This window comes from Paroedura picta, chromosome 9, assembly GCF_049243985.1.
Source record: "Paroedura picta isolate Pp20150507F chromosome 9, Ppicta_v3.0, whole genome shotgun sequence".
NCBI lineage: Eukaryota > Metazoa > Chordata > Lepidosauria > Squamata > Gekkonidae > Paroedura > Paroedura picta.
Genome location: NC_135377.1, coordinates 25,585,436 through 25,873,793, shown reverse-complemented (window position 1 = coordinate 25,873,793; position 288,358 = coordinate 25,585,436). Strand labels below are relative to the sequence as shown.

The following is a 288,358-nucleotide window of genomic DNA, read 5'->3' as shown; positions in this document are numbered from 1 at the left end:
TGAGATAATACCCATGGCTGCTTTAATTAATACATTTTGCAATAACATGCTGGCATTAACTGGATAATTATTGATCCCAAATGAATCATTGGCTCAGAGGCAGCAGCAGCCCCTCCCCGCTCTGGAAAGATGAATGAAGAGGCTGGCACAATGAGAACAGTCCCTTTTAATTTATGCTGGATATATTTATGGAAGCCTGAACATTATAGACCAACTGACAGCACAGATTGTTAAGCATATCTTTGAAGGGACCTTGTTTAGGTAGATCAATGTGTTGCCATTGCTCTTTTTCTCTCCCCGTAATGCAGAATTGTTAGGAAATTTAACTGAGACAAATGTGTGTTTTGGAATAATTTAAGGCAGTTTTCCTGCATTCCCACTCCCTTTTGCGTGCGCTCTCTCTCCACCACATAATAGAATATTCATTAGTCAAATCTCAGTTACCAACATTTCAGATAATCTGAGTTTGCTGTCCTATCTGCCACACGCCTCCTGTTTTAATCATATTTGAAATCCATTATATAATACTCTTACATAATTCGATCTACAGTTCTTTAGCTACTATAGGATTTGTTTTTATGTGCTGTTTTCAGAACAGCATTGCTCTACTACTTGAAAAAGGATGGAAAATCAGGTCAGAAAAATGGAATAGATATGGGATGTACAGATACTTAAGAAATACCTTAAATACATTTTGAGATGGCCAAAATGGAATCCTGATTGCCTCAGATAACTTCTAGCAGTAATATTCCAGGAAAGGCACTTCCATAGGAATTCAGGGAATGCTAAAATTCCTTAGGGCACAAGGAGTTGGGACAGGGTGGCCAAGTTGAGGTAACACCACCAGACCGGGATGGCAATCCTGCTCTTCCTCCATCTGTAATCTCAGAAACAATGTAGGAATAGAAAGGAAATATCACCAGACATGCTTCTTTCTGGTTCCTTATGGGAGTGAGTCATTCTTTTTTATATCTATAATTGCTGTCTCATACAGGAAAATCTGTCTGTTCGGATATTCATTGTTATTTGATGTCCGGTCTTGATGTCCAGCGTAGAACCTCAACATAATGGTAACCAAGTAATCTGACTTTGGTAATACACAACACGATTTCCTGTGAATCACATCAAGGGTCTGTAAATCTTTCATCTTAATCCAAAATGTGTGCAGGCTGATGATATCTACAAGATATGAAAAAATATTTGTTTCCATCACTCTGCACAATTCGGTACATGTATTAATGATAATCGTTAAATATTGAGAAAGGTGTATAGAACCGAGGTGCAAGTCTATTTGTAACAGTTTTGGAAAATATCTATGGAATGTAGTATCTGATCTGAACTAGATATTCTGGAGTACATGGAGATCCATCTTGTGTATGTGTGTACATGAGTATAAGGAAGGCAATATTCTAAAAGGGATTTTTCCTTAGCATAATCATGGGGATTAGCCTTACTACTTAAATGGATTCAATGAGTGTTGTTTGCTGCAGAAGAATGGCCTTAGTATATCTACTACCATGTTTGAGGGCTCGCTTGCCAACATCCAGGACATGTCTGAAGACTAGAACTACATCTTTCCCCCATACTATAGAGATCATTTCCCCTAGGGAAAATGGTTGCTTTGGAAGGTGAACTCTATCGAATCATATGCCCCCCATCAGATTCTAACTTCCCCATGCTCTTCCTCCAAGTCTCCAGGAATTTCCCAGTCCAAGGATGGCTACTTTATTGAGGGGAGAAATTGACTCAAACAAAGTCAATGGCAAATTAAATCATAGATACTAGTGGACCAGATAGAATTAGGGTTGCCAGGTTACCCTGGGCTGCCAGGGAGGGATGGAAGGGGTAGGGTTGCCAGATCTGGGTTGGAAAACCCCTGGAGATTTGGGGATGGAACCTGGGGAGGGCAGGGACTTCTGTGGGGCACAATGTCATTGTGTCCACCCTCCATAGCAGCCATTGTTTTCCAGGTGAACTGATCTCTGTAATCTTGAGATGAACTGTAATTCCAGGGAATCCTCAGGTCTCACCTAGAGGCTGGTAGTCCTAGACAGAATACTAGGATTTTCCTCAATAAAGTACAGTTCTTCATACTTTAATAGTGGAAATGTTATGCTGATGAGACTTGTTTAAAGACAAGTGAGGCAAGAAAAAGATAATGTGCCATCAGGAATGACCTTTTAAAACAGAATATCATACACATCTAATTTTCTATGAATTAATCAAGAACGAAAGCAATCAGCTATTGTGGAATCTGATTATTGACCTCAGAATGAGAAATTCTTCTCAGTCAGATGAAGAGGAACACTTATTAAGAGTCATCTAAGGACAAATGGGGATTCTGTGAACAGCTGGTCTGCAAACACTCAGCCAACCATTCGTTTCTGCTTCTATAAACCCCACAGTGCTTTTATAGTTTCATTTTGTTCTGGTGAAATTACACATGCTTTGGGACACCAATGTTAAAGCTGGCACAATCTATAGAGTTTTATCCTTGAATAAATCATCATATTCTAGCAATGTTTGTTGTTGAAAAATCTCATTTCTTTCTTTAACAATAGGGTTTGTTTTTATGATGTAATTCTTTTCTTTCAGAAAGTACAACACATTCAGAAAGAAATTCAGAAAGTACAACAAAGCCAATTGTTATAAATTGGAGCTTCCCCAAATGTATCATTTTTACTCCACAAATAAGGGAGGAAAAATGCCATTATTCCCAAAGTATAGAAGAAGCACCTAGGGAGGGTGGGGTTTGAGACTATACCCATTGAAACCAACCATACTAGATTAACACGACACTGCAAACCATTGCATTGTATGATACCCAGAATCCTACTCAAGTCATATGGTTGCCAACTCCAGGTTAGGAAATTCCTGGAGATCTGGAGGTAGTGCCTAGGGAGGGTGCGGTTTGAGAAAGGGCACCAAGGCATGGAGTCCCCCCTCCAAAGCAGCAGTTTTCTCCAGTGGAACTGGTTTGTGTAGTTTAGACATTTATTCTCTATACTAGAATAAACTGATTCAGATCAGAAGAATCTTATCCATATAGACAGGGGAGAAAAAGAAAGGCAAAATAGTACTCTGCCTCCATGAAACCCATGAAATATTCAGAGTGTAGTGGCAAGCTGACATTCCAGACTTAAAATATAACACTGTGGGCTACAATTTAGCTCTGTAGGAAAACGACTTTAGACAAAGGCACTGTCATTGAGAATCTCCTATTTGTTATTCTTTGTCAAATGTGTAGTTAGCAGCGTACCAAGCCTCCCGAGGAAGCCTTGTAGAAAATGCCTGATTTAATGCAATTTGGAGCTCCCCCCAGGAATAAATTGCAGCCCTGGAAAAAGCTTCTCAGGAAATCACTCCACTCTAAACCAAAGAAACAAAGTACCAGCTTGACACATTGAGTAGAATGCATAATGTATTTTATTCAGGCTTCCCAAAGCACAAGCTAAAGATGGCTGTGTATTTATAGAGGCTCTCGAGTATAAATAAAATGAGTACTGGATTCTTAAAACAGCTAAATTCAAGTCCAGTAATACATTTGAGACCAATACTGTTTTCTGGACCTAGTTGATCTGTGGCTGTTTTCAGAAACTGGAGTCTTAAAGGATTTGCATTAACATTTCCAATGTACTGGGGTTTATTAAATCAAAGATTCTCAACCTGAGCAGTTTGATCAATAAAACACTTTCTAATTTAGTTGCCCAGTTCAAAAGCTGGTCTATCAACTATACCTCACTAGTGTTGCATTCCCCAGCTCAGCATTTGGCATGCATGTAACAGAAACCAATATAGGGAAACAATTTTACACTCAGTGGTGTACATGCTGGGACTGGGGATATTTCAGCATAAAAGCCCTAAGAAACATGAACACTGGCATGGAATCTATTAAATAGTTTTGAAGGCAGGCCCATCTATGGCCAAGAATGTATTTTATTGAAGGACCAGTTTGAGGACATGTGGCAAGTGGAAAATCATGGCCCTGTCACATGAAGAACAGGTTGCTCAACAGCATCTTGAGTCTTTGTCCTGCCTCTTTAACACATTCTTTTGGGCACAATATCTTTCCTGTAGGGAATATTTGATCTTTATCATTTTGGATAAAGAACAATAAAAGTCAAAAGCAAAGGCTTGGCATCTTAGGGGAAAGTGAAGAAAAGCCCAAGGTAAAAAATAAAAGTCTCATTCCACCCATTTGAAGCATGCATTTCCGGAGGATTGATGCAATGTGATAGCAGACTTGTGTTACGTAATGCTTCTGTACAGCTGAAGAAGAGGCTGAAAATTAAAACAAATCTGAGTCTGGAAATGCTGTTACATTTTGCAGCTCTAACTGCTTTGGTGCTTGTGGTTTTACAGTAGTATGTAGTTTCAAAATATAACCAGATTTGTATGGTTTGGGTTACATTACCTAAGGTTACATTGCACACCTTAAAGAAGAAAGAAAAGAGGAAGAAGCTGACATGTTTCAGTGTAAAAGTCAATCATCTTCTGTCCTGGTATTCCCACACTGACCAGTTGGCTTGGTTCAGAACTGGAAAAAACAAAATAGGTTGTGTGCCCCCCTAAGGGAGGAATCTGGAGTAGGTCTACTTTGAAGTAAGTAAGACAGGGTGTTTAGGACTGCAGCCTATGATTCAATTTTCTCTTGTTTTCTCTTCCTCAACATATAGTTATGTTGATAATTTGTAATTTTAAACAAGAGGTATTGCAAATGATTTTTCACTTGCATTATTCAAGAGCACATTTTTTTTAAAGGTAGTAGGGCCCAGGGGTGACCAAATTATGGCTCTCCAGATATCTATGGATTGGCAGGGGCTCATAATTGTAGTCCATGGACACCTGGAGAGCTACAGTTTGTCAACTTCTGGGTTATAATATAAACAATATGAAGGGATAATAAATATGAAAGACAGCATGGTGTAGCGGTTAAGAGTGGCAGACTCTAATTTCGAAAACTGGATTTAATTTCCCCCTCCTCCACATGTAGTCTCCTGGCTGACCTTGGACCAGCCACAGTTCTCTTGGAACTCTCTTAGCCTCACTTGCCTGTAGTGAGGAGAGGAAAGGGAGCCAATTGGAAGCCATTTTGAGACTCCTCAGGGAGAGAAAAATGGGATTTAAAACCCCCTGCTTCTTCTGGACTATACTACTGTGTATATCAAGCATACGATCTGTTTGCTATGTGTACTATCCTATGGTCACTGCATTATTTTCTGTAGATGTAATACCATTCTTCACTGTATCTACATTGTGAATCACATCAATGTTCTGGGTGTGTTCCCACATTTCTGTAAATATTAGACTGCTTAATAATGTCTTGTCCTATTGATCACAACAATGTAACTCTGTGGAATCTGCCTTGAATCTCAGTGAGAAAGGCAGACTATAAACCGTCTTTGGAGGCAACGTTGGATGGCTTCAGGCGGCTGTCTCTATCAAAAGTGGACAGGTTGCTAGGGAGGATGAGGGCAACCACTTGCCCCCTCGATCCCTGTCCGTCTTGGCTCCTTAAGGGGAGTGATGTACGGATTGGTGATCAGCTCAGGGACATTGTCAACTGCTCTCTCCAGTCGGGGGAGTTCCCTGTGGCATTGAGGGAGGCGGTGGTGTGCCCTCTCCTCAAGAAACTATCTCTGGACCCCCATGACCCCTCAAGCTACCGCCCGGTAACGCACTTAGCGTTCCTGGGTAAGGTGGTGGAAAGGGCTGCGGCGGACCAGCTCCTAGCATTCCTGGAAGATACTTCGGCACTCGATCCATACCAGTCTGGCTTCCGCCTTCTAACTTGCTGGCCCCAACCTGGTGGAATGAGCTCCCGGAAGAGCTGCGGGCCCTGCGGGAATTGTCATCATTCTACAGGGCCTGCAAGATGGAACTCTTCTGCCAGGCTTTCGGTTGAGGCTGGGCAGCAAGAAGATCTAGCCCCCCCTCACAAATGTGACGGTTGTGTCTGTCATCTGCCCCGTCCCTTTCCCTTATTAGTGGGTGTGGAATTGGGTTAGCTATATTGAATTTTGCCGCCATTCTTGTCTTAACTCTTGTATTAATTGTATTATGTTTTATTATGCTTTTATTGTTTTAGGGGATTGGTTTTTATGAGACCCGCCTCGAGCCTCCGGGGGGGGAGGTGGGATATAAATTAAAGAATACTAATAAATAATAATAATAATAATAATAATAATAATAATAATAATAATAATAAACAGAGCATTTTTAAAAAGCTAATTATGTTCTTCATTTTCTGGTATTTGACATATCAGCATGTGTAGAACTTTCTGAATCAAATGACTGTTCCCAAGAATGTAAAGTGTAAAATATTCCTATATCACTCTTTATATTTATTTATTTGCTTCTTTTTTGCCCTACTTTTCTCCGCAGTGAGGGAATACATTCCTCTGCTCTTTTGTGTAATGGTATATTTTTTAATGTTCGGGTAGATTTGTGATAGGCTGGTCATGGTAACTAGACCCCAATGATTGTGTGTTCACAATAAAGATTTAAAACAGATGCCAAGCTAATGGGGAGACGGCTGCTTCATCACACACACACAAACACCTTCTTTCTCTGTTCATACTCCACCGCCAGAAAACGCAAACAGGAATGGCTGCTTGATTCCAATACTACCACACACAATGAAGAGCACATTTGATTTGTACTGAGGGCACATTGCTTTGCGGGCCCATAGTAAGGCAGGCTGCACCGGTTGTTGTTTTGTAAAATTTTGATCTGGAAATTGAGAGGGGAGAGTGGGTGTGATGGCAGGCAAAACACTACCAAGACTGTCATGCATTTCTTCCTTCAGACAGGCTTGCCCCTATTTGTGCCACTATTTGCAGCACGACAAGAAAGGGTAATCAGTTTTCTGTGATTTCCTTCATCATGGGAAAAACTCATGCCAACTCCTGCACAGCTGCAGGTTGCTACCAACATCATGTGGAAGCAGCACTAAAACCTGTGAGCAATCATGTGGAAGTAGCACTAAAACATGTGAGGCAGGGGCAAATTCCTTGTGCAGAAATGGTCTAAATAAATGCCCAACTAATTCTTCCATTTCCAATGGCAGCCAATCAGATGCCTCTGAGAAGCTCAAAGGCAGGACATGAAATCAGCAGTGTTCCCCCCTCAACATTGAAGTTCTGATTAAATTGCTGTTGATGCACATGCTCTTCATGGGTTTGTCTTATAAGTTTCAAGAGAGTGGTTTTTAAAAGATATTCTGCCTGCTTGGAGCATTCTTGGGAGTTGAGATTTAAAACCACTGGTTCAAAGAAGAAGGGTTGGCAAAATTGCATGATAATTCAGGCATGAAATTAAATATATGATGTGCTTATGTGCCCTGTACCTTGCATTATGAGGTGACGAATGACAAGGTTGCCTCCCAAGGGCAGATTCAAGACAGCAGACTCTATGCCAAGGGAATATGTCATAAGTGAGATGCCTGAATTTAGCTTCTGCTTCTGTCTCCAGAGTCCTTGGGAAGACATAATCGTATATCTTTTAATTCTTGAGAGACATTGCCCTGGATATTTGACTACATAAGCCGGGGATGCTGCAAAATGTAACCTCAGATAAATCTGTCTCTTACATTAAAAAAAAATACCTTTTCTCCAAGGAACTTAAGAGCAGCATAAAAGCCTTCATTTGATCTCTCAACAATTGTGTGAGGTGGATTAGGCTAAGGGAGAACAATTAGACCAATATCATTCAGGGGAGAACAGAACTGGGCATGGGCTACCCAGAGAACTGTGGGCTGAGTTTAATTATGCAGAGGAGCAAAGAACCAGACCGCTTAAAAGAATAATATAGTTTTATTAAGAAGCGAAAACTTTGTAAAGAAGGCGGAGGGACAGAGAGTCCTAACTGTAGTTCCACATTCATTCTGTTGTTCTGGAGGCAAGCTGGGAGGAAGTCTGCTCAAAGGAGCCGGAAACTCCAAATGATCCAAACAGAACTCTGGTGGAGACTATTTGAAAAACATCAGCAAGTACCTATTCTAATTATCCCAAAGATCCATCTCCTCTGATGCCCTTTGCAGGATAGTCTTCATATGCTTTTGAATCATGCACGCTACAGAGCCTGCATATTCCAACAAGAGTTTAACATCCTTGCTTTCTTAGAGAGGGCAACATGTCATTATTCCCTGCAGGTCTGGACTGTTGTGGATTTGTAATAGACATTGTTTGGCAAGAAGATGTCCTCTAGCAGAGGCTGGACAGCATTTGTCAAGGATGGTCTAGCTTTGGATTTTGTGCACTGAGGCAGAGGGCCTATAAGTAAAGTGACCAGATTTTAATCAAGGTAAAGCGGGACACCCCCCCCCCCATGGCATATTCATGAGCAAATCTCCCCTGCAGAGGCATGAGGGGCGGCGCTGGCTGGCCAGCCCTGCCTTTGCTCCCACCGGCGAGGGAGAGTGATGCTGCCCTTCCGCTCGGAGGAATCCAGTGCGTCTAGGACAGATTAAGAGGGAGCTGGGCAGGGCGGGCGGGTGTATACTGCTTGCTGCTCACTGCTCTGCGTGGTGTGTTTGTGTCGGGATTTTAAAAAAATGCAGTGGGACATGGGACTAGGCTTCCAGAATCGGGATAGTCATGCCATTATCAGGACATATGGGCACCTTACCTATTAGCCCCATTCCAGATCTAGGATCCTATGATTCTGTGTTCATTTGGTCTTTGAAGGAGGTTCTATAGAATGCTTTGAGGGCAAATTGCCTTGAGCCCCTGTTTGAGGGAAGGGAAAAGGCAGGATAAAGATAGATATCACATACAAAGCATACAGGGGGGAAATTGAGCACTTTGATCATAAATTATCCTTGTAAAACAAAAAATAATAACCTGATATTTTGAAATTAAAAAGTACTGCTCCACGCTTTGTCAGTCCTTATGAAACAGTATCAGGTTGTTATCAGCAAACTGGAAGCAAGGACTGCTTGACAGGGAGCCATCTTGTTACAGCGGCCAGAATACTGGGCTAAGATCTGGGAACTCCAGTGTTGAATCCCTGTTATGACAAGACCTTTGGGCAGTCACACATACTTTGTCAGCCTAACCCACCCTACAGGGTTGTAAGAATAAAATGGAGGAGGACATGCAATTATAGGTGGCCCTGAACTCCTTGGAAGAAATATGGGATTAAAATGTAATTAAAATGTAGTGAAAAAATATTCCAGGTTAATGCTCATAAAATCATATCCTGTTGTTTATCAGTTGGCTTCAAGCCACTTCTCATATTCTGTTTTTAGTTTTGCTGTTGATTATTACCACCCCTTCCACATTTTTCTTGTCTCAGGCTGTGTGTGGTGCCTGATTAAGAATGGAGGGGAAGGAGGCCTCCTGCTGTCTGTTCCATTTTGCCTATGACCTGGGACTGAAGCGTATCTGATGTTAGAGTCAGAGGAAGCAGCAAGGGCAACAAGACAGGTTGCTGAGAGCAGTAGGAGAGGAAGATAACAAAGACCGTGCGGGCCAAAGCAGGAGGATTCATTGGCTGGGACTGCTTGGTGCAGTGCAGTATTATAAACTGGCTTGCCTGGTGCACTGCAGCCAATTGCAGGGAGAGGAAGAGGATGCTGGAAGACCCAGGCGGGAGCTGAATCAATGCGGAGTTGCCCTTTGATCAGTAATTGCTCTGCAAAGCAGGGGATGTTTGATAGGAGCAGGGCTAGAAATTGAGGCATGACTCACCTGTTTCATCAGGTTATTAACCTGTTATTTTAATTAACTGTTTTTACTGATTGTAATTTAATAGCATTGCGTTTTAACACTGTTATGAACCAGCCCGAGACGGCTGTGCCGATAGGGGTGATCTAGAAATGAAACAATAAATTAAAAAATTAAAATGCCATAGTGTTAGAAATGCTTCCTTAGGGCAAGAATTCAACGCCTGACTTCACTTGGTCCTTGCTAGTCAGCTAATAGTCACTAAACCCCATTCAAAGCAAGTTGCTGTTCATATGAAATAATGTTGCTTCTGTGCCCGAGGCAGCAAGAAATGACGTTCTGCCAATGATGAGAAGAGGACAACAAATAATTGTTCTAGAGGATCATGTGATTTCTAGGGAACTGAAAGTTTGCATTTATCCCCCTTCTCTCTCTCCTCCCTCCCGTCACCCCCCTCTTTTCCCATTCTTCCCAGGACTGCACTCTATAAACTGTTTTGCTGAACGCATTGCAGCATATACTTTCATGGCAGACAATAGCAATCCACCTTGGGGGCAAACAGAGGTCACTGCTGTCAAGCAAAGAGCTCTTGACTCTTCTCTATGATTAGTCAGGGCTCTAAGGAACTTCCCTTGCTGATCTTTATAGGAAGGAGAGAGTCTGTTATGCTTGTAAGAGCAATTTTAAATGTAAATTGATCTGTGCTTCTCTCAAGCATAAGCCACTGGTGAATGTTTGAACAGCGAGCAGCTGAGCACCCTGAAAACTGCATTTCAGTGTACTGAATCCATACCCCCCCACACCGAGTTAAACATGCAGAACTTGGTCAAATGCAAGTAATAAATCAAATGTGCTGCAAAGACATTCACTCAATAGTATGAGGTTTGCCTGCTACTGTGTTTCCATCCATAAGCGTCCATTCTGGGTTGTACATCGGGAGCTGAAAGATGAGCCCCATTGGACTGGGAGATGATGGAACATATAATGGAACTGCTGGGGCAGTTCCATAGAAGGTCACTTCAGGAGCAAAGTAGATTGCTAGGCAAATGTCCATGCTGAGAGGTCCATCCAAAGGGGACTAGAACAAGGATGTGGGGAAGCAGCAGTCAGAAGGATAGGCAGGTAGTCAGGGAAGTTGTTAGATATAGTTGAAAGCATATAGGTAATGGCTTGAGTCTGGCTATTTCAAGCCTGATGTAGAAGTATGCCCAGCTAAGTCAAATTAGAAGAGACATACAGACCAACTGGGTAAGAGGAACTACTCTGAGGTCTGGGGAAACAATGCTGCCACCTCCTTTTCAAACAAAGCAGGTTTGATTGGCCTCTCAGAAGAAGTATTACTCCACAGATAATAAGGTTTTTGGCCTGATTCTGACTGGCAGCAGATCAAGTAAAATTTTTCCCATGCTTCTTGAAATACAGGACAGAATGTGAGGAAGGGAAGTCTAAGCAGATCTACTTAGAAGTACATCCATGTAGTTCAATACCCCTGACAACTCCCCAAGTGGTGAGCCCACTGGACAATTATGTATTGCCCTATGGGACTACTTGCCCTACTTTAAGCCAATTCAAGGTCAATAAGGAGTGATTCACAATCAGATCTGTTAGCATATTCTGTAACATTAAAAAGCAGTTTCCAGGACAGGGGGAATGACTTGGCTCACATCATGATGGTAGAGTAGAGGGAATTTAACAATTTCATAGCACATCATTTCCATAAACAGCTATTAGCTATGACCCTAAGAGTCCTGCTGGATCACACCAGTGGTCCATCCTTCATCCTATATCATACAGAGGCCAACCAGTCACCAAATGGCCAAGGCCTTCTCCTGATGTTGCCTTAGCACTGGTATTCTGGGTGAAAATGCCTTTGGATATGAAGGTTGTCCTAGTAATCTGGCCCAAAAGCTTTTGGTGTATCTATCCTACATACCCTTCTCTTTAAACCCATCTACCCTAGGGGCTATCTATATGTTCATAGACAGTAAATTTCAGAATTTTTCACTGAATAAATAAATACTTCCTTTTGTCCATACTGAATCCATTGTCATCTTCATTGCATGTCTCTGACATTTATATTTATGGAAGAGGGGGAAAGTTCTTGCTATGTTTCTTTAAATCATACATAAGAGTACAAGTTATGGAAAAAGCCTCTTATTCTGCACCTGCTGAGACTAATAGTGCCCTTAATCAAACAATGCCATTGACCTGTGAATGATTATTTGTGGGTCACAATGAGGGTCTACAATTACTGTTTCTTTCAATGCTATCATCAGCAACTGGCAACAAAGAATATCTGTTCAGTCCAGTAGCAACTGGGGCCAGTGTGGCCATGGAGTAGAACAAGTTAAAGCAAAGAGACAACAGGAAACCTACCTCTATTTAACTAGAAGAACAGAGAGAGAGAATAGGTACTGGTAGTCTTGGTTAATGGAGTCCAAAGAAATGGAGTCCAAAAGAAAAAGAAAGTTCAGGTGTAAATGATACTGCAGAGACGTATTTTACCCATGGTCCCACCATACATGTTTTTGTTTAGAACTTGAACAGTAGAAAGCATTCACAATAGGTTGCAAAACAGCCATTTGTCATTGCTTTCTATGCGCACAATGATAGGGGAGGGAAGAAGTAATATGAGAGTAGATGATAAAATTGGCTCTTTGATGTCATATTTTTGGGAGTCCACAAAAGCCAGATGTCTTTAGAGTGTAATACAAAAAAAGGGGGGGAGGGTGGATGCAAAAGTACACGTAACCAGTGCTTCCTGGTCTCCAATCTTCTTTGTAAAGTCCAACATGGAGAATTTACACAATATGGAGAGCAGGAAGCATTTGAAATGCTTCCTTTTCTATCAATTCATGTGTTGCCATTATCCATAGAATAAGCTAAAGCACGCACACACACACATACACCCTATAATAACAGCAGAGTAAGTCAAAAGATGAACCAGAGGTTATTATAAAAGATAATCTAAGACAAAAAAAATGTTCAAAAAGAATCAATGGCAGAATCTGCCTCACAATCTGCAATCTATTCTTTTACTATGATGTGCCAAAATTTCAGGGCTAGAGGGCATTTTTTATTCTTGTCAAGAGGTGCAAAACCTTGCTGCTTAGATGTCATTTAGTAAACAAGGACAAGGAGTATTTAGCACATTGTGAGTCAGCTATATCAAGAGTTTTGCATTACGGTGACCTCAGGTTACACTGTATGTGCTGAGTGTAGTAGTGGATGCGTGATACCATTTGCCATGGAATCATTAAAGCTATTCCTGATACTGTACATCTGACAAGATCAATGTATTAACCAAATAAACAAATCATCAATTTATATACCAAGTCTGTGGGATGAATAAAATGCATTTAAAACCACAGGTCAATCTATGCATTGTGGACAGCATAAGATCTTGGCTAGAGTTACGCTGCATTCTGAGCTGAGCTGCATGGCTCTTCCTAATGTCCCCAAGCCCCATCCTAAACTTCAGCTAAAGCATTCTTAAGTGCACAATAATGACAGTGATTACAAAAAAAAGCCAATAATATCCAAGTATGGAGTTCTTAACATGCTGGAGGCCTACAGCCAAACATTGATCAGGCTACTGCTATCGATGGCAGCAGTATCCCAGCTCATGTTTTTGTGTCTTAGTCTTCTTTTGTCGGCATGCATCTTGCTTCTAAAACAGGCAGGGCAAGTGACGGCTTCAGTCAGTGTTAAATAAGGTATTCCAAATGTAAAAAACACAATATTGTTAAAGGACTCTTAGAAGATTCTTCATATCTGAGGTCAGTACACTCATAAACATATCTCTCAACGTGGCCAAATCAGTGGATATTGAAATCTAGGGACTGGAGCCATTAACATATAAGACAAATCTTTTTTGTAATTTGTAATTTCCCTGTCACTGCAAACCTGAAAAGCCCTGGGTTTATGCAAAAATCTGTAATCTGAAAAAGTATAGGGGGGTTTCAATCCCCCAATAGAAGAGGAAGCGCCTGTAGCTTTAAGAAACTTAATGGCAATTGTGGTAGTTGCTAGGCAACCATGACAATATTGACATCCTTCCAGGCTTAGTTTCTGTCAGTAACACAGGGAGAGGGAAAATGGCTCTTCCCAAGTCTGTTTGGGCCTTTGAGAGAAGGTAGGGCCAGGCCTGCCAGCAGCCACGGTGACTGACCAGGCCTATCTGCATCCACCACCCAGCAGCAGCCAGAGAACAAAATCCATTAGGGTGTAGTGGACACAGTTTCAGACTAGGATCTGGAAGATCCAGGTTCAAATTCCATACTGCATTGGAAACGCATTAGGTGACCTTGGGCCAGTTACACATACTTAGCCTAACTTACCTCACAGGATGGTTGTGAGGATAAAATGGAGGAGAGAAGACTGATATAAAGTGTTTGGATACCCATTGTGGAGAAAGCTCCAGCTTTCTCCACAATGAGTAAATAATCAATTTATCTGAAAGAGGGCTAGGTAGGTTGCTTAGTGGCTGGAAAAAAGGAAGAAAAGGTATGGGCGTAGAAAAAAGGAAATAAAGTAGGGAGCAGGTTAAAAGATAGTGAGATCCCCCCCAAAAAAAATCCTTGCCCTTTCTCAACTGTTCAACTATATTTGATCCAGACTGGTGGCCAACACCATGCAACTCAGCCAGAGTTTTCCTGGGAAGGAAGGAAGGAAGGAAGGAAGGAAGGAAGGAAGGAAGGAAGGAAGGAAGGAAGGAAGGAAGGAAGGAAGGAAAAAGGTAAGCAGGCTGGTGAGTGGAAAGAAGAGAAGAAAGCAGGAACAGGGGAGAGGGAAAGGGTCACTAGCCTCAAGATGGGGACTGGAATTCTCCCCTGAATTGCCAGCTCTGGGTTGGGAAATACATGGAGATTTTGGGTGTGAAGTCTGAGGAAGGCAGAGTTTGAGGAGAAGAGAGAATTCATTGGGGGTATGCTGCCATAGAGCTCACCTTCCAAAGTGGCCATTTTCTTCAGATGAACTGATCTCTGTCCTGGGGATGACCTGGGGATCATTTGTAACAGTGGGAGATCTCCAGCCAGCACCTGGATATGGGGGAGCCTAGCTCCCTCAGAATGACCACTGATCTCCAGGCTACATAGATCAGTTCCCTTGGGGGAGGGAAATGATAACTTTGGATGGTGGACTCCATGACATCATGTCCCTTCTGAGCTCCCTCCTCTCCCCCAAACTCTGTCCCCAGCGATTCTCAACCCCAAACTAGCAAGACTAGGAAAAACTATGGGGGCTTTCACAGGGGAAGAAAAAAAAATTGGAAGAGAGAAGTATGAGATGCCTCCATAAGTTCTTGTGACTGCCCCACCAATAAGAATACAGCAACATAAGTTCATAATATCTGAAATGGGTCTTTATTACCTTCTAGAACATTCATTGGTGATTATTTTGATTCTGTGCAACTAAAGCCATAATCATATCCCCACTTCCTTCCCAGTAAAGCCTTTGGTTTAATGGAGTAAATCTGCACAGGATTGGGCTGTAAATGGACATTTTAAGAGCAACTTATAGAAATGTTATAGTTGTCCATTGTCTATTGATTTGAACACATGATACTGCAGACCACTGGTATATCAAGCTCAGTCTCATCTACTCTAGTGGGTCTCCATTGTCACAGGTGGAGGTCCTTCACATCATTTGCTTCCTGCTCCTTTTATATGGAATTGTCCAGAATCAGACATGGGACTTTCTGCGTGCAAAGCAGAAGCTCTACCATGGAACCACAGACTCCCCTCCATCTGAACTCCCCCCTCCCCCCTGCCCAAGTTTTATGCTACAATGCAGTAAAGGGAAGATGGGCACAGTATCTGACAGAAAAATTCTTTCTCAGTTTGGTCGCCCTGAGAATAAGACACCTTGATATTTTTGGATATTTCTAGCCGGAGGGAATGTAGACATGAAAAGGATTACAGTCACTCGCCCTCAAATGTTTCTGTGTCCCCTGAAGGTTTACATTTCTAAAAAAAACAACACAGTGCTGCCTACTTGAGAACAAACATTAAGCAAATAATTCTGTAGGGGAGCTGATTTTATTAAACTAGGTCAGTTGATAGGTCCTCTGCCCTGCATTTATTTTCTATAAATTCATATTACATTCAGTTTAAAGAAAAACAATGTTACAAGAGTCAATGCTTTTAGAGCTTATGAAGACTTCCTCAGGCCAAAATGGTTAGTAGTGATCATTACTTTGCCTCCCTTGACAAGGTCACTGCACAGCAGCTGAACAGTTGAAGAATCTAGAAATGTTATCAGAACTAAATCTTTACTCTCAGATGCAATAATCAAATGTTTGGTGCTGCAGTTGGCTTGGCTGTTTAAGCCGGAGCAACTGATTTTATCTTTGCCTGGTACTCTTATGGTTTGTACAATATAAAATCTTGGGAAGATACTTCCCCACAATAGAGGGTAACCACTGGTTTCTACCACCATCTGGAGATTTATGGTTTTCATAAATGTTGTATTGATTGTAGATTTTAATGTTTTTATTAATTTTGTAGGATACACTGTTTTATCGTTGTAAGCTACCTCAAGATGACTTAGTCAAGTGAGGCAGAGTATAAATTGAATTATAAATAAATAACTTGGTGTCAAGGGAAACGCTTGCCTTTTTTTCCACATCCTTTCCTTCTCAGAATTCCTCTGATCAATAGATTTTAAGCAATGACTAAAAGGGTACTCACTTTCTGAAGGTAAATATGATAGACAGGAATTTCGCAACCAATAAAGTTATATTTGGATCATTTTCTAGCATTAGATAAGGAATAGCCTCCCTTTGAGAATATCTCCCTCCCCTAGAGAAAAAGAAATGTTAGATTTATCCAGTAATAGGCTTAATCTTACCCACTGCAAACTTAAGCTAGGGAGATGAAGAAAGGTTTGAAGAGAAAACAATTCCCAAGTAACAAAACTTGTTCAATGTGAAAGTTTGCTAAAACCCACTTAGAAAGTCTTAAGTTGCTATTTTTGGAGAAAACCATAATTTAAGTTTTATTGTAGTATATTTGCAACTCCTCTTCTAAACAGTAATTTGAGAAACATTTCAGAAGTCTCTTTAGACCAATTATAGTACCAGGCGGGGGGGGGGGTAGGACCAGAATCAACAGCATATAGTAGGAACAGTAATTCTTTTGAAACTAATCTGGGAGCATGAAACTCCAAGGATGTGAGGCTGAACATCAGGACATTTAAATATAAATTTTAAAGTAGAGAAGCAAGCAAACAGCATTGTCTAACCCTCATATCAAAATTAAAATTGTCTATGCAGTAGTGTATACTGTCTTGATTAACCAGAGTAGTCTTTTAGAATCAGAGTCCAGGAGCACCTTTAAGAACAACAAAGATTTATTCAGGGCGTGAGCTTTCGAGTGCAAGCACTCTTCGTCAGAGTGTCTTTTAACAGAAATGTGGGGCTATCAGGAACTTGGGTTTATCTCCAATGCCTCCTTCTCTATGGAGGCACAGGTCACATGAGTAGCCCAACTGACATTTTTTCATCTGTGCCAGGCAAGACAACTAGCACCCTACCTGTCCATGTGACAGATACCTCCAGGTTAGATTTATGTAACTCACTCTATTGCTGCCCTTGTCTCTGACCTGGTACAAAATATGGTTGCAGCTGGTACAAAATATGGCTGCTAGAGTTCTCATGAGAACACTTTAGAGAGCTCATATCCAGCCTGTGCTGAGGCAGCCGCATTGGTTGCCAGTGGAATTCTGAATCATGTTCTAGGTTCTGGTATTAACCTTCAAGGTCATCCACAGTCTAGACCTAATATATCTGAATACCTTATGCCCCTCACAGAGCTCTTCACTCTGCAAGTTCAAATAGATTGGTATGCCTGGCCTCAACCAGGGCCACGGCCTTCTTGGTCCTGGTCCTCACCTGGTGGGATGAGCTCCTGGAAGAGCTAGGGGCCCTGTTGGAGCTATCTGCAGGGCTTGTAAGATGGAGCTCTTCTACCAAGTGTTTGGTAGAGGCCAGGGTAGGAAGATCTGTTGGGTCCCACCTCTAAGCATCTGCACTGAGGCTTTAGACCAGGATGGGCCTGTTGAGTCAACTATCAATTTTAGGATTAGGTTTGGAAATTGTTATTATCATCATTTATTATGTCTTTAACTATTTTTTACCTTGTAAACTCCTGCAAGCCGGCTGGTGGTTAACAAGTCTAACAACAACAACAAACAGCAATAATACAAAATAATAAATAATCAATTGATTATTTCTTACATAGCTTTGTCCAGCTGACTGAACCAAATTCATCCTTGAAGTCCATAAAAGCTATACAACAGTTTCCTCTTTGGCATAACTGTATATTATTTTGCTAAGTGGAGAAGAATTAAGCAGCGGTCGTCTCCTGAAACCAATCCCCCCCCCCCCAATTATTATTGGTCTCAATCCATTCCATTAACCTTTGATACAGAAGGGAAGAATAGAATTTCCCAACTGTTGATAAGAGGCCGATCAGGCGATAATGATCAGGATCAGACCTATTACCCTTTTTGAAAACTGGAATGGCTACAGAACACTTCCATATGGGGGGAATTTCACTAGTCAAATTTATCTGAGAAAAAAACCTGGTGCTAATATATTACTCCATTGGAAAGATCTATCTTAAATAAGTCATTTGGGGCCCGATTTGAACCTGGAGCCTTATAGATTGCATAGAATGGATCATGCTACATACATCCTTCTCCATCTTCAACAAATCCAACTTCTGCTGAATGAAACATGCTACTAATGTGCCCTCCTATATGGAGTGGCCAATAAAAATAACAGATTTCGTTACCCTGCTGCAACAGTTGTCCTTGGTCACATGAAGGAAGGTGACCCTCAATTGGTAGCATTAGAGTAAGAGAAAAAGGTAGGTGATCCTCACACATGAAATCTTGAACAGATAGCCACATTATCAAATGTAGAAAGGCACCAGAAAATAGTAAATGACACTGGTCCCTTTGGAGAAAAGAAGTAGTAGAGTCACTCCTGCAATCAATGTGTACATATCCATTTAATATTATAAGACCTCTTTGCATACAACATTAAAAGAGCCTCAGAACTGGTGAATTAATACTCTTGTCTTTGGAGATGGCTTGCCATAACTGAATGTTGGCCCACTGATTGCAGATCCAGGGCTAAGTAAGAAAAGGTCTTCCTGAGATGTAAAAGACACCAGACCACATTTTGGAATAAAAAGGGGCCACAGCATTTCTTGAGTACAGAGCATTGGTGAAGCAAGTGGGCAGTTCCTGGCAAATCAAACAACCTGCCTGCCACTCGATAAACATCCCATAGCCCTCCTGCTGGGAAAAACCTGGGAGTGACAGATTTGAGTGGTATCACAAGAGGCAGCAGCCCATAAAAGATACTATTTGACACCTGAGGCAAGCCCAGGCACAGCTCCTGGCTGAGCATATTGTGTAGTGGCTCAAACCACCACCCCCAATGGGAATCCCCAAAGCGGTAGAGGTGGACATGCAGGCCCATCTACCCCAATAGGATCTGCCCACTTGCAAAAGACACCAGCTGTGACAATTAAACATATTAAATTAAAACAATATATATATTACAATACTATTTTTGCGTTCTATGCATTCTATGAAACTTTTTGTTGCTCCATATGGACCAAATTTTTAATCAAGAAGCCCCCTGGTCAATGGTGTCCCATTTTACCAATGTTAAAATTTGGTCACCTTACCCAAAACCTTCCTGCACTTGACTGGGCCAGCTCGGTGGCTGATGTGGGACTGGCCAGCATGGTCCCCCAAGGCTCCTGCCCTTTCCTACCATTAAGCCAAAGACAGGAAAAGCCTCTTCCTGACCTCCTGATGTCCACACCTGCAATGTGGCCATTTGGGGGGAAGTCTCAGCTGTGTTTCAATGGGTAATAGATGGGAAGAAGAAGAGCTGGGGTTTTGTACCCTGATTTTTACTACCGAAAGGACTCTCAAAGCAGAATTTGGCCCGGCAATTTTGCGCGGTCTCTTGCTCTCGCACTAAGTCTCTCTTTCTTTTTCTATGTCCTTATGTTGCCACTGTTTTGTGTTTGCCAGCTATGCGGTGTGCTGCAGCTACTTTTAGATGCAGCAGCATTACCATTTGAGCAGAAAAGTCCTGCAGCAATGGGAACTGTCAGAAGCATTCCAGCTGAAGCACAATGTTCCCTGTGCCAGAATCCATCTGGAGGGGGGTGGGCGTGAATGGCTAATCGGGAGCTCCATCACTGTGTCAGAGGAGAGGCAGAGACTTATCCATAAGCAGAGTCACTCCTGTGCCCATGACATCCCAATTCCTGGACCGCTGTGAAGTAGACAAGGCCATAACCCATCACACTTTGCTTGAGCAGTTCCTTTGTGATTCCAGCCATATTGCTTTCCAGATGGCCAGAAAACAACCCAGGTCAATCATATAAGTTAACTGAATTCTGATCATCTAGTTGTGGAATGTGTGTGTGTGTGTGCTTGATGTGGGGAACTGTGCTGATATTAATTCAACTGCTAATGCACACAGCTTCAGGCTGCCCACTACATTAACCTAAGTGTTCTGAATATTATTTGTCGCATGTCAAATGAATCATTTACTCAGGGCTTCAATTCAATCCATGTCCTGCTTCCAAACAGAATCTCTGTGTGAATGAAAGTGGAAACTGGAGGGTCAGGGAGTCCCGGAATAAGTTTTTAGCCATGGTCCCCATGTATTTGTACACTCCGGGAGGGAAGAGGAGGTATCAACTCCACCCAACTTCCCCACAGGTAGCAGTTTCTGAGAGCCAGCTTGGTGGTTAGGAGTGCGGACTTCTAATCTGGCATGCTGGGTTCGATTCTGCACTCCCTCACATGCAACCAGCTGGGTGACCTTGGGCTCCCTACGGCACTGATAAAACTGTTCTGACCAAGCAGTGATATCAGGGCTCTCAGCCTCACCCACCTCACAGTGTGTCTGTTGTGGGGAGAGGAAAGGGAAAGCGAGTGTAAGCTGTTTTAAGCCTCCTTCAGGTAGAGAAAATCGGCATATAAGTATCAACTCTTCTTCTTCTTCTTCTTCTTCTTCTTCTTCTTCTTCTTCTTCTTCTTCTTCTTCTTCTTCTTCTTCTTCTTCTTCTTCTTCTACAGCTACCTGGAAGGCGATTTCAGAAGCTGCCAAGAGTTCCATGAATACTGAATCTCATTATCCACCAGACTTATCAAGGCCGTTTCAGTTCCAAAAAGCAGGACTAAAACCAGATTTCAATGAGCCGATTTCCTGTCTTGCCCAAGAAGTTGAACAGCCACCATAAACTCAATACCTTTCTAGAGAAGGGTATATTTGACCAATGATTGTATCAATCATTTATGTCTAGGGAGGGTTCTTCAGGAGACATCTCAGCATTGCCTCTTTCATGATTTAATGGACTAATAACAATGCCAGACATGTTGGGATTGCATTTTGTAGGACACATGAAGGCACAGTGCTGTGACAGAACATCCTGAAGTTCCAGAAGAAGTTGAAGGGAGAGAAAAATTCTCCACCTCCTTGCCCAAAGTGGCCCCTTGCCTGACTTGGCTAAGCACAACTGCACTTGCTACCAGCTCCTGCATGAATCCCAGCATGCATTGCAGCAAATCATCTGAGCCTGGGCAGGGCACAAGCATTGGACCTGGTGTTTATATTCTATTGGTCAATGGCATTTCATAGCTTCTTCAAAGAGTCTGCTGGAATGTTTCATCCCATTATCTTCTTGCTAATTTAACTCTTTGCTCTCACCTGGATAGTCCAGGCTAGCCAGATCTCAGAAGCTAAGCCAGGTTGGTCGTAGCTCATATTTGGATAGGAGGCTTCTAAGGAATACCACATTTGTAGCATGGAGGCAGGCAACAACAAACAACCTCTGAACATCTGTTCCCTTGAAAACCCTATGGCATCACCATAAGTCAGGTACACTTTCTGCCACCACCATTCTAATTTCCCCTTATCTTGGATACAAATTTAAAATATTTTCTTTCTCATTAGGAGGAGTGTGCTTTGCAACTTCCCCATGCACACACCCCAGCTTCTCATATGAGGACTTATTTTATCATTCTTTTTGCCATTTTTTTCTTGCTTTATATGATGGCTCCCAAGCACAAATATATTCAATGCATATGGATTTGGCTCACTGTGATGCAGGCCAGGTGAAGTCCTACGTCTTCTGCTGTACCTGGAACATAATTTGGTAAAGGAAAAGACTGGGTAATTCTCTCTCTCCCATCTGTGCCTTCTATCCAGATGGTGCCTTCCAGATGACTGATCAAATGAGTGGGCTTCAGGGAAGTGTTCCAGCAGACTGGGCCACAGCTTCTGTCATATGCCCAAGGACCTATGCAGCTTTATATAAATACAGTGCATAGTTCTTACAATGGGGCAGTCACATTGACTGTGGGCTTTGCTGTCAAATAATGTAGCAGAGATGAATAATCTGATTCCAAGATAGATAACACATTCCTGAGAATTGAAGTATTCAACTCCGATAATTTTAGAAGGTATATGATCAAGATCTTGGATGTGGGTGGACTTCTGGGCTGAGACCCAGGCGAAGCCTTGCCAAGAGATGGTCCACACTAGGACTGAAGTTGAGAGTAAGGTTCTGGGTGTTTTTAACCAGTGTGATATGTTTAGAGGGGTGCAGTCAAATGGGATTGTTCAGGAGGACACCTTTATAAAGTGAACGGGAAACTTTAATGTCTGTGGAAATTTTAGACAGTTTTATTCTTTTTAATGGTATATATTATGCTGTTTTTATTGTATTGCTTGCTAACTTTATAAGCTCAGGTTTTTTTGTGGTATGTATTTGAGGGCCATATGTTTTTTCTTTTTTTGCATTGCTATCTTATTATTGGGAATTTTTAAATATGTTTTGAAATAAATCACGCAGACGCGTGTATACCTTCTATAAAAACGTTACTGATTAGTAGGGTGGCATTTCTGCCAATGAATACAGGACTCGTTTTTGGGATTAATATGGCTGCAGCCATTTATTGCACGTCCCTCCAAAGGGCCCAGCATGCTATGGAAGCCTGACCCCTCAGCCATCCGGCTGCTTAACCCAAGCGTCCATGAACCCCCTGAGTCCCGCTTCATCCCAGCCAGAAGAGCAGGCCCTACGCATCCAGAATCCCTCACCAGGGAAGTGACCACAACGGGGTCCACCAGGTGTCCACCTCACTTTGGTACCCCTAGGCCACTTGGCTATGAGTCCCTGGCCTCCCAGCTGGGTAGGCTATGTATCTGTGTACCTGCTGGTTTCATTAAGGAGACCCCCAACCCCAGGGAGTCCAGTATGCAAACTTGACTCCTTGCCGACAGGCTCCTACCATGCCTAAACTGCAGTTGTGACAAAATAGAACATAACCAAACATGTAACATTACAACCAGAAACAAAACCCATAATACTGGACAGGTGGGAGGGAAGGTTTCTAGGCTGCTGAGGCATGGAGAGGATGGGGCGGACACACATGGTGCCTTTATAGGCACTCTCATCCCACGTCCTCTGCACACCGCCAAGCCGTGTGCATCCCTGTGGCTCCCGCTTGTCGCTGGCTTCCTTGGCCGCCCCCTGCATCATCAATGGTGGTTGCAGTGAGTCCCGGCCGCTAATTATTATAAACATAACAAAAAACATCAACCATTCTTTCTAATCTACACTATCTTAGACTTTTTACCTATAACAGGGAAACTTCACTTCAACTCTCCATACTGCTTCTGTGCCTAACCAACATCTTGATTAACTAATCAGTATTTCTAAGGATTACATAATCTGCATAGTATTGCTTCCCTTTTAGAGGAAAACTGTTACTCGACACCCTATACTAGGATCTATGCTAACTAGCTAAAAGAAGAATACAATAGGCACAGTAACTATTTTGTGACTGAAGGTGCTGGCACTTGCTATTCCAATACTGGGGGCATTTCTGCACATCAGTTATAAAAGTACTATGCCAGCTTAATGGCAAAGTGCTATTTTTTGTGTGCTTATGAGCCCTTCCTTACCTTTTCTGCTTACCTTTTCATCAAATCATGACCCAGAAGCTGTAGCTACTTAGCTCATTAATAAGCTATTTTAACATGACTTCCCTGTTTTTTTAACTTGTCAGCTGAACTGCTGGCTGCAATGAGCCATAATGCCAGGGCAACCACACAGGTCCAGATAGGAAGGTCTAGTGACACATTGCATTTATGTGCTAATGACATTTCCAGAAATACAGAAAGCAATAATGAATGTTGGCGGGATGTCAAGCTTTATGGTGAAATTTACCCAACCACACACACACAGGCTTGATCCTATCAGGTAACTCTGTTATTCATTGTTAAAGGTGTGTGGCAACTCCCTTGGAGATACTTGGGGTACAACTTTCTACAAAATGTGCTCCATACAAACACACTTGAAAGAATGAAGGAAACAATTCCAGTTGATTCCCAGTTGAGTATTTATATGGGGCATTGATATTAAAATGTTTGTGACATCACTGACATTGGTAATGCCTTTGCTTTTAAAAATGCAATTGTGAGTTATGTATCTTGGTCATCAGGCTCAAAAATATAAAGGGGAAAACACAGAGAGAGAGAGAGAGAGAGAGAGCTCATTTCTACCATATATCTATGTATCTATCATGTCTGTCCATTTATCCACAATACAACTACATATATATAAAGAGAGAGAGAGAGAGATGACATGCATTCAACAGATTTTGTACAAAGCACCTGAAATGTCTTTGAATAACCCTTTCACCACAGAGTTCAAATGCATGCAAGTCTGTGCTTGCTGCTGTTGTCATGATGGCTTCAGGCAGGGAGGAGGTGACAATTCTGTATTCACTCCCTTACTTTCCTTGCTAGAATGCTGTCTGGTTTTCTATTTTCCGCCGCATCATTGATGTTTTGCCTCATCTCCTTTCACCAGAGTGTAATTTCAACCATGTTACTTATTTCGACTAATGCCTAGAACAAGAGTGTTGTGTGTGTGAAATCATTGGCCATAGTTAGCCACCTTGTGTAAATTTGGAAAGGTGGGGTGCAAATGCTTAAAAGGAAAGGTTTGGGACTTTCCCCATAAAGTACATGTACATACTGACTCAGTTCCAGCCAGGCTAGATAATTTTTTTCAGGCCCAGAATGAGGCAGCAGATGTATGGGCAAAGGTGGCTAAACTACTTCCTTGAACAAATCACGCTAGAGGTGGGGAGACAGACATATGAATATGATGTCACAGGGAAGAGAGGTGGAGCAGAAAATCTCAGTTACTGTTGAGGGACTACTAATACCCCACCTTATGTTTCCAAGCATTGCTTCCCTTGTTCCATCTACAGGACTAACAGCTTTCATTTCTAGTCTGGAATGACTTGTTGATTCTCCAGAGCAACTCAGTATTTCTGAAGTCTGGCGGTCAGAAGGGCTGAGAAGGGGTAGTGATAGTATAAATGTTATCATGTATGGATAGGGTTGCCAGGTCCTTCTTGGCCACCGACAGGGGATGGGGAGGCAGAGTTCCCAGATCCTGGTTGGGCAACTTCTGGAAATTTGGGAGTGGAGGCTGGGGAGGGCAAGGATTTCAACGGGTTATAATGCCTTAGACTCCACCCTCCAAAGCCTCAATTTTCTTCAGGGGGAACAGATTTATATTCTGGAGATGAACCCAGACTAGAGGTCCCACCTGGAAGCTGGCAATTTGATGTGTGGAGATGGATTTCTCTTTCTCCTTTAATCCTCATTTTCAAAAAGGTTGTTACAGTCTGTGGTTTGCAAGCTGTGCACACCACAAACCATGAACCAATATGAACCAAATATTCCCAGTTCATGCCCAATCCTGGGTGTAAACTGCACGGAGCTTTTATTCCAACCCCAGATCGATTCAGTCCCTGCCCTCTACACAGAATGCGATTTCCATTTGGATTTGGGGCGATTTAAATTTTCCTTCTGCAGCAAGAAGGACTGATCCGGAGTGACCCTACCTTTATTGTGTGATATCTCAGACTGCTTTTAATCCTCAATATCCATTTGGGAAAGAAAGTTCCATGGTAGAGAACCTCTGATAGGCTACACCTGGTCATGTGACACGCTTGCCTTAAAGGAGAAGCCCCTAATTTCTCTCAACTTCTGTTGGTTCTGGATTTTTCCTCCCTCCTCTGCCTTTTTCGATCCTCTCCCCCACCCCTCCAAGAAAAGAAAGAGGCTCCCTGCCTGGCTCCTCTCCCCCCCCCTTCAAGAAAAGAAAGAAAGAGGCTTGGCTCCCCCCCCCCCTTTCTGAACTACCCTAACCATGTGCAGAAGACTTTCCTGTTTCAAGGGGGGGGGGAAGATCCGAGTTCAAAGCGATCTGAATTCAACAGGATTGACAATGGAATAAAGAAAGCAAGTGCAGACTCTGCCCTAGTCAAAGGCATTCCCATGTCAAATAAATTAAAGTACATTAGCTTAAAGACTACTGATGGAAAATGGAAAACAGATCTCTAAGAGCGTACCACATTAAGCTAGAAAAAATAGTATTCCCAGTTGCAGTCATCCCTAGGAAACCCATCAGCAGAATTTTTTAAAGGGATTCAACCCAGTATAATCAATATAGGAGATGGTGACTGAAATCCTGCAGTACTATAGGGCAGTGGTCCCCAACCTTTCTGAGGTTGGGGACCGGCAGGGTATCGGGGCGCAGCCCGCAGCCCACGCGGGCCACGCCCACGCATCGCCCGCGCCCGCAGGCTGCGCCCACGCATCGGGCCGTGCCCCGCGCATCGGGCCACGCCCTCACGGGCGCGGCCGGCCCTGATTCCCTCTCCCCGCCTTCCCGCAGTAAGAAGCTTCCCGGGCCGCAAGGTTGTGGCCTGGGAAGTTTTTTACTGCGGGGGGGGGGGGCGGGGAGAGGGAGCCGCGGCCCGGCGCCATGGCCCGCAGGTTGGGGACCACTGCTATAGGGGATATGAGATTGGGGACAGCATCCTGCTCTTTCAGTTCCAGGCAAAATTGCCATAGCATGCGGGTAGAATAAAGCTAAGGGTTTTAAAGGAATGTCCTTGATTTCTAAATCTAATGAAAGCCTTTTGTTTCTTAGCCCTCCAGAGAATAAGCACAACAAATCCAGCAATTTGTCTTGCTTTTGAAATGTTAGACCCACTTGCCCTTGGTTTACTGTACATTTATGTCTAAATAAAGGTACCCAAGAGGCTGTCTGTAAAAACCAGGAGGAGCATTAGGGATTCTCACAATCGCATTACAGCCCCAGCACAGGAAAAGCAGAGAGCAAATGACAACTTTTGAAGTTCTCACAGAAATTCAGCTCTCTCAAAAATATCTAGCTAGGCTGCATTAGGGCCCATACATGGTCACCACCTAACCATTACTTGGCACAGGGACATATAGCCTTTTTTTCGAAGGAAATGCTAATCTCATTTGCGTGCAGTTAACAATATTACAAATATAATCACATAAATGGAAGACATAAAAGGTTACCTTTGAAATGGCTTCCATTTAAGATAATTGCGGTAACTAACTTTGCACAGCTCCCATTACAAGTGACTTTATGGCTCTCATTTAACCAGATTTTAAGAAAACATTAACCAGTTGGCTGTGTTTTACAGTTTTGTGTGGCATGGATTTAAGTCTCTGCTCACACAAGGTCACTTGGAACAGGCACTTGTTAAAAATAAATGTACCTCCTAAGAACCTGAAATTCATTGGTTCTCTCTTTGTCCCACCTGACCTTTGCTCCCACATTGCTCATTCCAATTTGTGGGAAAATAAACAGGCAGTGTTTCTGGGGAAAAGCTTCTGTGAGTGGCTTAGGGCTGCTGCCTCTGGGCCAGAAATCCCACCCCAGATTCATGGGGGTCAAACTACGCATGCTGCTGAAATTCTTGAAATTCCAAATGTACAGGTAGTCCCAATGGAGGAAAGGGCAATTTAGATCAGGACCAAAATAATGGAGGCAGGTTGGTTGACTCCTCCCATACATCTTTTCCAGAGAGAGCCAGTTTGGTGTAGTGGTTAGGAGTGCGGACTTCTAATCTGGCATGCTGGGTTCGATTCTGCACTCCCCCACATGCAACCAGCTGGGTGACCTTGGGCTCGCCACGGCACTGATAAAACTGTCCTGACCGAGCAGTGATATCAGGGCTCTCTCAGCCTCACCCACCCCACAGGGTGTCTGTTGTGGGGAGAGGAATGGGAAGGCGACTGTAAGCCGCTTTGAGCCTCCTTCAGGTAGGGAAAAGCGGCATATAAGAACCAACTCTTCTTCTTCTTCTTCTTCTTCTTTTCCCCAACAGAAATGCTTCTGCAGACTTCTTTCAAATTCAAATATGGATATAATAAAAAAGGCATCATATTTGGATATGTCTTTTTTGTTTTCACCTTCTCTTTGTTACTTTGCTAAGCCCAAAAGTTTAAACGGAACATGTGAATTCTTTCATTTCTTTATCAAACTTTCTTTTAACTCTCTGATCTTTAGAAATTTACCACATCTATTTGGTCTAGCTTTCCAAAGTATGGTAGTGGGGAAGAGCAGCAGAGAAGTTCTCCATCCTTGGAGCACATTGATGGGACAGATCACTCTTGTGCTTGCTTGTAGTACAGAAGTAGGAGGTGCAGCCACAAGAAGAGGTCTCTAAAAGGAGGCTGAACATAGAAGTCTGGCTGGCTGGAGGTACATTTAGGTCATCAGTATCTGTTGGTAGTTATCCTGGTTGTAACTGACACACTTGGGGAGCCAGGGGAATGACATGTCACCCCAAGGGAAGACTTGACGTGGCTGCAGAGTTCTCCTGACTTCCCAGGGGTCCAGTCTGAAGGAACAGGGAAGGGCTTGCAAGTCTGCCTTTTCATATGTATGCTTCACAGAGATTGTCAAGGTTACTCTTCCAGATGGTAGGAACAACTTGCTTTCCATTCCAATTCGAAACATAGGCTGGTCAGGGCAGTATATAGAATGTCCTATGAAGGATGTCCTGCAATTTATTGAGTCTTAACAGTGTCATGAAAAAGTCAAGTGCCAATAACAGAGTGCCAACTAAAATGATCAACACTATATTCTTTCATGCCCTGTGAATATAATGGACTAAATTACTCTGCGGCAAGGTAGCCCGTAGTGGTAGAAGCAGGCTCAATACAGAAATGCTTGATTTCATTTTGAAGGGCACAGCCTCACTCCAACATCTGAAAACTTCTTTAAAGGGAAATGATCGCTTTCCCCCTTCCTGCATCATTTAACATGTCTTGTGAAGGAGCATATTGCCAAATTGTTGGATGCTACAGGAACACGATGACAAGGGGCAGTAAATATGAAACCACTTACTGGCCCAGGGCTCCCATGGGAAGGTACTGGATGACAATACATAGTCTGACATGAAGCATCTGAAGAAGTGAATTTCAATCCGCAAAATATTACACTAAAACAAAATTTGGGTTGACTTCAAGGGGCAACAAGATTCTTCTTCATTCCAAAACATCAATATCGTGTTGCCTAAAGCTCTGATGCCTATCAGTGATCGATTTAGGTCAGGGATAGTCAACCTCTGGTCCTCTAGATGTTCATGGACTACAATTCCCATGAGCCCCTGCCAGCGTTTGCTGGGAATTGTAGTCCATGAACATCTGGAGGACCACAGGTTGACTACCCCTGATTTAGGTGACAGCATAGTCATAGATCCATTCTCTGTAATCCTGAAGCATTAGTGGTTTTGTAGAACTTGAGCAATTTATGTAGAGAGAGAAAAATTCCGTAGACTGTACACATCATGAAAATGTTGGTATAGGAAGGATGGGATGGAAAAAAACTAGGTTGTACCACAGTGCCATCAACTGGCCAGACAAATGGAATATTCTTCTGGATAAACTGTTGTAGGGAGGCTGCAGAGCCATCCCAGATGCATGCTCATCAAAGCTACAAAAACGACATCTTCTGTCCATTTTTATTCTTTTCTCTCTGCTATGGCTATAATTGTTAAACCTCGGTCAGCAAAGTACACACAATACATTTAGTGGCTGAAGCAATGGTTGTTTTTGTTCGACTACTATGTAATATCAACAGCACAAGGATCCTCAGTGTTTAAAGCAGAAAAATCAGGTTTGAGTCGTCCCTCTCAAAACTACAAGTTTTTCCCGTGGACAGAGATAATGGAAGATTTACCCACAAAGATATTTCTACAGTCAATACACAGAAACTGGCTACCATCTTGTCACAACTGACAAAACCAGATTAGATTGTACTTGAGACACATGGACTGTTTGTTGTCAAAACAACATGAAAGTACAAAACTTAAACACAATTTCTAGTATGGAAGATGCTTGGGTTCAAATCTGCAAGTAATTCATGTTTTCTTGAACAGGAAACCTTCCCACTGCCTGCTATGCATGGGAGCTGGTTATGGTTACTGAGTGGTTGGAGAAAGGCAATCTGCACATGTTCATAGGTATTGTCATCTTTGTGATTTTTTTAATAGGCTGCACTAGGTCTGTGGGTTCAGCAAGACACTGATGCAGCTTCTTCAGAAACAAGAGCTCTTTATTACCTCTCACACCAACCAGAACACTGAACAGTAAACACTCAACACTCTTAAATACAGTTCAAGCTTCCCACAATGCAACCTGCTTGGCCCTTAGCTGGGCCTTGCAGTTGGTTGATAAGTCAGGGAGATCATTGGTTGTGGCAGGTCAATAACACAGGCTTCTCATTGGCTATTCTACAATCCCCGTAGTCAAGCTCTTGCCACACAGTCTGTTGTGTGCATACACAACAGTGTGGCTGAACCCAATAGTGGAAAGGAGTTATGAAGCTAATTCCTAAGACCCCCTCACAGGCCAAATTCAGCATATTAAAAAATATGAAATATATCTTAAGATTACTTCAGTTCTGCTGGATGGATTTTTCACTGTAATTATATGAGAGTTCATAAAATGTACTGATTAGAAGAAGAAGAAGAGTTGGTTCTTATATGCCACTTTTCCCTACCCGAAGGAGGCTCAAAGTGGCTTACAGTCACCTTCCCTTTCCTCTCCCCACAACAGATGCCCTATGAGAGAGCCCTGATATCACTGCTCGGTCAGAACAGTTTTATCAGTGCCGTTGTGAGGCCAAGGTCACCCAGCTGGTTGTGTGTGGGGGAGCGCAGAATCGAACCTGGGATGCCAGATTAGAAGTCCGCACTCCTAACCACTACACCAAACTGGCTCTCCAGTTTGGACCAGGAAGAGCTGACCTAACATGCAGCCACATCTCAGAAGGGATAGCCTCTCATACTTTATTTATTTTTATTTATTTTATTTCTATACCACCCTCCCATGAGGCTCAGGGCAGTTTACACAAAACATGGAGGATATACATTGAATTATGATAATAAAAACAACAATAATAACACTAACAACCATAACAGTGGGTTCCAAGTTGGGCAGCTGTCATATAATAGTTTATATGACAACAATAACTTCTATTACTTCTAACACGAACCCATAGGGAGGTCAACTTAGGTTCAGATCATATTGGGGGTGTCTGAGAGACCAGCGGATTATGTTGGGTCGGTCGGCCTCAACAAAATGCCTGGTAGAGGTGCTCCCTTTTACAGGCCCTGCAAAATTATGGGAGCCCAGGAAGGGCCCTGATCAGGGAGCTCATTCCACCAGGTGGGGTCCAGGACAGAGAAAGCTCTGGCCCTGGTTGAGGTCCAATGTGCTTCTTTGCAGCCAAGGATCCTATCAAGTGTGATACTGAGCCACTCTGCTAAATACCTGTCAGGGGTAGTCAAACTGCGGCCCTCCAGATGTCCATGGACTACAATTCCCAGGAGCCCCCTGCCAGCGAACGCTGGCAGGGGGCTCCTGGGAATTGTAGTCCATGGACATCTGGAGGGCCGCAGTTTGACTACCCCTGCCTGTGATGATTATGAGAACAGGACAGGCTGCAGAGAACCTGTGGAACAGAAAGCTTTTATGAGCAATTATGTAAGGTCTTCACTGTATAAACTTTCTCTGTTTCTGGTCTAGCTCACCAGCAGGAAGCTGGCAGCCGAATGGCCATAGGAAGCACCTGTCCTTGCTTGCTTTTGCTGCTTCCGATTGCTGCTTTTCTAAAATTAACATGAATTACGTTTTCCTCACCATGGTAAAAGATTCTGTGGCTGTAGAGCGATGATTTCTATGTTTCCTTGGAAGAAGCTCCCATTAAGGTCAATAGGGTATGCGTATGACCGCAGCCCACATTTAGTCAAATAACTAGGCTGTAAATCAGAAGCCCCACAGTACAAATCTCACCTCTGCCATGAACGTACAAGGTGATCTTAGCCCAGCCTCAGTTCCCAAGAGACTGAACATGGTACCATTATATATCTTAAAAGGTTATTGCAAGGGTTATTAAAGTAATGTACATAAATGGTGCTGAATGCTCATAAATTGCTAGGCTCCTCTTTCTGCTCAGGCTTTCAGTTACGGGAGACATTTTTAATACGATTTTTATAGCTGCTTTTTAGACTTTAAACTGCTTAAATTAATTTCAAGCCGCTTAATGTTTTATGTTTTATGTTCTGGTAGGGTTTTAAATAGGATTTAATCAAGCTGCCTTGGGCCGGTTCCCTGGAGAGGTGGAATAAAAATGCATTGAAGTCCCACGGTATGGTGCAAGGTCCATGAACTTTGCATTTCTGGATGGAGTCATAGAGATTCCATGTTCACTGCCTTGACTTTTCAAAGAGGAACAGCAGGATATCAAAGTAAAATAGATGTTATTTCAAAACTGTGTTCCCTGACCCTCAGAATACAGGCAGTGGCAATGAGTGACAAAACACGGTTATGCCTTTCCCATGTTTATCCTGTGTAGTCCAAATGAAATCCCATAAATTTGACCCTGACCTTTGCTCACTCCCCAGTACTCCCCCCTTCTCCCCCTTTTCACAGCCAATCAGCATTTTGCTCCCTTGGGGCCCATTATGCACGGCCGCTGAAACGGCGATTTCGGGTCACATGGAAAACGCGGAGGGAGAAGACGCAAAGCACACCGGTTATGCACAGGACGGGGCGCGATGGCGGCAAAACCCAGAGTAACCGATTATGCACGCGGTGATCCCAGTGCCGCTTCTGGTTGCGCCCCGGTCACCAGGAAGCTGCGCTTTCTTCTGCATTTTGCTAACGCGGCTTTTTCAGTGGCATGCACCGAATCTGCGGCCGGTTGCAGCCTGCTCCGTGCATTATCGGTGATTTTAGTCGCCGCCATTCCACCTCGAATGCGCGCCAAAACTCCCGTGCATAATGGGTCTGGGAGAAACACATGATTTTCTTCACCCCACAATTCATAGAGATGTGGAAAAGGGGTTTGGAACTATCTGGAAGAGTTATAGTGCAAATGTGTGCAAAGTTCTTGCAATATAAACCCACTGCAAGCAACGGGTTTAGGTGGGAGTAACTCTAGGATTGCACTACTATGTCAATAGTGGTCTCATTCAAGAGGAAGAAGCTAGGGGCACATCTCTGCCACCGTCACACTGTAGCCTGTCTCTGGGGGAAAGATTACTGTCTCACAGGAGGTCGATTATCAGCCCTTTCCACTGCCAGCAGCAATACAGTTGCTGACATGGCATGGAACAGGAAGCGGGAGTGAAAACAAAGAAAGAGGAGCTTGGATTCCAATGGGAAATCAGAAAACTGTTCAGAGTTCCACTGAGGTCTCGCTTCCGCAAGCAGGCTGAATTGAAGTCCACCAGCAAGTTCCTACGTAATACTTTGTGACATGCAGATAGACACTGGATTAATTTAATGAGCTATCAGACTAACAAATGCCCTCGCCTATGGGAAAAAAAATGCTTTGGGTGTTCATTTCTACAGGGCTTATGTTATACTACGATGTCCCACATTGCAGAAACGTCAGCATCCATTCCCCCAGCTTTTGGAAGTTAATTGAGTTTATTCCCAAAGTATTTATTAAAAGGAAATCGCTTCAACTACCAGATTGCGTGCGTGTTCAAGATTCGTTTCCTGAACTGCAAATGAAATTTCCCCGTGCCTCAGCAGCAAGTCCTACTTGGAAGTGAATAGAAACTGGTACGCAAACAACGAAACTTTTACTGACAGCCATCTGTCCCAAAATGGAAGGGTTCCCATGGTTTTGTTGGAGAGGCACTCAATTCAGCTGGCATTTGAATAAAATGGATATTAATGCATTGGCATGTGTTTTCCAAAGAAAATGCCCTATTTCTATATTGTATATTGTAGATCACCTTGTGCCTAGAGGAAAGCAGGACTTACAAACAAAATAATGTTGCCATAAATGAATTTGCCTTTGTCTCTTTTCTTCTCCTACCCCTTTTCTCTGGATTGCCACTCTCCCCCCAGCCAGTGTTGCCTTCCCCAAGTATGTCCTTCAGTTTGCTGTTGCCTCCTCAATCTCACTCACCATGATTGTCTCAGAAGGGCATCCTGACAGCTTCCCACCTGAAGCCCATGTGGTGAATTTCCAAGTGACTGTCTTGATTGGATTGGTTGATTTATATCATGTATACCCTGTCTTTCTCTCCAGTGTGGACTGAAAGCAGCTTACATTATTTCCCTCTTCTCCTCCCAGCAATCCTGCGAGGTAGGTTAGGCTAAGCATGTGTGAGAACGAAATATCTCAGCCTGAAATTTTGACGAACCACATCCAGTCAGGGCAGGCTAGATGGACCAATGGGTGTCTTCATGTGTGTCAAAAAGCATAAATGTTGCTGAAGAACTGGCAGGGGAAGGAGATTTTTGCTGTGAGTTGCTGTGAGGATACTTCCAAGTTGTCCCACACCACGTCATCAAGCTATTTTTCCATTGAGGTTTCATGCTAGTGGTTTGGCAATAGACACAAAACGCTCTGTGCATCTTGAAGCATCACCTCTGTAGTCATCTGATGTACCCTTGTCCTCTCTTGTTTGTCCATTGTTGCAGGCCGAAAATAACACGAATTTTAAATGAACTAACAACCAACACAGAAATTCGGGTCAAGGATTGGGTGCAGTTATTTAATTACATTCTCATCTGCTATTTGCCTGTGTTTGTCTGTCTGACTATAAAACTGATGGTAAAAAATTCAGAAAAATAGAAAGAATGTAGACAGTTAAGCATTTCCTGGTCTCATCCTCCCCTCCCCCCCCCAAAAAAAATCATTTCCACACAACAAAAATAAATCTGAAATGTATTATCTTGTTTCCCAGTTCTTAAGGCCATTTTTATTATAGAATTATTTCTGAACGAAGCCTGAGTCCGTTGGCACCTTTAAGACCAACAAAGGCTTATTCAAGGTATGAACTTTTCTGTGCTCCCTCAGGAATTCAAAGTTCAAGTTACAGAAATAATTAGCCAAATTGCACCATCTAGTGGCTGTACAAAGTCCCGAACATGGAAATAATATCCAAGAAAACACGAAAATGACTGAAGAGTTTTGCATATGGCTAATTTGCTCTGGCAGTCAAATTAATTTCCATGAAATTGATGGAAAACAGCATATATATACCCACAATTTGTGAATCATACTGGAATTTGGAGGCATTTTCCCTTATATAGAAGGGAGCAGGACAACAACTGAAGTTTGGGGGGAGGGCAAATTTAGCACCTAGAGAACTACTTGATCCCAGGAAAAAAATGTCTGGAGAAAAGGCTCTCTAGAAATAAAAGTAGATAGCAATCCACCTTAGGTTGTATATACGAGGCAATAGCTTATACTTTAGAAAAAATGTTGCTAGCTAGTGCAGTAAGTGAAGGATGATATCACAACTTGCAATTAGGCAGGGGCAGAGGAGAAGTTCAAAATGGGGAATATTTGATTAGAATTTAGGGAGAAAGTGAAACTCTTTTGCAGCTTCTCACTGGTTACAATCTGCCAAAATGTGGGCTTGACTGTCTTCCAGAAACCGTGGTGTGATCATACTTGGGCAGCATTCTAGCGACCTGGATTAAACTGGTATTGTCATTAAATGGGAATTATTGTCGTGTATTTTATAGAAAGTTTTGCATTTTAAACAAATGTATTGTGCCTTCAAAACGGAGGGAATAAACAATAACAAACCCACCCAAGTAAAATGAAATACTATGAAGTATTTCATAGCATATGATGCTAAATAGTTCATGATACTCCTGCATCATTAAGAAGCTATGAGCAATAGATAAAGTGCATTTTAAGTGTTCAGAGCTCTTCACATATTTTCCATTCTTCAGATGGGGAGTTGATAGAAGATTGGATTAACAAAAAGAGTGAGACTAATCAGGTCTACTCAAATGTATGTCCCATCTGATTCAGCAGGGTTTTCTCCCAAGAAAGGGTTCTTAGGAGGACTGTACCTTTAGTGATCTTGTGGACCAAGTATGATTTCATGAAGGACTTTCTAGTTTACCCTCAATACTAAATCAATTATTTTGAAATACATCTCATGTGGATTTAAACAAGACGGTAGTATAGCTCTGTTTAAATATTATTGAAAAGCAGAAACACCCAAAGTGCCTCTGAGGACAGCCTAGTTCAATTCAGGCCACACTCATTAAAACTGTGCATAGTTTTAAGGAAAGCTTTTGAGCTGCAGTCTTAGAACTGTAATTGGAAGGCTCCGCATTATTTGGCGAAGTTTGGTGTTACAGTCATGATGACCTGAGCTGTAGGTCAACATGGGTACTTGTGGACAAGGAACTCCATCAATATCTGTTCATTCCGGAGTAAGAGGAAGAGGTGACCTTACTTCACATGAGTAGGAGGCACAGCGCGCCATAATCCAGCTATGGCTCTACTCTGCTGGATCTCAGTTGGTTGGAAAGTTATAATTCTTTGTTCAATGGAAAGAGTCCTCAATTCACCTTGGACTCCACGTGCCCCTCTACTTCACAGCTTTTGTCATTCTGTACTTTGGTGATGGGAACCCCAGCAGGGCAAAGTAGAGCAGAAAATTAAAGACAAAAACATTTGTTCTATACAAGTGAGCTTTTAAAATTGTTTTTAAAGAAAAACAACTGTTCAGGGGAAGGGACTCCATTGCTCTCAGAAGCTCCCAGATTGAGGGTCTTGAACCTAAAATTAAAGCATCTCAAGTCTTGGAGAGATGCTTTCAATCAATGTAGACTCTACTCAGCTAGATGGATCAATGGCCTGGTTTAGTGTAAGGCCTCTTCATAAGTTCATTTAGTAAACACACCAAAATGCAAATCATTTGCCTTTTCAGTCACTGATAAAACTAGATGCAGTTATATAACTACACAAGTAATGATATGTATAGTTCAGTCTCACAGGTTGTCCTTAACTCTCTCCAGGGGGCTCAGGTTCTGAATAGGATTAAAGGTAAAGGTATCCCCTGTGCAAGCACCGAGTCATGTCTGACCCTTGGGGTGACGCCCTCTAGCGTTTTCTTGGCAGACTCAATACGGGGTGGTTTGCCAGTGCCTTCCCCAGTCATTACCATTTACCCCCCAGCAAGCTGGGTACTCATTTTACCGACCTCGGAAGGATGGAAGGCTGAGTCAACCTTGAGCCGGCTGCTGGGATTGAACTCCCAACCTCATGGGCAGACAGATTCAGACAGCATATCGCTGCCTTACCACTCTGCGCCACAAGAGGCTCTTCTGAATAGGATTAGGAGAGACCATATATAAAAATTGTTCTTACATCTATCATGTAGCAAAGGCAAATGATAGATGTGCTTTTTAGTATACATTAATAGCCCTGTAAAGGAGGTCATGTAAGATTTGGAAAAAACATAAATTAGCGTTTTATAATATATTCAAATAAAGTGTCTCATAATGGACTGCTGGTAACATTGCCAACTGGCCAAGTAAAACAATATCTGTTCCCTTCAGTAGTGGTTTAATATATAATAATCTGTAGTGGAAGGTTTTCGTGTAATGGATCTAAATTCCTGAAAATGGCTACAGATCCAATAGATATTAAACCTCATTAGACCAGTAACAGCTCTTGATGTATGCTCAAAAGTGAATTTTCCTTTGTATTTGAACTCAGTGGAACTGTCCTGATGAATGAAATGTAGATATGCTTTTTGTAAATATAATGCAAATATTTTAAGAGCAGCTTCCACTCTTTATCTATTGGGGGCAGGGGGAGGTGAAATCTGTGCTAGTCTATACAGACCAAGGAGAAAGTTGTCATGGTGACACGTTAGGTGGGTTGGCATTACTGTAGTAATGTGGCTCTTTTGGTTGATAGTAACTGAGAATGTGGCTCTCAAGATGACAGCCACAGCCACTGAGGTCATTAGGGGAGAGGCAATCCCACGGGTTACAGGTATGATGGTCCAAGAATGATCTGAAAGATAAACTTTGAAAGTCAGTTGTGTGAATTATCCCCAACTCTGTCTTCATTTTAGAAGAAGGGCAGCAGTCCAGGAAAGAATAAACCTCACCACCTGAGAAGATCAAGAACAGATCACAGAGAAGACAGATGAAGACATCAAGGAAGAAATGTGAGCAGTTACACTTCTCATAAGAACTTTCACTTCCCTTCTTACCCCGCAACCAAAAAGCCTTTACTTTCCCCCCTCCCCAAATAGGCAAAGAAAGAAAGTCAACAAGATGACCAAAGAAGAAACGTACCGTCTCCAAGAAAGAGACAAGGTAATGAGGATCCATCAAGTTCAGGGCCCAAGTTTCACTGGTGACACTTCCTTGCAAGAGGCAAGATAAGGCATCATATTGTTTTAGTATCAGGCCATTTGAAATCTGTTTAGAACATTTTTCCATCGTTAGTTAGTTCTGTTCCTTGCCTGTTGGCATCAGTGTTCTGTTGGGGTTCTTGAAAACAAGCCCATGTAGGCTGACATCCTGTGGAACTTCTGGCCACTGTGTCGGAATCCTTAGGTTAAATAAATGCCAAGCTGTGCAGGTAAACTTATATAGTTAGCCACTCTGGGTCTAGTGTTCCTAACAAAAAAAACCCCAATAACAAGATATTCAGTCAAGGTCTCAAAATTTTCCAATCCTGACATCTTTGAAGAATGTCTCTGAACGAGGATCCCCAATATGCTGACCTCACCTAACAGTGAGGTCTATGTCTCCCTAGATCCCCATGAATCGGAAAAGGGATCCTGCTTTTTCTTCAGCCATTTGAGCATTTACGTTTTCTTCTGTATGCAAAGAGGTCTCCTTATTTCCTTGCTTACATTCTTCCATCTTGTTCTTGGAGAGCTCATGTAGTATACCAGCATCTAGAAAGTAAGATGGGAATATAGGAATTGGAGTTCACAGGACGGGCTACCTGTTCTCCCATCCTAACCCACAGAGCTGGTTGTGAGAAGAAAATGCAGGAAAAGACAACATGATGTGTACTCTTTGAGCTTCTTGAAGAAAAAGTGGAATAAAAGCATCATAAATATTCCTGACTCTAGTTTTTATACATTTGTTATGGGTATGGAAATGAAATAACTGGTTTTCATTTGAACAATTCCCAGCATTCTTGTTGAAGATTGGCATTGCCATCCTGTCTTCTTCAGGGATATATAAAGGAAGTTCTGCAATTTACCTTACAGCTACTGAAACTGGGAGGTAGTAGAAATGGGGAAGTCATATACATAAATATAGTTTTTGAAGATATTTCTGTTTATTGTGAAGTATTTGTTGTTGTTATGTGCGAAGTCGTGTCCGACCCATCGCGACCCCATGGACAATGATCCTCCAGGCCTTCCTGTCCTCTACCATTCCCCGGAGTCCATTTAAGTTTGCACCTACTGCTTCAGTGACTCCATCCATCCACCTCATTCTCTGTCGTCCCCTTCTTCTTTTGCCCTCGATCTCTCCCAGCATTAGGCTCTTCTCCAGGGAGTCCTTCCTTCTCATGAGGTGGCCAAAATATTTGAGTTTCATCTTCAGGATCTGGCCTTCTAAAGAGCAGTCAGGGCTGATCTCCTCTAGGACTGACTGGTTTGTTCGCCTTGCAGTCCAAGGGACTCGCAAGAGTCTTCTCCAGCTCCAGAGTTCAAAAGCCTCAATTCTTTGACGCTCGGCCTTCCTTATGGTCCAACTTTCGCAGCCATACATTGCAACTGGGAAGACCATAGCCTTGACTAAACACACTTTTGTTGGCAGGGTGATGTCTCTGCTTTTTAGGATGCTGTCTAGATTTGCCATAGCTTTCCTCCCCAGGAGCAAGCGTCTTTTAATTTCTTTGCTGCAGTCCCCATCTGCAGTGATCTTGGAGCCCAGGAAAATAAAATCTGTCACTATCTCCATTTCTTCCCCTTCTATTTGCCAGGAATTGAGAGGGCCGGATGCCATGATCTTTGTTTTCTTGATGTTGAGTTTCAAGCCAACTTTGGCACTCTCCTCCTTCACCCGCATCAACAAGCTCTTTAGTTCCTCTTCACTTTCTGCCATTAGAGTGGTATCATCTGCATATCTGAGGTTGTTGATATTTCTCCCTGCAATCTTGATCCCAATTTGTGACTCCTCTAATCCCGCATTTCTCATGATGTGCTCTGCATACAAGTTAAATAGGCAAGGCGACAGTATACAGCCTTGCCGAACTCCTTTCTCAATTTTGAACCAGTCAGTGATTCCATGTTCAGTTCTCACTGTTGCTTCTTGACCTGCATATAAATTTCTCAAGAGACAAATAAGATGCTCTGGCATTCCCATCTCTTTAAGAACTTGCCACAGTTTGTTGTGCTCCACACAATCAAAGGCTTTAGCATAGTCAATGAAGCAGAAGTAGACGTTCTTCTGGTACTCCCTAGCTTACTCCATGATCCAGCGTATGTTGGCAATTTGATCTCTAGTTCCTCTGCCTCTTCGAAATCCTGCCTGTACTTCTGGAAGTTCTCGGTCCACATATTGCTGGAGCCTAGCTTGTAGGATTTTGAGCATAACTTTGCTAGCATGAGAAATTAGTGCGATGGTGCGGTAATTTGAACATTCTTTGGCATTGCCCTTCTTTGGGATTGGAATGTAAACTGACCTTTTCCAATCCTGTGGCCATTGTTGAGTTTTCCAAATTTGCTGGCATATTGAGTGTAGCACTTTTACTGCATCGTCCTTTAAGATTTTGAATAGTTCAACTGGAATGCTGTCACTACCACTAGCTTTATTGTTGCTCAGACTTCCTAAGGCCCATTTGACTTCACATTCCAGGATGTCTGGCTCCAGGTCAGTAACTACCCCATTGTGGTCATCAGGGATGTTAAGCTCGCTCTTGTATAGTTCTTCTGTATAATTTTGCCACCTTTGTTTGATCTCTTCTGCTTCTGTGAGGTCCCTACCATTTTGGTCCCTTATCATACCCATCTTTGCATGAAACGTTCTCTTCATATCTCCAATTTTCTTGAAAAGATCTCTGGTCCTCCCCATTCTATTGTTTTCTTCTATTTGTTTGCACTGTTCATTTAAGAAGGCATTCTTATCTCTTCTAGCTTTTCTCTGGAATTCTGCATTCAATTGGGTGTATCTTTCTCTTTCTCCCTTGCCTTTCACTTCCCTTCTCTCCTTAGCTATTTGTAAAGCTTCCTCAGACAGCCATTTTGATTTCTTGCATTTCTTTTTCTTTGGGATGGTTTTAGTTGCTACCTCTTGTACAATGTTGCGAACCTCCGTCCATAGTTCTTCAGGCACTCTGTCTATCAGATCTAATTCCTTAAATCTATTTGTCACCTCCACTGTGTATTCGTCAGGGATATGATTTAGTTCATACCTGAGTGGCCTAGTGCTTTTCCCTATTTCTTCAATTTAAGCCTAAATTTTGCAACAAGAAGCTCATGATCTGAACCACAATCAGCTCCTGGTCTTGTTTTTATTGACTGGATAGAACTTTTCCATCTTTGGCTGCAGAGCACATAGTCAATCTGATTTCTGTGTTGACCGTCTGGTGATGTCCATGTGTAGAGTCGTCTCTTGGGTTGCTGGAAAAGAGTGTTTGCTATGACCATTGTATTCTCTTGACAAAATTCTACCAGACTGTGCCCTGCTTCATTTTGTACTCCAAGGCCAAACTTGCCTGTTATCCCGGTTATCTTTTGGCTTCCTACTTTAGCATTCCAATCCCCCATGATGATAAGCACATCATTTTTGGGCGTTGCTTCTAGAAGGTGTTGTAGGGCTTCATAGAACTGATCAACTTCATCCTCTTCAGCAGCAGTGGTTGGGGCGTAGACCTGGATCACTGTGATGTTGAATGGTTTGCCTTGGATTCGAACTGAGATCATTCTGTCATTTTGGGGATTGTATCCCAAGACTGCTTTTCCTACTCTCTTATTGATTATGAATGCTACTCCATTTCTTCTGCGAGATTCTTGTCCACAGTAGTATACCTGATGGTCATCTGAATTAAATTCACCCATTCCTGTCCATTTTAGTTCACTGATTCCTAAAATGTCGATGTTCAGTCTTCTCATTTCTTGTTTAACCACGTCCAGCTTGCCTTGATTCATGGATCTGACGTTCCAGGTTCCTATGGAATAAAAATCTTTACAGCATCGGACTGTCTTTTCGCCACCAGTTACTTCCACAACTGAGCGTCCTTTCGGCTTTGGCCCAGCCGCTTCATTCATTCTGGCGCTACTCGTACTAGCCGTCTGCTCATCCCCAGTAGCATATTGGACACCTTCCGACCTGAGGGGCTCATCTTCCAGCGTCATATCGTTATGCCTATTGGAACTGTCCATAGAGTTTTCATGGCAAAGATACTGGAGTGGTTTGCCATTGCCTTCTCCAGTGGATCACCTTTTGTCAGAGCTCTCAGCTATGACCTGTCCGTCTTGGGTGGCCCTGCACGGCATAGCTCATAGCTTCACTGAACTACGCAAGCCCCCTTGCCACAACAAGGCAGCGATCCTTGAAGGGGGATTGTGAAGTATAGAACATGATAAATAACTGCTCCGACATTCAGACAGAATCATCAAGGTCTGACTAAAGATGTGCAGAGAGAGTCCTGACATTTGTTTTTTTAAAGCAAATAAAGCAGATAACATGGTCAAGGTGAAATCAAATGGCTTTCCCTCTTCCCACATCTATTTAAATAAAGCCTAGCAGCAGACTTCAATTGCTCTCATCAGCCTGGGAAACAGTTCTTCATGACAACGCTTAGTCAAATGACCTGGTTACATGGCACATCTCATGTGACTTCAGTTTTATGACAACTCAGTGGGAAGTGTGGTTGAATATTTGCTAAAATTCTTTGGTCCCTATAAATTAATTTTCTAGAACCAAAGGAAGAACACCTGTTAAAAAGAGATTTACTACCCTTTGCCTGATATAACCAGGGTTTCTTGTGACTGTAAATTGCAGGTGAATCAGCATAAAGAAAATAACTATGGAACCAAATGCTTCTATCACTAAGGAAGTTCATTACAAGCAGAAGAGAATGGCGCAGAACTGGTCAACACAAAATCTCATGTTATGGTTGCTGCAGGGCTGTGCCACTTCAGACGGAACTGGATGCTTAGAATCACAGACAACCATACATATCAAGGAGCTGCTTACACTATAATTTCCCCCTGCTGATCTAATTATCCACGTGAAGGGAGTTCTTTGTAGATGGAAGATTATTTAGTCATGTGTGTTAGCAGTGTAAATAAGGCAATGAGGTTGCACACCCTGATTAAAGAGTAGGTAAAGGTTTATTCAGGAAGGGCAGAGGACAGACAGAGATAGGGGCTGACTACATGATTAACTAAGAGAGAGGGAGAGAGACTGGGACTGTGGCTTCTGAGAAGAAGCAGGAAATTGCCCCTAAGAGTAGCAATCTGGAGGCAGACAAGGAATGACACTTAACTGGAGAGAAGGTCCTGACCTCACTATCCTAACAGTCTTCTTGCTGCTCCCTGCAGGGTCTTCTGCTCTTCTTTGTACACCAGACATTGCTTATTCCAATAATATGACTCCTTTTAGCACATGACCACCTGTCTGCCTAGCTTGGCTTTTAGCAAGGAATCTGACAAAGAAAGGAGAAAGAACTATTTTTAAAAAATCCAAGCCCGGAGGTGTAAGAGCTATAATATCTATAGATTTAATGTCCTTTCCAAGTCTGGAAGCCATCACAGTGCAATCTTGGCGACGTATATCATTCAAAGGCTGTAGTCCTTAATGGTATAACTCTGATCTAGACTGCTCTCTCAGTGTCCTATCATATATCGCCTTATAGCCAGTTATTGCTTGGGACATCAGATAACTGCCACCGATAAACATGACACTGAACAGGGAAATTGTTCTTTGGTTAAACACCAGAACTTATGCTATTAATTGTCAATGAAACCAAACCACCTGCGTCACTTATGAGCTCCCTTGCTTCTTCAGGTACCAGGTGAAAGAAAATGCGATCCCTTGGGTGAACATTGTATTTGTGCTCGGTTGTTTAATTTGTTCCACATACTTGGGCTTTGTTTCAATAGATAATTAGTATGAAAGTCTTCACAGAAAAGCAGGCTTCTGAGGAAAGCTTTGAAGAAAGAAAAGAGCGAGTGTAATGTGTTCAAGTCAATCTTTTATTCATCAGGCAAAAATTAATTTAAAGTATGCAATACTTTGTCCTGAAATATAGTTAGTAGGGGCTTGCATGAGTTTTGCTAGAATGTCCAAAATTAGTCATTACAACTAGGCATGACCTCCAAGCCCCCCTCCCCAAATCAGCCCAGGTATAAGGTAAAGGTAAAGGTATCCCCTGTGCAAACACAGGGTCATGTCTGACCCTTGGGGTGAGGCCCTCTAGCGTTTTCATGGCAGACTCAATACGGGGTGGTTTGCCAGTGCCTTCCCCAGTCATTACCGTTTACCCCCCAGCAAGCTGGGTACTCTTTTTACCGACCTCAGAAGGATGGAAGGCTGAGTCAACCTTGAGCCGGTTGCTGGGATCGAACTCCCAACCACTGAGCCCAAATAAAAGCTGAATATTTTCGGGCTTGGCTATACCAGTAGCCAGTTAGATCAGAGGATTTTGTTCAGCTTTTATTTAGGGCACGTTCAGATATACCAATCATCTGGAATGGCAGGAGCTGAGAGCTTGACACTGCCTGAGCTGGGGCTGGCTTCTCTTGCAACTTGATTTAAACTGAGCTGCAAAGCAGTCAGCCTAGGATTGGCTGGGGTGACGCAGAGCTCTCAGCTCCCACCACGCCAGTCGATCCCCTCAGACCTGCATGCAGTGGCAAGAGACCTCCTTCCTGCATGCAGATCCTGCAGTGTAAACTGCACCACAGGGGAATCCCTCATAGTCAGATCTGTTGGCAGGTCCCTTCTTGTCACACGCATATCTGAGGGACAGCTTTCTCTGAAACACAGTTTAAACCATGCCTCAGAGTCAGGCTAACTTTAAAAAAAAATCCTTCTTGGGTCTATTGGACTCCTCAAAACTTCAGGATTTCCCCCTCAAAAAATCCAGATCCACATGTTCAAACCAAACCTTTTCCTAGTCCAATAGACTTGAACCAGGGCCAGAAGAAGAAGAAAATCTGAGAATTGCTTTGTCCATGGTCTTCCATGTCTTCTATTTTGCAACTAGAATACTCTGCAGTGTGGTATTTTTATCCATCTAACCATAGAGGCTTAAAATAGCCCCACCTAATACAACATCAGCTTAATTTTAGGCTTAAAATATCTATATTTTGGAAACTTGAATATTATTAAATTCTCATTGTAATCGAAACCCAAACTTGCATCAAATAACTTGTGGTGCCTTTGGTGCATAATGTTGGTTAACTATTTTTTTTTATTATAACCTAAAAATAAATTGTTATGCATGGATCCAGATAACTTGTAATGCAATTTGTCTATTTCATTTTGTCAACTTCTGCTCTGGGACTTGGATTCTTCTGGGCTTTGGTGGTGCGTCACAGTAACCCAGGGCTACAGAGCAGCTATTGATTCAGAACACAAAGGATGTATGAGAGAATTTATCCGTACAATTGGGTTATTGTGGCATTTACAAGCAGCTACTGTTGCTGAAGCGATTCTAGTAGTTCCATCATTTCAGCAGAGGGTTATAAGCCTGGTAGGACTTCTTCCTCTCCTCCTCCTTGACATTCTGGTTCATCTGAGAGGTGCCTCCATGATCAGCTTGTATTTACTAAACAATGTTTCTGTCATATGAGCTGTCTTAATGTTGTATTACAATGGCACAGGTTTTCAGGAGGGAGTTACATCAGAAATAAGAGCCTTATCTGAAACAATTTCTCTGCCTGAAAGGTAAACTAATGAAACCTAGCAACAAACTTATGTAACTCCTGAAGTTGCCTTGAATCTGAATTCCCGAGTGTTTTTCCCCCTTCCTTAGTAGCTATATGGAACCTCTATCTATGGCAGGACCACTGTACAGGGGAGGGAGTTAACCATTAACCCTTTATCCCCCTTGTCAATATATGTGTAACTGACAAGGATGTTTTGCAGTCAGCAGAGTTACACAAAGCTCTTGCCACTGGAAGCATTTGGGGCGACAGGACTGTCTTCCTGAAGTGTCTTGGAGACTGGATTTAATGTGCTCTATAAGCAATATTGTTTTCCATTCTCTGGTGTTTTGGCCATATATAACTGCAGTTCACACTAATGCACTTCAACATCCTCCCTCTCCAACCCACATTTTCTAATTGTCAGCAAAACATAGTTTTCCTGGAAATCCAAATTCATTACTAACTTGAAAACCAGGAAGGGAAAAAGGGAACTACTGAACACAAAGGGTGTGAGGACAGAGGAGGAAGGACTGGGCCACAAATTTTGATGCTCCAATAATGATTTAAAGCAGCTGTCCCCAACTCCTGGTTCGGAGACTGGTACCGGTCTGTAGATCAGTCAGTACCGGGCTGCGGCTCCTCCTCGTCCTCCTCCCTGGCTGCTGCCTTGGGGGCTGCCCTGCCACTCTGCCACCGGTTCACCTTTGGTGCTCTCTGGTGGCAGCCATGGCTGGGGCTCTCCCTCGGCGTGGCACTCCGCAGCTGCTGGCAGCGCCCCCAGTGGACGGTGGGAAGTCATGGGAGCTAGCAGGAAAGCAAGCGGAGCAGGAGCTCAGGCGGCGGCAACATTGCTCAGCAAAAGACTACCTCCCCCCCCCCCTAGGACCTCAGTAAAATTGTCAAGTGTTGACCGGTCCCTGGTGATAAAAGGTTTGGTGACCACTGGTTTAAAGGACCGGGAACTGCATGTCTTATACATTTTCAAGCATTTTTCAGTAAAATTTAAATGTTAAGCTTCTGACAGTCCCATCTTATTCAAAGTTACACTCTTTTAAGAACGGTGACTTCAGTTGTCTTAGAAGGGTATGAATTTGTTTGAGATTGTACTGTGAGAATGCTTTGTGTAAAACTCAAGTTTTGACACTTACAACCTTTGGCACTTTGGGGCTTAAGTACCTTTGATATATTGCTGGTCTGTGTAGAATCAATATGTCATAAACCGTTGCACTACTGCTGAGCATGTGTAGAAGTTTGGGAACTGGTAATTCAGTCAGTGCTGAACAAAGCAGCTTGCCTAGACATTGGGAGGCATTTCATCACACTAAGTGTGTATAGATGCTATCTTCTTGATGCCTCTCTTGGTCTTGGAGCTGCCCTCTGACCCTTTGTCCTCTCACCCTATATTTACATGGCCTTCCATGGAGTCACATGTCTCTGCAGGTCTCTCCTGTAGTTACAATGCCCTCATCCTCTCCCACATATGATGCTGGACAAGCTGGCCACTGGTGATAGGGAACATACTCTTTCAATTAGACTTATTTTTCCTCTTTTGAGCACAACCTGATCTACTTGAATAAATATTCCTCTTGGGAGATCCAATAACTCCACTCTACGAATGGGCAAACTCTGCTATATTAAGCAAATATCCCAATAGTCAGTACGTGGTTGCCAATAAATTCCAGGGTACGGTTCAAGATTATTGTTATTACTTATAAAGCTCTTCAGAGCCCACATATCTGGAGAACCACTTCCTATTATACATGCCTTGCTTTGTTAGATGTGCTGATCTGAGAAAATCTTGCTGAAGATACTACCTTGCAAGTTGGTGACATCACCAGACTCTGCGTGGTTGCCCTTTTGTGAAATGGTCAGGAAGGCTCCCGAGTTTCTAAGACCCCACAGAATGTTTAAAAGAACATTTTGTGGAAGGAATAGGATTGTAGTAAATGGAACCAGGCATTAATAAAGGCAGTAGTTTATTGTACTGTCAATTGTTTATATTATTTTCCTTGTGTTTCCTAGGCACTTTTACAAAGGAAATATGATTGTTGAAAATGGGGTGTGTCAGGAGGGTGCTTTCATGCAGGGAACAAGATTGTAGTTCATTGCACTGTTTATAATCTTCTGCTGGTCTATATGTTTTGAATACTGTAAATTCTATCAGGAATGAATATGAAAAATCTAAGAGCAGGGGAAAAGGGGGTGGGGATGAAGGGGGACAAAGAAGAAAAGGGACTTAGAGAAGGGACAAGGAAGGAGTGAATACACTGGCAGGCACTGTGGCTTTCAAAAGTTCCCCATTGGAGATCTCAGCATTATTGTAATCCTTGCATTTATTTCCTGAATTTCCCTGTCCAAACTGGAGAAATCCAGCAATGTGTGGATATAGCCAAACCACCGTACAAATGTAAAGCAAGCCAGCAGAGGTGGGAAATTCATAGTATTTTTAGCATTCATTCAAATTCATTTGCATATACAGATTTTTTTCAGCAAATGAAATAGGGGTCTGGGGCTAGATGACCCTGGAGACCCCTTGCAAATCTATGATTCTATGTGCTATGCTTAACTGCTGATGTTCAGTTTTACTCCCCCTCCAACCTTTGTGCACATACCAAGAATAAATACTAATTTGCTTAGCAAACAGATCATCATTCTTCTAAATTGTTAATAATGATGCACCCTAAATGGCTGTATCTTTGAGCAGCCTCTGCATGAATTTTAATGGAGAACTTTGTACTTAACAATATGATTTAGTAAGAAAGAAAAAGAAGCCAAAAACTCATTTGATCTGCGCAATGCTGGAAAGGATCTGCTAAAAATAGTGCCCTGCCAACTTGTCCAGCTGTTTTGCATGCCAGAATCCTTTGCAGAGAAGGAAGGGTGCTCGTGTGTCATGGATTATGTACATAAATTGGAGAGGGCTTAGCCTTGACATATATATCGTACCTTCCAACTATAGGCCTTAAAATGCATGTTTATAAAAGGAGCTCCAACTCATGGCAATCACAAATACAAATTGGCTATTGCCACTTTGAAATATAATGACATTGAAATAGCCACTTCTCTGCGTGGCTTCTGACCTGCTTAATGAAGTCTATCCTGTTCATGGGTGATGCTCATAGTGTGGCTGCCAGCAGCAGAAGCAAAGCTTGATTGACATGGCTGTTTTTAATACCACCTGGCTTGGTCTCTTTTTAGCTTTGCCTCAATGCTCAGGGCCTGGTTTAAAATGCCATATATTTAAATGTTAACATAGGCCAATAAATACAAGTCAGGTTATTTTTGTCTTTCCAGAGAGGCAGCAAATCTTGAAGCTTTGGACCCATATGGAGGATTTGTTCTTTATTGTTTTACTCTCTATGCCCTCCTTGAATACCGACATCCACTGCGGTATAGTTCAGGTCAGAGTGGGGAGACCCGAGTTCAAGTTGGACATGAAATTTACAGGGCAACTTGGGGCCACTCATTCACTTGCATCCTCTTTTATTCTTTCATCCAAGGGCAGAATTCAATGAGGATAAAATAGAGGGTGGGGAAGGGGGACAGCGCTTTCACTATGTTTTAACAATGCTTTAATCTTATTTTTATTGTTATAAATGGCCCAGAGCCTGTTTACAGGGAGGGTCAGTATAAAAATCAAATAATAAATAAATAAAAATGTTACTCTGAGCTGTTTGGAGGAAGCATGGAGAGAAAAGTAGACAGCATATAGTCTGATAAGGGCTGTAGATAAATCAACATAATATATAATAAACTAAATATATGCTCCAGTCCAGAGCCTCTTGTGGCTCTTGATTTTTATCCAGAATCATTTTAAACATGCATGCTTCCTAAGCTGTAGAGTGAATAGAATTTGGGATTCTGTATGGTTGGCTACTGTTATGTCCATGTAACAAACAGAAGAGCATAGTACATCCTAACATACTGTGAAGAGCTTATATTTGTATAATTGTATTTACATTATTTTTTTTCTTTCAAAGATTTAGATCCCTCACTGCATAAAACCTTCCCAGTGTAACATTTATCCCATTACAATACATGCCAAGATAAACTGATATTTTGGTTTTGTATGGAATGAAAAGAGCCTCTTGTGGTGCAGAGTGGTAAGGCAGCAGATATGCAGTCTGAAGCTCTGCCCATGAGGTTGGGAGTTTGATCCCAGCAGCCGGCTCAAGGTTGACTCAGCCTTCCATCCTTCCGAGGTCGGTAAAATGAGTACCCAGCTTGCTGGGGGATAAACGGTAATGACTGGGGAAGGCACTGGCAAACCACCCCGTATTGAGTCTGCCATGAAAACACTAAAGGGCGTCACCCCAAGGGTCAGACATGACCCGGTGCTTGCACAGGGGATACCTTTACCTTTACCTATGCTCCAGTCCTGGCATTCATATTATACAGGACTAGATGGGAGCGCTTTTGTTATGTTTGAGGGTAAAGGATCAATAAATATTTCTCCTTCTTCATTAGGAAAAATCTGTCATCAGAATGTCTTCGTGCCAATTTTATTTATATCCCGCTCATCTCTGAAGGCTCAGGGCAGGTAACAACAGTCATATAAACAATAAAAATAACACAATAACAATCATATAAACAATCAACGTTAGAATTCTAAAATATAAGGAGAAAGACCATCCCTCAGGTACACTGGGCCCAGGCCACAAATGGTCTTTAAAATTTAAACCAGCACTTGTACCTGATCCAGTTGGCAATGAATGCAGCTGCCTCAGCACTGCCTGGATATGGGCCCTCCAAGATGTTCTTGGGAGGACCCGAGCAGCTGCCTTTTGTACCAGCTGTAATTTCTGGTCCAAGGCCAAGGGAAGGCCTGTATAACATGGAGAATATTTCATAGATAATGTTCTGTTCCACATAGCCACTGTCTTCACCTCTGTAAATAGTGGCACACTGAAGAAAGCTTCATACGGTGATCTTGATGTTCTTGCAGGTTCACAGACAAGAAGATGGTACCCTAGTATACGGTTCACATTTAGAAGGTTTTTACAGTGCAGTCCTATGCAAAATTTCTTGCTCCGAGGCTTCATTTAATTTGCAAGGATGTAACTCTGTTTAGGATTGCACTGTTAATCTCAGATGGGTAGTCCTTGTTAGTCTGCAATAATAGAACAACATTTGCATCCAGTAGCACCTAAAAGACTAATAAAATTTTCTTAAAATGTTGATAGTCAAAGATCACTTTGTACTCACAAAAGTGTACAATAATTTGTACAAAAAAGAATCCCAGTTTGTTTAAGAAGAGGAGTTGGTTTTATACCCCACTTATCATGACCCAAAGGCATCTCAGAGTGGCTTGCAATTGCCTACAACTGACACACGAAACACTAGTGCTAGAACACTAGAAACATGAGTGAGAGGTGTTGTGCATTCTTCTATTGCCTTATGGGAACTGTAGTTTTTAAAAAATATATATGACTCTGCTTCTTGTTGTTAAAACCAGCTTGACTAATAAAAGAGATGTTTCAGGATTGTGTAACTTGTTTTCGCAGGTCTCTTGAGCGCCTATCATGCCTGCGTGGCCTGCTGTTTGTTTTGTTTTTTTAAACCTGTTCAGATAAAAAATGATTTTGAGATGGTAGTTATTTTTTAGAGGCGCTATCATTCCCTAGGCAACTGAATGACTCTCATTTTGTACCATGATTAAGTGCTACTCTGTCTGGTTGAGAGAGCCTTCGTGTGCTCATGACTCTATAGCATACTGAGTGATTTATATAGAACAGCCTATAGATCGGGCCATTATGCAAGTGCAAAGCTGCTCAGCATGGGGCTCAATTCAAATCCTCACACAAAAAGATCAAGGTGATCCAATGAGGGGCTTCGCTCTTGCGTAAACCATAGTTTGATCGCAATCAGTTTGAACGTCAGGCATGTTTCTGTAAAAGTTCTTATAGTTGCTGCTATTTTATAGTTCTTAAAGTCTCTGCTTAAAATAGTTTGATCACAATAAGATTGGATATCATTTTCCTGTCAAAATTCTTACAGTGTATGTATGTGTTGAACTATGGACTTGTCCATGCACATGTCTCATCTGGAAGAACATGTGCTCTCTTTCAGAAGAATTATATTGTGCACACAAAATATCCACGCACACAAAATATCCATAGCATATGCAGATGAATAGGCATGTCAGAACTCTGTGTCCCTTGACCTCTGAATTACCTATACAGCTATAAAATCATGAACACATTTGCCGCAAATATGGGCATAGGACCAGGAACAGTAGCCATGCACCAGTTCTCAGCAGAACGTAATGCAGCTACTCCAGAACATGATCTAATTTTCTTCCACAATGAGGCATTATAATTTGGATTTTGAGATGGCAGCCACCTTTTTATTAGCAGCTAGTTAATAATTACAAAGAATGCCAGGGCCTGATTTATATAGTGCTCACTAGGTAGACAGGCTTCTAGATGGTGCATAAGGTATTTGCATTACTACAGGTTCCGAAGCACGTAGAATCTTGATTAGAGCTTGCATTAAATTGCTTTGTACATATTAATAAGAGAGTTGGATCAAAGTCCTCAAATCGGTGCCAAGCAAAGAAAATGTGCACTTGTTTTCTAAGCTGCCAGTTCATTTACTTTGTTTTGTTTTGGGTTTTTTGATCTTCATTATTACTTTAATGAACATTGCCAACATATTTATCAGAGTGAGTCTTGTTTTCAAACTTCAGTAGAAAACGATGCTTGAAGCACGACTTCAATAACATGCCAATTGTGGCAGCAATATAGTTTTATGTGCTTTTGAAGAGTGAATTCAAATGAAACTGGTTTTAGAGCAAGAAAGCTGAAGATGGTTGGCTTCCAATCTGCATTCAAAATGTGCTTGCTGAGGCTCAACCTGCTTTAGAAAGATTATGGGGGTGGGGGGGTATGCCAAATCACAGCCTGTTCATATGACAAATTCTTCAAGCAACTGGTTTCTTCATAGGTCATTTTAAGACTGATCCGTTAACAAATTGACTCATCTTTGGTGCAAGAATTATAAGAAATGACCAAATTTAAATTCTTATATTTCTTCCAACATTGTTGGACTTTCTTGTGGACATATCAAAACTTGAGCAGGAGCAAGATCGAATTCTGCAGAGCTCTACAGGACAAAATTTCAGAGAAAGGATGAAGAACCATCTCTATGGACTTCCATTAGCAAGTCACTTGAGTAGCTCTACAATGTGAGTCAGGTCTCTTGCCCAAGTAATATCAAAGGCTGGAGAAAAATAAAATCGTATTAAGAGTATATCCTTCTGTGTATCTCTAGAAGTTGATTTCAACTAAAGGTAAATCCCATTTCATCTCAGTGCTATATAAAAATGGGTTCCTGAAACTGCTGCTGTTTATGGGTGCCTGGAAAGCTGAAGACAGTAACACTGAGGAAACTGAGGAAACTGGTTGGAATGTGAAACAAGTAACTACCGACTTCATTCTGTCTGATGTATCTTTAAAAAAATTAGTCCAGCTGTTTAAAACCCCAATTTCTCCAAGATGGCTTTCATCAGCCAAGGTGAATGTGAGCTCAATCCACAAATGATCACTGATAAATCCCTAGCACAAGTGGTCGCTAACAACATCTCTCTGTCTCAGAGCTACTGGCTCAATTCCTAGTCACACAGGAATTTCCATGTGGGAAATCCAAACCAGTCCACAGTGGCCCGTCCTGGTTGAAACTGATCCAAACAGACATGCCAAGATGGAGCTTCTGATACTTCACAGTCTGTATCTAAGAGGGCAGCTATGTTTAGCTGTGTGATTCTTGTCTGCAAAGTGGGTGATAAAACTTGTCATGGTAGGTGAGAGGATGACTCAACATGCAGGCAAAGGCAGCTCAGACTCATTGACTTGCTCATCACCTAAAATAGCTCTGTTGGGTGACACTTGTCTAACACAAGGGTGGTAGAAAATAAAGATTCCTTTGCTGCTATAGCATTTTAATTAATACTTTCTTTCACTGTAATTGAGCACCAACTGTGCCCTAGTTGTCTACTCTACTGCTGTATCTGCTTCTCCCTCACCCCCAAACATGACATGAAATACGAAGAGAGGATACAGGTAGACAGTACCTAACAATTTGTTGTTTTGCATGTCCTCAATGCCAACAGAGGATTTAGGCTGATCAATAAAAACATTTCTCCATCAGACTTCAAAGGTTCTAACAAGCAGGACAATAGAAAACATTCCACTCTGCATATGTCTTGCCCCATTTATGATTCCAGGTGTTAAATAGGTAAAATCTACAGTTGTAATGGAGAAGTCCTGAAATCTGAAAACCTCAAGTTCAGCAAATGTTTTTAAAATGTATGCATGATGTCAAGTTCAGCTCAGCTAGGGCAGCCCACTAAATACACTAAAAAAAAAACAAAACTGGAAAATACTTTCATATTGTTGCAGTTCTGTACAAGGTACTTTTTCTCCAAGACATCTGCCGGAATCACTGTCCTTCTGCCATCATTTCTCGCTCTTAGGGCTCAATTATTGGTGGCTGTTGCTGAGAGAGGCTAATGAGCAGCTTCTGGTCCAGGTTTTTCACCAAGCCAAGAAAACACTGGATGATCGACATCAGATGGTTTGATACTAGAGCCAGCTTGGTGTAGTGGTTAGGAGTGCGGACTTCTAATCTGGCGAGCCGGGTTTGATTTTGTGCTTCCCCACATGCAGCCAGCTGGGTGACCTTAGGCTCGCCACAGCATTGATAAAACTGTTCTGACCGAGCAGTAATATCAGGGCTCTCTCAGCTTCACCTTCCTCACAGGGTGTCTGTTGTGGGGAGAGGAAAGGAAGGCGATTGGAAGCTGCTTTGAGAATCCTTCAGGTAGAGAAAAGCGGCATATAAGAACTAACTCTTCTTCTTCTTAACGACCACCCACGTTTATCTCAATAATATCTGCCACGTCAGCCACCCAGTTCCTGAAGTAAACATCTAAAGATTGAGCCAAATGGTTGATATTTAATGGTCGCCCAGATTTGTTCTTCTGAGATTTCAACAGGGCAGGAATTATCTCTCTTTCTACCTTCTCTCTCCCTCCCACACCTCGGATCATTATCAGCTTAGGCAGCCATTAACAATTTGCCCATGAAGACCACTTTAACGCCATCAACAAGGAAGCCTGAGTACTATTGGCTTCATCACTGCTGTCACCCAACATGAATTACTTCATTTATGTGCAGTCTTTATTCAGCAAGGACAGACATAATGGATTTTGAAGAATGACTCCTACTTGGATGGGAGACCACCAAGGAAGGTTCTGCAAAGGAAAGCAATGGCAAGCAATTCTGGTTTTCCGTTTACTGGTTGTCTACTGTAACATTAGAGCCTCTTGTGGCGCAGAGTGGTAAGGCAGCCGCCTGAAAGCTTTGCTCATGAGGTTGGGAGTTCGATCCCAGCAGCCGGCTCAAGGTTGACTCAGCCTTCCATCCTTCCGAGGTCGGTAAAACGAGTAACCAGCTTGCTGGGGGGTAAACGGTCATGACTGGGGAAGGCACTGGCAAACCACCCCGTATTGAGTCTGCCATGAAAACGCTAGAGGGCGTCACCCCAAGGGTCAGACATGACTCGGTGCTTGCACAGGGGATACCTTTACCTTTACCTTTACTGTAACATTAGAAGTTTCATTGCAGATCCCCCCCTTTCATTTTTGAAAAGATAAAATGCTAGCTGAGGGCTTACACTGTCCACCTGCCAGACAGCAACAAGATGAACGTTTACTATTCTGTCTACATGCATCCTGTTTTTTTGCTGTGTATCACATCTTTCTTCTCATCTCACCACACTGCTCACAGCAAGAACTAATTCAATTTTTTTCTGCTTGGGTTAACACATTACCGCATGTGCCAAGGTTACCTCTCAGGAGATTTCAGAAGGCAAGTTACAGCAAGTGGCAACATCAAGAGATTATGTGCAGCAGAAAGATGCCTCTTCAGGCATGATTTTTTACAGGCGGGATTTTTACATCAGCAAGAAAGTGATTTCCCTTAAACATTTTTAGAAGATGGCTCATCTCAAGTATCCTTTAGAGCTTGTGGAAAGTGGCCATTCCCTACTGAAGATGGCGGTCAAGGTGCACATCTCTGTGATTGAGAACAGAGTTTGAGAAAAGATGGAGAGATAACGGAACAGATAGCAATCAGTTAGTTTGGGAGCTCTCTCTCTCTCTCTCTCTGACCTTTTCTACATGGGAATTAAGGCCCAGGCCAGCACTCGTAGAAGAAGAAGAAGAACAAGACATGGTTCTTATATGCCACTTTTCTCTACCTAAAGGAGTCTCAAAGTGGCTTATATTCACCTTTCCTCTCCCCACAACAGGCACCCTGTGAGGGAGGTGAGGCTGAGAGAGCCCTGATATCACTGATCGGTTAGAACAGCTTCATCTGTGCTGTGGCCAGCCCAAGGTTACCCAGCTGGTTGCAGATGGGGGAGGAGTGGGGAATCAAACCCGGCTCACTGGATTAGAAGTCTGCACTTCTAACCGTTACACCAAGCTGGCTCACCAAGGGCTAATCCCTGCTTCCACATGAAGTTGGCATCAGCTTGGGCCTGACCCAGTTCAGGCCCTCCACTGACCCATGGCAAGAGAACGCGGATATTTCCACATTCCCTTTTCTGCCCCAGGCAACAACAGGTCTTATGCAGGGAACAGCCCAGCCCTTCCCCTGCCCTGGGCTAACTATAGTGTCCTGTAAGAGGCACAAAAATGCCCTTGGAGGTTCCACAGCGCTAAACAGAAAATAGCTCCTGCTACCCGACCCTGCATCGTGGAATCTTTCCACTCCAGCTGCCTCGTGTGGAAGCAGAAATCTGGGGTGAACAGTGTGTGCCTCCAAAACCATTCCCCTGTGGGGACACAAGAAGTGGTGGGGCAAAATGCTCCATTGCAAAGAACTGGTGCCTGCCCAGCTCTCTCTCTTTCTCTGGAGATATGACACAGTGGATCTGCTTCCCTGTAAGAGTGTAGCTTTGTTTGTACCTTGTGCTCTTTAAACATATCTTTAACACTTTGTTATCTTATATATTTGTGAAAAACCCTCCTGGGCAGAGATTGTCTGGGCCCTGTCCGGTTTCTGTCCGTCCCCCTCTGGGTCCTGCGCACGTCTTCATTGGCCCAGCCCCACTGGCACCGAACCCCAGCAGCCCAACCAGCCCAATCAGGCTGTGTCTCCCACTCCTGTCACGTCCAACAACTCTGTACATCTTGCCTCAGACCGCTGATGAAGCTGGCAGGTGGCTTTTGAGTGCGCTCCCTCCTTCCACCATGAAAGGAGCCTCTAACAGCCCCTGACTGAGGTGAGGGAGGCATTTCCAAGAGCCTGGAATTACAGCTCCTCTGCAGGCCACAGAGAGTAGTTCTGCTGGAGAAAGCAGAGGCTTTGAAGGGGAGAGAGACTGTATGACATTGCCCCCCACTGAATCCCCTCTTCTCCCCAGGCTCCAAGCCCCAAATCCTCAAGAGTTCCCCCAATTGGATCTGCCTCCCCCAACCTGGTGTCCTGCCTCCCCCCAGCACAAGCTCAGAGGCTCCTGTCCACCTGCAGCAGCTCCAGGACCTCAAAGACGCTGAGTGCCTCTCTCTATCTCAAATCACTCTCTTCCTTTCTACCTCCCTCTCTCTTTGCTATTTCCCCCTCCCCCTCTGCTAGCACCCATTGTATCAGCTACAGCAGGCTTCAATTCTAGTTTGTACATAAAACAAAAAGGTACCATCTCCAGCCTTCTGGAGGGAACTCACTCAGTAAGCACTGGCCCTGGAACTCCCCACTGCAGAGAGAAGTCAGGAGCCTGTAACAAGACGAATGAAACAAATTAGGGTAAAATACATTTCCAAATAAGATGGGTGAATGGACTTTTAGGCAAAAGTGAGCTGTGGCTGTTTAAGCTGCTTCAGTGTTAAGAAAAGAAGCATTTTCCTTTTTTTTTTTCCTGTCATGATTCATAACCCCATGAATCTGTGTGGGAAAAAGTGGTTCCTCAGAAACTTTGAGCGGTTGATTCCTCTTGTCCTCTGCAATTCAAATTTTCTACAGGCAAAACATACTGAAAAGAAATGGCAATAAGAGAATTATGAATATTGAGATGGAGTGAATGTAATCATAAAGGATAGCAGAACAACTCGATTATTGGTTTGGTTCAATTCAGCTTTAAAAACAGACATGTGCTTCATATTCTTTTGTAGGGTATTTCCACCCTCCCAAGCAAGACGTGTTTTCTCACAGTGTTAGGGAGTCCCCTTGTGGCCAAAAAGAAATATTCCCTCTCATGCAGAAAACGAAGGGCATCACTGGACATGTTGAGGGTGGGGGGGAGGCGGAACCCAAAGAGGAACAGTGAAACAACACTAATTGTTGGTAACAACCCAAATGCATGCAAAAGTAAATAACCTTCCAAATTCACACAGATGTGTTGTAGGAATCGGCTGCCTAAGTGAAAGAGCCTCATGGAAACCACCCAGGTTCAGTCCCTGGCATGTCCAGTTAAAAAGGAGCAGGCAGTTTGCGATGTGAAAGGCCTCTGCCCGAGACCATGGAGAGCCACTGCCTGTCTGAGAAGACAATACCTTGGCAGGGGTAGTCAAACTGAGGCCCTCCAGATGTCCATGGACTACAATTCCCATGAGCCTCTGCCAGCATTTGCTGGCAGGGGCTCATGGGAATTGTAGTCCATGGACATCTGGAGGACCGCAGTTTGACTACCCCTGCCTTAATGGGTCTGATGATATGATGTGAAGCTGTTGATAGCTTCATGTGAAGCTGTTGATAGCCTTAGGATGCATCTGGCAGATCTTTTTTCACCACCTTAGAATCCATTGATGGAGGGGCAACAAGGTTTTATTAGAGAGCAGGCAGATTCCCATCCAGTGTTGAAGTCCATTCTTGGAAATATTCAAGCTCAGATTGCTATGCCCTCCCAACAAACAAAAGTACCCTCACCAAAGTTGGATATTTAAAGGACCTTACTTATGTTTTTTTTTTAAATAGCTCGTAACAATTTTTGCAAATGAAGCTTCTTATCAATTGAAGCTTTGGGAAGCTAAGAACTTAGTGCCTTTGTCAATGCACACCTATTGGACAGGGCCATTTGATGGTTTCTTATATTCACGAGGGGTAAACTGGAAATAAATCTGGTTGCTACTAATAGTCACATGCAGGGAGCTTCCCTGTCCATCCCTGCCTTATCACACACTTCCCCTTAGCCACTGTGGGGTAATATATTCATTCGTATGGACAGATGAAACTTGAACCCAAGCCTCCAAAAATGTTCACACATTTTTGCCATGAAAGAAAAAAAAGGGAACCAGAACCAAATCCAAATTTGAAACCTCTCAACTACTTTGAATCGGAACTCGGAATTTTAACACCACCACTCAAAACTGTTTCAAAGCCAGTAAATCAAGAGGCATAACATAAAGAGGTTTCTTTCTTTTTCTGTCTTTTATGACTTTAGAATGTCAGGCAAAAGGGAGAACATTTTTCAGACCACCGAAAGGGGAAAAGACAGAAGCAGGAAACAATGTTCTGGGGTCAGTAGCTCTCCTCTTTTCCATGTTTAATGCAAAAGCAGGAGGAATCCTGTTTTTGGAGGAATCCTGTGTGAGTACTAGACATGCTAATGAATGCATATAGGTCAGGAGAAAAGTCTTTCATGAGGATCCCACACCTCCTCCACACAAATGTTTGTTCCACAATGTTGTCTGCTAATTAAGTACTAATTTAGATAAAGTGTGTGGGCTACTTTGACATTTTCAGAGACATTATTTATAATTATGAATGGAATGTGATTGCATTTTTCAAACTGTAATGTCTAGCTAGTGCAGAGAATAGATTCAGGTGGGTAGCCGTGTCGATCTGAACTAGCAGAACAAAGTTTGAATCCAGTGGCATCTGTAAGACCAACAAAATTTTATTCATGTGCATGCATACTTCTTCAGATATAAAAGGGAAGTTTGTATCGTAAGAAGTATGCCTGCACATAAAAGCATGTACCTTGACTAAAACTTAGTTGGTCCTAAAGGTGCCACTGGACTCAAACTTTGTTCTGCTGGTTCAGCTAATGATAAGGTGACCAGATTTTAACATTGGTAAAGCGGGACACCATTGACTGGGGGGGGGGGGGGGTTGATTACAAATTTGGTCTATATGGAGCAACAAAAAGTTTCATAGAATGCATAGAATGCAAAAATAGTATTGTAATATATATTTTTAAATTTCAACATAAGTACAATTTGCCAGGTACCCCCAGATGTCCCTCCAAAAGTGGGACAATCTGGTCACCTTAGCTAATGACCTTGAACTTTTCTTTAGAATTCCAGGGAGAAAAAAAACACACTTAATCGAAGAACGGGCCATAAATGTATTGATCCATGTTCAGATGTGTTGATTTTGAGCCTCATCTCAGGAAAATGAAAGTAAAAGCAGACATATTGCTTTGCTAGAGAAGACTGTAGAACAGTGGTCACCAAGCTTTTTATCACTGGGGACCAGTCAACGCTTGACAATTTTACTGAGGCCCGGGGGGAGGGTAGTCTTTTGCCGAGGGCCACCACTGCCACCTGAGCCCCTGGTCCATTTTCCCGCTGGCGCCACTGACTTCCTGCCGCATGCTAGGGGGTGCTGCCTGCCCCTGCAGCTCCTGCCCTCCGTCCCTGGACTCTAACCTCTTTGCTCTCAGACGTGCCTCAGTGCCTGGAGCCAGCAGCAGGTAAGGGGAGAGGGCCCTGGGCAAAAGGTCATGATGGAAGGCTTGTTAATGAAGGCCTCTTGGCCTGCTAGGCTGGGCCTGCTAATGAGGGCCTCCCGGCCTGTTGACTGCCTGCTAAGGAGCTCTGTCCCAGGCCTGCTAATGAGCTGGCCAGCCCCCACCTGCCCCACTTGATCTGGCTGCAAGCTGCGGCCTAAAGCCACCTTAAGCTGCCTGGCGGGGGGCCAGGGGAGGGGCCCCTTTCAAGGCCTGTTCTTAGGAATGGGCTTTGAAGCTAGTTCTGAAATAAAATGAAAGAGTAAACTGTTTTTCTAGTCTTTCACAGTGTGTAGAATTTGATCCTCTTTCAGAGTATTTTCAATTTTTAAGTGCTGCTCATCCTTCAGACTTATTGGTGAGAGACATATTGGATTCTAAGAGACCCAAGTTCAAATCTCACTTTCCATGGAAGCTTGCTAGGTTATCTTGGTCCAGTCACACTCTTAACCCAACCTACCCCACAGGGTTGTTGTGAGAATAACATGGAGGAAAGGAGAACAATATAATCCACTTTGGATCCTCATTGGAGGAAAGTGGGGCATAAATGAAGTAAATAAATAAAAATTGTTTTACTAATGGGATTTGTGTTTGTTGTTTTTTTAAACTGTCCCTGAGAATATTTGCTTTATTCTCATTCTTTTCCTTTTTTTAGCTTTTTAAACTGATGTGTAGCTTGTTCTTTATTTAACAATTTTATATTTTGTTTTGCATATTTTGCAATAGTTGTATTTTTATATTATTTTCAATGTACTGTGATCTGCAGGGACGGAAGGGAAGGATTCACACATAAAGGTGTAATTTATGGGGTTTTTTACGCTTTTAAACAGATGCTGTCCAATCTAATCCAAGCCACACTTCATAAATTTGTAATATCTCATTACTCCAACTCTTTCCCTGTCCTTGTGCGCGATGCACCCAGTCTTTCTTACAGGAAAAAAAATTGATTTGTGCATGTTCAGTAAGTGTGTGTTGTGTAAACACATTGCAAAGTGCAGTTATGGTGTACTGGAAACAATGAAACAGGAAATATCAAGCCCCAACCCAGCCTAGTGATTGCTCACAGGACCTCTCTATTCAGAAGTATCCCAGGCTCAGAACTCTACAAGTCAAGAGAGACATCCAAGCAGCCTTCTCCACAATGCCAGGCGGTTCAGAATTTTACTTCAATGTGGATCATGGATACCTAGAAGGACTGGTCCGAGGCTTCAAAGCTGGAATCTTGAAGAATTCTGACTATGTCAACTTAGCACAATGTGAGACTCTGGAAGGTGAGTTGCATTGGAACATGGCTTTCTAAAATTTGGTGGTGTTGGTTTGATCTGGACTATACACATTTGATCAATAGATGAAAAGTAGGCTCTATTGTGTTTCACGCATCGACTTTTTTCATTTGCAATAGCAAAGGGAAATCTGGAAGCCTGATTCCATGCGACATGGCTAGGCTTCACTGTCACGGTGCTGTTTAGAGGTTTGTCGGTCAGCAGTTAACGCAACAGCACCTACCGGTTTGCCAGAATGTCCTGATCTATCCCATATTCTATAGACGTCTCTTAACCATCCCTCCCTTTGCCTCCCTTTTCTTTTTTCCTCCAACTTGCTGCTGGAAGTCATTTTATTCACTGCAGCACTCTAGATTGGTGCTAACATCTGTTCACTGGAGTTTTATTGTTAATAGTTTATTTTACCTGTTTTATTGTGTATTTTTACCTGCCTATTGTTTATTCATTGGTTGCACACTGCCCCAGGACAGCAAAGCCCAAGGGGGAGCGGTATAAAAATCTCTAAATGAATAAATAAACAGTAGAGAAAGGAAACAGGGCTTTGAACTGCGTTGAATGTTATGCTGGGATCAAGGACATGCCAAAGCTGTTTTTTCAATAGACTGAAGAAGCACATGTAACATCTAACATAACTCTTAAACTTAATCCATATGCTATTAAGTGGCAGGGGAGCCTGAGCCATATTGCTCAATGCCATGTCACTCTAGTAGTATCTGTAAGAAGCGACCACATGAGTCAAGAAAATAACAGATTTCTTCCTGTTCTAGAATCCCCTTGCTACATGGGAGATGCATGGAAACAAACTTCACGTTTGGGGACCCATCTGTTTACAGATGTTACTAGGAATTTGTAGGAGGATGCCATGAAAAAGTGTTTTGACAACCTGTGCATTGTACCTAAGAGATGTTCATCTTCACTGGTCCACCAAGGCATTCTAAACATTTCCTACAGAAAGCACCATCTACAGTACCCACTGCTTATGGTGGATATCGGTGAATGTTTCATAATAACATGACTGTCTCTTGCTGTTTTCTGCCCAAGTTCTATGGGGAACAAGCAGACTGACTTTGTGGAAATGTTTAATGCCAGTGAGTAAGTATCACACATCTAGGAAACCACTGCAGGCTTGATTCCAGTCATTAAGCCATCCATTATATTTAGTCACTACTCAAAATAGCTTCCTTAATTTTACATCTATAGCCAAAGAGATAAAAGACATCGCAAAGCAAATTATTTCTATCTGCATCAGAATTTTGGAACTCCAGCAGATTATAGAAGACAATAAAACAATAATGCTTGCCCCCCCCCCACCGCCAGTATACAATATAGCTTAGGATATATTGGGGCCCCCACTAGTAGAAGAGATGTACCTTCTTTCAGTGCTCACATACAGATTTTCTGCAGTGGATACTGCATTCTTTTCAGGTCCAGAAAAAATTCCTCACAACAACCTCTCAAGGTACGTAAGGCTGAGTGAGAGGGACTGGCCCAAGGTAATCTCACAAATATCCATGGCAGTATGGAGATTTTAATCTGAGCCTTCCAGATCCTAATATGATAGCCTAACCACACTGCACTATGCTACATTTACTTCTAGATTTCCTCCCTCTTCCCCAGCAGCCTTTCCTTGGGAAAAGTCCAGTCAAGTAGCAAGTAACACGCTGGGCATGGCCATGTTGCATAGCTTCTATGGAGGTTGCTGCTGAGCCCAGAAGAACTGGATGGCATCTAGTTGTCTGGTAGCCACCACCAGACATGGGTGAATCATGCAAACTGTGTAGGGATGCCAGGCCCATGGGGGACCTGGGGATTACAGTTTATCTCCAGATGTCAGAAATCTCTTTTCTTGGAGAAAATGGCTGTTTTGAAGGGTGGACTCCATAGCATTATACTCCACTGGGGTCCTTCCCCACCCCAAACCCACTTACTCATGGCTCCATTCCCAAAGCCTCCAGGGATTTCCCAACCCAGAGCTGGCAACTCTATGCTTGGTGACAAGTTGTCCAGCGGTTGCTACTGAGCCTGGCCGCGTTAAGGCCTCCATCCATGGGTAGACTGGAAGCATGAGTAGAAGGCTAAATAGCACTGGGAAAGCTCTCATACCTTTTACTGACAGAAACCAAAGTCTGATAACTCCAATCTCTGGTTTTTGGTATCCCTCAACCATGTTGAGACAGAAATTATTTAAATATTTTAAAATCAATAAATAGCTTGCATTTGATTGTGCCTGAAATAGGTCTTCACTTATACAGGCACCCTTTAGTTCTGGAAAGGAAGCTTGTATAAGGTCACAGGTGCATCCCTGATTGCTTGGCCTCAAGCCAAACCCCTCAGAAGGGGGCTACTGCAAGCTGAGCAGCAGTAGCTTGACAGTACCTTTACCTATTTGCTGTCCCTTTCACTTCTTTTGTCTTGTCTAACACTTATTTCCCTGCCTGTAAGGTTGTTCCTTGTCTACTGCTTTCGGTTATGCTGCCCACGTCTCGATTTGTCTTCCAACTAGAGAAGTCTTTAAAACACAGAGGGGGATGTTGCTGAATTTCAGTTTCAGCCATCACAATTTTGGTTCCCTAAGCTCAGCTAATGGGAAAGCATGCTATTTATGATTCTCCTGGTATGAGAAGAGAAGAGAGAAGAGCTGGGTTTTTTATACCCCACTTTCCCTACCTGAAGGAGTTCTAAGCAGTTTATAAATGCCTTTCCTCTCCTCCTCCCACAACAGACACTCTGAGGTAGGTGGGGCTAAGACCTCTAAGAGAACTGCTCTGTGAGAACAGCCCTAAGGGGACTGTGACTGGCTCAAGCTCACCCAACTGGCTGCATGTGGAGGAGTTGGGAATCAAACTGGTTCTCCAGATTACAGTTCATCCATGTGAACCACTACACCACACTGGGATGCACAGTTGCCATTTTATGTGAATAGGACAAAACACACATTTTCCAGGTTTCTTAGGTTTGTGCATGCTAGCTCTCACTGTCCTGTTTCAGCCACTAAAACCAGCACAAGAAAGTAGGAATTCCTTCTTTTCCTGCTCAGTGGTACTGATATGAATTGGCCCCTGCTACTCACAAGCAGCAACCAAAACTCCTCCCCCAGGCAAACTCATTCTGTTCGTATATAGAGTTAGGCCCTACAGATATAGTGATCCAGAAGCAATGAGCCCGTGTTCTGCATACAAGAGACTCCTAGCATGTGACCAGCTTCTTAAGATTGCAGCCAGCATAGATTACTGCCATGTAAAACTGTGCTGAAAAAATTCCCAAGGAGAGGCCATGACCACCCCAGCATTTTTGTTCATGGGCTCAGCAAGTCATTCCTAACATTTTTTTCGTGCCATTCCTCTAATGAGCTTGAGGTGGTACCTAGTTCCATGTGCCATTTTACATTGTCAAGAACCTTGCAGAGAAGTCTGGAAAGGAATCTAGTGACTGGCCTATGACTTACAGAGTGCAAACCTATGCAGTGTTTTACCAACAGAGCTTTGTTTGTCATTCTTCTGCATCTTATTTAACCTCAAACTTCCTTAGTTTATGCTGGCATGGTGCAGCCTGGAGCAGGAAGAACTGCAGCCGCACAGGTACACGTTGGTGAGAACTTGTATAACCAGACAGCAGGCAAAAGAGCTTCAAAGCATTCAAATGACCCACAGTGCAGAGCCTGCCCTTGTAGTGTGACTTCTAAAGAGAGTTTGGAATGAAGAGAAGCTCCAGTATCAGATATTCCAGTCAGCCTTCTCCTCTTTGCCAAATTCCATTCCCCGATTTTAAACAGAAATATACACGATCACACATTCTCCATATAAACTACTAGAAAAGCTACATAGGATCCAGACAATCAGGTGATGTGATTTTTTTTTAATCAAGGAAAGGGTAAAATGCTAGTCGCTGGTATATGTGTGATGGAATGCCTTTGAACCTTCTCTGTAATCTCTGCCAGCAAATGGCAGCATAGGTTTCTCTTTCACTGCCAGATTTGATTTGTTTTTTTCAAGGGTGCTTTAAGTCTCTGGGAAGTCAAGCAAGAATATTCTCATTAAACATCAATGATCCCAGTCACTCATGTATCCAAAGGTTATGAATGTTATGTGTAGTTCTACGGTTAGATACAAGTCCAGCAGTACTTTAGTGACCAGCAAGGTTGTCAGGGTGTAAGCCTCTGAGAGCCAAAGCTCCCTTCATCAGATATTGGACACATCTACATGTTCTACGGCAGGCCAACCTGGCTGCCTCATGAAACGATGTGCAGTTCTGTGGGCCCTTTAAGAACCCTTTTTTCTTTTACAAAAGGAAGCCAGTAGAGCTGTGAGTTCAAGAAGAAATATGTAAGGTAAAGGGACTTTAAAACTTTTATACTTCAGAACATTATCCTACTGAAAATCAGCCCTCACAGTTTTTATAGCAGATGAGGAGAAACGTACAGGTTGCAACTTAAAACTGCAGCCCCAGCAATTCGTAAAAGGAAAAAAAAAACATGTTGGAATCACCACGGAAATATATATAACATGCCCTGAGGGTAACAGAACTCAGTTTTGCTTTGAGTGTAAAAAAGGGAGGAAATGAAGACACCACTTTAACCTCATGTTTCTTTGCAGCAAAGACACTCTTTTGCTTCTCTTCCAGACCTGAAAGTACACTTACAGACCACAGACTATGGAAATTTCTTGGCTAACGAAACCGGTCCCCTCACAGTTTCCATCATTGATGACAAACTAAAAGCTAAACTACTTGCAGAATTCACATACTTCAGAAACCATGCATTTGAGCCGCTTTCCGCGTTCCTAAGCTATATTACGTACGTAAAATTAGTTACTCCCTAAGTCTTGAATAAACCCTGGTAAAGTGAGTCCATGTAAGGCTATCAAAAAGACTTAATATTGGATAAAGGGGGAAATCCAATTACTTTTCTCATGCCCTTAAATGGTAAAAATGTTTCTTCTACTGAGAATCAAGTCTTTTTTCCATAAAGCTGTATTTCACCTGTATATATTTATCTACTGTATTAGTCCACCTTTCTTACTGAGAATCAAAGTGGACTACATGGGGTAAATTGCTAGCAGTCCATACCAAGAGATCTAATAAGGACAAATTAGGTTGAGAAAACGTATATAAGAAGGTGAAAAGCTGGCTTTTATACCCTGCTTTTCTCTACTTGAAGGAGTCTCAAAGCAGCTTTCAATCAACTTTTCTTTCCTCGCAACAGACATCTTGTGAGGTAAGTAGGGCTGAGAGAGTTCTGAAAGAAATGTGACTGGCCCAAGGTCATCCAGCAGGCTTCATGTGGAGGAGCAGGGAGGTAATGACAACCCTACCAAAGAAGCCAACCCACCTGAGCACTTCTCCTGGTACTCTTTGCTCCTTGGAGAAGTACATAACCATATTAAAAATATGCAGGCTATGGGTTTTTTTTAAGCATTCAGTGCTACTTAGAGAACTTTTCTGATTTTTTTTCTTCAGCTCTGTCTGATGCATTTTGTTGCTGCAGTATATATAAATCTCACAGAAATGTTTCTTGTAAAAACTGGTCTGGATTGGGCCCTGAGTTCCTGCTGGTTAATTAAAAGATCCTGGGTGCAACATTTGTGGAACACTCAGCCTCACCTCTGATTAGACCCTCAGCAGAACAGAAGCTTCTCAAATCTAATTCATTGCCCTCCAAATGTATTTTGATTCCACTGCAATAGTCAACTTCCTAGTTTTCCTTGAGGGAATGTTTCTTGCTCTTTGACAATCAGATTAGCATTGATTTCTTTATATAAAGATGTTTGTCTGATACTGTGCTTGAATGTGATTAACTATTCCCAGGGTTCCATAAACTTGCTCCAGGAAATGCAGAGTATCTTTCAAATGAGTAAATACATTGATAAAGTGTTTCTGTAAAATTCCTTGTGTACTACATGGTTGCATGTACACACTTGCCAGTTTGGCATGCTATTTTCATGTAAGAGAGGGAAGACAACTCAGTAGTTGCCTCTGTTCAGGCTTTTGAACTTTGAGAGGCAAATTTATATTTTACATATCAAACACGAAAAGCAAGATGTTGGTCTCTGAAACTTTGGGGCACACATCGGAGAGCTGAACTTGTGACTCTCAAGATGTGTCAAATACTTTTTTTTTCATTCACACATTTCTATTTCCCATAATGATGAACATCAGTGTAATATTGCAGCACATACAATATCTATTCCTAACGCTACTAGAGAATCAACGTGTTTTTGATTAGAAATTTGCCTGACTCTGAAGAAGAACCAGTCTGGTATAGTGTTTAGAGTCTTGGACTAGGATCTGGGAGACCTAGGCTGGAGCCCCCCATCTGCCACAGAAGCCTGCTGGGTGACCTTGGGCTAGCCACATGCTCTCAGCCTAGTCTACCTCACAGGGTTGCTGTTGCAAGGATAGAATGGAAGAGAGGCCAACAATGTAACAGCTTTAGGGTTGCCACTGGGGAGAAAGATGGGGTATACATTAAATAAATAAATTCTTAATCTTGCCTCTGAGTTCAGTTAATTCTTCTATGTAGAAGCTGAGTTGTATTAGGCGTTGCTTACTGTAGTATTTGTTTAAAAGCATTTGCAAGCCCTGTTTTTTATTTTACTGCTCACTTTGGGGGGAGGGGGGCGGTCTATAAATCAAATTGATATTTTTGTGTTTCTTGGCATTCTCTAAGAAGGAATCATTTGACTAAGGCTGCATTCTTTCATTAGGTATAGCTATATGATTGACAACGTGATTCTGCTCATCACTGGCACTTTGCATCAGCACCCTGTAGAAGAACTGGCTCTCAAGTGCCATCCTTTGGGACGTTTTGAGCAGCTGGAAGCCGTGGGCATTGCTCTAAACCCTGCAGAGCTGTTCAACGCAATCTTGGTAGACACGCCTTTAGGTAAACCTGTTCGCAGTTGCCCAGTTGTGTAAGGACACTAGCAGGACACATTGGTTCTTATTGTGGCAGCACTTGTCTTCCTCTGCAATTTCCCTGTGGAAGCTGGGGTTAAACAAAGATGAAAGCAGACAATAGGAAATGAGGTGTTAACTCTAGGACTCAATGGGTCCCTCTGTCCTTGGTGTGGCCTTGAGTTCTCCCAGAATTATGTTTGACCCTCCATACCAGTGGTCCCCAAGCTTTTTATCACCGGGGACCAGTCAATGCTTGACAATTTTACTGAGGCCTGGGGGGAGGGTAGTCTACTAGAGGACTGGTCATTGGATGGTGCCAGAGGGGCGGGCTTAGCTGGCAGCCACTACGGCTCCCCTGATTGGACAAATGGACGAGAAGGATGGGGGAGCAAGCTGGCCTCTATTTCTTTTTGCTGTAGTCACTGAAGGCAGCGGGCAGGAATCTTGTTGCTGTGGAGTTGTGTGGGCTGCCCCGGGAATAAGGCGCTCCTGGACATGAGATGAGGGAGTCCTAGTCAGAGCTGGAATGGAGAAGGGGAGCTTTGTGACATGGACTTCTGCAAAGTTGGGTCGACGTTGGTGGGCTGAAGCACCTAACTTCTTAGACAGAGCCACGGCCCAGTACTGACTGATCAATGGACCGGTACTGTTATGCGGACCGGTGGTTGAGGATCGCTGCTCTATACTACAGAGATCAGTTCTCCTGAAGGAAATGGCTCCTTCAGGGGTGGACTCTATGGCATAATTTCTCCATTGAGAATTTTGAGAATCAGTATGTAGGATCCTTCTGCATTTCTATTCTTTGATACTTTCTTTTACACGTGTCTATTTTCAGCTGCTTTTTTCCAGGACTGCCTGTCTGAAAATGACCTAGATGAAATAAACATTGAAATCATGCGCAACAAACTGTACAAGGTAAATGTGACTTGGAATCAGCTATGAAAACTAAAACCATGCAATAGGTACAATTCCTGACCATTAGAGCAAAGGGCGAATTTTTCACTGAGTGGGGTGTGGATTGCACCCGCTGTTACGAAGCCAGATTTTGAACATCACAGGAAATGCCAAGAAGCAAATGATTCACATTTTGACTTCTTAGCAGCATCCATGAAATGCAGTGATGCATTCAGTGAGAACATGAGGCAGCACAAAACTTTGATAGCTTTAGAGGAGGAAGGAAGAGGAAGAGCAAATGCTTTACACTTACCCATCGTATCCCAAATGGGCAGTAGTCACAGGCATGAGCTGGCACTGCAGAGTACAAGCCTGTGCGCCTGGTCATGCAGAAAAGCACACCATCTGGGCACACCTCAGTCATATACTGAAAAGTATTGCCAGCTGATCATGGAAATGACTGTGCAAATGGCTGCATGTGCTTCTTCAGTCATGGTCAAAAGCACCCTTTGAAAAAATTATAACTCCAAGGAGGCAGAAATGCTAGTCCACCATCTAGAATGGGATTCTAGTGGCAACATAGAGCCCCAAATAATTTATTCTAGAACAAATTTTTGTGAGCGTCTACTGCGTTGACATAATTAAACAGCAAGGCAAACGGGATCCCAATGGCAATAGTAACTTGTCCAGGTCTTAACAAAGTCTTCAGATTCCTCACTAAGGCTGATTATGCACGGGACAGTTGTGCTGGGCCAGCACTCACAGGTCAGCAGGGCAAATCCCCACAGACACACAATGTCGCTGTCAGCCTGTACCCCTCCCATCCCTGACCTGGATTAGGGCCTCACATGCCCTGCAGGAAGGGAATGCTGGGCTCATGTGTATGGGGAAGAGCTGGCCCATTTAGGCCCGGCTCTTCCCCCACCCACAGCATCCCTGTCAGGATACAGTATGCCCCATTAGGCTTTGTGGCATCACGGAGCCAAATGGGGTATTTGTTGACCCACATGATGGTGGGATAGTATTGCCACGCTACCCCACCCTTGTACAGGGATGCCCCCACTCCCCTGCCACTGCTATACAACATGGGGGAACCTGTCTGCCCCAAAGTTGTGTGTGTGCATGCAGTGGCTCAGTGTGGCCACCACCATGCATAATCGGCCTCAGTGTTAACATCTTGAATGTCCCACCCCTTTCAGATGCTAACTAGGTTAGCAATTCCTCTGTAACTTTCAGACTGGATTTGCTTATTTCATCCTCCATTTCCCTAGATTAGACTTCAGTTCTTCCTGCCTATCAACACTTTAAGGGGTTTGAGTACTTTTTTGGAGTGGATTTATTTTATATTATTTATTTATATTAGATTTTATTCACCGCCACTCCCAGACCCTGTCGGCTTGTGGCGGTTTACACTCAATCATAAAAACCCAACAAAATACAAATAGAAATACAATTCAAATACTGGCAGCAAAATCCCATTTACATCCTCCCCATCCCCACCAGTCCATGCCTGGCAACAAGCCTTGGGGCGGGGGATAACTGCTACCCTGATGTCTGGCACATAAGGCCTATACTATACTATATTGGTTTCTCTTGGTAACATCTTCCACACCACTGTAAACTCTCTGGCCCATTCTGCATAAGGACCAATGTTGCCAATTGGTTTCACAAAGCAATAACACTATTTTAAATAGTGGAATCTCGGCGTTCTGCATACCTTCATTTGTAGTGGAATCCAGTAGCGTTTCATTCGTTCCCCACAGGTTTCCGGTCTCGCAGGATTTGCTAGAAAGGAAGCGATTTTTTCTGTGCTTGGTCCCGACCCTGGCCGTCAATCAAACAAACAGCCAATGGGCGGTCGTTATCATGCTCCCGAGGGGAAAAAATGGCGATCGCTTCGCCGGAAGTTCGGAGGAGAGAGCCAGGGGGAGGGACTTTGTTGCAACCGCTACATTGAGAACGCACAGGTCTTTTTTGCAAGTGTTGCAGGTTGTTGTCAGGAGTGTAGCGATTTTCTGAGGGTGAATCCACTTTTCTGGATTCCCCAGAAATCGCTACAACGAAGTGATTTTCGTGCTAGTGTTGCAGGAGTGTTGCAGATTGCTCATGACGTCATGCGGAACGTAGTTTTAGTGGCGAAAACAAAATGCAAGACTAGTGCTATATTAAAGTCGTGCGGAATGGACCTCTGTTTGCCATCCATATTCCAGTTGTAAGATTAGGCTGTTTACCAGAGGGGGGAGGGAACCCGCACAGAATAATAATTCTGGCATCATAATCTTTCAGTAAGAAGATGGAGTTTAAGTGTCTTTCAGTTTGTGTCAATTAATGTTTTTACTGTGAGCAAACAGCAAAGTACACAAAACAGTTACTGGAAGTACTCCATTGTTTGTATTTCTTTTGAAATTTTTTGCTTAATAATTCAAAGATGATTTGAACACAATGTTTCATTTGTTCTGTTACACTCTTTAGTCTTACCTTGAGGCATTCTATACATTCTGCAAGAAACTTGGTGGTACTACAGCGGATATAATGTGCCCCCTTTTAGAGGTAAGAAAAACAGAGGAATAAGAAATTAAAACACAGTTAACAAAAGTATCGGTGTCCTGCTCTGCCTTGAGCATTGTAGGACTGGAATAGTTGCAGCAGGCATCACCAGAGATTTTCAGTGGCTCAGCCAGCAGTCCTCTACTGTTTTCTTGAACGTGATGGTGGAACGTGACATAACATTGCAACTGACCTATGATGATCCTGCAGAGTTTTTAAGGCACTGGATCAGTGGTTCTCAAACTGGGGGTCAGGACCTCTTTGGGGGTCGAATGACCCTTTCACAGGGGTTGCGGCAGGTCAAGCAGCTTGGCAGGGGGGGCCCACCACTATTGCCGCTCCTCCTGAATAAATTGTGTGTGCATGCAGTGGCTCAGTGTGGCCACCACCATGCTAAATTATATACAATTTATAATCAATTTATATACAATCATGAACAATGGATCTTCACGCCATTGGTCAGTTTCAGTTTAATTTCTGTGAAAGAACACTTGCATAATGTTATGGTTGGGGCTCACCTGTCCGACAACCATCTTGAAGGGACTGTGATTCAGTGACATAGCAGATGCTTCACAAGAAGGAGAACCCAGGATCAGTCCCTGGAGTTCTCAAACAGAGAACCTTTGGTGGCAAATGCTGGGAAAAATTCTTCTGTGCCTGAAAGCTTAGTCAGAGCAGGCAGTACTGAGCAAGACAGATTAATGCATGAAACCATGTAATGAAACTGCTTTATAAAGTCTGTCAAAGTCCATAGCAGTAGAAAAGAGCAAGAATCCAGTGACACTTTGAAGACTAATACATTTTTTGCTAGTCTTTAAGGTATCACTAGACTCTTGCTCTTCTCTACTGTTATAGACAGGCTAACACGGCTACCCGTTTTGATCTAAGGCCCGTATTCTTGTGAAGAATTAACTGCACTTTAATCCTGGCCCTGGATTATGTATTCTCATGGGATTCTTTAGCCCTGTAATTGGATATTAGTTGTGTGACTCAGAGCCAAAGAAACACACATGAGAACGTTGAAGGATTTGCTCAGTATCAGGACTGGTCACTCACCACTGCACCAATGTTACTCTTGTTTGGGTTATCACTGGTATGTTCTGGAAGTAAATGGTTTCCCATTTGGGGCTGAAAATGTGCTTGGATAACTTATGCATGATTCCTGAGTATTATGTTTATACTTTACAAACTGCTCACTTCAACAATACAGCAGAAATGTAACCCGCCATGTGCCAATGGGAATGGTGGGTAATAATAATGATGATGATGATGATGATGATGATGATGATGATGATGATGATAAATGTGAATTGCTTCCTAGAATTTCAGTGGCATTCTGGGTTGTGCTTAAGAGAATACTCATAGGCATGATTTTTAATGATGGGACCTGTTGTTTGTTTTATGAGTTCAGTTTGAAGCGGACAGGCGCGCCTTCATCATCACCATTAATTCGTTTGGCACCGAACTAAGCAAAGAAGACAGGCAGAAGCTGTATCCGACATGTGGGAAGCTGTATCCAGAAGGCTTGCTTTCGCTTGCCAATGCAGAGGATTACGAGCAAGTCAAGGGCGTGGCAGAATACTATGGTGTACGTAAATACAAACTAGCTCCTAACAAAAAAAGCATATTTTGTCTACGACATTCTGCCAAGGAAAAGAACATTAGGTGTTTGTTCAGCCTGTTTTAAACAGAGTAAAAGCAAACATAGTTTTGATTCTCTGTGTGCCTCACTGCAGTGGTAGAGGAGGCGCCATTGTCTGGTTTTGTGTGGGCCGCACTGTTAGATATAGTCTAACACTCATGGGCAGCCCAGCTGCCAGGGCCTGGAACCCCTATGGGGTCCATTGACTGAAAGCCTCTCGCTATGGATTCGTTTTTGTTGAGGAGACATGCCAAGCTGGGTACTCCTTTTGAGCATCAGCCCCCATGCCAAGTAGGAATGTCCTTTTATGATTGTGTGCTTCTTCCTTCTGCAGTGACTCTTCATTGGTTCTCTAAAGGCAGGCAGAGGGTCCACATACAGTGCAATGCTCAAACTCAGTCACTCTTTGGATACATCTGTTTGGGTCAGGTTGAGTTATGGAAGTTAAACAAGTAACATTTGAGAGGCCCTGGAACTGTGGCATCCCATAAAACTGAATTTATGCTGCCTCGGAAGAAAGCTACAAAACAGAAAGTTACATTTCCCTGTAATTCTCTGCTTATTCTTAAAAAAAAACAAAAACAATACCCCTCCACACACACATAACATCCCCATATGAAATAAAGGGATTCCCACAGGTAACCTTGTAACTTTTAAATAATTAGCCATTTGAACATACAAAAGATGGGTCTTTTTCTTGTCTTTTTTCTTTAAAGGCCTATAACAGGTTTTCAATATACAAAACAGTGAGAGACTGAAAAAGGTTAAACCTTACCTTTTCTCTATGCACAGTCTTAATAAGAATCATGGTCTAATACAGGTGTAGTCAACCTGTGGTCCTCCAGATGTTCATGGACTACAGTTCCCATGAGCCCCTGCCACAGAAAACATTGTCATGGATCCCTCTGTGTCTTGTCCATCTATTGGCTTGTCAATAGCCATGAATAACCTTGGAAAATGTACAAGTCTGTGTCAGCTTATGATGACATTACTCTCGCGGGGTTCCCTTTGCATGAAGAGGAGAAAAAGCACCTGTTGAATTTATTAGCTGAGCATCCCAAAGTTGTACTGAAGGGGAGATCAGATCAAGTAAGGAAGGACAGGTCTATCAGTGTTTAATAGCCACGACAGATTGTGCAAGGAAGGAAAACCACAGGGGGGAATGTGACTGCATTTTGCTTGTAGCATTTCCTGAAGCATATTTCTAGTGACTGCAGCAAACAAGATGCTGGAATAGATGGCCCTTTGGTCTGATCTAGCGCAAATACTCTATTCTTATTATGCAGAGACCTATTTAAAAGTGTCTAAAAAGAAATGTTATATAAGGTAAACACCAAACATTGCTGGTTGTATTTTCAGGAATACAGGGCTTGCTTTGAAGGGGTTGGAGGTGGAACTGGAGAAAAAACCTTAGAAGATGCTTTTTTTGAACAGGAGGTAAGATATTCTTTTTCCCTTCTGAAAATCAATCATCACTATGGCTACAAATGCACAAGTATCCACCTCCTGGACTGCCTTGTCTGAACAAAAAGAAATCCAATCATGAATGTTTGCTATAGCACAACAATAACAGAATAGCCAACAACATGTGGATGCAGCCTGGGATGGGTTTTCTCAGAATCAGGTGTGAGAAACAATAGAGATGGACTTTCAGGAGGCAGCACTATTCACACTGGTGTCTTAGAAGGAAATTATTAAGCAACAATATGCCCTCTTGCTTTCTTCTAGATATGCTAGCTTAATTTTTTATGCTGATCAATCTCATCTATAAGCATGAGCATAGAGACCCAACCATTTCTGATTTGGCCAGATTCCCTATATAGCAAGTTACTGAAGCTTCCATCAGAGAAATCCATTGGTGAAATCTTCATAATTTTTTAAGAATTCCTACCCTCTTCATTAATATTTCTACTGTCTGTTACAAGGGTCTCCACAAAATCTGGACGGTTGCTAGTGAGAAAAGTCTGTTTCATTTACTGATGACTAAATACCCTTTGAGGACATAATATACGATTAACTGGGTTAGCCTGTTTTAAATGACATTTCTTCTTGTGATTTGTTCAATAGGTCAGAATGAATGTACTGGCATTCAACAACCAGTTTCATTTTGGAGTCTTTTATGCCTATGTGAAGCTGAAAGAGCAAGAAAGCAGAAATATTGTCTGGATTGCCGAATGCATCTCCCAGCGGCACCGGACAAAAATTAACAACTATATACCTATTTTTTGAACGAATTACTTACAATGCATAGGAACATTAGTGCCTGCTTATTAAACCGACTTCTTTATCAAATTTGTCATGACATGCATAAAGAGGAGGAGGAGAGTTTGACAACCCAGGAAAGTCTGTTTTCCAGTAGTTCATCTGATCAATGGTTTGGGCGAAATAGTTCATGTGGGGCCAAAACAGTCATGACAACCATCAGAGAACTTCATTAGTCTAAACAGGGCATAACACTGATATGTATCAGGACCAACACATAGACAGTGGTGAAAAGGTTCTCCTTGAAAATACTAATAACAGTATGGTATGTTATTTTAGGTAGGAAAACCTAAATTTGAAGGGTTAATATCCCCCATCCTTGCATGGCCCTAATCCACAATGGACTACACGTACCTGTAACTGAGTTTTTGAAGATGACTTGAGATTTGGGAGTCTCATCTCTTTACAGCCTCAACAAATCAGGCCATACTGCAACTATATAAACACAAAGGTTTTATAATAGCAGCATGGGAATCCTAAAATGCCCCCATGATATCATTTGCCCATCCTGCATTAACATCTGTCATATGTTGCACTTTCAAGCAGCCAAGGTTTCAAGCCCAGTCTGTAAACCAGCATGATTTGTCATCTTTATATACAGCATGATGTGATAATCAAAATCAAAAGTAAATCCTGGCGTACAATCAGAAATAATTTGATGGGATACTTTTATTGGTAGCTAACTTTGATATTTGTACTATGCTGCCATGATAATGATCTAAAACTGTTTTGGGAGCTGATTTGCTATCTTTTGTAGAAATTTGTCCCGGTCCAGATATATTATTGCATGAATACAAGCAAGGATGCCTTCCCTCTGTTCCCATTGAACAAAGAACCATGCTGGAAGGACAAGGGTGTTCGGATCTAATATGCTCCCCATACATAAGGAATTAACTATGTGAGAAGTTACAGTTATTCTGATTGGAGACATGATCCACTCACTATGAATCCTGGATTGGATCCAAACAAAATTTTCCAATGGCAGAATGGACTTTCCTGCCTCCCATAATGCACTGCAGCCCAACAATCTCCATAAAATGCTGCTCAGATAGGGGCCCTTGAGGAATGACATGGATTGGAGGGTCTTTATCTATACTCTGCCACTAGAAGGAGTAAATTTCCAGTTTAGTCTAGATCCAACCCTCCCCTCATTCTTTATAAAGGAGTCTTTTATTTCTTCTTCAAGATTCTTTTGTGTATAAAGCAGCAGCTTTTAAATTGTTTTAAATTCTAAATGTAAATATCATTTGATTTAAATGTTTAATGTATGTTAATATTGTATTTTGACATGAACTGACTTGAGCCATCAGGAAAGGGCAGTGCACAAGTATAAAAATAAATTAAATTAATAAAAATAAATACAGAAAATGGTTACAATGTTATGTGGGCCGTCACTCTACCACAGACTGGCACAGCCATGCCAACCCTCCCAGAGAGAGGAAGCCAGGTCAAGCCTTGCAAAGCATAATGGGAGAGCAACTAAGATCCACCTCTTGCTTTCAAGCAGTACTTGGAGCTAGGATTTCCCAGCACACTTGCCTGCAAACAAAAGAGGAGTTTGTCAGCACACCTGGCAGGAATAGAGAGACAAAGGGACCCCACCCATAACACCCCTCCACCCAGCCAAGGATATTGTCTTGTAAAGGGAACTGGCCACAATCTTTCTAACTCAAGATTTGATCTTTGTCCTTTCCCTTATCACTATCCCCGCGCACATGCAGTCATTCAGGATTTGCCAGAATTGGGCCATCAGCTATTCTATCTAGATATGAAATATTTGTTCTTATTTCCAGCACTTACTTTCTTTGTCTCAGCAACCTGTTGCTTTGTTGGGACCTGGCTGCGATCGTAACTGGCCATCAAACTCTTTGTCCAACCCCTGGACAAGGTATGATCAGCCCCCTGTACCCGCAGGTCACAAATTTCCTTTAAATATTCAGCTCCCACAGCCTACGAGGTGCAGTCAGTTTCCAGGCTACAGAAACGCTGTCCGATGTTCGTCTTGGTCTTTCGTCCATTGCTCCAAATTACTTCCCCGGACTTCTGGAACTCTGTTCCACCCACAGAATAGGTAAATATCACCCTCAATCAACCTTTAGTATAGGCAATTTTCCAGCCCTGTAAGCCTTTTCCTTGTGTGCTAGTGACTAAGAACACATATTTCTATGCTAGAGCGCTCATGTGCTGTCTTCGTCTAATTAGTGTATGTCAATAAAATCCTTCCATGTTTAGATGGTTGTCTGCCTGGGTCCTAGCTCAGTGACATAATTTATGGAGTAAACTGTGCAATAAAAGATCTTGCATTACACCATGCCACCTCCTGGTGGCTCTACTAGCTAATTCCCCACAACTAAATTTAGATATGTGTCCTAATAGACACACATTTGGCATAACAACAAGTGCCATTGGGACTTACCCTGGGCATGATTGTTGCTGCAGGGAAGCCCCACACCACCTGAGGACCTCAGCTGAGTGTCGGTACTTCATGTCCCACATTTCTCTGGTGGCACTTGGTCTGTGGGAAGCTACTGGGTGGAGGGATGGATAGCTGCCTTCCCCCTTTCCCTTTATCTGCCTTATTTATGGGCCCAGGAAGTGTCCCCAGATCATGAACATACATTTAGTAGGCTTGTCATTCCTATGCAAGGCACAAAGTTGGTGGGACCCAGCCTCCTCCTTTCTTGCATGCAGGACAATCACAGGGTAGAAAAGGCTTAGCCTGGCCTGAGTGAATGACAGACAATCCATTTCTCAGGGCATCTTGGAGGGCCTGGTGGAGCAACTTCCTAGCGTGTGTGCCACCACATATGAAGTTGTGTTATTTGAAGCCCCAGTTAATCACACTGAGAGAGAAACCTTTTATATATTTTACTGTAGAAGAAATAGACACAGGGGAGTTCCCAAATCTGCACAGAGAACAATAGGATTACATAGAAGAAGAAGAAGAAGAGTTGGTTCTTATATGCTGCTTTTCCCTACCCCAAGGAGGCTCAAAGCGGCTTACAGTCGCCTTCCCATTCCTCTCCCCACAACAGACACCCTGTGGGGTGGGTGAGGCTGAGAGAGCCCTGATATCACTGCTCGGTCAGAACAGCTTTATCAGTGCTGTGGCGAGCCCAAGGTCACCCAGCTGGTTGCATGTGGGGGAGCGCAGAATCGAACCCGGCATACCAGATTAGAAGTCCGCATTCCTAACCACTACACCAAACTGGCTACACTACACCAAACATAGCATTAAATACCCTGTTCTTGGAGGTTCTTGCAGGCAGAATTGTGTAGCATGCCTCAGAACAGTCATTTCTTTCTATCAGTATTGTCAAATGAATTTTATTATAACAAGTTTTGCAGGGAGAAAATGAATAACTATTAATATTATTATTTATTGGACTTATAGCCTGCCACTTCCAGGACAGGTTGTGGCGGGTAACAAAAATTAGATAAATTCCCAATAAATCTCCCATTAAAATCCAGCAAATCAACCCACAGGATTAGTGGCAACCAATAACCATACCCTCACCCCAGTCCCACAGCCTGCCACCTGTCATGGGGACTTCCCCAATGAGCTGGTGTAGTTTATTAACCTGGTACAGCCTGAAGAAGGGGCTAGAGCAAGTAGAGAGAAAGACTGCCTATACTGAGAAATAAGGGTCATGGAGGGATGTCCTTACAGCATTAGCATTCATTAAAGAATACTTCTTGCATATCCTTAGTCACAGAATAGCTAGAATGCCCAGTTTAAGAAGCATAAAGTCCTAGAGGAAATTAAAAGAGCCCAAGAAGCTGTGTTATCTAACAATCACCTGTCTTAAAAAATATGCTGTGAAGATTGAATTAAGTACTGCTTTGGTGGCAGATATAATTATTGGCCATAATGCTTTTGTAAATGTATTTGCAGTTGTTCAGCATACAGTCCTGAAAGAAACTGCCAGACTACTGAGCTCGAGGAGCTTTATTGACTTGCTAATCTAATTTTGAGTGTGTGTAGATGAAATAAAGCTGCCTTCCCCTGCCCTCAGCATCTTATTTCATACAGGATGAGATGGAACCAGTGCAGTGCAGTAGTTAGAACACTTGCCTCAGAACACTGAAACATGGATTTCAATGTTCCCTGTGCCAGCTGACCCACCGGTTGACCCTGGGTCTGGTAACTCTTTTTCCTCCCAACCTCCTTCACAGGGCTGTTGTGAGACTCACTTGGAGGGTGAGGGGTATAATATCCTGATGGTATAACATCCTGAGTTCCTTTGAGAATGGGTAGAAGAAAAATACAACAGTGTTGTTGTTTTTTTCTTGGCCTGTTCCATGAATACAAATTCTGGTTCATTTCTGTTTTCCAAGAAATAAGAGAGAAATCTCTTTTTAACACTTTCTGTGCTGCTTTGCTAAGTTTGTGAAAAGGATTTGCTTCCATGACAGCTCGGGACAAACACTCAAAATAACAATGCGTGTTAAAAACTCAGGTCTGCTCTACCTGAACATGTCCTGACTATTCAAGTGCCTTCACTGTTGCTGGATAAAGAGAATAATATTTGTTTAGTCACCCAGGAGACTAGATTCATAAGGACGTAAGGAACACCTTGTCCATATCAAACCAACATCTGTCCAGTCCACCAGCTTATTTCCTGTGGGATGCTTCTGGGAGACCCCAACAGGATATAAAGGTGTTAGACTTCCTGTGGCTTGTCTGGTATTCAAAGGCATGCTCTCTGTGCATATTCCAGTAGGAAAAAAATAACCAGGTATTTACAATAGATTCTCTGGTGAGATCACAACAAAAGCTCTTTGTTAACTGAGAAAAGCAGTTTTGTCCTCTAAGTGAACCATGCATTTAGTTTTCCTATCCTTAGCCACTTTCAATATCAGAATGCATGTTTACTTTGCATTTGAAATGAACAATGTAAGAATAAACATAGAAATTCACTTCCATCTGATTTGGTGCCTCTGAAAGCTTGGTTTGCTAGGACGGCCCAGTTAGGGCCAGCCCTGCCCTTTGCACATTCATGGGTACCCAGGAATGCACAAAGCTAGGTAGGAACCATGTCCATGTAATATCTTCTCAGACAGAAATAATCTGTGAATATTAAACTAATTTGGGTCACTCTCACTTGACCAGCAGCCTACTAGGAGGAAGAATGATCTCTGGATAGGAAAAATATATCTGATTGCACCCCTTGGATGACTGTGATATTCCTACACCCATTCACCATCTTTGTTTGTTTTCAAATGTGTAGACCACCCCTATCGGACCTGCTGTCTTGGGATGGTTTAAAGGTAAAGGTATCCCCTGTGCAAGCACCGGGTCATGTCTGACCCTTGGGGTGACGCCCTCCAGCGTTTTCATGGCAGACTCAATACGGGGTGGTTTGCCAGTGCCTTCCCCAGTCGTTACCGTTTTACCCCCCAGCAAGCTGGGTACTCATTTTACTGATCTCAGAACGATGGAAGGCTGAGTCAACCTTGAGCGGCTGCTGGGATTGAACTCCAAGCCTCATGGGCAGAGCTTCAGACTGCATGTCTGCTGCCTTACCACTCTGTGCCACAAGAGGCTCTGGGATGGTTTACAGCATCTAATAAATACATTGAGATTAAAATGATTAAAACAATTAAAAACCATGCCACAATTGGTGACATCCCTGTGCTGTTCTTCTCATTAAGAAGAGGGGCTTCCCAAAGCTTCCAGAGCAGAACCACACAGAATTAGCACACAGCTCCATTCCATTTATGAGTTCTGCTTAATAGAGGTATTGTCCTGTAGTTGCTACAGTGCTGGGCTAGGATTTGGTAGCTCCAGGTTTAAATCCCTGCCTGTGCTGTGGAAGCGCAATGGGTGACCACTGGCCTATTTCACAGGGTGCTGGTTCTGGAGATAAAATGGAAGAGGGGAGAATGATGTAGCAAATTGTTTTGTTTTTAGGAAGAAAATTATGTACGGACCAAATGTTTAAAGGATTCTGAGTACCTCAGCCATGTTGTTGTTGTTAGGTGCGAAGTCGTGTCCAACCCATTGCGCCCTCATGGACAATGATCCTCCAGGCCTTCCTGTCCTCTACCATTCCCCGGAGTCCATTTAAGTTTGCACCTACTGCTTCAGTGACTCCATCCAGCCACCTCATTCTCTGTCATTCCCTTCTTCTTTTGCCATCAATCGCCCCCCGCATTAGGCTCTTCTCCAGGGAGTCCTTCCTTCTCATGAAGTGGCCAAAGGATACGTGATTTTGCTTATATGTGTGTCTGGGAGTTTTACCATACCTTCGTTATCCAGCTTATCATGCCAGTGGTATTGTTGATACAAAATTTTATTTTTCTGGCAGCGGCATAGTTACTGGCATGGGGCCAGTACAAGCTTGTAGCTTGGGCACACACCCACACCCTTTCTCTCTTATGAGTCATGGAAGGAAGAAGAAAAGGCAGTGTATTGGTTGAAGCATTGCACTTTGAATATGGCGCTCTGGTCTAAGATCCTCATTCAGCCACAAAGTTCATTGTCTTTCAGCCTAACTTAACTTCCAGGGTTATTGTGGGGCTACAATAGGACAAAGGAGGTATCTGTAGGCCACCCAAAGTTCCTTGGAGTAAGGGTGGATCAAAAATGTGGTGAATGGATATATAGACAAATAGCATCATAAGCACTGTTATGCCGTTCTAAAGTTTTGAAGGGAGCAGCTCTCTCTGGATTGCACTGAGAGATATATAGAAATATATTTTATTCCTGGAAGATTCATATTATGGCAAGATGCTTGCAGTCCAGGTAAGGTCCTCAGTATCTCTCCTCCTTTTCTCAAGCCTGAGGCTTGTTTGAGGTGTTGTGTGGAAAGGCAGGGCTCCCCCACCCCCTGCCCCATAAACTTAATTCAGTACATGACTCATGATAGAGGCAGGGGCTCCAGAAGAATTGCTCTGCTTAACATACCAGTAAACTATGAGACTGTGAGCAGCTGGCCAAGGGAGATAATGTTTTCTAAGAACACCAGAGCCTAACGCTATCAATTTCTTCCCATGCATCTCTCAAGTCCCCTCACGGTGAGAAGGATCTGCAACTTGAAAAAGGTTGCTGCAGACCATTTTTATTTGAGGTTAGAAAGCCTTCTTGACAAATATCAAAAAGGTCAGGGGACATTTTTTCTCATTCGCCCTTCTCCTGGGGAGCTCCTGCATGATTATGAGCGGATCTCATCTTTCAGCTACCTGCATTTCAAGAACTCCTTATTGCAAAGAGGAGGAAGAGAAACAGGGTAAAGCTTCACACAACAAACTTCTTTATACCATGCAGAGATGGAGCTACGTGTCCCCTGTGAACGGACTAAGGAAAATCCAAAGACTGACCCCATTTCCGCCTGCAATAACTTTGTGTGCCACTTTCTGTCCTTGAGAATGTAACAGACACCAGTAGCTTCAAATGGGCACAGCACTTTATTTCTGTCTAGTAAAGCGGTTAACCTTCGCACCTGTTGTTGGAGAACTCTGGGGTGTTCCTTGCTTGTTATTTGAGAGAGTGGCTGACTCTTCTCAATGAAGCCTCCCCCCCCCCCCGCAGCCATTTGATTAGATTGTCCTGAGTAAATTGTTCATTTGTGACGTGGTCTCCTATACGTTATGCTTTTGGGTGCACATCTGTGCCAGAGGTACTGCAGTTTCTCAGAAGCCACAATATTTCTCCATTGGGGAGATTAAAGTTTTGCCCACTGATTCAATTATCATGAGTGTAAATGTGGTGTGAAATCTGAACGGAGGAGTGCAAAACGCACCTGTTGTGTAATGCCAAAAATGACAAGTGATTAAGCTCCTTTCCGCCCATGCCAGAGATTTTCTGACTACTTTTCAAAACCATAATTAAAAAAAAGATATAATGAATGCTCCCTTGCTATACCATCTGAGCACCCAAACTAAAAGTAAATGGTGTGAGACTAGCAAACCTACATTTACACTGCAATATATGTCCTTGCGTTTTTACAATTCCGTTTTTCAGTTCATAAATCACATACTCCCCAATCCTTTCCCTAACAGTAGCTTACATGAAGTTACTGCATTCTGTGTTGCTGGACAATTGATTTCCAACAGCTTAAGGTTCACCAACTTCATGTTCAAGTAACATCTGTGTCTTTCCCAAGTCAACACAGTGACCGTTTATGCAGTGAAGGTTTCATGCTGGGCTGCAGGCTGGAGTTTTAGTTGTGGCAAGTTGCCCCACCTCTTCCTGCACTCACATGGGGGACCATATGGCCTGGTGCATCTCATCCACCCCTGATTTGTGCTCCTGCATGGGAGCTGGGGCAGTGAAGTTCCCAGTGCGTAAACGGTCAGTGAATCTCCTTTCTGAGTGGGGATTGGAACTTGGGTTTCCTGCAACCAAGCCTTAAAAAATCAAAACACTATGCTACTATGACTCTCCAGTTTGTATACAACTGATATTACTCAGATATAGATTTTGGGAGGTATAACTTTCATATACTGGGCTATATAGAACTCTATAGAGACTTTTAAGATGAAAACATGTAAATCATATGACATTGCCTTATACTGTGTCAGGTCCTGAAAGTCTATTCAGACTGGTAGCAGCTCTACAGGGTCTCAAGACCTGCTACTAGATCCTTTAACAGGAGATGCCAGGGATTGAACTTTGGGCCTTCTGCAAGGTAAGCAGATGCTCTACCACTGAGCCATGACCCTTTCCAAATCATACCAATAGACTGGTATAAAGATGTTGGGCTGGAACAATTTAGCAACTGGCAATTATTTTAAGCCCCCCCCCCCAATCCCCTGGTAGGGCAGAGGGAAATGTGCTTGCAGAGGGCTGAGACAAGGAAAAAGGTGCCCATGTGAACAAGGACTTTAAAATGTGCATTTCTTGCAAAGGCACTTTGAATGCAATCTTTAAAAAAAAATGTATCAAACCAGGTTTGAGAAAGATCACAGCAAAACAGGGCAAACCCTGAAAAGCAGAAGATTATTGTCAGGATGCTCCAAACCTCCAGCATGGATGCCAAATCAGAGCAAGCATACATATGAAAGTGACCAGAGTTTGCATTTGCACATTGAATCCTGTCTTCCTCCCTCCTGCCAGTATATCTGGATGAGACAAAGTCCAAGTGTGATCATTTTCAGTTGCAGCTTTGGTCCTCTGGAATAGCATCTCTGAGGAAGTTAAGAGAGGGCAACGTCCCAAAGGCTATGCAACGCTACTTGATTCTTGTTACTACTCTTGTAAGAGGCAATTATAATATTTTAAATAATTTGTACAGGGATTTGGGGGGGGGGGGGAATTTGCACATATGAGCCAATGTAGATAACAGCAAGGGCAATATTTTAATTAATAAATAAATAAATAAATAAATAAATAAATATCAAATTACACACCTGATGGTGAGTAAAACAACAACAAAAAAGGATATTCCCTTGACTGAAGGTTCTCTTCAGAATTGTAATTTATTTTCTGTATCTCCTTACAAATATCAAAGGATGTATACTGATGTATTATTCAAGCAGTGTTTCAGAAGACCAAAATATTCCAAAGATCAGACTTCTGTACAAGTGTCATTCTTGCAAAGCTGAAGAACATTTTGAAAAGGAATGAAAAGAACAGAATGCCCTTGAAACTGATTGCACACACACACACACACACACACACACACACACAGAATTGGCCTGTACTGGACAGGAAGCAGAATACAGTAAGTTGTGATGACTGTTGATTACTGAATTAATTCCCTTCTCTGCCAACCAGTTTGCAGACAATAGTATGGTTTTCTTTTTAAACAATCAGGCAATATGCAGAAGATCTTGTTGACATTCTTTTGCCTTCACTTCCCTCTAAGCCGGGTGTTTACTGATGATTGTCTCCCCACCAAGATGAAGTGCTATTAGTCATTATCTTGTGAGTAGATCATTCACTTATCCTTATTTTTATATTCCATCTTCTTCCAAGGACGGGCATAAACGGATGAGATTATCATTTTCTCTCTCACAACAATTTTGAAAGGTAGGCTATGCTGAAAAGGAGTGATTGGTCCAAAGTAATCCAGTGAACTTCACAACCTAAGGGGGGGGGGAGGAATCAAAACTACAGCTGTTTCAGGTTGGGAAAACACTATGGGGGATAGGCTTAAGCCCCTCTCCCCACGCACTATGGCTTCCTTCAGGGCACTGCCTGGCCCAGCCTTTGGGAAATGTGGGAGGGAAGAAGATGTCAGCTCTTCCCACTGCAGCCTTTCTGGCCTGGCCTTTGGAGGATGTGAGGGATGGGAAGGTGGCAGCCTACCTCTCCATGGCCTACCTCTCCATGGCCTGCCCGGCTGGCCTTTGGAAGATGTGGGGTTGGATAGGAAGGTGGGGACAGTGGTGACCTATTTATTTTATTATATTTATATACTGCCCTCACTGAAGGCTCAGGCTATATAGACACTGTTGTATGGGGGTGGGGGTAGGAGGGCCAGTGCCCCTCCAAAACAGTCCCTTCACCTCCCCCCCCTCTTTCTTTGTCTCTGTCTCTTTTGTCTTCATGAAGGTTTCCACACCCCCCACCTGGAATTTGGCAGCCCAGCTGGCTACATATGGAAGTGGAGTCAAGAATCAAACCCAGCTCTTGATATTAGAGCCTGCTACTCTTTAATCACTTCACTACACTGGATCTCAAGACTGAGCGGGAAGCAGGGGGAGGAGAGCCAGAACCCCAGAAGGTCATAGAGCTGGTATATGTGCTAGAGTCCGCTGCATTCCTGTGTGCAACAGGCTTTGCCCCTAGTTATTTTATTATTGTACACCGCCCTCAGAAGGAGGCATATAGGAACCCCTCTAACTGTCAAGAAGTTCTTCCAGATGTTTAGCTGAAAATTCTTTTGAATGAATTCCAACCCATTTGTTCTTGTCCGGCCCCCTGGGGGCAACAGAAAACAACTCTGCTCCATCTTCTATATGACAGCCATTCAAGTATTTGAAAATGGTTATTATATCACCTTTCTTATATTTCCTACTGGGGTGTGATTCAGATCTTCCTCATAAGAATGCCAACTGCACATCACTAGCTACAAGAGTAGTTTGCTATGTGTCATGGAAGTCTAGTATTTGAGAAACACAAAGCCAAAGCCCTTTAGGACATTGAATGTTGGAATGTGCAAGATCTGCAGTGTGCATTATTAAGCAGGATATAAAGGATGTCCTGCAGGGGGCACTGGAGGACATATATATTTAGCATAGATAGGATAGGAACTTCCATATGACTTTCAAATTATCTCCTCTAATGTCCTGATTGGTTGAACAGGAGACTTCCTGCTTTTTTAAACACACTTTCCCCTCTTTGGCTTCTGAAGAGCAATTGAATAGAAGAATGAATGTGGTTATAATAGCTAATTAGGTCTCTCTCTCCATAGCTGTTTCCATTCAAAATTTAAACTATTTTATTCTTTAAGCAGTCCGGTACTTTGCTCTCTCTGCATATTCAGACTCTGCCAACATAAAGATTAGGCTTTAGTGGATAAAATCGATGTGGAAATTGCTCCACCGTTCCCAAGAATCCAACCTACACTCTTTCCGACTGCACTGAAGCCCTCTTTGAGGCATGCAAGAATTTCTGCTTTCCTACAAAATCTCTCCTGCAGCTTTCAACACAGGGCTACTTGCTGAACTGACCTTTTAAAAAACAAATCTTAAACAGAGCTAGTGGAGAGATGGTATTTCTCCTGAAAAGAGGCAGAGGGAGGTTTTGAGTCATGAAACAACTCAAAAAGGAAACAGACAAGTTTTCTCAAGCGGCTACAGGAGATGGGAGGCATAGCCAACAAACCCCTACCACCATCACAAAGACATGCACAGCACATATTGCAAAAGCGGAAGTCACACTTTGGATAAGGAAGAGTTGTTGGTTTTTTTAAGAGACCATGAAAGCCAGCAAGAACAAGCTGAACAATGATCTTGGTTGGGTTGGTGGTGGGGGGGTGATTCACCTGCATACTTCAGACCCATACCCATGGCCCGTTTACAATCTCAGCTCCTGCTTTTTTAAAACAGGCATAAAGGTGTACTGCCTCAGTGGGGCCTCCGGCTGTTTTGTCCAGCCATTGCAGGGGTCTTTATGGTTGCTGTCTTGCTATTGTTACTTTCTTAGGTTTAAAATGACAGAGTGGTCGCCATGTTAGTCTATTGCCAAAAAGACAAAAAGAACTCTTGTGCAGACTTGCTGAGATTCAGCTATCTGGTGTGTTTTTATTAAACCTCTCCTCCAAGGAGTATCGTTTGGGTAATGTGGGTTTTACTACCTCCATTTAACACATCAGTGAAGCACACCGCTGTGACATATACAGAAAGTGGTAACAGTATACTATGAAGTAGGCTAGAAAGAAATTAAAATGGCCTTTTTACTGAAACACATCTGAAAGTGGTAGTTGATAGCCCCATGAAGGTAATTTGATTCCAGTACATTTAATGGCACATTTTATTCAATTAGAGAGCATTTTTCCAAATCTTGTTCTTACAAGAGTAAAGCTCTGTCCCCTAGCAATCTAGAGAACTTAAAGGTGGTCAGTTTTTTCGGCATCATGACTAAAATGTTTTATCAATGGAGTCTCCATGACCTGCGATGTTATCTGTCACTTTTTCTCTTACCCGCACAGATGCTATGACCATATGTGCCAGGACATTACTAGAAAACATCTGATCATTTGCTTTTCTAAAATTAAGCATAGCTGTGAGCATGTATAGATACAATGGCTCGTATGGGAACAGGCATGGCTCAGTGATAGAGCCTCTCCTCGTGAAGCCAAAAATCCCAGGGTCAAACCCTGGCATCTCCAGTCAAAAGGATCAGGCAGTAGGTGATGTGAAAGACCTTAACCTGAGACTCTGAAGAGCTCCTACCAGTCGACAATATTGAGCTTTATGGACCAATGGTCTGATGCAGTATAAGGCAGCTTCATGGGGTCTTGTCTCTCCAACTATCCTCAAACTGCTTCTTCCTTCTGCCATAGCCCACTGAGGTCTCCAAAAAATGTTTTGAGGGTTAGCAGGTGCCAGAAATGGTAAGGAAAGCAAAGTGGGGTTCTGTAGAGGGAGGGGGAAATCAGAAGAAATTGCCACCCTCTCTTCCACAAACAGAAAGACCATAGCACTTGAGGAACTGTATGGTTTGGTGCATGCCAATGCTGAATAACAGTGAATACAAAGAGAGAGACAGAGAGAGAGAGACAGAGAGAGTGTCAGAACGTGGTTGGAGGCTTTTAATCCAGAATCATCTCATGACAGAGGCAGCAGTTTGCCTAATGGGTGCTCCCTGCAGACAATATCAATGATGCCACCTGGGCTCTAACCACCATCTTCTCCAATATGGTAGAGGGCAGGTAGTGTGGCTCTTTGCTTCTGGGAAGAAGAAGAGTTGGTTCTTATATGCCTCTTTTCTCTACCCGAAGGGGTCTCAAAGCATCTTACAGTTGCTTTCCCCTTTCCTCTCCCCACAACAGACACCCTGTGGGGTAGGTGAGGCTGAGAGAGCCCTAACATTACTGCTCAGTCAGAACAGCTCTATCAGTGCTGTGGCAAGCCCGAGGTCACCCAGCTGGCTGCATGTGGGGGAGTGCGGAATTAAACCTGGCTAATCAGATTAGAACTCCTAACCACTACACCAAGCTGGCTACACCAAGAAGCAAGTAACCACCAACTGGCACCATGACATCTACAGGGGGTGGGAGGTTACAGTGGATGAGTAATAGGGTTGTGAGTGTCCTGCATTGTGTTTGTGTGTTCATGGGGGGGGGATTGGACTAGATCAGTGGTCCCCAACCTTTTTATCATCAGGGACCACTCACCGGGGACCACTCAACGCCTTTTACTGAGGCCCGGTGGGGGGGGTAGTTTACTCTCAACCACTGCCCTAGTGCTCTCTGATCGCTATGGTAATGTTTAAACATCCCTTCAAAATAAGATACAGACATGCCACAACAATGAAATGTGTTGTGAAGGGCTGGGGGGGGTGAAGTAAAGGGCCGGGGGGGGGGGGTAGAGAAGGTGTCCTTCGGGGCCCACCTCCAATTAGTCAAAGGACCACATGTGGTCCGCCACCCACAGGTTGGGGATCGCTAGACTAGATGACCCCTTCCAACTTTATTATTCTATAATGATTCTATCACACCGGGGCTTGTCACAAACTGATACAAGGTAATTCTGACTGCTTCATGCAGGCTTATTGTACCTCTGAGACCTGCCATTCTCCTGTTTTTCCACCTCCATGCTCTCATGTAACCTCTATAGATAATACTGTAATGTTTACCATAGGAAAATACAGAGGTTTGTATAAAGCAGGAAATGACTAGCCATTTTAATATTCCATAGTTCAGCAGTTTCTGTCTCTGTTTCTGTTGATACACTAACTCTGTGCACTTCCTTTTTTATGTACTGTGCATTTTATTGCAATAAAACAAATGCAACCACTGGTAAAGGCATTCTTTATATATCTATTTAATATTTTAATAGCCCTTTATTTCTAATATCTACTTAAAGTAAGCAACCATTTTCTCTTTTCATATATATATAACAGGGTATCAAAATTGTCTTTTGACAGTCCAGTTCTGAAAAGAGAAAATGGTTGCTTACTTTAAGTAAATATTAGAAATAAAGGGCTATTAAAATATTAAATAGATGAAAGCTCTTGATTTTTATCCAGAATCATTTTAAACATGCATGCTTCCTAAGCTGTAGAGTGAATAGAATTTGGGATTCTGTATGGTTGGCTACTGTTAAGTCCATGTAATAAACAGAAGAGCATAGTACATCCTAACATACTGTGAAGAGCTTATATTTGTATAATTTTATTTACATTATATTTTTTCTTTCAAAGATTTAGATCCCTCACTGCATAGAACCTTCCCAGTGTAACATTTATCCCATTACAATACATTCCAAGATAAACTGATATTTTGGTTTTGTATGGAATGAAAAGAGCCTCTTGTGGTGCAGAGTGGTAAGGCAGCAGACATGCAGTCTGAAAGCTCTGCCCATGAGGCTGGGAGTTCAATCTCAGCAGCCAGCTCAAGGTTGACTCAGCCTTCCATCCTTCCGAGGTCAGTAAAATGAGTACCCAGCTTGCTGGGGGGTAAACGGTAATGACTGGGGAAGTCACTGGCAAACCACCCCGTATTGAGTCTGCCATGAAAACGCGAGAGAGCGTCACACACTAGGGTCAGACATGACCAGGTGCTTCCACAGAGAATACCTTTACTGTTACCTATGGAATGAAAAATTAAAAGTTGGCCTGTCTACATGCTCCCCTTGAATAATTTTATCAGCATAGGCAGGAGAGATATTCACAGAAAAAACAGAAGTATAACTTGGGCAATCTGCAACATTTTTATCTGTACCTTGTTTACTTATTTTGCTCTTGCACATTTCCTGCAAACTTGAGGTTACCCTGAGTTTACAGAAACAACTCCCTTTCTGTACCTGATCCTACTGCATGACGTTTTAAAGCCCCATTCTGGCACCAAAATCAGAATTATATGTTTATGTATAAAACAGCTGTTTCCAAAGTCATATGCACATATGTGGCTATGTAGTGCGAAAAGTCAGAGACCCATGAGTGGTGCTTCACTAAGATGTTTAGACCAGAGGATCTAGCCCAGGGGTAGTCAAACTGCGACCCTCCAGATGTCCATGGACTATGAATGCATTCACTGGCAGGGGGCTCATGGGAATTGTAGTCCATGGACATCTGGAGGGCCACAGTTTGACTTCCCCTGATCTAGCCAGGCAGGCAGCTGCTTAGAAGACAGGGCGGGAGGGATGGTAAAGACCTTCACCATACCATCCTGAGAAGCCCCTCGTGCGGTTTGTGCCAGCCTTGTTTGATGGCAACACCTCAGTCCTGCCCAAGTTGAGATTGAAGGGAAACAGTTGAAGAGACAAGGGAGAGGGAAGAGACTGAAGAATTAGGTGGAGGTGAGAAAAAATGCATATGAAACTCGCTTCAAGCTCCTTTTTGACGTCTGAATTAAAATCAATAGAAGAGTGAGAAGCAAAATGAAAGGTCTGACAGAAGCAGAGCTGGGTCAGGCAAGTCCATCAGTGACACTGCTAATCATGGTGTTCCATTACAGGACCCTTGCACTCCCATAACATTTGTCTATGATTTTAAATGATTTATTACTTATTGGAAGGAAAGGTAATATGGCTGAATGCCCAGGGAGTCACTTGGCAATAAGTCTAAACTTTTTAAAAATCTGATCAGAGGGTCAGAATGCTGGGCAGGAAACTTAACATCAGCAGTCTGAGAGATCGTTGGTAAATACTTATTTTGGGCACGATCCAATAGAAGTTAAACACTTTCCCATTGTATTGATTGCAGTGGGAGAGAGCTAAGCAAATGCTGCTGGAATCAGTGGGACCTATATGGGATGTGTGTGTGTGTGTGGGGGGGGGGAGAAGGCTGGATCATGTCCTTATGTGAATATAGCACATTCATTATAAAAAGTGAATACTTTATTATACTAGCAGAAAAGCCAATTGCCTAAAAAATAAAATAGGCTCTAGATCCACCCTTCTACCTAGTCCAGCTCCTCCAAGGTCTTGCAAGGCCACAGCAGAGCTGCTTGGGGCTGGGGGAGGAGCACCAGCGGGGCATTTTTGCCTCCACCCCCCCCCCCCCCCGACCTGGACAGGTTCCGCCAAGGCCTTGCAAGGCTGCGTTGGAGCTGCTGGGGGGAAGCGGCAGCAGGGCAGTCTCATCTCCTCCTCCCATGCCAAGGCTACAGCTTGTTACCTCCAATGTCCCAACTCCTGTCCACCAGCCACCCACCCGCATGGCAGGAGGCAAGGTCTTGGTCAGCCCATGCAGCTGCCTGAGCACGCAGCTTGCAGGCAGACACGGACCATGTGCTGGCAGGTGGATGGGCAGGCGGTGCCAAGGCTTTGTGTCACAGCATCCTCCTCCCTCTCAGGCCTTCCTCCCTGCCTCCCCACAGTGGCTGCCCCCCCCCAGAGGTGCAGAACCTGGGGCTCGCTCCCCCATCCTTCCTAGCTCCCTCCTGCTGGCTGCCTGACCACATGGCAGGATGTGTCCGACCTCATGGTGGCTCTCCCAGCCCCCTCTCATGCGGTGGCAAGATCAGGGCTGGCCCCATCCTTCTCAGGTCTCAGTCGCTGCCTGAGCAACCACCATCTTCCCGACTGCCGTCCCAGGCCCTCCCAGGTTCACTGGCTGGTTTACCTTTTGCTCTCAGTCCAGTAAAGCAGGCTGACACTTCTTCCATGTGGAAGAAGTAGGAGGGGGATGTGGCTAGGGACAGGGCCACAGCCTACCTGATTGGCCATTCATTGGACAGGCGGCTAATCAGGTACGCAATGAGAACCAACTCCTCCCAACACCCCATGCCATTTTATCTATATGTTCAGATTAGCTGCATGACAATTGTTATCTCACAAATAACTAGTCCTAGATGACACTGGCCATCTAAAGAGATGTCAGATTATCCCAGCTACAAGTCAGTAGAGGCTGATTACACTACTCATACATATGGTATGGATTTTTTTGTTCCGGTTCATAATTGCAACAAAGCAGTAATAATATTCATATTTAATGTTATATCACATAATTTAATATCCTATCATATTCATATTTAATAAGTAATTACAGGTGATGCTGTCTGTTTTCCTTGTCTATAATTGATAGTATGGTAATCTGCATAACTTTAGACATGTGAAAATTGAGACGTTATTCAGCTAAAAGTACATAGTGCTTCTCACAGAAGGATGCCCAAGAGAAAAGGGCTTACTTATTGACAAGAGTAGATTGCTGAAAGCGCATTTTGCCATTGCTCCATTGCCTCTTCTGGCCTCCTATTAACCTTAGTCACAAATCTTTGAAAGCCTGTTTTTAATCTATAAAGTCTGTCATTATATGAACCGTAGAGTTTAACACCATTCTGATGTTTCAGTTATCCTCTTGACAGTTCGATCAACATATCAGTTCTGAACAAGACGAAGACAAAACAACTTTTTTTGGGTGGCTGATGTCCCTGGGATATTGCAAATTTCTCAACAAACCTGTTTGCCGATTGAACTTACTGTGTTTCTTTATTTATTCATTGAGAATAGAATACTTCTGTGCTGCCTCTTCAAACTTCAGCTCAAGGCAGCTTTCAGTTCAAAACCGCAGTATTAAAACACAAGCCATTGAAATACAAACCATTAGAATACAACAACAAAAACTCTACCAACCTTGTTCAACACTCATGATCAGGCTGTTAACTGATCAAGTATATGTTTAGATTGTGCTGACCAACATGAATAGCTGCCAAAGAAATTTGCAGCAGCCAGTTGGTTAGACATGGATTCATATGCGGTCTGGGCCCAGTGTACCTAAGAGACCGTCTCTCTGCCTGTTCCCCCAAAAGAGCATTATGCTCTGCCACCGCCAACTGGCTAGTGATCCCTGGCCCCAAAGAAGCATGTCGGTCCTCAGTGAGGGCCAGAGCCTTTTCTGTCCTGGCCCCCACCTGGTGGAACGAGCTCCCTGAAGAGATCAGGACCCTGTCCAAACTCCCAAAATTCCGCAGGGCCTGCAAAAGGGAGCTCCTCCACCAGGCATTGGCCTGAGACCAACAACAGGTCCCCCCTCAGACATCTCCTCCATGGCCTGAACCAGTCTGTCCTCTTTAAGGGTCTTAGCCAAGTTCCATTCCTGTTATATTATTTAAGATCACTGAAATTGTGTTATTTAGATTATTGTTGTTGTAGTATTTATGTTATATATTAATTTGTTCCATGTATGCCCCATGTTGTATGTAAATCACCCTGAGCGATATGGAAGGGCGGTATAGAAATCAAATAATTAAGTAAGTAAGTAAGTAAGTAAGTAAGTAAGTAAATAAATAAATAAACAAACAAACAAACAAACAAACAAACAAACAAACAAACAAATAAATAAATAAATAAATAGCGGATTAAGGGTCTAGATGGGAGTTTTGATCCAACACTCACAGCAAGCTGTAAAAGGGAGAGAGAGAAAAAGCTGGTTTTTCATACCTCACTTCTAAAGTGGAAGCAGCAAAGAAAACTATATGATTTGGAGCCTGGGCAAGTGATGTCCATGATGTCCATAGCCTGCTAGCCTTCACTGAGGTGCACTTTGCAATAGTGGCAGATGAGAACCTTGAAAGGGAGGTCCTAGCGCTCCTCACACAAAAAAATGCCACTGTCTGTGAATGGTCTGTTTAGATAGTGTGCTGAAGGGCTTTGAGAAGTATATGGCCACAGTGCTGCAATGCCTTCCATTCAAGATGAGGCACTGGTGCATTGCACCCTTGCCTGGAACATCTCACAGTCAACGAAAGGAAAGCAACAGGGGCATCCTACATGGAGTGTCATCATATACATGCACAGCTCCTGCAAAAGGAGGAGGATGAATCATGTGTTTGTTTTGTTTCTTTAGCCAAAAACAATATTTTGGATTCAACTGGCTTTATCAATCTGTTCATATTACAGAATATTGGTTGTGCATATCTAGTGCAATCCTATGCCAATTTCCTTCGGGCTGAGCAATTTGGTTGCAGTTGGCTTAGACTGAAGTAAGCAGCACTGCTTGAGAGTTAATGGCCAGTACCCTACCACCAAACTCCAGCCCAAGGCACCCTCCTCCGATGTATATGTCTTTTCCTTGGAGGATGAGAAGTTGGAGAAAGTCTCCTTAGGCTGAAGGAAGTTTTCAAAATTGGCTGGGGGGAGTAGCAAGATATAGGTCATTCTGATGTAAAGCAGTAGTTTGAGTGGTGGACTGAAACTGGAGAAAATTGGAGCTCAGATATTCATCCGCCATGGAAGTTACAGGGTGATAGTGCAAAGAATGGCCACATGGCCTTTCCATGTGGGGAGGTGTAGAAATTCAATAAAATATTGGCCAGCCTACTGTTGCATTTTGGACAACCGTGTTCCATCAATTTAGGCTAGTGCTTTTAGATTGCTCCAGTCCAGTGCAGCACTTAGTGGGGCAAGAAACAGGAGGCAGGAAGTGGATGTCGCTGCAATGCTCCATAAAGAAAGAACCTGGTGCTCCTAGAATCATAGAGTTGGAAAGGACTCCCAGGGTCATCTAGTTCCTGCACAGTGCAGGAACGCACAACTACCTGCCTACCCACAGTGACCCCAATTTCATGCCCAAGTGATTCCCCCCACCCATACACACACTAAAAATCTCCAGAATCCAGCCTGGCCTGGAGGAAATTCACCTACCATCCCACAATGGCAATTAGCCATTCCCTGAGTATGCAAGGAAGGGCCACAAGAGACCACCCTGGCACATCCCTTCCTACCTACACACTCACAATCTGCCTAAGCTCCTGTTTCCAACCAAACTGAATCCCCATTCTGATGCCTGATCTTAAGGACACAACACCAATCTCAGAAGGCTCTATCACAAGCATGGAAGAGTGCCACCCAACCCTAATTGGAGGAAGGCTGGAATAATAATGCACAGACCTCAACTGTATAAATGTCCATTTCTTCCCAAGGAATCAGTTAAGGCAAACTGCAGGAGGGCAGAAGAGCAGCCAGAACTGGTACTCCAATCTAACCAATCACTTTAGGTGATGGTTTTCACTCAAGCCAAAATGTATCCCGGGCCATTTGCACAACGGGCTGTGCTACTTTAGCTTCCCTGTAAACACATCTTTGCAGTGTTCCCAAGGCGTACCCAATGAGTCATCATCTTTGAAGACATATGACAGCAAATCTTGGCAGGCCGCATGAAGGTAATGCTGTTAAGCAGTCTGAGGAGGAGCCAGAAGGGCAGCCTGTCAGTGCAAACAGGGCTTTCCCCATTATTGGCTATGAAGAGTGAACAATCCCCTTGAGCTTTTGAAGCTCTGTCAATCACAGGCAGCAATGAGAATCCTCCGTGAGAGAGACTCTAGGCTGCAGCCTGGAAAAATATGGAAAATTCTTTTTTGAAGGAAGTAATTTTCAGAAAAATTAAGGGCTGCAGTAAAGAAAAAGTCACTGTACGAGGCTTTAAATCTCCTTGTCTAATGCTGTGCTGACATGACTGACTTAAAATTTAATAATCATTCTCTTCCGTTACCCTGAGAAATGTGGTTTTATGAGGACAGGGCGCTACAGCTGTGGAACAGAGAATGCTAAACACCCTTCTCAAAGTACAATCCCCAAACTTCTTTTGACGTTTTCAATTAATATAAAAGCAGTTATGCTTTTATAATGGGGGTAGGTATACCTACAGTTGCTGGTTCAGGACTGGGAAATACCTAGAAACTTTGGATGCAGAGCTGGGAGTGGGCAGGATTTGGGATAGGGAGGGGCCTCAGTGGAGTATGATGCTATGAAGTCAACCTTCCAAAGCAACCATTTTCTCCAGAGGGACTAATCTCTTTAGTCTGGAGATGAGCTAAAATTCCAGGGACAACAGAGAGGAGGTATTGACACTCCACTTTTTTGCTTCTCAAAGGGCCATTAAAGGCAAATAGCGATGCAAAATCCCGCAGGTGGAACAACTTGTATTGTTCCTCCACTTCCTCCACTGTAAGGAAGTGAAGAAACAAAACATTTAAATCAATCTCTCTCTTTCCACATTACTATGCTCTGCTGAAGTATCAGCAAACAATGCCCAAGTCAGAATAGAGCGTGAGCATCAGTTTTCAAAATTATTTGTTTTTCATCAGTCTTCAGTACATTCATTTAAAAAAAAAAATCCCAGAAAGGCATAGTTGTATGGGGGAAGGAATGGCCACATTGGAGGGCTGGGATAATGAAAATGTGGGGAAACATTCTCTGTGGAAGCTCCAATGCAACTGTGCTGAATAGGCAGCCTCAATGGCAATGAGAAAACCACAACAAATCTTTGCTATGTGGAAATCATTCCGAATATTTTACCAGACAGGTTGCCAAAGTTCAACTATTGAATAACAAGAATTAGGTTGTCGTAATGTCTGACAAATTTATTGCAGCGTAAGCTTTCATGGAGCAGGGCCTACTTTGTGAGACGCACGAAGTGGTAACTACCGTGGCAGCTTTAACCCAAAGGCATGTGTAAGTTTATAATAAAGCAAAGCTGAAAGAGCTGGATTTTTAGATGAGGTTTTCTTTGCAAGGGTTCTTCTGTGTGTGGAGTGCAAGATTAGAGGCATAACTGCATTAATCTGCTCAGCAAAGTCCAGGGGCACTTCAAAGTCTAATAAAATGTATTCCAGCATAAGCAACAGAGGGGTGGGAAATTCACTGCAAACTGAGGCAAGATAAAAACAACAACCTGTCAAAGAAAGTTTAATCCATTCAGGGTGGGCAACAACAGGTTTGCCACCATAGGCTTGTGAAAAAGGAATATTCCCCAGGATGTGCTACAAATCATTAACAGCACATTGGAGTAGTATGGCTGAGAACCAGTGGAGTTCTGGTGTTTCTCATAGCAGGCTATTTCTGAATATCAGTCTGACTTTGTTGATCTGTATCTCTATTTAGATGGGCATGGTAATCCCCAGAATGCCTGCTGTAAATCCTTCAGGTGAGCATCCACAGGGACTGAAGAAAGTAAATTGTAGCATAGTGATAGACTGTTTTAGGTGACAGCTGGTAGGTGTTTACGTAAACTGGTGAGGTTTTGATGTCAACCGCTACCATCACATAGTTGCACCTGGTGTAAGGACAAGGACTTTCTTAGGTTAATAGCAGAGTGAACATAGTTAAAGTCCTTGAGGGAGCTTTTGATAGGTTCTTTTTCATGTGTTCAGATGATAAAATGTCATCGAGAAATCTCAAGTATGTACATAAGAGAAGTTAATAGGTAGGAGATGGGGAAGCATTGTTCTAAATCCGCCATGAAACTATTTGTGTACTGTGGTGCTGTGTGACTATCCTATAGCAGTGCCATTCATTTGAAGGTATAAGATTCACCAGATCTGAAGTGGTTGTAGATGAGAAAACAGTGGCAAATTTTATCAATCTATTTAAAACATTTGCATGCCATCTTTCCACCCGGTTTTGGATGATCAAAGTGGCAAACCATCAAAATATCAAAACAGCGTTTAAAATACAGATATATATATATAACCTTTTGAAAACAAAGAAAACATATGAACCCACAGACACGCAAAGTGGCAAACAGGGAAGAGGGCCAATGAGAGTCAGTGAGGGAACTCCAAACCAAACAGAAAAGCCTTTGCCTGCTGGTGGGAGACAATGATCATGGGAAACAGATGAAGCTACCTGTGGAAGGAGTGACAGAATTCTAGCACCATGACTGAACAGGCTTTTTCTCAAGTTGCTACCCACAAATGGTAGGGGCCCCTGAAGCAGGTCCTCTGAAGGTGACCAGTGTGGTCAGGTAGGTTCTGCTGTTATGATTCTGCTGTTATGACAATGATTCTTGATGGTTTCCATATGGGGGATGTTGGTAAACAGACACTCAAGAGCCATGGTAGCTAGCACTGTTTCCTGGAAAACTGTCAATGGATTGTGTTGCACCCACAATGGATCCACAATGTGTTGGATCCAACCAGTTTTTCTGCAGGTAAAAAGGAAAGTGGGAAGGAATGCTCTATAACCACCATAAAAAGCTATATTGGGTGTCATGGGATGTGCATGTACAAAAGTCATGAAGGATAGAAGCTATAACAAAAGAGAGTCAGTAAAAAAGCTCATTGGATCCAACCCTATATGGACTATCAGCTGAACATGACTTATCCAGTTATGCATATCAATTCATGGTCCTTATTATGTCTTACCCTGATTGTTCCTTGGTTTGACATGATTTTATGTTTATCCTGTTTTGCTTATATACTAGCAGTCCATGCCAGCTTTAGATAGAATGAATTCTCTTTGGTTGTTGTTTCTCATAGGATTGTAACATCTCTCAATTCCAACCTTTTTTGTTGCTTGTATCTCATATAGATGTACACTCCATGCTTCTGATAGTGAGCTCTAATTTATGGAAGCCTATATGCTGGAATTTGCATTTTATTAATTATTTTCCTGGGCTCCAAGATCACTCCAGATGGGGACTGCAGCAAAGAAATTAAAAGACGCTTGTTCCTGGGGAGGAAAGCTATGGCAAATCTAAACAGCATCCTAAAAAACAGAGACATCCTAAAAAACAGAGACAAAAAAAGTGTGTCTAATCAAGGCTGTGGTCTTCCCAGTTGCAATGTATGGCTGTGAAAGTTGGACCATAAGGAAGGCTGAGCATCAAAGAATTGAGACTTTTGAACTCTGGTGCTGGAGAAGACTCTTGCAAGTCCCTTGGACTGCAAGGCAAACTAACCAGTCAGTCCTAGAGGAGATCAGCCCTGACTGCTCCTTAGAAGGCCAGATCCTGGAGATGAAACTCAAATACTTTGGCCACCTCATGAGAAGGAAGGACTCCCTGGAGAAGAGCCTAATGCTGGAAGCAATTGAGGGCAAAAGAAGAAGTGAATGACAGAGAATAAGGTGGCTGGATGGAGTCACTGAAGCAGTTGGTATGAGCTTGAATGAACTCCGGGGAATGATAGACAGGAAGGCCTGGAGGATCATTGTCCATGGAGTCGTGATGGGTCAGACATGACTTTGCACCTAACAACAACAACAAATATGCTGGAATAAATGTTGTTAACCTTTGAAGCACCAAGGGACTCCTATTTTTAATAGTTACAAGTATGGAAACCAATGAATGGGTTTCGCTGCATGCCATCCAATTATTTCCAGAATTGTCCTTAATTTGAAGCAAGTAGACCATCTGCTTCATGTACCCATCCAATAAACTAGGATGCCTCTTTTCAAGATCTGCAGTCCATGTGATTCCATCAAATTGCTCCACATTGTTACTTTTTTGAAACTTTGTGCAGTCTGGGATTGAATTAGGAAACCTGGTCCCTTCCATTATGTTGTAGTACACAAACACCGAAGTGATAGAACTGGCTCTTAAAGTTTGTACTCAAAATACAATTTTCAACAATGAGTTCTGCAGCAGAAAGCAGCCAACTGAACAATTGTCTGTGTGCAGACTTACACTAACAAGAGTTTTTATCCTTCTCAGCCTACTGACTTAAAGGAATAATCTAACTCTGTTTAGGATCATATTGCAAGTCTCTGTGGAACCCTAAAGACCAAGAAATTGATTGTGCCATATAGTTTCATGGACCAAAGCCGTTAATGTGTTATCTTCAGCTGGCAAGAGGATGCATGGATACATAAAAGAAAGTGGCTGATGGTTAAAAAAGCCTCACTAGAGCTACCTCTCTAGAATACTGCGCTGGAAATGTTTGCAACCTTTTAGGCCACTCAAGGTTTTGGTGAGCTCTGGGCAAAGAATGCTTATGGACTCTCTCTCTTCCTGTGATCTGGGTACCCACTCTGGCCTCCCCACTTGACCTCCCAGTACTTGCAGACATCCTCACTGCCCAAAGCCTTTTCCCAATAGTGCCGGTGGGTGGGGTGAGCAAAAGGTGGATGGAAATGCCACACTGACTACCAGCAGTGCCTTCAGAGTGAATAACTTCCATGCCCTTTCCCAGCAGGCCAGCATGTGCAGCTAGGATCAGTGGTGGTCACCGAGTACTCATGAGTGAGCAGACAGGGAAAAGACTCACAGGTGGGCAGCAGGGTTGGGTGTAGTGGGCCCCGCCAGAAGCTGAGGATTCCAGCAGAAGTCCCACTTCAGGGCATGCAGATGCCTACTATTTACTACTTTGGCCACCTCATGAGAAGGAGAAGAGCCTAATGCTGAGAGTGATTGAGGGCAAAAGAAGGGGACGACAGAGAATAAGGTGCCTGGATGGAGTCACTGAAGCAGTAGGTGCAAACTTAAATGGACTCCAGGGAATGGTAGAGGACAGGAAGGCCTGGAGGATTATTGTCCATGGGATCGTGATGGGTCGGACACGACTTCGCACCTAACAACAACAAAAACGATTTGCAAAACTTTTATTAGAATCCCATCAACTGAGACATGCAATAGCTTTTATTAGGACTGTCCACAATAATACAAACAATGGACAGTTCTCAAGTTCTTCAGAACTATTCCACACACACCCCAACTTTCCCCCCCTATTTCAACATTCAGGCTGATCAAGAGTCCTGGAGAACATGAAAGCTTGCTCACTGATTCATGCTATTTTGGTTGGTGCTAATAAGAGATACAATATGGTGTTTGTTTTCTGGATTCTGTTGACCGAGAATTCATTCCTTGTGTTTGAGAAATGGGCTCTAGTCCACGAAAGCCTATGGTCTAATAAACATGTGAGGCTCTAAAGAGCACAAAGTACTTGGTTATTTATACATCTAACAGTGGTTTAATAATTACCTTTTTCAAAAGCCAAGATACTTCATATTAATTCCCGGGAAATGCTTGATTTGTAAAGAGAGTGATGCCAAGTAAAATACTTGGTTAGATATTTTCAGAATTCAATAAAAGGTCAATATCTCGTCTTAAAATACTTTCATAGCTACTGTTCTAGTAATTCAAACTTTTGAAAGTATTTTTATCTACTTATTTATGTTATTTATAGCCTACCTTTCTGGCAGGGAGTCCAGGCAGATGATGCAAAGTGATTCAATACAGTTGACAAAATGGGACATTCAATAACCAGAGTATGAGAACTTTAGAAGTCTAGAACCACCAGAAAGTATTCACATGACATATTAAGTGGCACAGAAATTACATAAATAAGATCCTACTTACAAGCTAGACACAGCAGTACCAATCACAATCCCGAATGATATTATCCAGTTTTGTAAGCCACTTTCTACAGGACAGCTCTATTACCCACACAGAAAAGCCCTCTTGAATAGCTCAGGTATGTATAGTTTGCAGAACGCTAGAACAGTGGGAGCTTTCCTGACCTCCTCAGGCAAACTGAGCCAAAGGGGAGAAAGCATGTATATGGGTAGTTGTCGATCTCGCCCATTTGCAGGTTGGCGCCTGAGCAAAATTGTCATGGTAGAAAATTGGGAGAGACGCAGCCCCCTAAATAAGAAGGGCCAAGGCCATGATGTGCTTTGTAAGTGATAGCCCATACCTGAAACTGAGTGTGATAACAGATGGGCAGCCAGTGGGGCATCTGCAGAATGGGAATAATGTGCATGTTCTGTCTAGCTCCCGGGGGTTTAGGGGTCGGGTGGGTATATAATAGTGAGCGGGTTGGGAGGGTTAGAGTAGGTTTTGGGAGTTAGTGTAGCTAGTGATGAGTTAGCTGGGATAGTTGGGAGGCTGGCTACTTAGAGAGCCAGCTTTGTGGAGTGGAGTGCGGATTTCTAATCTGGTATGCCAGGTTCGATTCTGTGCTCCCCCACATGCAATCAGCTGGGTGACCTTGGGCTGTCCAGACTGAGCAGTAATGTCAGGGCTCTCTTAACCTCACCTACCTCACAGCGTGTCTGTTGTGAGGAGAGGAAAGGGAAGGTGATTGTAAGCTGCTTTGAGACTTCTTTGGGTAGAGAAAAAACAACATATAAGTTCTTTTTCTCCTCCTCCTCCTCATAACACCATGTAAGTTTAAAAAGTCATAATGAAGTATAGACCTATAACTGTTCTATTGTCACAGCATTTAAGAGATCCTAGATTTGTTTCAAAAGCTTAAAGGTAAAGGTATCCCCTGTGCAAGCACCGAGTCATGTCTGACCCTTGGGGTGACGCCCTCTAGCGTTTTCTTGGCAGACTCAATACGGGGTGGTTTGCCAGTGCCTTCCCCAGTCATTACCGTTTACCCCCCAGCAAGCTGGGTACTCATTTTACCGACCTCGGAAGGATGGAAGGCTGAGTCAACCTTGAGCCGGCTGCTGGGATTGAACTCCCAGCCTTATGGGCAAAGCTGTCAGACGGCTGCCTTACCACTCTGCGCCACAAGAGGCTCATATATATTTACTTTTTTGTCCATAAATAAAAGCTACTGAATGTGGGGGTATTTCTTTAAGCCCAGAGAGTTCTATAAAATTTGACACTTTGACAAAGGCGGACAGGCCAAGTGCTAGCTAAAATGGTAAGATTCTGTGCCAACAAAATAGAAGTACATCAGTCTTGGCAGTGCTTGTGTTAACTGAAGCCAATTAACTGATGCTGTTTTTAATTGATGTGTGCTTTCTAATTTTTATTTTTTGCAGCTGATTTTTTTTTAAGGTAACCTACCTTAGAAGACCATTTTATGGGTAGAAAGTCAGGATAGAAGCACCCCCTCCCCCATTAAAAAGAGGTATTGTGAAGGGTCGCCTCTTTTGGCATACTATCTCATGTGATCTCTTAGACCAGTGGTTCTCAACCTTCCTTATGCTGCGACCCTTTAATACAGTTCCTCATGTTGTGGTGACCCCAACCATAAAATTATGCAAGTGTTCTTTCACAGAAATTAAACCAAAACTGACCAATGGCGTGAAGATCCGTTGTTCATGATTGTATATAAATTATTTTTTTCTAGGGTTTCTCAGTTCAGTTCTGTCTCTTGTCCCACCATGCAGATCTCACTCTTTTCTGCTCCTCTTTTCTACCCCACAAGGCTGTTGTGTGGATAGCACCCCCCCGCCAAGCTGCTTGCTGGGCCGCAACCCGTGAAAGGGTCATTCGACCCCCAAAGGGGTCCTGACGCCCAGGTTGAAAACCACTGTCTTAGACAATGGTTGCCCAAGCTGGAATATGTTTATGGAAAGTCACTACCAGCAAAATCTGATTCACATATTATTTTTAACTGAACACATCTCTTAAGTGCCAGTTTGACAAAAGGAATTTACAACCCCATTATAAGAAATGGTGCACTTGTCAGAGAGTTGTGTCTGGCTGCTACTCAATGCATGCATGCTTGGAGACCAAACTGGGACTGATTGTGATATGAGGATTAGGGCCTCTTGTAGACCTCAATTCTGAATGTTTCATGTGTGTGAACTTGTGGCAGGTGCATGTTTGGAATTACATAGATTTAAATCTCATTCTGTTTTAAGGACTGTTTTTTCTCCCTTTCTTGTGAAACAAAGCAAACTAGCAGATTGGTAATCAAGAGGCGTTATGGTAAACAATGGACACTTTTGGATCTAACAGCTTTGCCTGATCTCCTTGGCAAACAAGAAGCTTGCTCAAGTTACTACAGTTCCTGGTACAGGTGCAGTTAACAGACCACCTTGTGTAACCTTGCCAACTTCCAGGTGGGGCCAGGATATCTTCTGGAACGACCCTGAATGAAAACTGCTGCTTTCGGAGGGGGAACACTACAACATCCTATCTCCTTGAGGTGCCATCTCTCTCCAGACCCCGCCCTCCCAGGGTCCACTCTCAAATCTCCAGGAATTTCCCAACCTGCTGTTGGCAGCCGTACCCCACCCAGTCGGACAGAGCAGCAGGTCGAGTCCTGTAAACAAATAAGCAAACAAAAGCACTGAAAAGATAAAAGCAAGACCAAAATCCATTAATGTGCTGTTAACACTAGGAATTTATTTTATTATTTATTTATTCATTATAATCACTGAGTTCCAGGAGTTGTTTAGTTCCACGTGAACCGCCCTGCTCCTTAAGCGAGGGCGGTATACAAATATAATACATGAAAAAAACAAACTTAGGAGCGACCTCCCTTTGGTTTTTCTCCCAGTGGGCTCAGTCCTAGCTGATTCTTTTTCTTTGATTATTTCATGCCACCACAAAGTATTTGGCCACGTCTTTCCTCGAGGCGCGGCGGTTGGATCGGCCCCGTACCCCTCCGCCCCTTCGCTTCTGGCAGACGTTGGTACAGCCCAGGACCTGGGCTCCGGCGGAGCGCTAAGGCAAACCTTTCCCCTCCAACAAGTCCCACCGCTTCAGCGCCCGGCGCGCGCCTTCAGCCGCATGCGCACACCTCCCCTCTCCCGCTCTCCGTCCGGGCTTTCCCGCGCCGGGCCCTCCTCCTGCCTCAGCGGTTAGGGCGCGCGCCGCCAGGGGCGGGCGGGAGAGGAGGCGAGCGAGAGCCTCCGATGCCGCCGCCGCCGCCGCCGTTGCGCTGCCGCTGCTGTGAGATGGCATCATTCTGCGCTGTGGCGGCGGAGGTGGTGGGGAGCGGCGCCGAGGGCTGAGAGAGGACCCTCCGCCACGACCGAGGGGCTGGACAGCGGCGGCGGCGGCTGCCACCAGTCAGCCGGGCTCAGAGCCACGGTAAGGCAGGCGGCTGACGGGCGAGTAAACAGGCTGCGCCGCCGCCTCGCTCGGCCTGACTGAGGCACCCCGGGAGGAGGGGGCCTGAGCAGGAGGAGCCCGCGAGACCTGCCGGGGGGGGGGAGTGGGGGAGGGGCGCTTAGTTTTCTTCTCCCTCCCCCGCCGCGCGTCCCGTGTGGAGATCGGGGGGGGGTGGGAAGAAGCTCTGTTTGTTCCTCGCTCTCCTGGCTCCCTCTCCGCCTTGCCTGCTGTGGGACCTGGAAGGCGAAGGCCGCCTGTGTCTGCCTGGGTGATTCTCGGCAATTTTTTGTCCCCTGCTGCCTCGCTATCGCCGTCTGGGTTCGTTCCCTGGGCCTTTAAACTGGCGGGGGGGGGGGGAGAAAGCGAGATAGGCCCGCGGAAGGTTGCGCCTTCACAGCGCTGAGTGGATTGGGAGAGGCGGGGACGACCTGGGGAGCCGTCCTAAGGGCGCCCCCCCCTCCCTTTGCCTCTTTTCCAGGAGAGAGAAAGTGTTGGTTGCAGCTTGATTTCTGTTTGCCTTCCCCCTCTCGGTGTGAAACGGAGAGGAGAGAAGGAAGAGGCACACTCACTTTGCAATGACCTACTGTGACTCTGCAGCTTGTCACCTTTCTCACTTTTTTGCGCCCTCCACCCTATCCCAAATACTGCGGTTCTCCAGTGCAGGGGGTGTTTCGTCTAGAATGTGACAAAGGAGTATTCTGCAAAAAGGCCTACGTGGGTGGGTTAGGATACCAATATACGCTGTTTTGCACAGTATGTGCAGGCAAAGGTAGATTTTCAGTTTTCATGTTGAATTGGAAGTTAGTATGAATTGTTAGTATGAATTGGAAGTTAGTATGAAGGTGCTGTAGGGCTGTACTACATGTATATTAACTTGGAAGTCTGATGGGACTACATGTATAAATATATAGAGTATACATAAAACATATAGAGTATAATAATACTTTTTAAAAAGTGTAAAGTAAGTAATACAGACACCATTAGATCAGTTAATTTGGTATGATTGCCAACAGAGGGAGAGGGAGGGAGGCGGAAACAACCTGATGTTGTAAGTTTTGGCTGAATCCTAGAGTCTTGTGCCAGCATGATGATGTCACTTCCTGATATTTATTAAAGTGACATTGCACCATTGGAGCAATACTCTGGCATTTCCTTCCTGCTGAGCTATAGAGAGCAGGAGCTATAGAGCTATAGAGCTGAGCTATAGAGAGCAGGAGGTCTTCAGATCAAAAGATTAAAATCTCATATCGATAAGTTTTCCCATATACTTACTACCCGAGATCCTTAAGAAGAGATGCTAAGGGCTGAGCCAGTTGACAGTTATTAGGGTTACAGTTCTTAATGTTTAAATAAGGACATGTAGTAGAGAACTGGATTTTTATTCCTATAGTATAGTAAATGAAATATTTTATCCTGCCTTTCTTCCATCAGTACCAAGGTGGAATGTATAATATGCATAAGTAGCCACCAACTCAACCAGTAACTGGTTTTATACCCGAATATTCTACAACACAGTTACTGTGTCATGTCTCCAGATATGCCTTGGAATGCAAATGTATATTAAAATGCTTTTCCGGGTCTTGTTTGGGTAGCTGCAATGTGATTAGATACACTGTAGATCTGGGTTATTTCTGCTATGATTAATTATTCTTAGCCAAGCCAATGTTAATTTATATTGTTTATTCAAATGCAAAACTAGTTTCCCCTCCCACCTATACCATCAAACAAGAAGGGTCTTGCCTTAAATTTGCCTGCACGTTAAGTTTATAACATATTGGTGGAGCCCTATATTCAGGGTCTTTGTGTACTTAATTTATACCCCACATCTTCTTCCCACAGAGAACTTGGAGCAGCTTACAACATTTAAATTATAGTAGATATAAATACTATACATATAAATACAGATATAAAGCAATAAAACCAATTAAAAGATCAGTTCAAGCCAATCTGAGGGGTTAAAACAACTGGCCAACTTCCCAGTTCATAATGTTAACCAAACGCCACATGAAACAAGGTGGCCTTGCTTGTCCTATGAAATGCTAGAAGGTCCTGTAAGGAATGAACTTCCCAGGATGCTGATTCCAGAGAGAGGAAGCAACCATTCAAAATGCCTTTGCCATTGTGCTTGACAAATAAATAAAGACCCTGAATATGGGATGACTCTACCAAATATGTTATAAACATAACTTGTATGCAAATTTAAGACAGGCCCTTCTTTTTTTTTGTATGGCATATCTGGAAAAAAAAACTAGTCTTGCATTTGATTAAATAATGTAACTTAACTTTGGCTTGGCTAAGAATGATAATCAGCCAGGCTCGTGTAGAAGGCCCTGTGATGATGTTCTGGGGAGCTGAGGGGGGTGGGGTCATACTGGGAGAGGTGGGTATGCAGGTAAGACAGTCCCAGACTATTTAGGGCTTTATAGGTCAAAACCAAGTGCTGAAGAATTGATGTTATATGTGCATACCAGGGAAACCCAGTTAGCAAACTAGCAGCAATATAGCATCTTGAAAGGCAGCTCTATGTACAGTGTGTTAAAAAAAAAAAAGGTATCGCCTGTGCAAGCACCGAGTCATGTCTGACCCTTGGGGTGACTCCTTCCAGTGTTTTCATGGCAGACTCAATACGGGTGGTTTGCCAGTGCCTTCTCCAGTCATTACCGTTTTACCCCCCAGCAAGCTGTGTACTCATTTTACCGACCTCGGAAGGATGGAAGGCTGAGTCGACCTTGAGCCGGCTGCTGGGATTGAACTCCCAGCCTCATGGGCAGAGCTTCAGACTGCATGTCTGCTGCCTTATGACTGTTGCATGGGTCATTGGCAGCTAGCAGGCTCGGTGTAAATGATAAAGTGGTGTCTTCGCTACCCTGACACATAGTTGTCCAGGATAAGGGAATAATCGTGCCACACCCTATAGCTCTCTGCAGAGAACTGGACTCTATCAAGTGCAAAGCTGGCCAGCCCTGTGCCATGAACCTACCTAATCACATGAGCTCCATTTCTGCAGGATTTAACTTTTGCTAATTCTCACCTTAACTCTTCACTACAACATATAGGCATGAGGTCAGGGCCAAGATCCTGGCAGGTGGCTGCTTTTCAAGCAGGAGGTAGAGCTGGGTGTCATTCACATATAGGTGGCACTGTCCTCCAAACTGTCTGAAGATGTTTGCCGGAAGATGCATATAGATATTAAACAACATTGGGGGAAGGAGAAGCTCCTGTGGTACTGGACAGTTTAGGGGGCCTGAGGAACTGGTATTGCTCCACTGATGTTGGCTCTGTGTGTCCCTGGAGGAACAAGGACTAACTCAGTGCAGTGACCCTCACCTCCAGGGAGGGTAGGCAATTGACCTGGGCCAATTGTGTTGAAAGAAGCTGACAGATCCAAGAGGATCAGTATTGTTGGTTCACCTTTTTCAAAGTGTAATTGCAGGTCATCAACCAAGGCTACCAGGACCATGTCAGTACGAAACCTTGGCCTGAAACCAGATTGGAAGGGAGCCATGATTGATGCTTCATTCAGGAATTCCTGAAGCTTCTTGGCCACTACTAGCTCAATCACCTTTCCCAGGAAGAGAAAGTTTTACACTGGATGGTAATTGGCTAGCTACCTGTCGTATAACAGTATCTTTTTGCCAAGAGACATGTCATCACTACCACCTAAAACCAACTTGGTGTAGTGGTTAAGAGTGGAGGCTTCTAATCCAGTGAGTTGGGTTTGATTCACCACTCCTCCACACGCAGCCAGCTGAGTGACCTTGGCTGGTCACAGTCCTGATAGTTCTGTTCTCAGCAGTCCTGTCAGTTCTCTTAGCTCCATCTACCTCACAAGGTGTCATGGGGAAAGGAAGAAAAGGTGATTATGAGCCACTTTGAGATACCTTCGGATAGTGAAAAGTGGTGTATAAAAACCAACTCTTCTCCTTAAGGTAGCTGGGGAATGATCCCCGAGAGAGAAAGATATTAATAATTTTTCTCAGGCTTTCACCAGCTGGGAAGGGCAGGGATCCAAGGAGTAGTTCAGCCTTTCTCAACTGTTTTTTACCATTGAGAAACCTCTGAAACATTCTTCAGACTTTGAGAAACCCCAAAAGTGGTGTGATCTTGCAGAATATGGTTGGGAAGCATAGCTGTATACACACCCACCTGGGGACCCTCCTCTTCCCACCCCATCCAGGCCCATCACTGGTCTTTTTGATGACATGGTCATATCACCCGATAAATGTTTAACTCATTAAAAAATATATATGAAAAATTAATTAGCTCCCACTTTCATAAAACCCTGATTGAAAAAGCCTGGAGTAGTTAGGAATTTAAACCTCAGTTAGGACCCTTTCAGGTCTGAAGTAGCGCAATTGACATTTGACATTTGCCTGGGAAAGCAGACTGAGGAAGTCCAAAAAAGGACCCAACTAAACCAAACTGAATAATACCTGATGTCTCTTTAACAATATCACTTTTTTGTATATCACCTTTAGGAATTTCACATATTTTTGTAAAAATTTTATAAGATAACGGCCAGAGATAAAAAGTGCTTATATATTGGTTATCTTGTTTTTTGGTTGTGCAGATTGATAAGATGTATCATATTATAGTGTAGCGGTACTTTTAATATATATATTTTTTCTGAGAAAAAAAGGGAAATCTTTTACATCTTGTTTTCACATTAGAGAACATGTGAGATCTTGTGAGTGTGTGTGTTAGTGTGAGACTTTGCGAGGGGCGGAATGCAAATTGAAGAATAAATAATAAATAAGTAAATAAAGAAATAAATAAATGATGAGGAGAATAATAAACATCTAGTAAAATTCCCTTTCCATAAAGGAATGACATGGTATTTCTGGGTTTGTATTAGATGAGTAACATTCTGTTCATCTGCTTAGAAACTCAGTGCTGTATTTATTTATTTCAGTATGTTAATCCTTTTGGGGGAAAATTCTCCAAGGCAGCTTATCAAATTAAAAAAAAATATAAGAATTAAAAGCATAAAAATAACAAAATAGTAAATAAAGAAAAGAGCAAGAGTCCAGTAGCACCTTAAAGATTAAAATTTGTGGCAGAGTATAAGATTTTGTGAGTCACTGTTGACCTCTAAGTATTTGAAGAAGTGAGCAATGGGAGGATGAGAACTCTTGTATTTCCATCTTGCTGTATTTATGGTTAATGTTAAGATTTTAAAGTGGTATTAGGGGTTTACTGGCTTTTACTGTTTTTATTGTGAACTGCTGCAAGTTCAAATGGAGAGTGGTAGTATACAAATTTGAAAGTAATTAAATAAATAATATGAACAACATTTAAACATTCTGCAAAATAACATAACTCCCCCTCCCCCCACCGTCCTATCCTCGGTTATTTTCAGTTCAAAGCAAATTAAACAGCTTTGACAAGCTTGGTCTGTTTAGCCTGGAGAGGAGACGACTGAGAGGGGGTTTGATAACCATCTTCAAGTATTTAAAAAGGCTCATATCAAGGATGGAGCAGAGCTGTTCTCTCTTGCCCTGGAGGGACGAACCAGAACCAATGGGATGAAATTAATTCAAAAGAAATTCCATCTAAGAAGAAGTTCCTGACAGAGCGGTTTATCAGTGGAAGAGGCTTCCTCGGGAGGTGGTAGGTTCTCCATCTTTGGACATTTTAAAACAGAGGCTGGATAGCCATCTGATGGAGAGGCTAATTCTGTGAAGGTTCAAGGGGGTGGCAGGTTACAGTGAATGAGTGATAGGGTTGTGAGTGTCCTGCATAGTGCAGGGGGTTGGACTAGATGACCCATGAGGTCCCTTCCAACTATATGATTCTTTGATTCTATTATTCTAAACAGAAAACTATTGCAGTGCTAAATGTCTAATTTCCTCCAGAATAAAACTACCTTTGGCTGGTGTCAGCTTCTGAAATGGAAGGCATACCACTAACTTCCTTGGAGAAGGAACCTTGTTACTTTGGTTCTGTTATTGTGAAGGCCACATACGCTGTGGCATAGACCGCTGTCTGCTGTGAGCAGGAGGTTACATAACAGGTGCTCAACCTGATTGGTATAATGTATGTGGAGGATTTTTCTTCCATGTGTTGTATGGGAAGGTTAAATTGTGTTTGATAATGTTTTTCTTGTGTGTTTTCCTAATGTAAAATTCCAAAGTACAAATCTAATAAAGTTCCAGATCATATATATATATATATATAAAAGAAATTATTAGCTCTGCCTGTAACCCACTGGACTGTGCTTGCTAGATATGGTTGGCTATTAGGAACCACTTATCTTCTGAAAATCATTTCTACCATAACTCTTCTATCTTCAGAGTGGTTAGATTTCTGGACTTGGTGTTGAGGGCATTCATTTCTCATGATCTTATTCTATAAAGTACACCTATAAAGTATTATAAACTGCTGAGAGCTTCAGCATATCATTTTTTGTTCCCCACTTCTATTTTGTTTCCCACTTCTATTGTGTCTTTTTGAAAATGATGATGCTCAAGTGCTTCAACTTTTCTTGCTCCTGGAGAAAATGAACATGTTAATTGGGCTGCTTTTGGGGAGTGGGGCCTCTCTCTCTCTCTTTCTCTCTGTATGCATGCATGCATGCATGTATGTATGCATGTATGTGTGTATGTAGTCCCTCAAAAAGAGAACCCTAACTTGTATGCTTTATTTTGCTGCCATACTTAGTTTTCTGCAATGTAGAACTGATGAACTGGAGATAATGTGGAGATCCCAACTCCTGCATCTCTTCAGAATCACTAAATGCTGGACTACATGTTATTATTTTTAACATGCAGTATCTGGGCTCACCTAACCTGACTTTGATTCAGGTGGTCACAAGTTAGGTGTGAGGGAACTCATTTTGTGAGTGTGCAGGCCTCCAGTCTGTACTGAGACTGTAGTGTGGAGAGTTGGAGAGAATTTTTCCTTTACCTGTTTTTTTTCTTTTCCTCTCATGTCTGCCTTAAAATATTTACCACATTAGGGGGACTTAGTCTCTGAGAGCTTATCCAAAAACCTATACCCTGAATTAAATTGTGTTGGTCTTAAAAGTGCCGCTGGACTCAAACTTTGTTCTGTTGCTTCTGACTGACATGACTATCCAATGAATCGCCCAATATAGGTTCAGTACCTAGTAGTGAATTATCAGAAGGGGCCTTAACATTGGGATCCAACTTGACTGGGACAGTGCCATCCAGCCCAGGGCTTACCGAACTGTCCAGTGAGACTGCAATATTTGTACTAACGGGGTCTATTATTTGTTGGAAGAGAACAAAAATCTTCCATTTTTGTTTGTTTCTGGGAGGGCTGGGCATCCAGATCTTCTGTGTCTCTAGCACACTTAGCACCGTCCATACTAATTGCTAATCATGGTTGATACAAGTCCTAAAAGCTACAGATCAAGTTTAGCTAACTACCTATATAAACTGCCTATATAAACTAATCTACAGAAATGCAGTTTAATAGAAACATATAAACATAGAATGAACAAGGGATGGGCAGCAAAATTAGCTAATCTACACTGTACTAATTAATAATAATGATTTTTAAAAGATATTTCTGCTAAAAACTGGGCCTATAAAATCAGGTACCTAAAAAGAGAATAAAACAACAGCGTTTGAATAAAACAGCACTAAATATCACCGTTAAATGCTAATAAATTACTTTAGGGCAATAATTAATGCAATGTCACAAAATCATACAGCAAATACCATAGAGGTAAAATAAATTAAAATATTCTCCGTGTGGGTTGAATTGGAATAATAGAGGCAAACAAGCCGAATGGAGAACCAGAGGCAGATATAGAGAAAGGAAAGCAGTCCATTCTACCGTTCCCCTCTAAGTTCATAGAGCTCTTACCACAATATAGAGCAGCAAAGTGGCAAAACAACCAACATGCCTCTGGTTCACAGCTCCAACTCACTTAGCTCAAAGTTGGTAGCGACAGCAACAGCAGCAGCAACAGCAGCAGGAGTAAAGAGAAGTCCAGGATCACAGAGAGTTAGCAACAAACTAATCACAGTAGTCATAGTAATTTACATAAATTAATATAATCTTCCCCTTTTTATCCTCAACAGCTATATGAGGTAAGTTAGGGTGAGATTGAGTTATTGGCCCAAGATACACCAGAATGCTACAGTGGAAAAATAGGGATTCAAAGCATAGTCCAAATTAGGTCTATGTAAAAACCCAAAAACAACAACAAAAAGTATATTGAACCTGAAAAATATCAGTATTCTGTGATATTCTCAGATCCCAATACCGGTATGGTATTTGGATTTGGTAAATATTTGAGAATCTTGAAAATTTTTGGCTCCATTATACCCTGTAGGGACCATTATAGTCAAAGGTCCCCATAGGCTATAATGGAGAATCGATCCAGGAGTATCTGGGGCTCTGAATGGGCTGCTTTTTAGAAGTAAAGGCACCAGATTTGCACCATAGCTACTGGTGCTTCTCTTCAAAACCTCCCCCCCAGGTTTAAAAAAGATTGGACCCAGGGGTCCAAGTCTGTGAGTCATCAAAAAAGGTTTCCCATTCTCCATTATTTCAAATGTAGGAAAGGTTAAATGCTTTTTGCAAGCCATGGTGGCATAAACTCTGAAGTTTAAACATCTTGCAGTCCCTTTAAACATCTTCTCCAGGGTCTATTATGCACGGCCGCTGAAACGGCGGTATGGAGAATGCAGAGGAGGAAGAAGTGAAGCAAACCACTTACGTATGGGACGGAACGCAATGGCGGGAAAACCCAGAGTATCCAATTATGTACGCGGCTACGCCGGAGCTGCTTCTGGTTGCACCCTGGTCCCGGGAAGCTCCACTTCAGCCCATTATGCACGGGCCATAAGGCCCGCACTTGCGGCAGCAGCGCTTCGGTTAAAATCAATGAGAACGCACGCTGCCGCCGCGAGTACAGGCGCCTCCCGGCCCCGGGCTCCAGAAGACCCGCGTTAAGCGACCACGAGATCTTCCGGAGCTTCCCGGGTAAGCCGGGGCTGCGGCGGCCCGACGCTGTGCATAATCGGCAGCGCTGGGCTTGTTGGGCCATCCAGCCTCGACCTGCGGTGTCCCTTAAGAGACACCGCTTGCCCCTGCGGGCTCCATGGCAGCACTGAGCTGGCAGGGGCGACCCCCTGCCACTCCCCCAGCCCCTCCCCACCTCCCCCGCCCATGGCGCTGCACTTACCTTGGCCGGGCCTCCTAGCCCCGGTGTAAAGCGCGCGTGCGCGCGCTATGCCAGGGCAACCCAGCATGCCCCGCTCCCGTGTGTTCACGTGAAACGCCACCATTCCACCCCGAATGTGGACCTTCCACTCCGTGCATAATGGGCCTAGGCATCCAAAGGCATTTTAATGGAAGAGGAACCCTTTAAATACAGTCTAACTGTGGCTGTCCAAAAATCCAGAATATTTTGAGATTTATTTTTGGTGTGGGGGGGAGGCTGGCCATTTTAGATAGCTGAGAAAAATTGGGGAGGGGGGGAATCCAGCTGAAGTAATTCAAAACACCAATGCAGTATTTTTCAGGTGTTTTTTTTCCAGTTTGGATAATAATATTAATAAATAATTTTATTTTTGTATTCTGCCCTTCCCTGGCAGACTCAGAGTGGATCATGTTGGAGCTGAAAACAATCAAATAAATCATATATGCAATGTAAATTAAACAATAAATCAAGATTATAAATTTTAAGTTTTAGAATCATTTCAAAGTCATTTCTTCTTTGCAAATTAAAACTCTACTTAGGGGGATTGGTCAGTACTTGGAAGGTTTAGTTGATTGGATGGGGTTTCAGATAAGGAGGCCAGCATCTCCTTGATATTATTTCCTGGCCTTAACCTTAGGCCTGGTCGAATAACTATCTTGGTGACCCTGTGGAACTAAGCACTGAGGGCCCTATTCTCATTAGGTAGGACATTTTGTTTAACTCAATGTACACCCAGCCAGCATGGTGTAGTGGTTAAAAGTGGCATCTTCTAACCTGGCGAGCTGGGTTTGATTTCCCACTCTCCCACATGAAGACAGCTGGGAGGTCTTGGGCCAGTTACAGCCCTGATAGAGCTGTTCTGACCGAGCAGTAATATCAGGGCTCTCAGTTGGGGCTTGCTCCTAGGAAGGTGTTCTTTGGATGGTAACTTTAGTCACTATTATCATTGCATCTCCAAGTACATTCTTGTTGCATAAGACATCCCTTTGAGTCCTTGATTGTTCATGTGTTTATGTCTGCGTATCTCAACCTTTTTACTGTTGAGAAACCTGTGAAACGTTCTCCAGGCTCTGAGAAACCCCAGATCATGCAGAATGTGTTTGGGAAGCATAGCTGTGGACATGCCCACTTGGGACCCCTCCCCTTCTTGCCCATTCCAGGCACATCACTGGCCATTTTGGGAGGGGGGATAATTGTTTAACAAACTTTAAAAATGTATACAAAATTAATTGAATTCCATCCATTCAGGAAATCCTTCCAGGACTGACATGAAACCCCAGTTGAGAAAGCCTGGCTTATGCAGTTCAAACCATCCTCCAATTTCTCCTCCATCCAATAACAAACTGGAGCTTGAAAACACTATGCTTTTAAATGCAGTTGAGATTTTTATTTCTTCTATGAGACTGTTTTATTTCACTTTCTCCAAATATCACCATAGATGCAGTCCATATAGTTTGTCTAATTTATCATATTTTAAGTGAATTGAACCAGTAGAGGTTATGTGAATTTTTCTAAGTTTATGAAGCTTGAAATAAAAACCATCTGTAACATTCCAAAATGGCAACTTTTGTCCACATTGATTTTCATATATTTAATGGAATACCCTTCTGAGAGGAAAAATGATTGCTGGAATCTTTCTTTAATTTTCTGTGCTCCCCCCTCCCCCATGTCTATGGTTGAAATTTTGCTGGGAGCAATCCCAGTGAATAAAGTGGGATTTACTTCTGAGCAGACCTGTTTAGGATTTCTCCCTATATGTCGAAAGACAACATTGAACCACATTTATGAGTAGTTGCTTGGGAAATATGCTAGACAATCATTGCAAAGTTATTTCAGTCTAAGTTCATGGAAATCAGTGAGCTCAGCCTAGAGTAGTACTATATAGCAGTGGTTCGAACCTTTCTAAGGCTGCGTATCGGTGGGCGGGAGAGCGACCTGGCAGGTCTGTGCATGCGCGTTTGCGCCATGCGTGGTCACAAACGTGCATGCGCAGCAGTTATGTGCATGCACGCACGTGCGAAATTGCCACACATGCGCGTTTGCGCCCGTGCATGACACAAACGTGCATGCCCGGACCTGCCACGCATTTGCGTTTACGCTGCGCGGCCCTGCTTCCCTCTCCCCCCCCCCGACACAAAAAGAAGCTTGCCGGGCCGCAAGCTAATCGGCCACTTTGGCAGCCAATTTGCTTGCGGCCTAGGAAGTTTCTAACTGCAGGGGGGGCGGGGAGAGGGAGCCGCAGTCCGATGCCGGGGCCTTCGCGGCCCAGCACTGGCTGGGGATCACTGCTGTATAGGATTGCACTGAAAGACACTGGAATTGTTTGCTGCCAGGTTTAAAGACTTTGAATATTACCGGAACAGGCTGTTGTCCCTATCTGTTACCAGAAAGTATATATTCCCTTTTTGGTGGTACAAGGCCTACAACCTATAATGCTTGCTAATTAATGATTTGGAAGTAACTCTTAAAACAGTTATAGATGTATATGTGTTTGGGAAAACTAATTTTACTAAATCTGTTGAGAACAGATTTTGATGACTGCATGATTACTTTATGTTCCTCCATCATTATGTGAGCTATATGATTCTTCCCCCTAACAATTCAGGAAGATTGTATGTACATAGTGTATGACATGCTATGTTAAATATATGGCTGGTCAGGATCCAAACAAATTGGATATAGAGTGGTCTTTCAATCCTTCGCATCCCTGTCCTGAAGCATGCCCCCATCTTAAAGCTGCATCTGAAAGTAATATTTGATGTGAGATGGAGGTTGTTACATCTGAAAGGTGAAACCACCAACTTCTCCCCATATGTGTATGAAAATACCATAGGCATATGTAAGAAGCTTCCTGGCTGTTACTTTTGCTTCCTACATTTAGTTGCTGCTAAATGGTTCAATAGCAGGGCATAGTAAAAACAGTCATTTTACTTTTTGAGTCCTCAACATTTTGGCCTTTACTTTTTAAAGATATTCTGCTTCAACATGCAAGTTTTATTATTGGCTGCTACTTCTGCTTGTAGTTGTTGACAGACTTAATTTTCACAGATTTATCTAAACCTTAATGTGTTAAATATACAGGGGCATAAGCAGCCTTTGGCAGAATATTTTATCTGTAGAGTTTGCAAAACGGAAAACTACCGTATTTGCCGGAGTATAAGACGACTGGGTGTATAAGACGACCCCCCAACATTTCCACTCTAAATATAGAGTTTGTTACATTACGTTACAGTACTGAAGTGCACCCGGCGTATAGGACGACCCCCTCCACTTGGAGGCATGTTTTTCAGGGGGAAAAAGTAGTCTTATACGCCAGCAAATACTGTACCTTCAAAAATCAAACAAGTAGTAATTTAGAATTTGAGACATTCTATTAATTAAAACAAGCATATTCCATAGTGTTTTCTTCTTTGTATATAAAGGTAAAGGTATCCCTTGTGCAAGCAACGAGTCATGTCTGACCCCTGGGGTGACGCCCTTTAGCATTTTCTTGGGTAGTTTGCCATACAGGGTGGTTTGATATTCCCTTCCCCAGTCATTACTGTTTTACCCCCCAGCAAGCTGGGTACTCATTTTACCGACCTCGGAAGGATGGAAGGCTGAGTCAACCTTGAGCCGGCTGCTGGGATCAAACTCCCAGCCTCATGGTCAGAGCTTCCGACAGCATGTCGGCTGCCTTACCACCCTGTGCCACAAGAGGCTCTTTATATATAGTCTTCTACAATTAGATGGAACTCAGAATACCTTACTATAAAATTACATTCAGTTTTGTGGGTTTAGAAGCAAGACAGTTTGGGAAAATTAAAGTCAAATCCCTTGGGTTTTTTGGTTGCTTATTCTTGGAAAGAAGTGAGCAGATGTCCTTTCTCTCTAGGTGGGCTGTGAGACCAAAGAAATCTGTAAATAAACTGAGATTTATGGCTGTAATACATGGGTTCATATTGTGAAATACCTCTTTTGTTTTTGTCCAGTGCTTCGGCTTTTTCAGGCTTTGTGTTGCAACTTAGAATCTGAATTTTCTTCAAAAGTATCTGTCAACAAAGTAGTGAAAAATGTGAAAGCAGCAGGCTCTGGGAGCTCCTCGGTAGCAATAAAATGTTTGTATAAGGCACTATTGACACTCTTTCTCCCCTATCCACCCCTCAAGACTTAGAGCACTCTATTAGTAAGTGTTAGTTCCTAGTTATTGTTTGGAGAAAGTGACTGGAGTTGGAGAATTATGAGTGTAAAGGTAAAGGTATCCCCTGTGCAAGCACCGAGTCATGTCTGACTCTTGGTGTGACGCCCTCTAGCATTTTTATGGCAGACACAATACGAGGTGGTTTGCCAGTGCCTTCCCCAGTCATTACCGTTTACCCCCCAGCAAGCTGGGTACTCATTTTACTGACCTCGGAAGGGTGGAAGGCTGAGTCGACCTTGAGCCAGCTGCTGGGATTGAACTCCCAGCCTCATGGGCAGAGCTTTCAGACTGCATGTCTGCTGCCTTACCACCCTGCGCCACAAGAGGCTCTAAATTATTAGTGTAGATTACTGCAAAATATCACTGAAGGCAATTTCTATATATTTCATGCATAGTGTTCTTAAACTGCTCCACATTTATTCAGACTGGGCAGTGGCCTTTTAAAAGAAAAATAGAGGTGAAGTTATCCAGAAGAACTTAAGAAGAGCTATATAAGATTAAAGGCACATAAGTACAACATTTTGTTCACATAATGGCCAACTAGCTGCCTATAGGAAACCCACAAAGTAGAATGATTGCAACAGGATCTTCTCATCTGTGCTCCCCAGCAACTGACACATAGGGGCATATTTCATATGGTAATGGATAGAGAAATTCATCATGACTAGTAGCCATTAACAGATACATTCTCCATGAATTTGTCCACTCTCCTTTTGAAGCCTTCCAAGTTAATGACCATCATTATATCTTGAGGTAGCAAGTTCCACACTTTAGCTATGTGCTGTGTGAAGAATTGCTACCTTTTGTCTGTCCTAAGTTGTCTACCCTTCAACTTCAGTGGATGACCCAGGGTTCTAGTATTATTAGAGGAGAAAATCTACTGTCTACCCTATCCATACCATGTATCCAAATTAAATGGAAGCCGCTTCCATACAATCAGTAGAATTATAAAAATATTTCAGTTTTGAGTGTACATACATCATTCTTCTTCTTTGGATAGTCACATTGGTTTTCCTATAAAAGATATAGGTATACAGTTGCAAAAAATGGAGTATTTAGCTTTCATTCTAGAAAGATAACCATGTTAAATCTTTTTTTTAACCAGAAAAAATTAAGCTCTGGCTTGTTAATCTCACAAGTTTTTATTCTAGTATAAGATTTCAAGAACTAGAGCCCACTTTGTCAAAAAATGGAGTTGGATTCTCTCACAGTAGATGTATATAATGTTATGGGAAAAGTTGTCAAAAGGACATGGCATAAAGAAAGTACTGGGTGAGATATCCTTATCCATTGTTCCTCTTAATATTCATGAAACAGCCCTGGGGGTGGAGAGTGTCCTGTCTTTCTGAGATGGAATAGGACCATCTATTGGCCCTCCCTCTCTAGCTCCCACCCTCCTTCCCTGGACACTAGCCACTTTGCTCTCAGATGTCTGAGAGAGACACAGAGAGCCCTGCCAAACCGCAAACAACCCCTGATTACCTGCTATGGCTCCTGCTTCAAGGGAGGGAGAGAGATAGACAGACAGAGAGACAAACTGCAAACAACCTTTGCTTCCCTGCTAGAAGAAGCCCTAATTACCTCCTATGGCTCTTGCTGCGAGAGAGAGAGAGAGAGAGAGAGAGAGAGAGAGAGAGAGAGAGATGCGCCTGCCAGTGTCTGAGAGACAGACACTGGGGCCTAGCACCCATTGTATTCCTGGTTGCAATGGGCTTTCTTGCTAGTTAATGGTATAACATTTATATGTAACCAAGAAAAGAACAGACCCACATAGAACAGACTGATATAGGTGTGGAATCTTAAGCTGGAGATGCTGTCAGATTTCTTAATAGGATTCTGATTCAGAATCTCCCACTGGTTTCGTAATACTGTTGTTTGTTAAATGCCAGATTGGTTTCCATTTATTGTTTTGCGGAGTGCAGTACCTGTTCATCTCATATAGTAAGCACAGAGTTTACTTTCTATAGCTCTACTTTCTATAGAGCCTTTACTGTCTATAGCTCTATTTTATGGTACAGTACATATGGAAAAGCAACGATTAAATTTGGTGTCATAAATGTATAAAGTTGTTTCCTACTAAGTATGCCCATTGTGCTATCTGGTTTAGTATTTTCTAATCTACCTGTCAGCAGTTGTTCAAAGTTATAATCTATTTTAGACCTGCTACCCAAGACTATAACTGGAGATTAAACGTAGAACATTGTATGAGTGATCCTCTTCCATGTCTATGGTTACTATTTATATGTCTAATAATAGCTCTGAGTATCCCCCTCTCACAAATAAAAACATCTGCAGAACACAGCCACCCGGGACTATGCATAGACTTCTAAACTGAAGGAAATCCCCAGTTTAACTACCCAGTATTGTACAAAAACTGGGGAACCCTTCCAAGTAGGGCAGTGTCTGCACATGTGCAGACAGACACTTCACACCCACCAGTTCAGAGTGATATCTCCCCAGAGGTCTGTTCTTGTATGGATCAATATTTGTACTATGAAAGTCTAGAATGTACTAGGAATTGGCTGTCATGTACTAAATCAGGTCAGTCTAAGCCTCACAGTATGTCATGCCTTTCCTGAGATATCTCAGATTAAGCTTAGGACTTCTTGCATGCAGATCATGTACTCTACCAATTATCAAAAGTTGTGAAGCTTTGTATGGTCCTGTCTAGATAAACTTTTATTTTGCATACTCATCTGTTGATATTGTCAACATTGTTTATTGCAATAAATGATTAATGGCTATGAAGAACTTTTTATTTGGTGGTATTCTGCCACCCATTTAGGAAAGTGTGAGATGCTAGAGCATAGGATAGGTACAAAGGTGATAAAGGGTGAACATAGGGATACAGAGGTTGTTGGTTGTGGGACTCAATATGTTCCAGTGCAATGGACAGAATGATGATCATGGCTAATACATGCCAGGTTGTTAATAATTGATAGGTATGACAGGTGATAAGTTATATTTTGATGACATCAGTATTTTGAACAGATTTGCAAGGCTATGAATGTATAGTGCAGTGGGATGTTAAGCATATTTTAGCGTTTATAACGTATTTTGATTTTGATGTATTTGTAGATGTTCATATGAAGCAGTACCAGTCTTGAAATACTGATTAGTAGCTGCCTATTTGTTTAACTTGCTATAAATAATATACTGTACTAGATAGATGCTTCTCAGTTAAGTTATTGGTATATGTACATATTCAAATGTTTCATTTTTCTTAAAAAAAATAGGCTGATGGTGCGGCTGCTGACATGGCTACAGCCTCCCCAAGATCTGGAATCAGTAATAACTGTAATGGAAGACTACAAATGCAAGTAACTAGTAAGTAATAAACTACACAATATGTATGTAATGTATAATAAAATCAGAGTCCAGTAGCACCTTTAAGACTAACAAAGATTTATTCAGGGTGTGAGCTTTCAAGTGTATTTGTATGTAATGTGTGGCCTTCCACAATTTAGTAAAAAAATAGTAGAATTAGCTACTTTTTAAGAAAGTGTTCTCCGGCATCTAGTGCTGAACTACATGGTAGAGTTTGCAGAACATCCTTTTCCTGTGCCAAATCTTGGCTTTCAAATGGAAAATAGAAATTGTACCTCCATAGTTCAGTTAATTGCCTAGAGTTTATATATTTAAATAGCAATATGGGCAAAGAGAGAAAGTTGTGAGATGGTGGGGGAAGTGGTGGTGGTTGAAGAGGCTTGCAGGTAATACAAACTCCCTAATGAAATGTGGATACAATTTTCCTTTTACTGGGGACAGGAAACAAATTGTTCCTTTTGAAATTTCTTTAAGGCATTTATTTTCTTTTATTTCTCAACCAATACAGTTTCTTAAGGTGGCTTGGAAATCACTGGGTACCCTATACAATTATATCCATATCATATACAAAAAAAAATCAAGAATAGTTCTTTCAGATTTGCAAGAAAAATGTCTGACCATTTTGTGTGTGTGTGTGTGCGTATGTTTCAATTAATCTTTTAATGTATTTCAAATCTTCAATAAGGAAATTTTCTCTTACCAATGGTCTTTCAGGGGCTGCAAATATATATATATTTGCTACACTGATAACTAATATATTGTTTAGCTATTGGCTATAATAGAAATAAAGTATGAATATAAATAAATCAGAAAGAAAGAAAGGTTGAGAAATTCTAATGTAGTAAAGAAACTACTTTATGGTAAAAGTATAGAGGGTCAGAATTAGTTTTGATGAGCTTGGATTGGAGAGATTGAACATCTTTTAAAATCTTCAGTTCTCCATCAAAACAGCAATACAGCTTATGAGTCTTCAGTAAAATGCTTACATGTTCCTTTCATTGCTTACATTTATTAAAACCATACGTGTAAAGTCTTATTTTAGAACTCAGTGCTGCATACATGGGGTTCCCAAGTGATCTTCCACTTAGGCACTGTTCAGGCCCAGACCTACACTAAACTTCAGGAGGATTGATGCTTTATGTACCTTCAAGACTATGCCCAGGGAATTGCCAGTTATACAGAGCTTTAGAATGTTCAAAGTGCTTTGCATGTATTACCTCATAGAAGAAAGTTTTAAAAGCTGTTTATGATTTAGTATGGGATGAAGGATTAATCTTGGATTCATTCTGCTATACCTTACTGGAACATTTAATTCCATAAAAGTAAACAACTGTTGTGTGGAAAGGAGAATGAGGTATGTTCCTGTTCTTTATGCAAGAGTGTTACGATCTTGGAAAAGTTAATTGTTAAATATGGTTATGCAAGAAGCACCCTACATCGGGACTATATGTGTGCATGCCTCAGATAAGCAGTGCTTCTGCATGAAAATTGTATTAACAGTTTAATGCAATGCAGAGTTAACCCTATGTAAACCCATTGATTTGTGGTTTAAACTGAAGTGACTGCAAAAAATGGCAGCATAAGTCATGCAATTCTACTGGTATGCCAAAGATAACCCCACAAGTGTTTTCAGAATGGCAGCTAGTGTATTTCAGTGTTTATAAATTGGTGCTTCACAAATAAACAATGTATCATATTTCTGTATATTCTTGACTAGTTCAGTCAAGATTGAAGAAGGCAGAATGGTTTAAGCAAGCATTAGAATAAACAGTGTTTGGATCAAGGCTTTCATGTTAATAACAATAGTTTCCATATTTTTCAGTGTGGAAAACTGCCAAACACTGCTTCAGTTTGTTGCCTTTTCTTCAAATATATATTCTCTTCTACCGTCAGAACAATGGAAATAAAATACAGGACATTTTGTATTTAATTTTGTATAATATACTTCTATAGTTGGTGGTTAGTTATGAATTTAGTTTACAATTTTCCAGCAGGGGATCTGTTATAGACAATTAAGTATGTTCCTGTTGGAAGTATAATATGACCCAGATTTTGAAAATTTAGGACTTTTCAAAAAGAATTGGAGAAGAGACATGAAGTTATCTAGGCTAACTTCAACCTTTCGAAATCTGCTAAAATGTTTTAAGTAAAACTTCTGAACTATCATTTTAGATATGTCTAATTTGTTTGGGATAAATGCATATCTCTTCTGTGTGTATAATAATACAGCAGACCTTCACCATTAGTTTATTTGCTATTCATGATTTCATTTATCCACATAGAGTATATGGAGAGGGACAGTCATCACTAGGGTGCTGGATTAATTCCACTACCACCACATGATTACTTAGGACCAAATCTGATGTTAGGATGAAACAGTTTTAAAGCTGAATTTTGCCATTTTAAAAATGTTGCAAGGACCCATTCAGAATCACAGCATGAGAAAACCAGGGGATCTTGGCACCCCTGCCCCTTCTTCAAGTTCTGGTACTTGAAAAAGCATTGGGGGGGGAGTCATTCCACTGCATTGCAGGCCTGATAGTATCCTTGTAACATCTACTTTGACCCTTAAACTTGAGTAACTATAGTTGGATGACTTGTGAGTCCGAGTCCTGCCACCGTCATGGCCCTCTCCAATCAGCTTAGTAAATCTGACTTATATTTAGGGAAAGACCCTGAGGAGTTGAGGTCAATGGCTGAGGAGGGCCAGTGAGGACCAGCACAGTGTCAGCAGCACTGGAAACTGTTTTGACAGTGCCTGTAAGGAGAACCATGTAATCACTAGGCCTCTGCTGGGCAGGAGTTGAACAGCAACAGCAGAAGGCTTGGGACAAGTTGGCACCACATACTGGCTGTGTACAATCTCCTTGTAGCTCTAGAACTGAAGATAGTGCTTCCAGGATCCAGGCCATTGCACATATTAGCAGTCAGATCTGTCCTGTCATTGAGGGGTAGTTTATAGAAAAGCACTGTTCCTCTAATGTCATTTCAGATATCACAACCAACACACTGCCTGGCCTATAGATGTCAATCAGCGTCAAGTCTAAACATGTAGTTTATAAGTGTAGGAAAGAGCAGCTGACTTGGTAACGACTTCCCCACCTCAGAGAGATGCATATTTTCGGAGAATGGACATCCAAAAATCTCTTGCCTCATCTTGAATTAGTTTCATCAACACCCAACCTCGTTCTGCTCTACCAGTTTATCCTAATTAAGCAATACTAACAGTATTCACCACAGTTGGTAGTTTCCCCATCCAGTATGCACAGAGTCATCAAGCACCATTTACACCTATAGTTTGCCTCAGGTAAACCCATCAAACTTTTCACAGATAATTGTTTACCTACAGAAAGTATGGCAAGAGAGAGGGCTCTCTCAGCCCACCCCACTTAATATTCACAAATTTCATCATTTGCAGGCACTGTCTCCCTATGAATGGTGACAGTTTGTTTATAATGTATTTACAGCAGTCATGAGAAGGGCTATTTGAATAGCATATTTTCACGATCATAAAGCACAGTTCATTAGTAATAGAAGGGACGGTAGAGGGTGGGGGAGAAAAGTTTGGAATTTTTCTGTTCTGCCTGGAATGAATAAAATGAGAGGAAAAGATATTCATCTTCATGGATTCTGTGCAGTCCCATGTGGGACTGCACTTCCGCAGGCCTGCCATGGGCCCATTATGCACGGCCGCCGAAACGGCGATTTCACATGGAAAACGCGGAGGGGGAAGAAGTGAAGCAAACCACTTATGCATGGGACGGGATGCAACTGCGGCAAAACCCAGAGTAACCGATTATGCACGCGGCGACCCTGGCGCTGCTTCTGGTTGTGCCCCGGTCACCCGGAAGCTACGCTTTCTTCTGCATTTCACTAACGTGGCTTTTTCGGCGGCATGCACTGAATCTGCGGCCGGTTGCAGCCGGCTCCGTGCGTTATCGGTGATTTTAGTCGCCGCCATTCCACCCCGAATGTGCACTATCCCCCCGTGCATAATGGGCCATGGAGAGGATCAAGCAAGCTTTATCTTCATAGAGTTAACTCTCATTGATGCTACAATCTCCCTTTACAGATAAGAATGACTTTGCCACCCAAAAGTCACATGATGTGAGAGTGGTTAGCACTCCATCAGTTATCAGTGAGATGAGACATTCATCATTGAACTGATGACTGTTGTTCACCTCAGTGGCTGCTGAGGTAATTTAAAAAAGAAGAAATTACTGGGAGAGAATGATCTCTAACACTACTAGAAATATCTACAATCCTCCAGTATGGTCCTCTTCAAAAAGTGCCAGGAGTGTGGTGCAAAGATGCCACATCCCAGCTTGGTGCAGTTTCTACTGCTTTCAATGTGGTCTTTCTTAGGCCTGCCTCATTGGAGGCTACTGCTGGCAGTGTCCCTCTAGCCACCACTGCTCTGAAAAAGCCACCACTTGCTTGGTGTCATCCTTGGACAATTATATTTCATGCCGTGATTCTAGGACTATATATTCATGAGACAGGCTTTATTGTGTATTTCTGACACTTCATTGTGTATTTCTGTTCCATTTTTATTATTTTATTGGATTTAGCCACTGCCACTCCCAAAGCCAGTCCTGCTCGTGTTGGTTTACAATTAAAGAATAAAACTCCATATCATGGCTTTATATGCACTGCAGAATTCATATACTGAATGCCAAATAACTGATGGTTTCCTACCAAAAGATCTTTTTTACAGGCTGTTAAAAAAGCAGACATCTTGCAAATCTGTTTTCTTTGGGGGGAAGAGATTCTTGAAATAATATCAGAACTCTCCTTCCACTTCAAGTTTAAGTTTCTTAACTTGATGATAAAATTTTGGTATACTAAAAATATATTCAATTCACCTTTAGTAATCCTGAGGTCTGACATGGGAAAATGGTCTTACTTTGTGGATTTATTTTATTACTATAGTGGGGCCATCTTGAAAATTAGACATATGATTAAAACAATTAATTGTATCTAAAATAATGTAAATAATCATTTGAATAACCATCTCTCACAGTATTTAATAGTTTATCATTATTGGAATAAACCCAGGAAATCTTCCTGTTTGCATGCTCCTTCAACCCTTTCTCTCCTTGCTAAAAATTAAAGGGTTCTACAGAAAACCACTGTAGAGCCTCTTGTGGCGCAGAGTGGTAAGGCAGCAGTCATGCAGTCTGAAAACTCTGCCCATGAGGCTGAGAGTTCAATCCCAGCAGCCGGCTCAGGGATGACTCAGCCGTCCATCCTTCCGAGGTTGGTAAAATGAGTACCCAGCTTGCTGGGGGGTAAATGGTAATGACTGGGGAAGGCATTGGCAAACCACTCCGTATTGAGTCGGCCATGAAAATGCTAGAGGGCATCACCCCAAGGGTCAGACATGACTCGGTGCTTGCACAGGGGATACCTTTACCTTTACCTTTACAGAAAACCACAAATTCGTTGTTTGCTCAGAATAACAAATTTTGGTTTTGTTTCTGAAATCAGGGTTCATCTTTGGTTTGGACTCCTGGTTTTGAAGGCAGATGCCAAAATATAGTTTGAGATTTAGAGGAAAAGTGGAACTATGCAAACTAAGGGATGCTAAATTCTAAATATGTTGCTGCAGTGCTGTTTTCCTTGGGGCTTTGATTTTCAGCAACGTCCTTTTCAATTGATATTTGGTTAATATTTCAGTTACTAAAGAGATACTTATATTTATAGTCTTCTGTGTCTAGAAAAGTGAAATGTAAATGTTTGCACTAATGGGATAAGCCAGTTTATGAAAGTACCTCAGCAGTTAACTAGAGCAGTAATTATGCATAATCTTTGAGAGTTTTTTCAGCTTCTTTCTTCAGCAGAAGTTACATTTAACAAAGTGAGGCTGCTACTCCCCCATCCTGCTTTGGATCTAAAATGAAGAAATCTAAATACAGGTCCCACAGCTTGCCTGTGTTGCAGTTCTTGAATGAGAATGAAGATACAAGTCCTAAGAACTAAACCGAAGATATAGTCCAGAATTGTCAGATATCAGAACCACTCCTCTGGTTTAACACTTTTGTTACATTAATCATTAGATGCATTTTGTTTTTGTCCAGTGTAAGAGATGATTGTATGCTCCTCAGTTGGGATAAGTGAAGCCTCGTATGTTCGTAAGGAAGGAAAGTGTATGGGAATTTTGGGGAAAGTAATTTGCTGCCTAAATAAACTACTGTTTTGGTCTTGTAAAGGCATTCTGGTCACATTTCTAGTTTTCTAGTGGTTTCTTTGTTGGAATTACTGTAAACATTTGAAGCTATGTTGCTATAGCAACATTTTTATGAAACATTCCATGCCAGATAGCTGCTGAAGGGGGGAGGACCACCTTTGGTGAGAGGAGAACATAGCCAGTAAACTGCAGGTGAAAATTATATGCTGTTGACATTGCTACTAAAGGTGAGGGAGATGGTTTCTGTTCACTTAGTCAGTACTCATTCTCTTCCAGCTTCTTAAAGTGGTTCATTCTGACCCATATGAAGAGCAAGTATAAAGTGTGTGGTTGGCTTCCACATCCAGAAATATAGCAGTTCAGGCATTTACTAGATGTTAGTGTTGGACTGACCTGCAATGTTTTGTTACTTCAGGTGTAAATTAGTCATATATTAATGTTCTGGATAAAACCAACAAAAGCAAAAAAAATTGTCTTTGCTGTTTACTCTATGAACTTACTCTGTCTGTAGAAAAAAAACAACAAAATTGCTGGACTTGCAGTGCTGTGACATTTCACTGTAGGAGGCATGTCTGATGCATCTGGAAAACTAAATGATAAACTGAAAATTATAAAAAAGAAAGCAGTAAGGGTGAAAGATAATGATTTTTTTCCTTGATGCACATCAGATATTTTCATTGCCCAGTTACATTTCTGATTATGTCAGATTTCCTTAAAAAAGTATTACTTATATTTTTTTAAAGAGACAGATGACTTTCATAGTCACATGGGAATACATATCACAAAATACTAAGTGCTACTTTCCCACAAATGTGATGCAGTATCCTTTTGACCTCCTCATTTATACATACTTGTGGCTCTCTTTGAGTTGAATTGAGAAGCTAGATTTTTTCCAGCGCAGACTGAAAAAGTAAGCCTTGTTCTCGTTCTATTCATTATTGTCAAATGTCTTGGTTACTGACTTTGTTGCTTTCCAGTATAACCTGTTTCCCAGTAGTTATGAGAAACTTTTTTGTTAGTTTCTAGTGCCAAACTAAAAAGAAAAAAGAACTGGTTTGGTGGAACTGCCATCTATACAGAACTAGTAGCAGATAGTGAAGTTAAGAAAACATCTAAATCTAATAGTTCGTCAAATCCAAAATGGGATGAACAGTTGACTGTGTAAGTAATTTTTTAAAATTTAAGTTCTTCCTTTTTTCATTAAGAATTTGCAATGGAATAATTGTCCAGTGAAACCCATTATGCCTCTATCCCTCGCTCCCTCACCCCACAGACAACATCAGGTGGTTCACAGTAGTTGCAATGATTTGCGAGTAAACATTAAGTACATTATGAAATGTGGGGCAGGGGAATATTCTGGAATCCCCTATTGATATAAGCAAACTCAGGATGAGGTAGTTGATTTCAGGTCCCGTTTCCGGTTCCTAATGTTTTTTAACTAAAAAGGCCATCCTCTGACTTTGGCAGCACGTATCCTGAAATTGGAACAATGCAAAGATTAGCATGGCTGCTGTGCAAGAATGACATGCAAGTTGATTCAGGATTGTAACCACCAAATGGCAATCTCTGATTTCTTTTTGCATGAGCAGAAAAACAAACACAAATAGATAATCTGCATCATTTATGCATGGTTGTCATTTTCTGTAAGAATTCTTGGATCATATATTCATTTATGTATTTGTTTTAATTTAAATTTTAGATTATTCTCTGGCTCTATGACTCCATCCCTGATGCATGGCTCTCGCTGCTGTTGCTAGGGAAGCAGTACAAAAAACCTCTTCCTCTTCCAGTCTCCCTGATGAAACTGCCCTTCTTAGTCTTTATAATGTAACATAGTAACTGCAGAACAGGAAGGGCTTGGCAACTAAAAAGTAGTATTATGGTAGAACTCTACCCATTTTCTTTATAACAAATAACATTGCTTCCAGCATAAAAAACATGGATGACTGACAGTTAAATTTGTTTTAATAATTATTAGAAGTAGGCATAGGTAAGGAGTGAGCCGTTTAACTTCTCAAGGGTAGTGTGCCTGAAAAAGGGATTCAGAAGAAAATCCTAATTCCAGAGCAGGATCATAAAGCTGAATGAGATCCTTCAGATGTCCTGGTCGTAGACTGTTTCAGGCTTTTTGGGTCAAACTGGCTTTAAATAATGATTTTCAAGGATTCTGTTGTCTTTGGTGGTGTCATCGGTAGTGTTACAGCAGCACCCCTTTAAAAAAAGCTTTAAAATATTGATATCTCAATGGAGTATAGTAACAATAGGCTCAGCAGATTCTCTGATTTCCTAGCTTTCATTTAAAAAAATTAAGTGAAGTATGGCTCCATTCCTTTCCCTTGTGGAGAAATAAAACTAATGATGGGTTAGCTTTTCTACTGGTTGGGAAGAAAGGAGAGGGTCTTAGTTGACCACTGTAAAGGCTATGCTGAATATCATGGGACCTGCAAGGACCAAAGGCTTATTTGATGGGGACAGGGATAAGAAAGGGAGCTAGGTCATTTGAGTGGCCAAACCTAACCCATTTAAATAGATGATTAAAGGAGAGCAATTACTTAAACCTATTAACAACTTATACATATGATTATCCTTTAGCCCCCAGCCAATACATTAAATCTTTGAACTATATATTTGCTTCGACTTTTTTGCCATTCTTAGATGTTTCTCTCACTGGACTCCAATACATATTTATTTCTAGCTACATCTATGATAAGTTACACACACTCACTGATATGCAAATATTCTGTGTTTGCTCCATCCTGTTGAAAGAAGTGCTGGATAATGGTGCATGGTTGGTATTGTCTGGTACAGTTTATTGAGATCCCAGTGTTTTCTTGCTAGTTTAAAGACACATAGGCCTAGTTACTTTATTTTGCATATTAAGTCTGATAAAAAGATGAACTACAGTGTGCCTCATATTTCTAATTCTGAAACGTGAACTAAACTTATTTGCTGTCTACAGGAACGTAACTCCACAAACCACTTTGGAATTTAGAGTGTGGAGCCATCATACTTTAAAAGCTGATGCTTTATTAGGAAAAGCCACTGTAGATCTTAAACAAGCTTTGGAAATACACAATAGAAGATGTAAGTTACACATTTGCTTGGATTTTGTTAGTTATGCAATATTTTTATAAGGAATTTTATCTTAATATGTCTTCTGATTATGTGTTTAATTTGCCCCAGTTCTAATTTTCTCATTCCCTATAACGTAGTTTTCCTCTTTGTACTAGCACAGTATCTGAAAGTTACCTTATTCTGGTGACATTGTGCTCTTTTCATGTTGAAAATGCTACAATGGATACACAATTCTGGAAGTATTTTGATTTCATCATAAAATGTTAAGTCTTTCAGAATGTGTTAGAGACTGTTTGCTACATGTTCCTCTTAGATATTTTTATTTTTGGTTTTAGCTGGGGATGTTTGAACCACAAAGTATAAAAGTATTAAGAGCATGGGAGCAAGCAATATCAGTTCCTCCCATTGGTCCATTCCCAAATGAGCAGAGACACTAACAAATAATTTTTCACTCTCCTTCCACACATAAATAACAGCAGGGGTTTTGCAGATATTCTGTATAAAGCACCTCAGCCATTCGTATCAGGTGACTTCATCTTGAGCATTTTCGCATGCCATAAATGTAGCTTAATGCTTACCTAATGATGCTGTATACCAGCTCCTCCACTTGACATTGCCCACATCCCATGTCTGAGCAGCAAACTGCTCGCTATATCCGCCATTTTAAGGTCCTTCTCTGGGAATCCCAGAAAGGCCCCCCCCCCCCAAAAAAAAGTGCTAGCTACTAGAGAGCAACCAGCGGGCAATTAGCAGAAGGAAGGTATGGAGGCTCAAACATGCTAAAGTCGTCTGCAGCGTCCCACCCTCGCACCCACCTCCCTCTCCATTGTTCCCGGGAAGGAGAATAACTTTTTAAAAAATGGAGAATGTTTTGGAGCAACGAATAGGCGTACACACATGTAGGCAATGCTAGAAATAAAATGCTAGAAATAAAAGAATATTTCATTCAACAAAGCATGTCTCTTGAAAGTCTTCCCCCATCAGGAATGATATTAATTTACTCATTTATTGAAGGACTCAGCCGCCTCGGCTTCAGCGCCCATGAAAGTCAATGGTGCTATAGACTATAATGAGAATTTTGGTGTTCCCATCTTTCCTGGGACTTTGGGGGGGGGGTGAGGGTTTGAGGTACAGCCTCCAAACTTTCAGGGTAGCTCCAGGAAGCTCTTCCCTGACTCCCCTTCAAATTTCAAAATGGTTGGTCCAAGGCAGGGGTAGTCAAACTGCGGCCCTCCAGATGTCCATGGACCACAATTCCCATGAGCCCTTGTTAGTGTTCGCTGGCAGGGGCTCATGGGAATTGTAGTCCATGAACATCTGGAGGGCCGCAGTTTGACTACCCCTGGTCCAAGGGGTCCATGTCTTGGGAGTCTCAAAGAGGGTGCCCCCAACTATGTCATTATATCCTCTGGGGACAGACTCTCCTTTGGATATAATAGAGGGATGGGGGCACCCTCTTCGGGTGCCTAGAAATGGACCCCTTGGACCAATCATTTTGAAATTTGGCGGGGAGTCAGGGAAGAGGCTCCCATAGCTAGCCCGAAAGTTTGTAGGCTGTACCTCAAATACCCTGCCCCCAGGCTCCGGGAAAGGTGGGAACACCAAAATTCCCATTATTTTCTATGGCACCATTGACTTTGGAGCAGAGGAGAGGACACGCAGTAATGGGTTTAAACTTCAAGTACAACGATACAGGCTAGATATCAGGAAAAATTTTTTCACAGTCAGAGTAGTTCAGCAGTGGAATAGGCTGCCTAAGGAGGTGGTGAGCTCCCCCTCACTGGCAGTCTTCAAGCAAAGGTTGGATACACACTTTTCTTGGATGCTTTAGGATGCTTAGGGCTGATCCTGCGTTGAGCAGGGGGTTGGACTAGATGGCCTGTATGGCCCCTTCCAACTCTATGATTCTATGATTCTATTATTCTATGACTTTCATGTGTGCAGCGAAATCATGCCTTTGTGCACAAGCCTACTCGTGATCCCATAAGAGGTGGCGTCCAAAAGCACTATGCATCTATCATCATATGTATAGGTATCGCAACGGAGAAGTATGATTTAAAAAAAAAATAGTGGGCATTGCGGGTCCTTTAAATTGCTCAGAATATGGAGGAAGGTGAGACAGCAAAAAGGTGAGGAGGGCCGTGTGTGTGTGCGATATAATGTCACACTTTGCCCTTTGCCCTGGCTGTTGAATATTTTTGTGTGCGAGGCAAGATATAGCCAAGTGGGTGTTTGATATACATAATGGGAAAGCCCTATCAGAATTTTCTGATTCTCTGGATAGCGTAAGCTTGTTGGGGTTGCTAAAGAGTCTTTTGCAGTATCTTGGATGAACTGCTGAGATATATTATCTGCAGAAAATTCTGCCCAAATCTTAGATGTTCACAGTGGGGAAGAGTTTATTATCTTTGTCCCTGTTTATGTGACAGAATGGATGAGGGCCAAAATGGAAGGAGTAGTGATGGGCTATGCTGGGGACCAGATCAGAATTTCCAGTGGGCTGGAATTCGTTTTAGGATCCTTATCTCTTATATCTGATGCTTGCATGAAATCTTTTCTACTGCTATTGTATAGGTTCAGTGATCTTTGTATACAAATATGAAGATGTAGGATACTTCAATTAAACTTACATAGCTAGGATCTGTAACTGAGTAGGTATAGAAGGATGAGAGTGTATTAACAATAGTTAAAATTGCTTGTGTGGAATCATACTTAGATCCACTGGTTACAGTGTTGAATGTTAAAACCACTAAAACACATTTAAAAATATTAGCATAGATCTGTTTTAAAACTACTTCATCCAGTGGCTGATTTTTAAAATGTCTTTTTCTTTAGTAGAAAGTGTCAAAGAACAACTGAAACTCTCATTGGAAAACAAGAGTGGCTTGGTACAAACAGGAGAACTGATAATTGTGCTTGATGGTTTGGTGCTTGACTCAGAATCACTTACAAACTGTAGTTCACTAACCAGTAAGTTAAAGTGGGGAAAATACATGTGGGGAAAATACTCTATTATTATTCCTTGGCATATGAAGAAGAAGAAAATCTAATTTTGTCTTACTGTTTAGTAGAAGTCCAGCAAAATGGTGATGCTTTACATGAAAACAGAGAAACATCTGCAAGAATCACGTCCAGGTCAGATTTTCTTTTATATAAAACAATAGTAGTAACCATGTGATTTGCCCTTTAAAGTGTTACAATGAATTGGTATCGCAGAATATAAGTTTGTGTGTTTCAGTGCTAAACTGAGAAATTTTACCTGCTTGTATTCAGTTAAGGGTTTTGTTAGAATAAGCATTACAGGAATTGTGTTGAATTCAAAATTATATCGACATAGGAACTTGAAAAAACTATTTTTCATCTTCTTCCTCCTCTCCCAGCGGCCTCCTGTGTTCCCTAAAATGCCACTGCTGTGATTCTGGAGGGAATTTCTTGAGCACGATGCCATGCAGACTTGCTGGGAATTGCCTTCCCTTTCTATGAATGTAACGTGTTTGCACAGTAGATTCCATTTGTGGAAGAGAATGGTGAGACAATTCCTTCTGTGTTCCCTTATCATTACAGCCCCCTATGCTGCATGGTGCCCTGCTCTGGATGACCCTCCTTGAGATATAAAATTTCTGGAAAGTTTAAAGCCATGGAGAAAAATGTTTTTTCCTCATTTTTTTCCCAAGCAAAAAAGGAGATTTTGGGGAAAGTTGAAATATATGTAGTACTTAATTTCCTATCAAACCGAAACTACTTTTAGAGATTTAGCAGCTTAAAATATGTCATTTATAACATCATTAGCATATAAAGTTGTATATTTAAATTTATGGAATTTATAAATATAAATTCAGTTTCTGCAAGAAAAATCACAATTATACCTGGTACTTGAGAAAGAGTTGCAGACTGCTGCAGCCTTGCACACATATCTTCATTTTTGAAATCAGATAGGTAGAAAACTTAGAAGCTGAAGGTAGCCAATAAATTATGTAGTAAACAGAAGAGTGTATTATTTGGACAGAAACTCTCTCAGAGTCATCGTAACATTGAAAATAGAACCGAGTTTGAGTCCAGTGGCACCTTTAAGATGAACAGAATTTTATTCAAGGTATAAGCTTTCATGTGCAAGCACGCTATGCTTGTACACAAAAGCTTATTCCTTGAATAAAATTCTTCCACTGTTTCAAACTATGTTCTGATGCTTCACACCAACACGGCTACCCACCTGAATCTATCAGCACTGAAAACTGAACTACTGAATAATGTATGACCATAAAATATAGATGGTCAAAATTATTTACATTTAAACAAACAGAATTCTTGAAAATGCTGTGTATACAGTATAATATCCATAGGAACATGTCTAATTGTTTAATTGCCATTATCTAAAATTGTCTTAAATTTAAAAAAAAATCATGCATTGAGGTTTGAGTGAAACCTGGGCTGCTCCCACACTACATTATTTTTATGTGTTGGTCCGGTTATTATCACAGTGGTGTGTGAAATCAGCCTTGCAACAGAGATTCTAGACAGTAGAAGGTAACCCATTCTCTCTCTATTGTTAGCTGTGGTTATCCTTTTACTCCTGATATGCATTGAAGCCCTTCCCTCCACGTTTTTGTTCTCACATACCCCCCAGAATTCTCTGCCTACCCTGTAATAAAAAAATAGAATGGATCTCTTTTCTTGTCTGAAAGGCAGTCTAAGATTTTTTATCTCTCCTTTAAACTTCAAAATAGAGCCTGATGCTACACAGAAATAATGTAGTACCTTTAAAATTTTAAAAACAGACGCATACCTCCATGTGTTTATAGAGGCACCATCAGACATCTCCTGTTTAAAAGGTAGACAGTTCCCTTCCCTTACACCAGTTGATGCAAGGAACTAGTTCAAAAATGAAAAGAGTAGTTGATGAGTAACTAACTGGCTCTTTAAGTCCTGCAATTACGCTGTTTCCCTTCAGACTCAGGAAACTGCTTTGCTGATAGTGTCCTGCCCAGGAAACACTGGGTTTTTTTTTTACAGGTTTTAAACAAGGCAGATTTGTGTGCATGTGGAAGGAACTAGCTGTTAGTGTTCTATGAAAAGTAGAAGTCTACGTCATGTGAAAACATTAATCCAGGTGGCTGAAATGTGGAAAATCCTTAGTGTGAAAGCAGCCCTTGCCTTTCATTTCACTTATTCTAAAAGGGGGAAAAGTCCCATGCCCCCCAGAATTCTCCAAGTTTTCCTGTTTTTCTATTGGAAAAATTGAAAAACATCAGCTGTTGTGCTTTACATTTTCTTTATAAAACCTCTGCCTTTAGAATGCAGTTTGCTCATTCTAAAAGAGGAAGTTTTTCATTGAAAGCTTTCTTGTTCACCAGATAAACTGAATCATAAAGTTCTCAAAAATAAAAAGTCCCCCCCTCCCCCGAATATTTCTGTGTTTTTCCTGTTCCAGACATCCAATCACATCTCTAGATCTCTTTCCTGCGCTGGCCCTCAGCTATGGTATTATGGGCGATGCAGTGTGCTGGTGAGGAAAGCCACTGAAAAATCACTTTTACCAAGTTGCTGTGTTATGTTGATGCAACTTTGAATTACTTTCTTAGCATTTGTTTTACTGAAAAATAATCTTCCATCAAATGTGTATTTTCCCCACAGTAAATTTGACTATATTTATGTTTTTGGTAGAGAATTCTTCATAGTGTTTTAAAACACTATAACAAATAGGGTATATAGGATTACATGTGCTAATTTATTGAGGAAGAAAGTTGAAAAAATTATCCATTTCCCCAGCTAACACTTTTTGTCCTTGGTCTAGAATACTGTTTTTATCTGTTTAGGGTTTGTTCTGGGAAATTAGTGTTGTAATTGTAAAGAATTCTCTTGTGCTGTGGGTTGCTGGTGTTGAAGGATCATGCCCCTCTTGAGTGCTTTTTCATTCTCAGAGGGAAATGAACCTCTGTACTTCATGTCAGATAACTGCAGTCTGTTACTAGCATCTGGGTATAGGTTTTATTTACCAATCAAGCACAGCGTTGAGGGGAGGAAGTAAGGAATCTTCCCTCTTGTAATGCTGTTGAGCGGAAGAGGCTTACTTCTTACATATGAAATGTAAGATGACAGAGATAGACATGTGCAAAAAAAAAAATCCCCTCCTCCCCAGTTCATGTAAATTTGGCCTGAAAAGATTCAGTATATCCTGGTATACCTGAGTACCAGTATTCGGATTTTGCAAAATTCAGGATTCTGGAATATATTTAGTTGTATAATGACACAATTATCTAACTATATGTTGTACTGTGTTATGCAATTTATGTTTTCTATAAACTGCCCTGAGCTGCAAGGGAGGACGGTATGTAAATCTATCTAAATAAATAAAATTGTACCCTATAGAGCCATTAAAGTTAATGGAAAATCTAGGATATGTGGTCTGGGGGAGGAAGTGTTTGGGGTAAAGGCACCAAATTTGTAGTGCAACAGCTGGAGCCTCTCCTCAAAAGAACCCCTAAGTTTCAAAAAGATTGGACCATTTCTATGGGCACCCGAAGAAGGTACCCTCATCCTCCATTGTTTCCAGTGGGGGGGAAATAGCTGGGCAATAGAAGCCCAGCAGAATGAAGGGGGGCATTTTTGGAAGGCCAGCCCAGCAGCAGAACTCAGAACCAACCTGGTGGTGCCCAGCAGCAGAACACAGTGCCCCATTGTGTGAAATGCTAGCTCAGCAGGGTTGGAGCACAAAATCACAGTCCTGGGCATTGTTGCCCGCTGCTGGGCTCTAGTACATTGCACTGGTTTTTCTTTTCTTGCTAATGGAAACTAATATGGATCAGTAAGTGAAAAATTAATTAAATTCATTGTAATTGACTTGTGGGAAGATCAAGTGATGATATCCATTATATGATCCTCAAATGTAATTTTTAGCAAATTACTTCACTTGTAGTGTATGTGCTATTGTCAAGATTTATTAAGCGGAGAACTGTTGCGGTTCAGATTTATCATTAAAGTTCATATGAAAGTGATGGTCATTATGTAAGTGTTATGTGGTGGTTCTAATCTGAAAATATATTTATTTTGACAAGAATTCTGCCTTGTGATGTCTCTAATAGAGCAGACAATCAACCATCAAGTTCTGTAGTACAAAACCCATACCCTATACATGCGGTTAATGGAGACAGTGGAGACAGCACACCATCTCCTTCTCATATTGCAGCCAGACCCAAAAATACATCATCACCAAAACCAATTACAACCCAGCCTGGCAACAACACTGGTAAGAGAAAAGAACATTTGGAAAATGTAGTCCAGTATAATATTTTTATTACTTTGATTTTTACAGCTAAGCCAAATTAATTTCAGGTACCGGTTATAGATTTTTTTGTAGGTTGGATCTTAAAGGCCCTAGAAATGAGTGTACTCAGTGTGGAGGTTACTTTTTTCTGGCTTCGTCTCCTGCTTGTAAACTACCCCCTGACTTTGAGCATGCAAAAAAGGCCGCAGTGGGAGCAGTAAATGCGTTTGCATGATTCTTTGATATCTGCCTGTATATATAGTTATGTAGTGAAGTTTGAAGTATTTCTTTATTCTGGGTAGCAATCTGCTAAGGGAGAATTGATCTATGCAAGTGTGCACTTTTAGCTCTTTTGCGATTAAAACAAGTTAATACACAACAGTATCTATATGCTGTTCAGGAATAAAGTACCGCAACACAATTTCAATATACAATATATATTTTATAATTTATTATTAGATCATTCTCTACTTTACTCACCATCATGGCTACCATCCTTTTGTCTTTAGATACCACCCCTAGAACAAATTTTAATAGGTTTCAAATGGTGAATACTTTATATTCAGTATTTTAATTATATTATAGACCAGGTACTCGCAAGTTGATCATCATTAGCTGAGTTTCCCTATCATGTAATTGATATAGATTGTATATAACTGAGATTTTTGTATTGCAAAAGGCAGTCATGCATTGTTGATGAAGAACTGAGCTGCTTTGAGGGAAATGAAAAGCTGCTTGGGAGAATTTCACAAAACCAGTGACCTCAGTTATTTTTCCATACCTGACCTCCAAATGCTCTTTTTACTATATTTTAACCAGAATATTAAGAGTATAGAGTCTTTATAGGTATGTGTATTTAGAGTACCATCAAGTCTTAGCTGACTTATAATGACCCCAGCGAGGGACTTTAAGTCAAGCGAGAAGCAGTGGCGATTTGCCATTGCCTTCCTCTGTAGAGTCTTCTTTGGGGTCTCCCTTTCAAGTACCATGCTTCTCAGTTTTTGAGAGCTGACAAGATTGGGCTACACCATGCTGCCTTATTGCCCTTCATTGGTATACCTAGTCTTTATCCAAATGTTACAGATTGTACAGAATGTCAAACCGTTATCTAATATTCTCCCTCCCTTTGCAGTTAATTGTGAGCCATCCATGATGGAAGCTGAAAATTGTTCAGCTCCTGAAACTTTTATGGATTCCACAGAAGTATCCTCTACATCTGCAGATTGCACTACCACCACTACAGAACCTCCTTCAGCAACAGAAGCTACTAATACCTCTGAAAGCAGCACTTCTACAACTGCCCCCAGTGTTTCTGCAGGGACTGAAACTGTTGCTCCCACAGACCTTGCATCTTCTAATCAGAGAAATGACACAGTTGCAGAAGCAGCCAAACCAAGGGAGTCTTCAAATGTGTCTGGGGAAGCTGTAAGACAGCAGCCTACTAACAGTGGCGTAGAACCTTTGCCTCCAGGGTATGTGGAATACATTTTCATTAATAATAATAATATAGTATGTAAAGAACACTTTACACATGAACATGGAGATTTTATCAGTTTTAGCCTATTAGATTCAGTAGATTGTAACTCCTTACAGTATGTAAAAGCCCCGGGTTTTAGCAAGTCCAAATGATGATAGCTGTTGTATGGATGAGCAGGGCCAATAGAGTTTCTTCTACTGTGTAAACAGTTCTCTAGTAAAGTTTTTGCTTTTACCAAGAGATGAAAGCAGAGACTCGCTCTTGTAGCACTTGTTTACCTGTATGGGCTAATTATGTGAGCTAGCAGCACATCTTCACATGGGGCCTTTGTCTGTGGTGACTTGAAAATCAGCTATCACATAAGTGGCCTCTGCATGAAGGCACTGATTCCTACAGTTTGCATCCTCCTGTGACTAATTGCAATCCTACCTGAATAGATCATACTATAATGTATGGGGCTAACTACATCTACTGAAATGGATGGGCTTTATGGTTGCTATAGGTAAAGGTAAAGGTATCCCCTGTGCAAGCACCGAGTCATGTCTGACCCTTGGGGTGACGTCCTCTAGCGTTTTCATGGCAGACTCAATACGGGGTGGTTTGCCAGTGCCTTCCCCATGGTTGCTATAGACATGAGTAATTTGATATGCTGGCACTATTTAAACATTAGAAAAGGAATGTGGGACTTAATGTCACTATTGAATTACTCAGTGGAAGGAGAATATCCAGGGATCTGTATCTCCTTCACTCTGTTCCCAGCATGATTAAACCAGCCACCGAACTAGTTTTAATATGCATAAGTGGTGGGAGCCTGCTCCTCTCAGTTATGAGGCACGCCTGGCCTCGACCAGGGCCAGGGCCTTTTCAGTCCTGGTCCCTGCCTGGTGGAATGAGCTCCCGGGAGAGCTGCGGGCCCTGCGGGATCTTCCATCGTTCCACAGGGCCTGCAAGACGGAGCTCTTCCGCCAGGTTTATGGTTGAGGCCAAGGCTAACATCTACGCCCCCCCCCCCAGGACCTGGGATTGGGATTGGGGATGGGTACCATCAGTATCCCCTCTCCAACTGCTAGTAGGGGGAGGGAGAAGTTGATTAGCTGATCTTGCCATGTTAGCTTGCTAACTAATAATTGCTGGATTGTAATTGTTAATGGATTTTAATGGATTTTATGGGGGTTTTAGAATGTTGTAACCCGCCACGAGCCGCAAGGGAGTGGCGGGCAATAAATCGAATAATAATAATAATAATAATAATAATGATTACAAGTTTGTCATGCTTACTCTGTTGGGTTATCTTCCTTTCGCTGAATAGAATTAGTATTCCTGATCAATTCAGTACTCTGTGGAGGAAGAATGACCGTTTATGCACTGGAGGTTTCATGGCAGGCTGCAGGCTGGAGTTTTAGTCGTGGCAGGTTGCCCCACCTCTTCCTGCACCCACACAGGGGAGCATTTGGCCCGGTGCACCTCATCTGCCCCTGATTTGTGCTCCTGCCCGGGAGCTGGGACAGTGAAGTTCCCAGTGCATAAACGGTGAATGTCAGGACAGCAGCAAAACACATAAAGCCTTATTTCTTGATGGAAAAGAAATAGGACAGTCTGACCTCTAACTCCTACCAGTACCTACTTGCTCTGTTGTTCAGGACATTATATTTTTATTCATGCTGATATATACTGTTACCTCTCAAATTGTGCTTGAATATTGTGACGGCACTAGTAGAAACTAGACACTGGATGAGATAATGTGGGGAATTTTGCTCCAGAAACGCCACCAGCCCTATTTGGATAGGAGGGCTTCTGCCTTCACCTTTTTCCATTTTCCAACCCTGAACTGGTCCTGTTATTTGTTTGTGCAGTTTTGCACTGGGACAGTATCTCCTCAAGGCCCATTTCAGGTGGGAAAAGAAGCCCTTGTCCCCCTGTGCTGTCCAAATCAGGCTGTGTATTACTTGGGGAAAGAAGTTCCCCACAGCTCCTATCTGGCTGCAGGAAAAGCAAGGTTTGATTTGTGGGCCAAATTGATAATCTTGTTTGGCCTTAGATTATCAGGGCATCTTGATTCCTTTTGAAAGTTCTTTTCCGGTAGTACAACACAGAAAGTATTACTGAATCTGGAGGGTTGGACTGTGGGGAACCTGCCCATATCAGAAGTTCTCAGGGTTTGGTTAGTGGACACATGATACAACCACCTTGCTAAATGTTTAGGTTTGGGGAGTGCTTGGATTGGAAACTTTCTGAGATTCTCATGCTGGAAGAAAGATGGGTTATAAATGTAATAAATAAATAGGGCTAGATTAGATTGAAAGGAAAGGTAGGATTGATGACTTACTTTTCTGTCCATTAAATCACCATGGTATAAAGCCTCTTCATCCTGTATATGCATTTAGCAACTATTTAAGTATAATCTATTGCTCTTAACTAGGCAGGAAATTGAGATCAACAGTTTTCTGGGATATAGAAACAAGTAAGGTATAAGAATGTGAAATATACATACTTTTTAATTAAATTGCACATTGTGCACTTAAAGGATATCATGCATCAGGTGATAGTTGAATATTGTACACTAAATGAGGCAAAGGATGTTTCTTGCTGAAGTTTTGAAATGCTAGAGATTTTATCCACATAAGACATTGGCTGTTGCAATGTTATCTCATTTTTCTTAGATGTGACGTTTACATTTCAGAATCTTTTCATCAGTTTTTTCATCTTGATTAGCATCTCAAATATTTAATCTATCTTGTCTAGAAAGTTTTATCTTATTTTTGATTTACAGGAAACTAAAAACCAGTTGCATGGGGGAAAAAACTTTGGTCTTTGAAAATTTCAGCCACTGACTGTCCTTTCTGTTCATTTTTTAAAGATGGGAACAAAGAAAGGATCTTCATGGTAGAACTTATTATGTTGATCACAATACAAGAACTACAACTTGGGAAAGGCCACAGCCTTTGCCACCAGGGTAACTATGAACGTTTCTATATTGATTTGACTTTTTTCTTATACATCCCCCCCAATCATACATTAACAAAACATAAGACAGAAAATAAAAAAGGCAGATATTTTTATAAGTTTCTGGTACTAGATATGTTGACACTTGACAAAGTTTAAATATGCAAAGAACCAAGCTGCTGAAAAGAATAAATAATATTTTTATTTAGAAGAGAGAGAGGGGGGAGAGAAAGACCTAACTTAACAGTTTAACTGTTGTTCTGTTGTCATCATTCTGTCTATTCTGGAGAGAAACAGGGATGAAATGTGCTCAAATAAGCAGAAAGTCTCCAACTGAGCCTATCAGGCGGCTGTAGGAGAATATTTGAAAAATATAAGTAAGCTCCTATTCTAACTATGCTAAATATACATCTTCTCTCATACCCCTTGTAGGGTATTCTTCATATGCTTTTAAATCACGCATACTACAGATCTTGCATATTCCAACAAGGTGGCAGGTGAAGAGTTGATGAGTATTGGCTGGCAAAAGATATTTGATTTTTTTTTCTTAGCAATTGATTTAATTTGAGTTAACAGAGCTGTAGTCCACTGATGCTTGTACTGCGTATAATATGTAATTTTGTTATGGGTTTCCAATTTTGAGATATGATGCGTCTCACAGCTACTAATTTTTTTTAGTAATTGATATGCTAATTTCTTATTTTCTTCTGTAAACAAATTTAATACAGCCACATTTGGATCAGGTATTAAATTTGATTTCAGAATTCTGTTAATGTTAATATAGGGGTTTCGTTAGACTCCACAACCGGACTTGATATCTCTCACTATTCAAGAAGAAAATTACAACAATTACAAAAAGTGATATTTCAAAGTGACTGCAACAGTTGACACCCCACCCTTAATATATTAGTTTACAAAGAGCATTTTTTGTAGATTCAGACATATGGAAGCATGTTCTTAAATTATTACGACAACTTTTGTATCATGAAGATGATGTTTTATAGATATACTTAAATTATACTGGTGTAAAGTACTATCTATATAATTGCTTGAAGGATTTTCCTTTTAGTCTGACTAAAATTGAAGAGGGAATTTTCTCACAGTTTTTTAAGCACTGGATTTTTAAAGTAAATGTACAGAGCAGAGACTGTTCTGAATTGCATAGGTTTTATTACCAAGTATTATAGAACCTATTGTACAATCTTATAGAATTTTTTAGCTGAAATTCCATGCTGTAAATTTTTATTTTTAAAATGGGTAGAACCGAAATAATTGTTCTTTTGGTACCATTCATATGAAGTAGTATAATGTTCTTGTAAAAAGTTCTTGTACATGTGTATGATGGCAGAGGTATCAAATCTGAACAGCTAATTGAACAAATCTGAATGGCTAATTGCATGGCGACCAGGGCCAGGGCCTTTTCGGTCCTGGCCCCCGCTTGGTGGAATGAGCTCCCAGAGGAGCTGCAGGCCCTGCAGGATTTGCCATCCTTCCGCAGGGCCTGCAAAATGGAGCTCTTCCGCCAGGCTTATGGTTGAGGCCGGCGCCTCCCCTTTTTAGATGCCCCCCCCCCACATCAGCAGTGACGCCTGGTTTCCCGGATAGTTCCGCCGCCATCAGGTGGGGTGGGTTGGGGATTGTTTTTAGGTGTTTTTATGTATTAGGGGTTTTTTACATGTTGTCACCCGCCACGAGTCTCAGGGAAGTGGCGGGTTAGAAATCCAATAATAATAATAATAATAATAATAATAATAATAATAATAATAATAATAATAATAATAATAGTGCAGGTTCTGATGTGAGCTGGCGTTTGTTTTAGTCGAATAACTTTATTGATTTTCAAAGGCTGGTTGTGCTGTTTATTCTTAGAACCTCTCAATGCAGTTGGCTCACTGCTGTGGCTTTAGAGGCGGTTGGTTGCTCAGTGACAGAACATCCCAGGCTTAGTCCCATGGTATCTTTCAGTTAAAAGGACCAGGCAGTAGGTTATGTAAAAGACCTCTGCTTGAGACCCTGGAGAACTGCTGCCATTCTGAGCAGACAGCACTGACTTTGATGGACCAAGGGTCGGATTTAGTATGTCAGGTTCATGTGTGTTCTCATAGTACTGAGCTAGGCTTCTTTGTCATGAGGCATTGTGTGCTCTTAAATCAATCTCTAGACTTTGGACTTACAGCACAAAGACTGGTAGAATTTCAGTCAATTGCTATTTTGAAAGAAGCAGTAACTGTTCTTTCTATTTTCTTAATTGGACTTGGTGCAGCCCTCATCTTTCTTCAAAAAGATATTGGCAAAGGAAATTCAGTTGCCTACGGGCAATGATTTTCGTGTAATGGCTGAGTAGAAAATAGCTACTAATGTTGGCCTTTTGTTGGGTAGGTGGGAAAGGAGGGTTGATGACCGTGGAAGAGTTTATTATGTGGACCATAATACGCGGACAACAACATGGCAGCGACCAACAATGGAATCTGTCAGGAACTTTGAACAATGGCAGTCTCAGCGCAATCAACTTCAGGGAGCTATGCAACAGTTTAACCAGCGATACCTCTATTCGGTAAATTTAGAAAATGTAATATTGACCCTTTTTCCCTGATGGATTTATACGTACTAAATACACATTCCTGCATAATGCTGATTACTAAGGTATTGTTATCTTCATGGTATCAGGGCAAGTTTAGTAGTGCATTCAGTTTTGTAACATGCTTTCTTGAATAATATAGTCATTACTGACTTTGTTTTAAATGTATATCCTACCTTTATCCTCTTTTAGGCCTAAGTAACCCCTCCCTCCAGGAAAACCTCACATAACAAACCATATAGTAACATAAAAAATTAAAACAAACAATAACAAGGCTGCTTGCATCAGTGGAAGACAGTGAAGTAGAATAGAACCTTTAGGTCCAATAATAAAGATTTGCTTTTAGCAGTTTTCCTATAGCCAGTGTATTTACAATAAAACAATTATATTCCAGTAGATCTATTAATTTTTCTTTTGTTTTCATTAGGCCTCAATGTTGAGTGCAGAAAATGATCCTCTTGGTCCTTTACCACCTGGTTGGGGTAAGAAATGCATTTGTATACAAAACAAAAATCTGTGAATTGTCTGTTTTAACTCTTCTTTTACATTTTTTTGTTTTTGTATTTCAGAAAGGAGAGTAGATTCAAATGATAGAGTATATTTTGTGAATCACAACACAAAGACAACACAGTGGGAAGATCCACGGACACAGGGGTGTGTTGATACATGCCTTTATTAATGTATTTAAATTAAATAAGATTAAATTAGATGAAAGATTACTAAGATTTTTTCTCAAAAGCATATTTTATATTTTGCATGCAGCTTACAAAATGAAGATCCCCTTCCTGAAGGCTGGGAAATTAGATACACCAGAGAAGGTGTTAGGTATTTTGTTGATCATAACACACGGACAACTACTTTCAATGATCCTCGTACTGGTAAATCTACTGTGTAAGTAAAATGTTAGTGAGGATTCTAATAGTCTTTATTCCTAATAACCAGGGCCGACTCCTGAACAGATTGTTAAAGTGTCTCCAGATTAGGTCGGCCATGGCTACAATCTAGGTTCCTACAAAGAAAGGAAACCCCGGTTTGGAGGAAAATTGGTTTGTAGAAAAAATCGGTCAATCCCACCTTCTCAAGCAAAAGCAATACAATGATAAGCAGCATTTTAAATTGCCCTAACAAATGGTGCTTGACTTTATGGCAGCAGTCAGCACTGCAAAAAGGAGGTGGTAGCAAGAAGGGAAACAGATCTGGAGCCCTAAGGAAGGAAAGAAAGCAGTAATAGAGGGGAGCATTGTAGCCTGGGGGGGGGGAGGTGTGCAGGGGGAGAGAATAACATAATTTCTGAAGCTGAATGAAATCTTTTGAAATCTTGGGCTTGCTGGGGATGCCATTGAAAGTGCTTTGACATTTTAATGCATTTTTTACATAATGAGTTTTGATATCTTGTTTTTATAGAAATAAAGGGCCACAAATTGCATATGAACGCAGCTTTAGATGGAAACTGGCTCATTTCCGTTATCTGTGTCAGGTACTGTACTTGTAAAAAATTATGTCCATTTTAATATTTTTTGAATATATATTTGATATTTTCCTATTTGTTTATAGTCAAATGCGCTGCCAAGCCATGTGAAGATCAATGTATCCAGACAGACACTGTTTGAAGATTCCTTCCAACAGGTAGCCATGTTTACTACTTTCAAGAATGGTCATTAAAGTGAAACATTCAGTAGCTGAAGAGCTTTTATTCTTACTTAGCTATTTAGAAATTGTTATGTACCTATCTCTGAAGCAATCTATCTGTCTTTGACACTTCTGTAAAATTGTTTTTAAACTTCTGATACTATGTTGGCTAGAATCCATTCTAAGAAATCCCCATTTACTACATTTTAGGGCCAATCTAATGTGTATTTTCTATACACATTCTCCATTTGGATTTGCACCCATACTGTAGCTGCAACTCTAAATGGAAGCTCTTATGTAAAAAGTGGGGCTGGGACCAATTCTGATTGGAGCTGTTTCTGATAGGAACTGTGGTGTAGAGATGAGAAGGGTCTTCAGCTTTTTCCAGCTGCTTTTGGCAGGCAAAACAGAACAACCCAACAGCTGTGGAGGTGGATGTTACTTGCAACAAGTGATGTACAGCTTCCCAGCAGAACAAATAGTGCACCCCCTGAAAACAATGGGGAGGGAGGCAGGAGGACCCCCCCCGCGTGCAACTAAGGTTGCCATCCCCCAGGTGCTACTTGGACTATGGCATCTGGTGACGTCCCCCCACTCCTCAAAATCCCCAGGTATTTCTCAACCCCACATGCAGCAATCCTGCTCTGGATTAGGCTTGCTTTTGCTTTTCACCCTGGAGTTGTCACCAGAATTTGTAGTATGAATGCAAGTCCCCTTGGCTAACTCACATAAAAAGTAATGTCTCGTTTGGCCGTTCTTTGGAGTGTAAGTTCTGTAGTGAAAGGTGGAGCCTATTTTATGAAACTGTTTATTTTATGTAAAAAAGCCTCTCCCCATGTCACTTCTTTTCAAGGGCATGCAAATAGAGGTGGAAAAGTTGGTAGAAGGAGACAAGTGGGTGACACTGTATAGTTGCTGCTTTGACCCTGCACTGTGAGGAGATGCAGAGAATCTCATAGTGGCCTTAGCAACCAAGAGACATGTTTTTTATCTTATGTCCAATAAAAACAAATCTTCATCTCAAAGTGTTGGAGAAGTCTGGGAGTATTGTGTTTTCTTCTTGGTGGGTTTTTTATTATTTTGGTTATTTTTGGTGACAGTGCTATGTAGCTAAATATTATTGGTGCTGTAACATACTGAATGGCATTTCACACACTGACTAGAACCATTTGTGGAAGGATTAAAATATGGCACTAAAGAAGAAAGTAACTTCTAAGAGCCATGAAAAATGGTTTGAGTGTGTGAGTATAGGATGTGTGTGTTAAACTCACATTTTTACCTTTGCATTTTGGTGTGTGAAAATTCAGCACAAATGTCTGTAAAATAAAGATGCTTCAAAACTGAACAATTTGCTCCATATTTATTATAAATTATTCACTGTTTCTATTTTGTGTACAAAATTCTTATACAGATCATGGCTTTAAAACCTTATGACTTAAGAAGACGCTTGTATGTCATATTCAGAGGAGAAGAGGGATTGGATTATGGTGGTTTAGCCAGGTAAAATCCTAATTTAAAACTGCTTGAAGGACTTGCAGGGTGCACTGTACTAATAAACCACTATGTATGATGACTAACATTGTGTGATCAGGATATATATGATTCACTTACCAGTTAAAACCCAAATTCACACTAGTGTATAGAAACTGAGGTGGCTTGAGCCACATAAGGTGCACCTGTGGAAACTTCCACAAGCCTGCCCAATTTAAATATAGTGAAGTAAAGCATGATTTGTGTACAAATTCTAACTTAAGTTATAAGGTCAGAGACTTGAGTTTAAAAACAAGATATATTTTCCATCTACTAGGACAGTAGGGAACCAGGTGAACAGTGAGGAGGGTGGTCCCAGGTCCTGACAGTGAGGAAGTGAGGAAGGTGGCCCCAGGTCCTGGAAATATTTCCATGTAAGGAGGGGAGAGGCGTGAGGTGTCTTGGAGGCAATCTTGGTTACCTAATTGAGATAATCTTGAGTGCAGGAGAATCTTTTTCTCCAAATCATTTCATTATGGACTGTGGAACTTTTAGTGGATGTGTTCCTCTAAAAAAAAAAAAAGGATTGTCTTTCATGGTAAACAGATTCTTTGTATTGAATGTACAGTGATGAATCAAGGCCTTTTAGAAATTAATGAACTTAAAGCTATATACTGCTGGATTTTGGTTACCTCTGGAGCTGTTAATCTTATCATGTTTATTGAGAATAAGAGTGAAGTGGAAGAAGGAAATTCATGGCAAATATGTATGCTATATAATATATATACATAATTGTGTAAAAAGGCCATGAAATATAAGAGTTACAGGCAGTGAGAAATGCAACTGTTGGGTTGGGCTGACCCCCAGGCAGTGACACTTATCTAAAACTGAGATGTATGCAAGATAAGAGAGTTAATATGCATCACTGGGCCAGAAAACATTCAGTTGGTGTATATTATATCCCTTTTTGTGCTATACAAGTGAAGAATTTGCATGTGGGTGGGTGATTTCAGTTTACTCCTCATTTCTATTGCATATACAGACTTCTTCTTCATATTGTTCCTAGGAGTCCCCTGTTCTCTAGGAGCAGATTTCAAAGAGCATTTGGGGCTTAAAGGAGGGAGGTGGGGAAATCTCATCTGCTGAGAGAAATCCTCTTATTGCTAGATCCTAGCCTATATTTCATGTCCATACAATTTTATTAGTGCCTGGAGATAGCTATGTGTTGCATCTTTTATCCTGTTGTAAATTTTTGTAGGGAATGGTTCTTCTTGCTTTCTCATGAAGTTTTGAACCCTATGTACTGCCTGTTTGAATATGCTGGAAAGAGCAACTACTGCCTACAGATAAATCCAGCATCAACAATCAATCCTGATCATCTTTCATATTTCTGTTTCATTGGGCGGTTTATTGCCATGGTAAGTGTAATTTGTAAAAAAAAATCATTGTGTACTTTACAGCTTTTCTACAGTCCTACTGGAATTAGTTTCATCAAGGACTTCATTAGTTTCATCTGACTTCATTTACATGAAAGAATTCTGTTTTCCATTGTTTTGGTCCATGAGCTTTCTAGGCATGTTAAAGATCCATGTGACTTGTTCTTGACATTTATTATTATTTGCATAGGAATATTTTTGATGTACCTATGTTATACTATGCACAGAACAACATTTGTATTCAAAGAACTATCTCCAAACTGCATGACAATGGTACATGAAATTTAACATGAGAAATGGTTAGTATTGGGGTGGAAATCTAATATATTTACTGATGGGTAAATTTATAGAGATGATGAGGAAAATACCTTTGAGTCATAGTTTTGGATTATATGGATATGTTGAGTTTATGTGCTTTCCTTTGACGGACGGCACAAGACAGCAGACAACTTCTTGTATCTGAGGAAAGCTTCATGTTAATGGAATAGTAGGGCTGTGAAAGCCAGCTCAGTTTGTAAATCTTGCTGAAAATACCAGCTTGGTATATTTCCTCAGTAAAAGAAAAACTCACTAATAGTGTTAAGAAAAAAAACTGAAAAGGAAATCGTAAGCATATAGTCCCTTTATACAGTTCTAGGATAGGATGTCATGAAACTGTGTTTAGTGTTGGGCTCCTCACCTCAAAGCATGTAGAAGAGCTGCATAAGATTCTGGACTGTTAAAATAACTACAGGGTATAGAGACTTAAAGGCTTAAAATATCTTAAGTCTTCCCCCTACTTGATGCCATTTTGTTGGCCAGATAGCCTTGCTGCTCTATAAGAAAGGAGGTAGCAAAGACAGATCTACAAGGGAGGTGGGAGGGACTATGTCTTTGTGTGATTCACTCCTGAAGAACAATAATTCTGAGTAAGGAACCTTGTTTTCTTCTTCAAGTGGGCACATACATTATAATCACCATGGGTGGAAAACTTTGTGTCAAGGATAAAAGGACCCAGCATATTAAGGACAGCAGCATCTCTCTATGTGAAAGCCTTAGCTTATAAAGAACTGCTTTATGTGGAAATGTTATTTTAAAAGAATAGTAAGAATCTGGGCAGACTTTAACCCATTTTATAACAGATTTTTCTGTTATGGGAGGGAGACTTGTCACATTGGAACGTATGCATTGTGTGTGTACTGGTGTTATAGTTACAATAATCTGTGTTTCCTAACAAACCACCATGAGGTGATAGATCAGAGACTAACATTGATCTGTCACTTCAACTCTCCGAAAAATGGACTCCTTTGAAAGTGTACAATCTATCACAGTAAAATTAATATTTTGAAGTACACATGTAGAATTTTATAGTGATAGGCGGTGGTGGTGAAAAAGTTATGAAGAAAGGGCCTTACATTTTATAAAACAGTATAACTCAGAAAGCTTGCAGATTTATAGGATGTGGAAAGGCTTGTTCCTACATGCCTAGCTCACACTGCCTTTGGACAGTTTGACATTGAGTTCGGGACAAATGGAAGGAAAGGTCTATTTACTAAAATAATTTACCCTGCCTTTCCTTAGCAGAACCCTTTAGGAAACATAGGGCTACCATATAAGGACAGTAGCTAGGATAAGGGCCTCCATGTACAGAAACAGTATGTCTAGCAGGTACTTGGTGCAAACAATAGGTGAAAGCTGTCTCCATCTTGCCTGGCTTCGTAGTGTCACAGAAGCATCTTGCTGCCATCTGCTGGATTCAGTTTGCTGGACTACAGGGAAACTAGTAGTCTAACCCTGAAAGGCAGTTCTTTGGGCATTTATCTTGTGTTCCTCCCTCTTTCCTAAACCCAGTGTTTCCAGATCTTGAGATGTGTTGGGATAAAAGCATCATAAGGACTAACTACCCCTGTTTGAAGGAAACTCACCTCTTTTTTCATGCATATATGCAAAGGGACTTTCTGAATTATTAAATTGTGTCTGTTGGCCGAGAACAGTTCCAAGCATCCAACACTAGATCAGAAGTGTGTCTGAAGTTATGACAGCAAGACATTCATTTTTATGCAGCATTATCTTAGGCTCCGCCAGGACTTTAAGTGCTACACAAAGGAGCACTGATTTTCACATATGTACCTCTTCCAATTCACTCTTTTTTTAAAAAAAGCAGCTTGTTTCTCTAGAGATCTAGCCAAAGCTAAGTACAGTAAAAACTGTTATCTGGCACTCCATTAACCAGCATGCTAGTTGAGGCTGACTCAAGGGAGAGTAAATGGTGGAGTGGCCCCAGAGTCCCAGCCATGAATGCTGCCTGCTTTTGGGCATTGCACATGGCTGAAATCCTGCTGTTGGGTCCCCTTGCTTCCTGTCCTCACAGCTATGCCATATGCCTATGGCTGGAATGCGCATCCACGTCTGCTGCAGTGTTCAGCCAAAATGCACCTCCCTTCCACCCCCATGCATTCAGGCAGTATGTAGGGACATGGGAGGTATTCCTCCCATACCTTCCTTCTACTGAACACTTATGCAGTGGGAGGAGATTTAGAGGACTAAAGCATTGTATATCCTGACACGTTAAATGACTATTAGTTGTACTTCTGATTGGCAGTATTGATAGGCTTGGTGTTCTGGCTGTGGTCACCACCACTGCAGCTGCCCAATCCAATTCCACCTGATCTTGGCCTGTGGAGAAGAAGATAATGGGTCCTCATTTGGTTAACTGGCAACCACAACCATGCTGGTTAACATGGCTTTTACTGTAGTCATTTTAATATCTGCTGCCTTGTCACTGAGCTGAGTGTAGCTGCATGTCTCTGCAGCAGCCTTGGGACCTGGCCATGGTGGTGGTGGTGGTTTGGGAGCTGCTACAAGGCCAGAGTAATTTCTGAATGCCACTGCTGCAGCCAGTGCCCTGGATGTCCTGTGTTAAGAAAGAAGTCAAAGAATGAAGGACATGATCTATAATAGCAGATTTATAAGGAAGAATAAGTTGTGTTGCATGGCATATTTCTAGAAGGAGTGAGTGTCTGTTAAGTGTCTAGAAGGAGTGAGTGTCTACAGATTGGGTTTTTAAAACCTTTTTCCTTAAATGGAGTTGCTTGTTCAAATTGGTGCATGAAACCCTCTGCTAGCTAGCATTTGTATGTAATCTGTTCCTAAGAGAAATGCTCTTTTCGATAGAGCTTTGTGGCATTTGAGATTCTGCATATTGTCGACATAATTTCATCCCCATCTCCTGAGTTATTTTGTTTCTCTTTCATTCACTGTATAATATCCAGCAACTGATGTGGGAGATACTTCAGTTGGTTTGTTGCCTTTTGTAGGCTAAACCTTGTACTGGACAGTAGCTTCACCTAATGAAATTCTCTGCCAGTGTAATTTGCATTTAAAGGTATTTTGTGCTGGATCATTTTTTGTGTTGAGGATCATGTTCCCTAATCCTTGATTTAGTGTTTCCATTTCATCATGCTATTTTGCATCCTGGTAATTTCTTCAGGCTTACTGTTTTATATATGTCTGCTCTGAGACCTTTTAGAGCAATCATTTCATTTTATGTCATGAACAAGATACTTAATACTGTTTTTTTTGTATCCAATACCAAATTGATTTTTTATCCTCAACAGGCATTGTTTCATGGCAAATTCATTGACACTGGTTTTTCCCTGCCATTCTACAAGCGCATGCTAAATAAGAAACTCACAATAAAGGATTTGGAATCTATTGATACTGAATTTTATAATTCCCTAATTTGGATAAGGTTTGTAAATCTTTTCAGATGATCACCATTTTCCCATCACCACAGTGTAAATATTATATCTGGTTGATCTTTCTTTCTTCTCATTTTCATTAATTTTTCCTCCTAGGGACAACAACATTGAAGAATGTAATTTAGAAATGTACTTCTGTGTAGACATGGAACTTCTAGGGAAAGTTACTTCACATGAATTGAAATCAGGAGGCTCAAACTTGCTTGTAACTGAAGAGAATAAAGAAGAATATATTGGGTATGGAGACCAAGGGAAAGGAAAACAATGGGAAATGTTTTCATTATTTTGTTCACTACTACATATTTTGAAATGTTTCTACATGAGTATAATGTCTCATGTGGTGGGAAGAGTACAAACTCTGGTTTGTTAATGCAGAAATTATTAAGAGAGAAACTGCATATCCTTCAGACTCGAGACATGATTCATGCTTGCCTTTAATATATATGAGTATATAAAATATATACATAACAATGTACATGTGAATGAGAAAGGGGGATGTATTAGAGCGTGTACAAATAACATCAGAATAGACTATCTTCTGATATTAGCAGCATCTACTTTCCTGCTTTTTAAAAAGAAACTGCTTCCCAGAGTATGTATAAAAAGTACACATGGCATTTTTCCATATTTTTCATGCCATTATGCCAAAAAATGCAACTTTTTAAATAGATGGTTCTTTATTTTAAGGTGGATTTACAGAGTACATTTCTTCAATGTGCTTTCATTGTGAGATCTCAGCAGATAAGCACTAATGCCCATAAGTAACTGTGAAGGTATTTATATGAAGTACATAAAAGTGTTAAAAACACAATGTTAAAAAAGAGTGTTTGAAGTGCATATAGATCTGGGATTCATAAAATAGGGGATAAGTTTGTTTCTAAATAAGGTGCATTTTAGAATTTTAAACATTTACCTGTTTCAGTTTAATGGCAGAATGGCGGTTTTCACGAGGAGTACGAGAACAAACCAAAGCTTTCCTTGATGGATTTAATGAAGTTGTTCCCCTTCAATGGCTGCAATATTTCGATGAAAAGGAACTGGAGGTAGGATATTATTAGAGAGAAATGGGTGACTGGCTGGGCACGAACACAGCAAACCAACTTGAATAAAAAGAAATATTGAAAATAAATAGTTATAAATAAATATAATAGAATAAAAAGGAATCTTGAAAATAAATAGTTATGCATTAGTTCAAATAAGACAGAAACAGATATGTAGTCCAGAACACAGTATTGTGCAATAGTTTACTAAAAAGCATTTTAATATCAAAAGCCACTGTTCTTCTGAATTATGTGGATTTTATTTCTCTTCAGGTTATGCTCTGTGGCATGCAAGAGGTTGATTTGGCAGACTGGCAGAGGAACACCGTATACCGACACTATACAAGAAATAGCAAACAAATAATGTGGTTCTGGCAGGTAAGGTACTTGTGATAAAATCAGCAGGTGTCATAGCAGGTTTCACTGAATGTTTTTATCTTTGCTGTTTTCCCAAGCTTTCTTCTAGTAGGACTTGTACATAGAGCAGTTGCTGAACTTAAAGAGTTCCTATAATAGTGTGAGGTGTGTTCCCCTTGTATTGGCTGACAGTTTTAATCAACTTTCTTCCCTCATAACTAGAGATTATTAAGAGCATTGTAAAGTTCTTCCTCCTTGGACTGGAAAGTAGGACTAAAGGCATTTATTGGCACCTCTCCTTAATTCCCAGTTGCCTTCATGTGCAAAGAAGCAATGTTTACATCCAAGCCATAAGCTATAGTTTGTGATAGCCCCTAGTAATTAGAATTCCAAACAAATATTTATGTTTGTTTATTTAGTTAACTGCAACTCCCAGCATTCATTCAGATGTTACAGTAAATTAAGTACCATAATCCCAATTTATGGGTAAATTCCAGATTGTTTCTTCTTGATCCCCTAGCAAATGAATATTCTCTATAAAATGCAGTCTCTGTGACTGGGAAGCCTCAAGGGATGAGACTTCACACATTAAATTTGGAATCATGGTTTGATGCCAACTGGATTATTGAAGACACAACTAGCCAGGGTTTGATCACAACAGTTTATCATGATGTCTGAGTGCAGCTCTTGCTTCTTCCACCGACAGAGGACTTTTTTGTGCTATTTCAGTCTTTTATATTTAGGCAAGAGCAATAATTTTTAGAGAAAGTATAAGGATGTACTTTATTATAGTAATATAGGCATTTCAACTGTGGGAAGGGGGAAGACACAGGGTCTTCCATGCTCGTTCACCAAATGGAAAAAGAAGATTGCTTGCTTTGTTAGAATGCAGTGTTACAGCAGTAGATCTCAAATAAGGGATCCTATTTGTTATTATTTTCTTAACATTTGTTTCTGGCTAGAATGATGTGCAGTTGTATAGTGTGTGCAGTCTAACACCACTTAAGCTAGTTTAGATGCTTGCTTTAGATGAATGAGGGCAAAATATGTAAAGCACACCAGGAGTGGCAAAACAATAAACAAACCCAACCTCGAGTTTGCTTCCTGGCATTCTTTGGCATCACTATGCAAAGAAATTTTATGCCTACATATCTTCTCAATGCTCCACCCATGACTGTTCCATGTATTGTTTATAAGTTTAATGTAAACCGCCCTGAGCCTCCGGGGAGGGCGGTATAGAAATATAATAAACAAATAAATAAATAAGAGCTTTTCTTCTTGCTCGAATGAATGCTTTTCCCTCAAAGGTTTTAGAGGGAAGGTTTAATCGTATCCCATATCAGGTGAGACTCTGCCCGTGCAGTTCTGGCTGCCGTGATTCCATTTCACACATTTTGCTAGACTGCCGATGAGCGATGTTGGGATGATAGTTTTGTTGCCTTGCTGAGAAACAAGCCTCCTGTAAGTAAGTCTACGACCTTGCAATTCCTGCTCTCTGACAGAGATCCAGAGGTAATCTTTATAGTCGCCAGAGTCCTACTTAAGATACTGTTATAATATCCTGCCTATTTTGTATTCTATATTCTATAGCTCATTTTATAATTTTAAGATCTGTTTGGTTATGTAACCCCATAAAAGGCCAATAAAGGGTTACTGACTGGCTGAACAAACAAATAATAGTCAGCTTTTGTTTATAGCTGGACAAACAACACTAATTCTGACTAGCCTTATAGTACTGAATTACACTTATGTTTTTGTTTAGTTCATAAAAGAAGCTGACAATGAAGTCCGTATGCGACTGCTGCAGTTTGTCACTGGCACTTGCCGATTACCACTGGGAGGATTTGCAGAGCTCATGGGTATGTATGTCATTTATACTATAACAGTGTCTCTTTAAAAACCTGCATTTTTCCCATGAAAAAAATGACATTAAGACCCAGTGGGCTTATCACTACAAATATTTGAATCTTTGTTGTTCAGGAAGTAATGGTCCTCAGAAGTTCTGCATTGAAAAGGTTGGCAAGGAGACGTGGCTGCCAAGAAGTCATACATGGTGAGTTGCTATAATGGACTGTATGAAAAGTAGTTCTTGATAGCCAGCTTGGTGTAGTGGTTAGGAGTGTGGACTTCTAATCTGGCCAGCCGGGTTTGATTCCTCGCTCCCTCACATGGAGCTAGCTGAGTGACCTTGGGCTTGCTATGGCACTGATAAAGCTGCTCTGATCAAGCAGTAATATCAGGGCTCTCTCAGCCTCACCCACCACACAGGGAGTCTGTTGTGGGGAGAGGAAACGGAAGGGGATTGTAAGCCACTTTGAGAAAAGTGGCATATAAGAACCAACTCTTCTTGGTTTTCCTTTTTTGGTCTTAGCATTCTGTGTTCTCTAGCAGCCCTGTGCTGCTTTAACATTTCACCATTAAGTTCATACCTGCGGTTCATTTATGAGATAATCAGTAGCACTTGGGTGGGTGGGGAGGCATCACTGAAGAATGGGTGAAATTGGCTGCATACCTTAGTAATGTATCTCTGAGTACAGCTTTTGTCTTACCATTAGTATTGACTGCAGTCAGTCAGTTTCTCTCATACAAGTCATTCTGCAGTAGAGAGTAAATACAGCCTATTGTTAGATCTTCAGTGATACTTAAGGGAGTAGTGTACAAGTTGGCAATCTCATTCACACTTGTATCACAATTGAATTGGCTAGGCAATTCTGCTGTTATAAAACATATCAAGGATAGTGCCAGTTGTTGCATGGCATTAGAACTGTATCGGGAAGCTGTGACTAGCTCCAATACACATCCCTGGTTTTGGTTGTGAAAATCTTCCCAGTCAGCCTTGTGGATGGAGCTCAGAGCAGGAAATCATGTCTAAGTTGCTGCGTCCTCACAGCCAATGCACTAAAAGGAACTGTTAACAAGAGTTGGTCATTGTGGTCACACACATCAAAAATTCACTCATGGTTGTAACCCCAGCATTACAGTTTTGATTTTTCAAAGGTTATAGTTCTGTCTTCCTCCCAGTTTTTGTCATTTTGGAAAGCAGTACTGGTGTTATTTTGTTGCTGCAAGTAAAGTAGTCATATATAAAGAAATCTATGGAAAATATGAAATATGTAGACACAATCTTATTCCTTTCTCTTTCTCTCTCTCTCTCCTTAGTTTTAATCGTTTAGATCTGCCACCCTACAAAAGCTATGAACAGCTAAAAGAGAAGCTGCTTTTTGCAATTGAAGAGACAGAAGGATTTGGACAAGAATAAAAAGCAAATTCTATTCATGAAGCTCTTTAAGAGACAGGCCAGAGCAACTAAATTGCACAGCTAGCTGTATATAAGCTGTTTCTTCTGTACAGTGATTTTTTTGAACTCTTACAAGTTCTCTGTTCTTCCACAAAGATATGCAAAACAGTTCAACCTTCTCTACTTTATTTATTTCCCCCCTCAGAGACTGGCCAGAAAAAATTGAAGTAGACAGACTTTATTTAAAATGTTTGTTTGTGTGTGTATATATATATATATATATGTATATATATATATAAATACACATTAATGAGCTCTAGTTTTATAGAGCTTTGAAACTTGCATCACAGCCATTCAGAAGAGTCAGGAGATTCTTGACTTTATACAGAAAAATAGTTCAGACTTCTCTATGTTCTCACTTATGCAACATCTTCAAGATTATTTCTATTGCATGGCTGTTATAAAGGTGTTAAAGGCTTAGGCCAAATGTATCCTCACTATGTAGAAAATGCTGCTGGCTTTTTGAAATGATGGAATAAGATATTCTGTCAGCTTAATTTTAAAGAACTGTAATAGATGATAACCCTTTTGCTACGTCAGCGTAGCCAAGGTAATGAGTAAAGCCTTTATTACTTGCACAAGAGTAATGTACAATAAGATGAATGTGATTCATGTTAAAACATTGGTGCCACTGTTCTTACTGTAGAGGCTGAACAGACGATTCTGACTCATTGAGCAGCATTGAAAATTGTTTACATATTACCTTGGGTTATTTCCAAGAGGACAGTAGGTAATCTTCAAGGAAAAAATAAATAAAAGATTCTTACATATTCTCTCCTGGTCTGATATCTTGCAGCCTTTCAAAAACAAAATACGGATGATAAACTTCCATTTCATAGGATAAATTAATTTTTGAGATTTAGGAGGATATGAAAGGTAATGTGAATTTCTCTGCTCATTTTCAGTAATGAATCCAAATGGAAATACAGTTATATAAGCTTTGCACAATTGAGCTAATTTTGTTTGTGTTCAGTTTTATTCCTTTTAAGTTGATGAAAAATTCAGATGTTTCTAATTAAGCATTTCTAAATTCTTTTATTTCATTTAGGCTAAGGCTATATTTGTTGTAAATGCACAATATAAGTGTGTGTATGTGTATGAACACACACATACATTTAAATTGTTTTATCAGTATTGAGGGCATTTGCTAAACTGCAGAGATGTGTAATAAATTCTAAAACTTACAGATGTGAATTATTCAATGCTACTTTTAGCAAATTGTGCTTCCTTATTCTAGAGCATCATTTTAAATAATTACCATTTGTATCATGCTTTCAATACTCGCTGTAAATTCCATTAAATTTAACTTATACAGTTTTGTACACACGTGAAACAGATTTCCTACAAGTAACATTTCTGTAACATATCAAACTGCAAAAAAAAACCTGTAAATGCAGTAGGACTCTGCTATATTTGCGTTCATTTTGTCAATATAGCAGTTGAATTCTGCCAAAATCTTATTTTTCTACATATTGCTACACTTTGTTATTCATGGATATTAACCTGTGAATGCTTGGTAAAAGCACTGAATTGATTAACAGACCTCCTCCAGTCTGTCTTGTTAGTTACCCTATGCCAGGGGTAGTCAAACTGCGGCCCTCCAGATGTCCATGGACTACAATTCCCATGAGCCCATGCCAGTGTTTGCTGGCAGGGGCTCATGGGAATTGTAGTCCATGGTCATCTGGAGGGCCGCAGTTTGACTACCCCTGCCCTATGCATATCAAGATGGTCTTAATATTAGGTTGCCCTCCCAGAGTACACATCAAAAATGTCAATAAACTGTTTTCATTAAATATGTAGAAAAGCAATGAAGTTTGGAATTTACCTGAATTGTTTGTGATAGCTTATATGGAAGAGAGCTTTAAAGTGTCAGAGAAAATGTGGTATGCCTTGAATACTCATTAAGAACGGAGGACTAAGTTGAGTACAGCAGACACTTGATTAATTTGCACTAATGGATGATGGGGAGAACTATTACAACAGCTAATATTGTAAATTGGTAATTAACAAAATAAAAGACAAAGACAGTGCATCACACAATGTACTCTGTCATTTATCAGTTCTTCTCCCCTAATGAATGAGAGTCAAGGGTAATAAATCGATAACTGGGGATGGGGGTAGAGGATAATCAAAATGGGCTTCAAGACAGGTTCAAAAAATAGCAACAGTATGAATTTAATAGTGCTAAAGTAAGTAATTGGCTTCATTAGTATTGCATCCTTTTTTAAAGTCTTTGATTTATGAAAGTATTAGATAAGCTTTAAAAATTGTGTTTTCATTTCACACATACACACTTGGAAGTATTTTTAGAGGCCTCCAAAATTACCTGATTCTTACTGATAAGGAATGTGAAAGTTAAGAGAGAGAAACAGAGAAGGCATCTCTGTTTTCTAGAAGTGAAAAGCAGAACTGAATCCTAGGTTTGTTTTCAGAAGAAATGCCCAGCAACATCATGCTTCATATGTAATGGTGCAATAGGGACTGCAGTGACCTCCCAAGTGGGAAAATGACATTGCCCTAGGTAGATTAGAAACATTAGTCAATTCTTAACATTCAGATGTCTATGAGTTGCTTTGGGGAAAAAAGAGTGGAAGTGCTATCAAATTATATCACTTGACTCTGCCCCCTTCTCCACTGTTGCCTGATTTACAGTAGGAATAGTTTAATTCCTTTTACTACTACTCTTCTGTCATTACATTTGATCTAACTTTACTACTGTGCCTTTTTTCTTTCTGCTAGATAATCTTTATATTGGACTCCATACTTTTGTCATTAATCCATTCTTATGAGAGGCCATGGCAGTCATTTTTTACATATTAAAATATAAAATATGTTACAAATATATCTGGGAGCCTTGGAAATTTCATACTGAATCAGCATGTTCCCCATGCTGAGGAGAATGAGAAAGTAGAAGGAAGCATAGTGTCTGCATCTCCTCCTGTCCAAGGTCTTAAGAGCAGCTTGTCACACTTGCAAACTCTTGGTTAACTGCCTAACTTTCCTTGGTGCCCGGTTTAAATAACATTTTTGAATGGTGGTACAAAGAACATTTCAAAGAGCATTTCAAATAGTAAAGAATTTATTACACGTAAAACTTCTATGCATGTGCAATCTGCACAGTAATATTATAGCCAACTTTCCTCTAAAGACTCAAGGTGGGTTACATTAAAATCTAAATTGCATAAAACCCCCTAACCCGTATAACTCCCAAGGTACCAAGATGGCCAGGTTCCTCATACCTCCCATAGTCATTTAACAAGGTATACGCTAAAGGTTGTATAGCATAGCTCTTGCTCTGGGCGGCCATCTATGAGGATAGAGCTGGGTGTCATCTGCATATTGATGGCAAACCAGCCCACAGCTCCAGGCCAGCTGTCCAAGGAGGAGCATGAAGATGTTAAATAACATGGAGGAGATACTGTGCCCTGTGGTAACCCACAGAGGAGCCCATAGGGGCACGACAGAAACTCCCCCACAACCACCCTGTGTGTCCGGTCCCAGAAAAAGGAACACAGCCATCACAAGGCTGTCTCCACTATCCCAGCTCCGGCAAGGCGGTGGGCCAGAAACTCATAGTTCACCACATCAAATGCGGCTGACAGATCAAGCACCAACACGCCCCAATTCAGTTGGCACAGGAGATCCACCAAGGCAACCAACATCCTGTGGCCAGGACGGAACCCCGACTGGTATGAATTGAGCGCTGAAGTTTCATCCATGTAAGCCAAAAGCCACATAAGCCGGAAGCCATGGCCCTTTCAACTACCTTTCCCAGAAATGCAACATGAGACCGTGTGGTAGCTGGCTGGATCCTGTGATGGCTTTTCCAGTAAGGGATGGAGCACACCCTCCTTCAGCACCCTTGGAAATTACCCTGTGGACAGGGAAAGGTTGACTATCTCTTCGAGGGGGCCTCCTATCTGCTGGTCATTCATTTTGAGTAACCAAATCAGATAGGAATCAAGCGGGCAAGTGGTTACCTTTACCAACCCCAGCAACTTGTCTACTTTAGTTCCTGAGAACCGAATAAAGGAATACCAAAGAAATATGTCAACATAATCATATGCCCTTTAAGCCTGTACATGTCCTATTTTATCTTTTTCTAAGGCAGGCTCTTTAACTTAGAAATTAGTGTTCTAAAATCTTTCAACTTCCTTGGAGTATTTGTGCAGCCAGCCTTTGTGGGAGCTCCAGCCTGAAGTTATCCAAGGATGGAATCAGTCAAACTGGACCCCTTTTCCTCTGTGCCGAATAATTTTATCAAATCTGCCTACCCCCTTTGGGTCAAAGAATCCTTTCTTGAGGTCTTTTGGAAGATACAATCTAGCCTCTTGCATTCCCAAGCCGGTGTCAATTTTATAGGTGTCATATTCCAGCTACTGTGCAACATGTGGGATGTGTGAACTGCTTTTGGTAGATTACACATGCACATGGAGGAAGCCTAAGCGACCCACAGAGGGAATTATATCCTCCCCCGCCCCACTCCTTCCGCATCCTCATCCACTTACCTGCTTACCTGTAGCACTATTGCCTTCCGCTGCACTACCACCAGTCCAGCTATACTTACATCCAGCCAGAGTGAATGAGACGCTAAACAAATGCCTTGCCCCTGCTGGGGTAATTCTTTTGTTATGGGGGATTTAAGCCTTCCCCTTAATTTAACTTTATATTTTTTGGGAAAAATTGTGGGGGGAGGGTGCCAAAGTTCAAAGAGAAGCACTTGTCTGTACATGGCCCCAGGATTTAAGGATCCACAACTGGGGCCTTGTTCTGATTCAGATCTGAAAATGTGGACAAAAACATATTGCAAACAACCAAATAGCCATGGAATGGAAGTAATGACATTTATATGCACACTCAACAATGTGTGAAATAATTATATTGAAAATTCAGAACAGTACTTGGTGAGGACTCAATCTTTGTAGTTTTGCTAAATTAATCTGATATTGTAGCATTTTTTTTCCTGACAGAAGTCTCAAAACAATCAAATTCATATTAAATTCTGAGTCAGAAATTTTATGTGGGAAAGCCCCTTGTAGAAGCACGGTGTCCGATTCTGCTTATGCTGCTTGAGAATGTGTGGCATATGATTAATTTTCTTACATCCGTTGGTCTATAAGCAGCAATTATTTGAGACTTTAGTTACTTTAAAACTGAGTATACAGACTCTGTTTACCCTTTGTGGTTCAAGAAGAACACTACATTTTTACTCAAATACAGTACAAGTTTTACTTAAATCCGAGTGAAGGCAAGGAAGTAGAAGTTAACTATGGTTAACTCATCTGGATCGTCTGAACAGGCCTCAGAACAAAGATCAGAGCCTTCAGCTTATTTGCAGTTATATATTATTGTGTCAAAATATTTCTGCAATAGTGACAGACATGCCCAGCTCAATTAATAGTTTACAGAAATCACGAATTTGGTACAAAGTTTCTGAAACATACGCAAGATGAAGCAGGCATATCCTCAAGGTCAAAGGAAATATCAAACAGTAATTCCTGTCTAGAGTATTTCTTTGACTAAAACATTTCCCCCAAGAAATTCTACTAAGGTGTAGAAGAGGGGATTTCTGTTAAAAGAAGTATGTTCCCCACAAGATAAGCAGGCAGCAATCTTTACAGATACAAGGTAGTTTCTAATTTCTGTGTCTATATTTCGGGTCCAAGATGTTACGTGAATGGGTTTCTCTTCAGTCACAATGTAGGATAGTCAAACAACATGCTGGCTTGACTTGTGTGCATCTTTCCTAAGGGAAGTGGCTCCTTACAATTGGCCAAGACTTCTGTATATGGTCCCTGCATTAACAAAGATTCCCTATCTGTTTGAACAAGAGTGGCCGCTGTGCTCAGTTGAACGGTGGAAAGTGTTGCATTGCTCCTCTTTGTAAGTACTTAATTTGCATTTTCAGTACATCAAGGCTCTTCTGGTTCATCTTAATATGAAAACAAAGGAAATCTACTTTAGAAACAGTTATTGCTTTATCTGAAGTACACCCAGCTCTGTTCATTGAAGCTTTTATTACATTGCTGTTTCCTACTATTTGGCATTCAGTTTTTGTTTTCACAACCTTTTCTGCCTCTGTGACTTTTTCCTGTACTATTTCAACAGATGCACTAGCCAAAGAGAAAAAATCTCAGAGTCGGTTCTTTTAAATATTCTTCTGCTCACAACTCTTAAGACCATATTTATTCTCAATCTTCCTGCTAGCAAGCTTGCAGGAGTGCAGGGCCTACACAAACAATCTGCAGTACCAGACCTAGAGCTCTAGAAACACCTTATTATTCCTTCTGTTCAAGTAAAAAGTGGTCTTTTAATTTGAACTATCTCGCCAAGGAGCAGAAGAAGAGACATTAGGGGGGCGAGAGGGAATTGTTTAGATTGCTTAGATGGTTTTCTGTCTTTATACTCTTATAAAAATATAAATAATTTTTTAAAAAAATTATTATTCCTTGTTCTAATAACGCAAGTTACCTGCTATGATGATTTTTCCCACTTTCCTTCCTCAGAGGCAAGATTTTCTGCATTTTTCCCTTTCTGACTGAGCAGCCTTAGTCATCTGTTTTCTTCTTTTGTGAAGAACAATGGCTGTCCTACCCTGTCACTGTATAATATTTTACTGCTGGCTAAGCCTTGGAACTTGAGGAAAGGGACCAGGGCTTCCTGTTTGAGGAGAGAAGCAATGACTGCCTCCTACTCTGACTGCTCTGAGGCCTACTGGGATAGGCAATACACAACACCCACCACCCTGTAGGTAGGGTATTCAGCCATCCAACCCAGACATTTTCACTGTCACTGTGGCCCTTCAACTGCAGTTTCATCAGAGGACACCTCTTCCAAAGGTTGCTCAGTAATAAGATCAAAAGCAGTGCCTCAAAGTGATCCTTACATTTCAATTAGCAATCTTGTCACAAAGAATTTAACAATTCCTGAGCTTCTTTTTGGACCTGAAGAGGAAAGAAAGAAAAAGGATAAATGTGTCACCAAATACAAATGTATCTGTCATCTTTATTCCTACGTGCAACCACAAGAGGATGTATACAGGAACCACCTGGACCTGGGACATCTGGGTTCAAGTGGGTTATGACAGGCCTTGGGTGACCTTGGGCCAGTCACTGCCTCTTAGCCTAACCTCCTAGCACAAAAGGCTGCTGTAAATGGACCAAATGCTATCGATTGCATCCTGAGCTCTTGAAGGAATAGGGATACACAGCTATGATTGGAATGAGTGATCTTTGGGTGTATTCCTGTTATCACTTGTTGATTTATTGCTTTTCAAGGTTACTAATTCAGGCTTCCTCTCCCCACAATAGATGATTAAATCAATAGCAGTTTCAGTTCATTCATACAGGAGAAATACCTAAGAGGAAGAAGGTATGAGAAGGGCCATAAAGACAAAGCATGAAGGCAGGAAATGAGCATATTGTAGGACCTGAAGGATTTTCATTAAAAGTACTTTGGCAGATCAGATTAGCAGTCACTGGCAATCAAACTATTTCATGATTGAAGTGGGCTAAATATACAATTTAAGGGCGAACTAATAGAATAATGTTGGAAGGGACCTCATGGGACATCTAGTCCAACCCCCTGCACTATGCAGGACACTCACGACCCTATCACTCATCCACTGTAACATGCCACCCCCTTGAGCCTTCACAGAATCAGCCTCTCCGTCAGATGGCTGTCTAGCCTCTGTTTAAAAATTTCCAAAGATGGAGAATAATATATCGTTAATGCATGTTTAGCATTTCAACAGATTATTAGCATGCTAGTGTATAGTTAGCATTTCAGAATAGCACCTGGAAGATGCTATTCCAGTCCCCACTCGGCCATGGAAGCTGACTGGGTAATTTTGGCCTAGTAACACTAACTAAGAGCCTCTTGTGGCACAGGGTGGTAAGGCAGCAGACATGCAGTCTGAAGCTCTGCCCATGAGGCTGGGAGTTCAGTCCCAGCAGCTGGCTCAAGGTTGACTCAGCCTTCCATCCTTCCGAGGTCGGTAAAATGAGTACCCAGCTTGCTGGGGGGTAAACGGTAATGACTGGGGAAGGCACTGGCAAACCACCCCGTATTGAGTCTGCCATTGAGGCTGTGGAGGAAGTGGGGCTGATAGTAGCAGTTCAACATTTTGGGTAAGTTTTTAGATTTGTTTGCCAATTTGGCAGGGTATCCCCGAAGTTTATGTGAATATCTTCCTTTTCTCTACTTGGCCCCTATTCACAGACTTAAGTATCTGCAGCTGAGGCCAGGTTGAGAATTAGATACATTGATGGGCTTGCATTATAAATGCATCCATTTCGAAACACTCAAGTTATTGCACTTGTACAGTAATAAGAAAGGCCAGAGTTCATTCCCCCCAGCACATTTTAAAGATTGCTTTAAAAAAAGCCTGAAAAACAACAACAGAGAAATGTTACATTGGACTGCAGTGATAGCCAATGGACTATTTACCTGCTTATCTTCCTCTGTATGGGCTACACGTTCCTTGGCTTTGGTTAACCACAAAAGGGCCATCTTTTTGTTGTTTAACTTCATGTAGGACTTTCCCAAGAACAGCAAATTTTTACTGTAGAAGTTTGGCTCAACTACACAGAAGTGGTAATGAAAGAAAAAAACTGTTACCTTGTTATAGTGTTTTCCAACAGTTAGACTGCTATTTATGAAGCAGATTCAAATGGATGGCTGTGTTGGTCTGAAGTAGCACAATAAAATCAGAGTCCAGTAGCACCTTTAAGACCAACAAAGATTTATTCAGGGCGTGAGCTTTCGAGTGCAAGCACTCTTCGTCAGACTATGATTTTCAAGAGCTATTGGCTATGTGATATCCTGTATTTGTAATACTGATGATGTTATATGATGTTATATTAAGACTACAATTGCAGCCACTGAAGAAGTAATAGAAAGCGGGATTGAATACCTGGGACCCCCTTCTGGATGCAAAATTATTTAGCATTTAATAAATCTCAAGACACACAACCTTTTGCCTATTGGTTTTGTCTGCTTCGGGTGTATTTCTACAAGAAACCAAGGGTCTTTCTTCATTTGGACTATGGCAGCTTCTAGATGGGTTTCTCAACTTTTTTTGTTACTTTTGAGAGACCCCTGAAACTACCTCAGGCTTCAAGAAACCCCCCAAATGGTGCAATTGTGCAGAATCTGGTTGGGAAGCACTGCTGTGTACAAGCTCACCTACTGGACAAAATCAGAGTCCAGTAGCACCTTTAAGACCAACAAAACACTGGGGGGGGGGTAAACCTTTCACACAGACAGCCCCCCCCATCTCAAACAACCCAAAACAATGCAGCATCTAATAGGCACTGGTACTAGAGCTTGCAACAAACCCAGATGCCAACTTTGCTGCCACACACTCCAATGCCACAATTACTGGACCTAACAACATCATCTACACCATCAAAGATACACTTGCTCATCATCCAACATTGTATATGCCATCAAATGCCAACAATGTCCCTTTGTTCTCTACATGGGCAAACAGGTCAAACCCTCCGCCAAAGGATTAATGGACACAAGTCTGACATCAAAAACCACAGAACTGAGAAACCTGTAGGGGAGCGCTTCAGCCTTCCAGGGCATTCAATAAGGGACCTGAAAGTAGCTGTTTTATTGCAAGGGAACTTCAAGAACAGGCTAGAAAGGGAGCTTGCAGAGATGCAAGCTCTTACAACACTCAAAACTATGACATACCCTGGCCTCAATAAGGAGATAATTTTGTTTTGTTTTTTATCTCACTAAGCATGCGAACCTTGTTTAACTCGTGTATCCACATTCCTCACAATTTATTTTATTTGGGACAGTGTGACTGTAAGGTGAAGTTAGTGAAATGTAATGGAATTTTGAGTTTAACTCCCTGGTCTCAGGATGAGATCATTACCAGCGCAGCATTTCACTTGCAGGGATGTTTCATGGAGATGGATGGGGCTAGCAGCAAATGGTGGGGTGGGAGCCCTTGATCATTGACATAGACAGTTTTATTTCTCCTATGTTTTTGTGAAGTACAACTGAATTCGAGGGCACTGATTGGCTGTTTTGGCAAAGAATTATCCTATGGCTGTATTTGGATGTTGTGACACAGTTTACTAATTTGACAGAATTAACTTTTGCTTTATATTCCCACGGTCATGATGGTAGTTCAGAGTCTGAGGAAGAGTGCTTGCACTCGAAAGCTCATGCCCTGAATAAATCTTTGTTGGTCTTAAAGGTGCTACTGGACTCTGATTTTATAGTGTCCCAACAGAATCAGCTACCTTCCAGGATAAGTTGTAGGAGGTCATGAGGAAACCAAAAACTTAAGGAATAAAGGGGCTGGCTGATGTATGACATGTGCCAATGAAGGAGGCTTGAGGGTTTTAGCAAAAAATTATTATTGTTATAGGTTTCCTCAGACTGCTAAAATTTGAGAGCTGCTGGGTTGTTCCATTTCCCTAGGAACAATTGAGGCTAGAAACAATACAATTTCTACTTTACCTCACCAGCAGGCATTAAAAAACCCCATAATTACTACAACATTATTTCCTAACACAGTGGTATTGCTTTGCACAGCAAACACATGTATGCATTTTTCTAGTGTCTGCCCACCCTATTGGGTGAAATATTACTTACTGCTTCTTAATAAATAGGGCTTATTTTTAACAGGCTCTCTACAGTTGAAAAGGCCATGATTAAAGATGTTTCTATACAAACATACATTGTTTTGAAGTAAGTTCCAGATATGAGCCACAGTACTTAAAGGAGAATATGAAACAGGAATGGTGCTGACCCAAGATTTTAATCACAGAACAAGTCCATGGGTTTTGATTTTTGGGATATGAGAAACAGTGTCACTTTTCAATTCATGATCTACTAAGACTTTTCATGGCAGGGCAATTTACAAAATTGGAGAGTGTCCTGAAAGACACTTACAACCTTATTAAACTCCCAGAGGACGGTCATATGAAGATGTTGCCTGCCCCTTTGAGTCTCTCCCTATTTCTGATGCTAGCCAGGGATGTAAAAGAGACTCTTTGTAGTGTTTGGGGTTTAAATTTAAAATGCATCAAGTTTCCTAAAAACTTACTATCTTCAGCTGTCTGGAAATACCGCAGAGCCTGGAAAACAATGACATTAAGGTTAGCCAAGCATTGCTTAAGCAATCCAAGTCCCTTTACTAAGGACTAAATATTCTACAGAACAAGAAACTGTACAAGATGATGCGTTTCATACTCTTAAACTTATTTTTATAGACTGTGTTTTAAAGGAGGGCATATTTATTGAGAACATGCTATTCAAATCAGTGGAAATTTGTTTTGCTTGATGTGTCCTGGTGCTGCTTAGTTAAACAGCTAATCAGCTTTAGTGCACTGACATTTCTTTAAAGGGTCAAGTTTCATCTATTTTACTGCACTACAATCATTCCCTTTAAATGGACTGCTAAATCTTCCTCTTACATTGATAAGACCACACTAACAAAGAGAAATCTATGGAGGGAATACCGGCAACACAGTACCTCATCATAGGTGGAGCTGGGTGGGGTTGCAAATAAAACTGCAGCTATTTTGCTCTGGTACCATGGCATTTCAGCAAATACGTAACACCTACAACAAACGAAAGAAATGTGCAGCATGCCTTAGATCTCTACATTTTGTTTACATATTTGGGAAAAGTATACTGGAACTTCCAAAGGCATATTTATGGACCTCAACTAAAAGAGATCAAAAGTTCTAGTCCATTCCTCCCCAGATAGAACTTCCAATAAACAAACTCAAAAAGTGATTATGAGGAAGCACTGGGAATGAACCAAACACCTACAAGGCAGACAACTAAGATAGTACTAACTAAATCACACTTAGTAGTTTTGCTACATTTTTGCCCTATCACTCCTAGGCTTCTCCACCTTATTCTCACAAAAGTCCTGTGAGATAGGATATAAGCTGAGATACAGAGATTGGCTCAAGGTCTCTTAGCTTCACAGCTGAGAAGAAATATGAGCCCAGGACTAACAATAACTGCTATTCCATACTGCAAACAAAGCACCAGTGGTAGAACCACTGAACCACAAAACGGCAGAACCATCTGAGGACATAGACTGAGGACTGTCTTATCTTTGTGCCCCAAGACTGCCAGCAGTGCCATCAAGAACAAACAGCCCTTGGGTGCTTTATACTTGTTTTTTTTTTTACTATACTTGTGCTTGAGAACTTTTACTGCTTTGGGAGTGAGGCAAGGCACGAATGCTCAAATTAAACACAGAAAGTTGCTAGCCAACTTATTCAAATGAAAATTTCCTCCTTTCCTTATATCCAATAAAAGCTCTATGATACATCGAATTCAAGTCGGGGGTAGTTGTTCATCTCTTATCACCCAATAGACAAAAGGAGTTAAAAAAACCCGCAACTGCTGGAGTTCATTTTGGTTCCGTGTCCTGAGAAATGAGAACTAAGCACTGCCTAATTGAAAAACTTAACACTTATCTACAATGCAATATTACAGTGTAGCAATGTCACATAAGACATGTAAATGAGCTTGATCACAACACACTGCAGAACTCTGAATAACACAATCCCAGGTGGCATGTTTAGCAACAGAATCACAGCAACTGGATTGAAACTAAAGGGGCTTAGTAACAAGTACTTATTTCAGACGGGCATTTCAATCAACTAGGGATTTGATATAAATTAAATACATTTATTAAATTTTATGAATTAATTATATAATAATAAATAAATATTTTAATACTTATCACCTATATTTATTTTATCCCACCGACCTAAGAAGGCTTCCCATGTAACATGCTGCTTGGCTTACAATGGAATAAAGTCGCAGGTATACATGGTACAGAACCCAGGCGGTTTCAAAGTGGCCATGGCTATACAATTGCCAGTCCACCCACAGCTTTAAGCAGCTGCATGAAAATTACGTTTTATCAGCAGGCATTACAAGAAAGAAGTGGAACACAAGGAGTAATCTCTCAGTCCAGCTTCTTTGGTACAATCTCACGCACACAAAAGTGAGTTCCCTGGGATATCAAGCAAGCAATCTTTAAACCGCCCGTGGCGCCGCGGGCGCCACAGACTAAATAAATGGTTAAGGGGCCTTGAGGTGGGCTTTGTCCGTGATGAGGAAGGGTCCGGATTGGACCCTTCCTCATGACAGACAATCGGAGGGACCAATCGGCAGGCGCGAAGCACCTGCCGATTAGTCCCTCCGATTCCCAGCCCCAGCAACTGCGAGCCGCGCGCAGCGCGGCTCGCAGTTGCTCGCGGCTTGATGCGCGGAAAGGCGCTTCGTGCCTCTCGCCGCGTCAGCTTGCCGCCGCCGAAAGAACGCCGCCGACCAAGCCGCCGACCAGCCCGCCGCCGCCGACCAAGCCAGCCACCGACGACGAGGAAACACACCCACCCACAGTAAGTGCCTAGCGCCCGCTGCATTTAGCTGCAGCGGGCTTGATTACTAGTACTTTATAATCCTGATGAACAGCCAGACAGAAAAATATATGATAATAAAGAATGCTTATAAATTGAATTAAAATAAATAGGTAGACCAGGAAGGAAATTTTGTATAACATCTCTCCTAGGACGATGACCATCATAATCTATTAGAGCAATTCAGGACATTTAGCAGGGATTATGACGTATATGGAAAAGAGTATGGGTAGAAACATTTTGTAGTCTAAGCAGCCTACAAAATAATCCACAAAAAACCCTGAACAGACTGATATTATTGACCTCTTTTAAAACACAAACCAGCTTTATAAAGCTGGCTAGCATCGCCCCTGCTCAGACCAAAAAACACCTCTACTAGGTAGCTATCATAATACAGCTACAAATCCTTCTCTCAAAAGGATATTATTCATGTCAAATGTTTTTTGTTTAAAAAGACTCTTTCTTACCAAACGCCCATAAGATGAAGTGAAGTGGCATCTGTGGGATTCAAATCAATTGCTTTCTGCCAAGACAAGGTTAAGAAGTAACAGCTGGTCAGTAAGAGATGGCTTAAAACTGATTCTCCTCTATAACTCTTCTCCCCAGTTTGCAGTCATGGCAAAACCATATTTCTGGAAGTTCGTGCTATGCTATAGAGCAGCTTTTCTCAAACTTTTGACCATGGGGGGACCCCTGAAATATTTTTTTCAGACTTTGAGGACCCTGGAAGTTTCGTCAGCTGGCCGTGCCCCACCACACCCCTGGAAGCAACATCACTACCTGCACCCTTAGCCCTCTTTTTGTTCCCTCCCCCTCTTTACTACTACGATGGCATTGCTTCTTGTAGGTCAGAAAGAAGAGTACCAGTTGAAAAGACAGCCTAGACCCCTCCCCCAATACCATGCCATTTCAGAGCTCCTGAACAGTGGTCCCCAACCTTTCTGAGGCTGGGGACCGGCAGGTCATCGGGCTGCGCCCGCGTGGACCACACCCGTGGCCTGCGCCCACACATCGGCTCGCAGCCACACGCCGCGCATCGGGCCACGCCCGCGCATTGGCCCGCGCCCGCACGGGCCGCGCATGCGTGATGCGCGGCCCGGCCCTGATTCCCTCTCCTTGCCCTCCCGCAGTAAGAAGCTTCCCGGGCCACAAGCTTGCGGCCTGGGAAGTTTTTTACTGAGGGGGGGGCGGGGAGAGGGAGCCGCGGCCCGGCGCCATGGCATTCGCGGCCCAACACCGGGTCACGGCCCGCAGGTTGGGGACCACTGCTCCTGAATATCTCCTTCAGAACTCCTATGGACCCAAAGGATCCCTGGCTAGGAATCGTTGTTCTAGGGAATGGGAATAGCTTCCATGTTCAATAACCTTTACACCTTTGCAGCAGATTACCAATTAAACAAATGATTCAACAAACTAAAAGCATTATTCCTGTTTCATTCTATTTCCAATCCAAACAACTCATTACTCAATAAAAGCAGCGTTTCAGGCAGAGCAGGTGACAAAATATATTCTCAGAACATTAAAACATTCCTGACAAGGTGGAGGTGATGCTGGCACCCAGTCAGCATGAGCGTAATGAAGGCTTATTTGCTGAAAATAAAATCATGATACAACCAAGAGATGTGAAGTGGTATTATCACATATTTGAATATTTAGGTCACTTCAATAAGTCAAGGAAAAATAATAAAATACATGAACAGCTAACTCCTCTTAAAGTGCTATTATCATTTTTAATTGCTGGTGGGTAAATACCCAGTTCCTCTAAAAGCACTACTTTTTCCTTAAAGCGCTGAGGGAAGCAACCATTGGGTTGGACCTAATGACTCCCTTCTGCTAAGTGAGAAGCCCTGACCTGTAAACAGAACCACTTACTAGGAAAAAGTCACTTGATTCAACCCATTTAAGTTGTAGCCCCAGCAACCAGGCATCTTTAAAACAAGCATGAACAGTTTGCATCCGTCCAGGCACTTCTGAAGAAATCTTTAAAAGTCTTAGAATATCCAGCAAAATGGATAATGTCAATACGAGTATGTCAATACAATTGAGGGATGAGCCAATAAATAAGGCAATGAGATTAGGGCTGTATGATGCATTCAATGATGCAAAATTCTATTGCAGTACCCTCTTTTAAGCAAATAATTTTTCTAACTTTGTGAATCATCTAGTGCAGTGCAAACCTCTGTAGAAACCCCTCTTGAATAATTCAGTTTTGCACAGTTTACAGAAAGTCATGAGAGCAGGAGCCCTTCTGACTTCCTCAAACACAAGCTGGAGGCCACAATGGAGAAGGAACATGTTATCAGCAGTTGTTCATTTTCCCCATTTGCAGGTTGGGACTTGCAGAAGCCCCGACTCTGATGAATGAATTAAAGCTGTCATTGAAAAACATAGGGGGGGGGGGGGAGGCTGGCTCACAGATACACAATATGACTACAGCCAAGGGAGCTAAGTTGGGAAAAACTCAGTAAATCATTATGAACAGAATAGGGAAATGTAACAAAAGAAAATTCCTGGAACATGAATCAACAACAGGAGATAATGGGAACTGTGGAACTGTGTCAAGGTTATGAAAAACTGAAGTGGCAAGTCTTTTACAGCAACTTCAATTCAACATGCAAAAGTCTGAGGGAGGAATAGAAACATGAATTCCAGGCTTTATTCCTTTAGCTTATGGCCAGAGAAGACAAAAAGAAGAAGAAGAAGAAGAGTTGGTTCTTATATGCCGCTTTTCCCTACCCAAAGGAGGCTCAAAGCGGCTTACAGTCGCCTTCCCATTCCTCTCCCCGCAACAGACACCCTGTGGGGTGGGTGAGGCTGAGAGAGCGCTGATATCACTGCTCCGTCAGAACAGTTTTATCAGTGCCGTGGCGAGCCCAAGGTCACCCAGCTGGTTGCATGTGGGGGAGCGCAGAATCGAACCCGGCATGCCAGATTAGAAGTCCGCACTCCTAACCACTACACCAAAACTAAATATTATGAGGTGCACGTATAAGCAAACTTTCAGCCCTATCCCCTCCTGCTTCAGTCAGCTAAAATAATGCCTGGCCCAGGAGGGGGTGTAAGTGGGTGCCAGGAACTACATGACAGGGCAAAGTGAGAGTTTGCAATGCAAAGGGGGAAACAGCGAAAATTGCCCCAGTAGTTTTTCCACTGGTGGAACTACTTTTTCTGACCAGGACACATCATGAAACTAAAAAGACACAAACAGAAAGTTCTTTTAAATACCTGGAAGTGTTCCTTGATAACAAAAGCATTTGCAATTTTCGTCTTCATTCCTTCATAATCTCCTACATCACTGATGCAGATGGCATACCACTAAACAAACAAAAATATTAAAATGATTATTTAGAAATACTAGAATTTAGATTTGGTGACAATAAATCTGAAATGACTACCATTTAGGTAAGTCACTAGATGTACAAATTCACCCATTCTGTAAATAGCACATTAAAAGTTTTAGTTCAATACCTATGTAGTTTGCTAAAATCACTAATAGTAATCAGGAGTAATGATGACACTTCAAGAGTCTGTCTTCCCTCAACTTTAAAATTTGTTTGTTACTCATGTAAACATTCATGAGTATCAGAAACACGAATGGATAGATCTGATGGAGAAAGAAAAACGTCTCCATTTTCTGTAATGCTAGAATTTCAGGTTAACCAATCAAGCATCTTGTCTCTTTGAAACATTGTCAACGAAAATAACAAGTACTTCAAACTGCAATTTCTTCTAGGGGGGACTCTAATTTGCAAGGCAACCATAAATCAGTTTGCTGGTTCAGATGTCTCAGAGATTACTTTATTTCAAATCCAAAATAAGTACTGTATTTGCTGGCGTATAAGACGACCCCCCAACATTTCCACTCAAAATATAGTTTGTTACATTACATTACAGTACTATGGGCCACTATGGGCAGCTATGTCTATCCCAACTGAAGTGCACCCGGCGTACAGGATGACCCCCCCACTTGGAGGCATGTTTTTCAGGGGGGAAAAGTAGTCTTATACACCAGCAAATACTGTAATTATCTAACGATGCATGGGGGAAAGTAATCCAAAGCTCCTTCAATGCTAGGACACATTACACGTTGCAATTACATCACAACCATGTCACGAAACAGTAAAATATCACTGGTGATCCTTACAGAGGATCCAACTATTTCTTACTGGTGCTAGTATATTACTACTACTAACTATTCTGGGACATGCCAAATAAACTCAAAAGAAATTGACAAGTTGACAGCAGCTGCAGTAAAACTGTTACTGATATTAGATGTGGGTCCTTTTGATATTCAAAAACTCTTAACAAGGCCCATTTTCACACCGTATAATTACTAAGTGTTTCTGAAACACTCTTACAGACTCAGAGTAGCGGTGACCATCTGCTGTAGAACAGGTAGATTTTAGACCAGGAAGAGTTTCAGGACATTAGCTTTCGTGAGCCAAAGCTCCCAGATATCTGATGAAAGAAACTTGAAAACCTTGCTGGTCTCTAATGTGCTACTGGACTCCTATTTCTACATATGAGAGAGAGGGCAAGCTATAGCGCTATTTAGATTATACTGCCTAGCTCACCTTGTGTACTGCAAAACAGGATGGGTCTTTTTCAAGGGCTTTCTTTGCATACCCAAGGGCTTCATATGTCAACTCTTTCTTTTTCTCTGGAGAAGTCTGACTGAGTTGAGCAAGGTCATGTGATGCTCGTGCCAAGCGCCACAGCAACTCTGCATTCTCACTAAACAGAAACAGAATGCTTTAATCCATTAAACAAGCTATCAGTTCCTGGATCACAAATAGCCGAATATCCCACAAATTCCTCTTTCCTTTTCTGAATGATATTTTTGTATTTAAAGATTAATTGGGGACCCAAGGCAGCTTCTATCATTCTTCCATTTTATTTTCACAGCAATAATCCTTTAGCCTGAGAGTGTGTGACTGGTCCAGGGTCAACCAGAAAGCTTCCAGGCAGAGTGGGGATTCAAACATAGATCTCCCAGAACATAGCAGAGTGCTGCATCATGCTGGCTCCCTGATTACACTTAGCATTACAACTGTGTCACTGTTTCCACTAACCATGGCATAATTCTGGGTATGCAGAAGATTGTTTCATTGGCTTCTGGTCTATAAAGCACAGGTTAAACTTCAATCAATCAAATCCACGAGATCCAAATCACTCAATGCCTTTAAGCTGTTTTACACTGTGATAAGGAGATGGAGTTCATAAACCTCATGATCCCACACAGGAAACTGACAATATTTTGAGAGGGACAGGCACAAACCAGTTTCAGCATAAACTTAAACTGGTTCGGATCCCCTCAACTGGTGTGTCTTCCCAAACGTTTACCGGACTATTGTCCAGTTTGGCCTCATTCCAGCCATCAGCTGTGAGCCATTAAACATGTCTGATGTACAAAATGGATGGGTTAAATGATTATGATTACCTGAGTTCTTGATGGCTGACACCCATTTAACACTTTCCAGATAACTCTTCCCTCTTTCTCCCAGCTAAGAGGGTCTGAACTGGCTGGTTTGGGAAATTTCTGTCTCAGTTTGGGGGCTGCTAAGTCAACAGGCACAGACATGAACACTACTCTAAGGAACTCAACTGGCCAATTCTTCCTCTTTGGAATCACCTGAAGTCTTAACTGGTGGCAAGTAGGGGATTTGTCATGCTGCTACTCTACCTTTGACTATGCAGTGCCATGGCACAAGCAGCCCTTCTCCCTGCATTTCCTGACAAATATCTCCATATTGACATTTAGAATATTATCACAGTTGGCTTCATGGAATATCTGACCAGTTAGCTAAGCAGTATAACATCTCTGACTGTAATCCTAGCTTTACTGTGTTAAAATGGATTAAGTGGAATACACAATGGACACAGTGAATTCAAGATGGCAAGAGGATGATAAACAGCAATGTACCTGCTTTTGTGCTTCTCTAGCAAATGACAAAGTTTTTCAGTTTCTCCACTCCCATACAGGTAGTCTGCTTGATCTAGAATGTCACCTATTTGGAGTAAATTAAAGCAGAAAAATGTCAATAGCATAGCTAATCAAAAGACAGTACTGTAATAAAATTAGGCACACAAATTCTAATATCAAGAAATCTAAAATTTTCTCCATTCTACTTCATTGATTGTAACATAGGAAAATGTTAACAGCAAAATTCTGTTAAACAAGATGAGAGAATTACAATTGTAATTTAAAAAATCTTACTTTGGTCATCAGCATGAACCTTAGAAGACTGGGAGATTAATACATATGTTTCATATCCCAAGTAAGACAGTACTGAGAATGCAAGCCCTTTTCTGAAACAACTGGGTTTTCCATGGATCTGAAAGACAAAAAGGCTAAAATTCTAAAGAACAACACTTGAAAAACAAGAAACCTATATGGATAAGCCTGGCCTTTTGGCATAAAAGCCATATACTCCAAGTTGGACAGAACCCCAGTGACTCTAAGATAGCTCAGTTTCATGTTTTGGCACTATGTAAACAAGACTTGACCTCATGCCTTCCCTCTTATCTTTGCCCAGTTCTACTAGATTAGTAACTTCTAATTTAGTGCAAACTATCGCTTTCCATTACACAAGAACTAGCAATCTTGCATGGTTTGCATATACCCTCCATAACAAGCCTATAAATCAGAATCAAACCATGGTTTGTAAACATGGTTTGCAGTGAAAGCTCAAACACAGTTTTCTGTTTTAGATGCATTTTGTTGGTTCCCTGTCACAGCCCACAAAGGAAGAAGGATGTATAACCACAGGGATCATACTTACTGCATCAAACCATGCTTTGGCATTATGTCTGAACTACTAAATTTGAAACACAGAAACCAGCTTAACCCATGACATATACGGTGATTTTGAGATTTCCAGGATTGGTTTAAGAATGGGCCACCCAGGAAATACCCTTCTAAGTAAAAGCTTTAAGTAAATGTTTTGTCTTCATACTGAAACAGCTACTTCAGTACAAAGTGATGCATATCTATGCACATTCATACAGAGCTTAGCCTGACTGCAGGAGTACAAAAATATTACTATACATGAATGACAGACTTCTATTTCATGTTACATATTTTGACATATCCAATAGAGTCATGTGTGTTAGCAATTTCTCTCATAATATCCTGAAAATTTCACTTATAATTCAACTGTGTACCCGTTAAATATTTTGGGGAGGTAGATCCTGTAGCAACTCAAGAAAATATTTTAATTACCAAATCTCAGCATTCTGTGTTTAGGCCCTGCCTCGTATGTCAGCCCTGATGAGCAACACGTGAAATAGGTCAGTATTAGGAGATGCAAGAACTGTGTTTATTTTCAGCTTTATCATTAACCAGATTGCAGTTATTCAAGATATATGTATCCTGATATAAACACAGCCGGATCCTAATGTACTGCAAACAGTCCATTAATTTTGACATAATTTACAACCAAATAATTAAGTTTGTATCCTAGTGGACTTTAATCTATTCACTTTTAGTTTTAGTATATGCCAATAAAAGTACTGTACTCTGTGTGTGCTGTACTCTGTACTCATCCAAACTATGAAGTTATATTCAGTTCCACTGTGTTTAAATAGAACATCCAGATTTTGAAAGAACTCGTTTTTGTGGCAAGCTATATTAAAAAATACAGTCGACACTCCCTTAACCCAAACTGTATATCATATTTATGTATTACTTATTTAAATCACATACCCTATATACACTTAAAGAAATCAACAAGCTTGAAGCCTCATCAGTAAGGGGGAGGAGTTGGAAATCTCACCCCTTTCCATCCAAGATCTAAGGTCTCAGGGACTTGAACAGAATTTTTCCTGCATCTCTTTGTTTTCTTTAATTGACACTTAGTAATCTATATTTTTGAAGCATTTTCAAGTCCTCATCAGGCTTTTTCTTTTAGTTGATGTACAACCCCCCTCCCCCAATATCTAAATCCCCTTACAATATAGAGAAGATTCCCTTCCCACAATCTTGGTTGCAGGTGGTCTGGTTTTGCTGTTTTCATTGTCTGCATGGAGGCCAGCAAGTTTAGTTATCTATATATCAAATTCTGAACATGGTTCCTGAGCACGGATCAAAAGAACAACACAATGGGGTCGGATACAAAGTAGAATCTTTGTAAAGGCTAAGTTTGCAGAAGAACAGAAAACAAAAACAATGTTTTTCTTAAAGCTAACAAGTAGAGGGAAGAGGATAAAAGAATGGAGCAGAAAGCATGCCCTATCTATTTCCTCTCCCCAGTCTCCTTTGCCACCATTGGCCAGGTAACTGGATGGGGAAAGCTTGGAGAAGCAGCATGTTCAACAGGCATTCTGCTCTAAGTCTAGAATCCAACTAATCCAACTACAATTCCCATGAGCAAATGCTGGCAGGGGCTCATGGGAATTGCAGTCCACGGACATCTGGAGGGCCGCAGTTTGATTACCCCTGATCTGGGGTGTGGGGGATGGAAAGTAAAGCAAGCCCAGCAGTGGAGAGCTAATCACAGGAGGGGAGGGAAGAATGGGATTCCTTTCCCATTAATCGGAAAAGATCCGAATCAGAAGAACCGAAAAGAAGTAGGAGGAGGGGGGGGCACGACCACTGCACCTCGCTTCCTCCTCGCCCCGAAGGAGCCTGGCGCCACAGCCCGAGCCTCGCCCTCGGAGCCTGGAAGAGAAGCCGCGTCCGCACCCAAGAGGCGCCCCAGTGCGATACTCGCGCTGCTGCCATGTTACAAAACCCTCCCCCTTTCCAGTCAGCCTTCCGACAGACCAGTGGCGCCCACAGCCCCCGGAAACAGTCCCCGGCCGCGCGCTCCCCAATGGAAAACAGCCCGTTTCGGATCTCTACACGGCCTCATAGGGGCCGCGGGGGTAACACCCTCAACGTCTCGAGTCGCACCAACGCTGCCTCAGTTGAGTTCCGCCACTCGTCGCGACCGCCCCAGCCCCGTCTCGTAGCAACCCTTGGCTCGACGTCACGGAGCAAACGGTGATATGGCCCGCGGGGAGGGAGAGGAGGCTGCGGGTATCACGTGATGGGAGCCGCGCTTGGAACAGGGCTGGCTTTTTGAGGATATGGGGGGGAGGTTGTTGTTTTACTGTTCAGAAATCCCGTTGTGGTAAAAGGGAGTAGCGCATGCGCTGAGCAATCCTGGCGCTTCGGTTGCTTTGGTTACACAACCGGGTGGGGAGGGGAGGACGTGGGAAGCAGCCGCCACCCCAAATTAGGCACCTGGGAGGCCTGACCTGCTCTGCTGGCGACGGTTCCGTGACCCGGGAGTCGGGTGAGGCTCTCTTGGGGGGGGGGGGGGGGGTTACTAGCAGCGGCGACAAGTCTTGCGAGGTGTTGTAAGCCGCTTTGCACACTGCCCTGGTGCATAGTGGAAGTAGAGGCCATGGGAAGGGTGTGCTGCATGAGCGTGGCCAGCGCGCTGTCTGCTGATCGTCTCTGAGGTTCGGGGGGGGGGGGGAGGCCTGAAGGCGAGCCCAGAAGAAATCTTCCACAGTCGGAACGTGGATCAGGGGGAAATCCATAAGGGTACGAATGAGTTGCTGGTCCCCCAATTGGCTGTTGTTGTTGTTTAGTCTCTAACAAAAAATAATAACGTGGCACTGAGTTAGCGGGCTGTGTATGTTTTGCAGAACACGATGTCTCTGGAACTAATTTGGTGTCGAGAGTTTTCTTGGTGGCATCTGCAAATGACATGCATTTTTTTTTTAAAGTGGTCAAATTGTGACAAATTGGAAAACCCCAAGCTGGAAGGGAATGAGGAAGGCTTCATAGTGGGATTGTCCCTTGGGCACTGATGTTGTGAGACTGCAGGCTTAGGTGTGTGAAGCTTGCTTTCTTGATATGCCTTTCTCCCCTTGTGCAGTGTCAATTTCAGTTTTACTTTACCAAAAATTGTGTGGTCATAGTGGTGTTCCATGCAGACTGCCATTGATGCGCATGGCATTGTTTAAAACCATATTAACAAGCTATATTGCCCCGATGAGCTTACAAAGCTAAGGTCTGACATAAGAGAGACAAAAGGTGTGTGTGTGCGTGGGGAGGAATGGGGAAGTGGGGGATAAATCAGGAAGCTTGAACCTTCTCTTACTTACATTATGCTTAGTTTCAGCAAGGGGTGGGGAAAGTAGTGTAAGAAATTTTTGAGAAGGGATTTGAAGTGAGAAAGGTGGCATTGTGCGGGTTTTGGGGGAAGGGATGCAAGAGAGGAAGGGTAGGATTGTGTGGAAGAACTCCTGTTTGGCCAGCTGAGAGTAGTGAAGCTGGGTGTGGGATTTGAGAGCTCATGGGCACTAGGATTTGAACACAAAGAAGTGTTTCTGTGAGGTCTGGAAGCCTGCACGGAAGTTTAAGAAAGGGTTGCATCACCTGGTTAGAAAACGTGGGAAGTAATGCTTGGGTCTCGGGGCTGTTGAGGAGCCGCAGCAGAAGATCAGAGAAGAGAGATTTGTGAGGAGAAAGGATTACACTTTTTGCAGTGATTCAAAGTAAGTAATATGACTTGAGGAAAGCTGAATATGAGCAGCAAAGGAGAGAAAAGAGCTGGCAATAAATCCAACCAAAGGGCTGAGGAAAGCAAAGATATATAATTCTTGGAGGTTTTGAAGTTGTGGTTTGTTTTAAGAATATAGATACATTGGAAAATAGAAATATATACAATATACTTTCCCTTTATTTTGCTGCTTTACTGTATACATATAAACTGCATTTAAAGGTGTACTGTTTGCAGCATTTGTGGAATGTAGAAGTATATGCCTTAGGCCACAATGCTATAAATACTTGATTAGTAGATTTGCCAGAGAACTACAAACTGCTGTACCCTATGGTAATTTAACACCTTTGTCATCTGAGAGATTGGAATAAACAAAAGTTGGTGGGGGGGACGACACAACTTTTGTATGATTTTTTAAATTGTGGACAGAAACAGCTTCATTCTCTCACAAGACTAGCTGCATATTTGATACTTGAGTGAAAATTAATAATGCTAAAAATGCTGAACTTTTCAAGGAGACGAGGAATGTTTGAAAGGGAAAATGGAAATTTCACCATGGAATCCTATGTCGAGTTATAGATTGGGCATTGTGCTGTCAGTCATTGATTTTCCAAATCCTTTTTTTGCTCTAAATAAGGACAGTTTGAAAAACAGGTGTGTATCCTTAAATTTATAGTGGGTGTTTGCTAGGGAGTTAAAACTCATTAGAGCTCTGTAAGATAAGGGTTGTCTGAGGAGAGAGAAAGAAGTGGGCAGAAAAGTTAGGACAAGGAAAAGGACCTATGGAGGCAGGAAGTGGGAAAGGAAGAGTTGGGAGTGGCAAAGAAGTGGTGATGACTGCAGCAGCACGGCGGGAGAAGGTTCAGGGAAGTAACACAGAAGAAATGGGGACCAGAGGAGGCCTAGGAAATAAGGTCCGCAGGATGGACTTTCCTTGTCAAATGTCCCCCTCCCATTAGCTTGCTGATGGTAGCACAGACCTGCACTTTCCGCTCCAATAGGCAAGGTATTTTCAGGTGAAAGCACTTCCCACCATCATGTGACTCCCCCCCCCTCCTCTTCAGAGAACAGGAATGGAAAAAGCAGGGATAGGATTTCCCCTTTCCCATGTGTTCACTTTAGTCTTCTTTTTTTGTTAGGTCACATTTTTGAGGGTTTCCATCTGGGCTATAAAAGTTTTTAGTTTAACCAAGGACGGGGATTTTTGAGTTACAGAATTTGAATCTGATTAATAGTACAAATAGTGCTGAAGTACTGAGTTGGAGATATTGCCTGAATTCAGAATGATTTAGTTCTAAGTATACTGGACTTATACACTCTTTATATCTGGTAAAGGTAAAGGTATCCCCTATGCAAAGACCGGATCATGTCTGATCCTTGGGGTGACGCCCTCTAGCGTTTTCATGGCAGACTCAATACGGGGTGGTTTGCCAGTGCCTTCCCCAGTCATTACCGTTTACCCCCCAGCAAGCTGGGTACTACTGACCTTGGAAGGATGGAAGGCTGAGTCAACCTTGAGCCAGCTGCTGGGATTGAACTCCCAGCCTTTTGGGCAGAACTTCAGATTGCATGTCTGCTGCCTTACCACTCTATGCCACAAGAGGCTCATGCTGCATAAATAAAAATGGGTGTGTAAAAATAGAAATGCATGTGTAGAAGAGGTACAAAGAGTGATGTCCTCCCCTCCACAACTTTGAGACTAGTCCATCTTTCTTAGATATATGTAAGTCGTATTTGAAAATGAATGATTTTACTGTACCTTTTGAAATGTTTCCAGGCTTTAACATATTCTGTATTGCTTTTAAAACCCGTGCTTACTTGGGCTAAATTTTAATATGGTACAATATAGGGGATATTGGTAATTTGCTAAATATATTAGAAGGTTGTCCCAGTCCTCACTAAAATATAACAGAACTTTGATGTCTGGGTGTGGTATGCTTTATCACAAAACTTTTCAGGCTTTAGAGAGATGCAGACTAGTGATAGCTGTTATGCCTTTGCTTTTCCATAACAATGAGGTATAGATTTTATAGACATAATAGCAGGTAGGCCAACCTGTTAAGCGAGTTAATACTGTAAGGTTATTTGGTAAATATTTGAGCTGTGTGACCTCAATCTATCTTTAGCACATGGTTGCTCTTTTTGTGCATGGAAATAACTTTCTGTGAGCACTCTTGCAGTAGAGTTGCACCTGTGCTTCTCTGCATATTAACGATCCCTGGCTCCAAAGTTCCAGACACTAACAAATTAACATAAAAGTTAAATAACTTGGGTGAGACAACCAAACCCAGTGTCAGTCTCTGTGCTACTTCTCAAATCTGATTTAATATTGTCAATGATACTCTTTGAAATGGCTGAAATATGTATCAAATCCCTCATTTCCGACTGGAGACTCTGCAACAGAATCACAGTTTGCTTTTTCAAAAATATGTAGCAAAATGTCAAAAATACGTAAGAATCACCAATCATTATATCAAACAAAATATCTACCAAAATTTGTAGGGAATTATAACTTCTATATCCATGCACAAATGACAATAAATCATAAGAAGTAACAATTTTGAGGCTGAGGAACTTGGGAATGTTCAGCTTGGAGAAGAGGAGGTTGAGAGGGGACATGATCGCTCTCTTTCAGTATTTGAAAGGTTTTCACTTGGAGGAGGGCAGGGAGCAGTTCTGGTTGGCAGCAGGGGATAGGAGCTGCGGTAATGGAGTTGTTCTGCCACTTTATCTTCCCACCAAATGATAGATGTGATGCTTTCAAATATGCTATATGGTGTCTTCTGCCAAATTCAGTGGGAGTCCTCTTTTAGGAATGCTCACCCTCTTTTGCTTCTGTGCTCTTCTAAACCATGAACCAGATCCTTCCACAATTATCATTAGAGGAGAGTGATGCACCTTCAGATAATCATTTTATTGAGGACCCTGTGATTCTAAGGAGAAGGAAGCCAATGGTATATATGTGTTATAAAAAGGGTTGATTTTGGCAGAGCACTGCTGAGATCTTGACTGATGATTTTGAGTTCTCTGTCTTGCTGGAAGTGCCCGTGCCCAATCTTCACAGCATGCTGTTATCCCTGACTTTCACTGGTGACTTTGGGAGGGTGTGAGGGATTGCTGGGAAGTCAACTGCAAATCTTTTGCATTAACCTGTTCTGTTGGTAGAAGTGAATCCAACAATTTTTACTATTATTTAATATTATTATAGTTTGATTGTAACACTTTTGTAGAAATATATGTTGTACATTGTCCCAAACCTAGATGCAAAGAGGGGTTGTTAATATAAATTGAAGAATGAATGAATGAATGAATGAATGAATGAATGAATGAATGAACGAACGAACGAACGATCGATCGATCGATCGATCGATCGATCGATCGATCGATCGATCGATCTTATCCCTCCCCCCAATATTAAACTATGCTTTCTTCTTTTCTGCTTAGCAGATGGCAGCACAGTGCGTGACAAAGGTGGAACTAACTGTTTCCTGCAGTAACCTCCTGGATAAAGATGTTGGCTCCAAGTCAGACCCACTGTGTGTGCTACTTCAGCACACAAGTGGACAGCAGTGGTATGAGGTACTGCATGATTTTTTTGTAAATGTATTTTTAATTTTTGTGAGCTTCTTTGAGAGGCTGTGGAAAAGTGGTTAAAAAGCTTTAAATAATAGTGGGATTGCTTCTGGAATGCACTAGATATTTAAATTAATGGCTAATAAATTTTATCTGGATGCTTTTTTCAGGAAACGTTAACCTCTGCAGTTCAGGCCTATGCTTCTTTTTAAAAAGGCCATCTAGTCCTGTTCTTGCCTCATATCATTTATGCCTCAGATCTCCACCATACCTTTCTTGATTCCTCCTTCCTAGCCCCAGACCTTCTTGTGCTCTCAACCCATTATCCTTTCAACACAGTATTCCCTTTTTCTTTCTTCCCAAGAGTTTTCTGATCCATCCTGCTACATTTCTTTATGCTTCTTCTCGCTTCCAAGTCCTTCCTTCTCCTCCTCATCCATACCCTATTTTCAATTCCCTTTAGATCCTCTTCCATTTGTATCACTGCTGAACTCTGCCTTGTAACTTGCCTTGTCTGTTTCACAGCCCTTGCCTCCAGATCCCTATTTCCATTTTGGTTGCCTGCATTTATTATGTCCCAGAGGCATGCATGCAGCACAAGAAGCTCTTTGGGGTTTGAATGTTTGGTTGTTATTTTTTAAATCCCAGAAAGGGGATCAGAGGTCTCTTTTTTGTACCTTTCCCCATTATACAAGGACCAGGATTTGATATCCTTTCTTTTTGTTCATATTCTTTAATTGTCAGTGTTATTTAACAATGGTAAGAAGAATAAGTAATAATTGTGACAGTGTTCCATAATATTGTTAATGTTTATGTTTATTTTTCAGTATTTAGCTCCTAATGCATGTCTCTATCTCTACATGCTTGTGCACCAGATTAGGTTTAGTCCCATTTTCCTGCAACTGGGGAAGGGAGGAGGGAGGATAAAGGCAATCTTTGTCTTGCTCAAATGTTTAAAGCCACCCTCTGAGGTGGCTTTGTGTCTTTTTATTGCTATGAAGATGAACCTTTATGTTGTATTTGCAGGTCGATCGAACGGAAAGAGTCAAAAACTGTTTAGACCCCAAGTTTGCCAAGAGGTTCCTAATTGATTATTATTTTGAACTAGTCCAGAAACTCAAATTTGGGGTTTATGATATTGACAATGCAACTGTTGAACTGAGTGATGATGATTTCTTAGGAGAATTTGAATGTACCCTGGGACAAGTAAGTATAAATAGTATTACAGTTTCCTATAGACTTTACAAAGTTGTAGCAGCTGCGTTAGACACAATTAATGTGTTCTTCCCCATATGAGTATCATTTGAAATCCTATCTAATATAAATTAGTACAGTTTAAAATGCACCCTTTGAAACATGCACGTCTTTTGATCTTAGAGGAATAAAGTCTCTTTTGCAGTTAGAAATGTAATTTTGAAAGGAAAACATACAGCATATCTGTTAAGAGTATTTCTGTGGAAAACTGTAACATTGTACATTTTTAGCATATTTCTAATTGTAGAGGGGGATTTTATATTTAAAGTTTAATTGAGCTTCTTGGTTTTGCATTTAATTTTCTCCTCTTTTTCTACATATGATACAGTTTTTCATGTTTGACTGAAAATGTAAGTGAATGACAGTCATGATCATAAATAGATAGCAATACAAACCTAAAATTACCATATTGATCATGCATACAGAAGGAAAAAGTTCTTATTAGTTCAAGTTATTTATGGAATAGCAAAGGCAAAAGCACAGATTACACATTGTCTCCTTTTAACTCAAAGGTATAATAAACCGTTTACTTCATCGACTAAGAAAAAAATCTTAGGATTTTTGATAGGAACTGTTTATGAATGTCTTGTTGTCTTTGGGTTTGCTAATATTCCTGTCATCATTCTTGATAAATAAACATAGCTTCAATTTTTCTCTGTATCTATTCTGGGTATTTCTGTATTTCAACAGATTGTTTCTAGCAGGACACTCACCAGACCTCTTGTAAAGAAAAATGGGAAACCCGCAGGAAAAGGAAAAATTACAGTAAGAAAATGTAGCTTTATTCCTGATCTGCTGGTTTCACCTTAGAGTTTGATTTTTTTATTGCACCCAAATAGGGCAGTTAAGTGTTCTAAAACTTTGTTGAAGTGAATATGTGAACATTGCATTTATTTTCTCTGGACACTTCAGAGATTGTGTGATTTTTAATGTATTTTTTGTGGCCTTTAAAAAAATTACAAATGATGACCTGGGATTTTGGGGATGCATCCAGATTCATTTTCTACTGGTTAAGGAGGAGGGCAATTTCTGCCAATTCCTCCTAATGCCTTCTCTCCACCCCACCCCCTATCCTGTTCCCGGAGGCCACCATTTTCCAGGGATAGCACTTTGTAGAGGTCAGGGGGCAGCTGTTGGGTTAGGTTGGGGAAGGTAGGAAACATTTATTTATGTATTTCTTATTTATTTAAAACATTTTGTATTACCTAACACCCGATCAGGGTAACATGGTAAAAATAAAAACGTTAGAAAAGTTAAAGGCAATATTTAATATTATAAATTAATTCAATAAAACACATAAAATTCAATCCCACTGATAGAAAATTTAGTTTGGATCCAACACTTTGGTCCAAAATTGTCTAAGCATAGTTCTTAGCAGCAAAAAACTTCTTCCTGAAACTGAAATATATAGATCAATTTGAGGGATGAGTTTTCTGTTTAAAGCAGAAGAGATAAAGAATCTTCTCTGTGGCTGGTCATTTAATGGTTTGAAATACAGGCAAGAAAGCCTCCTGTTGCTGTAAAATTAAATTTTCTCAAATGGCAAAAAGCTGTCCCTGGCTTGTTATGAACACAGGCAATCCATCTTCTCTGTATTCGTATGCTTCTTATCCTAAATGCCCTTCTGGGAACATTGTGTATTGTTTTGCAACATTTACTACCATAATGTTGCCTAGAATTGTCACATTTTTGAGCCACCTAAATGGAACTTTTACATACTTACATTAGATTTCATTGTTCAAACATGATGCACGTTTGTCTTCCTGTCTATCCAGATTACAGCTGAAGAAGTAAAGGACAATAGAGTCGTCATTTTTGAAGCTGAAGCAAGGAAACTGGACAACAAGGTACTTAAGCCTTTCTTTGTGATAAATGATATCTCTTGTCTTAATTCAGATGTCTCCTAAAATGGAAGTGACTGAGGTGGGCGGAATTATATTATATTGTGGCACATGGGAAATTTAAGGAAACTCTTGAGGTACATTTTACAAACCATCTTGAATAGGATATTTTTGCGTGATTTGGTATGACTTACAGATTTAGCTGTGACTTACAGATGAACATTATCAACTTCCTTTAATACTATGATTTTTAGCCTTGCCACTTTAAAAATAAGTTCCAGTATCTGTGGCTTGCACGTATAGGTCTCACTCCAGTGGAGCTATAAAAACTGAAATACTTTCAGTTCTTTTGGGAATTGTATACAGTTGGAAGTAAGCACTTAAATCAATAGATCAGGCCTATAGTCAACCATAGTCAAACAAATTGATCACAGTCCTGGTGTCCTAAGATGATATGTTGGTCCCGTACCTGATCATGCTTCAGTTTCCAGGATGGTGTTAACTGATTGGTCAACCGTTGGTTTTTCTTAGTTAATCTGATCTGGTGATGGGGCAGGAGAGAGGCAGGATTATTTTATTACTTCCATTGGTCTGAATACAGCTGCAAACATCTCCATTCCCTGAACTTTCCAAGGAAATCATCATAATGCTCTGAGTTGAGCCACTCTGGATTGTAGACTGTGGTTCTGGAAAAGAGAAATTATGAAGTCGTGTGTGTGTGTGTGTGTCTAAGGCTAAGGTGATGTTTACTTTCCATAGTTCATATTGAAATAATCCTTGCAATTGTTTTTGCAATAGAATAATTCAGTAGCCTAATTGAAGAACATCTAATTCTTGCAGGATTTCTTTGGAAAATCTGATCCTTACCTGGAGTTTCACAAGCAGACCTCTGAAGGAAACTGGTTGATGGTACACAGAACAGAAGTGAGTTTTTACATTTCTTATGGGTTGAGGGAATTTGACATTCAGCATATGTGGGTTTTTCAAAGTTTGTACCAATGGTTTTGGAAGGGACGGCACCTCCTAGGAAGAACAAGTTACTGATCAAAAGGCATTCATTCAGTAGCATCCTTCCATATACTGGCCATATCGTTATGCTGTTTGGTTCAATCATCAATAATCATGTAGGATACCACAGAGCACCAAAGCTAGCAAAGCTTGTTGCTACAATCCCCCCCCCCCCAATTTCTAACAAATGCTTTGTATTTTGTTTAGGTTATTAAAAATAACTTGAATCCTGTCTGGAGGCCATTTAAAATCTCTCTCAACTCTTTGTGTTATGGTGATATGGACAAAACAATCAAGGTAACATTTAATGGATGCATTTAGTACATTTACCATGCAAATAGTGCATTTACTATTTAAAATTAGTCTAAAGTACTTCCCTTACAATGATTTCAAAACTTAAATAATGTTATCTTCAAAGCTATATATATGTTCGGGATAAACAGTGACAGTTGAATAAGATTGGCAATATACATATAATTCCATTCTGAAAGGTATTGGTAATAAGGCTGCAGAAATTGCCATGCTGGTTGTCTTCATGTTTGCTTGAGCTACATGGAACTGGTTAGATGGGACAGTTCCTTAGCTCTTCAGTGGTACACAGGTTGCTTTGCTTTTTATGATATGAGCCCTCCTTTAAGGGCTTTTGTAGAAGTCTTTAAAATAGATGTGGTGCTAGTAATTCCGTTGCTTCTGACTAGGACAGGATTCGCGATGGCCTTGGAAGGGTTTTGCCAATTGGGTGGAAATTCAACTGCTGAGCATCAGGACACAGACTGGCATAGTCATACCACTGGTTCCTGGCCTTGTGGAGTAGGCTGCTGGGCCATTTCTGGTGTGTGTGTGTATGTGGGGGGGCAACGGAGTGGTTATAGGCTTGCTCTGGCCTTGTATCTGGTTTTCGGATGGGGGTGATGGAGTGGCATCGCCCTGTCCCTGTTTCTGCAGGTTAACAAAAGAGCAAACTGGTATGCAGCCCAGAGTGCAGGTATGGTTCTATTCACAATCATCTGAAAATATTTCTGTGTTGTCACTTCCTGTGTTGAGACAATGTTTTGGTGATGTCACTTCTGGTGACGTGACTTTCAGGGGTGTGGCAGGAAGGTGTGACCTTCTGATATCAGGGTTTCTCCAAGCCTGAAGAACATTTCAGGGGTTTCTTGGTGGAAAAAGGTTGAGAAAGGCTGGACTTCGATCTAATAAACAGTCTTAAAGCTGGGTATTTCTTTGTTACTCATAATTTTGTTGGGAAATCAGCCTTCTTTGCTTATAACTCTTGATCCTTATTCTTGCCCTACTTTAGAAACTAAGAATTATTTAGGTCACCGAGACAAACACCTGAATAGACATGCAAAAGACATGCATCTAAGTGCATCAAGCTTTATCTACTCTGTTTCTTCCCTTTCACCTTTCTTTCATAGTTCTTTCATTTTAATCTGATCCAGCTGCCTTTGGACTTCAGCGCTCTTGTGTTGTCTTTGTACAATGCTTTCTAAAAAATGTTCAGTTGCATTATTGGATTAGCTGCAAATATTTTCTGGATATGAAGCAGTAAAATTAACGTATGGAATAATATGTTCAAAGATTATATTACCGAAGCCTTGTGAATAAGAATACTATTGATCTGTCCTAGCGTGAGCGAAAGTGTTATGTTAAATCTATTTGGCTTCATTCTCAATAAAAATCAGCAGTTGCGAGATCATGAATTGGGTCTGATGTATTCTCCATGGGAAGAATCACATATAAAAGTTCAGAAGAACTTTGTGACCTGAATAGCAGTTTGAACTAATGTTTCTATAGTAAGAAAAATATACTGTACTTACTGTAATAATTGATTAAACTATGCTTTAATATTTTTATGCACACAATTTCCTAAATAGGAAATTTCATTGTAGTAAGTAAAATGACTTTTTAAGGGCCCAGCTGCCTTTTCTTGTGTTAAAATGACTGTGTATTCAAACATAATACATAGGCAACTTCCTTTGATCTCTCATTACATTATCTGTGTGTGTGTTGAAGTGAATCATCTAAACATAACATGACCATCAAAAAACATTAGCGAGAAAATTGATATAAAATATTCTATTGACAGTATGTAACCCCCCTAAAGGAATTAGGCGAACGTCTAATCAATATGGCGGGAAGCGTTGGACTTGCTGTGATTCTACTGGCTCTTTTTATCATATGTGGTGGTCATGTGACAGTTAAAATATTCTGGATAAAAATTCATAATTTGATGGGAAAATGTTAATAATTAAGTGTTCTTTATATTCCAAATGTATGTTGTTAAGCTTTTCCCCTGATAATTTACCTGTAAATGCTAGAGATTTTTTCTTTCACGCTACTACTACAGCAAGACTTTTAGTAGTGAAAAATTAGAAGCAGCAAGACTTGTCTAGTTTGATCACAGGACTAGACAAGGTTGGAGAACTTGCCACAATGGCTAAGTTGACAGATTTATTGAATAGAAAACCACCATAAGAATTTTATGATCACTAAGACTATATGAATAATTAACTTTATTGAAGGCATGGATAAAGGAGAGAGAGAACTGTTTTATGTAACTTAAATCTTTTTTCTATTTTTTCTTCTATTCAGTTTTTTAATAATAAAAACTAAAATAAAATAAAAAACATTAGCAAGCTTGAGAAGACCACATCTAGTAGCACAACTCAATTAATGGGAATACCTCTGGTCATCTTTTTAAAATACATGTGGGCATAGTATGTTCTTAAAGGGCTGTATTGCAAGATATTAGTCAGCCACCATACATTTTTATTTGCTCCAGTTCTAGTTTCTAGTTTCACACAACTTCTTGTGGTAGCAGTTTTTGCATGTCATCTGTGTTGGTTAGAAGTGCATGTGCATGGTTGTGCTTTGTGTGCACTAGTCCAGAGGATTGCCGTTGGTAACTCCAGGAATGTTTCACAATGTCAGATGTCATCGCTGGAAACTCAAATAACATTTTTAGTAAAAACAATTAAAATGTGAAGCTTATTTTAAATAGAGAACCAGCTTGGTGTAGTGGTTAGACTTCTAATCTGGTGAGCTGGGGTGATTCCGCGCTCCTCCATATGCAACCAGCTGGGTGTCCTTGGCCTCACCACAGCACTGATAAAGCTGTTCTGACCGAGCAGTAATATCAGGGCTTTCTCAGCCTCACTTATCTCACAGGGGGTCTGTTATGGGGAGAGGAAAGGGAAGGTGATTGTAAGCCACTTTGAGACTCCTCCGGGTAGAAAAAAGCGGCATGTAAGAACCAACTCTTCTTCTAAATGTTGAGTGGGAGTAATAGCAGGAAAATTACAAATTCCACTCTGAATATAAATATTTATGCTCTCATCACAAGCAAGTGGTGCTTGATATTTAGGCATGACAATAACATTGTTGGGCTCAATTAAGTCATGCATATTCAGCTGCTTTGAACATGAGTGGTTCCTGCCTTGAGTGGCAAAACAACATGCAGTGAGAGTGTTTTGCTCATAATGATAGGCCTCATCCTGTCTCCAGTCCGGTTCTCCCCCCCCCCCCACCTCCACCTAGTCATGTAAGTAAAAATACAGGAACATTGTGGTGCCAGTACCATTATTAGAAAATATTGAATGATGTTTTTCATTTGTAGGTTGAGTGCTATGACTATGACAGCGATGGTTCCCATGACCTGATAGGCACCTTTCAAGCCACAATGTCAAAACTGAAGGAAGCCTCTCGAAACTCACCAGTAAGCCCACATCTTTCTTTGCCTTGTTTATTTCAAAGCTGTGCATTACATTTAGACATTTGTCTGCGCTTGTTCTCTAGACAGAAGGGTGTGAACTGTGACTCAGGCATTCAAGTCTCTGTTCAACCTCCCGTTTGTAGTAATGATACAGACCTTTCTTCCTGGACTATTATAAAACTGACTGGGAAACATGTGAAGTGCTTTGAGCATTTGGAGAAAAATGCTAAATCCTTAATTATTTCATCGTACAGTGCAAATGTAGCTGAGTGAGTGGCTTGGTTTGAATCACTGGGGGATTATTTAATGCAACAATAATAGCAATTTAGCATCTCAGGTACCATTAAAATAATCACATTTCAGAATAAATTTTACTGATTAACTTTACATGTCTAGTTTTGCAGCGTGCATAAAATAGGAGTAATAAACTGTGTTTCAGTTGTAACAGAGCATATTCTGCTTTTTCTTTCTTCTTGAAGAAGAAAACCTAACCGAAAACAAGCTAATAAGACTATGGAATACTGAAAATATAAGATCAGTCTGTTCCTGAGTTGCAGCAGCTGTTAACTTTTATTAATTGATTAGAAAACATTTACTTGACTGTAGAAGTGCCCCTTGTTTAGGGTTAATACATTTTAAGGCAGTTATATTAGTACAAATGCAAGTGATAGGTGCCATCTTAGTTCTGGTCTATACATGCAGCTAAATGAGGCGTGGCATTTTTTAATTTGCAGGAGTGTTTTTGCCATACTGAAACATTCAAAATATTATCCCCTGCTTGAACTCTGTGTTGATACAATCCATTCTATTATTTTGTACTCCAGTCATGTCATCTTGCTGCATATGTAGATTAGAATAATCTCTCTTAACACAGACTTTTTAAACGAGCTGCGTTATATACATGTATCACCTAAAATTATTTTTCCCTAACAGTTTGTTTTTATTCACTTGAGGATTATAGTTTAAACAACTGTGATTTAAAATAAGGATTACAATTATGACAGTTAATTAAAATTCATCTCATGTTTTGGCGAGCCTACATATATTACAATAAAACTGTAGATATCTATTTTTTCTTTCTAAACGTAAATCTCTGAGAAGTTTGTTTTTGGGTTTTCCTTAGTTAAGGACAAGATCGCAGGCTGATTATATCCAAGTACGTTGTTGACCTTAACCCAGAGCTTGAAAAAACACAATAGCTCTCCATAAAAAAAGAAATTGTGTATTTCAAAGCTTGGTTGCCAGCTGAATAAGCAGTACATACTGTTTGTTCAGAATACTGACAACAAATTCTCTGACGTTTAGTAAGAAGTAGGAACTTGTATATTTCTCTGTGCTAACTTGTTTTCCTGTTAGTGTACAAATGTACATAAATATAAAGGGTTCTTCATTCTCCTTGACAGCCAGAACCAGCTTCATTAAGATGCTTCCTGTTGTGTCTAATTTGTGGATCCTTTGCATGTTAATAGCAATTAGGGCACAAATTGACCATTTAAAAAAATAGCTATTTCAGAATGTTTAATATGACTCTTTTACCTCCATAACCTTCAAGTATGGATCAGGCTACTACTATTAATTAATGAATTAAATTTATATACTCCCCCCCCCCCTCTCCTGAGGCTCAGGATGGTTACATAAAACACGGAAACAAAACAGGTTTCTCAATAGTTATAAACAGTAACAGTACAGTGATAACAATAGAACAATGTAATAGAACAGTAGAACAGTGATGAGAACATCAACTATAAAATATTAATGGCCTTTCCTGCCCAGCCACAGGACCTCCATCTTTGAAGGGCTGAGCTTCAGACAACTCTGCTTGAGCCACCTCATCACTGCCTTCAGGCAGCTGAATAATGCTTCTGGGGGAGAATCAGGACGTACGTCCATCCATCAGGAGGAAGAGCTGGGTTGTCATCATATTGGTGACAACCCAGCCCAAACCTCTGCACCATTTGAGCAAGAGGGCACATAAAAATATTGAATGGAATTGGAGAGAGAAGTGCTCTCTGAGGGACCCCACATGCAAGCTGGGAACGGCTTAATGAACTCTCTCCTATTGCTACCCTCTGTACACAATCCCGGAGAAAGGAGATCAGCCACCGAAGGGCAGTCCCTCTAATCTTGGCATCGGCGAGGGGTGAGCTAGAAGCTCATGGTTGACTGTGTCAAAGACTCCTGAGAGATCTAATAACATGAGCAGCACAGACTTGCCCCGGTCCAACTGGTGACGGAGGTCATTCATCAGGGCATCTAGAGCTGTTCCTACCCCCACGGCCAGGCCGGAAACCTGACTGGGATGGATCTAAGACTGAATCGTCTTCCAAGAATGCTGACAGTTGGTCCGCGACAACCCTTTTATTACACATTTATTCAGATTATTGCATAATCACTGGCAGTCTTCAAGCAAAGGTTGGATGCACACTTTTCTTGGATGCTTTAAGATGCTTAGGGCTGATCCTGCGTAGAGCAGGGGGTTGGACTAGATGGCCTATCTGGCCACTTCCAACTCTATGATTCTATGATTATTATTTCCCTAATGTGAACAAGTAGTCCATTATTTAGAACAGTGTAATTTGTGGGTTAGGAATTGGCAATACACAGTGGCAGCTGTTTCTGTGGCCATTAGGCACATTTTCTCTTGAAAGTTCTATTGGTTGTATACTCCTCACAGGTGAAGCATTGCAGGAAGTAAAATGTGAGATGTCCCTAAGCCATTTTGCACTAAGATTACTCCCTTACTTTCCTATATTGTTAATTTTTTAATAGATCGAATTTGAATGTATCAATGAGAAGAAGAGGCAGAAGAAGAAAAGTTACAGAAATTCAGGAATTGTGGGCTTTAAATGCTGTGAGGTCAGTATCTTCAGATATTCTATTATTTTTCCATTTCACACTTTATGGCAGCACCAGACACATTTGCTTTTGTCAAGAGCATTCAGATTTGCAAGGTATAAACTGCAGAGGTAACAAAAAATTAAGTCATCCTCCCTGATAATGTGTTTTGTTAAACGTCTGGATGTGCAGCTAAGTGTGTTCGTGTTTTCTCTAGATTGCACCCAATTAAGGGTATTGGTAGTGTAACTGATTAGTGCCATGAGATAAGGCTTTCCAATGAAAAGGAATTTGGTCCCTGCGAAATTGTGCACGATGTCGGGAAGATGGCCCGCAGCTACTGCACAGCAATATTCTTAGCAATACTCTTAACACAATTTCCTTAGCTAGCGCAAGACTGTGTTGCACTGTTTTTGAAAACCTCCATCAGTACTAATTGAATACTTTCAGTGAAGTTAGAAAGGAGTGAGCCATTTCAGAAATGGATTTCAGTGTTGATTATGCGGTGGGGACAGTTGTTTGTGTGATTCGTGTGGTGATTTGACATCAGTTTAAGTCAATTAATTGGAAAAAACTAAATTTAAAAAAATGGGCTAAATACAGTGCATCATGGACACATGGCTCAGATATGGAGTCATTGCCATAAATCAGCAGAATCCAGTTGCCTCCCTTCCTTTTCAGTATCTGGGAGGTTCGTGAGCTAGACCATTATAGAGCATGATATTCTGTGTGCAACTCCCATGTTCTTGTCTATCCCTTCCTGCCCTGTTGAGTCAAGCTCTGATATCACTGTGGGAGTGCAAGGACAGAGCTGTTCTTTCTGTAGTTGTACCTCCAGATACATCTACTATAGCTACCATGGATTTATTATACTCCAGATTCTTGTATCACATAAATGTTTCATTTTCATTTCTGCTCCTTGTTTTTCACCCCTCACTAGAGATGCCAAACTCCCACTTTCAGCTACCTTTCTGCCCCACATCCAAAGGAGGAATTCCAGAAATTAACATGACATGAATGACTGCATGACCTGAAAGTGACATAAGAACATTGGGGGACACTCTGCTTTGGTTGTGGGGCATTCTAACATAGAGTTTTGCCGAAAAAGCGAAGTGTTGCGAAGGGGCATTCTAACATAGAGTTTTGCCGAAAAAGCGAAGTGTTGCCTCCTTATGTCACTTCTGGATCACGTAGACATGTCATGTTAATTTCCAGCATTACTCCCCACTCATGGTAAGTGTATCCCCTCCCCAGGGTCTCCAAGGTACCTGGCAGCCTTACCTCTCACAACTGTTTGAAATGAAAAGCATCCTGACCCAAAAGTAACCGGACGATTTCATTGAGCACTGGATATTTTTTCTCCAGATTATCACAGAATGTACTTTCCTGGACTACATCATGGGAGGGTGCCAGCTGAATTTTACTGTAAGTGCCATAGAGCTCATCTTTTCACTTGAGGAAATCTTTAACAACTTAAGAAGTATTAGCGTATTAATAGTGGCAACAATATATATACAGCTGTAGCAAAGTTCTTGACCAGGAGTACCTACAACTTCAACCATCATCCTCTTAATTGAGAAGCCTACTAGATATTGGACAAGAGGAAATTTATAGACAGTACATGATGTCTTTGCTGGTTCATGTCTAATTTTCAAACAGAAATCAGAGACCAGGAAGAACAAAAAGTTCATGCTGAGAAACTCTTACTCTCTTTTAAAGAGTAGGTGGTAGGCAGGGGTACAGTTGCTTTAAAAATGGAGCCTGCAGCTGGAAGTAAGAGTGGTGTGGAGCAGGGGTAGTCAACCTGTGGTCCTCCAGATGTCCATGGACTACAATTCCCATGAGCCCCTGCCAGTGTTAACTGGCAGGGGCTCATGGGAATTGTAGTCCATGGACATCTGGAGGACCACAGGTTGACTACCCCTGGTGTGGAGGAACCTAAATCTTCTAGGAGAGTGTTTCCAATAACAGGGATGCTGTGGGTTAGGTCTGGGAAAGGACCTCACATTTCACTGTAAATTCATAGCTGTGTGATGTCTACAAGAAGGAACACAGAAATTTTATAAATAATTTTTATAAATTATAGTTTTTTTGTAATACTAAAATATTTTTAGTATTGCTGTTCTGAACTCCATGTATCTAAGGTATTACTAATTAATCCTTCCTCTTGCCATGAACTGTCACCATTAATACCCCCCACTGTACAAATGTTTCTTTCAACAGGTTGGCATTGACTTTACTGGGTCTAATGGAGACCCTCGTTCTTCAGATTCCCTACATTATATCAGTCCTAATGGAGTGAATGAATATCTGGCGGCTATTTGGTCCGTGGGGATGGTTATTCAGGATTATGATGCGTAAGTTTCCCAACTGATCTGATTCTTGTAAATTAAATGATATATACAAACTACTAAAAAAATTATCCCCCCCCCCGCTGTATTATTTGACTTTCATAAGGCTAAGTCAGAGATCTGGAATTCTAGCTTGAAGGCTATGTACAGTTTGTATTCTTTTTTTCAGCCTTGTGAAGGAATCAGCAGTCAGAGCAATGAGAGCTATCCATCTTTCCTCTGAGTTAACTAGTGGTACCAGTTGGCCAGGCTCACCATTCACTGACATAGCTAATTGAATTTGTTTCTGCTTGAATTGTTGTGCTGTTTGTATCCTTGGGACATTGTAGCAATATTTTATATTATTAGGTAGCTCAGATTATTTTAAAAGCACTGTGCAACATATATGTACATCTATGGCATGTGCACGTATTTACCCCCTAAAACCAGTGGATCAGTCTGGGCTGCTCACAGACTGTCACTTCAGAGCGGGTCCTGGCCAGCTTGGCTCTCGGGGGGGAATGGGCAGAGCCTTGCCTTGATCATATCTTGGAATTCTTACATATCAAAGAGGTATAGCAAGCATCTGGGGAGAGCCCACTAGCATGCTTGGATCTCAGTGGAGGGAGAATTGAAGGGAGAGATAAGCACATGCTGCTTTCCCCCAAAGCCACAGGTTAGCTGCTGTACATACATTGCAGAAGTGTGCTGTGTTAAGCCATCCAGCTAATATTCAGGTTTTCATTTACGATGTCTTACTAGCAAAAGCAGATGGTGAGAATCATCTGTGAACAAGCGTTAATAACTCATAATGTGGGCTTGCCACTTCCTTGCTTGAATAGTTATTCTTCTCATGAGTACTTCTCATGGATGGCCCTAGAAGCACTTAATAACATTACTGGAAACAGATTTATGGTTCTACTTTGGAATTGTGAATTTATATATAGTTATATGTTGGTTTTGTTTTACAGAGATAAAATGTTCCCCGCTCTTGGGTTTGGTGCTCAGATTCCCCCCTCATGGCAGGTAAATGATATGCGGGATGAGAGTTTGGGAGTGGGCAGGCATGGACGCTTCCTAATTAGAAGTGGACATTTTCAGCTTCATACATCTTCCATGTATTCACAGGTCTCACATGAATTTCCATTAAACTTTAACCCATCAAATCCATTTTGCAGTGGTAAGTTGTTTTGGAATGTTGGGGTCAGAATTTTTTAAAATGTCCTGTAACTGAATAGCTTGTTGATACGAATGTAACTGGTTTCTATTGATTTTGTGTAGTTAATCATGAATATTTAGTTTGTTGTTAAATTCATAAATAAATGGGAATGGGCTTGAAGACTAGTAGTCGTTCTTTGATCAAAACTACCGGGCAAAAAAGTGCCAAAAATAAGGGGAAAGAACCCTTTTATAGAAAGTCTCATGAATTCTGTGGAAAACTAAAGTACTGTATCCTTATCCATGGTTCCTCTATATATTTGTGAAACAACCTGGGGGGGGGGGGGGAACGTGTCCGGCTGTCCAAGTTGGAATAGGGCCAATCAGGGTGCAGCCAGCAACACTGGCTGCACCCTGATTGGCCTTGCCCCTACAACTCCCGCCCTCCTTCCCTGGACACTAGCCACGTTCCTCTCAGCCATGCCAGAGACGGAGAGAGACACACAAAGCCCTGATTCCCTCCTATTACTCCTCCTGCAAGGGAGGCAGAGAGAGACAGAGAGAGCTGGCCCAAGCTGCTGACCAGCCCTGCTTCCCTCCTAAGAAGGGGCCCTAATTACCTGCTATGCCTCCTACTGCAAGGCACACAAAGAGACACGCAGCGAGAGGGAGAGAGAGAGATCTGTACCTCCCAGTGGCCCCTGAGTCCTAGCTCCCATTGCATTCCTGGTTGCAATGTGCTTTCTTGCTATAGCATATATATTACAGAATGTCAGGCACTTGGCATAGTATGATTTCTCTATGTGTGATGTTAGCATTTTCAGTTCTTTATTAAAATATATATCCTATTGGATATGACTGGAGAGCCGATTGCTTTGCAATTATTTGATATTGGCAATAAGAAGCATCACCCTGTGCAGGGCCATCTAGATTTAATTATTATTCAGTGCAAATGGCTGGCAAAGAGAGATCTCAGCATATGAGGGCCTTGGCTTTTAATCTAGTCTTACACTACTAGCAATAGTACAATGCTGTGGTTTGGCAAACCTTTCCTTATAGCAACAACAGAAATATTTCTTTATTTAGAAATATATATATATACCCTAACCCTGCAGAGACCTGCTTGAGACTGGTTACAAGGTATCTACAAGACAATGAAATCATGAAGCAAATAGCATAAAACAAATGCTGGCACATAAAACCAGGATGATTTAGTTGCCCCGGAAATGTGCTGATGAAAATCCATTTATTTCCCTCAGGAATCCAAGGTATTGTGGATGCATACCGGGCCTGCCTCCCTCAAGTGCGGTTGTATGGGCCGACCAACTTTTCTCCCATAATAAATCATGTGGCTAGGTTTGCTGCTGCAGCTACTCAACAAAGAACGGCCTCTGTAAGTACTTCATCACCCAGTTAATAACCTAAATTTCAGACAGTTGGGGCTGTAAGCAGATGGGCAGGGAACGATATTGCCAATCCTGCCATCCAAACTTGATGGCTGTCCATTTTATTCTGTCAGGTGCCTGATGGTGCTTGTGTGGGCATTCTTTTTGCATGCACGAAGAACTGTTCCATGTTGGTTATTGCAGCTCTGGCAGAGTTTCTATTTGGAGTATGTTGAGAGAATTGAACAAGTCTTTGGCACTCTTTGGGACTTTATCCTTTTGTTTATCATGCTTGTCTGCAGATGCCACTTGACTTCACAGATGTACTTTTCTTCTCTCACTGATAACAAAACATGCTTTTTCCCCACAGCAATATTTTGTGCTCCTGATCATCACCGATGGCGTGATCACTGACCTTGATGAGACGAGATCTGCCATTGTTAATGCAGCCAAGCTCCCCATGTCAATTATAATAGTTGGCGTTGGAGGGGCTGATTTCAGTGCCATGGAGTTTCTTGACAGTGACAGTGGTGTTCTGAGATCTCGCTCAGGAGAAGCTGCTGTGAGAGATATCGTCCAGTTTGTGCCCTTTAGACAGTTCCAAAATGTAAGTACTCTCTGATGGCACAGAGTGATTGATTCTGGTCTCCTTGACTAATGCCTTTGTATTAATATAAGCGGTTGATGTTTAAGCTGCCCTGTTATAAGGGAATTAAGTTGCTTGGAAAGTACACTGTGTGGATTAAGTTTTTGATGAAAAGAGCATTGTTTCTTGGAAGGTTATTTTGCTTAATAGACTTTCTTCCCTTGTAGTTGAACAATGCGGAGAGAAGCTCATCAGTCACCTCAAAGTGCAATAACAAGCCTTTGCAATTTGATCACACAATCTATTGTAAAAATATCATTTGATGATGATGATGTTTTGTACCTGCAGTTGCTAGAAACAGGGAAACAACTACTTTCATAAGAGCTGTTTTCTTAAGACCTGCTCTGATTTACATCTTAAATCCTGCAACAGGCTAGTCCAATGCTCTATGCCAGGGGTTATTTAATGCTCTATGCCAGGGGTAGTCAACCTGTAGTCCTCCGGATGTCCATGGACTACAGTTCCCATGAGCCCCTGCCGTGGGGAACTCCTAGGCTGGATTGATGTCCTCATGAACAGGGGTAGTCAACCTGTGGTCCTCCTGATGTCCATGGACTAAAATTCCCATGAACCCCGGCCAGCGTTTGCTGGCAGGGGCTCATGGGAATTGTAGACCATGGACATCTGGAGGACCACAGGTTGACTACCTCTGCTCTATGCCCACTCCCTGTTACCAAGCTTAAATCAGAGTGCTGGTTTTCCCTGACTTTCTGTTATTTGTTTGGACAGGCTGCTATAAGGCAGGAGAGAAGAGAGATGTTTGCCCTTTATTTCTAATGCCCAGCTGTTGCTGGTTGTATGTTAACTCAGTAGTTAATAGTTTGCCTTTATTACTCTTTTATGTAGCTGGGTTCACTTAATAAGAAAAACAGAAGATGCTTGGATCTTTAAATACACACATGTCCTCCTTGGAGTTACTGTGCAGGTTAAATTTTGCATCTGGTTCAAAGGAAAAGGCTGAGCTTTTAGACCTGGAAGAAATCATGCTAATTACCCAGTCTCAACAGTCCAATTTCTGTATTATGATCTAGTATTGGAGAGTGGCAGTTTTTATGGGGAAATGCGCTAAGGTTGTTCTCTCCAGGAGTGTCCCCTGAGTCACCTTACTATCTGAGCCGCATAAATACCAACCAGCTTTGAACCATGTAAGCAACAGCTAGCCATGGATAATGTGAGAGTCCAAATAGGCAATTCAATTCTGGTTGCTGTTGTTAAACCCTTAGATACTGGATCACATGCTTTCTCTATCTCAGGTTGCTTAAAACTCTCCCCTCCCCCTTTTGATTCAGGCTCCCAAAGAAGCTCTTGCTCAAAGCGTCCTGGCAGAAGTGCCGCAGCAAGTGGTGAGCTACTTCAGCATGTACAAGCTCCAGCCTCCAAAAAAGCCTGCTGCAAAGCCAGATGGGAGCTGAGCAGAAGATGCAAGGATTGGCACCCCAGGCAAGGGGCTCCCTGTGCTTACCCGTCTCTACAGTGTCAAAAGTCCCTGGTGGATGAGTGAGAGTTTCATATGTTGCTTACAGTTAAGATTTGTTCACTTGCATTCTGTATTGCCAAATATGCCATTATGTTTATCCATCCATTGTTGGACACATTTAAAAAAAAACAACATTCCCAACATATTGAGAGTCATGAACAAGTCAGATCAGGAGGAACAAAACAGCTGCTTTCTCTCACTTTCAAGTCATTTGACTCCTTCACATGGTACCCAGGACAAAGCACAGTGTCTCTCCAGTAGTGATTAAGCTGGCCTTTGCATGAGCTTTGGGGTGGCTTTGAGATGCTTGTGTTGTGGCCATTCTAACCTGTGCCTTAAGAGATCCTTGGCTGTTCAAAGCTTGCATAAGCTTTGATAGATCATAGTACAGGGGCTGGAGAGGTTTTATTATATATATACAAAAACACAACATTGCCTCAGGTGATACCTCTCTCTGCATGTAAAAGATGATTAAGATCCCCTCCCAGTTGCAAAAAATAGCTGACTGTGCAGAATCTAATTGTGCTCTCCTTTTCACTCACACGTATTTCTGTTCTGTAGCTGTATATAGTTAAAAGGCCTGTATGCTACTGAATTTGTACTTTTTGTACACTTTGAAAATTATTTTATACTGGTTCAATAATTCTATAAGGCCTGAGCCATTTTGTTCCGTTGTGCATAATTATTCTGGGCTGTATTACTACAGCTAGTCTGAAATGGCTGGACTTCTCTGTTTTTTATAAAGCAATTCTTTAGTTTGGTCTGTAAGGGTCACTCTTTTCCTTATGCTTTGTCCTGCTTTAACCCAATCTGTGCCTTTCCTCATCTCAGATGCCCATTTGAAGTCCATGTGAAGGTTTAAAACAAAACAAACTGGCTGGATCCCACCAATTTTTCTGGAGGGCACTTCCAGTCGGGTGGAACTTCCCTACCTCCATTCTTCCACTGCTACTCACTGATCACCTTGAAATGCTGCTCCTGGAAGACATGCAGGAACATCACAAAAGGCAAACAGGGAGAGTCTGCAGTGGGAAGGAGTAAAATTGACACAATCCTTTTCCCCTTTGTGAACAGCTCAGTCTGGATCTAGCCCACTTTCTTGTGTTGTGTCAAAATACTGTCCATGCAGCCAAAGTGTACATAATGTTTTTTTTTTAATGTGTATTCTGATGCTGTAAGTGAAAATGAATTGAAGAGAGCTAAACTTTGTCTGAAAACTATGTCATACAATAAACCAGGGGTAGTCAAACTGCGGCCCTCCAGATTTCCATGGACTACAATTCCCAGGAGCCCCCTGCCAGCATTCGCTGGCAGGGGGCTCCTGGGAATTGTAGTCCATGGACATCTGGAGGGCCGCAGTTTGACTACCCCTGCAATAAACCACGTGGGCTTGATCTGTGTAGGCAGAGCAGGATCTAGGACGTGCTTCTATGTCTCTGCTTTTCCTTATCGTGCAAAAATAACTTGTAGATAAAACCTATAATGTGCGTGCACATTTACAAATATCCGCTGATGACCTGACTGAATATTCCCATACTGCAAATCGTACATCAAAGCATGCCCCCGTTGTATGTTGAGCTTTCATTTCTGTTACCTAGGCTTTTCTCACTTTCAGGCAATGTTTTATTTAGTTCAGAGTGTTTCAGTTAGTAAATAGCAAAGCAAACCTGGGCCCTTGGAACGTGGAAGCGTATTGGCAACCCAGGTTGTCGTCATCACTTATTGGCCTATTAGTTTTTCAACCCTTACTATAGTTGAAGTCCAAATGTGTGAGGCCAAAGCTGAAAAATAAAATGTTCTGCAGTATAATTCACCCATAATAACAAATTGGAATGTATCATTATAGTCCTTCCCTTCTATTTGGCAACACTTTCTAGTTTCTTGATGGTAGTGATTTGTCGACACATTTGGACCATTCCATTAAAACTAGATTTAAACGATGGATTGGACATACTTCTTATGGCTGTATCTCTATCGATGGATGCCTGTGAAAGTAGAAATGATCAATTGCCAAGCTGCAAGCGAAGGAAAAGGGAGCCCAGTGATTCCCAAGCCTTGTTACTATAACACATAGAGTGAGAGACACATACACACGAAATAAATAGTCTTTAAAAATGAACTGTCAGGGTTTATGCAGCAACCTACCATATTTGTGGTGAGATTGCATGCAAGTCTACCATTGTCTGTTTGCTCTCTTATTAATCTGTCCTACTTTTGCTTTCAAATGCAAAGAAGGAAGAGGGGGAATCTCAGCATCTAGTACTGGTATCTCCAGTCAATATGAAACGTGCCATGCCTTTTGCATCCCAAGAACAGCCATCCTATAGTAGCCTGGCTTGGATTGTGAAGGTTATAATGTACTCCCGGGCATATTGTGGTGTGTCCCTTGTGAATAATGTAGGTGAGAATCACTTAACAAAATAGGGTTCCAAAAAGAAAGCAAGAAAACGCTGCCTGAAATAGTAAAAGGAGCAATGCCAAAATTTGTATTTGTTGCTGGTGCATTAGCACCACCTTGTGGTAGAATGCAATTACTGGCATTTTGTATTAAAAAGAAACTTTTCTGTTTAATGTTTTCTAACAAAATACAGGTTTTTACGATGGAAAAAAAATCATGTAATGTAGTATTTGTATTATATTATTTCATATGTTAGCCTCTTTATATTTAAAGTCGTTATCAGGTGAGACTGCTTCTGGTGCCATGCAACACAAAGCTATTAAACATTCATCTCTTTATATTCTGCTGTTCTACTGTCTTCGCTTGTTGTATTCTTTTTTTGGTTGTGAATAAGTATTTGTGGATGGTGGGCACACAATAGGCATCACTTTTTATTTATGTATATTCTTCACATAGGTGCCCTGAATAGTGGAAATGTAAAAGAGATGTTTCTGTTTGGGAGCCCAGAGTTTTTAGAAGTTTGATATGTTTTCAGCAGAAATTAGTTGTGAAGCTTAGCAACACCATTTCCTACCTTATATCTACATACTGGTAATCCTCAAGCATTTCTTTCTGACTTGAGCGTTATCTTGCTCTTCTGCACATTTTGTCCTATGTAGTCCTTTAAGCTCTGATCTGGACAGTCCAGCCAGCCTGATCTCAGATGTCAGAAGCAAAGCAGGGTTAGACCTGGTCAGTATTTGGATGAGGGGACTGCCAAGGAATTTCATGATTGCTATGCAGAGGCAGTGGCAAAACCACTTCTGAGTATCTCTTGCCTTATTTTATTTATTTATTTCTTCGATTCGTATCCCGCCACTCCCCAACGGGCTCGTGGCGGGTAACATGGTCTTAAAACACGGTCTTTTTGGTGATTCCAAAAACAGTTGTCACTTGTTTTGACCATTTAGACTGATACTGTAGGCTTTGGCACTCTAGACTTCATAGTTGTTTTTCTTCCCTATTTAGCATTTTCCTGTGCTTGAATGTGGACCATTGTCCAAGCTATCTGTCTGGAGATAAAAGTAATCTTTCTTTGACTACATTATCCCAAGAGGAAGGTGTGATGTTATGAACAAGCTGCAACTTCTGTTTAGAGCAATTATGAATGTTTAAGGGATGAGCTTTGTTTTGCTTTTCCCAACAAAAGATTTAAAAGATTAAGAAGTGCTTGCTTTTTTACTAGATGGGGAAATGCTCCTGGGATATCATGGTGCCCTAAAGTTGTAGGATAGAGGAAGGCGTCCTGAACAGAAAACCCACCTGAGGGGCCCATAGTTCGATTGTAAAGCATATGGATAGCTGCTGCCAGTCAGTAAACAGTGGGCCAAATGGAACAAGGTTTTGGCTTGATCAGATTCCTCAGCACAGTTTGGTAGTGGAAAAGTGCTCTCAGGTCACAGCTGACTTACAGTCACCCTGTAGTATTTTCAAGAGGAGATGGTCACAGATGGCTTGTCATTGCCTGCCTCTGCATAGCAACCCTGGAGTTCCTTCTCACATCTAGATCCTAGGCTGCCCACATCAGTTTAAGAAGGGAGAATGACCTCGATAATATGCCAGCTGCACAGGATCAGGCCTGATCTTGTATTTCGGCTCCTGTTATAGGTCTGGTCATGGGCAGAGGTGCAAACTAAAGGTAGGAGCCTGTGGCCCTAAGAACCAGCCCAGTGGATGTTAGACTAGACCAGAAGGTCATAATTTATACTGTTACCTTAGGTTGTATTTTGCAAGCCAATTTATGGGTCTGCGCTGAGTGTACTAAAACTAAACAAAATAAGGCTCAGTGTCTTATGTAGATTATGACACTCTCACGGGTGAGAGTCAAAGCCAAGAGGGGGCAGGAGCAGGATGCTTTGTTCCCTTGCTCCCCTTCTTGCCCTGCTCATTCCCTTAAGCAAAGGAGAGATAAGCTCAACATGCTAGAGAAGCAACCAAACCAGGCTCAGGCACTATTCTATCCTGGATAGCCCAGGCACACCCAATTTCATCAGATCTCGGAAGCTAAATAAGGTCGGCCTTGGTTAGTATCTGGATGGGAGACATCCAAGGAGAATGGAGGCAGGCAATGGCAAAACACCTCCAAACATTGCTTGTCTTGGTCACTGGACAATCCTACAGCTGCACCATATGGTGAATAAATGGTTAATGATTAAATCTATCCCATGCTGCTAGCAACTGAGTCTCTTGAGACAAGCCCTGGCTTGCAGCAATGCTAGTATCACCCAAGGGCTTGGCTTGCTCTCAGCCATTAGTGATGCAGAAGGCAATGAGTATGTTCCCGGCAGGAGCTGGATCTAAACCAGGGGTAGTCAAACTGCGGCCCTCCAGATGTCCATGGACTACAATTCCCATGAGCCCCTGCCAGCGAATGCTACCCCTGATCTAAACCCAGTTTGACTACCCCTGATCTAAACCATACCCCAGCCTGCGTCACTGGGCAAGTAGATCCCATGAAGGAGAATAAAATTTAAGACCCTCTGCTCTAAGGCATAGCTTGCGTCTCTTGAGAAACCAGGAAGGGACAATGTGAGAGAGAAATAGAATACCCGACATGCAGTTGCTTATCTTTTCTGACTTTTTAATTCGGTACAGATAATCAAGGTTAATGCTTGGGAGGTTCTGATAAGACTGGAAAGGGTATAGACTAAACGGGCAGACTAAATTATGTCCTCTTTTGGAGGGGATTTTCTCCCTGATTTGATGACACTGGGATAAAAGAAAGGTTCATAAAACAGCATGTTGTGTTTAAAATACCATATTTGCCGGCATATAAGACGACTGGGCGTATAAGACGACCCCCCAACATTTCCACTCAAAATATATAGAGTTTGTTACATTACATTACAGTACTATGGGCCACTATGGGCAGCTATGTCTATCCCAACTGAAGTGCACCCGGCGTATAGGACGACCCCCCCACTTGGAGCCATGTTCTTCAGGGGGGAAAAGTAGTCTTATACGCCAGCAAATACTGTAGCTCTTGTTAGATAGGAACTGACCTTTTCTGCCAGAAATGTTTTATTGGCTGTGCAGAAGGGGGATGGGGGGTAAGGACCTGTTAGCCTTGCTGTTGTAAATGGGGAAATGACTGCAATGATTTTTGAGTTTCCGTCCTGTATTGTTAAACTCTAAGAGCCGTGGATGTTCCACAAAACGGTTATTCCACGAAACAGGGGCCATGTTTTCAATATCTGGAAAGCAGAAAGTTTTGAGTCACAATTGCTGTTCAAGTATGTTGGGCTATGTATGTATGTATGTATGTATGTATGTATGTATGTATGTATATATTTGTTATATTTATATACTGCCCTCCCCGGAGGCCACTCCCTGAAACTAATTAATCTAGTTTGGTTCCTGAACATTCTGGGAGATCTGGGCATTCTGAGAAGGAACTCTGCTGATGCCTGGGTGGAGACTTTCTAGGGCAGTGGATAGAATTCTTTGTCCAATGAGATGGTTCACCTTGGTGTCGGGATAATGTGTAAGGGGCAAGGAAGATGGATAGAGATTTGGTGATGAAAAAACTTCAAGACACTTAGCATGGAGCTGTGGCAATGGTAGCAGGCAGCAAAGAAAAATTACTTTCCCATTTTAATTTTGTCAGCTGTCAGTTTTTAGATGTTTATTGCCCGCAAAATGAACAGAATTAGTCATTAACAATGTTTATCTGCAGTTCTTTGCTGATGAAACCTTTCAGATGCATTCTGACTCCTTTTGTGTTTTAGGTTAGGTATCTGGTCTCTTTATGGATGGTTTTGACCTTATGCCTTGAATTATGCTGGCAGGATTCTTCCTAGTGTGGAGGCTACTACCCTTCAGCTCAGCAGATTCAAAGTGAGCCTTTGCACAACTTCTTTTAAACATTAAATAAAATGGTGGCAAACCTGATCACAAATCTCCAATGTAAAGTGTAGCTTGAGCCGTAACAGGGAGCAGGGACAGTTCCTTTCTCCTGTTTAATCTTGCTATACCATCTAGTTTTTCAGTCTGGATTCTATGGTAATAGTTAACAAAATGGGAGTTGTTGAAGCTGAATGTAGAGGGTGGGCTATGTTATTAGGGATGTGGCCAGAAAGCCAAAGTGGTGGCAGTCTGAAAAAGTTTGGGGACTACTGGTCTAGACTGTTAGGCCTGCAGTCTCCATGGTAATGAGGAAGTCAGAGGAGCACACGTTGATATCAAATAAGGGTTATACGGATCTGTGGTTAGGTTTTTCAATGCGCCCAGTCCTCAGACATGAAAAAATAATGATATTTACCTGGATTTTCCATATATGAAACAGAATTATGTGTATCAATGCAACTGGGCAACCAATAATTACAATATTGCCTATTGTGGATGAATAGTTCCCTTTATTTTATTTATTTTTCAATTTGTACGTCACCATTCCCCAGGGGGCTCAGGACAGCTCACAACAGTTATAAATAACACATAAAATTATATAAAATCAATAAAACCATATAAATCATAACATTCCTGACATTAAAACTAAGTCTTGCCATTTAAGACAAACTGCCTCTTCTTCTTTAGAGAGAGAGGGGGTCACATCTTTTAGTTATCGGAGGTGGTCCCTTTCTTTCTGTGGTCCATTTCTTCAGAAAACCAGAGGAGTTGAAGAAAACAACAACAACAAAAATACTATCGTGTTCGGGAAGAAACGGATACAAAAGCCTCTCACCATTAAGAACTTAGAAATGAAGGAAATAAGCTTCAATAACTGTCAACAACCAGAATTTAAGAACTAAAAACTGTACAAATACTGATTTTTACCTCAAAGTTTTCAATTCATTCTACCTGACCTTTTCCTGCCTGTTTCTTTGATTCTGTTTGACTTTTACTATGTCTCAAGAAGGGGTTTCAGTAAAGAGGATTCTTGCACCTTCCCATGAATTAAAAAAAGCCAAATTATGTTTTAATAATAAAAAAAACATGTTATTTGGGTGGCCAGTCACTGTGGGAACAGGATTTTTTTGCCGGGGGGGGGGGGGGGGGAGATCTGCTTCTGAGGGAAGAAGGTGGATGGAGTTGTCACAGGGAGGAAGGAGAAATAAGCAGGTAAATTCTCATCAGAAGATAGTAGATGACTATAGAAAGCAAATACAGAAAGTGAAATAATGTCCAGCAACTGAAGTCACATTTTAGATGGACAGCCAGCATCATGCAGTGATCAGAGTATTGGATTAGGATGTGGGAGATTCAAGTTTGAATCCCACTCTGCCATGGAAGTTTGCTAGGTGACCTTGGTCCAGAAACACTCTCAACCTAACCTACTCTACAGGGTTGTTGTTGTGAGGATAAAAGGGAGGAAAGAAGAATTATGTAAGCTATTTTGGGTCCCCAGCTGGGGAGAAAGGTAGGAAATTGATGAAATAAGAATGTGATACCAATCAAAGACTCAGGAAAAGAAGCTGGAAGACAGAACTAAAAGTGGGTGGGGACAAAGCCATTAGTTATTGCAAGCATAAAGTAAAGTATTTAGGGCTGAAGTACCATGTAAACTTGAGCTCTTTAAAAGAATGCATAAATATTTTTGATTAGTTAACACAGGTCTATCAGTATAAAGGTATCCCCTGTGCAAGCACCGGGTCATGTCTGACCCTTGGGGTGACGCCCTCTAGCGTTTTCATGACAGACTCAATACGGGGTGGTTTGCCAGTGCCTTCCCCAGTCATTACCATTTACCCCCTAGCAAGCTGGGTACTCATTTTACCGACCTCGGAAGGATGGAAGGCTGAGTCAACCTTGAGCCGGCTGCTGGGATTGAACTCCCAACCTCATGGGCAGAGCTTCAGACTGCATGTCTGCTGTCTTACCACTCTGCACCACAAGAGGCTCTTCTATCAGTACATGTGGTACCTAAACAGGTTTCTGGCCCCAGGAGGCTGCACTCGAAGTACAACATTTAAATGTCGTATCTTCTGGGCACAAAAGATGGAGACTTTCTGGAAACAAGGTTGCAGCAGACCACAATTCAGTCTTACCAGTTACGTCAGTAACCTGTACATCATCAGAACTGTGTATATTCTGTTCTTAAAGCAAAATAATAACAATAACTAACAATAACAATAACAACAACAATAACAATAATAAAATTCCATGCTAAAAATTATTCCTTTATTAGAAACAAATGCCCCTTCATTTAGTTTGGTAATTTATTCTGCATTCTGGCATTTCTTCTTCAAATATCCAACTTTGAAAATACCTGCCAGCTTCTCTCGCTACGAAAGGGCTGAGGGCTGCCAACGTTCAGGTGTGGCCAGGAGATCTTCCAAAATTACAACCGATCTCCAGAATGCAGAGCTCATTTCCCCTGGACAAAATGGCTGCTTTGGAGGGTGGACTGTGTGCAGTCCTTCACCACTGAAGCCCTTCACCAAACCCTGCCCTTCACAGGCTCTGCCACCAAATGAGAAAGCATTTCCCAAGCTGGAATTGGCAACCCATCACTTTTGAGATTGCTCTAGGAGTCATGTGTGCATTTTCAAGCATTTGAACTAGAAATGTGCTTTTCAAAAACAAAAATTCTGGGTAAACTGAATGTTAGTTCACTAGCTACAGCCCTGAGTATGAGCCCTTGCAAAAAGATCCGTCATTTAATCTTGCTGCTTCTCCTTGACTTCAACAGTAAGAATCTCTCCCTCTCCTGCTTTGGGCGAATAATGCATGGTAATGATCAGGGACTCATTAGTGAGTCCTCTAAGCAAAGGTGGCTTTGGAGATGATGTGGGCTGGCCTTCTGTATCTGGCCCTGCTGTAGATTGATGTGGCTCGGCTTGTGCATCATCCTTGGGGACTTGTTCATCATCAAGCTTAGGTTGGGTTTTTTCACTTTCTTCTTTTTCTTTCCTTGCTTGTTCTTCTCTTTCTTTCCTTTCTTGTTCTTCTCTTTCTTTCCGTGCTTGTTCTTCTCTTTTCCTTTCTTGTTCTTCTTTTTCTTTCCTTGCTTGTTCTTCTTTTTCTTTCTTTTCTTGTTCTTCTCTTTCTTTGGCTTCCCTTTCTTTCCGTTCTTCTTCTTCCTGAAACAAAAACAATCAAATATTAAGTTTCCTTTCCCTTTTTATTTTACTTGTTCTTACTTGCTTGTTCTCCATTTTCCTTATCTAGAAACAATTAAATGTAATTCGGTAATGATGCCTGTGAGGAAATCAAGGCCTCAGATCATAGGATGGGTGCCAGGCATGGCCTGATAACTGGCAGGAGATGAGGGAGATGGGAACTTAAAGGTAGGAAGGGGTTGATCAATGCTATTTCCGGTACTACTGGCAAGTGATGTCATCCCAGCAGGGGGATGTTCTAACATTTGCACAAAATTTATGACTTAACATAGGGTTTGGGATGAATATTAGAGCTTCACCCTGTCACTTCCAGGTTGGGACACAAGCTGCATCATTGTCTCGGGAATGCCAATCATTACTCTTTATGTAAAAAGAGAATTGCATCCCACTGCCCAGGTGAGCAGTGGCAGGTAACAGTAGAAGGGGCAGGAGCTCTCCCATCCAGCAGGACAATAGCTTGCTAGACCATTGTAAAAAAGGATGATGCAATCTACCAAACACAACCAATAAGCAACCCAAAGTAATTTCGATGTGACATGCTATAAATGGAGGTTGCACAAACAAATTCAGAATATACTCGAGACTCATTTCTCCCTGAAAAAGTCCCCGTGGGATAAGACATTACAACATCATGAAATCTATCCGTTCTCTCGTGGTCTCTGTGTGCTGTGGTGGCCAACAGTGTATTTACGTTTCTCCCTCAAAGCATCTCTTCCCTGCAGTGAAGAGTCCTCATTTTGGGCCTGCAAGTCACCTATTCAGAAACTGATAGATGGATGGCTTAGATCAGCGGTCCCCAACCCCCGGTTCGGGGACCGGTAGCGGTCCATGGATCAGTTGGTACTGGGCCGTGGCTCCTCCTCGTCCTCCTCCCTAGCAGCTGCTTTGGGGGCTGCCATGCCACTTTATTCACCTTTGGTGCTCTCCGGCGGCCACCATTGCTGGGGCCCCCCTCAGTGTGGCACTGCGCAGCTGCTGCTGGTAGCGCACCTCAGTGAGTGGCGGGAAGTCAGGGGTGCCAGCGAGAAAGCAAAGTGGAGCAGGGGTGCAGGCGGCGGTGGCAACGTCCCTTGGCAAAAGACTACCCCCCCCCCGGGCCTCAGTAAAATTGTCAAGCATTGATTGGTCCCTGGAGACCAAAAGGTTGGGGACCACTGGCTTAGATGGATGGCTTCCTTGATAGATGGATGGCTTAGATGGCTGCTTTGTGTCTAGGCTCATACCAGAGCCATTTTGAGGTGATTGTCTACTATATTTTCTCAACATTCAATAGCGCCCACAAGCTAAACAAGTTTAGGGCCCCCTGCTCTAGTGCTTTTAAGGAATGATGGTGGGGGAGTCCTATTTAAAAATGCTTGGGTACTGGCTAGCAGTTTGAATGGTGTGATGGGGCCCTACAGCAAATTGTATTTCATATGCCATGTAATTTCCTACTATTCTCCCATATAGCAGGGATTATCATAAGAGGAGCCCAGCTGATCATACGCAAAGGCTATCTAATACAACACCTGTTTCTGATAGTTGAAAACCAGGGTGTAAACTGCACGGAGCTTTTATTCCAACCCCAGATCGATTCAGTCCCTGCCCTCTACACAGAATGCAATTTCCATTTGGATTTTGGGCGATTTAAATCTTCCTTCTGCAGCAAGAAGGATTGATCCGGAGTGACCCTACCTTTATTGTGGGATATCTCAGACTGCTGCTAATCCTGAATATATTCAGAAAATCGCATTGTTTTGAATCTGGGCTCTCCTCCATGGTAGAGGACCCGTGATTGGCTACAGGTGGTCATGTGACAAGCCTGCCTCAAAGGAGAAGCCCCTAATTTCTCTCAACTTCTGTCGGCCTTGGATTTATTTTGTGTGCCTTCTTCGTTCCCCCCCCCCCCCTTCAAGAAAAGAAAGGATTTTTTTCCTCCCTCCTCTGACTTCTTGGATCCTCTCCCCTCCCTTCAAGAAAACAAAGAAAGAGTCTCCATTTGCCTCCCCCCCTTCTGAGCCTCCCTAACCACGTGCAGAAGACTTTCCTGTTTCAATGGGAGGGGGGGGGGGGAAGAGGAAGACCCGAGTTCAAAGCGATCTGAATTCAACAGGATTGACAATGGAATAAAGAAAGTAAGTGCAGACTCTGCCCAGGAGGACTCCAGGAAGGGACAAGATGGTAAATGCCTATTATTGTTGATTGTCTGCTAGCATTGAGGTATGTGGCCTTTGTTTCTACTTAGATATAGATCTATCCTTTGCTAATGTGCATGATTCTTTTGTAAAGGCAATCTAATCTCCAAGCCATCTCCATAGTTTAGGGGAGGTGAATCTGGTAAATTATTTGTTGGATGACAAAGTATTTTGTTTTGTCTGTCTTCAGTTGATTGATTCAAATGGGTAGCTTTGTTGGTCTGAAATAGCAGAATAAAATCAGAGTCCAACAAAGTCCAACAAAGATTTATTCAGGGTGTGCTTGCACTTGAAAGCTCATGCCCTGAATAAATCTTTGTTGGTCTTAAAGGTGCTACTGGACTCTGATTCAGTCGATTGGCAATCTATTCCATCATGGAACTGTAGCATGATGGAACACCTGGAACCATGAAGCTGACTTAAAAGCAATCATACTTGTTGCCTACAACAACATGGACTTAAAATTTTTATTCTCATCTTCACTACTGACTCTACTGTACATTTCCCACTACCCAAGTCGTATCTATGCCTGCTCAGACATACCTTTTCAAGCTAGATTACTTGAAAAATAAAGGTTTTATAAAATGTATAACCATGGCAGCAGAAAGTGACAGAAATCTGGTGGATATTTGAATACAATGTAGTGGCAGGCATTTAAGCTATACAAAAGAAATCAAAGTTGATTTTTATACCCTGCTTTTTACTACCCAAAGGAGTCTCAAAGTGGCTTACAATCCTCTCCTCACAAAAGAATATCCGGTGAGGTAAGTGGAGCTGAGAGAGCTCTAAGAGAACTGTTGTCTGCAACAACAGCTCTAAGAGATCTGTGACTAGCTCAAGGTCATCCAGCAGGCTGCTTGAGGAGAAGTGGGGAATCCATTCTGGGTCTCCAGATACGAAGCTGCTCCTCTTAACCACAACACCATGCTGGTTCCCAGGATTTCTTACCTCAGTTTTCACACACATCCTTTTTAATTGGTCTTCGTCACCCTACCTCATTGTGAAAAAAAATGTGTGAACTGTCTTACCTGACTTCAAAATGCTGTGCTTATTGTTGCTGCCATTGCATACTTTGGTATTTCCTGTTTTTATCATGTGATTTTATATTTTTGTAGAAGAAGATGTTGGAAAGCCCCCCTGACAGCTTTCTGAGAACTGAGGGATAACATTTTAAAAAATCCATTATCCACACCATTTCAATACCCTTTCTTCTATATACAGGACAGAAGTGCTGTGCTGTTGGCTGTTGGTAAATCTAGACAGCATCCTAAAAAGCAGAGACATCACCCTGCCAACAAAAGTGTGTTTAGTCAAGGCTATGGTCTTCCCAGTTGCAATGTATGGCTGCGAAAGTTGGACCGTAAGGAAGGCCGAGCGTCAAAGAATTGAGGCTTTTGAACTCTGGTGCTGGAGAAGACTCTTGCGAGTCCCTTGGACTGCAAGGCAAACAAACCGGTCAGTCCTAGAGGAGATCAGCCCTGACTGCTCTTTAGAAGGCCAGATCCTGAAGATGAAACTCAAATACTTTGGCCACCTCATGAGAAGGAAGGACTCCCTGGAGAAGAGCCTAATGCTGGGAGCGATCAAGGGAAAAAGAAGAAGGGGACGACAGAGAATGAGATGGCTGGATGGAGTAACTGAAGCAATAGGTGCAAACTTAAATGGACTCTGGGGAATGGTAAGGAAGGCCTGGAGGATCATTGTCCGTGGGGTCGCGATGGGTTGGACACAACTTTGCACCTAACAGTAACAGCTGTTGGCTGGTCATTTATTTTGCCCACCCTCTTGGCCTGTGCATCTGTTTCCAAGTCCAAGTGGCTCTCGACATTTACTGAGTTTGTGTACCTTTGCATCCTGGTCTCTCTTCATCTTGATTAGCATGGCAAGGCCAACTCGTCCTTTCCCACCAAGCACTGCTTTGAACATCTTTGGTGTTTCTTGGTATTTCTTTACGAGCAAGGCCAAACCTTTTTGAGCTTCTGGTGGTCCTGCAGTCTTGCCCTTCTGCCTCAAGAGCACTCTGGATCACAAGAACAGAAAAGGGAGGTGGGGCAACAGGCAACTTGGAGAAGTGTTCAAACTTCTGGAACACCTGTACCTCGTTTTAATAGTGCTTTCTGCCCCTGTTAACCTTTCTGAGACCTGCTTTCCAGCCAGAGCCAACCCTTAGGCTACTTTTGTTGAACACTGAGCCCTGAGGCCCTTTCAAATGAATGTGTTCCTGGATATCAGCCTCTGTTTCTATGAGGAATTACCTCATATGTAGCAAAGTCATTTTCTATCCCCAGTCACTAGGGTTTAATGCACGAGAATAGACATCTGTATCCAGTCAGGCTTTTGCCTTTGAATTCAGAACAGCAACTATCCTATGCAATAATGCTTAGTCAATAGCTGTTCAAATTTAGAGAATATATTACTTCACAGAAGGGTTATTGTATAACAGAGATGGATTTATGGGCCTGAACTCATTCTAGAAATAATCTGGAAAAACAAAATCAATTTCTTGGATGTCTATCAGATTATAAAAAACAACATTAAAATTAATCCAGACTATGTCTAGATCAGGCTGGTGAAACCTGAAATCCACTGTTACATGGATCCTAGAAATCCACAGCAATTGCTTTGGCCATTGAAGAAGTATGCAGCCTTGTTGAAAAGGCTTCCTCGGGAGGTGGTGGATTCTCCATCTTTGGAAATTTTTAAACAGAGGCTGGATTGCCATCTGACCGAGAGGCTGATTCTGTGAAGGCTCAAGAGGGTAGCAGGTTACAATGGATGAGCAATAGGGATGTGAGTGTCCTGCACAGTGCAGGGGGTTGGACTAGATGACCCATGAGGTGCCTTCCAACTCTATGATTCTATGATCTATGACACTGGGAATTCATTGATAGGTATGATTTTTGGTATCCAGGAGGAAGAAAGTGATCTAGATATTTTATCCAGATATTTTAATATCTTTAGTATTCTGATGTACAAATTTTAAACATCAGAAGAAGCCATTAAAGTTGGATAATCTAGCCAAAATCAGGTTAAAAATATTTTTTTCTTTATAAAATTCAGTTGCCTATCCAATTTAGGCTCCCTAAGGCTGCAGACAATTAAAGAAAAACATTCAAACAAGCTTAAAAATACACACACCTATAGCAATTTAAAACATTTAAAAACAAAAAAAATGCAAAAAGACATTGATGCATAAATGGGGAGGAAGGTCAGTGAGAGCCAGGGAGAGAATACCAATCAAAACAAATGTTTTCATTCACTGGCAGAAGATAATAGAATTTTATAATTATTTATTATCATATTTTAATGCCACACTTCTACAAGTGCTTAGGGCGGCTTACAACACATTAAAGCAATAAAACAAGATTAAAACCTTAACGCTTAAATCCAGTATACATTAAAAGTAAAAAAGTTCCTTCCTTCCCTCTGAGGTTTGTGTGTTTGAACTGCTTTGGTGTTCTTGCTAATGACATGCTGATGTTCTTGCCTCTGTAGGAGGCCAGTTTGCTGATGGCAATCTGTAGGCCTCAACCATAGGCCTGGTGGAACAGCTCTGCCTTACAGCAGGGGTCCTCAACCCCCGGTCTGCGGCCCGGTACCGAGCCGCAAAGGCCATGGTACGGGGATGCCAGCGGCCGCGCCTTCCTCCCCCCCCCGCAGCGAGAGGGGGGGAAGAAGCAGGCACGGCCGCCGGCACGCCAGTGACGCAAACGCACACGCGCGGAGCTGCCACGCATGCGTGTTTGCGCCCCCTGCTGGTGAAAACGCGCACACGTGGCAGCTCTGAGCATGTGCGTTAGCGCCACCTAGTGGCAAAAATGTGCATGCTCGACAACTGCGCGTGTGCGTTTGCGAGCAGCAGCGGTGACCGGGCCGCTGGCTCTCTCCAACCCTCGGAAGCGGTCCCCGACTACTAGAAGGTTGGGGACCACTGCCTTACAGTACCAACAGAACAGTTTTAAGTCCTGCAGGACCCACCTTTCACTCAGAAGATCATACTACCAGGCTGGTGCCAGGGCAGAAAAGGCCCTGACACTGGTTGAGACCAGTTTGACTTCTCTGGGTCCAGGGATCCTGAGAAGATTCCTCTGGGGGGTATAAGGGAGGAGGTTGTCCTGCAGGTATGAAGGTCCAAGAACATTTAGGACCTTAAAGATAAGCACCAGCACCTTGAACCTGATTTGGTTCTCAGTCTGGAGCCAGTGCAGCTGGGAGAGCACAACCAGTTGAAGCTTCCACCTGGGGCCTGCCCACTCAACCAATGAGATGGACCTCCATCTTAGCTGGATTCAACTTCAGTCACCTCTGCTTTAGCTAGTCCACCACCACCACCTCCAGACATCTGGACAGCATGTTTTTTTTTTGGGGGGGGGGCAGAAGGTTGTCCATTAACAGATACAGCTGGGTGTCATCAGCATATTGATGGTACCCTAGCCTGAAACTCAGGATTAGCTGGGTGAGGGGGCACATGTAGATGTTAATATCAGGGAGAGAATCACTCCCTGTGTCAGTTATGGACTGTCCCTCCTGTAATATTACTCTGACAATTTGTAGCAATAAGCATATCTAAATATAAGAAGCGACACTCTTTCTTTGCAGACAAGGAGAGATAATGAAGGCAGAAAAGTGGGCAGACTTACTTTCCCTTCTTCCTCAAGAGTCTTTCAGAGTCAGGATAGTGTACCATGATGTCACTGAGATCCTTCTTGTCCAGAATAAAAAGGTTGGCAAAGCCATGGGCTACCACGTTAGCGGTTCGTCGATTTCCTCCACCGGCTGCTAACAGGCTGAAGCAAAAACACATATTCTCCTTAGTTCAACATTATGAAAGCTGTTAGTGGGTTGTTCTTTGGCTCACAGTTCACTGACAATGTATCCCCAGTTTGGCTTTTAATACAATTGACCCTCCTATCCTGTTTTCTACAAATCTGGTAAATGGGCATTCCCCACTTTCTAACAGTTTTCGATTTATTTGTACCCTGCCTTTCTCCCCAAAGTGGCTTGCATCCTTCTCCTTTCTTCCATTTTATCCTCACAACAACCCTGTGAGGCAGTTTAGGCTGAGACACTGTAATTGGTCTAAGGTCACCCAACGATTTTCCATGGCATGAATGGAGATTCAAACTTGGGTCTCCTAGATAGTAGGCTGACATTCAAATCTTTACCACACTGGCTCTCCAGATATTGAACATGATGCTGTACATCTATTACCTTGTATCCTCTTCTGTTCCTTGCATCAGTGGTCCCCAACCTTATAACACTTTTAATAAAAGAAATTTTATTTTGTATTGTGCAGAGGTTTGGACTAGATGACCCTGGAGGTACCTTCCAACTCTGCCAGTTTGGTCTAGTAATTAGAGGAGTGCGGACTTCTAAACTGGCGAGCCAGGTTCAATTCTGCACTCCCCCACATGCAGCCAGCTGGGTGACCTTGGGCTTGCCACGGCAATGATAAAGCTGTTCTGACTGAGCAGTAATATCAGGGCTTTCTCAGCCTCACCTGTGTCTGTTGTGGGGAGAGGAAAGGGAAGGTGAACTGTGGCTGCAAAGCAGGCTATCAAGACCTTTGAACACGAGTAATTTTCAGTTCTCATTAGTCTAGTTGCCCCAATTTTAAACCAGAGGTTGTTTCCAAACTGTCTTCAAAGGAAACGCACTGAAGCAATGCAACCTAAATGTAATGGCAGCATAGATAACTGTGGCCAAATTGAGTTGGTCAAGGAAGGGGCACAGCTGGAGAGGTAACCCAAACTGTTTAAAGGTGTTAAAGGCGATCCTGCTCCTCCATCTGCCGTCTTAGATCTGAAAGCACCACCAAGCTTCAGGATTCTCTGTGGAGGTGTATGACTCAGTCCTGGAAGACTCTCAGAACCTTGACTGACATCAGCCAATAAAACCCAGCCTTCTATGGACTGGGCCTCAGTTTATTGGTCCTCATCCAGCCTCTTACTGCTTTCAGGCACCACATTAGGGGACCCACTGCCTCTCCTGACTCAATTAGAAGGGAGAAACAATCCAGAACTCTGGATGACCACTTCCAACTTGTTTGTGTAGATGTTATAGCGATGCTGCTGAACCTGGTGGATTACACGAGAGTCTATTGTACGCCCTCTAGCGCAGCGGTCCCCAACCTTCATCTGGTTGGGGACCGCCTCCGGGGGTGGGGGAGAGCCAGCGGTCCGGCTGCCGCAGTTGCTCAAAAACGTGCATGCCCAATTGCTGCGCATGCGCGTTTTGGCCACCAGGTGGCGCTAACATGCATGCGCAGAGTTGCCGCGCATGCACGTTTTGGCCACCAGGGGGTGCAAACGCGCATGTGCGGCAGTTCCGCGCGTACGCGTTAGCATTGCTGGTGCGCCGGCTGGTGTGCTGGCCTCTTTCCCCCCCTCTCACTGCAGGGGGGGGAGGCAGGCGCAGCCGCTGGCGGCCCGGTACAATGGCCTTTGTGGCTCGGTAGCGGGCCGCAGACCGGGGGTTGGGGACCCCTGCTCTAGTGTCTTCATGGCAGACTCAATACGGGGTGGTTTGCCAGTTCCTTCCCCAGTCATTACCGTTACCCCCCAGCAAGTTGGGTACTCATTTTACCAACCTCGGAAGCATGGAAGGCTAAGTCAACCTTGAGCCGGCTGCTGGGATTGAACTCCCAGCCTCATGGGCAGAGCTTTTCAGACTGCGTGTCTGCTGCCTTACCACTTTGCACTACAAGATGCTCTTGAGAAGTGTATACTTCTCCATTATCCTGCCCTTTGAATGAAACTTTCCCCAGATTTTCTAAAGGACTGCTGTGCAAAATATACACAATAATTCTGGCATGGGCTGGATTGTATTCCAAGCTGTTCATACTGAATGCTGCCAGAGGAAGAAGAAAACTCTGCAGGATCCAGGTGCTCGCACACTGCATATGAGAAACTGGGAGCCCAGTTCTCTCACAGCTGCTATTCTGCTATTGTTAATCTTCGGCTGGCATCTCTAATGTGCCTTTGGAAAACAGGTGACTAAACTCCTCTGCCAGGCTTAAATTTATCCTCTGCTTGCAGCTCCCAATCCTAATAGGCCAACTTCATTCAACAAAAGAAAATAGCTCCCAACAGTCCATAGTTAGGCAGTTAACAAACATCTTATCTAAAGTTTCTGAAACACAAAAAACAAAGAAGAACTACCAGAAATCTGCCTTGGAAAAGCACTGTTGCAGTGAATGGATGCCTAAAAGCCCATAAAAAAGCTTTTCCAATCAGTCCTCTATTGAAATTCTTAAGAAAACAGAAACCTGCAAGATCAGACCAGGGGTTCATTTAATCTAGCACCTTGTTTTTCACAATAAAATCAGAGCCCAGTAGCACTTTTAAGATCAACAAAGATTTATTCAAGGTGTGAGCTTTCGAATGCAAGCACCCTTCGTCAGACAAGGGGGCTTGCACTCGAAAGCTCACGCCTTGAATAAATCTTTGTTGGTCTTAAAGGTGCTCCTGGACTCTGATTTTATTGTGCTACTTCAGACCAACACGGCTACTCATTTGAATCTATTGTTTTTCACAGTGACTCGCCAGAAGACCCACAAGCAGAGCATGAAGGCTCTGACGTTAACCTCCGTAACTAGTATTCTGTGCCATACTGCTTATAAACCTGGAATTTTTAGGGTGGGAAACTTACATGCATGAATATCCATGACAATCTATCCCTATACACATCACCCCTCAGTGCACTGACTGAACTCATGGAGAGGCAGAATAGGCAAGAATGTGCTATCCCAAGTGATCCCAGCTCACCTGCACGTATGTCCCCTCCCCATGTCCTGGGACACTGCTTTCTGAATGTTGTTGATAAGGGAGCATGCATGTAGATACTTCCTCTGTATGTACTTGCCATGCTCATGATCCAGTTACTACAAGAAGGTGGGACCAGTGCATCCTTAACCTGATGGCTCTCGGTTACTAAATAATTACTAAAATCTTGATAACTGGCAGATGAATATAAGAACTAATTCCACTGATAACATCACACTTTCAATGGCACTGGACAATGTGAAAGTTGTTCTGCATTGATCAATCTGCAGTGACATTCACACACACACAAATGCATCATCCCCCTAGATAACAAGTGATAAGTGGGCCAAACCTAAGTGTTTTGGAAGAGGATTTGACAAGCAGTCCTAGGATATAATATTGTAATGTGGGAAACAAATAATGGGAATTGAGTAAAAGCCATAAACCGTTTCAAGACTTTTTAAATAGCTGTCAGAAATATATATATTTTAAGATGCTGCTGGGATTTCTGAAAACAATAATAAATCTCTAGATAAATACTGGTCTCTCATTCGCAAAACCTCAGCAAGGCTTGGGAGAACAGCTAAGCATTCCATGCAGTTGCTTCTGGGAGCATGGAGTTGCAGTCATATTTGTTTGTACCTGGTATATGCTTTTGTGGCTAGATGGTCAGAAGTAGGAGACTCATTTCAGATCCCAATTCTGCCATGGATTTCCTTGAACCAGTCACCCCCTCAGCCTAACCTATCTCTCTGTGTATTAGTTAGGATAAAATGGAAGAGAGGAGAATGATATTGCAAGCCATTTTGGATCTTCATTGGGGAGTAAAGTGAGGTATACATATGCCGAGGTGCTGTTTGTAGGAACTGAAGAGGTTTCTACTCAAGGTTTTGTAGATCACTGGAAATATGAATTGGCTTCAAGCAAAGCCAAGCTAGAGAGTGTTGCAAGGTTAATGAGGCAAGAATTAGAGAACACACCTGTATACCAATACATTAATAACAATACCAACAATAATAACAATCTTTACTTATTATGTTAATGTAATGTGGTCTATGAAAAAAATATTATTTTCAAAACAGCAGAAGGATACCTGATCTCTCCAAATACAGCTCCTGCCTTCAAGGTGACCAGAACCTTGGTTCCATCAGGACCTCCAAGCACTTGAACTTCACCTTGCTTGATAATGTACATTTCTCTACCAATTTCTCCCTGGACATAAATGTACAGGAGGAAAATCACTAGAGGTTACATATGATGAGGATGACTCCTACCTGAGAATGACTGGTTGCTAAATATTTCTTTTAAAAATAGCCGATTTTGCCACCTGCTGATCTTGCCCCACTATTGGAGTAATTTGCATGACAACATTGCCATTTGAATAGTTCATCAAAATTTCACCGTGACATAGTCTTCCTCAGCCCTCTTTGTAGGACATCTTTCTCAATACTTAGTGTTGCCAGGTCCATCATGGACCTGTATTTTGGGAAGCTCTAATTCAAATTAAGCTTCCAGGGAAGGAGGACTGCTTTAAGGTGACCAGATTTTAACAGTGGTAAAGCGGGACACCATTGACCAGGGGGTTCTTGATTAAAAACTTGGTCTATATGGAGCAACAAAAAGTTTCATAGAACGCAAAAATAGTATTGTAATATATATATTTTTAATTTCAACATAAGTACAATTTGCCAGGTACTCCCAGATGTTCTCCCAAAAGTGGGACAATCTGGTCACCTTACACTAGTTGACAATAGAATAAACAACCTTCATGTGAGTGGAATAATTCTACAAATACACAACTGCATTCTGAATTTTGGTTATATAAAGATTTATGCTGGTAGGAAGGGAGAAAGGAAAAAGCTCTTGCTATCAAGAAGTTTGCAACAGCTGAATATCAATGCTTGTTCTCCTCTTCCTTCAGGGATTAATAGTAGAGCCAGAATTGTGAGCCAGAACACAAACCAAAAGGCAAGGGCCAAAGAGCTCTGCCTCTCAGCCTGAAACATAGTCAAGGGCCTGTATTAGGCCCTGTCCATCAGGACCAACCCAGAATGTATGTCTTGTTCATTTGCATGTTTTACTTTATTGTATGTTGAAATTACTTTTTTTTTGGTATTTCTCTTTAGAGCCATTTTGGGACACTGTTGACAGAAAAGTGGCATACAAATGCCTTAGAGTAAGTGAGAAGAGTATTAAAAACAGTGGTATACCTTCTACACCCTTTGAAAGAAGCTGCAAACTTTTAACAACTGTAGAGCTCCTTATTGAGATAGTAAACTCTCTCCCAAGACACATTGCTTCAGTTGGAAGTGTCTCCTCACTCACCTTGCCTCACCCATTCTCCAAAACAAATGCAGAGGCAGCATCCCAAACAAATGAAACATTGCACATTCAAAAGTAAATCAGCATTTTAATTATTTTTCCTAATGATCATTTGCATAATTTCCAACGGAAAAAATCAAGAATAATCAACCAGCCAAAGCATCTGCTGTTTCTTGCATATTTACCAGCTCATTTGTGACCTGATTAGCATCCAAATGAAGTCAATTATACCTGGACAAACAGGATGGAAATGTCTGGCTGATGATATATATATATATATACACGAACAACACAGTAATGTTGTACTCTATAAAAAGGCGGCATAAAATTAGGATAGAGCCCTTATTTATAGAACTATTATAATCTAGCAGGCTGAATGTTCTCATCCCTAGTGGATCTGGATTAGCACTGAATTTAAACAAGGATTTGAATTGCTTCTCAATCTCAGACCCATTTTGGTTCAATTTTTTTTTCTTGGACAGGCAGATTATAGTAGAAAGGCCACGATCCCTAAAAATCCACTCTTTGAAATGTAGATAATATTTCCCATCCTTCCCCCCCCCCAATTATTTGCCAAATCAGGCGAATCGTTTTAAACTTTCTTCATTCCAAGGAATCTTTTCCGCATGACTTTGTAGTGCAAAATTCATATGCACTGGAGAAGATTTTAGAGAACTGTCGTCTGTTCTCTAGAGCAGAGGTAGTCAACCTGTGGTCCTCAGGATGTCCATGGACTACAATTCCCATGATCCCCTGTCAGCATTTGCTGGCAGGAGCTCATGGGAATTGTAGTCCATGGACATCTGGAGGGCCACAGGTTGACTACCCCTGCTCTAGAGAACAGAGATTTTAGAGAACTGTCTACCTCAACAGTTCAGGTCTATTGCATTTCAGATCTAAATGATACAACAGGGCAGGCACTGTCTTGCTCACATATATGGAACTAGGTTTTTGGTGGGTTTAAAAAACAAAACAAAACTAGGGGGCAATTTATTGGGACTGTGGATGCTTTTGTGCTCACCAGTATCATGAATGGAACCTGAATGTGGTGCCAGCTCCAGGCTGGAATATGAAGGAAGCAGCTAGTCACCCAACATAAAGAAAGCAGCTAGTTAAGACAGCTCTTACTCTGAGCCACAGATTACCACAGTAGCTGTCCATTCGCCACCCACCAAACAGTACTGGTCACCAATGGGGGTAAGCAGGACATTTTGTACTTTCTTCAGATTGACTTGAGTTTGGGCAACTTATTTTTCCTGCTCTATATTGTTTCCAGAGTTTTATAAATAGGCCAGGGTCCTTAGGACTGGTTAGTCCTTTAGCTATCTTAAATATCCTCTTCACAGCATCTGAAGAAGCGAGCTCTGACTTCCAAAAGCTCATGCTGTAATAAATGTCATTAGTCTTTAATGTGTCACTGGACATCAGTCTTAACTAGGTATGACAGGAATAGCCTGAGTTGCGTGGGCAGGGATAAATGGCAAGGCAACTAAGGGTGAAGGGAGGTTTACTGTAGCTAGCTGCTCTTTTGTGGCCATGATGTTTGGGATAGAGCTATGTGTGTATTGAGAACTGTCATGTGTTCTCTAAGTGGCTATATGGAATGGATGTCAAGGTGATGAGGCCTGGCAGCTCAGTTTGGAGTAAGGGGGAAATGACCCACATGCAGCCTTCGAGGGGTAACCCAAATTAAATTCGGGGTGTGATTACTTAACTGCGCAAATGAATTATACAAAATTTAAAGTATATGCTGCTGTCTTGTACCTTCATACCAGATTCAAGGGGCAATCTTCTGAATTTGAATTTTTTGGAAAAATAATTCAGGAAGGGATGGAGCAGGACTCTATGAACATTAAGGAATTCCATCCCAAGAACAGGATTATGCATCCTTATGAGTCTTCCAGGGCAACATTTCCACCACTGCTGTGTTGTGTTCTTTGAAACACCATTAGAAAATCACCATCTTGAATTGCTGGATATAAGAACAAGAATATCAACACTGCTCATTATTCTTGTTGGCGAAGTACAGAATATTTTCATCTGTGTACTCAATTTTTTTCCAGATAACAAATCACAGAATTTTATGGTTCAGTTTCTTGCATCCCCGTATATATACACTCACATGAACATTTTTTTCTGTGCCTACAACAATTCACTTAAATAATAAAACTTAATGACGTGTGCCAATAGATAAGTCATATTTAAATACCCTGGTTATTCATTCCATTAAAAAAAAATATTTTATCATACAAGTAATAAAATCCATATTTTCTGGAACAAGCTTGAAACTTGAGAGCATCACATTATTATTTCACATTGCAATATAATTACTTTTTCACTATGTAATTCACCCAAGATTTATTTTGTTCCAATTTTGTTCTTGGTGTATACTTGCGCTCCCCTTTTAAAGTCCTTGTTATTACTGGATTTGAAAGATAAATAGTCAAGATCACCTTTTTGCAGACATAGTCACCAGGTAAATACACAATGGATTTTAGTCTCAGCAACAGGTCGTATATCATTTGCGAATCACATCCCTGTTCAAAAAGAATCATAATCTCCATTAGAATTATGATGAAGTCAAAATGATTACTGGAAATGCTACACAGCACTGGCACAGGATCGAAATGCAAAAAAGTGTTTATTCTTTATACATCAATCATAGAAGCTAATCATAATGTTTCATAAGTTATAAAAAGAATGCAGAAGCTCTAGTGCTGCAGACCATTCATAATTTAATCCCATTGATTTCATAACCACTCAGTGACTATGGTTATGAACTAGTTTTCATAAAGAACAAGCACACTGCTACGTCAGTGCCTTGAATATAGTTCCCGTGATTCCTGGGCAAATTCTTCTGTAGAGAAAACATTGCTTCAGAAAATGGAGGATTTGCATCATACCTAGGAATGGGCAGAAACCACAAAATGTGTTTTGGTTCATAGTGTGTAGGCAAACCATGAAACCCATGAACCCAGTCAGCTTGCAAACAAACTGAACCAGGTTTGTAAGGTTTATGCTGAGCTGTAAGAACAGCCTTCTCCCATGCCTCAGTTGTTTCAGGCTTTAAATAGCTAAGGAATGGGACCAGGCTGTCCTCATGGCTTAGCTGTTTCCTATCTGAAAAACTGAGCCGTCAGAGCAAGCTGCTCTCATGGTTCAGCTGTGTAGACCAGAAGCAGCTGAGCTATGGAGGCAGCTTGCTCCCATGGTTCAGCTGTCTAAAGGGGCTTTTTTGGACAGTGCTGACTACCCAAGAAAGTCCTTACAGCTGAGCCATGAAAGCCCCTGTTGCTCAGCTGTTTCCTGTCTAAATAGCTGAGCTGTGGGGCTTTCTTGGCCAGTCAGCCCCAGCCAGCTTCAGGATCAGAGCCATTAAAACACTGCTTTCTTCTCCCCGTGGCTTTTCATAGGGAGAAAATGCAGTGGTTTGAATGACTCTGAGCCATTTAAACCAAACATCCTTTTGTGAAAAGCTGAAAACAAAGGTGTAGAGCAGAAAGCAAGGGTTTAAACCTCTACCTTCTGCTCTTTAGAAACCACCACAAACTGCCACACACATAATCAAATTAACATCTGGTTCTTCAGTTCCCAAACTGGTTCATGAATCATGAACTGGCCAAAATTCATGAAGAGCATTTGTTCATCAGCCATTTCATGCCCATCCCTAATAACAACTACAGTGTGAAAGGAAAGGATTAACACTAATTTTACAACCTTGATTGGGAGCCCCCCCCCCCATTGTTTGTATGTCAATGCTGTCAAGCTGCAAACAACCTATGGCTTCCCCAGCAAAGTGCTTCCATCCAAATGAGAAGCAGAAATGGTTTACCATGGTCATTCCTGTTGATTTTCCATCCAAGTACCAACCCTACTTAGCTTCTGAATGAGACTGGGTGATATCATGATGATTTTTCTCCACACTTCCCCAAACCTGCTATCAATTCAAAACACAGATGTCTCTTTATTATTTTTTTGCTCAACCATTAGACTTCTAGTAAGATTACATGACAGAAAAGAATTGAATATATCTCTATTTATATATTCTACTTGCTTCCAGCCTGCAGTGGCCCTCCCATGTACCTTGACTTGATGTATCACATAACTAGGCTGTGGGCAATCGCCAGGTTACAGGCTAGCTAGACATCTTGCACAGCTCTAATGCAGTTATGATCATCTTCAGATCATTGGTAGTTGCATCAAGCCCTTGGTGGGACACTGATAACTGTATGCATCACCTGTTGTCATGTGTTTATCTCTCTGCAGGTATGCATCCTCTAGCTAGATGCCAATCACTCCAGTTATTTATCCGAAAAAGACTTACTTTGAACAAGTCAACTCTGCTGACAATGGCATAATTTACATCAATTGCAATAGCCAGCTGCATTTTCCCTGGCATCTTCTCCAGTAATTCCGATTCATCTGTAAAATAGAATTCACATAAGAAAAGTATATTTTAAAAATCTCATACAACACTAAGGCAGCCGGTGTGTGTGTGTGTGTGTACCATCTCCTTGTTCCAAATAATTACAATTCAAAGATTATTTTAAAATCAGAAAAACAATTCAAAAATATTAGCTCTCCTACAAATTAGTATTTTGATCTTTCAGATTACAGGGTATACTGGAAATTGTTTTGTTTTTAAAGAAAAGAATCACATTGTTTGTCTGTATTGGGGTAACTGGAACCAAATTATTAGTAATGGCTATTGTCATTTCTCGGGTTGCTTCATAATAATTCAGACTGAAGTTGCCAAAATAGGAGGTGGGGGAAAAGTTAGTCTGAATTATGCAGAATTTTACCTAGCATTCCTTGTGACTTCCATGTGTAGTCATACCAAGTTTTAACCCGATTCTGAACCACTCTTGGAATTCTGTTCATATTCATGTATGAAATTGTGTTATCCAAATAGGTACGGTAGTAGTTCTGCCCAGATGTTGCTGATCCAATGACATCTCGCATCTGTAAATATCAACAGTTACTATTGCACAGCACATTTTACAACACGATACTGAGACTTAACAGTTCATTTCAAACGTCATCTACTTTTACACTATTCCAATGTATTGGGTTGTTACTTAGAAAATAACAGTATTGGTGTATTTTTAATGTGGATGGTAAGTCCCACTGGCCTTAAAGGCACAGACTCTGGGTAGCATGTTTAGCACTGAACCCATGAACATTTATACCCAGAATTAAATTTTGTTGGTCTTAAAGATCCCACTGGATCCCACTCAAATTTTGGTCTTAAAGATTCCACTCAAACTTTGTTCTTATGCTACCCAGTGCTCAGACTGCCTGGCCATCTCGTGCATCCTTTTTTGTTAACCCAGTGCACTGACTTCAGAATGAATGAGAGTGGCCTGAGAATGGCCTGAGAATGAATGAGGATCACCCCCCCAACCATCAGACCCATGGCGTTTCTCAAGCAAGTGACATCCTGAATAACAACAGTTGAAAGCCAGTGTGGTGTAGCTGTTAGAAGATCGCATAATTCATTTCAATACTTCACATTTGAGTTTTTATTTTCTACCACATAGACCATTGCACAAAACTGCAACCTCTAAGGGAGGCCTGGAGATTTCCCAGAACTGCAACCGTCCCCAGAACACAGAGATCCGTTCTCCTGGAGAAAACTGAACCATTGGCCAATGGACTCATTATACTGCACCAAGATCCCCCCAAATCTACAGGAAAGTTCCAACCTGAAGTTGGCCACCCCAGCAAAAATAAAAACTGTTAAAGCCCTACACTCAAAGGACTATGTGCATGTTTTCTGTTTGAGCTTCTAAAAAAGCAGTATAATTTAAAACAGGTTTGGGTCTCATCTGTCATTTTTCTTAACCATTGTTTATTGAAAGGCTAAGCCTGAAACTACTACCTGTCTGCTTTAAGCCTCACTTAGACCGTTTATGCACTGGGAACTTCACTGCCCCAGCTCCCGTGCAGGAGCACAAATCGGGGATGGATGAGGTGCACCGGGCCAAATGCTCCCCCATGTGAGTGCAGGAAGAGGTGGGGCGACCTGCCACAGCTAAAACTCCAGCCTGCAGCCTGGCGTGAAACCTCCAGTGCGTAAACGGTCTTATAGAAAAAAAAATTAAAATTAAATTCAGTTCCACTTGAATATACTGGGTTAGATACAGCTGGACTTTTTACTGGATCTCACTCATTTTGTTTCCATACTACAGCTAACATCTCACAATGTTTTTGTACATGCAAGTCCCTTGAATCCTTGCATGGCCTTTATGGGTGGTCAAGGAGGATTCCCTCCTCCTTTTTTCACCTGTAGAAAAGTTGGCGGGATCCAGCCAACTGAATTGTAAGCTTGTGTGTCTACTGGACTTAACTCCATGGAGGATAATTTAATTTATTCTGCAATCTGTAAGAGAGCTGTGTGCTATAGGAAGAATGGGAATTAAACACTCAGGTGCACTGCCTTGACCAAACAAGTAGTCAATAGGTGTGTGTTTGCAGTCTTGTCTTGAAACAAAAGACCTGTTGTCAAGATCCGAGACTGCTAAAAGAGAACTTGCCGAGGCAATCTAAATGGAGTTCGTGTGCTTTCCAAAATGCTGACAACCTAACATGCTGATTTCTATGTCCCAACAGTAATCGTCACAGAAGCTCTGACTTGCAAATAGTACAAAGTATTCCTCTGATAAACAATTATTAACCCATGCAGACATTACAAAAGACTTTTTAAAAAGTTTGTGCCCAATGAAAGATAACATTCAGAAACTTCTAGTTTCCTTTACCAAAGCCATTAGAATGGGGGTTGTGAAATCACACACACATCAAAAAAGTTCAAGACAAATTTGACCACAGCAAGATAATGGTGAAAGGGGAGGACAATAAAGAAAGCAAAGTTTCACAATTCAGTGTCAGTTGAGAGACACTGAGGAGCCAGTAACATCACTGATGCCCGTAAAACTGTTAGTAGTATTATAGTATGAAATATAGAGTCTCTTGTGCCATGAAAACGCTAGAGGGCATCACCCCAAGGGTCAGACATGATTCGGTGCTTGCACAGGGGATACCTTTACCTTTTTAGTATGAAATATATATCAGATAAGCTAAGTCCATCCTATAATCTCTTCTTTTATTTAAGTCATAGAGGCTTAATGAATGCTCTAGAAATTAACCTAGTCTGTCTCTAGTACACACCTAGATGGAATGCTACCTGTCAACCTCAGATATCCTCTTTAGTTGCTATCATACCATCCTGATCTCACTCATTTATTCAAGTGGGTAGCCGTGTTGGTCTGAATTAGCACAACAAAAAGAGTCCTTTCCGACCAACAAAGATTTATTCAAGGCATGATCTCACTCCTTGAATGAATCTTTGTTGGCTGTAAAGGTGCTATTGGACTCTATTTTTGTTTACTGGACTCTATTGTTTAATTCAGATGCTCTTGGAACAGATATCTCATTTGTCCTTATACTGATACTCCTGTAATGTTGGAAGCAAGCTGCAGGTCATGTAGACATGTTCTTTTTCCATCAGAGTACCATCTCTCATGGTAACAGGCTGAAGGTCAGTGGTAAAGAATGTTCTCAGAAAATCTCCAGTTCACTTTCTAGCATTTCCACTTTTTACCTATTTTCCTGATATTTTAATGCACAAATATATACTTTAAAATCAGAAACACTGTACACTCCACAACTCACTCAGTGAGAAATGTCTTTGTTTACCTGACCAATCAAGCTGGAAAACACAAAGACCCCTGAGAAATAATTCAGAAGCTGAAAGACAATCTCAAATGTAGTTACAGGTTCTGGAATTCCACCAATAGTGATTAAAGTCCGAACTGCAAAGTAGTAACTTCTCAAGTACCTACAAAAACAAAATATTATTAAGGTTTTCACAAGCATTGAGCTAGCATATGTTATGATTGCTAACTGAAAGCCAGAACTGTTGACCACATTTCCAAAAGTTATATGTACAGCTGTAGTAGCACTGCTTGAGTTAACAAATTGGGGAAAGAGTAGAGGTGTCAGTCTTTAAGGAATAGTAAACTATGGAGAGTAGCTATTTGTGATATCTAGACACCGGCTAGACATTGGCATAGATGCAGGTTCATTTGCATTTTTCATTCTAGAAGTATTTGAGATGGAAGTTTACAGATAACAGGGGGAAAGGAGTGATGCTGCTGTGTTATTACCTGCAGTGGCCTTAAACTTGAATTGTATAAGATCCATGAGGGTAAACTGTACACCTTGAAAGGTCCTCTAATCCTTGACTGAGAGTGATGATTTGGAAAAATAGCTACATTTAGCTAACTAAGAACTGAATTCTATAACTGGAGGAGGAGGAGGAATCTCACCTTATTGGACTCAGTGGATAAAAGGCATGTAAATCACCATAAACGAAGCTTGCCGTCCAGTTTGGCTTCTATCACCCTGAGCTGGACAGCCTTTGTGCTTCCCCTTTGCAGTTCTTCCTTGATCCCACACACACATTCGTGTTATTTTCTCTGTTGCAGTTTAGCATGCTCCCCAGAATACTCTACCATCATGGTTCTCCTATGCCAGCATGCCTTCCCTCCTTGTGTACCAGTGTGCCCAAATAAATGAGGCTGGGTGATTCAGGCTACCCTTCCTGGGTCTCTCCCTCCCCTCCCGCTGTGCAGGTTCCTATGTGGTGGGAACACCACCTCCTCCCAACCTGCTTGCTCCCTGGTGCCATTTCCTGTCCTTCCCTCCATTGGCTCAGTTTTAGGCTGCAGATGAACTCCACTTCTGGCCTGGCCATGCTTAATTCTGGCCATACCTCAAGCCACAGCTTCCATACATGTTCAACCTTGTTCACTATGTAAAATTAGAGCTTCTCCACATCCTCATTGTGCTCACTGCTAAGTTCCTGTTTCTTTAGTTGCTGTTGTTTTCTCCCTGTCACCCACACATGTTTTTCTCCCCACAGTGGATATCACGCAGCTTTAGCCTCTGCATATCTCCCTGTCAGTTTAAATGGCTGGTTTTGAAATGGAAACTGAGCCTGTCTGGTATTGAATTGACCACTAGAGGGAGCAAAACACTTGCAGAACAGGCCACCCCCCCCCCAAGAAACAGAAACTTACCAAAAATGAGAATGTGGAAAAAGCCTTTAACTTTCAGTTTTGCTACCTGATAGAACATCATGTCTTTCAGCTATTCTCTGCTTTGTAAGAGACCAAGTTTACAATGAAGGGCTCTGATGAATTGCTAGCATTTAAATATTCAAAGGCCTCCTGCCCTCCTTTCTTCTTCCTCTTCTAGGGTTGCCAGGTTCCTTCAGACTACTGGGGGGAAGGATGGGGGTAGATCACCAGATCCAGGTTAGGAAACTCCTGGAGATCTGGAGATGAAGCCAAGAGAGGACAGGGACCTCAGTGTGCCATAATGCCACAGAGTCCACCCTCCAAAGCACCCATTTTTTCCAGAAGAGCTGATCTCTGTAGTCTAGAGACGAGCTATAATCCTGGGGGATTCCCAGGCCTCCATCGCCTTTCCAGCACCTTCTGGTGCAACTTGCAATCTGATTTGTACCTTTCACTATATAACCGAATAATATTTGCAAAAAAATTGCCCTCCCCCCATTAAGTTTTTACTGCAGGGATTGTCTGCTTTGATATCAGTCTTTGCTCTTTCTTTCTTTCTGTCTGCCTGCTTGCCCATCTTTAACTGTTTACAGCCTGGAGGTTTTGTGCCGGGCTGCAGGTTGGATTTTGAGTAGGGGTAGTTTGCCCTGCCTCTTCCTACTCCCACATGGGGGAGCACTTGGCCCAGTGCACCTTGTCTATTCCAGATTTGTGCTCTCGTATGGGAGTCAGAGCAGAAAAGTTCCCAGTGTGGAAATAGTCTTTCTTTAACTGGTTTTTTCCCCCATTGGAGATGAGATATCTTCTTCGGGGCCCATAGAATTGGACTTCCTGATCAAATCTTTTTGTAATGGTGGGGAGGTTCTTCTGAGGAGACATACCAGAAACTATGGTGCAAATTTGGTACCTCTACCTCAAACAAAAGCCTCCCCAGATACCCCCAGATAGATTCCCCATAGATTCTGAGGTATAATGGAGCCAAAAAAGGATTCCTGAAAAAGACCATAAGCCAAATATCATATTGGTTCTAGGAATTCAGGTTTTTTGGGTGGAAATCCCAAATTCTGGGTGCCCAATATACACAAATCCTCCTCTTTTTCCTGCACACCCCTATTTGGAACTCCAGAGGTCAGGAATACTGCTTACTATGTTCCCTGGGCAGTAGACCTGGCCTCCAAATCTGGTGGTCCAATCGACCACACATGCCCCTATAAATTTTAATGGGGAATTATATTCAAGAATCAATAGTGACAATGGCAGCCAGCCTACTGACTTCCCCTCAGGCAGCAGAAGTTGCAAGGGAGGAGGAAAAGCCACCCTGGCAATTGAAAATATTTATTAGAGGCTTAATGGGAGGTTATTTGCCAGGTGGTATTATTTTTCTCTGTGCCATGAGAAGATTCAGATGCCCATTCCCACACATTAAGCCACTATTAAAGGGGGCAGCCATTTTTCTTCATGCCTGGTGGCAGTCCTTGGTCTATATCTATTTTTGTTGCCACAGACCAAGTCTATTTTTGTTGCCACAGATCAAGTCCCAACTGAGTACTGAGTACCTTACTGGAAAGCTAATGCTACTCAACTCATTTGTTTCTTGTTTCTCATCAATCTTTGGATAAAAACAAAGTCCCACTGAAACCGCTTTCTTAGTTGCCCACGAATTTATAATGCTTTTCTGCCTCTTGTACATTTTTTCCCCTTCAGAAAAAGGTTGAATTTGTACCTTTCCCCCTTGCTGATTCTAGGAGCCATTCACATTGCACAGTGTCAGTTCCCATTGGAAATTCTCCTTACTACGTGCTTCTGCAATGCCCTCACCAAGGCTTACAGGAGATGGTGGAACGTGACTGACACTGTGATGATCATCCGAAGGAAACAAATGTTCTGCTATAGTCTGAAGGTTGTCCATTGTGCTTTAATGTACTCCTCTGACCCTCTCCAAGTAGCTGTTTTCATATGCACGTTATGTTTCTTTGCTACTTACCTAACCACTTAGTGTAATTTATGACCCTTCTGCTTTCTAAATGTTTAATTAAATTAGTGATTAGAGTTGACTTAAAAACCTGAAGCGGTAAACCAATCACTCTCCACTGCTGCCTTCCACATAATTAGCATTGTTCATTACCACCAATTGCCGGCAGTGGTCTTAAAAGCTTGTAAAGCTCGAGAAGGTTTAGCTTGGCAAGATAAACACCCATCAAATACTGCAAGGAAGTTCTTACATGTTTCCGTCACCATCATAGGTCCACTTAGTGCTGCCAATTCCTTCGTAGGTTGAGGCCCAGTAATACAAACATGCATTTATGTGTAAGAGAAACATTAGGTATCCAGTTGTTCTAATAACCCTGTAAAGAATAAACAGTCGTGTTATTCCTGTGGGATACACAGTTCTGTGCTTGTTTTGTCTTCCGAGATTCAGAGACACCAAGTAATAGTAATTACTCATGATGAGTTACAGTTATGACTAGAACTGACAGAGAGAAAAATGCAGCTGATGATCTATCATCTCTCCACCCACCAAAAACATTTCTGTCACATAAGTGGTACAATGACTCTTGGGAAATACAGTTTCCCCCAAGATATTGTAATCCGCTAATTCAGCCTCTTCAATATTTATGGTACCAATAAGTGTACTAGCAAAGCAGGGCTTATCAATTGATTTCAGAGTATATTAAGAGGCAGAGGGGTCTGCTGCCTCCCAGGAGCAAAACAGCCACATCTCCCGTGAAATGTAACAACGAGGTGATTATGATGATGGCATGGCGGAAGAAAAAGCAGACTTAATATCAATAAAAGTGCTAATTCGGGTTTTATTCCTGCTCATCACTTTCCCCTGATCTTTTTCTCCTGTACACTGGACTCTGACTTGCTTGCTTTTATTTTCATTGGCCTAATTAAGGGTGTGTTAAGAAGTGCCATGTTACAGAATGTGGTTGGAGTGTAGACCATGAATTAAGTGAAATCACAGGTTGTACATCCATGAACTGTGAGGGTCTCTGGATATGTCAGATTCTATGATCCACTGTCATCTACACCAGGGGTAGTCAACCTGTGATCCTCCAGATGTCCATGGACTACAATTCCCATGAGCCCCTGCCAGCATTCCCTGGCAGGGGCTCATGGGGATTGTAGTCCATGGACATCAGGAGGACCACAGGTTGACTACCCCTGATCTACACCACTTACCTATAGATGTATGCTTTTTCCATGATAGACTCTAGTCGGTCATTAAACTCAAAGAATGTGAGATGCTGAAATGGGAATCAAAGAAGACACACAATGATATCCAACAACTATGTAGTTTAACATTAATATTTCAGCACAAACACATTGTGCCCATATTACCACATTCTTTAACATTTTCAGTCTTAAAACCACCACATAGTGAAAGATAAAGCAAAAACAAATCGTTGACATTTTTCAGTATTAGTTTTTCCAAGGATGAGTTATGGAGAACACTTTTCCTTTGAGTGGGCTCAGTGGTCTTGATAAATTATAATGACAGTGATATTTTATTCAGTCAACCAAAATGTCTTCCACATGGAGAGAATAAAGTTTTTTGGTTGCCTCCATTTGTTAAAGGTGACAGTCTGGATAATTACTTTAAAAAATTCTGGCAAATGAAGAGGTATTGTTTGAAATTATTAATTTGAAATTAATTGAAATAAATGAGCAAAGGAGAACAAAAATATATAGTATATAGAGTACATTATAAAATGGAAGAAAGGAGACTGAGGAAGTCCCTACTAAGGAGAAAGGCAAGGTATAAATGAAGGAAAACTGTGTTATACAATCTGAAGAAAGGATGACAGCTTTCAATGCTTAGTGATAAGAAAATATTCTCCCATTGACCCTTGCTTTGTATTTGTATCTCTGGTTTTAGTTCTCAACCTTTTGGTGATTGATTTGAAGAGTCACTTGTATCATGTACATATATTGAATGGCTGTTTTTATACAGTAGTTAGAAGACACAGTTAGAAAGAATCTTCAGCTGTGCTGGTTTTTCTTGGAAATGTATTCTCCCTTCCCTACTGTGGGTGACAATGAATATTTGGAAATAGTTTCAGCCGACATTTAGACACTATGACCTGATTCCCCTCTCAGTTCTCTCTGGCCATTGTCGAGGCTTTCCTCTGCTGTGATGTTCACTTCCTCTGTCATTAGCATGTTTGTGTGCACAGAGACTTCTTCAAAAACATTGATCTTGCACAAGTGGGAAGTATCCCCTGTGCAAGCACTGGGTCATGTCTGACCCTTGGGGCGACGCCCTCTAGCGTTTTTGTGACAGACTCAATATGGGGTGGTTTGCCAATGCCTTCCCCAGTCATTACCGTTTACCCCCCAGCAAGCTGGGTACTCATTTTACCAACCTCGGAAGGATGGAAAGCTGAGTCAACCTTGAGCCGGCTGCTGGGATTGAATTCCCAGCCTCATGGGCAGAGCTTCAGACTGCATGTCTGCTGTTTTACCACTCTGCGCCACAAGAGGCTCTATAAGTGGGAAGTACCATTGGCAAAAGAATTAAGTCTTCCTAGTGGCTAGAGAGAAGTGTGAGAGAGGAATGTCATAGGGCCCCAGCCAATGACTTCCCTATTCCAGGACAAACAAAGCAATCTCTTACCTTCATACACCGGTTTGCTCTAAATACGGGCCTCAATCCAAACATGATGTATAAAAGGTCGAATGGTAATATTGAGAACAAATCAAACTGTTGAAAAATAGTACAGCCATTACATCCAATTAATTTATGTGCTTAAAAACTTCAGAGAAGTTCTCACATTCAAGAAACCTAGTATGTGAAAGAAGATAGCACTATGCAGAGTGACCGTTTACGCACTGGAGGTTTCATGCTTTCCTGCAGGCTGGCGTTTTATTCGTGGCTGGTTGCCCCACCTCTTCCTGCGCCCATGCAGGGGATTATTTGGCCTGGTGTGCCTCATCCACTCCCAATCTGTGCTCCTGCGTGGGAATTGGGGCACTGAAGTTGCCAGTGCATAAACGATCAGTGAGAGAACGATCACTGAGACAACCAGGAGTTTCATATAACTATTTACAAAATGAAAAAGAGAGAATATTTACATATACACACCCAATTTTAACCGCTCCTAGCGGAGCGGATAAAATATTTCGTTAAGGGCCCTGAGGGTGGGCCCTGACCGTGATGAGGAAGGGTGCCGATAGGCCCCTTCCCCCGGACTGACAATCCCTCCGATTGACAGTCCAGTGGCAAGGAACCAATTGCGAGCCGTGCACAGCATGGCTCACAATTGGTCCCTTGCCACCGGACTGACTAATCAGGAGGCACATTGTTCAACTCATTTTGAATTCTGCTGGAAATATTACCTGATAAATTAACTACTGGAGGAGATTCAAGTGTATGGCCTATTATTGTTTTAATACCTCTGCATATCATAATCCTGATTTTATTTACCAAAACACAATTACACCACTTATGTAATAACAATACTAAGTTTTTATTGTTCTGTGCCTGCTTCTGCCACAGGTATTTTACTGTGGACTTGAACTGCTGAATCTGTCTGAGAGAAATAGCTGCTATGAACTGAGCTGAGTCCACAGGGAGACCAATTATTCCCTATCCATAGGCTAAGAGAAGAAGCAAGGATAAGTTTGAGTCTGAGGAGATAAGTTTGAGTCTGGTCAGCAAGTAATTTTAAACAGTGGTTTCTGAGAGGAGGTAGCATTGGGGTTTAGTAGGCCAGATTCTCCTAGCTGCATCTCTGATATTGAACTGTTAATGTTAAGTAAGATGCTAGTCTCCATCTTTGAGAGACTTCAAGAAAAGTCAAGCAAATCTTTCAAGATTTTTAGCTTCATGGCTAAAGCCAAGTAGAAAAATCCCCTAAATATTAATATTTCAATATACAAATATAATTAACACATTTCCAAAATATTTGTACAGGCTTTGTGAATAACTAATCACATCAATAGCAATATGGAAGTAATGGCAGAAGTTACTTCTCTACTATTATAGCATCACCTGTTTCCCATTCATCCCAATTATTCAAGCAGCTCAGCAATGGCTGATGCCTTCAACTTTTGCATACATATTTCACCTTTTTGCCCACAACTTCCTAAAGACAGCTCATGGTGGGTTACAAATAATTATTCACTGATAAAACCCCCATAAAAACCTAGACCCCCCCCAAAAAAACTCCTGACAACAATTTTCCCAGTGGTGAATAACCGTTATCCCACCCACCAAATTGTGGTTCCCACCTTGGAGGGGAGGTAAAACTGATGGCCTCGCTCTACCAGGGGGGACAAGATCAACCAAAGACCTGGCAAAATAACTCCATTATACAGGCCCTGTGGAACTTTGATAGCTCTGTTGGGGCCCTCAGCTCTTCAAGGAGCTCATTCTACCAGGTCAGAGCCAGGACTGAGAAGGCCCTGGCCCAGGTTGAGGCCAGGTGAACTTCCATCTGGCCAGGGACTTCCAACACATTCGCACCCGCAGATCAGAGGATCCTCCAGGGAGCATAAGGGGGCAAGCAGGTTCGCAGGTACCTGATCCTCTAACATCTCAGAAATAGACAATCAGTTGTGATACATTTGCCAAGTTTCTTACATATAAAATGTCAAAAACACTCTGATCTGTTATAACTTAGGTATGCCAGAAAAATGGCTTAATAGATCTCCTGGGTTACTTATTGATCAATTTGACTTAGTTACCATGAGGGAAGTGGACAGGATCCTGGGAACTGTGAAAGCTACTACTTATCCCCTGGATCCTTGCCCATACTGGCTGATAAAATTATGGCAGGGCCACATAAAAAAAAATTCCAGGCACAGCAATTGAGAGAGTGTAAACCAATCCCAAGTATTCTTGCATAGCATCAGACCCTCATTGGCATTCTACAAAAGAAAACCAATTGACAGGAATGCATAAATCAGATAAAATTCCAATTGTAACCTTAACAGCACCTCCAATGAGTAAACTGAACACTCTGTAGGTAATTAGCTGTATTCTCAAGTCTCTCAGGCACCATATTCATGAGAAGACTATGGAGTTTAATTAAGTCAGAGATATTAGTATTCTTGGCTAAAATCCAAGTCTTCTTGGATAACTCATCTGCCCTAAACCCCTTTAAAATCTGGCTTTAGGACAGGCTGTGGGATAGGAACTGTTTAGCTAGATTTAGTTAATAATCTCCGATTCAGTGTAGACAAAGGATAGCCCTTTCCATTGTTACTGAATTTACCTACAGACTTCGATATAGTAGAGCATGCCATCTTGTTGAGGTGCCTGGAGGCAGAAGTAGCTACCAGGAAATGTGCATTGAGCAGGTTTGATTTGTTTCTTATGGATTGGACTCCAATTGCCATTGAAAACCACATGTCATCATTGTGGGACCTATCTTGTGAAGTTCTACAGAGCACAATTCTATATCCCATGCTTTTCAATCTCTTTGACCGTTTATGCACTGGAGGTTTCATGCTGTGCTGCAGGCTGGAGTTTTAGTTGTGGCAGGTTGCCCCACCTCTTCCTGCACCCACACAGGGGAGCATTTGGTGTGGTGCACCTCATTCGCCTTCTATTTGTGCTCCTGCATGGGAGCTGGGGCAGTGAAATTCCCAGTGCATAAACGGCCTTTGTAAAGCCATTAGGAAAAATTGTTCATAGCTTTGGAATTGGTTGTTACCAATATGCTGAGAATCAACTGTATATATCCTTACCTACATCTCCTTTAATGCAGGAGATGTCCTGAATCATTGCCTGGCTGCAGTAGTTAACTGGCTAAATGTAAACACATTGAAACTAAACCCTGAAAAGACAGAGGTAATGCTAATTGGTAAGGACTTCATCTGACCATTGCTGATTCAGTTAAAAGCCTTGGAGTCATACTGGATCCAGCTTTATTACTGGAGAAGCAAGTTAGTGCAACTGTAAAACAAAACAAAACAAAAGCTTCCTACCAACTTAGCCTAGCTAATAAGATGGTTTGTTACCTTGGTATGGCTAACCTGACCCCCTGGATTCACACCACAATAACATCAAGAATAAACTACTGTAACACATTTTACACTGGTCTCCCCTCAAATCAATTCTCAGCCCCAATTGGTCCAGAATGCTGTGGATTGGCTGTGAATGGGAATGAGATGGAGAGTGCATATTCCATTCTGCAGATGTTTCACTGGTTGTCCATCTGTTACTAAACTATCACATGACCTTGAGCCAGAAGATGCCCCCGTATTTATATTATTTATATTATTCATGTATTTATTATTCTAAATACTTGCTTCCCATCTTTTAACAAAGAGTCACAGATATTTTACAATACTGAAAATACAATTCATTAAAAAAGACACAGACTCCAAGCAATAGATACAAATAGCACAAACATCTATGTATAAGCAGCATAAAAAGGCAGAAAATACTATTTCATATTATACTGTGAGATGTTAACTCTTTCCATTGAATTAATACTTATGCATTACTTGTTTCTGTAGTAAAGCCCTGTGCACAGATATTTCCTTGGAAAGCTGATTTGTACCACAGCATTCCTAACTTATTTCCTACTTACCCGAAATTTCAAGGTAGTTCTGTAGTAATTCTTCATTTCTTCTCTGTTAGTCTACAATTGGCAATGAAAAGAAGGGGAACAAAATCTTTGCTTAGTAAACAAACAATCTGCTAGTATGTTGATAATCATTTGATTTTATAACCACTAAAATCAATTATTTTATAGCTGGAAATTGCATAGGATCACTAAGATAATTCGGCTGATAGATAGAAATGTTCTCAAGACAAGTAACAGCACTGATTTAGAACATTTGGATCCCAAACAGCACCAATACGTATCTAGATCAGGGGTCCCAAACCTTTTCACCCTGAAAGTACCTTTGGAATTCTGACACATGGTGCTGGGAGCGAACCACAAAGTGTTAAGGAGTAAAGTTATGAAGAAGTTTAACAGAATGCCTTTTAAAATGAGCAAAGGTAACCTGTGGTGACAGCGGTTGCCAATGTAGCATTTTTAAAAATGCACAGTCAATCAGAACTCCCAAGGACAATTGAAGCCTGTGGGGCAAAAGACCTATGTGGCTCACGGACTTTCTGAAAACACTGAATGGCACTAGGAAATGTGTTGGCAGGTACCATGGTACTTGTGGACACTACACTGAGAACTTCTGATCTAGATTGTTGCTGGATGTGCCGTGTGTCTGTGGCTTGCTCACAGAGGCAATGCCACCTTATTAAACCATGCTCGGATCATTATGGATAGATAATGGAAAACATAATTTTAGGCTGTGCATTAGTCTAGTCAATATTAATTGTGATTAAGCTTAATTGGAAGCATCAGAAGAGTTGGTTCTTATATGCCGCTTTTTTCTCCCCAAAGGAGTCTCAAAGCAGCTTACATTTGCCTTCCCTTTCCTCTCCCACAACAGACACCCTGTGAGGTGGGTGAAGCTGAGAGAGCCCTGACTACTTGGTCAGAACAGCTTTATTAATGCTGTGGCAAGCCCAAGGTCACCCAGCTGGCTGCATGTGGAGGAGTGCAGAATAGAACTCGGCTCGCCAGATTAGAAATCCGTGCTCCTAACCACTACACCAAACTGGCTCTTTGTTATTTTTGTGGGTTTCAGTGGGAATAACTGGGCAATCCTAATGGAATTACACCCTTCTAAATCCACTGAATTTAAATAGGCTTAGAATAGTTTAACTGTGCTTACTTGTGACTTACAGTGCAACTGTAAGGTTAGCTGGATTAGAGCTTTTAAAGTACACAAGGAGAAATGCTCTTCAGTCCAGGCGCCAATTATTTTTTTCATCGTGGCATTTGGGTTGTCTAAATAGTTTGGAGCAAATAGTGGCCGCGACTGAACGCAGCCACCGTTGACACGGCAGGGGGCGCCTGGGAGCGGTGTGGACCCAGCTGCGTCAGCAGGGCACGCTGCGGCGCGCCTGGAGGAGGGCAGGGCTGCCGGCCTTAAATAGGCCAGGAGCAGGCAGCCCGCCCTCTTTCCAGGGACCACACCACCTGAACAGCTACCCTCCCTGTTCCTCCCTATGTTAAGAAGTTTTTTGTCGCAGTCGCGGGTTATGCACGGTAGGGAGCCTGTTGGCGGGGAGCCCATCTGCATACGCGACTCCCCGGTATAGGGGGCCTCCTTAAGAAGACCGGCCGTAACTGGGTGTGGCCTACCCGGCTGGGAGGCCAGGGGCCCAGGGCCAAGCGAACGGGGGGCCCTGATGGAGGCAGACGCCCATTGGGTCCTCGTAGGTCGCTTCCCAGGGATCTCGCGGGGGAAGGTGTCCCATCCTCCCGGCTGGGAGTGAGGCGTGGAGCCGTAGTGCCGCGGGTCAGGGTGGTCAGCCGGCTGGCTGACGAGGTAGGCTCCCTTACCTGCATGTGGGCCAACCCTCTGTTGGAGGGGCCCAGGTTAATAAACGGCTGTGGCCCATTTGTTGCCAGACATGGGTTCGCGTCATTACTGGGATAGTCGCCACCTGCTAGTCAAAGAAAAAAAATCCTGGATTCGGTTTTCATAATTTCGTATAATATGCTAGCTGGGCATCAAGCCCAAACAGGTCCATTCAGACATGACCAGGATGGGACTTGAGGCCTGCAGCCTAGGAGTTCCTTCATCACCACTTCAGAATGTTTGAGTTCATATATTCTGGGAAGAATGTGGCACTCTAAGATCAAGCGAAAGGAACTGATGATACCTCTACTTCCATATCAGTCCCTCCCTCTTTGGAGTCTGAACAACACCAGTGAAGAAAAGGACCTCATCACGGTCTTCTTTTACATTACCTGAAGCTGGAAGGAAACAGGCAACTCCCACACTGTTGGTGTAATGTCACAAGGATGATTTCTACAAAATTAAGTATATTTACTTGGAAACAGGAACCCTAAATTCTCTTTAAATCCCACTTTTTCAGTTTAAATTGACTTGTAAATGTTCAGGGGGAAGGGAGAGACAGTGTGGTTGATGCAAAGAAGAAGAAGAAGAAGAGTTGGTTCTTATATGCCGCTTTTCCCTACCCGAAGGAGGCTCAAAGCGGCTTACAGTCACCTTCCCATTCCTCTCCCCACAACAGACACCCTGTGGGGTGGGTGAGGCTGAGAGAGCCCTGATATCACTGCCCGGTCAGAGCAGTTTTATCAGGGCCGTGGCGAGCCCAAGGTCACCCAGCTGGCTGCATGTGGGGGAGCGCAGAATCGAACCCGGCATGCCAGATTAAAAGTCCGCACTCCTAACCACTACACCAAACTGGCTCTCAAATGTAAATCCTTATGTGAAGCAGAATTGCAGGGTTAATAATTTTCACTGGGATATTGGAAACAAATATCTCATACATGAGTCAGTCACAGAGGAGGAAGATGGATCTATAGGAGTGCAAAACAAGTCATCCAGGGCTGCATAAATATGCTCTGATTAGCACTGGAGCCATCAACATTGCATCTATTAAGAATGATCAGATGCTTATTTTTAAATGTTCCTCTATGGGAACAGATGCAATTTCCTTACCAAAGACATCTCATCAGGAGGTGCTAAAGAAATTTGTACTTCGGTTATGTATCAGCATGCGAGTTCCATCTTTTCATAAGAAACCCATGAATGGTTGGAACTACCCTCTACAATGAAAAGGAGCAGGAGATTTTTTGCGTGTAAACTCCTTGTGAGTATGGGGGTGTGTGATAACTCATGTGCCCACAGCAAATTGCCAGATTTGTGCTTTCACTTTGGTGGTGTGGACTTATGGGCTTTCAACACAAGAGATGAACAGGAGCAGTTTTCCATTGTCTGCCTTTGCACAGTGACCCTGATCTTCTTTGATGGTCTCCTATTCATGTCCTAAGCAGGGCCTCTAAGCTTAGCATCTGAGATCCCTTAGCTTCCGAGATATGACATGACCCATTTAGTCCATTTAGCCTGGGCCTTCCCTTTAGGCCATTCCACCATGCAAAGAAGTAAATGCACCAAGAGCACACAGCTTTTAAACAAGTTGCTTCCAGTTTGCAGGCAGTGACATTTTGTTGAGGCTGTAAATGGAGATGTAAAGGCTTTACTTAAACATGAATTCAAATGTCTAGTATAATAGCAACGAATGCAGCTTGTTTGTGTGCTCACACGCCCTCCTCACCCCCCCTCTTCAATTCGTGCACAGAATATAAATGAAGCTTTTTCTGGTTTTGGAAGCCTTGAATAGATCTATAATTAGCCATGATGTCTGAATGCAAGCATCTGGGCAAATACAGGGTTTGTCTCCTCTTTACAAAGTGAGGGTTAGAATCGTGGTTTAAGTGGAGAAAACAAACTCCCATTTTCCCAGGTGCAAATTCTATATTACAGCAAAGTTGAACTTGATGATGTGCTTCCCAAAAGCAGAAAGCCTTAAATCAAGCTCTGCACCTGAGAGTTTGTGCCCATCACTATCATCTTGCCGTAGTGACAGAATATAGTGCTAATAATTATACCACCAACGTATGATACTTCAACAAAGGAAAAAGACAGATATCTGTTCAATGGGATTTATAATCTAAATTTTGACACAAGGGTTAGAAAGTAGGAAGGGGAAGAAGATATAGGTAAAATTATCAGGGTTCATTACCACAGTGGAATAATGTCTATGACAAAGATTTCAGAGGAAAGAGGTTTTTCAAAGTTGGGATTTGAAGACAGAGAAAAGAGAAATTTCACATAAGTGCTCATTCCAAACAGACATATTTGAAATGGGGAAACTGAATGTGCATTTTGTCTTCTACCCGTTCCTTACTTACTATGATATCTCCACCTCTTACAAATTGTAACCGGGGCTGAAATACCAGCAGATCACTGATGTAGCAGAAGTCACAAAGGATGTCCATAATGATCCAGTAGATTAAGTTGCTGGATGTATGAACTGGGAACATGCATCGCATGGGGATGAGCCAGCAGTTCCAGTTATAGGCGAGGGTAACCAAAAATAACCACGTAACATAGAAACGATCTGGGGAGGGAAAACGTGCATCTCTCTTAAAACTTTTTGTCAAACTTGACAGAGCATTAACTACATCTGAGGTCCCTGATCTGCCAGATGATTAAGAAAGGGTAGTGGGGGCCACCACAATAAAGGCACCACCCCTCCTCAAGGCTAATCACAAAACCATCCTCAGCATTTTTGGGGAATGGCGGGGTAAAAATCATCAAATAATAAATGAAATAAATAAACTAAAGAAGTATAGAAAAACACTGGGAGTAATGCTGGGGATCACTGATCAAATCCATATAATTTTTTAAACTAATACATTGCTATGATGCATGCAATACACTACAGCTTAAATGTCTGGAAGAATGCATCCCCAGTATATAGTCAGGAGATATAGCCAATCCCAGGATTTAAAAGGGAAATTAAAGGTGAAATACAGGTTGAAGAAGCTGGAAACTATTGGACTGAATTAATGCCTGGAATTACAGCTGCTTTGTTTTAGTAATGAATGCAGTAAACTACTGATACTAACATATAGGGATGGGCATGAACCCCAATTTTGCCATTTGGTTTATGGCTGAACCATGACCCCATATGAACTGTGAGGATGGTTTGCAAAGAAAACTGATCTTAAAAGTGCCAAGCCATTTAAATCAGTGCTTTCCGCTCCCCAGGGAATACTGCAGATAATTAGAATGCAGTAGTTTAAATGGTTGAGCCCAAGAAAGTAGTAACTTAAATCTCTTGGAGATGAGCTCAAGAAAGACTCTCCAAACAACTGAGCCATGTGGAGCAGTTTGCTCCGCATGGCTCAGCTGTTTAAAGAGGCTTTCTTGGACAGCAAGCCCCAAGGATTGGCTACCCAGAAGAAATCCTTTAGATAGCTTGGCAGCAGGAGCAGTGTCAACTGTTTTGTGCCTGAACCAGCTGAGCAGCAGAACAGGCTGCTCCCACTTCTCAGTTGGCTTTGGTCTAAACAGCTGAATGGCCAGGAGAAGTCTGTTCCTGCTATTTGGCAGTTTTTGCAGAGAAGAGAAAGAAGGAGTTTAAACCCCAGCTTCTTGCTCCTCTTAAACTATTTTAAAAGTTCATGAATGTTTGTGACTGTGCTGCAGTTTGTTCGCAAACCACAAACTGCCAAAATTTGTCACAAACAAAGGTTCATGAGCCTCTTTATGCCCATCCCCATTTATTTACCTACTCTCCTGGCTTAACATTTCCTCTGAGGTTTTAATAAGTCCTATGACCCCTTAACTAGCCATCAATAGTTCCATCCCATCTACAGAATCTTTTTCTTTCAAGAAGCATTTTGCTTACCTGTCAATGGATCCATACTTTCCGGTATCTTTAATTTCTTCAGGCATTCTTTGAGGGGTCGCCTCTTTATCTTACAGCATAGCATGTCACAATAGTGCTCGTCCTCTGATACAGGGGCCGAGTCCTTTTTCACCTCTTTTTTTTCCTCTTCTTTTGGTGGTGGAGGAGGAGGAGGAGGCGGAGGAGGCGGGGCTGCCTTTTTCGGTGCTGTTTCAAATAGACCACCTTTAATACTTGTGCACAGGTAATAAATACCTGTGAAGCTACAGCAAACTATATAATGTAACAGTGGTGGTGAATTGTTTTCGGGTGCTGAGGCTTCTTGACGTCTACTTGACAAAACTGTATTCTTTAATGAAAAGGGAGGATGGTGCCCTGAATTTCATAGTGGACATTTCCTTCCTGGATTCACATGTAAGCTTTTGGCCACTCAGCTAGAAGAAGAAGAGTTGGTTCTTATATGCTGCCTTTTTATACCTGAAGGAGGCTCAAAGTGGCTTACAGTCACCTTCCCTTTCCTCTCCCCACAACAGGCACCCTGTGAGGTAGGTGAAGCTGAGAGAGCCCTGATGCTACTGCTTGGTCAGAACAGCTTAATCAGTGCTGTGGCAGCCCAAGGTCACCCAGCTGGCTGCATGTGAGGGAGTGAGGAATTAAACCCGGCTCGCCAGATTAGAAGTCCGCACTCCTAACCACTACACCAAGCTACATGTTTGGTCCTCAGTAATGTAGATGTATGGGGGGGAAATTGCTTAGACTAGTATAGTAGTATATAAATAATATAGGATAGTTGCCTTCACACCAATAATCCCCTAAAGCCGGGGTAGTCAACCTGTAGTCCTCCAGATATTCATGGACTACAATTCCTATGGGAATTGTAGTCCATGGACATCTGGAGGAACACAGGTTGACTACCCCTGCCCTAAAGCACTATGTTTTGAACAGTGCTCTGAGGCACCACATTTTTCCTACTGAGAAGACTACTAATGGCAAAATAGCTTCCATAAATTTTCTAGCCGGTTCCAGGCTACCATCACTGATCTTTTGCTTTGATGCACAGACATTGGTGACTGCTAGATGTGGTGGAGATCTTTTATCACTTCATGCTGTACAGCTGTGTGATTCACCAGGTCATATGGAACAAAAGGGAACAATACAGTAAAGGAATGTCATGCTATAACAACAGTTTTTTTAGGCTTGGACATGCTCATGGGCATGAACTGAGGGGCTCCAGAGACCTTTGGTGCATAGCTTGGAGCTAGATGGAGGAGAGTTGACCTGTTTGGGACTCAGAGGACTTCCCTCCGTTTTCTTTTTTCGTCTCTTATTTTTTTTCCTTCTGTATTTTTAGCCACTTTCATTGGGAAGTAGAGCAAGATATAAATAAATAACTAAAACCGCTCAGTACCTGAAATTATCTATTCAATATACCAGTTTCTTTGCTTTGACAAGTTCAACAGTTTGGTGATGGATCAGTTGTGCTTACCTAGCCTTAAATAGTCACATTCTTAGATTATTATTTCAAAAAGAATTAATGGCTGCAAACAATGTGGTTTGAAGATATTACTTGCAAAAATGGTTTCCTGCATGCATTATAAATGCATCTAAGAAGTGTTCCCTAGCAGTGGAAAGTCTGAGAAACTTTGTGTTAGATAATCCTAGCAGGGGAATTAAGAGTGCAAAAACAATCAGATGCCTTCTGCACCAAGATGCTGAAGCTGTAGTAGATTTATGATGATCTTATTTTCTTGATGTCAGTGGATAGGAGTCCAATTAGGTGAAAGGCAATATGGATCAGACTGTAAGTGAGCACATTCAATGCTACACATGACTTACACAACACAACACAACTTTAACTCATAACTAGCCTGGCTAAATACAACTTGTGTCTTCCATCTCTTGGGGACTGGAAAAACAGAATAGGGAGCTACTGATGATCTGAGTGTCAGGTAATGAAGCCCCAATGTTTATGACCAGGTTGTCAGAGCTGACAATTTCACAAAGAGTGAATAAAATTTGCCACAATATGGTTTAAACCAGTCTCTAGCCTCCAGCACTAACTTATTGAAAGCATATGAGATGTGTATATGACATCATTTTAACTTTTATAAGAGTAATACTTGGAACTCTATGAACTTACAAACTGTTGGACTGGCTTCAGGCGAGGAGAGGACTGGATCTTTTAGCCTTTCTTTATACGTGGCTGTCCTGTCTCGAAGTTTTTTGACAATATCTTGTAGTTGGACTTGAGTATATGCATTTACAGGGGTTTCTGGTGACATTTTCTCAGTTCTGCTAAGAAAAAAAAAAGATCAGAGTTAAAAGCTTTCAAATTTAACAGGGCCCCAGCCTTGAATTAATGGTTAAAAAATCAGTGAGCCTAAAGCAGATCTCTACAATTTAGAGTTGCCATCCTCCAGGTTGGACCTGGAGATCTCTTGGAATTACCAACCAATTTCCAGACTACAGAAACCAGCTCCTGTGGAGCTGTGGCTGATTTTGAGGGTGGGGTATATGGCATTATGCCCAGCTGACGTCCCTCCTCAGGATCTACCCCCCAAATCTTCAGGAATTTCCAAACCTGGAGTATACAACCCTAACAGTCTATAAACTATAATCTGAACCCAGTCCATCAGCAACATAGCCAGGGAGATCCAGCCCTCAGTCTCCTGCTGTCTTACATAGCTTGGTCTTCAAGACCAACAGCACAAAGTTCTTCAAGCCCCTGGAAGTTATTGTCAGTTTGGTAAGTTGTAATATCTGCAAAATCATGTGGACTTTGAATGGTTGTCCAGAATAGAGACTGTTTTCTGCCCCTGGACAGCCTCTGGTTGCTGGCGGGTTTTAGAGCCCCCCCCCACATGATGTCACCTGCATCCAGAGTCTGTCCAAGGGCTGGCTCGAATTTTGCCCAGATTTGCCTCAGGATGAGGGAAATTGCAAAAAATGGATTTGCCACTTTTTATCTCACATCCCATCAGTGAGCAACCAGAGGCAAGTCTGTATGGAGGAGGAAAGGCACAATAGTCTCTGTAGCAGTGTCCTGCCCTCGCACTCACCCTCCCCTCTCCATTTCCTGCTCCAATTTATTAAAATGATGTGTATCACTGTCTCACAGCGCAACCGCAAAGCTACATTGTCAAAGGTAAAAGAAAATCTTCTTTAAAGTGTACGTGGTCTTTTTGGGATCAGGCAGGCGAAACACAGACCCATTTGTGTTTTTTGGAGCTGGGGAATGAAAGGGGAAAAGGTGTGAGTGATCAAGCAGTCTTCCCCCCCCCCCCCCCGATCATTCAGCCATGTGTGTGCACTTTGTTTTTAAGAGAACCGTTTACACAAAATGACTCTTTGGGCTCCAGTTATCATGTTGAGTATCTAAGAAATCCACCCAGACATAAATAAAGTCCAAAAGAACACAAATCCCCCAAAGTGGGGGAATGCTGTATCATTCTGGCATTTCTCCATAGCAACATGGAAGTGTTGATTTTTATTAAAAATGTATCTGTGTTGTGGCATTGCAACATAGCAAAGCAGAAGTGCCTTAAAAAAAATTGGGGGGCTGGGGGGGGGAAATAAACTTTCACTCCATGAGAGAACTGCTGTGCTGTGATTGGTAGCTTGCTGTGATTGACAAACCAAGGAACAGGGGGAGAAGTTCATTTGGCTTTCCCTTGCACCCTTAGAAAAAAGAGAGAATCTGTCCCAGGCTATCAAAATCTGTATACAGTATACAGTATAATAATTACACAAAAACCCAAGTGGAAAATTGCAACAGTATTCAAGCAGCTTGTGTCACATGACAGGGCTAAGGCTGTGTCCTGAGGGAGGCAGTAACACACTGCAAAGCACAAGTAAGGCAAATGTGACTAAGTTACCCCCAAGGGTAACTAAGGGGCAGAAAAGGAGGAATGACCACAAGCACTAGCTCCCTATGGAGCAAAGGTTCCCTTAGGTATAGCAATAAACCTGACAAAAGAGCTTTCTCAGTCATAAACCAAAGGAGGCATTATGTCAGCATTGCCAGACTCCAGAAGTAGAAAGAAGTAGCTGACTAGCGCAGTTATGGAGAGCAGCCAGCCAGGCCTGAGGACTCTGCAGTTTGGAAAGGTGAGAAGCTTCCTGGAAGTAAGCAGGCAATATTTCTTGTCAAGAGTAAAGCAGGTACTATCTCATTGGATATTGCAGCCTAGCTATCTTTGGGCTTAACTCAGCTGGAGGGGCACCATGGTCTGAGGCAGTACCTAAAGGACTTTGGCAGAGGAAAAACTGCCTTTAGTCTCTAGGAATATACCAAACTCCTTAGTAGGCACCTCACCTGAAGGGTCCACATAAAGAAGGAGTTCTGTTCCATTTATGGTTACTTGCTAAATAGGGTCTAGGCAGATAAACAGAACTGTTGGAATTGCAGTCAGCAAATAATTTGGTGAAGTTAGCTTTGAAGGACTGCTGTTAAGCTGTTTAAGCAACTAAACGGCACCCATGTGCTCACTAGTAGTGCCAGGTGGTCAGTGCTGGGATTGCAGCCATAAACAGTAGAAAAAAACCTAGAACAGGGTCTGAGAGCTCCCTTTGTTTGAGCCAGCTCCTGCCCATTTCATATTTCTTCAGGATTAAGAAGCACAGTGTGCTTTTGCTGAAGCAGGTAAGCAGTCACCATTAAGATTCTCAGCTCTCACTATCAGCTGATGTGTGGGATGTAGTCTGCTTGCAGCCCAGCCATAGAGGCTTGCAATATGCTGCGTTTGTAACTATTAAGCTTTTGTACTGAAGCAGATGAACATGATATATGTTTGTAAATAATTTTCCAGTAAAGATTCTCTCTTTTAAACCTCAAAGTGCTGTGAGTCTGGATCTGTACTCTGCAGCTCTATTTCTCTGGAGGGACTCGGGAGCCAAGTCCAAAATTCGAAACAAGAAGCAGTGCTTTTGTGTATGTGTACCAAAAGAAAAAAGACCTGGTACTCATATTTAAGTTTGTGCCAATTCCCCCAACTAACCTAGGGAAATACCCCACAAAGGAGCTGGTATTCAGTACTGATGATTACCCCCCCCCCAAAAAAAACCCACCCTGACACACAAGTATATTTTATGTATAATAGTGGCTGAGTTGGAAGCACCAATTGCTAGAAGATGAAGTCTGTCAGGCATCAAGAGGGAGGAGATCTGGCTCGGGCCTACATTACTGAGTGATATAGCAGTTGTTGTGAGTGTTCAAGTTATACAATTACCCTTGGTTTGGAACTTAAATTATGGCTCAGGGGCTTGACATGACAACACACTATGCTTTTCCAGCAGCTGACAGATGCTGTTGTGACACTTGTATGATCTTGGGGAATGTCTTGGATGAGGTAAAGTACAACCCTTCTGTAAAAATTATTTCCTCCCCAGTGTGAAATGGACTAACGAATTGCAGCTTGTTTATATTGACTCAGTACATTAAATTGTGCTGAGCCTGCACTGAAGTGGCCCTCCCTTCTGACTCCCCCCCTTTCACTCAGGACGTGAAAGGAAATCCGCGGAGGCATAAGCAAAACAGGGTTGAAAGCAGCTGCAAAAGAGAGCCTGCATTTAATATTTCGAAAGCACGTTAATGTACTTTAAGAGAGCACAGAGAATAGACCAAAGACACAAATGTATGGTTTATAAACATATGATCGATTAGACTCTGTTTGAACAGCCAAACACTGAACATTATGGATATATAATAATCTCTAGGGTCTGCTGATCAGCATGCAACAGGAGTAGGGAATAAGTTTAAGTGAAAAAAATAGTTCTGCATTTGTTTTTTTTAAAAATTGCTTTGCTATAATGCTTGAAATAAAGGAACCAGTGTTTGCTATTTCTGGAGTGCTATTTGTCTGAGATGGCTTTGTCCAAGGTAGTAAATAAAGGGACGTGTCAAGGATCTGCTTGTTTGTCCTCTCCACCAATTGCTCAGATAACTTTTCAGCAGTTTCCTTGCCCTATATCTACACATCTTTCCTCAAGGAGAAAAGTGCATGTAACTGCTATGCACTGAGTGTTCCAGATATCCCAGATATCAGATATCTTGTGATCTAAGTGCAACCCAGAGGTCCTGGAAGAGACAGTCCCATTTTTCCTCTCTTCATTTTTTGTTATTTCTCTAGAAGGCCGAGTCTGGCTCTTCGTTTTCCTGTGTTGCCTGATTCTTTCAATGTAATGTTTATTGCAGCCATATGTATACATAACGAATAGTAAAATTTCAAGTTGGGAAAATGTTGTGGCAGAGGTCTAAGTCCCTTCTCTCCAGGTTGGGAAATTCCTGGTGGTTTTGGAGTAGAGGCTGCCGAGGTCAGGATTCAGGGAGGGTCCTCAACAGGGTATAATACCATATTCCACTCCCTAAAATGGTCATTTTCTCCTGGACAACTAATCTCTGGAGATCAGTTGTAGTTCTCAGAGGTCTCCAGACCCCACCTGGAACTTGGCAAGCCTATCTCCATGGTCCATATCTGATTTAATTTGTACACCCACACATCTGAGGAGAGTGGGACTTCAGAACACACCTGAAAAGGAAGCAAACATGGATGGAGGAAATGACATCGCTCTCATGGCACAACACCACATCCTGCAAATATATGGAATGTCCTTGCAGATGACTACTGGGAAAATGGATAGTTGCTTAACAACCTATTTTATTTATATTTATAGATAACGAAGAACCTTTTACATGGCTTGAATTATTTCTTATAGTTATGTTAGCATGCCCTGGCAAAAACTTTGGGAATGACTGACAAGTCATAAAGCCAGTTTCTCTTCATGTTTTGGGAACTGGGACTCTAAATGTTGTGCCCACTTTTTCTCTGCTCATTTTCATTGCCAAGGAATAATTTTCCTATTTAAGCAAGATATTATGATGGATGTTCTGGCTATTGTTCAAATGTAAACATTGTATTGTACGTGTTGCTAGTGTGATTGTTCACTTTTAATAAATTGAGATTATCCAACAGTGAGTGCCAAAGACCCTTTTCATTAGTCATATATGAGATTTCAGTGTGTTTTGGGGCTATCCCAATAAATATGTTTGTGTAATATATATTGTATAAATCCATAATCTTTCCAACCAAAATGTGAGAATTCTGAGGCCAAGAAGTTTTAGAAGAAGGGCGTATTCCATAGCACAAATACTGTCACTGTTTGGCAGAGAAGGTGTCTCCTTGGGTGGTGGGATAATGGTGGACCACTCTTATAACTAATCATTACATCATTCTTTGCCTACTGGGTTGTTGACCTGCACTGCTCTCTCACTGTCATCTGTTTCTTTTCCTTGCCTATCCCTTTCCTGTTTTGTTATCTCATCTCTTAATAAAATGCATATGTTGATGCACTCCTCCTTTTATTAAGTAGTTGCTAAATTTTAATGGAGCACAGTGAGGTAGTAATAAAGTTCCTTGATTTTAAAAAAGAAAGCTCTCTAACCTATAGCTATGATTCTGATACCTGAAGCGCCATTAGCTGATGCTCAGAATGCTACCAGGTTTTGCAACCCGACCATTTTGCCTTGAAAACCCCCTTTTTTATTTGGTTTGCCGCTTGTGCAAATCAAATCCATTAGCCTCACTTTATTAATTTTTTAATCATTGTAAGTTTTCTGGATTTGAAACATCTTTCAACATTATTCTTGCTTATAATAAATAAGATTCCATAAAAAGCTGTACAAGTTTGAAGCTTGAGGGCCAAGTGACCTACAAAGGCTACTTATGAATGCAAAAAAGGAATGACAACTTCACTCAACATAAGAGTTTTCTGGGTATCTACAGTTCCCAGTTAAGTATTTTATGTAATATTTGGAGACTTGTTTACCTACAGTGGCTTTTATTTTACTGGACATATATGTAAACAAGTTGAGTGTCCCCAGGTATTTTGGCTGATTATAGATCCGGCTGTGTGTTCATATTTGCATACACCCATCTCCTCTTTTAATATCATCATAGCATGGCTGATATACAATGAACATGTAGGAATCTGGCTGTTTCTATAAATGAGATGACCCACACATGTTGAACTAAGAAGGTACCTGAATGACTACCTACTCTCATATAAGCTTACCTGACCATTCTGGTCATCTCTGAAGGCCCTGAAGACAGGTGGCAAATTGGTCTCCTTGATCATGATGCTGAAACTCCCTCTCAGGGAGATTTTTCTGTCTCCCTCTATTATTGTCTTCTATCAGAAAGACTTTTTTGATTCGTTTGTCATTCCTTCACTAATTCTCATTAGCCCTTGTAGCAGAATGACTCTGCAACTCATGGGAACTACCAGACAGATCTAGGTACAATTAAGCAATATCAAAAGAAATATACAAGTTGACAATTAGTTCACTTCCAATCCTTGAACCTCTGGTAGAGCCTTGGAGGGAGGCTGCCTTTTGTTTGCATCATAGTCCAATTTGCACATGCAAGCATGCTCTGGCATCACTATCTAACCATAAAAAATGACCCACATGAGCTTCTCGTCTTATGCCAGCCAAATAAAGAACAAAAAGTAAGGGACAGCTCCCTCTTTCCAGACCCCTCCCTACATGAGCTCCTAGGGTCTTAGCCATTCCAGGTTCCAGGTCTCAGGGATGGCAGAACGTGGTTCCTGCAATCAATGAGCCAGCATGTTTTATTTATTATTATTATTATTATTATTATTATTATTATTATTATTATTATTATTATTATTATTCGATTTATTTCCCACCACTCCCTACAGGCTCGTGGTGGGTAACAATAGTCTTAAAACCCCCCGTTAAAAGACTATAAAAATTCCCCAACACGGCGGAAAATACCACTCTCCCCTACCCGAACAAGGGCATTGGGGGATGGAGGGTGATGATGACTACTTCAAACCCCCCAGGGGGGCAATGTTCTTCCTTGCCAATCCCAGTCTCAACCATAGACCTGGCAGAAGAGCTCCGTTTTACAGGCCCTGCGGAAAGCTGACATTTTTGGGAATATAATTTTGGAGTTATAAATGACTCTCTGTAGACAGTGAAGTGTTGTGAGCTGAGGGGACAACAATCGCAGCTCTGCCATGAGTCCCAGCAAGAAAGGTGGACTGTTAGCAAGGAAATAAATAAAAAATGAGCAAGATATAAGACAAGAGGCTACTTCAGATGGTGTGTCTGGAAAGCGTGTCCCGCTCTCCACATTCAGTGAAGCTAGAGCCTCAGAATCACTAAAAGCATCTTCATAAGAACATGGTGGAAGACAAATTACATCTTGACTCCATATTCTTGGTATTGTGGAGGAAGCATTTGAACCAGTAGAGATCTGCTTTCGGTTTGATTGTCAGCTTGAATGCAGGCCCACCACATGATGATGGCATGCTCATTCTCCCCTCTTCCTTTTTGGATGCATCGTGGAATTAATGTTGTATCTTGAAACTTGTTTCACACTTCAGCAGGCACCCTGAATTTAGATGGATGCAGCTTTCATTTTGTTAGGTAATTCCTCTGTGCTATAATTAATGTAAGCACAGTGATTAATAGCATAATTAATTGTGGGCTTAGTAGCTACAATTATGTGCCTAAACAACAATATCATGGCTACTCTTCAGCATGGATAGATTGTGGGCAGGCGAAAGTAGACTATCCATCAGCGCTTGGACCTTCATTCTATTTTCATACCATTATCTAACTGAAGGAAATCTTCTAGCACAGGTTTGTACCACATCTGATCTCGAAAGGTGAATGTGGCCTCCCACATGGGTGCTAACCATTTGATTTTGTAGTCCTCCCAAGCCCTTTGCACACGTCCTCGGTGAGTACAATGAAGGTACTGGGGTGAACACAGTTTCACAAATACAAACTCTATCTAGAACCCAGAGAACTTTGGTTGCATGCAAATGTCTCTTTCTAGCTGCTTCAGGTGTCAGCAAATCCTTGGCTGCCCAGGATATCCATCAGTTTTTCATATAATACCACAGGCAAGGAAGCTTTTCATTTCAGTGAGTCAGATGCTGTCCTGTGCACATTTTAACCCTATAGATTTAAATGACTTCTGCACATCTGTGGGGCTGTGAGCACAGCAGATATGTTTAATCTGTAGCCTGTTGGCTCAGGAGAAATAAGTAACAAGAGGGAGAAACTCAAAACTTCAGAACGGAACCTCAAAAAAGAAGCATCGTCCTGTTCAGTTCAGTGGGGCAGATGTTGGAAATCTGTGAACATGTCTTTCTGAGAAAACTTGCATGGAATTGCCCTGCAAAACTTCTCTAAGTGCAAATATCTTGCAGCAGGAGATACCCTTGTTTTTAAAGATTGGCTTACTTGTTCATATTGGGCATGCATAGATTAGCACCAAGCGTGTGACCCTAACCCAGGCAGTACAGGACCGATCTAAAAAGCCCCCTTTATTGATTTGCTTATTTATTGCAGCTGTTCCCAACCCCCGGGCTGGGGACCGGTCCCGGTCCACGGATCAGTCGGTACCGGGCTGCGGCTCCTCCTCATCCTCCATCCCGGCTGCTGCCTCAGAGGCTGCCCTGCCACTTTGGTGCTCTCCAGCGGCTGCCATGGCTAGTGTGGCACTGCGCAGCTGATGCTGGCAGCGTCCCCCAGCAGGTGGCGAGAAGTTAGGGGTGCTGGCAGGAAAGTAAGTGCAGCAGGGGCTCAGTGACGTCCCTCGGCAAAAGACTACCCCCCCCCCCCGGGCCTCAGTAAAATTGTCAAGCGTTGACCGGTCCCCAGTGATAAAAAGGTTGGGGACTACTATGCTGCCTTTTTAGAGTCCTTCTTGAGGCGGCTTACGATGAAAACAATGCCACAATGTCAGAAGCAAGCCATTGAATGGATATTGGATTGTGGTTTGTTCCTTGGGGGACAAAGAGCTCTCAGTCATCACAATATTTGTCATCTTGCTTAACCAGTACCACATTTTACCCCAGCTCTTGTGCTATCTGTCAAAGGCTTTCTTTTAAAGCTGAGATCAGGATTCCTGCTGAATTCCTACTAAAAAGACTTCTGTTGTTCTCTCTGTTATATCCTTATATAGAATTAATGTTTTAGATTTGCTTCAGGAGATACATGAATGCTCCTAACTTGAAATGCTGTGACATTTTTTTTTCTGTAGAAGTTCTTTCTATGTCATTTTATCCTGTTCTTTCTCGAGTCAACTCAGGATGTACATTATTCTCTGCTCCTCTTTTTTATCCTCACAACAACCCTGTAAAGTAGGCTACGGTGAAATGAAAAGCTTGTCACTGTAGATAATTAGTCTGAATTCTTATTCCATTCAAAATGGAAAATTAATATATAAAATCCCCTTTATTATCACAGTCAGGATGTATTTATGCAAGGAATTATTATATCGTTGAAGGTGATATAATGGTGGGATCGGATTTTGCAGCTGGTCTGGAGGAAATAATGTCTGACAACCAAACCCAGCCACAATTTGTGGACCTCTAATGTTAATCTTTCCTCTGATCCTCCTGTACTCACGCCCAACCCTTAATAATACCAAGGCGAAAGACCTGTCAATTGCCTTTTCAGGGATTCTCTGCCACCATTAGGCATAAAGATTAAAATGTCAGGGGTGAGACTGTGGTGAGTGGAGAGCCTTATTAGGATGAGCTACAGTAGTGAAGCAGGAACCTTTTGTGGCTGACTTTTCTGTTCCTCCTTTTTTAAGCGCATGATTGGACCTTTTTTGAAAGCATAACATTTACTGCACTGTGGAGAATTTGATACCCTAGTTGGTAATGAGAGATAAAGGTCCTCTAATCTCAATTTTACCTCATGACCTCACTGAATTGAAACCATCACTACAGGTGAAGAGCAACATCTGACAGACATTCCGGGCTTTTTATTACTAGAGAAAGGCCCTTGCAATTTCATGAGCAGAGTCAAAGGATAGTCTAGCAGGGGCATTAGCAAAACTAACACTTTTTGCTGACAGAAAAGTCCCAGCTAATAACAGTGTAGCTGCTGATAATGTAGAGATGTTCCCTAAAAATGAAAACAAGGTGCAATTCAATAAGGATAAGTACAGCATTCTACATCTGGGTCACAAAAAGGAGAGACATACATACTGGATGGGAGATACACTTCTGGATAGCAGTGTGTGTGAATGAGATCATGGGGTACTTGTGCACTGTAAGCTAAATATGAATAGTGTGATGCGGCAGTAAAGAAGGTAAATGCAGTCTGGAGCTGTATCAACAAACATCAAAATTGCAAGGTGTCATATTCCTGCTGTTTACTGCACCTGGAATACTGGGTACACCTCTGGAGGCACCTTCAAAAGGATGTGGACAAAATGGAGAGGGTGCAGAGGAGAGTTACAAGGATGATCTGGGGCCTGGGGACTGCACCTATGAGGAAAGGCTACTGGAATGTTTTCATCTGGGAACTAGCTCTAGCATCTTCAGTAGAGTCAGCAGAGGGCTGAGAGACAAAGATACCTAGATCGTTTCAAGTTCTAAATAAAACAGCTAGTCCAAGCTGATTGGAATTTTTGTTTGGGGAAAGGGGGTGGGACTGAGCCAGTAGCAGCGATACACTGTATCCAGTTATGCTTTCCCATATTTCACAGATATAAAATGGACCATATGTGTATTATTCTTATAGAAGATTCAAAATGGGCTTCACCAGTGTATGAAATGGCCAGGTGCATACAACATGTCACAGTGTGATTTTGCACTTACATTAAATGCCTTTGGGGCCTTCTCGAAGATTAGATGTCTACTAGACCTTGGGAAGGGAGCAGTTGAGACCTCAGAACTAGCATGGCTGACACCATTTTAACATGGAATTCCATGGGTCCATAAACTGGGACAGTAACTCAGTAGGATTATACTACAGAAAGTAGGGATGGATTGTCTTTGGTAAATGGTTTCAGACCTGTATTGGTCTGCAGTACAATAGCTAAGATTAGAATCCTATAGCATTTTAGAGACCAACAAGATTTTGATGTATGACTCTCAAAAGCTCATCCCTTCAAAATCTTGTTTGTCTCTATGGTGCCATTGAACTTGAATCTCTCTGGTAAATAGCAATGACTGGAGAATATGGAATATTGGTTATTACAGCCTCTAATGTGCTATTGGATTAGCTACACCACTGGCAGAGGGAAATAAATTTGCATAAATCTACTTAAACATGATTTACCACAATTTAGCTGCAAATTTCCCCTCATGGTAAGTAAGGGGTACCATCATCTTACTTTCAATCAACAATCAAATTACACTGCGAAAGGCTTCATAGAATTATACAAATATGGCCTAGTACTAAATATTTGTGTAGAATTGCGTGTTAAGAAAAAACCTCTTATTGTCTACTGTCAACCTGAGTTCAAATCAGAATAAGGGAGGGGGAGGGAAAATAGTTTTTGAATGCTATTCAAGACACACAAAGTACAGGAGAAGGAAGAATTTGCTACATTGCTGAGGTAATTTAAAAACCCACCTGTGGGATTAGCTAGAATCATGGCCCAGCCAGCTATTACCTCAGCAAGGAGAGTGGATTGAAAGGCTTACACAGACTGACCATATGTCCCAACTTACTCAATCACAGAAGAATTATATATCATAAGTAGAAAAGGCATGAAAATCTTACATGCCTCATTACTTCTCCTTTTCAGCTTTACACGGTCTCTTGTTAACGTACCTTTCAGCCCTTGAGTTTTCAGATCCCACAACTGGTGGACATTTTTATTGTGCTAATTTCTTCAAGAGAATATTAAGTGACTTTTATGTCTTTAGGAGCTGGCAGATTTTCAGGCTCAAAGTCTCAGCCATGAGCCAAAATGAGACCCTCCTACAGAAGCCAAAGCTGAATTTATAAGCAGAATCCCCACTGTTTAAGAATGGAATGTGAAATAGGAGCTCTTAAAAAAACAACAACCCTAAACTACATGACCTCTAGTTTTTAAATTAAAGCATACAGAGCACTTTAAACTTGAGCAGAAATCCGTGGTCTATTTGTATCACAAAAATGCATGCATGCAAAAGTGAATCTCTGAAATATGAAGTTAATATATTCACCTTGAGTATTTTTAAGAAAGGCAATCTATAAATGCTGTAAAAGAACTAAATGTGAGTTGTGGCAGTTCCAGGTGATGTTGTGAATTTATTAAGCAGGCACATACTTCCTCAGTTTTCTGCTATTTGCTATCAAAGACTCATACAAAATTTAGATGACAGTCACTATTCACTTGTGTATCCTTGAATTTTCTGGATATTAACATTTTCCTGGGATTGTGAGATGTGACAGAAATATTTACATGCATACAGTATAACATGGAGATTATAATATAAATAATTGTTTGTGCTATAAACCTGGCTGAGACTTACATTGTCGTGTTGGAGGGCTTGCTGGGAAGGAGAGGAGACCACCCAGAGGCCCTCTAGTGTGTGTCAAGGGCTGAGCAGGACCCATGGTGACTATTTAAGTTGCCACGTGTGTCTTCGCCTGGAATGCCACAGGAGCTGCTTCCCTCCCACCCACTCTATGTTGTTGTATACAGAATTGTTCAGGGTTTTGAGGTGGATGTTTTGTTCAATAATTGTCACACTGCTGACTGCTAGTTTGGTGTAGTGGTTTGGTGTAGTGGTTAGGAGTGCGGACTTCTAATCTGGCATGCCAGGTTCAATTCTGCGCTCCCCCACATGCAACTAGCTGGGTGACCTTGGGTTTGCCACAGCACTGATAAAACTGTTCTGACCGAGCAGTGATATCAGCACTCTCTCAGCCTCACCCACCCCACAGGGTATCTGTTGTGGGGAGAGGAAAGGGAAGGCGACTGTAAGCCTCTTTGAGCCTCCTTTGGGTAGGGAAAAGCGGCATATAAGAACCAACTCTTCTTCTTCTTCTAGGTCAGGCTCCCTCTCCCATGCTGTGCCATCCCTCCCATGGGGAGGTAATAAAGCTGTGGCCTTGTTCATCCCAACATTGGTGTCATGTCTTATTCCAGCACATAATGCCCTCCTGCAAGTCAATAATCAATTAACAGACTCATATAGTTGCTAAAATCTGGGTTATCCATACCTATTAAATAGGAAAATACTCTGATTTCTACAAATCTGCTTCTACTTCGCCACAAGACAGTTTGGTTTATTTTGTGAATAAAGAATTAGATTTAATCTTATGAGATCTGTGTGCCACATGCATTGGAAGGGAAACAATAATTTGATGTGAAAATTGGGGCTTCTTGTAGTTTTCTGTCAGATATTTAGTACTCAAGCAAATATAATAACAGAAGGCTTGAAGTTTCAAGCTGGTCTATTCACTGTCTATAGCACACAGAGTTAAAATAAGAATCTGAGATCAGAATATTATATTTCTCAGCTTCTAAATGTTTGCTTGATTGTGCTTCATTCTATTCTAATTGGTACAAATTAATCTTTGAAAAGAGATCATGACTGAATCATTAAAGGTAATGTTACTGTAATGTAGTAAATATAATAGTTAATAAACCCATATATTTTGTTCTGACATAAGCAAAGAAATAAGAATTCCTCCCATTAAAACTACTTTCTATAAAGCTTTATCTCTACAAGAATTTAGAAACTTTGCTTCCCCCTCATCAGAATGTGTATGTTAGAAAAAGAAGTGGCCAACAGGATTTCAATTCATTCCATTCTTCCAACTCTATGTAATCTCTCAGTAATCCTTAAAATAGTAGAGATGGCTGCTTTCCCTTAATTTCCTGTTATTATAGGTTCGTGGGCTTGTCTATATATGATGATGAAATGGTATCGTTCCTGAGGTGAAGGACTGCATATACAACACACTTTTCCTTTCGCTCACAGGCAGCCATAGAAAGATTACTACTGTCCTGCAAAGCTATTCACAGGAATAGCTGTTCTGCCAGTATCTGTAAACAGCCCGTGGCGCCACGGGCGCCACGGACTGTATAAAGGAGTAAGGGGTAGTGGGGAGGAGTTAGGGCGGGACCGGTCCGGGATAAAAACTCGGGGGGGGGGCCAATCAGGAGCCGCGAAGCGGCTCCTGATTGGCCCCTCCGAGTGTCAATCCCGCCCCAAGCAGACAATGGGGAGCCGCGCGAAGCGCGGCTCCCCATTGCCTGCTTCACTCGCTCGGAAAATGGCGGCCCGCCTGGTGAGAGCCTCGGCTGGGGGGTGGGCCGGGAAGCCTTCTCTCGGCCGGCGGAGCGGCCTCGCAGCGTTGTGGACGCTGCGAGCCCGCTCCGCCGGCCGAGAGACGGCTCCAGAGAGCCTCGGGGGGGTGGATGGGTGGGGGGGGGGAAGGGAAGCCTTCTGCCGCCGGCCGCAGCGGGCTCACAGCGTCGTAGACGCTGTGAGTCCGCTGCGGCCGGCGGCAGAAGGCTCCAGAGAGCCTCGGGGGGGTGGATGGGTGGGGGGGGGAAGGGAAGCCTCCGATTCCCAGCCCCAGCAACTGCGAGCCGCGCGCAGCGCGGCTCGCAGTTGCTCCCGGCCTGACGAGACTCCAGCCGGCGAGAAGCTGAAGAGAAAAAAAAACACCCCTGTAGGAGCCTTTTGCAGCTCCAAGCCGGCACGCCCACGAGAGCCAGCAGAAAAACATTAACCCTGTAGGAGCCTTTCGCAGCCCCAAGCCGAGAGCCAGCAGAAAAAAAAACCCTGTAGGAGCCTTTCGCAGCCCCAAGCCGAGAGCCAGCAGAAAAAAAAACCCTGTAGGAGCCTTTCGCAGCTCCAAGCCGAGAGCCAGCAGAAAAAAAAACCCTGTAGGAGCCTTTCGCAGCTCCAAGCCGAGAGCCAGCAGAAAAAAAAACCCTGTAGGAGCCTTTCGCAGCCCCAAGCCGAGAGCCAGCAGAAAAAAAAACCCTGTAGGAGCCTTTCGTAGCTCCAAGCCGAGAGCCAGCAGAAAAAAAAACCCTGTAGGAGCCTTTCGCAGCCCCAAGCCGGCACGCCCACGAGAGCCAGCAGAAAAACATTAACCCTGTAGGAGCCTTTCGCAGCCCCAAGCCGAGAGCCAGCAGAAAAAAAAACCCTGTAGGAGCCTTTCGCAGCCCCAAGCCGAGAGCCAGCAGAAAAAAAAACCCTGTAGGAGCCTTTCGCAGCTCCAAGCCGAGAGCCAGCAGAAAAAAAAACCCTGTAGGAGCCTTTCGCAGCTCCAAGCCGAGAGCCAGCAGAAAAAAAAACCCTGTAGGAGCCTTTCGCAGCCCCAAGCCGAGAGCCAGCAGAAAAAAAAACCCTGTAGGAGCCTTTCGTAGCTCCAAGCCGAGAGCCAGCAGAAAAAAAAACCCTGTAGGAGCCTTTCGCAGCCCCAAGCCGGCACGCCCACGAGAGCCAGCAGAAAAACATTAACCCTGTAGGAGCCTTTCGCAGCCCCAAGCCGAGAGCCAGCAGAAAAAAAACCCTGTAGGAGCCTTTCGCAGCCCCAAGCCGAGAGCCAGCAGAAAAAAAAACCCTGTAGGAGCCTTTCGCAGCCCCAAGCCGAGAGCCAGCAGAAAAAAAAATCCTGTAGGAGCCTTTCGCAGCCCCAAGCCGAGAGCCAGCAGAAAAAAAACCCTGTAGGAGCCTTTCGTAGCTCCAAGCCGAGAGCCAGCAGAAAAAAAAATCCTGTAGGAGCCTTTCGCAGCCCCAAGCCGGCACGCCCACGAGAGCCAGCAGAAAAACATTAACCCTGTAGGAGCCTTTCGCAGCTCCAAGCCGAGAGCCAGCAGAAAAAAAACCCTGTAGGAGCCTTTCGCAGCCCCAAGCCGAGAGCCAGCAGAAAAAAAAACCCTGTAGGAGCCTTTCGCAGCCCCAAGCCGAGAGCCAGCAGAAAAAAAAAACCCTGTAGGAGCCTTTCGCAGCTCCAAGCCGAGAGCCAGCAGAAAAAAAACCCTGTAGGAGCCTTTCGCCGCTTCAAGCCGGCGCCCTGGGAGCCCCGGCAGCCGCCCACAGCACAGCTGCTGGGTGCTCCCTGCCCTCATGGCCCCAGAACACAATGGAGCCGCCGGGAAAGCCGCAGAAGAACAAAAAAATGCAGAGGAGCCGCCACAGCCCAGCGCACCACACCTGGGACTCCCGCCTCCTCTTTCAGGTAGCCTGTCCCTCGCTCTGTCCCTCGCCTGCCACTCGCTCTGGTCCCCACCTGCTAGCGCCCATTGTCTTCTTCATACAATGGGCTTTTTTACTAGTTTGGTATAAAACGGAAAGAAGGAATAGCTTATTGATAGACTGCAAGTGAATCCCAACTCAAATTATTAGGAAAATGTTCCATTTTCTCCATCATCCTTCTTTTATCCAGGACGTAAACTATTTATGACTGCTAATAGCTTTAGAGATGACAGTTGCATTTGGCCAAGCAAACCGTGGTTATATCTGCTTGCTGTTTGTTAATATCAATCACAATGTATTTTTGGATATTTAAAAATGAGAAAGTATTGAGATGGAAAGCCCCAAATGGGGTAATTTTTCTGGCTAATGGATTGTAGGAATATCCAGGGGTGAATACCTTGTCTGTCAGAGCTAAGTGAGTCATTTGACAGGATAACAAATTGGTTTCTTCATTGAGAGATGACCCTCCAAAAAGGGATCTCTCCATAATGGATTTTATAGAAGGTAAAGGGTGAGGGACAATCAGGCTAAGACTCTTCCACATTGCCCTTTTTAAATAGGTTGTTATCCATGGCTGGCCAGATTCCTTGTATAGCAACTTGTGGATGGAGGTTTAGATAGCCTATTTAGTTTTGTTAATGAGCTGTATCTGAAGCACTCTGCCATGCAGCTTCCCCTGCACACAGTGCATTCTATTTCAGCTTTTCTTTTCTGAACATTCTAATGCTTGCACTATGGCACTAGACCAGTAGTTCTCAACCTTACTAATGCCACGACCCTTTAATACAGTTCCTCATGTTGTGGTGACCCCAACCATAAAATTATGCAAGTGTTCTTTCACAGAACCTCTTGTGGTGTAGACCATGAGGCTGGGAGTTCGATCCCAGCAGCCGGCTCAAGGTTCACTCAGCCTTCCATCCTTCCGAGGTTGGTAAAATGAGTACCCAGCTTGCTGGTGGGTAAAACAGTAATGACTGGGGAAGGCACTGGCAAACCACCCCGTATTGGGTCTGCCATGAAAACGCTAGAGGGCGTCACCCCAAGGGTCAGACATGACCCAGTGCTTGCACAGGGGATACCTTTATCTTTACCTTTACCTCTTTCACAGAAATTAAACTGAAACTGACTAATGGTGTGAAGATCCATTGTTCATGATAGAATCATAGAATCATAGAGTTGGAAGGGGCCATACAGGCCATCTAGTCCAACCCCCTGCTCAATGCAGGATCAGCCCAAAGCATCCAAGATTGTATATAAATTGTTTTTTCCCCTGGGGTTTTTCAGTTCAGTTCTGCCTCTTGTCCCACCATACCAATCTCACTCTTTTCTGCTGCTCCAGACAGACGAATATTCTATCTTGATCTACCCCTCAAGGGTGTTGTGTGGATGGCACTTTCACGGCCAAGCCACTTGTCATGCCACGAACCCTGTGAAAGGGTCCTGACCCCCAGGTTGAGAACCACTGCATTAGACCAATACTGCAATTCAGTTCAATATTGACAGCATTCATTTCCTAACCTTTGGTTAGCAACTACTGCAACACCAGTCACTGCATGCAATGAGCAACCACCATGCAATGAACTACCATCCAGCTCTTGTTTCTATGCAGCTTGACAGGTGCATGCATTAGAAGGCTGTCGCTATAGTGCTGAACTGCTACATTGGTCTAGCACTATAGCTTTGTTTGAAAGGTAAAAAAATCAATCAATCAATTGGCATCCAGGTTGTGTCTGAAATGATACAAACATCTCTTAGCAATGGGCATTGCAAGTGAATGATAACAATAGTTTGCATATCAGACAAGATGAAGCAACTAATCTGGTGTGAAAACTGCAGTGTGCTGTGCCTGCAAGAATAACATTTGCTTGTCTGATATTTGTATAACTACGCTGACAGGTTACAAATTTAGGAGAGAATGATCACTATGGTCCTTATATAGATCACATATTGATTCTTCTGTTGTGGCAAATTAGGACAATTGTGAAGGGCATTTTTGAATATGCTTAATATTATACTGTAAGAGTAAACTAAAAGTTATGTGGGAGATCCATGACTGAAGATTTCTGATTGCAATTGATCTCCAATAATGGGTGGAGATAATCTTGTGTCAACCTGTCACTTTTGTTAAGTAAAGCAGGTGCCAGGAAAGTCTCAGGAGCCAGGGCATTCCAAATGCGACTATCACCAATCAAAAAGTTCCTTCTTGTTGCTACCCATTTCACATCTGCGGGTGGAAGCAGAGAGAGCAGGGCTGGGGAAGAGGACCTTAATGGGTGGGAAGGATTACACTGGCTCTAAACCCTTAATAGCTTAAAGGTAAGAACTCTTAGAATTTTACCTGGAAACAGATGGATCGATCTGAGCTCTGTATCCAGCCCTGACAGAAACCTGGCTACTACATTTTGGATCAGCTGAAATTTCTGACCAGTTTTCCAAGGTAGCCCTACACAGAGCACATTAATGTAACCTCAACATGATTTCAGCAAGGATTATCATGGCCAGTTCAGCCTTTGAAAGGAAATATTGTAGCTGGCGTGTCAGTTACAATCATCAGTTTCTATTGTTACTCACTCTTCTGGCTCTCCTGGCTCTTCTTTCCCTTTGGCTGGCTGCTGCTTTTCTGGGTGTGTTAACTCAGTAGTTTGAGTAGATTCTTCAACCTTGGTGGGATCAGGAACTTCTTCTGAAGGTTGTACAGCATCTAGAACCAGACAGCTGATTAATGTCAATATACTTATTGTGAAAAATGAACACTTAAATTAAGAATAAAGTCTTATAATAAAGCCTGTACAAACTTAACAAAACATATTCCTCGTGTGGAAATGGTATTTGATTCCTGCCCCCCCCCCCACACCTCCTTCCCAAATTGTTTGCATCCATTCATTATATTTATTCCCACTGGATAAATAGGAAATTTCTTTTTTTTTTTTTTACTTCCAATTGGGACACATTCTCTGTGACTGTAACCATCAACCAAGAGATCATTCTTCAGGCCAAATTTCAGGCAGATGGGAGAAAGCAATCTACTTTATAGCCTATTGATGAAATTCTGATGTGCAGTATGGATGCAGGGAAATACCTGGCAAACTCAAGACGGGACACAAAGAAGTATTGGACAACCCAAGAAAGGTATGTAAAGGTAGCAGCTTGTATTTGGCAATTCATCAACTCTCAATTCGTATCTCCTGCAAATAATCACTGTAGCACATACACAAATCTACACAGGGGCTGGCAATTAACTCTCTTCTCCTCCCTCCAGGAAATCATTCTAACCTTGTTCAGGAGTGTTACTTGCATCATGTTATTGGAAGTATGATCATGCCTGCTTGCCTCTTATATAAAGGTAAAGGTATCCCCTATGCAAGCACCGGGTCATGTCTGACCCTTGGGGTGACGCCCTTTAGCGTTTTCATGGCAGACTCAATACAAGGTGGTTTGCCATTCCCTTCTCCAGTCATTACCGTTTACCCCCCAGCAAGCTGGGTACTCATTTTACCGACCTCGGAAGGATGCAAGGCTGAGTCAACCTTGAGCCGGCTGCTGGGATCGAACTCCCAGCCTCATGGTCAGAAAGCTTCAGACAGCATTTCTGCTGCCTTACCACCCTGCACCACAATAGGCTCTGCCTCTTATATAGATGGTTATAAATACAGCTGTCTGTAGCAAGAACTGTGCAAGTACATGTATGGAAGGTTCCCTGATCAGGAATTCTACAGAAACAAGATGCTGGACCCAGGGAACACTGCAGAGATTAGACTGTAGATATCCAGGGGGACTCAGGGGGGATTATCCGCTTCTTTATTTGTGTGTAGATGGTATACATTTTGAATGACTGAACAGGGTCACTGTCTCTTACAACATACTAAACCATAGTAGCAAGTGATTGCCTACAAAAAGCAAGATACCAAATAGAATCCTTTAAATTCATTCTCTCAATCCACATGGTCAGAAAAAAATGGTATCATATTGATAGTTTATACTCTTGAGCCTTTCTCTAGGTCAATAAAATGATTGGAATGCTGTTCATAAAGAGACCTATCACTGCTATCTTTTCAGTAGGTTCATCTTTCAACTTTTCCAGTTGGGTAAAATGCCTATCATTTTTATTATCAACATTTGTATTAATGGTAGATTCAAATATTCCCTATCATGTAAGAAGATCATAGTCTGACGAAGGGTGCTTGCACTCGAAAGCTCACGCATTGAATAAATCTTTGTTGGTCTTAAAGGTGCTAATTTGTATTAACGATAAGCAACAGTGACAAAGATAGCCTTTTTAATTTAGTTATTTCTTTGTCATTATTTCAGTGCAAATCCCTGTTGAGGGGAACTACAGTAGTTTGGACTGCACAGTTCATGCATGGGGTATGGAGGCATCAAGAAAGAAGCTATAGTCGAGTGTAAAGGTCAACAGAAAAGTTTCGGGTAAAGTCCTTGTAACAAGATGTTTGAACTTACACTCCAGTATAAATTCACACAACTTCCTAATGTTTGGAAATAAGAGCAGGATTACATGTCTGTGATGAGAAATGTGGGCCTATTATCCAAAATGGCAAGAGAGAAACAATGTAATGACATCAGTGTATGGGACACCTATAGTGAGCACAATATAAAGGTAAGCTTCACATAGATCTGCCATTTTCAGTGGTAGCCTTGAATCTTTCAATGTATGTTATTATTCCCTAATACACAGTCATGACATTCTGAAATAAAGTAGGAGAGGGCCCCCTTCCTATCTGTCAAGACATGGGGCAACAGGAGGCATCTGTATTACTCAAGCAGATCTATTAATACTTAATCTAAGCACAGAATAGAGGTTCTTTTTTATGTTTTGCAATGAGGTTTAAAATATCAGAGCAATAAGTGATAAATGGCGCATTTAAAAGCCTCAAGAGATGTCATAGGAGATACTGAAACTGAAAATCTCACCCACAGTTATATTACAACTCCATAATGTTTATATAGCTCAGTGGTTGTCATGCTACCATTTGCTGTTACCTTTCCTTGCATTTCTAGGTTAGTTTTCAACCAGTGGCTTGTACAGCAAAGCCTTCCTGTTTAATATAGTGTATATTTAGGCCATAAAGGAAGTGCCCTTCAAGGTGAAAGTTATTCTCATGTTTCTCTAATCTTAGTTGCTATTTTAATTTTAACTAACACCATGGTGGTGGTTAAATGTGTCATCAAATCACAGCTGATATACGGTGACCTCATAAAGTTCTCAAGATAAGAAAGGTTCAGAGGTCTTTTAGCCATTGTCTAGCCCTCTGAAGCAATTCAGGACTTCCTTGGGGGTCTCCTAGCTAAGCGCTAACCAGAATCAACCCTGCTTAGCTTCTGAAATCTGACAAGATCAGACTAGTCTGGGTCTTCCAGGTAACAGCAACTAAACCTATAAGGGCTGTCATTACTTTGATACTGGGCCACAGAGCAGCTCAAATTTAGCCTTAAGTGCAATATGTTTATAGGATAACAACTTGGCAGCAATCTGGACCTTTGGTTGCTTGCAGTAGTTTGTTAAGATGGATGGATGTACAAATCAATCAAATCCTAAATAACTCTCTTTAAATAATTGTAGTAGTTGATTTATTCAATAGCAATGTATGTTATTTATATTAGCTTGCTCAGACCTTACATGTACCATGATTTAATTTAACTATCTATGGTTAATATGATTGTTTGACTAAGAGTGTCTTGACTATAAGTAATTCATGTCAAATCAGGATTTGAAACCATTGTTTGAAATTGGTTTATTAGCCACTGTCTTAACTATAGTTTTGTATGATAAGTGAATGTGGCTATCGGGGCTTAATCCTGACTTGTCCCAAGGCATTGCTTTCAGAGGCTACAAAATGAGGGTGATAATTGACTATCTTGAGGTCAAACCAGGAATTATGTGAACAATTATTAAACATGGTTTCATGTTGCATTTGAACAGTCATAGTAGTTTGTTTAGATGGTACAGCTGTCCTAGTTTGATGAGAGCAGAAAGAGGGCCAGTGTTCCTTTCTTTCCTTCTAACTTAGTGTGTGTCAGCCCCAATTCTAAAAGCAGCAGCTATCCACAATTTCTATATCGACAAGCTTGAAACATGTAGGATCGACATATATAAATGATAAAAGTCTGAATTAAAAGTAGGATTTCAAGCATGCACTAACCGTTTACATACTGGAGATTTCATGCCGGACTGCAGGCTGGAGTTTTAGTCATGGAAGGTTGCCCCACCTCTTCCTGAATGCACATGGGGGAGCATTTGGCCTGGTGTGCCTCATCTGCCCCCAATTTGTGCTCCTGCATGGGAGCTGGGGCCGTGAAGTTCCCAGTGCATAAACGGTCATTAGGGGTGTGATTTTTTTCAGGCTTTAGCTATATTTGACTAAAAAAAATAGCAGTAGTCCTGATATTCCTAAATTTTAGATACCATACTGGTATTTTTAGGGATTTTTTAAAGGGTCTCCAATTTTTTGGGTCTTTTATTCCCTATGGGGAAACTTTCTGGGTGGCCAGAGGGTTATTTTTTAAGGTCCAGGCACCAAACTTACAGTGGGACAAAAGTATCCTGTGGAAGAACCAGCAACAAGTCCAATAGAACCATTATAGAACCTAGTAATCTCAGCACAACTACTAGCCAATATGCCAAGCCAAACAGAACCAAAATCAAATCAGGGAATCTCTGCAATGGAAGCTCAAGGTTGGGGGGCGGGGGGCAAGCCCAGCAGAACTCAGTGCCACTGCAGCAGTGTAAATTCAAAGAACCCAAGTTAAATCACAGCAAATGCCTGCTGGCCTCCCTGAGGGGACCCTGCCCCAAGTTAAATCACAGTTAAATGCAAGGGAGGATTTGGAAGTCTTGTGCAAAAAACAGTGCTGGGGACACAAAGCAGTGCTAGCAAAGATAAAAACTTCTTGTAACTGACAAACACACTTGACATTGACTAAAGTAAACTGGGAAGGCCATGTAAGTCCTGGGAGATACAAAAATAAAAGAGTGTGGGGAGAGAAAAAAATTCCATTTGCAAGCTTCTGATCTTCCTGGTAGATCCCAAATACTTTCAAAGGTTTTGGAGGATAATGTTTTTGGTTTCCTGAAAAAAATCTGGCTATATTTTGGATGTTGAATATTCCCCAAAATATGACAGGGCATTTTGGGGTATATTTATGGCTCAGGTCTACAAATGTACACCCCTAGTGTACATGGCAAACCTTCCAATATCAAATTGGGTAGTGCATGAATACCACATGGCTTCAGAGGTCTGGTCGCACATCAAGTGTGCTAGGAAATAAGACACTGGCAGGGCAGCAGTATTGTTCAAACTAGCCCACAGTCATTCTGAAGCTATAAATGCTGGTTTGAACTTTACAGAAGAACATGGAAGTGTAATAGCACTCAAATGCTCATTAATTTGATTTATTGCAATATTTTACCTACGTATTTTATACTTTTGTACTGTTACTGATTAAAATATGGGTATTTTGAACTAAATATCCTCATGATTATGCCATGTTTTATTTCACATCTCCTGGAGGCATCTTAATACCGCTGTTAGAAATGTAAGCAATCTGTTACTACTGAGTCTCTACATTTTAGTAATCACTTATAATGTTAATTGCTAACATTAATGTTGACAAGATCTACTAAGGAATATTTTGCTTTCTTCTTTCCCTCCCCTTCAGTGAAGATGTGACAATCAAATCAGACTGAATTGTTTGGGATAATTATGGAGACAATGAAGAAAAATGATGATGTACAGACAGTACACACTATCAGCAGATTCAGTATCTACAGTGGTAAAATAAAAGGAAAATGTTTAGGAAAAAAAGTCAGAGACTATTTTTTACTGTCTGCCTCTCAAATCATAAGAAGAAGAAGAATTGGTTCTTATATGCCGCTTTTCCCTACCCGAAGGAGGCTCAAAGCGGCTTACAGTCGCCTTCCCATTCCTCTCCCCACAACAGACACCCTGTGGGGTGGGTGAGGCTGAGAGAGCCCTGATATCACTGCCCGGTCAGAACAGTTTTATCAGCGCCATGGCGAGCCCAAGGTCACCCAGGTCATGGGTAATACCATCATGCATTACAAAAGTACAATAGTACTCTAGGGATACAAGTGTTTGGCATTCACCTTGTGTTCCACCACCACCTCTGTGGTTCGATCCAGGTCCCCAAGGCCAGCCAAAGCCTCAGGTGCTCTTTCCAAACATCCTCTCCACTCCTGGAGGGAACCTTGGACTTCCTCCCTGGCCTATCACCTGGCCTTATATGGACCATGTTTAATCATGAACAAGTCCAACAACCTGCCCCATCCTCCCACACCTGTCCCTCTTTTGCCTGTTGGCCTGGCTGGCTTGGTCCAGCCATAGCTGCTGGGAATAACTCTTCAGAGGGCTGCTCTTTGATGGGCTGGTGCTCTATTTTATCCAGTCAGTTGTATGGCTGCGGGTAGAAAGTGTCAAGCCAAGGGACAACCCAACTTGATTCCTTAAAACTAATCTAGTTTGTCTCTAACACAGAACCAACAGTGAAATGGAATGGATGGGTCTCCTGGTTGGGATCTCACTTTCCCAAAAGGAGCAGGTTCATAGCCTTTTGTTGCTGCTAGGCTCAGACCTGTTTGATTGACAGCCAGGGGCGGGACCAAGCACAGAAAAAATCATTTCCTTTCTAGCGATTCCTGCGAGACCGGAAACCTGTGGGGAATGAATGAAATGCTACTGGATTCCACTACAAATGCAGGTATGCGTAACACCGAGATTCCACTATTTAAAATAGCGTTTCCTCTTTGTGGAACCAATTGGCAACATTGGTCCTTGTGCGGAAACATCCCTGCTGTTGGATAAACAGGTGGTAGCAGTGGCCAAACGAACTTTCGTCCTGCTTCCACTGCTGGGCCAGCTGCAACTTTTCCTAAGCAAACCCTGCCCGCCCCACACACACAAAAAAAACTTCTTGCTATGATACGTACCCTGGTAATATCTAGATCAGCTTACGGCAATACAGTTTACACGATTAGTCTGTGAAAAGTATCTGGAAACAACAGCAAGTACCAAATGTTGTGGCACAAATGGTGACTGGAGTAGATTATAGTTGTGTTCCCCCTAGCAACTGGTGAGGGCTTTGGGGAACTTATCGGGAGAGAAAGGAGGCCTAGGCTGGCATTGTCAGCAATACAGCATGCCCTGGAAGGACCATCATTGCATTGCCACCAACATGAGGACACTCTGGTACTTAGGCAAAAGGTGCATGGTGGAAGTCAGTTTTACCATAGAAGAAAAAGAAGAGCTGGGTTTTGTACCCCACCTTTTGCTACCTGAAGGACAGTCAAAATGGCTTACAATTGCCTTTCCTCTCCCCACAGGTGCAGGTGAAGCTGAGAGCTCTGAGACAACTGTGTCTGACCCAAGGTCACTCAGCTGGCTGCATGTGAAGAAGTAGAGAATCAAACCTGGCTCTCCAGATTAGAGGGCTGTGCCCTAACCACTGCACAAAGCAGACTTTCAAAGAAGAAGAGTCTCAAAGTGACTTACAACCGTCTACTCTTCCTCTACACTTTGGTCAGATACCAGAGCATCCCCATGTAGGTGATGATGTGATGTTCATGCCACAGGATATGTTGCAATGTTGCCAGTGATGGTGGTCTAGGCTGGCTTTTGCTGCCAGTAAGTCCCCCTACTGACCAACTGATTGGTGTAGGAGAGGGATCCCAGGACAGGGGTCCCCCAGTCCCTGGTAGGGACCTGGCAATTTTATGTCATAGAGACCATATCACTCCAGTCTTGTTCCATCTGCACTGATTTAAAAATTATTATGGATCCACTGGAAGTGAACTTTAAAGTCCTATAAGAGGAGCCAATGAGAAAAGCAGCAGTGGTGGCATATAACTCTCTAGGCAACACTAATCCTTCCCAAAAAGCTAAAAGATATTGCTTTGGTGGATGGAGGATGTTCAGAGGAACTGCCCATTCTGGTGATAATTTTGCCTTCAGGGACATCTCTTTCCCATTTCCTAGCTTATGACCCCAGTGGCTGTGAGTGGAGGACAAGAGAATACAAAACCTTCAGTAATCCTCTCATAGATGCTGTGAGGCTGGGAATGATGCACCCTCCCTGTCCCCACCACCACCCTGGTTTCCTCTCTCAGGGTGCCACTTCTTTGGATGGTAGCCTTAATATTCTCTTCAATGGACTAGACAAATGGATTAGACAAACCAGAGAAGGTTTGTGAAGTAAGGGGGAAATTGCACATAGGTGTAGAATAGAATCAACAATTAGAAATATGGATTAGCTTCCTACAGTTTAGCCTTTCACAACTGAAGAAGAGTAAGCAAGTTTATTAAAGCCAGTCAAGCTCTGACTAATCGCTAATGACAAACCATTCTCTTTCGGAGCCTGAAAGCTTGCATTTTGGCTATGAATCAGTGACGAGTGTCCAGGACAAGACGATGAGGAATTAGGCTATTTTCAAAAGGGCTATTTCCCCTGGCAGACATTGTTCATCGAGCTGTGGTGCTGCAATGCTATGCTCACTGAGTAGCCATTGGAATAGCCGACCCTATCTTTTAATCCTTGAACTTTTAAAATCCTTTTGCTAACTCTTCATGCAACTCCAACCAGGCAGAATCCCTACTGCCACCTTTTTTAATGAAACCATCTGGTTGCAATCCACTCACAGCTGTCTTTCCCACCCACTCAGGATCCCCTTAAGGAAAGAGGGTGCCACTTTTCTGGGATTAATGTATGTGTTGATGTCAGTCAATAATTTACGACCTGCCAGTCTGTATATAGATTGCCCCAGCTGTGGTTACCTGGTGAAATGACTTGTGTGTCAGAGACCCTAGCCTGAGACCTTCTGAGTCATTGCTCCTTGTCCCTTGAGCAATATCCAGCTCAGTGGATCCTCCAGGTTATCAGTGATAAGGTCTGTTGTGATAGTAGGCTCTAGACAACTGGGGCAGGGTCCCCTCAGGGAGGCCAGCAGGCAGCAGAAAAGGAAGACATGCTGAGGCAGCCAGCCCTGGGGCTGCCTTTGTGTGGGCTGAGGCTTGGTTGGGGGGGGGTCCATGCTTCTGGGCCTTCAGAGCTCTGGCTCAGCTCTTTGAAATGGATGTGTCACCTGGGTCTGAGGTCTGTCCAGAGATCAGTTCCCCTGGAGAAAATAGCTGCTTGGGAGGGGAGACCCTCTACCTCTCCTTCTCCTTCTCTGAATTACCTCTGATGTTTTCCTCTGGAGAAAGGGAGAAGAATCCAGGAAGCTTACAATGGAGGGGGTGGTAAAGAGTCCTTTCCTTGACAGTGGCAAGTGCCTTCCCTAAGAGTGTGAAGTGGGTGTGTGGGGGGGATGTGCTCTCCTTTGCTGTAAAGGTGTGAAGCAGGGGAGGACACATTCACCTTTGCACACACGCACACACGGACACATACACAAACACCCCGACAAATGGCAAAAGAAAGACACCAAACCTAAGAGTGGCCTGCCCACTGGGTGGAGGAGAACTGGGCGGGGTTTTTCCAATGTTGTAATTGCTGCTGAAGAAGGTGCAGCTGCAGCACGGCAGGAGTTCCACCGAGGGACCTGTCTGTGGCCTGTTTCCAGAGTGGCTACTCATGGCCCACTTGGGATGTTTCTACTTTGTGGCTAGTTTCCCTCTGTGCTCCCTTTGGCGAAGGGGCTACCTTTGGGCTGGCTTTGTGGACTGGGATGTCCATGAGGCTGATGGTGTTCATGTTTCGTGAACCACGTTCATGAACTGCATTTTCATGTTTTGTGCCCATCCTTTGTTGGACCCATAGTGTGTTGCTGCTGTTCCAGCTTGTCTCCTTGTTGCCACTCCCCTGGTGGGATTCCCTGTGGGTTCCTAGCTGGGCATCCTGAGGCTCCTGGGTAAGTCTGCGGGCTGCTCTCAGACAGTCACAGGAGAAAAGAATACAAATGGAGCAAAGGATGGAAAAGAGAAAAAAGGGAAGCTTGGTGTGGTGGTTAAGAGTGGCCGCTTCTAATCTGACAGGCCACGTTTTGATTCCCCGCTCCTCCCTATGCAGCAAGCTGGGTGACCTTGGGCTAGTCACAGTCCTGATAGAGCTATTTTTACAAAGCAGTTCTCTTAGGGCTCTCTCAGCGCCACCTACCTCACAGGGTGTCAGTTGTGGGGAGAGGAAGCCTAGGCAATTGTAAGTCACTTTGAGGCTTGTTTGGGTTGTGAAACGCAGGTTTTCAAAAATAACTTTCCCTGATAAGTGAGGAAAAGATCAGGAAAAGGGGAAGTTTGTGGATGCCAGGAAACACCTCAGCTGCTAGTGGCCATCACACTGGCAGCCATTCTAGCGTTCAAATTGACTGGTGTGCTTAAAAACTGTAAGTCTACCATCACACAGTGATTGTGCTCTCCAATTCTGTTCTTCAAAGCTGCTCTGCTTAAGTCTGATTTTTAAATTTTTATTTTAAGCTGAGTAGACTCTGTTCCTACCATTGGACTCATATCACTTTGAATAGTAATTACATAATTGGTGGAAACATGAACTAAGTGCATTGAAATAATCTGTACAGACAAGTGTGAAATGCTAAATTTCTATTCCCTGTTTATTTGTTCCCAGAATTTCTCCGCTGTTTTCTTCCTTGACAGCTGTCCTGTGCTGAAGTAGATGCAAGAACCAACAAAACTTTTCCAGTCACTGCACTGATATGATTTTCTACATAGTCCATCAAATGCTTACTGCAATATTTTACACACTTTTAAAAACAGTTTCCCCGTCATCATGAAACCATCAGTCTCTCGCCTCCCTTCCAGCCTACAAGCCACACCATTCGCACTTAACAGGCTTCTCCCTCCCCAAACCACTTTCTTCCTTCTCTCCTCCCTCCCTCCCCAAACCAACTTAAAATAAAGTATGTGCTCCCAGACATGGCCCTAGCCAACCATTTCAAGTAGCATGATTCAAGCGATCCTAACCTTTTGATATCCTGTCTAGCCATCTAGACCAGTGGTTCTCAACCTTCCTAATGCCACGACCCTTTAATACAGTTCTTTATCTTGTGGTGACCCCCCAACCATAACATTATGCAAGTGTACTTTCACAGAAATTAAACCAATGGCGTGAAGATCCATTGTTCATGATTGTATATAAATTGTGTTTTTTCCCCCAGGGTTTCTCAGTTCAGTTCTGCCTCTTGTCCCGCCGAGCTGTGCTGCCACCTGGAGTGCCTGGCGGGGACTGCACTGTGCTGGAGGCACTGCTGGAGTGGCTGGTGGCTGAGCCAGCCACAGTTACTGGTAAGATGTTGTGGCCTAAAACTGCCAGACCCTGGCCACCGAGCCCAGATCACCCACAACAGATCACCCACAACAGCCAGTTGACTCTGGCTGTGAAAATCTTTGACAATTCATATTACTAACCTTGCTTCTCAGGCTCTGGGTCTTCAGCATCTTCTGTCTCTTCTTCTGAGGAATCCTCTGTGTCATCTTCCTCCTTTAAAGAAACAGCAAAAGATGTGTGTGAATGCAAAACCCCTTCAAGCAGGGTTAATAATGTTTTTCGCCACAGACACACTTATCTGCTAATCAGATTTAGGTTTAACAATTGATTTTTGCTGTATGTAGTAGAATAGAAAGTCCAGATGTAAATTTCAAGTCATTAATTAAAAGTGAAGTCCAGTATACATATCTGGAGAGGTGATTCTAGGGCCCTTTTTGAACAGACATAGACACCTCCAAACTGAATGGATCCTATGAAGAATCTTGTTTTTAGGGAAAATGTACTAGGCAGTAGAGCCTCTTGTGGCGCAGAGTGGTAAGGCAGCAGACATGTAGTCTGAAATCTCTGCCAATGAGGCTGGGAATTTGATCCCAGCAGCCAGCTTAAGGTTGACTCAGCCTTCCATCCTTCCAAAGTCGGTAAAATGAGTACCCAGCTCGCTGGGGGGTAAACAGTAATGACTGGGGAAGGCACTGGCAAACCACCCCGTATTGAGCCTGTCATGAAAACGCTAGAGGGCGTCACCCCAAGAGTCAGACATGACTCGGTGCTTGCACAGGGGATACCTTTACCTTTTACTAGGCAGCATATAGACAGGCTTGTTCTTGTGAGGAACATTCAGCTACTTTCCCCACCTTCTGCCCAAAGCTATGCTTCAAGATGATAAAGTTACAGTAAAAGGCATAAAATACATCTTTACATTTTAAAACATGTTGAGTGGCCAAAGTAAAAATGTATTTTTATGTACCCCAAACTGCTTTAAGCATGATTGGCTTGAGTCAGGTCCATAAAGAGATTCCAGCCTCCAGGTGGGACCTGGAGACCCCCCAGAATTACAGCTCATGTTCAGACTACAGAAATCAGCTCCTCTAGAGAAAATCAATATTTTTATGGCACCATACCCTACTGAGATCCTTGTCCTCCTCAGGCTCCATTTCTTCCAGGCCAGACTGGCCATGGATTCTTGGGGGGGGGCATCATCTGGGCATAGAATTGGGGTCACTATGGGTAGGCAGGTAGTTGTGAGTCTCATGTATTCTGCAGGGAATTGGAGTATATGACCCTGGAGATCCCTTCCAAATCTGTGATTCCATAATTCTATAATGCCATTGAGTCCAACCTCTAAAGGAGCCATTTTCTCCATAGGAACTGATTTCTGAAGCATGGAGGCCAGTTGTTAATCCAGGGTATCTTGAGGTTCTGGTTGGAGGTTGGCAACCCTAGATTTACTGACAGGACTGCTCTGTGAGAACAGCACTATCAGGACTGTGACTAGCCAAAGGACACCCAGCTGGCTGCATGTGTAGAAGTGGGGAGTCAAACTCGGCTCTACAAACATGGTTATACAATGACTTTAAGAGGGCAATGTTCTGAGGTTGTTTTACCTTTTACTGTTTTATCTTTTCTTCCCCCTTAAGCTCTGCTAAAAACATGTTAAATAGTACTGTCAGTGAAGTCCTAAGCAGAGTTAACCCATCTATGTCTATGGAGGTAAGTGAGCTTTTCACCTAGGTGTAAACTGCACGGAACTTTTATTCCAACCCCAGATCGATTCAGTCCCTGCCCTCTACACAGAATGCGATTTCCGTTTGGATTTTGGGGAATTTTAATTTTCCTTCTGCAGCAAGAGGATTGATCCGGAGTGACTCTACCTTTATTGTGCGATATCTCAGACTGCTTTTAATCCTCATTATCCATTTGGGAAAGAAAGCTCCGTGGTATAGAACCTCTGATAGGCTACACCTGGTCATATGACATGCTTGCCTTAAAGGAGAAGCCCCTAATTTCTCTCAACTTCTGTCGGTTCTGGATTTTTTCTCCCTTCTCGGCCTTTTTCAATCCTTTCCCCCTCCCCTTCAAGAAAAGAAAGAAGCTCCCTGCCTGGCTCCTCCCCCCCCCTTCAAGAAAAGAAAGAAAGAGGCTTGGCTCCCCTCCCCCTTCTGAGCTACCCTAACCACGTGCAGAAGGCTTTCCTGTTTCAATGGGGGGGGGGGAGGAGAGGAAGACCCAAGTTCAAAGCAATCTGAATTCCACAGGATTGACAATGGAATAAAGAAAGTAAGTGCAGACTCTGCCCTAGTGTCTAATGTTATTTAGGATTATACTCTGTGTCATTTTAGTCATAGGAATGTGTTGAATTCAAACATCTTTTCAACTAGTGGGGGGGAAAAAAGATATTTCCCGCTTTGACCACACCACACAAAGCTACGCCAGGGAACATGGGACCTAGATGGGCAAAAACATATGGGACAATAGTAAAGAGAACTGTGAGATTGAGTGGAAAGGCTGGCTGGATCTAACCCAATATTTTCTAGAGCAGGGGTAGTCAACCTGTGGTCCTCCAGATGTCCATGGACTACAATTCCCATGAGCCCCTGCCAGTATTTGCTGGCAGGGGCTCATGGGAATTGTAGTCTATGGACACCTGGAGGACCACAGGTTGACTACCCCTGCTCTAGAGGCTATATGGTTAGTGTAGTCAGTTTCATAGACCCTTATGTGGTCACCAGGCGAAGAAGAGAACGAAGAAGTCAAGAACTTACTTCTTGTAAGTCAAGAACTGTGGCATACAGTGGTATCCTGATCCTAAATTTTATTTGTCTCTTCAATAGAAATTAACCTCATCCTGATATAGTATGCTTGGATGCACAGATTTAATTAAATCGCTTCAGCTAATAGAAGCAGAGTGTCCTTCATTCGCAAAGAATCAATGACGCCAACTGCAAATTTTGTGTGTGCCTGGCTGCATCTTACTGATATGATTAATTAACCTGCTTTACTGCCATGTTAGTCTGTTTAGTAGTAAGCTATAAGATTTCCAGATTCAGTTCGGATTGTCAGGTCCCTTGGAGCAGCTAGTAGGGGAAGGTGGGTATATGCACTGGGAGTGGGGAAGAACACTAGAAATTAACGCGATATGCCTACATGACCTGGAAGTGATCAGTACAAAAGATTATGGGAAGGAAAAGAGGGAAGGAAAAGAGGATGTAGTGGGGAATGGGGAAATGATATTTGAGTATTTGTTTGATAGATGTTGTAGCCATAACCCTTAACATCATTATAAAACCAGAAAGAAATAAAACTAAAGTAAAAACGGTTATCACAACAATAACCATCAAAACAAATATGCAAGGTAGTAAGAGAAAATTATGCACCCTCCCCAGGTCCTTGCCAGTCCTTGAGTGTAGATCTAAAACCACAAACTAGAATCTGGTTGTATTATTCCCAATAAACTCAGTGTTACTGGAAACGCACTTACATACATGTCCTGACACATGTATATTCAGCATTAGGGAATGAGCTTAGTGAGAGGTGATAATGTAGGAAAATGGATCGGTTGCCAATTGTTATTTGCCACATTTACTAACTTCTTTCATTTCTGAAACAGTATAATGTCAGTAAATAAGGAATCGCCTCTAAAGACCTACCTGCTCTGAAGATCCTGAGCCAGAAGAAGTTGTGTCTCCTTGGGCATTTCCGTTCAATGGTTGTGGCACCATTTGACTGAGTGTTCTTTTCAGTATATTAAACATCTTTGCCTCAAAAGGTATTCTGAACCCTCGGTTTTCTTACTGCCCAAAGCTTTCTGTGCCGTTGCTGTTCAAGCCAATTAGATGCTTAATCAGGGCTTAGTTCTGCTTAGTTTAGTAACCGTCGCAAAGGCCTGGTTATTCTCAGGACATCTTTCCTTGACATCATTTCTTTTGTTTCATAGACAGTGAAATTATTTACAGTTTTATGTGTAAAAGGTTCCCAGAGTCTTCAAAATGTAGATCACCGAATGAATAGAGTCCCAGATCTTTTTATGTTTCTCTTGGCTGGAGTATAGCATCACTGTTTACCATCAATTTGAGCCTTCGTCAGAAGCTTTAGGAGTTTAACTGGGACACAGACAAGGCCAGTTGGCCAATAGCCTGACTCTGTAACTGCAGATTACATGAGATCTGTATTTAAGTATTCTTTTCTGTGATCCTCATGTGGTGATGTCAGAATGTCGGAACAAGTTATTCATTTTGTTAGCTGGTGGCATCATTTTAAAATAGTCAGATAAAGAGGAAGGAATAAAATGTCAATATGAACAAGGTGAAATGTAACTGTTTTTCTTGGAAGCCTCAATAAATTTTGCTCAGCCTTGTAACAGAATTGATTTTTGCTATGTATTCCCTGTCATGTAAGAAGATCATAGTCTGACAAAGGGTGCTTGCACTCGAAAGCTCACGCCCTGAATAAATCCTTGTTGGTCTTAAAGGTGCTCCTGGACTCTGATTTTATTGTGCTACTTCAGACCAACATGGCTACTCATTTGAGCCAGTTTGGTGTAGTGGTTAGGAGTGCGGACTTCTAATCTGGCATGCCAGGTTCAATTTTGTGCTCCCCCACATACAGCCAGCTGGGTGCCCTTGGACTCACCACGGCACTGATAAAGCTGTTCTGACCGAGCAGTGATATCAGGGCTCTCTCACCCTCACCCACCCCACAGGGTGTCTGTTGTGAGGAGAGGAATGGGAAGGCGACTGTAAGCCGCTTTGATCCTCCTTCGGGTAGGGAAAAGTGGCATATAAGAACCAACTCTTCTTCTTCTTCTTCTTGAATCTATCCTTAATTGCCAGTCAGTGTGGGATTTTAGGCAATAAAAGGCACAGTAATTCTATAAGGAATCTGGGAATCTTGAGCAACCATTAATGGGGGATTTTCTCAAAACTTCTCTGGAAGATCATATCCAAAAACGTCTACTTTATTAGTTTTTGTTGACATGCTTCTATAATCCTAAAAAATTATTTTCCTTTGCAAGTGCTTTCCTGATCCTTTTCCAGCAGTGTTTAAAGTGCGGCCGCGACTTACCGTGACTAAATTGATGCCATGGAGGATGGATCAACTGGATCTCTTGAACTCTACCACTCCTGGTAGCAAGGTAGACTGGTCAGAATCCTCTGATCCTTTCCACTTGTTTGTTGCTTGTCCATACTGCTATTTCCAGAGAACTTCCTTCCAGCTGTCTTTGTGCTCCCCCCACCCCCAACTTCCAGGAGAGCACCATGTGTTATCTGAATCTGCTTTACAACTTCATGGGTGGCCAAACTGTGGCTCTCCAGGTGTCCATGGACTACAATTCCCATGAGCCCCTGCCAGGTGGGAATTGTAGTCCATGGACATCTGGAGAGCCACAGTTTGGCCACCCGGGCTTAGCTCTTGCTCCTTCCTTGTCTCAGCATGGATAGTCTAACAATAAAGAGTAACCATTTCTTTTCTAATGCAGCAAGCCTTGTGTAGACTTTATTCTAAAAGCAGGTTCCCTCTTTTGCTGGCACAGTTCCTGCTAACAAAAAGGATCCATGCTTGATCAGAAGGAACCCATCAGAGTAGATGGGGACACTGTGTAATATGAACCAATGATCTCACTCAATGTAAAATCCTTCCTGATAAACTCTGTGCACAAACAAACATCTCTATGTCTTGAAAAAATTATTTCTTCAGGCAGCTCTTGGCATGAACTTTGATGCTATGTTTAGATGGAGAAGCTCTTGTACATGGCTTCTTGTGCATCTGTGTATTTTTGCCTTCATCCCTATTCTTTGGCTTCAGAATTCCAGACTGTTCTTTAACACTGGCTACCTTGCATTTTATTAGCAGGGTTTAGCATATGGTGAACTGCAGTTTGTAGTACTTAGCAGCATTCTCACTAGATTAAATACACAATCTAGAACGTCATTTACCGTGAAAGCATGGTTCTTAGAATCCTGAATTGTATATATATTCCAAAATTAGAGTGCCATTTCTAAAAACAAAACAAAACACTGGAATGTGAGAGGACCAAAGCAGCCTGGCTTTTGTTGAAATGTCTATGCTCTTGCTGAATGACATAAGGAGATTTTGTACAAGGGTTATGCACAGAACAGAACTACTCTGCAATGTACAGTATTCGACATTTCTGGTCCAAACAACCAACCCGTTACTAGAACCGAAAAATACTGAGCACAAACAAGGACAACCGGGGAACTTATATACATGCTTGAGACTCCTGACAAGACACATGACTGGCCCCTAATGGGAGCCCATCATAGGTCCATAAGCCAGTTTGCTGATAGGACAGAACCTGGAAGCTGGCGAATTCTTGACAAGAGTTCAGGATTCCAGTCTTTGCTCTAAGTGCGAGGTTTCTGAATGTACACATACACAATGTATCTTATTTTCTATTTCTTCTAGACATCTTATTTTCTGAAATGAAATGATTAATGCAAATTTATTCTGTTCATAAAGAATGTATGGATACTCATTTCCTTGCGACGCACCGCCTTTCCTTCTAGTGCGGTATTGCCATCTGTAGTGAAACACAATACCACGGTCGTGTAAAAGAACACCTCTTGAGGAGCGTTTTGAAGGAGCCCCTCTGCCAGGTCCATTTTCAGTTTTCTTCCGTTAACAATACTTTGCACTGCTTTTAATTTACAATTAAAATGCATGAGAAATAAATGTAACAGATATTAACAGGGAAATGCCTTTGGGAACCTGTTAATAACTGCTGACATCTGTGACTAATGAATGTTATATTGGCTTAGGCTGTGACTAATGAAATAAATGTTTTGAAAACCTTTCTAAGTTACCATTTCATAAACTGTAATCAGGTCATGATGAACCAGATAGATTCCTACAAATGGAACTTCTTGTTCCATCGTTCCCCATTCTTTCCAGCCAATGCCTTCGGTAGAGGTGATTAACCTGCCTTGGTCTTTGGTTGTCTTTTATGTACAATAGCTATTTAGTTATATTTCTCGTCTAGTGAACATGGCAAAAACACTTTGGCTAATTGAACATCATGACCCACTGTTAAATAAGAAAATTAATGTTGCAGGAGGAAAGACAGGTACGCTTCATCCAATTAGCTTCGTCGAGATGCTGGCTCTGGCCAATATTCACTAAAAACTGTCCCTTTTAATCATTAAGCACTGGAGGAGGTAATGCTGGAAACTTTTCTCCTCCAGTGCTGTTCCCATCATGCTACTCACCATCCCGCTGCTCTGGTTTTCCCATGAGAAAGGTCTTTGTGACAGAACATGACTTTTCCTCTGTATCCTGTCATAGGGTAGAAAGGGGGGGAGGCATATCTGGTTTTATAATCCTGACTTTCGTCTTTACCTCAAATTAGTCACCAACTCTGGGTTGGGAAATGACTGGAGATTTGTGGGTGGAACCTGGAGAGGATGGGGCTGGAAGAGGGATATCAGCTGAGTATAATGCCATAGACTCCACCCTCCAAATCAGCCATTTCCTCCAGAGAAACTGATCTTTATAGTTTGCTGATGGGTTGTAATTCTGGGAGATCTCCAAGCCCCAGCTTGAAAGTTGGCAATTCCTAAATTAGTTACAATCTCCAACAGTGAGAAAGAAGTGAAGCGCACCTTTC

General features: G+C 42.0%; 5 protein-coding genes across 12 annotated transcripts; 3 read left to right on the top strand and 2 right to left on the bottom strand.

The window, feature by feature from the left end:
* Nucleotides 1–61,543: 61,543 nt before the first annotated feature.
* ATP6V0D2 (ATPase H+ transporting V0 subunit d2) lies at nucleotides 61,544–77,390 on the top strand. The gene is made up of 8 exons (XM_077351991.1): nucleotides 61,544–61,762; nucleotides 66,395–66,566; nucleotides 68,476–68,654; nucleotides 69,504–69,583; nucleotides 72,035–72,112; nucleotides 73,521–73,697; nucleotides 75,111–75,188; nucleotides 75,819–77,390. Exons 1-8 carry the CDS (start codon nucleotides 61,633–61,635, stop codon nucleotides 75,978–75,980), a joined length of 1,056 nt encoding a protein of 351 aa, XP_077208106.1. The 5' UTR covers nucleotides 61,544–61,632; the 3' UTR covers nucleotides 75,981–77,390.
* Nucleotides 77,391–105,791: 28,401 nt separating this feature from the next.
* Nucleotides 105,792–161,314, top strand: WWP1 (WW domain containing E3 ubiquitin protein ligase 1). 3 transcript variants are annotated; one of them, XM_077351981.1, is made up of 24 exons: nucleotides 105,792–106,071; nucleotides 122,687–122,777; nucleotides 129,987–130,128; nucleotides 131,927–132,051; nucleotides 134,878–135,012; nucleotides 135,114–135,177; nucleotides 139,122–139,285; nucleotides 140,436–140,775; nucleotides 143,638–143,733; nucleotides 146,103–146,277; nucleotides 146,729–146,783; nucleotides 146,871–146,955; nucleotides 147,064–147,192; nucleotides 147,706–147,778; nucleotides 147,856–147,927; nucleotides 149,342–149,430; nucleotides 150,659–150,818; nucleotides 154,433–154,566; nucleotides 154,673–154,813; nucleotides 155,499–155,619; nucleotides 155,890–155,994; nucleotides 157,736–157,832; nucleotides 157,954–158,026; nucleotides 159,133–161,314. In XM_077351981.1, the coding sequence occupies exons 2-24, from the start codon at nucleotides 122,708–122,710 to the stop codon at nucleotides 159,230–159,232; spliced, it is 2,745 nt and encodes a 914-aa protein (XP_077208096.1). In that variant the 5' UTR covers nucleotides 105,792–106,071; nucleotides 122,687–122,707; the 3' UTR covers nucleotides 159,233–161,314. The 3 variants fall into 3 exon arrangements, with proteins under 3 accessions (XP_077208096.1, XP_077208095.1, XP_077208097.1); XM_077351980.1 differs by having other exon boundaries at nucleotides 135,111–135,177; XM_077351982.1 differs by lacking the exons at nucleotides 105,792–106,071; nucleotides 122,687–122,777; nucleotides 129,987–130,128 and having other exon boundaries at nucleotides 134,881–135,012.
* A 2,785-nt stretch (nucleotides 161,315–164,099) lies between these two features.
* RMDN1 (regulator of microtubule dynamics 1) lies at nucleotides 164,100–181,622 on the bottom strand. The gene is made up of 11 exons (XM_077351990.1): nucleotides 181,289–181,622; nucleotides 178,907–179,024; nucleotides 178,613–178,697; nucleotides 177,264–177,423; nucleotides 175,915–176,004; nucleotides 173,157–173,212; nucleotides 170,775–170,862; nucleotides 170,346–170,376; nucleotides 167,723–167,856; nucleotides 166,161–166,218; nucleotides 164,100–165,206 (listed from the first exon to the last, which is right to left on the bottom strand). The coding sequence occupies exons 1-10, from the start codon at nucleotides 181,409–181,411 to the stop codon at nucleotides 166,180–166,182; spliced, it is 924 nt and encodes a 307-aa protein (XP_077208105.1). The 5' UTR covers nucleotides 181,412–181,622; the 3' UTR covers nucleotides 164,100–165,206; nucleotides 166,161–166,179.
* Nucleotides 181,517–207,143, top strand: CPNE3 (copine 3). Of its 6 annotated transcripts, none has more exons than XM_077351987.1 (16): nucleotides 181,517–181,672; nucleotides 186,633–186,764; nucleotides 187,785–187,964; nucleotides 188,703–188,777; nucleotides 189,788–189,859; nucleotides 190,694–190,777; nucleotides 191,069–191,158; nucleotides 194,481–194,579; nucleotides 197,346–197,432; nucleotides 198,777–198,836; nucleotides 199,635–199,768; nucleotides 200,713–200,767; nucleotides 200,870–200,921; nucleotides 202,159–202,292; nucleotides 202,655–202,891; nucleotides 204,220–207,143. In XM_077351987.1, the coding sequence occupies exons 2-16, from the start codon at nucleotides 186,633–186,635 to the stop codon at nucleotides 204,340–204,342; spliced, it is 1,614 nt and encodes a 537-aa protein (XP_077208102.1). In that variant the 5' UTR covers nucleotides 181,517–181,672; the 3' UTR covers nucleotides 204,343–207,143. The 6 variants fall into 6 exon arrangements, with proteins under 6 accessions (XP_077208102.1, XP_077208100.1, XP_077208098.1 ...); XM_077351985.1 differs by lacking the exon at nucleotides 181,517–181,672 and adding an exon at nucleotides 181,715–181,967 and having other exon boundaries at nucleotides 186,630–186,764; XM_077351983.1 differs by lacking the exon at nucleotides 181,517–181,672 and adding an exon at nucleotides 181,716–181,967.
* Nucleotides 207,144–212,917: 5,774 nt separating this feature from the next.
* On the bottom strand, nucleotides 212,918–284,804 carry CNGB3 (cyclic nucleotide gated channel subunit beta 3). Its single transcript, XM_077351979.1, has 18 exons — nucleotides 284,385–284,804; nucleotides 280,878–280,950; nucleotides 270,064–270,193; nucleotides 251,642–251,796; nucleotides 249,502–249,708; nucleotides 247,997–248,205; nucleotides 243,788–243,838; nucleotides 239,863–239,949; nucleotides 238,428–238,492; nucleotides 237,464–237,586; nucleotides 233,857–233,998; nucleotides 230,964–231,123; nucleotides 230,486–230,583; nucleotides 228,615–228,698; nucleotides 224,933–225,051; nucleotides 220,717–220,863; nucleotides 217,922–218,096; nucleotides 212,918–213,863 (listed from the first exon to the last, which is right to left on the bottom strand). Exons 1-18 carry the CDS (start codon nucleotides 284,487–284,489, stop codon nucleotides 213,441–213,443), a joined length of 2,553 nt encoding a protein of 850 aa, XP_077208094.1. The 5' UTR covers nucleotides 284,490–284,804; the 3' UTR covers nucleotides 212,918–213,440.
* Between the last annotated feature and the right edge of the window lie 3,554 nt (nucleotides 284,805–288,358).

Bases quoted from the DNA above. Each gene is read 5' to 3' on its own strand.
- RMDN1 (XM_077351990.1), bottom strand. From the start codon at position 181,411: ATGGCAGCAGCGCGAGTATCGCACTGGGGCGCCTCTTGGGTGCGGACG. The intron at 178,698-178,906 runs GTAAGATTTTTT...TACTCCAAATAG, and splicing joins GGTTCATGCTGATGACCAAA to GTGACATTCTAGATCAAGCA. The intron at 176,005-177,263 runs GTGAGCTAGGCA...TTGTTTGTTTAG, and splicing joins CCTGTTTTGCAGTACACAAG to TGGTATGCCATCTGCATCAG.
- CPNE3 (XM_077351987.1), top strand. From the start codon at position 186,633: ATGGCAGCACAGTGCGTGACAAAGGTGGAACTAACTGTTTCCTGCAGT. The intron at 188,778-189,787 runs GTAAGAAAATGT...CTGTCTATCCAG, and splicing joins CAGGAAAAGGAAAAATTACA to ATTACAGCTGAAGAAGTAAA. The intron at 199,769-200,712 runs GTAAGTTTCCCA...TTTGTTTTACAG, and splicing joins GTTATTCAGGATTATGATGC to AGATAAAATGTTCCCCGCTC.
- CNGB3 (XM_077351979.1), bottom strand. From the start codon at position 284,489: ATGTTTAATATACTGAAAAGAACACTCAGTCAAATGGTGCCACAACCA. The intron at 225,052-228,614 runs GTGATCTTGACT...ATTTATGTCCAG, and splicing joins GTGACTATGTCTGCAAAAAG to GGAGAAATTGGTAGAGAAAT. The intron at 213,864-217,921 runs GTACACAAACTC...TTTTTGTTTCAG, and splicing joins AGAGAGACCAGGATGCAAAG to GAAGAAGAAGAACGGAAAGA.
- WWP1 (XM_077351980.1), top strand. From the start codon at position 122,708: ATGGCTACAGCCTCCCCAAGATCTGGAATCAGTAATAACTGTAATGGA. The intron at 122,778-129,986 runs GTAAGTAATAAA...CTTTTTTGTTAG, and splicing joins ACTACAAATGCAAGTAACTA to TTTCTAGTGCCAAACTAAAA. The intron at 154,814-155,498 runs GTATGGAGACCA...TACCTGTTTCAG, and splicing joins AATAAAGAAGAATATATTGG to TTTAATGGCAGAATGGCGGT.
- ATP6V0D2 (XM_077351991.1), top strand. From the start codon at position 61,633: ATGCCAGGCGGTTCAGAATTTTACTTCAATGTGGATCATGGATACCTA. The intron at 61,763-66,394 runs GTGAGTTGCATT...CTTCTCTTCCAG, and splicing joins ACAATGTGAGACTCTGGAAG to ACCTGAAAGTACACTTACAG. The intron at 68,655-69,503 runs GTAAACCTGTTC...GTCTATTTTCAG, and splicing joins CTTGGTAGACACGCCTTTAG to CTGCTTTTTTCCAGGACTGC.